At 46.7% G+C, this 232,933-nt stretch overlaps 5 protein-coding genes, 1 non-coding gene and 2 pseudogenes across 9 annotated transcripts; 4 read left to right on the plus strand and 4 right to left on the minus strand.

The window, feature by feature from the left end:
• Window positions 1–513: 513 nt before the first annotated feature.
• CFDP1 (craniofacial development protein 1) lies at window positions 514–134,710 on the plus strand. Its single transcript, XM_068528065.1, has 7 exons — window positions 514–718; window positions 10,448–10,565; window positions 12,303–12,522; window positions 12,841–12,968; window positions 28,693–28,812; window positions 122,944–123,102; window positions 134,382–134,710. The coding sequence occupies exons 1-7, from the start codon at window positions 655–657 to the stop codon at window positions 134,470–134,472; spliced, it is 900 nt and encodes a 299-aa protein (XP_068384166.1). The 5' UTR covers window positions 514–654; the 3' UTR covers window positions 134,473–134,710.
• LOC137753518 (cytochrome c pseudogene) lies at window positions 123,545–126,420 on the plus strand (annotated as a pseudogene).
• A 16,599-nt stretch (window positions 134,711–151,309) lies between the features above and the next one.
• On the plus strand, window positions 151,310–189,598 carry BCAR1 (BCAR1 scaffold protein, Cas family member). Of its 3 annotated transcripts, none has more exons than XM_068527456.1 (7): window positions 151,310–151,457; window positions 173,997–174,608; window positions 179,777–179,938; window positions 180,112–180,228; window positions 181,112–182,209; window positions 183,022–183,111; window positions 186,132–189,598. In XM_068527456.1, the coding sequence occupies exons 1-7, from the start codon at window positions 151,446–151,448 to the stop codon at window positions 186,642–186,644; spliced, it is 2,604 nt and encodes an 867-aa protein (XP_068383557.1). In that variant the 5' UTR covers window positions 151,310–151,445; the 3' UTR covers window positions 186,645–189,598. The 3 variants fall into 3 exon arrangements, with proteins under 3 accessions (XP_068383557.1, XP_068383556.1, XP_068383558.1); XM_068527455.1 differs by lacking the exon at window positions 151,310–151,457 and adding an exon at window positions 164,269–164,475; XM_068527457.1 differs by lacking the exons at window positions 151,310–151,457; window positions 183,022–183,111 and adding an exon at window positions 164,316–164,475.
• LOC137752356 (chymotrypsinogen B-like) lies at window positions 188,039–191,824 on the minus strand. Its single transcript, XM_068527088.1, has 7 exons — window positions 191,773–191,824; window positions 190,887–190,990; window positions 190,718–190,797; window positions 190,276–190,354; window positions 189,686–189,866; window positions 188,714–188,847; window positions 188,039–188,243 (listed from the first exon to the last, which is right to left on the minus strand). Exons 1-7 carry the CDS (start codon window positions 191,822–191,824, stop codon window positions 188,082–188,084), a joined length of 792 nt encoding a protein of 263 aa, XP_068383189.1. The 3' UTR covers window positions 188,039–188,081.
• Window positions 191,825–192,258: 434 nt separating this feature from the next.
• On the minus strand, window positions 192,259–195,425 carry LOC137753148 (chymotrypsinogen 2). 2 transcript variants are annotated; one of them, XM_068528177.1, is made up of 7 exons: window positions 195,374–195,425; window positions 194,502–194,605; window positions 194,299–194,378; window positions 193,878–193,956; window positions 193,356–193,536; window positions 193,144–193,277; window positions 192,259–192,491 (listed from the first exon to the last, which is right to left on the minus strand). In XM_068528177.1, exons 1-7 carry the CDS (start codon window positions 195,423–195,425, stop codon window positions 192,330–192,332), a joined length of 792 nt encoding a protein of 263 aa, XP_068384278.1. In that variant the 3' UTR covers window positions 192,259–192,329. The 2 variants fall into 2 exon arrangements, with proteins under 2 accessions (XP_068384278.1, XP_068384279.1); XM_068528178.1 differs by lacking the exon at window positions 193,144–193,277.
• Window positions 195,426–197,573: 2,148 nt separating this feature from the next.
• Window positions 197,574–209,806, plus strand: LOC137752927 (chymotrypsinogen B). Its single transcript, XM_068527811.1, has 7 exons — window positions 197,574–197,937; window positions 207,212–207,315; window positions 207,438–207,517; window positions 207,619–207,697; window positions 207,954–208,134; window positions 209,017–209,150; window positions 209,621–209,806. Exons 1-7 carry the CDS (start codon window positions 197,847–197,849, stop codon window positions 209,780–209,782), a joined length of 831 nt encoding a protein of 276 aa, XP_068383912.1. The 5' UTR covers window positions 197,574–197,846; the 3' UTR covers window positions 209,783–209,806.
• A 12,972-nt stretch (window positions 209,807–222,778) lies between these two features.
• On the minus strand, window positions 222,779–223,306 carry LOC137753705 (4-hydroxybenzoate polyprenyltransferase, mitochondrial pseudogene; annotated as a pseudogene).
• Window positions 223,307–228,442: 5,136 nt separating this feature from the next.
• On the minus strand, window positions 228,443–228,549 carry LOC137754003 (U6 spliceosomal RNA). The gene has a single exon (XR_011071682.1). It is a non-coding gene; the product is annotated as a U6 spliceosomal RNA (small nuclear RNA).
• Window positions 228,550–232,933: the final 4,384 nt, after the last annotated feature.

Consider the following 232,933-nt stretch of genomic DNA (forward strand, 5'->3'; position numbering starts at 1 on the left):
AACACTAGGCAGCAGCACCGCAGCACTACGCTCAGGGGTCATTTTAAACAGCGAAATCACCAACAAAAAGCACAAAAAATGCAAAAAACGCGGCACTAAACAGATTGCGAAGAGGACACTTATTTAGAGTACGAGAGCCGAAGCAAGATAGCGGATCATCTGCCTCCAACGTCGGTACAAGCCACCACTGGTTGACTCAGAATTTTCACTCTCTGCGCATGTCCGCGAATAACCCCAGAAAGCACCGCGAATATTGATTTTTGGGGTGACAGTAAATGTTAACAAGTAAGCGAATACAAAAATAGCAACCTGTTAATAACGAAGGTCACCTGTATTCCCGTGGACAAAACAAATTTCGTTTAAGCATAGTTCCTAAATCAAAGCGTCTGGTAGCGCTGGAGACTACAAGTTCCAGCATGCACCGCTTCAGCACGGAGCCCGTGTTCCGCCAATCGCCACAGTAGGGTCAAGCCCGAGGCTTTGGCCCGGAAGTGTCGCATTTGGATCACGTAGCACTCTTTGCGCCTGTGCACACGCTGCGGGGGCCGCCCCAGCTACCGCCGCCCCTGCAGCAGCTCTATCTATGGTCTCTCCCTAGAGCTTTGCTGTTGCGGGTAGCTGCTGCGGGCTCTGTTCGCCCCGCGCGGCAGCGACATGGAGGAATTCGACTCCGAAGACTTCTCCACCTCAGAGGAGGACGAAGACTACGTGCCATCCGGTGAGCGATTCCACCTGGGGCGAGAGGCGGCTTGTCCCGCCCCGCGCCTCACGTGAGGCGCGCTTTGCCCGGCGAGCGTGGGCCCAGTGGCCGCGTGGCGCGGGTCTCAAGCGTCCCCGCCCCGCGCCCTCGCCCGCCTCCTCGCACCGTGCGGCCCCCGTGGCCCAGGAAGTGTGCACGGGGACGTCTCGCGCAGCTGCTCCTCACGGCCTGGCTTCGGCCGCCGCCCCCCTCTCGGAGCGCGGGAACCGGCACGTGAACTCCGCTCTGCCTCTGGTGAAGCTGGCGGTGGTCGGTCATCGCGTACCCTCACCAGCCCTGAAATCTTCTGAAAGGCAGTCTTATCGCCAGGCCTTCCGTTCCCAGAGAATTGCCAGCTAGCATCACGTTCCAGATAGGTCTCTTCACTTTCTGTCCTCAAAAGGGATCTGGTTGTTAAAAAGTTCACATAATGATGCTCTTTGCCTCTTTGCAACGTCTATACCCATTGCTCTCTGATCAGACCTTTGATTTTCTTGTTTTTGTATAGGCTTCTAAAACCGAACCGGGCCAAAATAGATGTCACCCAAACCTACCCCTTCCGCCCTCCTGTACCTTCCGCAGGCTTCCCCATCTTATTTAGAGGTATCTGCCCGTACAATAGCTCAGGTTAAAAACAAAACAAAACCTTGGGAGTTGTCGTTATTCTCACTGTTTTGGTCTAACCAATCATTAAGTTCTGTTTGTGTCTGCGTAGAAGGTTAATTTCTGATCAGTTCCTCACCAATTTCGCTCTTACTGAACCACCATTAACACTAAGACTCGCCATAGCTTCCCAGTTGGTTTCCCGGGTTCCATTCTTATCCACCAACATTGGTCTTTCGGTATCGGCCAGTGTGATCATTTGAAAACTAGTTTTCATTTTAATCAGAGTTACGCATGCGCCTGTTTCAAAATAGTCAAATATTTTTGAAAGGCTTATTTTTGAAACTGAACCGTTTCCCTCACCCCTCATACCTGTCAATCCTCCCCGGAAGAAACTGCTTTCTACTTTTAAAAATTGGTACTTCCATTGTCCGTTGACTTAACCCATCCATGTTAGGTGTTATTTTAACACCCTCTTTAGTCTCACCGTTTCACCTTCAGACCCTCCCCAACTCCCCAGCCTGCCAATGTTCCTATGTCTAATTTGGGTTAGATTGGTATTGTGTTTCCTTTTTTTGTAATTACTTTGTGGACATCTTGTTCAGGCCTGACCATGTGGTATATACAGTTATTGCTTTTCCTGCACTAGTTTTCTCTGGAGTTAATAATTGCCATTTTGTTGTTGTTGCTTAGTCTGTGTACTTACTACTGATTTGATCCGGAACTTTCAAAATTGTCTAAATCATCTCCCAAGATATTTAGATCCATTAGATAATCTTTCACTTTTTGAAGTCCATCTTTGCCGTCTGACCTGCTCCAATTTGTCTTGGTTTTACCACTTTGGAACCTAAGATTTTCCATCATCACCACCACTCTGCATGTTCCTTTTACCTCCATTTTCTCTTGGATTCCCTGTTCCTTGGGTCCCATGATGTCTTCTTTCTTGGTGTGTTCCACCAAAATGAGAATAAATCCTCAAATAACTTCTTGAGGAAAGATGCATTTTTTTAGAAACATTTTTTTTTTGAGAGCTCGACTATCTAAAAATAGTGAAATATTGACCCTCAGGCATGATTACTAACTTAGTATAGAATTATGTGTTCTATAATAATAATGCTGCATTCTATAATAATAATTTTCTATCTGAATTTTAAAGGTATTCCTCCATTATTTTCTAAGTTTCCAGTGTTTTTATTAAAAAGTCTCTTTTGTCACTAATTTTTCCTCATTTATATAAAATTTGTCTCTGGAAGTTGATAGAATCGTCTCTTTGTTTCTGATATTTTCTGATATTTCACAGTGATATACTGTACCTTGGTATGAGTCTATTTTCACCCATTCTGCTGGGCCTTCTGGAACTTTTTTTTTTTTTTTTTGGCTGCGTTGGGTCTTTGTTGCCGCGCGGGTGCTACTCTTTGTTGCGGAGCACAGGCCCTAGAGCACGCAGGCTTCAGTAGTTGCGGCGTATGGGCTCAGTAGTTGTGGCTTGCATGCTCTAGAGCGCAGGCTCAGTAGTTGTGGCACCCCGGCTTAGTTGTTCCGCGGCATGTGGGATCTTCCCGGGCCAGGGATCGCACCCGTGTCCCCTGCATTGGCAGGCGGATTCTTAACCACTGCGCCACCAGGGAAGACACTTCTGGAACTTTTTAAATTTGGGGGGGACAGTTTTCTCCATTTTATTTTTTTGGAATCATCATTATTTATGTGTTGAATCTTACGTTAGACCTTATGGACTGGTTTTATTTTCCTGTACTTTTTTTTTTTTTTTTTTGCTAAACTTTAAAAAAAAAATTTATTTATTTATGTATGTATGTATTTATTTAGCTGCGCCGGGTCTTAGCTACAGCACGTGAGATCTTCGTCTTTGGGTGCGGGATCTTTTAGTTGTGGCACGCGGAATCTTTCAGTTGCAGCATGCGGAGTCTTTAGTGTGGCATGTGTGATCTAGTTCCCTGACTAGGGATCGAACCCGGGCCCCCTGCATTGGGAGCGGGGAGTCTTAGCCACTGGACCACCAGGGAAGTCCCTTCCTCTATTTTTATCCTATTTTCTAACCCTTTGACTTCTTTTTCACTTTATGGGAATATTTCAGTATTTTACCATCCAACCCTTCTGTTGAGTTTTTTTTCTCTTTACATATTTTTTCCCGAGTTTTATGGCTTTTATTAACACAAATGCAATGTGTACACGAGCTGTCTGTTCATTTTCTTTGCTGTGCAGCCTGGCATTGGGATTGGTGACTCAGATGGCCAGGTGGGCTGCTCTTTCCACAGTGACTTTGGGGTTCTTGGAGGAGATATTGGGAGTAGTCTCAGCACCGTAAGATTTGTTGCCCATCAGCTGCACTTCAAGCTCTTTGACATAGTGGACCAGGAACTTCCAGAAGCCACTGGGCAGCATGTGCTTTGTTTTCTTGTATCAGTGTTGGATTTGGCCCTTCGATATTTTTAATTTTGAATAACTTTGTTTTTCAATTTTAAATAGCATCATGTTCTTGTTTCATGTGTGCAGTGTCTTATTGCTCTGTGGATATTAATAATGCTTTAAGGCCTCTTGCCTTCTCAGATGGCCCACACTCTGTGGAGTGTGTTTCTCCCATGACTGCTCTCACTTTCCAAGATGACCCCATGCCCTGGGACCACTCTTGCCTTTAGAGATGGTCCGCATTCTTCCTATGGAATGTGTATCTCTCTAAATAAATCCACTTCTTACCTATCAAATAATAATAATAATAATGCTTTAAATTTTTTTACTTTTAACTTATGCTCGGTAAAATTCATTCTTCATTATACTGTTCTATGAATTTTTGACAAATGCTTAGAGTTATGTAACCGCCGCTAAAATTAACAGTTCCAAGGCCACCTTTACCCTCCCCTCCCCCCCAAATTAGATCATATTGTCTGTGTATAGAAACAGTTTTATTTCCTCTTTTCCAATAGGCATACCTTTTATTTCTTTTGCTTGCCTTATTGTACTTGGTAAAGACTTCCAATGTAATATTGAATAGGAGAGGTGAGAGTGGATATCCTTTCCTTGTTCCCAGCCTTAAGGAGAAAGCATCAGTGTTTCACCATTTGGTATAATGTTAGCTGTAGGTTTTTCATAGATGCCTTTTGTGTGTGTTTTAAGCACTTTACATTATCTAACTCATTGCTAACTCAGTCACATAACATTATCAAGTATGTGCTATTGTGCTCTCCACACATGAAGAAACTGAGGAACCCAAAGTCACTCAGCTGGATAGTAGCTGGGCTGGGATTTGAATCCTGGCAGTCTGCATATACTGCCCGTAATGTGTTTTATTGGGTTAAAGAAATTGCCTCTATTCTTAATCTGCTGAGAGGTGAATTTTGTCAAATGTTTTTTCTCCATCTATTGATTGTGTGGTTTTTCTTCTCTTATCTGTTAATGTGATGAATTACAGTGATTGATTTAAAATTTTTGAACAGCCTTTTATTTCTGGGATAAAACTTACTTGGTCATGATGTATTATTCTTCTTCTACATTACTGAATTTTGTTGAGGAGTTTTGCATCTGTTTATGAGGGATGTTGGTCTGTAGTTTTCTTGTAATTTCCTTGCCTGGTTTTGGTATCGAATAATGCCAGCCTGATAGAATGAGGAAACAATCTCTTTCCGCTAAGGTGATTTTTATTCACCCTGTACATTTGTGTTGGGCATTATTATGTTAGACACTTTCTCAGATTTTTTTGGTGATTCTTAGTTGTTTGACTCATATTTAAATTAAGCATGGGGGACTGAAAAGGTGATGGAGGCTCTGAGTCTTTGGAGCTTCAATTAAAAAAAGATTTGTTCATTTTGTGCTTTCTTTGTCTATAGGGTTGTTATTCTGTTTCTTACTCTTATAGTAACTGCATGATTTTTGTGGTTGTTTGTGTAATTTAAAATTTGCTTTTCTCTTATCAGTGATATTGAGCATCTTTTTTCATGTTTAAGATCCAGAGCCATATGCATCTCTTTGTCTGAACTGTCTGCAACATTCACCCATTTTTATGAAGAAAAATAACTTTATATTATTACAAAAGCAGTGCATGAACTTCGTAGAAAATTAGAAAATGCAGGCAATTAAACATAAAAAATCAGAATCATTACATTCCTACCACCCAGAGATTATCAGTATTGATCCCTTATTGAAACCCACTCTGATCTTTTTTCTATACCCAGGTGTAGTTATTTGTATTTTTCCCCAACCTGAAATCGTAGTTTTTTCATGTTACTTTGTAACCTGCTCTTTTCAGTGAACATTCTGTCCCTGTCCATTTCAGTAAACTTTCAGCTCGTCTAATATACAAACCATATTCAAGTTTTCCCTTTTGACTCAAAAATGGCTTTAGCTTTTCTGTTTAAATCACCGTTGAGTTCAGGACTACATGTATCATCCAGTTGTTCCATCCCTGAAATATGTTTTAATATAGCACACTCCTGTTTCTGTGACTTAGATTGGCTTAGGAGATCAGGCTGTATGTCCTGCAGAATGTCTCACCTTCTGATTTTGTTTGGTTGCTCCCTCATGGTATTAGGTTGTTCCTTTGTCCCTTGAATTTTCGTTAAATTGGAAGTTAGATCTAAATGCTTGGTGGATTCAAATGAAATAATTTTACCTAAAATAAATTATAGACGACTTGAGTGTTTCATAATGCATAACATCAGAAAACACAAAATACCTGGTTAATTCCCATGGTTTTGACTTCTGGATCAGAATGATGAGAGTTTGATCCTTCTATTGTGTAATTATTTTTTCTCTTAGAACTGGAAAGTATTCTGTGTGGTAATATACTTAATCGTTAAAACTTAAATTGTTTTTAACATTACTTGATAATCCTTGCCTAGATTACTACGATCATTACAGTGTGAGAGTGATGGTTTTCTAATTTTGTGGTTCTTCTACATTTATTGTTTGATGTTCTTCTGAAAGTGTAACTTTTCCTTGTCAGTGGGGCAGGATAAATGTTTAATTCATTTCCCTTAATTTCCAATTTTCAAAGTAGGGAGTAATCTTAATAGTAACCTAAAATGGTACAAATAATTTTTTTAAATTAATTTATTTAATTTATTTATATTTGGCTGTGTTGGGTCTTCGTTGCTGCACGTGGGCTTTCTCTAGTTGCGTCCAGCGGGGGCTGCTCTTCACTGAGGTACGCAGGCTTCTCAGTGCGGTGGCTTCTCTTGTTGAGGAGCACGGGCTCTAGGTGCACGGGCTTCAGTAGTTGTGGCATGTGGGCTCAGTAGTTGTGGCTCGCGGGCTCTAGAGCGCAGGCTCAGTAGTTGTGGCGCACGGGCTTAGTTGCTCCACAGCATGTGGGATCTTCCCGGACCAGGGCTCGAACCCGTGTCCCCTGCATTTGCAGGCAGATTCTTAACCACTGCACCACCAGGGAAGCCCTGGTACAAATAATTTTTTCTGTCTTTTTTTTTTTTTCCACACACACACACACACACACACACACTGTATTTTATTTTTACAAGAGATAGACTGACACCAAGCATTGTACATGGATGACCACAACAAAAGCAACAATGATTGCAATTACCAAACATGAAACACACTCATACTATGTCATAATATTGACATTCAGTCCAGTAATCCTCCACTGTAACAGCTCCTTTACTTTGCAGTGAAAATTGATTTGTATATTCTTTGCCTCTGAGTCCTTGTGGGATTTTTTTTTTTTAAATTCAAACAGAAAGTCACAAAAATTATACTCATCCTCATCAGTTCACTCAGTCCCATGTAATTAATTTTTTTTTTCATCTTGATCTTTTGTTAGCACTTTTATGAGTTCATCGGTTTTTCATTAGAGTTCTGAAAATGCTTATTCATTCAGTTCAGTAGTACAGTTACCAGAAACCTGTACTTGTCAGAGTCTTTTCCATGAATTTCTTGAAGATGAAACCCTTTTATAGGAACATATTTGCAAAAGCATCAGAGTACACCCAGAACTGTCTGTAAATGACAAAAGACTTAAAAATGACCACGGTTAAATATTTGATGAAAGTTCGTAATAATGCAGTTGACAAGAAAATTAGTTATTTCTGAGATATACATTTTAAAGTAATAACTAGGATTATGACATAACATTATACCAGAACATATAAGATTTTTAGAAATTTCATGTAATGTCTGAAACATTTATATTAACGTATTTCCATACAAATAACCCAATGAAAGTTTAGTATTAGTTGTTTTGTTTGTTTGTTTTTTTATACTGCAGGTTCTTATTAGTCATCAAAATATCATAAAGTTGTCACAGTTTTTTATAGATTCAGTGTGTTTCAGTCTAACAGTTATTCATTTTAATGGTCAGGTCATCACTTTTGGACACTAAAAGTTCTTTCAGGCTGGATCTTATATCCTTTTAACGTGACCCATTATTCTTAAATAACTTCCTTGCTTTCTGGCACAGCAAAATGTCCCCATTTCACCTTGTGCTTTCCTTCCCTCAGACTTGAAATTAGCTGGCCTTTTCAGGGAGCCATTTTTGTGTTGAGTCATATCAAAGAATACAATCTGAACTTTAAAGAAATGCTCATTGCTACTAGAGTGACATTGATTCTATGCCATTTCAGTGAACAAAGCTAGAAAATATTCATCTTAAAAAGAGTTGAGTGCTGAATTTTAAGTTCAGTTTTAACATCTGTTTTCATTTAATTTCTTAATTTCTTTGGTTTTATAATTGTGTGTCATTTCTTACTCTGAAGTTCTGGATTCCTAACGTGATTAGTAGAACTACTGAACTTTCTTTTACCTATAATAAAAGGAAGAGTTTCAAAATACCAACACCGATGTTACTACTAGGAATAGAACTTTCTTGGTCTTTAGAATGCATCTTGCTAAGGATGAACAGTCAAAATACTGTTTCTAAAGTTCTTGGAGGGGCTTCCCTGGTGGTGCAGTGGTTGAGAATCCGCCTGCCAATGCAGGGGACACAGGTTCGATCCCTGGCCTGGGAAGATCCCACATGCCATAGAGCAACTAAGCCCATGTGCCACAACTACTGAGCCTGTGCTCTAGAGCCTGTGAGCCACAACTACTGAGCCTGCATGCTGCAACTACTGAAGCCCGCGTGGCTAGAGCCCATGCTCTGCAACAAGAGAAGCCACCGTGATGAGAAGCCCGAGCACTGCAACTAGAGAAAGCCCGCACACAGCAATGAAGACCCAACACAGCCAAAAATAAATAAATTAAATAAATAAATTTATTAAAAATAAATAAATAAATAAAGTCCTTGGAGTAAATCCTTTCTTTGTGGCTTGTGTTATCAGTTTGGTTATGTTTATATGTTTATTTAAACTTTGCTCAATTTAAGGGATTTTCAGAATTCTGCGGAGCAATAAACACAGAGAACTCTTGCTCTGCTACCCCTGCTTACCCCACTGTCTTATGCCCTGACCCTTACAGATAACGATTTTCATTAGTTTTCTGTTTTTCCTTGTAATTTTGCCTTTTTATACTCTATTTGTATAAACAACTACAGTACAGCTGGGTACCCACCACTGTGGGTTTGTCTTTTAAAAGTCCTTTTGTTGTAGTGATTTTACTCAGGTTTCAGGAGGAAGCAAAATTACATTTGTGTGTTCAGTACCTTCATGAAACACTTTCACTTACCACTTGGTGTCTAAGATGCCAAGTTTGCTTCCATTTTGGAACCCTTATATTTACTATTCCGACAGCCTCAAATGCTTATTCTCCAGATTTTAGTAGAGCTGGCTCATTCTCATCATCTTTGTTCTTTTTCTTTTCCTAATCTCTGCTATCATATTTGTAGTTTTCAGGAGTTTTATAATGATATTTTTCATTTTCTGAAAATTCTTGAGTCATCTTATTCTTGTTTTGTGGATGTCTCTTTGAGGATATAAATTATAAAGTTTTTTTTTTTTCTAATTTTGTTTCCTCTTAATTCCTTTCTGTTTGTTTTCAGTCTTGCCTTTGATATTGGACGCTTTCCTCAGTGTTTGGTGGTCCTAGTTCATTGTGAGTGAAATATTTAAAAACTAATTTGATGTGCAGGAATATTCAAAATAGCCCTGTTTGTAATGGCCCCAAACCAAATGTCCATCAACAGAGGAATGGATAAATAAATTGTGGTATAGTCATATGATGAAATAATATTAGGGATGAGAATGAATAAGCTACAGCTACATGGAAGGAACTGGGTGACTTAAAAATAGAATGTTGAGTGAAAGAAGCTGGACGCAAGAGTACATATTGTAGGCTTCTGTTTAAGGCTCAAAAACAGATGAAACTAATTTATGATGTTAGAATTCAGGATAGTGGTTACCTGTGGGATGTGGGTGGTGGCTATTGATTGAAACGGGGCCTTCTGCAATGCTGGTCATGTTCTGCTTTTTCAGCTGGGTCGTATTTATACAAGTGTGTTCACTTTGCATAATTTCGTTGACCTGTACATTAGTTTGTGTGCTTTTTGGTGTGTTATACTTCAAATAAAAGCTATGTGAAGTAAAAAAGAAAAACACAACTGGTTGAATCTCTGTGTGTACAGGATTTATTGACTGGTACCCATAGAATGTGGTCAGACTGGGCATTCAAGCAACACTTTTGTTGGGGACCCCAGAATGTCAGTGTCTGAAGATGGGAAGCAGATGTGTTTGTTTTTTTCTGCTATGTCTAACTTGAAGTCTTTAAGCCTCTTTCTAAACGTCTTTTATTGATAAGACAAGGTATCCTTTGCTTACTTTTGAAAGATATCCAAGATGAGGTGGAAACATGAATTTCTTTTTTGAAAAGTACAGTGGTCAGTTTACAATTTCTGTTCATTCATTCAGCATATACTTCTAAAGACATGCGGATCCATGTCCTCATGGTGTGTGGAGCATAGCAGAAATTGCAGACATTAAATATAAGTGGGGTGCGTTAAGGAGGGAAATATGGACTGCCCTGGAGGCCTAGAATAGGAGAACTTAGCCTAGTCTTCAGGAATAGGGAGGACGTCCCTCAGGAAATGATATTTTAGTCCGGTGAAGAACAGAGGAAAGTACTAGATTTTTTTCCTTAATGAAAATGTCTCATCTTGATGTGAAAAATCTTTATTCCTGTCTGTCTGACCACCCTGTTATGTGATTTCAGGTGGAGAGTATAGTGAAGATGATGTAAATGAATTAGTGAAGGAAGATGAAGTGGATGGTGAAGAGCAGACACAGAAAACCAAAGGGAGAAAAAGAAAGGCTCAGAGCGTTCCGGCCAGGTGATGCTGCCCTCAAGGCCCTTAGAAGTCAGGGGCTGTTGTCATAACCTTCCAGATTGCTGGGATTGGTCTGATGATAGATTTCTTACTGCCAGGGTTTCTAACCTTTTTCTCATTGAGGGAAATATTTGGTGACATTTTAAGATTAAATTCTTATTCTCTGGCAAGCTTTAAAATTTTTTGAGCTTTAATTTTAAAAAGTTAATAGGTAATATGTGCACCTGGTTTAAAATTGAAAACTCGGGAATCCCCTGGCAGTCCAGGGGTTAGAACTCTGCCTTTCCAATGCCAGGGCCTGCGTTCAGTCCCTGGTCGGGGAACTAAGATCCCACAAGCTGCGTGGTTCGACCAAAAGAAAAGAAAAATGCAATTGCTACAAAAAATATGTACCCTATCTCTAGCCCTTGTTGCTTTGTTTCAGAAGAATTATGTTACCAGAGATAATTCTGTGTATGTACAATCATGTATGTATGTATTTCCTACTTTTTTTTTTTTGGCCATGCGGCTTGCGGGATCTTACTTCCCTGACCAGGGATCGAACCCACGCCCCCTGCAGTGGAAGCATGGGAAGTCCTAACAACTGGACCGCCAGGAATTCCCTATATTCCCTACTCTTAAAAAAAAAAAAAAACGAATAGTAGCATACTCTGCATATCATTTCTCACTTTCCTTATTTCACATCTTGGAGATGATACTATGGCCGTATATTTAGCTATACCTTTTTCTTTTCTGTGACTGCATAGTGTTACATTACTGGACAGACCTTACTTTATTTAAGCATTCCTTTGTTGAGAGACCTTTAGATTGTCCTCATCTTTACTACAGCAAATAAGACTGCAGTGAATATTCGTATGTGTCTTTGTACACATGTATATTTGTAAATTAGATCTGTAGAAGTAGAATTGTTTGACCCAAGGTTATACGTAGTAAGGAATAAAATAAAATTTATAGGTATAGACAAATTATCTTCTATAAGCCTGGTACTGAATTGCACTCCCACCAAAAATTATGAAAATTCTGACAAGTTATTTAACTCAAAAAGGGAGTCTTTCAATGCAAGTCTTTTATTCTCTTTGATTGATGTTTCTGTCTTCCTGGACATTGAAGCAAAAAGCAGAGTGTAGAAAGAGAATTTTGAGTATTAGATGATTCACTTGAAGTCAGAGTAGTCTTAAGAAGCAGTTTACTCTTTTAAGTCTTGGACCCAATTCTTTTATCCTTGGCTTTTGTATATTCCAGCTTTCATATCTTCAGAAGGTGGGAAGAAACATGGATTCCCCACTCCCCACCCCCTCAGAACTCTGGGAAGAAACAGTGCAAATAAATCTGAGGCTCTCTTCAATCTCTGTTCCCCAAATGGAGTGACTTTTAAAAAGTCAAAAATACCGGGCATATGTATGTTATTAGAACCCTCTTTCTGAACAGATTGATTCTGTGAGGCGATTTGGGGTATTTTCTTGGTGAAAACAGCTGGTCCTAACTTAGATGTAGAACACTGTATTTTGATTCTAAATGCTTTGGGAAAATGCTAACTGTAAGAGCTCAGTTCTTTTTTTCTTCCACAAAATCTCAGCTTACCTCTCCCACTTCCCCTATCAGGCGTGTTAACCAGTAGTCCCCAGATTTAAAAGTTTTCTGATATTTGCAACATTATGTTTGGAATTCAGGAAGGGATAACTGAAATTATTTTGCCTGTTTGTCTTGTCTTTCCTTTTCCTTGTGACTGTTGGTGATTAGGAAGAGAAAACAAGGTGGCCTCTCATTAGAAGAAGAGGACGAGGAGGATGCCAACGAGGAATCTGGAGGAAGTAGTAGTGAGGAGGAAGAAGCAGCTGCAGAGCCAGGAAAAGGCATTGAGTCAGAGGATGCAAGGAAAAAGAAGGAAGATGAACTGTGGGCCAGCTTCCTCAATGACGTAGGGCCAAAATCAAAAGTGCCTCCGCGTACACAAGTTAAAGTAAGTTAACAGATGAATGGGATGAATGCTTCCCCAGAAATGCCGGAGGTTCCCCAGATAGATTTTTTAAGTTTACAAACTGAGATTTGAGGCTTACAACAGAAATCAGACTAGATGCCTGTTAATAGTAACTCTACTAAGTGAAAAGCAAAGCATTCCCTATGGTAGGAAACACAAGCCTTTCTAATTAAATAAATTTTCAATAAGCATTTAACTGTTTAGAGATGAAATATTTAAGAATAGCTGGAAACAACATGTTTGGATGGATCTTTTAGTTTTCATCCTTAAATGAAACTGATTACACTTCTTTTTTCATAGAGAGGAGAGGAGGCTGAAGAGACAAGTTCAAGTAAATTGTTGGTCAAAGCAGAAGAGCTAGAGAAACCTAAAGAAACAGAAAAAGTTAAAATCACCAAGGTGTTTGATTTTGCTGGTGAAGAAGTCAGGTAAGATGACATTCACAAACTTCAAAACTAGTACTTTTAAAAAGGAGCATCTTTCTAAATGGTGTTAGACATCTGTCCTCATTCCAACCCACCTTAATATTTTGGAAGATTTATATTTGAACTCAAGGAAAGCAGTGGTTCCATTGATTATCAGGGAATATGAGAAAGGTCCTTTTACATATGGTAATGTAGTTGGGGGCATTATGAAGTGGTTGGCTGAACAGAAACAAGAAAACGTAAGAGTTAAGTATTTGGTTTCACTTACTCATGCCGTGCTTTGTGACTTTGGCTAATTTCTCCCTTTATTACTTCCCTTAACTTTGACGTATAAGCCCCAGTGAAACCTTTGAAATCAGGTGAGAATTGAAAGTACTAGGAGAGAAATTTGATTCTGATATTATTTCCTCATCTTAATATTATTTTTTTAATTGATTCATAGGTTTGTTACTAGTTTAGAAAAACATTATAGGCTTAATACTCTTGGCCGTTCTAGATGAGAGCCACATGCCCAGAATTTCTTCTTCCCATTTATTTAAAATTTTAATATGAAAACAGCAGATCTGTAATTTAGAGCTGGACAAGAACAGATGAAGTGCCTGCCAATCAATAATTTTATAGATGGTCACATTTATTTTCCTTGACAGTAATTAATTAGACTTGTTTACTCTCTGTAAATATAATTTCCCCTAAAGTTGATACTCTTAAATTTATTTATTTATTTATTTTTGGCTGTGTTGGGTCTTCGTTTCTGTGCGAGGGCTTTCTCCAGTTGCGGAGAGCGGGGGCCACTCTTCATCATGGCGCGCGGGCCTCTCACTGTCGCGGCCCCTCCCGTTGCGGAGCACAGGCTCCAGATGCGCAGGCTCAGTAGCTGTGGCTCACGGGCTCAGCCGCTCCGCGGCATGTGGGATCCTCCCAGACCAGGGCTCGAACCCGTGTGCCCTGCATTGGCAGGCAGATTCTCAACCACTGCGCCACCAGGGAAGCCCTAACGTTGATACTCTTAAAAATAATTTCTAGTTTCCATCAATTATTTCATCTAGTGAAAATATATCTTAGAAAAAGTTTGGCATTATTAGTTTTTGTTTGTTTGTTTGTTTTTAACATTTATTTATTTATTTATTTGGCTGCGCCAGCTCTTAGTTGCGGCATGCGGGGTCTTCATTGCAGCGTGCGGGATCTTTGGTTGCAGCGTGTGGGAACTTTATAGTTGCGGCATGCGGGATCTAGTTCCCTGTCCAGGGATCGAACCTGGGACCCCTGCATTGGGAGCACGGAGTCTTAACTGCTGGACCACCAGGGAAGTCCCGGCATTATTAGTTTTATAAATGATGTGAAGCAGAACTTTTTATTATTATTATTTGTTGTTGTTGATGGTGGTGGTGGCTCTTTTTATTTTTTACTTTTTTTTTTTTATTGGAGTAGAGTTGATTTACAGTGTTGCGTTACTTTCTGCTCTACAGCACAGTGAATCGGTTATAGATATACATATCTCCACTCTTTTAGTATTACTTTTTTTCTCCCCCAATTTTTTTTTCTCAAAAATTTTACACTTATAAAAATGTTGCAAGAATAGTATTACAGCGAACACCCATATACCTATATCATACTGATTCACCACTTGTAAATGTTTTGCCCCTCTCTCCACCATCTGTTTCCATTATTTCTCTCTTTTTGTTTTGGCTGAACCATTTGAGAATTGTAGACATCATGACACTTCACTCTTAAATACTTAATCACTGTTTCCTAAGAACAAGGATCTTCTCCTTTGTGACGCAATATAACTCTCACATTCGGTAGATTACACATTAATGCAGATTGTTATCTAAATTCTCTGTAGTGAAGGACCCTGATTTTAAATTTTCAACCTGTTGCAGACCAATACTTTTGTAAAACACAATAAGTAGGAATTATTAGAAAAGTAAATTAAGAAGAGATACAAAATACAAGCGCAAACTTTTTAAAAAATATTTATTTATTTATTTAGGCTGTGCTGGGTCTTAGTTGGCGGCTCGTGGGATCTTCGTTGCGGCATGTGGGCTCTTTGTTGTGGCATGCGGACTCCTTTCTCTTTTTTTTTTTTTTTTTTAATAAATTTATTTATTTTTATTTATTTTTGGCTGCGTTGGGTCTTCGTTGCTGCGTGTGGGCTTTCTCTAGTTGCGGCGAGCGGGGGGCTACTCTTTGTTGTGGTGCGCAGGCTTCTCATTGCGGTGGCTTCTCTTTGTTGCGGAGCACGGGCTCTAGGCACATGGGCTTCAGTAGTTGCAGCACGTGGGCTTCAGTAGTTGTGGCTCGCAGGCTCTAGACTGCAGGCTCAGTAGTTGTGGCACACGGGCTTAGTTGCTCCACGGCATGTGGGATCTTCCTGGACCAGGGCTCGAACCTGTGTTCCCTGCATTGGCAGGCGGATTCTTAACCACTGCGCCACCAGGGAAGTCCTGTACCTCTTTTTAATTTATTTTTCTAATAATTTCTTTTTATTGTGTTTTACAAAAGTATTGGTCTGCAACAGGTTGAAATTTTTAAATCATGGGCCTTCACTACAGATAATTTAGACAATGGTCTGCAGTAATGTGAAAGTAATGAGGATGGAAGTGTGGATTTTAAAGCAGTGTCATTAAGTTCAGGATTTTCATTTTTACTTTTTCCAAACAAAGCCAGTAATAACTATATTTTCTTTTTTTTCCCTCCAGTTTTATTGAGAAATAATTGACATACAGCACTGTATAAGTTTAAGGTGTACAGCATAATGATTTGACCTAGGTACCTCATGAAATGATTAGTAGTAACTGTATTTTCAGAGTTCATCTTCAGTGCTTCATAAGTAGTCAGTTCCAGTAATTTATCCTGTCAAGTTATAATTAAATTTAAGTTATATTTCAGTGGGAAAAAGGAATTCTGGATGCATGAATTTCCTATGTGTGGATTTTTTTAATGGAAAATATAATTCAAAACATTCTGTGAAACATGTTAACCTATAGGAACTGTTCTTCAGGCTTTTAACTTTCATTTTTACTCTTAGAGTTTATTTGTTTCTGAAAAATATGTTGAAGTACTTCCTTGTGTGAAAGTACTAAGATTATTAAAAACACCAAACTGGGAATTCCCTGGCAGTCCAGTGGTTAGGACTCCACAGTTTCACTGCTGAAGGCCTGGGTTCAATTCGTGGTTGGGGAACTAAGATCCTGCAAGCTGCTCAGCACGGCCAAAAAAAAACACCAAAAAAATACCAAACAAAGCAGGCAAATAAGCATGTTTTACTGTCTAATTGAGATCTTTAAAATTGGGGACCATATGGTTATTGTTTTTCTTTTAGAAGTACTAAGTTTATTCTGTAGTTCATCATTCTCAAGGCACTTTCTTCTTCATAACCATTGTACTTCAGCATGCATTATAACATATGCATATTTATGATCAACTTTCAGTTTATCAAAAATAGAGTCATTTAAATTTAATGCATTAGCTTTACATAATTCACAGTTTTTACTACTGTACTAAGAAGAGTGGGGGGTTTTTTATGTGGTAAGAGTTTTCTCAATGAAGGAAGCAGTGTATTAATTTATGTTCTAGCACAAACTCCTTAATCTAAACTGTTTCCCTGTCTTGCAGCTGTGCCATTGGAACATATTCTTAAACTTCACTTAAACACTTAAACTTCATATCTCATCTGTTGACATGTGATCCTACTTTTATTATACAGATCAGTGTCAGTTAATGTTTGTCAGCAAAAAACTGATAAAAAAGAATCCTTTATATCACCCTCGTGATTAAATCACATATACTAAAATAATTTTCATATTAGCAATAATCTGTCGTTCTTCAAATTGCATTGAAGAAACACTTTGCTAACTTTGTTAATAGTTTCTCTATCATAAGCCAGATCCTGAATACTTTTAAGCCATGGTATCATTGGAAAGTTGTACTTGGACTACCTTCTTTGTCAAGATTTCCAAGCAGACACCTTTGATATAGTCTTTTACTAATGTCCTGGGAATGGTATATGTTTTTCTTAGTTAGCAACCAAAAGTACTCCTTTCTCAGAAGGCCACAATGCTAACGTAGGGAATTTTGTATCTTTTTATTGACTTTTTAGTTCAGTACTCTTTCTTTCAAAAAAATTCTTTTGATTTTGAACTTATTTCTTCATGTTTTATATGTAAATGCTGCAGAAGTTTTGGTGGATTTGTTGCTTTATTAGCCAAAACATCTCTGCAAAGAACTCACTGTGGTTTTAGCGCTGCATGATCAAAACCCAAGCCCAGTGTATGAGGGCTCATAGAGTAAAAGCGGTTTGACCTTGGTTGTCCTTCATTTCTTCAGAGTCACTTCCGTCATCATCATGTGGTTTACTACTACTGCTGCATTCAGGAAACGTGGGCTTTTTTGCAGAAGCGTACAGTGTAGGTTGTTTTGCCATCAGTAAATGAGGATTAAAAAATAATACCAAATTTACTTTCTTAATTTAGTTATTAAACTATAAATTTTAAAAGTCACACTTGGTCAAAAATTAAAATGATTGTAAAAATTTATAAAAAGAAATGCTTATATTTTATCACATTTTTGGGTTTTAATTGATAAAATAACCCTAAACTTTCATACACACTGTAATGTGGTCTTACTGCACAAGACTAATATCTCATGTGACCACCTTGCAAGTTTGACAGTACCTGAATTGGTCTATGTTCTGTTTAATGCAATGAGTCCATCATTCATGTCTTGAATATTGTGACATTGTCAAATTGCTAAGCAAGTTTCTAAATACTCACTCAAAATTTTTGTACCTATCTTGTCTTAGACCAATAACAGGTAGTTTTGCAGGCCACAATTTTGGTAGCTCTATATACAGTTCTACGCAAATCTTTCCCTAGTTATTCTAAAATGTTCTTTTTTTAAAAAATAAATTTATTTATTTTTATTTTTATTTTTGGCTGCATTGGGTCTTTGTTGCTGTGCATGGGCTTTCTTTCGTTGTGGCGAGCGGGGGCTACTCTTTGTTGAGGTGCGCGGGCTTCTCACTGCAGTGGCCTCTCCTGTTGCAGAGCACGGGCTCTAGGTGTGCAGGCCTCAGTAGTTGTGGCACGCGAGCTCTAGAGCGCAGGCTCAATAGTTGTGACGCTCGGGCTTAGTTGCTCCGCGGCATGTGGGATCTTCCTGGGCCAGGACTCGAACCCATGTCCCCTGCGTTGGCAGGCGGATTCTTAACCACTGTGCCACCAGGGAAGCCCCAAAATGTTCTTAATAGCTATATTTCTTGTCCAGTCCAACCTCCAATCCAAGATTACACTCTGCGTTTAGTCTTTTATTTATTTATTTATTATTTTAATAAATTTATTTATTTTATTTTATTTATTTTTGGCTGCGTTTGGTCTTCATTGCTGCGCCCGGGCTTTCTCTAGTTGTAGCAAGCAGGGGCTACTCTTCGTTGTGGTGTGCAGGCTTCTCATTGCAGTGGCTTCTCTTGTTGCAGAACACGGGCTCTAGATGTGTGGGTTTCAGTAGTTGTGGCTTGAGGGCTCTAGAGCGCAGGCTCAGTAGTTATGGCACACGGGCTTAGTTGCTCCGCGGCATGTGGGATCTTCCCAGACCAGGGATCAAACCCGTGTCCCCTGCATTGGCAGGCAGATTCTTAACTACTGTGCCACCAGGGAAGTCCCTGCATTTAGTCTTTTTTTTTTTTTTTAATGGACTTTATTATGTTGAGGTAGGTTCCCTCTATGCCCACTTTCTGGAGAGTTTTTATCATAAATGGGTGTTGAATTTTGTCAAAAGCTTTTTCTGCATCTATTGAGATGATCATATGGTTTTTATTCATCAATTTGATAATATGGTGTATCACATTGATTGATTTGCATATATTGAAGAATCCTTGCATCCCTGGGATAAATCCCACTTGATCATGATGTATAATCCTTTTAATGTGTTGTTGGATTCTGTTTGCTAGTATTTTGTTGAGGATTTTTGCATCTATATTCATCAGTGATATTGGTCTGTAATTTTCTTTTTTTGTAGTATCTTTGTCTGGTTTTGGTATCAGGGTGATTTTGGCCTCATAGAATGAGTTTGGGAGTGTTCCTTCCTCTGCAATTTTTTGGAAGAGTTTGAGAAGGATGGGTGTTAACTCTTCTCTAAATGTTTGATAGAATTCACCTGTGAAGCCATCTGGTCCTGGACTTTTGTTTGTTGGAAGATTTTTTTTTTTTTTTAATTTTTTAATTTATTATTTATTTATTTATTTTTGGCTGTGTTGGGTCTTCGTTTCTATGTGAGGGCTTTCTCCAGTTGCGGCGAGTGGGGGCCACTCTTCATCGCGGTGCGCGGGCCTCTCACTATCGCGGCCTCTCTTGTTGCGGAGCACAGGCTCCAGACGCTCAGGCTCAGTAGTTGTGGCTCATGGGCCCAGTTGCTCCGCGGCATGTGGGATCTTCCCAGACCAGGGCTCGAACCCGTGTCCCCTGCATTGGCAGGCAGATTCTCAACCACTGCGCCACCAGGGAAGCCCTGTTGGAAGATTTTTAATCACAGTTTCAATTTCATGACTTGTGATTGGTCTTCATATTTTCTATTTCTTCCTGGTTCAGTCTTGGACGGTTATACCTTTCTAAGAATTTGTCCGTTTCTTCCAGGTTGTCCATTTTATTGGCATACCGTTGCTTATAGTAGTCTCTTAGGATGCTTTGTATTTCTGCGGTGTCTGTTGTAATTTCTCCTTTTTCATTTCTAATTTTATTGATTTGAGTCCTCTCCCTCTTTTTCTTGATGAGTCTGGCTAAGGGTTTATCAATTTTGTTTATCTTCTCAAAGAACCAGCTTTTAGTTTTATTGATCTTTGCTATTGTTTTCTTTGTTTCTGTTTCATTTATTTCTGCTCTGATCTTTATGATTTCTTTCCTTCTGCTAACTTTGGGTTTTGTTTGTTCTTCTTTCTCTAGTTCCTTTAGGTGTAAGGTTAGATTGTTTATTTGAGATTTTTCTTATTTCTTGAGGTAGGCTTGTATAGCTATAAACTTCCCTCTTAGAGCTGCTTATGCTGCATCCCATAGGGTTTGGATCGTTGTGTTTTCATTGTCATTTGTCTCTAGGTATTTTTTGATTTCCTCTTTGATTTCTTCAGTGATCTCTTGGTTATTTAGTAACGTATTGTTTAGCCTCCATGTGTTTGTGTTTTTTACGTTTTTTTCCCTGTAATTCATTTCTAATCTCATAGCGTTGTGGTCAGAAAAGATGCTTGATATGATTTCAATTTTCTTAAATTTACTGAGGCTTGATTTGTGACCCAAGATGTGATCTATCCTGGAGAATGTTCCGTACGCACTTGAGAAGAAAGTGTAATCTGCTGCTTTTGGATGGAATGTCCTATAAATATCAATTAAATCTATCTGGTCTATTGTGTCATTTAAAGCTTCTGTTTCCTTATTTATTTTCATTTTAGATGATCTGTCCATTGGTGTAAGTGATGTGTTAAAGTCCCCCACTATTATTGTGTTACTGTTGATTTCCTCTTTTATAGCTGTTAGCAGTTGCCTTATGTATTGAGGTGCTCCTATGTTGGGTGCATATATATTTATAATTGTTATATCTTCTTCTTGGATTGATCCCTTGATCATTATGTAGTGTCCTTCCTTGTCTCTTGTAACATTCTTTATTTTAAAGTCTATTTTATCTGATATGAGTGTTGCTACTCCAGCTTTCTTTTGATTTCCATTTGCATGGAATATCTTTTTCCATCCTGTCCCTTTCAGTCTGTATGTGTCCCTAGGTCTGAAGTGGGTCTCTTGTAGACAACATATAGATGGGTCTTGTTTTTGTATCCATTCAGCAAGCCTGTGTCTTTTGGTGGGAGCATTTGATCCTTTCACGTTTAAGGTAATTATCGATATGTATGTTCCTATGACCATTTTCTTAATTGTTTTGGGTTTGTTTTTTTTTGTAGGTCCTTTTCTTCTCTTGTGTTTCCCACTTAGAGAAGTTCCTTTAGCATTTGTTGTAGAGCTGGTTTGGTGGTGGTGAATTCTCTTAGCTTTTGCTTGTCTGGTAAAGCTTTTGATTTCTCCATCGAATCTGAATGAGATCCTTGCCGGGTAGAGTAATCTTGGTTGTAGGTTCTTCCCTTTCATCACTTTAAGTATATCATGCCACTCCCTTCTGGCTTGTAGAGTTTCTGCTGAGAAATCATCTGTTAACCTTATGGGAGTTCCCTTGTATGTTATTTGTCGTTTTTCCCTTGCTGCTTTCAATAATTTTTCTTTGTCTTTAATTTTTGCCAGTTTGATTACTATGTGTCTCGGCATTTTTCTCCTTGGATTTATCCTGTATGGGACTTGATGCGCTTCCTGGACTTGGGTGGCTATTTCCTTTCCCATGTTAGGGAAGTTTTCGGCTATAATCTCTTCAAATATTTTCTCAGGTCCTTTCTCTCTCTCTTCTCCTTCTGGGACTCCTATAATGCGAATGTTGTTGTGTTTAATGTTGTCCCAGAGGTCTCTTAGGCTGTCTTCATTTCTTTTCATTCTTTTTTCTTTAGTCTGTTCCGCAGCAGTGAATTCCACCATTCTGTCTTCCAGGTCACTTATCCGTTCTTCTGCCTCAGTTATTCTGCTATTGATTCTTTCTAGTGTAGTTTTCATTTCAGTTATTGTATTGTTCGTCTCTGTTTGTTTGTTCTTTAATTCTTCTAGGTCTTTGTTAAACATTTCTTGCATCTTCTTGATCTTTGCCTCCATGCTTTTTCCGAGGTCCTGGATCATCTTCACTATCATTATTCTGAATTCTTTTCCTGGAAGGTTGCCTATCTCCACTTCATTTAGTTGTTTTTCTGGGATTTTATCTTGTTCCTTCATCTGGTACATAGCCCTCTGCCTTTTCATCTTGTCTGTCTTTCTGTGAATGTGGTTTTTGTTCCACAGGCTGCAGGATTGTAGTTCTTCTTGCTTCTGCTGTCTGCCCTCTGGTGGATGAAGCTATCTAAGAGGCTTGTGTAAGTTTCCTGATGGGAGGGACTGGTGGTGGGTAGAGCTGACTCTGCATTTAGTCTTAAGAGCCCCTCTGTGTTGTAGAGTGTCTCTCAGTTTGGTTTGTTGCCTTGTTTCCTCATGGTTAACTTCATATTAATCACTTTAGACAAAAATACTACATTGATGATGTTTTGTCCTCCTCAGTACATCTCATCATTAACACCGATTATTGGTGGCAATAAGTTAGACTACTTAGGCAATATGTGTCAGAATTCTCCATTGCAAAGACACCCTTTTCCCATATAATCATTTTAGGGATCCATTAAATAAATCTTGATGATGTGAATTAAGAATGTATTTTGCTGGGCTTCCCTGGTGGCGCAGTGGTTAAGAATCTGCCTGCCAATGCAGGGGACACGGGTTCGAGCCCTGGTCCAGGAAGATCCCACATGCCGCGGAGCAACTAAGCCCATGCGCCACAACTACTGAGCCTGAGCTCTAGAGCCTTCGAGCCACAGCTATTGAAGCCCATGTGCCTAGAGCCCATGCTCCGCAGCAAGAGAAGCCACCACAGTGAGAAGCCCGCGCACAGCAACGAAGACCCAATGCAGCCATTAATTAATTAATTAATTAATTAATTAATTTTAAAAAATAAAAAGGGAACTCTCTTTAAAAAAAAAAAAAAAAAAGAATGTGTTTTGCTGCCAGAAATCATACTGGGAACTATTGAGCTATCCAACAGAGGTTAGTAGAACACTGATAGTGAACCCAAAGTCCTACAGAAATAATACAGAAAGTGTTTAATATACCATTGGGAATATAGGTTTTAAATTTTTGGAAATTTTTCTTGGCTCGCATTAGTTCCCATGTGTCATATAGGATATCTAAGAAAGATTTATTATAACTTTACCATTGACTTTACATAGAGAGTAATAAGAAAAGCTGGTGAATTAACTGTCATTATGAGAAATCATTGAATTTCCTGATCAAATTAAATTTTGTGGATTTATTAATATTTATAAATATAGTTGACTGACACAAATTTTCTATTTCTTTTTTTCTTTAAAAAATTTTTTTTTTCTTTCATTTTTTAAAGCAAATGGATGATGATTTTAAGTACTGGATGAGTATTCAGAGAACCTGCTGTTTCTATCATTTGTCAGAAGAGGGCAGCACCATATCTATCAAAAAAACAGCAGTATGAATAAGGAAACACTTTTTTTTCCATAAATACACACACTCACGCACATATATTTTATACTCAAAAGTAATATATGCTTATTACTTTAAACACATACGTGCAGAGATATATAACGTGACAAGTGAAAGTTCTGTGTAACACCTTCCTCCTAAAAAAACCCAAAAATTCTGTTAATAATTGTCATGTTGGCAGGATTTTTTTAAAAACTTTAATTATTTATACTTAAATTTAGGTATTATAAGGAACCCTCATGTAGGAACTTGGAGGGCCTGAATTTTGACAACCAGATGCAAAGTTGGTAAATGGATTTGAGCATGTCTTTTAATCTCTTGATGTCATTATTCTGCTTTTCCTTTTTGTCTTTGTATCAAGTTAAGAAATGTGAGAAAGAGCTACTAATGACTGGGAGGAATTTGTAAGTGTAAGCGTAAGGTAGTGTTAGCACAAAGTTAGTCTTTTGGGTTTTTTCTAATTATGTTTTAATTGTTAAATTTAGGATTTTTACCTTTTTGTTTCGGTTTTCTCCCACTTGAAAAATGTGTAGCTTATTAACCTTGGTGAATGAGGAAATACAGTATTTTTTATCCTTCCCTATCATATAACCAGCTGAGCCAGTTAGCTCAGAATTTCCTAAATGATTCACCTTTTGGAAGAGGCCAGTCATGGAAAGTTTCTGCCTAAATAAAGACTTCTCAGGGAGTTGTGATTACGTGAAAATGAAGTTAAGATGGAATTCCTTCTGCTAGCACTTGAATTAACTGTTGCTAATGATGGGCCTTTTCCTGTCAGGGTTCCCTCTTGTACATTAGGAGTGGTCTATAATTTAACTGTTCTCCTACTTGAAGATATTTTGATAGCGAATCCTGCCCCCCCTCCCCCCGTCTGCATCTAGGTCAACGCCTGACTTGCAGGATCTTAGTTGCCTGAACAGGGATTGAACCCAGGCCCCGGCAGTGAAAGCACCGAGTCCTAACCACTGGACCGCCAGGGAATTCCTGCGAATCTGTTCTTATTGCTTGTTAAAAGTGGAGTTCTTCTAGGCATATTCTCAGTATACAGTAATCTGCTTATTATTACTTTGTGTCATTTATCAAAGTCCCTGAGAGAAATATTCCAGTTTAAAGAACTTGTTTCCTAGTGAATATGAAGAAGACTTTTTTTAAAAAAATAAATTTTTTTATTTTATTTTTGGCTGCATTGGGTCTTCGTTGCTGCGTGTGGGGTTCCTCTGGTCGCGGCGAGCAGGGGCTACTCTTCGTTGTGGTGCGCAGGCTTCTCACTGCGATGGCTTCTCTTGTTGCGGAGCACGGGCTCTAGGCTCGCGGGCTTCAGTAGTTGCAGCATGCAGGCTCAGTAGTTGTGGCTCGTGGGCTCTAGAGCGCAGGCTCAGTAGTTGTGGCGCTTGGGCTTAGTTGCTCTGCGGCATGTGGGATCTTCCTGGACCAGGGCTTAAACCCGTGTCCCCTGCATTGGCAGGGGGATTCTTAACCACTGTGCCACCAGGGAAGTCCATGAATAAGACTTTGACAGTGAGAAATTAATAGAGATATTCCCACAACTTATACTTTTTTCCATGCTTCCTTTATGCCACTTACTATATATCATGTTTTGTTATGATTTGTTTTCATGGTTGGCTGTCCTGATGGACTGTGAGCCAGTCAGGGCAGAGACCATGTCATATCTTTTTATATGTCTCATGTTAAACACAGTGCCTGCATCTAGGTTGCTTTTCAGAAAATGTCCACTGAATTGTCTTAGGTTGCTGGTAGAAAAGTTTTGTTAGTACTGTGGTAAAACAAGTAAACAAAACATACTTTGCATAGTCTTCTTTTACTTTCCCTATGATTTGGGCCACTTGATCTTTATCTTCTCTCATCACCAGCATTCTAAAGTTTCATAATGATGTGCCTTTATGTAGATCTTTTTAAATTGCTGGGTCATGGCAGTTCCCCGGTGGCCTAGTGGTTAGGATTCAGCACTGTCACTGCTGTGGCCTGCATTCGATCCCTGGTCGGGGAACTGAGATCCCGCAAGCTGCGTGGTATGGCCAAAATGTTTTTAAAAATAAATAAATAAAATAAATTGCTGGGTCAAATATTCTGTGGAACAGTCATTTTGTGGAAACTTCTAGGAAATTTTTCTTCTTGTTCATAACTTCCCATATTTTCTTATTCTGAAATTCCTATTGGTTAAATTGATGTAATAGTAAGGCTCTGCTAGGCTATGCTGGGGTAACAAATAAACCCAGAAAGTCCGTAGCATAACACATATTTATTTCTTACTGGTACAAAGTCCAACACAGGTTGGGTAGCACTACATCTTACAACTCAGCCGTCCGAAACACGTAGGAAACACATAGCCTTTGAGGTTGCTGTGGCAAAGGAAGAGTGAATAGATACATCTTCATTTAATTTGTCTGTTTTGAGAATGAGACTTCAGCCCTGCCATCTGAGTCTGGAACTTATGTGATTTTCATTTCTCCAACGAGTAATGGGTTCTGGGTTGGGTAGGGGTCAGTAGCCTGTGGTATAAGGTAGAGAAGGGGGTCTGGGACCTAGACGCTCCTGATACAAACTTTCAACTAGTTTTAGCCCCACTCCTCTCCCCGACCTTCAAAGTTTCCTGGTATCTCAATTTACTGAGCCTTTCTAGGATGCTGCTTGCTTGTTGGCCATTTCACATGGCTACCAACTTGAGAGATTAGAGCAAACAAAGACTTAAGTCAACTATTACTTGTGTGTTTGCTTTCTACCTTCAAAAAATTTGATTGACATCTTTCTCCTATTATACCTGTTCTTATCCTTGTGTAGTTTTGCCTTTGTAAATTTGTTTACCACTGTTTGGCAGGGTTTTGGAAGGGAGTAGAGTTCAAACCACCATTTCCAAGTGGAAGTTTCCACTTGTTCTTCATAAGCCATCTCAGGTCTGCCCCAGATTCTACCCAGGGCAAGGAGATTTAAAGCAACTTTCTAGGCCAGTACTCTGGGACTCTGCATTAAGCCTCAGGTTTGGATGTAGGTTTATTTTGGTTGTCTCTATAGCAGTGTAAGTAATCACCCCAAAATTTAGCAGCTTAAAACAGTTGTTTTATTGTAATTTCTTGTAGTTCTGGGGTGGCTGGACTCAGCTAGATGGTTCTTGTGCAGAACCTCTCATGCAGTTGTAGTTAGTGGTTGGGTCTGGGGCCATCTTGAAAGTTTATTTACTCCCATGTGTGGTGCCTGGGCCAGGAAGAAACACCTGGGGTCTGGAACGGGCTCCTTAGGTATCTCTGTCTCAGTGGTATTCCCATGTGTTCTCTCCAGCATGGCGGCTTCAGGGCAGCCAGACTTCTTGTGTGGTAACTTGGGGTTTCAGAGGTGCATTCTTGAGAGAGAGCCACCTGGAAGCTCTATCACCTTTTCTCAGTGAGACTTACAAGTCATGTAGTGCCCCTTCCACTGAACGTTGTGAGTCGAGGCAGCCACAAAGGCCCACCCAGTTTCAAGGGGGGTGACATATACTCTCCCTTTCATTGGGGTAGTGTCAGGTTCTGGAAGAGCATGGGGGTTGGGAAATTTGTGGCAACCATCTTTGGGAAATAGAATTTACTGAAGGGTTCTCTCTAGCATTGGTACTTAATCTCTAGATGAGAAAAAGTAACTGAACCCCTTAGATATCAGTGTTCTCACTCATGAAATGTAAATGTGTTAGCTGCTGCTACAGAAATGCTACAGACCATCCCAAAACACAGTGGTGTACACCAATAAGAATTTATTTGTTGAACATGTGTTTCTGGATATCTGGGGTTCAGCTAATCTAGGCTGGTCTCCAAGCTGCTTGTTGGGTTCAGATCTGCAGCATGTGTCTTTCAGCCATCTTGGACCAGCAGCTCCCTGAGGCATACTGTTCTTATGGCTAAAGGGAGGAACTCAAGGGGCAAGTGAAACAGCACAAATACATTTAAAGCTTCTTTTTCTGTCAAATCAGCTAACATCTCATTGACTGTTGAAGCAAGTCATGTATCCAAGCTCAGCATCGGTAGGGTAGGGGAGTATCTTCTTGGTCCACAGGGAAGGAGTGAATATTTGCTGAATGGTGGTCTAAGCTATCATATAAATTCTTTCTCTTGTTTTTGACTCTTGACTCTTAGTACTGAGAGGTTTACTTAGGAGAATAGAGGGACACACAAATTAAGCCCAATACAGAGTAGGAGCAGATTTGGGGGGGACCTTGATTTGGGGGGTTCAGCAGTTTGTATTTGATCCTCTGAGTAATAGTGGGCCATCATAAGAACTTGAGTAGGGGAGTAACAGAGTGTTCGTTTGTTTGTTTGTTTGAAGTCATCCTTCAAGATTAAGGCAGTCTTTGCCAGGGAAGATTCTTAATGTAAAACTCTCAACCTCTTATTTTGTGCCACTTGTGTGGGTGACACAGTACTGAGTGCAGGAGTGAGATGGTTCTTAACGAGAAAATTTGGTTCTGGTCCTAAGAAGCCTAGAAGGAAGAAGAGAAAAGATAGAGACTTCTATTCCTGCAAATCTAGAATTTATAGGATTCGTCTGTCATTAAGCTGAATGACCTGTTTGAACACTCATGGTAACACAGTGACCATAGTCTTGGACCCTCCGACAGACAGATTGGCATTTAAACAAAATTCCTCAGATGTTTTTATTGACTTGTCAAACCCAGGCCAGCATTAGGCATTTCGCTTCTTTATCTGAAATTTCAGGCACCATTAATACTTTTATTTGATCCTTTAGGACTCAGTTTTGTTTTGTTTTGTTTTTTTGGAGAATTACGTTTTATTTGACGGACTTGATGAGGACTTAAGCCTGGAAGACAGCCTCTCAGATGACTCTGAGGGACTGCTCTGAAGAGGTCAGGGAGGAGCCAGGATATATAGGAGTTTTTGCAAACCAGGTAGTAGGAACATCAAAAGATTATTGTTAATTAAAGAAAAACAGGCACTTCCCTGGTGAGGACTCAGTTTTATTGAGAGCATTTTTTCCAGATTTGAAATTGGACAAGATTCTCAATCGTGTCGCTTTCTTCCACTCCTAAATCACTGCCTGTTTGGCCGGTTTTAAGGAATTTTGTTCCATCTTTGGGTTGTTAGGTATAGAACAGGAGCCTTTTTTAGAGTATTCCCAATTGTTTATACTGTTGCTTTTCTCCTTGAAATAATGCCAGTGTTTTTCTCCCAAATACTCCATCTCCCCATTCCAACTTTTACTTAAGTGTGAGCACTAATCTGCGTGTGAGGTGCAGTGGAAGAGCCCTTTTCAGCCTTCACATCGGTGACCCACATGGGCTGTGATTCAGTGGTGACTATCACGCTGACCGAAGTAATGGAGGGGATTTGAGAGACATCAGACTTACATATGCTGTTGTTTCATTTGTTAAATTAATAAGGGGACAATGTCTTTATCTAGAACTGTTACAGTACACTTTAATCATAAACCTCAGCAGCCAGAATTTATAGAAAGCCCAGTGGGTTTTTCCTTGTTGTTATTTATGCCCTTTTCTTAGATTTTGTTTCTTTCTTTTTATTCCTCTTGTAAACTTGGTGTCTCCTTCCTTGGTACAGGGTGACTAAGGAAGTGGATGCTACATCTAAAGAAGCCAAATCCTTCTTCAAGCAAAATGAGAAAGAAAAACCCCAGGCTAATGTCCCTTCAGCTCTGCCGTCACTTCCTGCTGGGTCAGGGTGAGTAGTCTAGTCTCAGGTCCAGGTGTACCTGACACGTTGGAGAAGCTGTTTTCAGTACAAGGACACCCTTTACCTGTAGCTCTCGTGACTCCTTTCCTGAGAGAAGGAATTCTGCTGCTGTTGTGCCTTTGCTGAAATATTTGCCAAAATGGGGGAGGCAGAGGAAAATTAGCCATAGGCTTCTTGTTTGATTCTGAAAAAAGTCCTGATACACAGTGTTGGCCACAGAGCTGAACACATAGTAGACTTTACATTTAAAAAATAATTTTTTTTTAAAGCATGACATTTATTTATTTGTTTGTTTATTTATTTATTTTTGGTTGCGATGGGTCTTCGTTGCTGCGCGCGGGCTTTCTCTAGTTGCGGCGAGCGGGGCCTACTCTTCGTTGCTGTGCGCAGGCTTCTCATTGCGGTGGCTTCTCTTGTTGTGGAGCACAGGATCTAGGCGTGCGGGCTTCAGTAGTTGTGGCACACGGGCTCTGTAGCTGTGGCTCGCGGGCTCTAGAGCTCAGGCTCAGTAGTTGTGGCGCATGGGCTTAGTTGCTCTGCAGCATGTGGGATCCTCCCAGACCAGGGCTTGAACCCGTGTCCCCTGCATTGGCAGGTGGATTCTTAACCACTGTGCCACCAGGGAAGTCCCTAAAAAATAATTTTTGAATGAAAATATCAGCAGATCATCAGAACTTGTAATAAAAGATTTGGGTTGAGTACTTGCTTCCACCCCCAAAGACCTCGTAGGAACAGAAAAAGGTCAAAGCTGACTTACAAATAATTTTGTTAACACCTCATCAAGAACTTAATAGTTTTTCTCCCTTCATGTTTTCCATACTACATGGGCTATTTTTAGCTGAAGACTAGAATTCTTTCTTTGGAGGAAATAAAAATTCCTTTCTTCTTAACCTGTATGTAAGATGGAAAGCATCACCGTAAGTATGAGGAACCAGGGCACTAGCCTACAGAGAAGTGAACATGGACCACACCCGTTGTAACACTGATCACCTGCTGACTCCTGAGGGGGAGCTCTCTGTCCTTGAGGTGTTTGGCGTAGAACAAGTCATCTGTAGGGGCTTCGCTGATCCTTAAGTCAGTTTGTTGCTTCATCCTTCCCTCCCAAAACACTGTTTTGTTTTGTGTTTTTACATTAAAAAAAAAAAATCATTGGTTTTCCTGTCAGGTTACGAGCTTTTATAGAACAGGCCTTTCTCATCTTTGCAGCCCTGGCTCCAAACAACACTGTGTTACACTGGTGTGCATTTACCCAAAAGCAAACCCTGAGACAAAGGTTTGAATGCAACTCATTCGTGTGGGAGGTGATTCCAGGAAGCCCGAGCAGGGAAGTGAAGAGGCGTGGGAAGGCAGCCAGTGCGGGGTGTACTTTCCAGCCGCTGCTGGTGGTGGCTGCTCCTCAGTCCTGCTGGTAGACTTGGCAAGGGCGAGGAGGCTGGGGTATTTACCCTCCAGCTCCCGTCTGTGCTGGCTCAGCTGCTTCCTCGGCGCTCAGGCCACGAGCTGCAGGTGTTTGCAGTGACGCTGCTCTCAGGGTGCCATGGCGGTGAGTGCAGGGGCATGTGGATGGCCTGTGTCCACATCTGCTCCATACTTTTTATCTGCTTCTTAATCCAAGCATTTCTCTCCCACTGGAGCAACTAGGTGGCAGAAGTCGTGTAGTAGTTACACAGGAACCTGAGAAGGAAAAGGGTTTGAGTGCTTGCTACCACAGTGGAAATTAGGCAAACACCGAGGAAGGCATCTGTGAGAGGAGCAGAGTAATGCGAACAGAGTTCTCCAGACTGACCCTCTTTAATACTCTAGGCCAGTACTTTTCAAGCTGTGGTTTGCAATCATCATTTAAGAGAAATGAAATAGAATAAATGTCATAGTACATCATGTGGTAAGAATAAATATTGTTTTCACAAAATTTTTATTTCAGTGTGGGTTTTGTTTGTTTGTTTGTTTTCGGTTGTGCCCGCGGCTTGCAGTATCTTAGTTCCCTGACCAGGGATCGAACCCAGGCCGCCAGCAGTGAAAGCACCGAGTCCTGACCACTGGACTGCCAGGGAATTTCCTATTTTGGTTATAAATGTGCTTGTACAGGGTGACGAAATAAACTATATTTTTGATGAGGGCTGATATAAAAAATATGAGGCTCTTGGCTGAAGCAACATGCTTTTAGCCTTCTAATCATTATATTGTTTGACAGGGATTTTCTTCATACCAGTGACTTTCAAACTTTATTGACTGCAACTCAAAATAAGGAGTACATTTTACATTATGACTTAGTATACCCATAAATATAGGTATGTTAAAAAGTGAAATAAAAATTTGGTGAAATTATATTTACCTTTACTATGTATGGTGAACTCTTCTATTTTATTTCCATTAGTATGTAATTATTATGTGTAGTATGTGTCATTTAAAAAAATGTTATGACCCATGGAATTGATTTCACAGTCTGTTACAACCTGAATTTGACAAATACTGCTCTAGACTACTTATAGAAGTAGCCTTCTGCAGGCTTGTCTTTGGGTTACCAGGCTTTTATCTGGTATTATTAAACAGTGTCTCTTGGCATTTATTGAAAGTGTTACTGTAAATTAAGTACTAGATAGAAATAAAGGCAGAGTTTCTTCTGCCTTAGGTTTCTAGCATAGTTAGTTTCAACTAGCATAATTTTTACTTCTGTCTTCCTTGGGTGTTTCTTAAAATAATCCGTATTAGTGCTTAGAGATTCTACTTGGAAACAATGTGTTTCAGAAAACACTGTTACCATAGTTATGGAGATAACCAGAGGAGGGAGAAGTGGTAGCTTGTCAAGGTCACCTTGTTTAAGTCACTAAGTCACTCATGGAAATCTCACTGTATTCTGTATTCATGCCTTCTTTTCTTTTTTTTTTTTTTGTATTTTTTTTTTATTTTCTAAGTAAGCACTACCTACAAATACAACCCTGTGTTTTTTTTAAAAAATTTATTTATTTATTTATTTATTTATTTTTATGGCTGTGTTGGGTCTTCGTTTCTGTGCGAGGGCTTTCTCTAGTTGTGGCAAGCGGGGGCCACTCTTCATCGCGGTGCGCGGGCCTCTCACTATTGCGGCCTCTCTTGTTGCGGAGCACAGGCTCCAGACGCGCAGGCTCAGTAGTTGTGGCTCACGGACCTAGCTGCTCTGCAGCATGTGGGATCTTCCCGGACCAGGGCTTGAACCCATGTCCCCTGCATTAGCAGGCAGATTCTCAACCACTGCGCCACCAGGGAAGCCCCATGCCTTCTTTTCTTAGAAAGAGCTAATAGCCTTTGGAAGATAAGAAATCTGCTATGATGATATCTGTATTAGGGGAACCCAGCAGGAAACAGATGGCATCCTCAAATTAGGATACCTTGAGGAGAGTTTAATAACTCACAGAATAATGAAAAACCACAGGGAGAGGGACAGTATGGTGTCTCTGGGCCTAGTAATAATGAGGCTCCATCACCACCCCTAGACCTGAAGGGGCAAGACAGGGAGCAGTTTATGGCAGTGAAGATAGGGAGGGCCTCCTGTCAGGAGCTGAGAACTTCACTTGAGTGATGGACCATCTAGGGGGAAGCCAGGGGAATAAATATACAAATATTCCGTTCCTCCCTCCATCCCATCTCTTGCTAGGGCACTCCATTGGCCACTGAGGCTTATGAAAGAAAAAATTATCCTGGTACTTGTTAAAATGGTAAGGAAGACTTATTCAGGATTATTGCAGTAGTTGTTAATGACTATCACAACACGGGGGAAAGATCAGACTTAACTTTGAATACAGCAAAGACAGCTGGGGATTTATAGCCAGGGAACAGAATTGGGGGTGGGAGGATGATCAGTGGATGGAACAGTGCTGAGGGGAGACATGAGAAGTAGGGGGATTCTTGCTGAGCTGACCTAACAGGGTTCTTGCTGAAGGCAGGCCAAGGACTTATACATCAGAGGTGGCAAATGAGGAACTTGATCATATTTTGAGAGTGATCAGATATGAGTAGGCAGTTCTGTTTAAACTGATTTAGCAGGATTCTTGCCAAAACTGAGCTATGCAAGCCCGTCAAGGATGGGGCCAAGATTGAGGCTTAGTCGAGAAGAGGCCTCAAAGGAGCCTGACTAAGGTTGGATAAAGGAGAGAGTCTTTTGTCCATACAGGACAGCATCTGGGGCAGAGAGCAGCGTGGAGAAGGACGTAGAGGGAATCTAGAGGGGTCAACCAATGACATATCTTTTAGTAGATTAATGAACGACTGACTCCTTTATAAAGGGGTAAAGTGAAATTTGAGCAAAATCAGTTTCTTTGAAAGCTATAATGGCACATAACAGATTACAAGGATATGTCTGCCTCAGTAAAAAAGTCCTCACAGTTTGTACATGCAAATGGGGACACATTTAATTATGATACATGTACCTTGAATTTCTGAATAAATCCGGAAGATGACCTTCAAGGTTGGCATGATCATTTTTCTGATATTCATCTCAAAAAGCTTCCACAGTTGTAGTTGTGCTTGGGAAAAGACAGGCTCAAGAGGAATTCATTTGATCTGGGGTGTCTAAGTGCACACATTTTCTCAGTGCAGACATTAGTATGTGCTGCAGGCTGCACATGCGTGGTATGCAAAGTTTTCAGGGGAAGAATCTACAGGAAATATCTAATTTATTAAAAGAAAATTATTTTAATGCAGTAAAATATTTTTTCCACAGACTATTTTCATTTTCATTTTTGGAGTTGCTTTAGTTTATAGAAATTGCCCAGCAGAAACACTTTGTTTATTTTTCTTCTCTCTAAACAGATTTAAGCAATACAGGAAAACCAGAGCAGGAGAGTAAAACATCCTGTCCCACGTCCTTTGCTAGCAAATAAGAATCACAGGAGCAAATGTTTGTAACTGACAATGCATTTCCGCCACATGTTTAAAATAGCACACTGCTTTGGCTATAAAAAGCCAAAGTTTATGCTTTGGGGATGGAGTAAACAAAACGCCCAATTCATTAGAGGCCGGAGTCAGAAATGACAAGAAACTCTACGATTGGTAGAAAAAAGCACCGTGCTCAGCCTAATGTGTCTGAATTCCTCTAGTTCTGTTAGTCTAAGCTCTTGATCCACTTCTCACCCTCCACTCCCCTCCAGCCTTTGCTACCAATACTGTTGGCCACTTGAATCCAGCTTCTACCAGTGTTTGTGGGTGTCTGGCTGGTACATTTACTGCTTGCCTTCAACCCAACATTTATTACTTACTTTATTCCAACAGTGGGCAGCCGTTAGTTCCACTCAAGTTTATAATCCTACCCATAAGCGTTAACTTGTTTAATGAAGGGCTTACTATTTAGTTGCCTCCTTATAGATTGAGAGTGACCTAAAGCAATAAAACATAAGGGTGAAAAACATCATTTTCCCATGTAACTTTGTCTTGTCTTCTTGGTCTATTGAGCAAAAAAAAAAAAGAGGCTTTATTGTTGAGTCTCAGACAACATCCTGGGTGGTGTCAGTTTAGCAATGTTTGCCCCAAAGATAGAAGAGATAGAATTCCTCACAGTGTCACACTGCAGGTAGAAGACCTGTTGGTACTCAGTGTATTTGAGCAGTCAGTCCCCAGGACCTTTAATTTGTACAACAGTCTTGCTGTCTGAGCAGTTGATCTGATGTCTCCCAAGCTCCTCGGACGTGAGTTAATATGACTTTGTTGGCTTTTAAGTTTCAAAATAGAGTCTTTTTTATACAGAGATCATTGAGCATTTCACTTCAAGTAACAAAAACCAGGGCTTCCCTGGTGGCGCAGTGGTTAAGAATCCGCCTGCTAATGCAGGGGACACGGGTTCGAGCCCTGGTCCGGGAAGATCCCACATGCCGCGGAGCAACTAAGCCTGTGCGCCACAACTACTGAGCCTGTGCTCTAGAGCCCACAAGCCATAACTACTGAAGCCCACATGCCTAGATCCCGTGCTCCGCAACAAGAGGAGCCACTGCAATGAGAAGCCCCCGTACTGCAACGAAGAGTAGCCCCTGCTCGCCGCAACTAGAGAAAGCCCACGCACAGCAATGAAGACCCAATGCAGCCAAAACTAAATAAATAAATTCATTAATTAAAAAAAAAATAAAAATAAAAACACTGACGAGCATTGCATACACAGCAGCCCTTAAAAAAAAAAAAAGTAACAAAAACCAGACATAGCCACAGTACTGGGTGGAAATGTTTCTAATTTTTGATCAGCATCTCTTGTTATGAAGATCAGTTAGACCTCCGACCTATGTTGACTTATTTTTTAGGCCCTTTTACTTTTAAAGGAGTTGCATTCCGCTTGAGAGGAGCATTTCAAAGCTAGATCCAATTATATTTCAAGTGTTTTGACTGACAGGGAAGAAAGGACCCTCAACTTATTCACAGAAAATATATTTACATCAACAACAAAAAAAGACAGGCCACCTCAAAAATCTGACTTCACCTCCTGGTCTGATGCTCTTGTGAAATGCCTGGTCAGGTGGTATGTGCCTATGAGTAGATATACATGGTGAGGTTACTGAATGCCTAAGAATGACCATTTCAGGAAGAGGAGAATCAGCTTGTTTCAAAACCATGAGTATCATGAGTAAGTGCTTATTGGTAATTATTATAATTAAGATCATTAGAAGAAAGTGGGCATTCTAGACATGACCTGTGATATTGTTTGGATTTGTCTTTAAGAGAACAAATGGTATTAGTCTATTTAATAATTTTAAATTGGATGTGCTTTTTTCCTCACTTTTTAAAAATAGCTTTACTGAGCTGTTTTTATTTATTCACCTATTAAATTATATAGTTCATTTATTTTTTAGTGTATTCAGAGCTGTACATCACTCCCCCCAAAATGCCGTCACTCTCCATCTTTATCCCCATTTCTCTCCCCCACCCCCAGGAAACCACTAGTCAATCTTCTGTGTCTAGGTTTGCCTATTTGGACATTTCATATAAATGGAATCATACAATATTTGTCCTTTTGGCTCTGGCTTCTGTGACTAGCATAATGTTTTCAAGGTTCATTCTTGTGTCTGTACTTCATTCCTTTTTATGGCTGAATAATATTCCATTGTATGAATGTACCACATTTTATTTATCCACTCATTAGTTGATGGGCATAGGATTGTTACCACTTTTTTTGACTATTACAAATAATTCTTCTATAATCATTCATATACAAGTTTTTGTGGGGACATGTCTTTTCATTTCACTTGGGTGTGTACCTGGGTGTGGAATTGCTGGGTCATATGGTAACTTGGACATGCTCTTGAAGGGGACAGTGAACCATAAGGGAAAAATCCAGGAGTGTTACCAAGGGGTTCCTTCCACCATGATTTCTTTTAAAGCATGTGTAGTTCTATATGTAAGCTCCTGCTGTAGGAAAAAAGAGATTGGTGGAAAACTGTAATGTCCAGTAACACTATAAAAGAAATGGCTAGAAAAAAGATACGACAGTTTCCTTTTGTCATAATTAATGTTAGAAGTAAGGAGAGGGAGTTAAGCCTTTTGATTTGTTCCCACAGCCAGCTCTAAGCTTTCTACTTAGTGAGATTTCCTGTTTGATGATAATTTGGGGTTTTAGTTTAGTTGACTCAGGGCTGGCCCTGTCCTTATTTTGTTACTGTTTGTAAATAGATGTTCATGACTCTCATTAACTTTTTTTTTTTTTTTTTAAGCGGTACACTTTTATTTATTTATTTATTTATTGGTTGCGTTGGGTTGGGTCTTCATTGCTGCTCATGGGCTTTTTCCCTAGTTGTGGCGAACGGGGGCTACTCTTCGTTGCAGAGCACAGGCTCTAGGTGCACGGGCTTCAGTAGCTGTGACTCACGGGCTCTAGAGCGCTGGCTCAGTAGTTGTGGCGCACGGGCTTAGTTGCTCTGCGGCATGTGGGATCTTCCCGGGCCAGGGCTCGAACCCGCGTCCCCTGCATTGGCAGGTGGATTCTTAACCACTGAGCCACCAGGAAAGTCCTCCTCATTAACTTTTGAATTTAACTTTGTTACTCTTAGTGAATGTGGTGCTGCCAGTAGGAGGTGTTCAGAAACGTGTGGTGAGATATTTTGGTGTCACATGACTTGAGACCATTGGTACTTAGTGGGTGGGTTTCAGGGATACTAAATATCCTGCAGTGCTTAGGACAGTTTGTACAGAGAATTTTCTTTTCCAGAATGCCAGCTTTGTGACATGCTGTTTTAAGGAGCTGGGGTCCTTCAGTTTCCAGTTTGAGACTCTGCTCCAGGTTAGACATGCACAAACTGGCAGTTGATGGATCAGATCTGTCCTTGTATGTTTTTATTTGGTCAGTATTTAAAAATCAGGAGAGTTGACATAAAACTCTGGATTACTGGTTTTTCTTCAGAAATGAGAAGTTGTGCCACTGCCCTCCCTCTTTCCTTACAGCAGCAAGGAGCTGGAGCAGAGCAGATGGGTTGCGCCTGTTCCTGTCCCTGCTCCTCATTTATGCTACCCGCTTGGTTCCTGTAGTCAGGTGTTTCTCACATGCTAGAATGCCATGTTTCCCTTTAATGACCAGGTTAATTTCCTTTTGGAACCAGTTTGTTCTCTAGATTAAGTATGACATACTATCTTCTCATGCTGTAGGTTAAATGTTTCTCTATCCGTTTTAAAAGAATAGTTTCTGTTTATTGACAGTTTACCAAATTTAAGGCACCGTGCTAAGTGTTTTACATGTATTATTTCATTTATTCCACATAAACATTTCAAGAGATAGGTGCTAACTTTGTGCCCATTTCACAGATCAGGAAACTGAGGCTCAGGGAGGAGCCCTTAATTTGTTAGAATTGTATAGTTGATGGATGGTGGAGCCTGGATTCCAGTCCAGTTCTATTTGAGACTAAAGTCTGGGCTCTCAGCCCCTGTGCCTTACAACCACTCTTTCTTACCCTCCTAATTGGCCTTTTTTGTTAAAAGTATCTCTTCAGCTTTATAACTTATGAAGGACTCTTTGAAAGCTATTTTGTGTTTTGTTATTTTTGAAGGAAGTGAAATGACTATTTACTCCCATTTCCTTTGTAAGCCTTTTTCTCATTAACCATGGCTAGTCTGGGTTTCCTGTACTATATTTTAATCTCATCCTTATCTCATGAAATTGAAGGAGCTAGCACATTTTTTTTAGTTTTTTTTTTTTTTACTTTTTGAGAAATTAATTTATTTGAGTTGAGATATTTTTGAAATATAAAAATTGGTTGTGTTTTTTAAAGGTATAATTCTTGTAGACATCTGTGGTTAAAAATTTGACTCTGCTTTTTAAAAATGGTCGTCTATGTTTTGCACTTGAGATTTGTGAAAAATAAAGTTTCTGTGGGAAGGTGACCTCTGGTTTTCTGATCATGGGAGGGAGGTGGTTGTCTGGCGCTCGGCAGCTCGGGACTAGGTTCCCGGGCCACCTGCCCGCCCCAGGCTGGGGGAAGGGGACCTCGTCTCCCACCTGTCCAGGTGCTGAGAGCGGGACTCCCACCGAGCTGGGTGGCACCTGAATAGACTCGTCTCACTTGTCATTCTGATTGAAAGCACAGCAGAAGCACCAGCACGCTCCCTCCTCATTTGTGAAGGTCATAACTGAATCCTCCTTTGGTGCCTACCAGGGAACAGATAGCAATGGGCAGCTCTTCCAAGCTCAAACTTGGGTACTTATGTCTGCCGCAGCAAGTCGGGGAAGCCCAGGTACTCTTAAGAGCAGAGTAAAATTACTGGCATCCTCCCTGTAGCCCTGCCCTCCACCAGTCTGGATAATTAGGGCTGAATAGCTAAATTGTATTTCATTTTTCCAGAATAACTATATATGTAGCCGCGAGAAAGTGAGGCTCAGATTTAAACTCCTTAATAACTTGTCCCAGAATGACTAACATGGAGCCTTAAATAAATGTTGATTTGTGAAGAAGGTTAAAAAAGTAGCAAAATCCAAAAATAGCACATTTTAAAAATGAGTTGGAGGTGTGTTTGTTCTTTGATAATCTGCCAGCAGTCAACAACGAAGCTGTGGACAAGATGTGATACTGGGGAGTAATGGCTGTTACCGTTTCTGTCTGGCAATGGACTCTCTTTTTTTTTTTTTTTAACATCTTTATTGGAGTATGGCAATGGACTCTTACTGAGGTCTGAATTCTACGTTGTAGAAAGCTTATGTGAGGGTGTTGCCAGGGGACTCAAGTAGGAAATATCCTTGCCCAGTTTGTTTTAAGGCCATTTCTTCTAGCAGCCATTTGTTCCAGAATAGGACTAGCTAGAAATAACTTTTAAGAGGAAATGATTGATTCTGGCAGCCTCTGGCAGCCTCAGTGGTACTGCTGTTACTTTACTTATCAGCTCCAGAATGATGCTGTGTGTTGGGGCAAGAAAACCCTGTACTGACTTTCACCTTCATGTTCTTCAATGGATGCTTATACTCTGCCTCATTTGGTTTTAGCTTATTCTTTTTATTTTTTTACTTTTGGCCACGTTGGTTTTCGTTGCCGTGTGCGGCTTTTCTCTAGCTGCGGCCAGCGGGGGCTACTCTTTGTTGCGGTGCTCGGGCTTCTCATTGCAGTGGCTTCTCTTGTTGCAGAACACAGGCTCTGGGCACGTGGGCTCAGTAGTTGTGGCTCGTGGGCTCTAGAGCGCAGGCTCAGTAGTTATGGTGCACGAACTTAGTTGCTCCGCAGCACGTGGGATCTTCCTGGACCAGGGCTCGAACCCATGTCCCCTGCATTGGCAGGCGGATTCTTAACCACTGCGCCACCAGGGAAGTCCCTTAATTTATTCTTCAATTGTTTTTTAAGTATACCTCTACCGGTGTTGCAGGTACAGAGTAAGTGGATTTGAAATTGAAATTAAATAATTCTTTAAAGATTTCCCCATGAATACTTGGAATATTTTGAATTTATTAAAGGTGATCTCATCTCATTCATTCTTTTTTTTAAATTAATTAATTAATTATTTTTGGCTGCATTGGGCCTTTGTTGCTGCACGCGGGCTTCCTCTAGTTGCGGCGAGCAGGGGCTACTCTTCGTTGCGGTGCACAGGCTTCTCACTGTGGTGGCTTCTCTTGTTGCGGAGCACAGGCTCTAGGCGTACAGGCTTCAGTAGTTGTGGCTCACGGGCTCAGTAGTTGTGGCGCATGGGCTTAGTTGCTCCGCGGCATGTGGGATCTTCCCGGACCAGGGCTCGAACCCGTGTCCCCTGCATTGGCAGGCGGATTCTTAACCACTGCGTCACCACGGAAGTCCCTCATTCACATTCTTGATTTGAAGAGATTGTTCCAGGCCAAGCTAGAAAGTGAAAGAATTATGAATGGAGAGATTAGTGATTATTCTCCGCCCCCGCCCGCCCCCCCCCCCCATTCCCCCTGTTCCGCTTTTTTTTGGAGACTCTTTGACATTTGGATCAAGCAATATAAGCGTCTAAATGAGATCCCAAACATAGAAAAGCTTTCAAAGTAAGAACATTTTTCATTTGCGGTCACCAGGATGGGATTGAATACCTACAGCAAATACCGTGAATCTAGGAAACGTCCCTTTTGGTTTTCAGTGTTGCCCAGAGTTGAACAAATTCTAGTCTTCTTAGAAAATCCTGTGAGGAGTTGAACTTTATTACACAGAGCAGCCTTCTTTTTTCCTTTGCCCTTACCCTTGAGTTAAAGTGCCAACAAGTTTCAACAATCTATGAGTTTAAGAGCCAGGTGCCTGTATGTGTTATAAAATTTTAAACTTTTATTTTGCTATATTCCTATACCCTTGGTTGTGCCAACTTTTTCTTGGTGTGAAATAGGTGTCAGGAAAGTGCTTTGGGTGCTTCTTGGTAGTGTAGGGAAGAATGGAAAGAATAGGTAGCTGAAGCTATGACTTTCATAAAGTTTACTCAGTACGATAATAGGAAATTGATTTGGAAATAAGGATATGGAGACATTCATTTAAGAAGAGGATTGTGATGCTCTAGGAATGAAGTGGAAATATTTTGGTTATAACACGAATTTATTGATTTACTTTGAGTGCTTTAGCTTCTTTTAGTGTACACTAGAGGGCAGAGTCCCCCTGAAAAGATAGCTTGTCTTTGGCAAGATCCCAGGAACATGAAGCATCCCTAAGATTTGGTATATAAGTGCTATACATTTTTCTCTAATTAGATTATTCTCTTGGTATGAGATTTCTATGTGTTATACAATTTCTCCATCTTTCTTTTATTAGAATTTGTTTTGTTTTAAACTTCACCATTGTGCTTAGAAAGTGGAAGATGATTTTTCTTCTCTCATTTTTTTCCTTGAGATCCAAAAGCTTTTACTGTTGTTTTTTGAATTACAAATAAGAAAGTAAAAAATGACCTGTAGTCCTACCACTTAAATTTTTTTCAGAAAGAAGGAAGTGAAATTTCCTTGCTACCTGCCTGTTCTTTCATTCCCAGCCCCAGAGGCTAAGAATTTTAGCTGGTTATCAGTTATGTCCAGTCCTTCCCTTACTATGCTAGTATATTGTAATCATATAACATTAAAACAAAAATGTACTCACTCTTCTCCATTAATCTGCAACCTGTATTTTTACTTAAACAGTCTATCTTGGGCATCTTTCTAGGTCCAGTATAAACATCTACATTTTTTTATGCCTGCATGATATTCTGTTGTGTGAATATTCTATAATTTGAATAACCATTCCCTTATTGGTGAACATTTAGTTTTCCAAATTTTACAGTTATGAATAGTTCCATAATAATCCTTGCACATATATTTTTTTATGATCTCATGCTGTTATTTCTGGAGGACAGATTCTTAGAAGTGGGATTGCTGGCTCATCAAATGTGTGCACCTTAAATCATAATAGACAAGAACAATTTGAAATCTCTCCAGTGTTACATGAGAGGGAGGGCCCATTTCCACACAGCATTACTAGTATTCAGGGTTTCTCCACAATCATTATGTTAACTGAATCTTCATAACCTGCTGGTTTGCACTGTGGCTTAAAATTTCCCCTCCTTTGAAAACCTTTACCAAAAACAGATTTTTTTTTTCAAGAATTAATCTAGTGCTACATTTTTGTGCATTTGTCAAATGTTAAAGAATAAGTTAAGGTTTGGGTATCACCTATAGGTAGTCTCCATATTGTATCAAATCATGAAAGTTAATTAATTCTCAGTCATTTAAGAGTTCAGGTAAAAATCTGAGTTTTATAAACACTGAGAGCAATCGTGAGCCAATTTAGGGACTGTATATTATAGATTATTTAAAATGCTGTGTGTGATTTCTCTCTCTATGTCCATAGTGTTGGAAGTTACTATCCCCCAATTTTTTTTTTTTAAACATCTTTATTGGAGTATAACTGCTTTACAATGGTGTGTTAGTTTCTGCTTTATAACAAAGTGAATCAGTTATACATATACATATATCCCCATATCCGAAATGTTTTAATGTCAGTAAAGAATGTCATTTGTCCTAAGTATAGCAGTCAGTGATTCTTATGTTCTGATCACGTTTTGATACAGGCATCTTGCTGCTGTTTGGTGGAAGGTTATGATTATATAGAAAGATGCAAATTTGATAAATATTTTAATTTGGATTGGGGGATTTTTCTTATGGGAGAGGCTGAGAAGCTGTGTTCTGATTATTTTGGTCAGGGATTGAAAATCAGGCTGATGTGAGGTGCAGCACTTACTATATTCAGTTACTAGCTCTGGATTCTTGCCAAAACCCAGTTATCCAAGGGAACCTATGATAAATTTCAGCTGAAAGAATTTAAAATTTCTAACCTAGGCTAATATTTCTGTGTCATTAAGAAAATGGAAGATTCTGAACAATCATTAATCTTTAGATATAGTAATTCTGGATGCTTATGACCGTAAAAAAAAGTCACAACCTTTTGAATGTTAGACTTTCCTTGAATTTGAAATATTTACAATTAGTAGCTGCTTATTTGAGAATGAGCAGGAAAAACCCACACTTTGCATTGGCTTTTGCTTTAAACCGGGATCATTTAGCCCCAGCTGCGTGCAGAATGGTGAACTGTAGGAGGCAGGAACCAAAAGAGAAGAGTGTGACATAACTTATTTGGACCAGAAGTGAGAGTTAGAAGGATCTAAGGGATCCCATGTACAAAACATTCTTGATCTTGGGCTCTTGTCTAGTGTAACTAGTTTCAAAGAAAAGATGTGAGGAAGTTCCCTTTGGAGCACAGTAACCACAAGCATCATGTCTCCTTCCCAGCCATGTGTCTGTATGTGCTGTGGGTGAGCTAAATCCAAGTTTTTGATAGCATTTCAGAAAGTCATTCTGATGTAGCTTACATTGGACCTGTTTGGACCTCAATTTCTCAGTCTTGTTGTGGTGAAGCCAACTTTCCTATTGGACTAACGTGGATTAGCTATGTGTTTTATAGTATCATTCAAGAATGAGCCAGACAGAATTTCAGCATGAAGCCTTAGATTATGAAGTATCTGTCTTTATAAAACTGGAGTTATATATTTTTAAAACTCCTTTGAAATAGGACTTTGGTTAGCACCATAATGAAAGCAAAGGATCTGTGCTTCCCAGATACAGTAGGGAAAGTTCATGATAAAGGCTTTTTTTTCCCTTACATTTTATCAGTCCTTGGGGAAATTGATTAGCAATGGAAAATGGCACACAACTTCTTTCTCCCAGTATGGTATGTCATGTAATTATGATACACTATCTCAGGACACCCCTTCCTGATAAGACTCTAAGCTTATCCACTGCCACCTTTTCTGCATTTGTGTAGGGTTTTCTCAAGATTCACAGGCCTCTGCTCTTTATGCATTTAAATAATGTCATTCATCTACTCCAACAGCTTTAACCATCTCTTCTATGTTGGTGGTTCTCTGTCCTTCCAGAACTGCCTTTCTCCTGAGCTCCAGACCCTCACTGCATATTTCTCACTGCTTGCTGGAAGTTTATTCTGAATACCCTTGACACCACAGTGGTCCAACATTTAATTCATTTTCTCTAACTTGTTCCATTTTACAATGCTGGAGAAACAGAGCCTGTGTAGTTAAGTAGCTTGTCAGAGAGAGTACCTAAATTAAAGCTTCTTTCTATTCCAGTGTTCTTATCTGCTGGGTCACACTGCCGGTCTGTCTCTGGAGAAAAAATATACCACCACTATTTCCTGAATCACTCAGTCCCAACCTCAGTGCTGTCTTCTTCCCTTTCTTTTTCTTGCCCGCCCCCCCGCCCACTGCCCAATCCATTAAGTCCTTTTAATTCCACCTTCAAAATGTCTATAAATATTCATTTATATTCTTTCCCTCCCTCTCCTCCCCCTCTTCTCTCTATATTTCATCTTCATTCCCATTGCCTTTTTTCTGGGTCTTTCTTTCTGCAGATTCTCTCTGTGGTAATTGGAATATTTTCTAAAGTCTTTTGAAAAGCTTGGACTATTAGAATTGTTTCCTAAGTTTACTTAAAGGCAACAGTCCTTCTTCCTATATGCACCCGGGGTGCCGCTGCTGGGGTAAGAGATTTTTGGCAGAAGTTCAGTTTAGATCCTATCACTTGCTCAAAACTTTGATCCTTGTTACCTACTATTAAGTTCAAATTCTTTAGCCTAATATTAGTGAACAACATACTACTTTAGTTCCAGCCAACCACACTTTTTTCTGTTACTCTGTTTGACAACCAGAAAGAAGTCCTTCCCTTTGCCCCATATTTTCCTCCCTCAGCTTATTCAGACTCCCCACTCCCACCCCCAGGTGCCCTCATCTCTCCCCATCTATGGGAATCCTGCCCATTTTTCAAGTCCAGCTTTGCCCTCCCACACTCTTTCCTGATACAGGTCCTCTCTCTCTACTGCTGTTGTGCTCATGACCCTTTAAACATTGGAGCATGAAGTATAGTTATTTTATTCTTTCTTATTCATGCCTTAAGAAGAATAAAGCTCTTTTAAGATCTTTTCTTTGACTTTGGATTTCTGCAGTTTCAATACAATGGAGATGGTATGGATTTAGTTTTGTTTCTTAAATCTGAGGCTTCATGCCTTTTGAAAGTTCTGAAAATTTCTCAGGCATTATCTCTTTGAATATCGTCTGTTTGCATTTAATATCTCCTTTTAGAACTCCTGTATGTCAGATCTTTTCATTTTGTCCTCAGTATCACTTCACTTTTCTGTGGTATTTTTCATCTCACTATTTCTCTGAGTTGCCTTCTGGCTGTCTCCTGTGTGCTAGTTCTTTACTTTTTCTTCAGCTGTGTCTGATCTGTTTTAACTTGTTCATTGAGTTTCATTCCAGTGACTATGTTTTTTTGTGTGTGTGTGACTACGTTTTTTATTTTTAGAATTTTTATTTGATTTGTTTTCAAATCTGCCTGTTCTTTTTTCATAGGATCTCATTCATATGGTTTTTAGGTTTTCTTTTATATTCATAATCATTTTAAGTATACTTCCTTTATAGTGTCCGTCTGATGGTTCTTTTATCAGAAGTTCTTGGAGTTCTAAAGCTGTCTTTATTTCATTTGTTGTCTCTCTTATAGTGGATTATTTCCTTTTGTGTTTAGTATTCTTTACTCATCTTTAGTAAGGTTTTGTCTTGGAGTGATCTCATATGGCCTAGTGAAGCTGTATTTCTCAAAAGTGGAGATGAATTCTCTACTAGGTGCCCTGGCTTGGGCTACTATTCATGTTAATTTTTTTGCTTTGAAGTTTCTAGAACACTCAGCTATTACAATTGAAGTAACTGTGAACCCCAACTCCATGTGATTGCAGGCCCAGGGTTCCAGTTCTCAGGAGATACTTTTTTCCCCCTTTTCCCTACTGTCCAAGCAGAGAAAAGTTTTCTTGTCTGCTCCATGGGCTGTTAGGTGAATTTTTCCTAGTCTGTCCTTTCCCTGAGGATAAAGTAGCTTCTACTTTATTTGAAGTTTTAGTTCTAGTGTTCCACCTTTTATAAGTCCAAGATCAGTCCTGTTATCATGTGTGTAACAAAACCCAGGGTGAAAGTTATTGAAACTTCTTCCCCACCCCATTCACCCCCTTGTAGCCACTATATCAACTTATATGCTACCACTGTGGTTTTCAGTTCCTTCTTTGATCCAGGCACCCTGGGGGTTTCCCTTTCTTTCTTGTGGGTTCAGCTTATACATTTAAAATAATTTTTGGTATATTTTAATCTAGCTTTTCTAGGTCTTTATCTGGAAAATGTTTAGGTTATATTAAACATTCATCTTGCCTGAACTGGAGTGAGTTCTTTAAGGTCAGATACCCTGTATTCCTCTTTTAAAAGTGTCTCCCTGCAACTAGTACGAAGTTGTTCATTACAAGTGGTGAATTTGAGTAACTCAAAGGAAATATTTCTGATCACTCTGAGCATAGGAGGAAATACCCAATACTCTTTAAAAATACATTTGATGACTTATCTTTCATATCAGATATGAACTGATGCTTCTCCTAAAACCTATTGATTTTCACCATTAAAATACTTTGTATCTTAAATATCTGATGCTTTTCTATTCTCTTTTGAGGTACTTATTACATTGTTCCCATTGTTGGTTTTCCCTGTTCTGTTCAGAAACAAAATATCTGGGAATATTTTTTGATACAATTTCTAAAACATCCATGAATTTTCTTATGTGAAATTCCCTCATATCTATATCAGTCTATTTGTAACTCCCCCTTTCAGCTCCGTCTTTTTTTTTTTTTTTTTTTTTTGGTTGCGTTGGGTCTTCGTTGCTGCGCGCGGGCTTTCTCTAGTCGTGGCGAGTGGGGTCTACTCTTTGTTGCGGGGTGCGGGCTTCTCATTGCGGTGGCTTCTCTTGTTGTGGAGCACGGGCTCTAGGTTCACGGGCTTCAGTAGTTGCAGCACGCGGGCTCAGTAGTTGTGGCTCACGGGCTCTAGAGTGCAGGCTCAGTAGTTGTGGCACATGGGCTTAGTTGCTCCGTGGCATGTGGGATCTTCCCGGACCAGGGCTTGAACCCGTGTCCCCTGCATTGGCAGGCAGATTCTTTTTTATTTTTTTATAAGTTTATTTATTTATTTATTTATGGCTGTGTTGGGTCTTCGTTTCTGTGCGAGGTCTCTCTCTAGTTGCGGCAAGCAGGGGCCACTCTTCATCGCGGTGCGTGGGCCTCTCACTGTCGCGGCCTCTCTTGTTGCGGAGCACAGGCTCCAGACGCGCAGGCTCAGTAGCTGTGGCTCACGGGCCCAGTTGCTCCGCGGCATGTGGGATCCTCCCAGACCAGGGCTCGAACCCGTGTCCCCTGCATTGGCAGGCGGATTCTCAACCACTGCGCCACCAGGGAAGCCCTGGCAGGCGGATTCTTAACCGTTGCACCGCCAGGGAAGACCCTGGACCTTCTTTTTGTCTGTCTGGTCTCACCTCCTCAGAGATCTGCAAGAAATTTCATAAATGCCACCCTTCATGGGAGGCAAGGAGCTGAATATTCAAAACCCTTGATTTCCCAGCACCCTTTGTAGCTAGTTTTCAGTCAGGAACCTTGGCTTCATGAATCAGCTATGTGCCCAGCATTTTGAGTCCAGGCCTAGTGAGGCAGAGGCAGGGAACTCCAAAAATCTTCTTGGGCCTACGTAGGGGTACCAGCTGCAGTATGTGGATGGTGTCCATGACAGCAGCATCCTCATCACTCTAGGTCTGCAGTGTGATTTGGGGGCATTGTTTCTGGCCTCTGAACTTGGTTCTTGAATCCTCCTGGATTTTGATGAGTAACCCAATACCTTTTTTTTTTTTTTTTTTTTTTTTAAATTTATTTATTTATTTATTTTTGGCTGTGCTGGGTCTTCGTTTCTGTGCGAGGGCTTCCTCCAGCTGCGGCAAGTGGGGTCCACTCTTCATCGCGGTACGCGGGCCTCTCACTGTCGCGGCCTCTCTTGTTGCGGAGCACAGGCTCCAGACGCGCAGGCTCAGCAATTGTGGCTCACGGGCCTAGTTGCTCCGCGGCATGTGGGATCCTCCCAGACCAGGGCTCGAACCCGTGTCCCCTGCATTGGCAGGCATACTCTCAACCACTGCGCCACCAGGGAAGCCCCGATACCTTTTTTTTTTTAATTAAACTTTTTATTTTGAGAGATTGTAGACTCATATGCAGTTGTATAAAATAACAGTTTTCTTGACTCCTTGACCCAGATTCCCCTTATGGTAACATCTTTCAGTATCACAAATAACGTTTTACAAATATTTGTGTACAGGTTTTTGTGTGAATGTAAGTGTGTGAGTTTGTGTGGGTTTTTTTTGGGGGGGTAGGGGTGGGCCTCGTCGCGCATCTTGCAGGATCTTAGTTCCCCAACCAGGGATTGAACCCGGTCCACAGCAATGAACGCACTGAGTCCTAACCACTGGACCACCAGGGAATTCCCATAAGTGTGTCATTTTTGTGTGAACAAGTTTTCTATTGCTACTGTAACAAATTACTACAAATGTAGCTGCTTACATAGCACAAGTTTATTGTCTTAAAATTTTGCAGACTGGAAGTCCAACACTGTGGTCTCACCATGCTAAAATCAAAGCAGGTCTGTGTTCCTAGTGAGTGTAGGACTAAGGTCCTCATTTTCTTGCTTTCAGCTATGGACCTTCCCAGCTTCTAGAGATCATCCACATTCCTTGGCTCATGGCCCCCTACTGTTTTCAAAGCCAGCAGCAACTGGTTGATTCCCTCTCAAACTGTGAATGTCTACTCCTTCCTTCATCTCATCTCTAACCCAGCTGAGAAAGGGTCTCCGCTTTTAAGGACTCCTTTGATTAGATTGGGCCCAGATTGATAATCGAGGATAATCTCCCCTATCTCAAGGTCCATACCCTTAATCACATCTGCAAAGTCCTTTTTGCATGTAAGGTGAGATAACTAATTCACAGATTCCAGGAGGGTAGGAAGTAAATATTTTTTTGGAGGGGTGGTAGTCATTATTCTGCTCACCACAATTAAAATTTCATTTCTCAGAGGTAAATGTTCTGAGAGGGGTCAGTTGCTGGGTCATGTGGTTATTGAATGTATAGTTTTTATAAGAAATTGCCAAACTTTTCCAAAGGGGCTGTACCATTTTACATTTCCAGCAGCAGTGTGTAAGGGATTTTAGTTTCGCTGCATCCTTGTCAACATTTGGCATGGTCATTATTTTTTATTTTAGCCACTCCAGTAGGTGTGTAGTGATACTTCATTATGATTTTAATTTATATTTCCCTAATGGCATGTAAATATATTTCCCTAAGGTGTTAAATACCTTTTCATGTGCTCTTCTGCCATATATATATCCTCTTTGGTGAAATGACTGTTCATGTCTTTTGCCGATTTTCTAACCGGATTGTTTGGACTTTTGAGTTTTAAGAGTTGTCTGTAAATTCTAGATATTTGTCCTATATCAGATATGTGGTTTGCAAATCCTTTCTTCCAGCGTGCAGCTTGTCTTATCCTTTTAAGAGGATCTTTCACAGGGCATATATTTTTAATTTTGATGAAGTCCAATTTATCAATTTCTCCTTTTATGGATTTTACTTCCAGTGTCAAGTCTTAAGAATTTTTGTATAAGGCATGATTTTTAATTTTTTAATTTAATTTATTTTTGCCTATGCTGTCCTATTTCTAGCGCCATTTGTTGAAAAGGCTGTCTTTGAATTGCTTTTGCCCTTTTGTCAAAAATCAGTTTGGCTTTTGGTTCTACCTATTTCTGGGTTCTCTGTTCCATTGACATGTGTCTATCCCACAGTCTTGATTACTGACCTATAAAGTAAATCTTGAAATCTGGTAGGCTGATTCCTCCCACTTTATTATTTCTTTTCAGTAGTATTTTTTTTTAAACAATTTTAGTTCCTTTGCCTTTTCTTATAAATTTTAGAATAATTTTGTCTGTATCTACAAAAACTCTGGGATTTTGATGGGAATTGCATTAAACCTTATTATGGACTGAATTGTGTCCTCCTCGCCCCCAAAATTTATATTTTGAAGCCTTAACTCCCAGTGTGACTGTATTTTGGGATAAGGTATTACGGAGGTAACTAAGGTTAAATGAGGTCATAAGGGTGGGTCCTTATCCAGTAGGACGCGTCTCCTTATAAGAAGAGGAAGAGGGACTTCCCTGGTGGGCCAGTGGTTAAGACTTCGGCTCCCAGTGCAGGGGGCCTGGGTTCAATCCCTGGTCAGGGAACTAGATCCTGCATGCTGCAACTAAGATCCTGCGTGCCGTGCAACTAGGACCTGGTGCAGTCAAATAAGTAAATAACTATTAAAAAAAAAAAAAAAGAAGAGAAAGAGACACCAGAAACCTCTCTTTCCAAACATTCACAGAGAAGAGGCCATGTGAAGACACAGCAAGAAGGTACCTGTTTGCCAGCCAGGAAGACAGGTCTTACCTTGATCTTGGATTTGCAGCCTCCAGAACTGTGAGGAAATGCATTTCTGTTGTTTAAGTCACCTGTCTATGGTATTCTGTTAATGGCAGCCCAAGCAGACTAATACAAACCTGTATGTCAATCCAAGGGGAATCGATATCTTTACTGTACTGAGTCTTCCAATCAGTGAACATTGTATGTATCTCCATTTATTTAGATCTTCTTTGTTTTTTTATCAGCATTTTGCAGTTTTTAGCATTTAAGTCCTATACGTGTTTTGTTAGATTTGTACCTAATATTTCATTTTCTTTTGAATGATTATAAATGGTATTGTATTTTTTTAATTTTTTTAAAATTTTTTTTATTTTTTTTAAATTTATGGCCGTGTTGGGTCTTCGTTTCTGTGTGAGGGCTTTCTCTAGTTGCGGCAAGTGGGGGCCATTCTTCATCGCGGTGCGCAGGCCTCTCACTATCGCGGCCTCTCTTGTTGCGGAGCACAGGCTCCAGACGCGCAGGCTCAGCAATTGTGGCTCACGGGCCCAGTCGCTCCGCGGCACGTGGGATCCTCCCAGACCAGGGCTCGAACCCGTGTCCCCTGCATTGGCAGGCAGATTCTCAACCACTGCGCCACCAGGGAAGCCTGGTATTGTATTTTTTTAATCAATCTTTATCTTCAGTAACATTTTTCTGTTTGACAGTCTATGTTGTCTGATAACAGTATAGCCACTCCAGCTCTCTATCTCTTTTTAATTGACTTTATTTATTATTTTTAAAAATTTGGCCATGCTGCGCAGCTTGCAGGATCTTAGTTCCCCAACCAGGGATTGAACCTGTGCCCTCAGCAGTGAAAGTATGGAGTTCTAATCACTGGACCGCCCGGGAATTCCCTGGTATTGTTTTTTTTTTTGTTTTTTTTTTTTTTATTTTTTTATATCTGGCTGCATCGGGTCTTAGTTGCGGCATACGCGATCTTACATTGCAGCACGCAGGCTCTTCGTTGAGGCATGTGGGCATCTCTCTAGTTGTGGCATGCAGGCTCCAGAGCATGCAGGCTCAGTAGTTGCGGTGCAGGGGCTCTCTAGTTGTGGCATTCGGGCTCCAGAACGCATGCGCTCTGTAGTTGTGGTGCGTGGGCTCAGTAATTGTGATGTGCAGGTTTAGGTGCCCCGTGGCATGTGGGATCCTAGTTCCCCTATCAGGGATCGAACCTGCGTCCCCTGCATTAGAAGGTGGATTCCTAACCACTGGACCACCAGGAAAGTCCACTGGTATTGTGTTTTTAATTTCAGTGTCCACATGTTCATTGCTAGTATATAGAAATATAATTGATTTTTGTGTGTTTATCTTATATCCTGCAACCTGTCTGAACTCACATATTACTTCTAGGATTTTTAAAAATAGACTCCTTGGGGTTTTTAGGTAGTTAGTCATTATTGCAAATAGGGACAGTTTTATCCTTTATTCTATCTGTATGCTTTTTCCTTTTCTTGCCTTATTACTCTGACTCAAACTTACAGCGCTGTGTTGAATAAGAGCAATGAGGGCAGACATCCTTGCTTTGTTCCCAGTCTTAGGGAGAAACATTCAGTCTTGCACTATAATGTATAAGTTAGCTGTAGGCTTTTTGTAGATGCTTTTAATCAAGTTGAGTAAGTGCCCCCTCTGTTTCTGATTTTTTTCAGGGTTTTTATCATGGGTGGGTGTTAAATTTTGTCAATTGCTTTTTCTGTATATATTGATATAGTCAAGTGATTTGTTTTCCTTTAGCTTGTTAATATGGATTATGTTGATTTATTTTTTTTATTGAGCCTTATTGTCATGCAATTCACATACCATACACTTCACCCATTTAAAGTGTACACATCAGTGGTTTTTAGTAGAGTCACAGAGTTTTGCAAACATCACTGTGACCAATTTGAGACAATTTTCATCTCCCCAGAAAGAAATCCTGTACCCGTTAGCTGTCTCTTCCCATTTCCTCCCCCCACCTCCCCATTCCTTCCACTTCCAGCTTAGGCAACCACCAGTCTGTTTCTTTCTCTATGGATTTGCCTATTCTGAACATTTCATGTAAGTGGAATGTATAATACGTGGTCTTTTGTTTCTGGCTTTTTCACTTAGCATAATATTTTCAAGTTTCATTCGTTTTGTAGCATATTTCAGGATTTCATTTCTTTTTATTGCCACATAATAGCCCATTGTATGGATATCCATTCATCAGTTGATGGACATTCAAGTCAGTTTCCACTTTTTGGCAATTGTATTTGTGTACAGGTTTTTCTGTGGACGTGTTTTCATTTCTCTTGGGTGGGAATGAGTGGGATCATATGGTAACTGTGTTTAACTATTTGAGGAGCTTCCAGACTGTTTTCCAAAGCAACTGCATCGTTTTACATTTCCACAAAGGTTCTGTTTTCTACATCCTCATCAGCTCTGTCTTTTTGATCATAGCCATCTTTGGGGGTGTGAAGTGCTGTCTTATTGTAATTTTGATTTGCAATTCCCAGGTGGCTAATAATGTTGATCATCTTCATGTGCTTATTAGCCATTTGTATATCTTTTTTTGAGAAGAGTCTATTCAAATCTGTTCCCCATTTTTAAAAAAATAAATTTATTTATTTATTTATTAAATAAATTTATTTATTTTATTTATTTTATTTTTGGCCGTGTTGGGTCTTTGTTGCTGCGCACGGGCTTTCTCTAGTTGCGGCGAGTGGGGGCTACTCTTCGTTGTGGTGCGCAGGCTTCTCATTGTGGTGGCTTCTCTTGTTGCGGAGCATGGGCTCTAGGCTCGCGGGCTTCAGTAGTTGTGGCACGCGGGCTCAGTAGTTGTGGCTCGCGGGCTCTAGAGCACAGGCTCAGTAGTTGTGGTGCATGGGCTTAGTTGCTCTGCGGCATGTGGGATCTTCCTGGATGAGGGCTAGAACCCGTGTCCCCTGCATTGGCAGGCAGACTTCTAACCACTGCGCCACCAGAGCAGCCCCTAATAAATTTATTTTATTTATTTTATTTTGGGCTGCATTGGGTCTTCGTTGCTGCGCGCGGTCTTTCTCTAGTTGCAGTGAGCGGGGGCTACTCTTTGTTGCGGTGTGCTGGCTTCTCATTGCGGTGGCTTCTCTTGTTGCAGAGCATGGACTCTAGGTGCACAGGCTTCAGTAGTTGTGGCTCGCGGGTTCTAGAGCGCGGGCTCAGTAGTTGTGGCGCACGAACTTAGTTGCTTGCGGCACATGGGATCTTCCCGGACCAGGGCTCGAACCCGTGTCCCCTGCATTGGCAGGCAGATTCTTAACCACTGCGCCACCGGGGAAGCCCCATTCCCCATTTTTAATTGGGTTGTCTTTTTATTATGGAGTTGTAAGAGTTCTTTATATATTCTAAATACAGGCTTCTTATCAGGTATATTATTTATAAATATTTTCCCTCATTCTGTGGGTTATCTTTTCACTTTCATGTCTTTCTCAGCATAGTTGTGTGGTTTTTTGTTTGTTTTTTTTTTTAATGAAATCCTTAGTCTTTGTTATTTTTTTGTCACTTGTGCTTTTGGTGTCTTAGCTAAGAAACTGTTGCCTAACCCAAGATCACAAATGTTAATGCTTAAGTTTTCTTCCAAAAGTTTTATAGCTTTAGTGCTTACATTTAGGTTTTGCATAATTTTGAGTTAATTTTTGTGTATGGTATGAGGTAGGGGTCCAGCTTCCTTCTTTTGCATGTGGATATCTAGTTGTTTCAGCACCATTTTTTAAAAAAAATTAATTAATTAATTTAATTTATTTATTTTTGGCTGTGTTGGGTCTTCCTTGCTGAGTGTGTGCTTTCTCCAGTTGTGGTGAGCGGGGGCTACTCTTCGTTGCGGTGCGTGGGCTTCTCATTGTGGTGGCTTCTCTTGTTGCGGAGCACGGGCTCTGGGCGCACGGACTTCGGTAGTTGGGGCACGAGGACTCAGTAGTTGTGGCTTTTGGGCTCTAGAGCGCAGGCTCAGTAGTTGTGGCGCATGGGCTTCATTGCTCCGCGGCGTGTGGGAACTTCCTGGACCAGGGCTTGAACCCTTGTCCCCTGCATTGGCAGGCGGATTCTTAACCACTGTGCCACCAGGGAAGCCCTCAGCACCATTTTTGAAAAAAGGTATTTTCCTATTGAATTGTATTGGTACTTTTGTCAAAAATTAATTGACCTTAATTAGGTTTATCTCTGGGTTCTGTTCTGTTGATCTATATATCTGTCCTTATGCTAGTATACATTGATTAATTTTCAAATGTTGAGCTTTTATCCCTGGAATAAACCCCACTTGGTCATGGTGTATAATTCTTTTTATATATATTGTTGAATTCTATTGGCTAATATTTTGTTAAGGATTTATGAGGGAATGTTGGTATTTGTTTTCTCTTCTTTACTCTCTTTATCTGGTTTTGGTATCATAAAATGAATTTGAGAAGTGTTCCCTTCTTTTCTGTTTTCTGGAAGAGATTGTGTAAAACTGATGTTAATTCTTGTTTAAATGTCTGGTAGATTCTCCAGGGGAACCATCTGGGCCTAGAGATTTTCTTTTAAGTTCTATTTCCTTAATATTTACAGAGCTTATCAAATTATCTCTTTCATAGTGGGTGAGTTGTGGTAGTTTGTGTTTTTAGAGGAATTGGCCCATTTTGTCTAAGTTGTTAAATTTATGTGGGTAGGGTTCTTTGTGGCATTGTCTTATTATTCCTTTGATGTATGTGGGGTTTGTAGTGATAAGGGATTTCATTCCTGGTATTGTAATTTGTGTCTTCTGTTTTTGTTAATCTTGCTAGAGATTTGTCGATTATTATGGCTCCTTTCAAAGAAGTAGCTCTTTGCTTCCTTGATTTTTTTTCTCTGTTGTCTTTCTGTCTTCAATTTCATTGACTTCTGCTCATTATTATTTCCTTACTTCTTCTTGCTTTGCATATATATTACTCTTTTTTTTTTGGCCACGCTGCACCCCTTGTGGGATCTTAGTTTCTCCACCATGGATTGAACCGAGGCCCTCAGCAGTGAGAGCACGGAGTCCTAACCACGGGACTGCCAGGCAAGTCCCTATATTACTCTTCTTTTACTAGATTTTTGAGGTGAGAGCTTTAGATTGATGATTTAGACTTTCCCTATTTATAATGTATGTATTCAGTACTACAAATTTCCCTCCTGCACTGCTTTAGCTGTACCCCATGAATTTTGTCATGCTGTATTCTGATTTTCATTCAGTTCAGTATATTTTTAAATTTCCCTTGAGACCTCCTCTTTGACGCATGCATTATTTAGAAGTGTATTGTTTCGTTTCCATGTGTTTGGAGGTTTTCCTGTTGTCTTTCTGTTGTTGATTTCTCATTTGATTCCATTGTTGTTAAGGCACACACTCCTTATTATTTCATGTCTTTTATTGATTGATTGATTGATTGCTATTCTGATCTATCTATCTACGTATCTATCTATGTATCTATCTATCTATGTATTTAGGCCACGTCATGTGGCACATGGGATCTTACCTCCCTGACCAGGGATCGAACCCATGCCCCCTGCAGTGGAAGCACAGAGTCTTAACCACTGGACCGCCAGAAAAGTCCGTCCCCCTCACCTCTTTTAAATTTGTTGACATTAGTTTTATGGCCCTGGATATGGCCTAGCTTGGTATGTGTCCTGTGGACACTTGTAAAGCCCGGTATCTTTTTTTTTTTTTTTTAATTTAATTTATTTATTTTTGGCTGCATTGGGTCTTTGTTGCTGTGCGTGGGCTTTCTCTAGTTGTGGTGAGCTGGGGCTACTCTTTGATGCGGTGCGCAGGCTTCTCATTGTGGTGTCTTCTTTTGTTGCAGAGCACGGGCTTTAGGTGCGTGGGCTTCAGTAGTTGTGGCATGTGGGCTCAGTAGTTGTGGCACACAGGCTTAGTTGCTCCATGGCATGTGGGATCTTCCCAGACCAGGGCTTGAACCTATGTCCCCTGCATTGGCAGGAGGATTCTTAACCACTGCGCCACCAGGGAAGCCCCCCGTATCTTTTCTTTTCCCCCAGTATCTTTTAAGTAAATTCCTTTTCTGTCACTTTCAGCCAGAGTCAGTGTCTGTGTCTTTCTAAAAACTTTAACTAATATCCCTTTCCAATGCTTCTGTTAAAAACCTTTATTGCAGCACTTGCTCTACTGTACTCTGTCAGTTTACATGTTGGTGTGTACCACTACACTGTGAGCTTGAAGGCATAGGCCTTGTGTCTTTTTTTTTTTTTAATGTCCACTCTGGTACATGGAAAATAATTTATAGGCATTTATTGGATGCATTAATAAATAGCTTTTATTAATGATCACCATTTTTTAAAAGCCTTAGGTAAACTTAGATCTAAGGAGATTTCATTCTTACCTTTTTGGTTATTTGTATTCTCCTAGCAGTCTTAATCTTAAAAGGAGAGTGTTTTTGGTTCCACACCTTGTGTTCAGCAAGTAACTGACCCCGGAAACAGACTGTAATGTCTATTATGTGATTAGAATGACATTTCATTTCAGCTTAATCATGCCATACTTCAAGCATAGACATGTGGGAAGTTCCTTACTCATTACACAAGACTTATTTCACCACTCCTGCTATTTCCTTTATTTGAGGTTGACTTGTCCTCTTGTTGTAGAAGTGTTGTTTCCACAGCAATACATTTCACAATGCACATCTTAAGGGAATATACTTTTTTTTGGGCTGCGTTGGATCTTTGTTTCTGTATGTGGGCTTTCTCTAGCTGTGGCGAGCGGGGGCTACTCTTCACTGCGGTGCACGGGCTTCTCATTGTGATGGATTCTCTTGTTGCAGAGCACGGGCTCCAGGCGTGCAGGCTTCAGTAGTTGTGGCACGTGAGCTCATTAGTTGTGGCTCACGGGCTCTAGAGCGCAGGCTCAGTAGTTGTGACACACGGGGCTTAGTTGCTCCACGGCTTTTGGGATCTTCCTGGACCAGGGCTCAAACCCATGTCCCCTGCATTAGCAGGCAGACTCTAACCACTGCTCCATCAGGGAAGTCCAACACAATGCACATCTTTGCAGAGTGAGCAAAAGCTCTGATATGTGCCTGGAAGCCTTGTTTTCTAGTCAGGAAGTACATGGTATTCCCTCAGCCTTTCCTGCACTTAACTTTGTGTTTCCTTTTGGATAACTGTTTGGTTGTTTTCTCCATTTAGTATAGGTGCTGGGTTAAAATGTACCTAAGGGATTTTGCTGTATAATATGCACCATTATTAAAGTGTTCAGGCTGTGGCTGGTGACCGCCAGCAAAGTTGCTGTGTGCTGCAGTAAATGGAGTAGATATAGGAGATGTTATAGAGACCTGAGCTAAACATTCTGCCACTTGGCACGATATCCAATTTATTGCTAAGGCAATTTGGGGTGACTACCTCTTTGTTGCTTTCAGGGATTTTCTTACAGCTTTTACTGCAAGAAAAAAAAAAAAGAACTGAATGAACTGGGGATGGCCAGTGGGGAAAAGACTTTTTGAAAGATTTCCCTGACTTTCAATTATGAGCATATTTAAAGGCTTCATGTTTTTCCTTCTTTTGAACTAAATTGACTAGATTGTACTTGAATACAGGAAGTCCTACATCTTTGCTCATATTTAGTTTCTTCACTTCTTTGCCATCTTTTTTCTTTTCTTTTTTTTTGTTATTTCAGCTAGATGCCTTATTATATGGATATACATTGAAAATATTCAAGAAAGGGGTGAGGCAGGATTGCAGAGAGAGAGGATATCATTTTAGTTGTGGTTAGCATGCCTTCATCTCATTTATAAATAATAAAACTAGAAGAAAATACGTTGAAGAGATTCGTGTGGACTCACATCAAGAATGATAGAGAGCATTTTAGTGATAATTCCCCATATTCCAAGCTTCATTATTTTCTCAGTCTTCATCTATTCTGAACGTGTATTAAATAGCATCCATTGAGTGCTTTTTGGTTCCCCGTAACATTTGACTTTCTTGACAGGGAATAGGTTAGTTATCACAGGAGCCTTAGTGTCAGTTCAGTGAGTTTTAACGATTGTATATATCCATGTAGCCACCACCTGAAATAAGGTATAGTATGATTCCATCACCCCAGAAAGCTTCCTCATGCCTTTTTCTAGTTGGTTCTCTTCCCCAGCCCCCTCGCACCCTCTGCCCCAGGCAACCACTCATTTTTATTATGATAGATTAGTTTTCCTACTCCAGAACTTCATGTAAATCAAATATGTTGTGTATCTCTTTTGTGCTTGGCTTCTTTTACTCAGCATAATGTTTTTTAGACTCACCCAAGCTGCTGTGTCATATTCATTACTTTTTATTTCCATTGTATGAGAATATACCATGTTATCCGTCCTGTTGATGGGTTGTTTCCAAATCTTTTTGAAGACATATGTTTTTATTTCTCTTGGGTAAATAAATACCTAGGAATAGGATTTCTAGGTCATAGGGTAGATGTGTGTTTAATGTAAAAACAGACTGCCAAACAGTTCTCCAAAATGATTGTATTATTTTATATTCCTGCCAGCAGTTTATGAGAGTTCCACTTGGTACATATCCTATACGTGTTTGGTTTTGTCAGTCTTTTTTTATTTTAGTGGGTGTGAAATGGTATCTCCTTCAGTTTTCATTTGCATTGCTCGGAAGACTGATAATACTGACGTCTTTCCATGTGCTTATTGGCCATTTGTATATCTTCTTTTATGAAATGTCTCCTCCAGTCTCATTTTTTATTCGGTTGTTCATCAGTCTGTTGTTGAATTGTAGGAGTTCGTTATATATTCTGGATATGTGTACTTTGTCAGATATAAATGCTATTATTGAGTATTTCTTTTTATGGTGTGTTTTGATGAGCAGAAATTTTAAATTTTGTTCAAATTTATCTCTTATTTTTTCTTTTATGATTAGTGCTTTTTGTGTCCTAAGAAGTCTATCTATCCTGAGGTTGAGATGATTTCTCCTTTTCTTTCTTTCCTTTTTTTTTTTAAAGAACCCGTATCGTTCTGGCTTGTACGTTTAGGTTTTTGATCTGTCTTGATTATTTTTATATTTAAACATTTGCTTAAAAAATTCAAACAATGCAGAAAAATATAGAAAACAAAATGCAAGTTAATAGTTTGATGTTTCTCTTTCTAGGCCTCCTCTGTCCAGTACAGTCCTCACTAACCGTATGTGGCTGCTGAGCATTAAAATGTGGCTAGTCTAAATTGAGATGTGTTGTGAGTGTAATGTATGCACTAATTTTTGAACAGTTAGTAAGAAAAAAATAAGCAAACTCTCTCAATTTTTGTACCAGTTTCATTATTGAAATGGTAACATTTTTAATTTACTGGGTTAAGTAGAATAAATGATTAAAATTCACTTCACCTTTACATTTTTAATACGGATACTATAAAATTTTAAATTATATATGTGACTCTCATTTGTTGTTTCCATTATATTTCAGTTGAATAGCTCTGTTCCAGACCTTTCCCTAAGCATTTAGTAATCTTTGTATATGTATCTGTGCTGGGAATTTTTTTCCCACATATAAAAGGTGGTTTTACTTACAACAATGGAGTCATACAAGCCTGTTTTCCTGAAATTTGTCATTTTTGCTTAAAAACACAAATACCCACTGACACATATCATGTTAGTGCCTGTATTGATAGATTTATCTGATATTCCTGTTAATGGCTGCATAGTGTTCTGTATTGGATGTTCTGTAATTTATACAACCATTTCCCTATAGGGACATTTAGTTTATTTACTGTTTTGCTTTTTGGTAAACGGTGTGTTTGTAGACACTGCTTCATATTTAGAAAGGTGATAAAAACTCATTAGAGTTTTCTTCTCAAATAGAAATGGTTATCGCAGCTAGGATGGGTGAATTGTGTAGAGGAAGTCAAGGTTCCCTTGTAAAGGACAAAATGGCTTCATAGCTCTAATCAGAACAGTCTTAGGGGAGCAGACCCTTTAAATATAGTGTATTTCTCCTGCTGGAGTTCAAACTGCCTCTCTTTTGTTCATGATCAGTTAGTTACACAGCAAGTTTAGGCTGGATGGAGGGTCACAAAGAAAAAGAAGGCAGAATTCTGTGCCTTGGCTTAGGAGAGTTTTTAATGCCCACTGTGTAAAAGTTCTTTTGAAAAGCTCTTCTCTTCTGCAATTATTTTCCTTTTTTTCTGAGCAAAACAACTTTCCTAATATTTATAAAACTTATTATATGGCCAGTCATTTTGTGGGAAGAAAGTCCCGTAAGAGAACCAGTTAGTAAGCATTAGCAAGAACGAGTGAGATGAGATTATTTAAATATGCTTTGGTCAGTTTAACATCTGTTTGTGAGTGTTGAAATGGGCCAGCATGTTATTTCCATAAATGTGGCCTGGGAAATGTGCCTTCTTTTCAATTAGCACATGTAAGTGATAAATCCAGACCTTGAAGTAGCTTCTAGAGGAAGGGAGGGAAGTGGACGGATGCGAGCAGCTGCTCCAGCAGAGGCGTGTCACGCAATTCATCACCATTTTATCTCCAGGCCAGAATTGTTTCAGTTCCTAAACTGGGAATTGAGTCTATGATCTGACTCCATGCCTAGGAATTCCTTTGAAACAACAAGGTCATGAACTTTATCTGAAGACGGGTAAAGTTAATTTCCCTTTTCAGTTAGCAGTTTGCCTTTAGAATTTTGGAACTGAAATGTTTCTTTGCTGAGGCTTTTATTTTCCCCTTCCCTGACACGTCTTCTGGCTTATTTAGGATTCAAACAGGCTTTTGAAGGGTGTTTGAATGTGTGTGTTCTTTTAAATTTGTGGGGTACAGAGGTGCCAGCAATAAAAGTTAGCACTCCCTTGTGTTAAAATATGATGATTTTATTGTATTTTTCCGTGAAACAAAACCTGGAAGGAAGTTTTTGTTTTGTTTTGTTTTTTTAATTTCTTGGTTGCGCCGCACAGTGTGCGGGATCGTAGTTCCCTGACCAGGGTTCAAATCTGCCCCCCTGCAGTGAAGCGTGGAGTCTTAACCACTGGACCGCCAGGGAAGTCCCTGGAAGGAAAAGTTGAATGAACTTTGCAAGCAGTTTAAAAAGTAGAGTTATTTCCAGACCTTAAACCCTGGATTGAGGCACAACTAGAGTGCTTCTCTTAGATTTTCTGTTGATTCTTTCATGAAGGTACTTGATGCTCAGAGCCTGGTCTGAGTCTTTTTTAAATTTCTAGTTCTGATTGGATTTTGGAACCATTTTGCAGGCAACTATATATCGCTTCCTTAGAGAACTGGAAAGTTCCACTGATCTGGATCCTTTGGCAGTAAGTTGACACGTTGTTGAGGCTAGTCAGCACTCCTGGCTGGAGTCTTGAAATTGTGGGTGTGTGCCTCCTGCCCAGTGTTGAGTTATTCGTGAACAAATAAAAACCATCTACATCTGAATTTTGTTACCACTAGATTGTGTTCACTTTTCTTTTTATTTATTTGAGGATTCTTAGCTCTTGGTCAGACTCTTCTTATAGCTTTTTTTTTTTTTTTTTTTTTTTTTGGCTGTGTTGTGCCTTCGTTGCTGCGTGCGGGCTCTCTATTTGCGGCGAGCGGGGGCTACTCTTTGTTGCGGTGTGCAGGCTTCTCATTGCAGTGGCTTCTCTTGTTGCGGAGCACGGGCTCTAGGTGCAAGGGCTTCAATAGTTGTGGCACGTGGGCTCAGTAGTTGGGGCTCGCGGCTCTAGAGCGCAGGCTCAGTAGTTGTGGCGCACGGGGCTTAGTTGCTCCACGGCTTGTGGGATCTTCCCGGACCAGGGCTCGAACCCGTGTCCCCTGCATTGGCAGGCGGATTCTTAACCACTGTGCCACCGGGGAAGCCCTATAGCTGTTATTTTGAGCATCTTGTATTTATAATAGAGAGAAGAAAATACTGTCATGAATATTCCTGTTGCTGGCTCCTTCTTTGCAAGTAGGTAGAGTATAATCATGTGCTTTTGACTTGGGCAGTTCTGCCATGAAAATGCAGTTTTCAGCTTGAGTTGTAGCCACTCCATGCCACAGGGACTGGCGCGTGCCCACAGGCAAAGCAATATAACTGGGCTCTCTGAGCCGCCTCCCTTCTTCTGGCATTTGACTCCACTCCAATGTCTGCCTGGTTTTTGTTGCTCTTTAGTGCCTTTAAATACTTGTTTTTCATGTTTTGTCCAGAGTTTATCATTGGTATCTGACTGTGGGAGGGTTAGTCCAAAAAAGACACTCCACTATTGCTGTGTTATTTCATTTAAAAATAGCTTCTCTCTTTACTCTCCCACCACAGGTATGTGTTTAACCTTGCCATTCAACTTCATCTATGACAGGGACTTCCCAGGCGGTCCAGTGGTTAAGGCTCCATGCTTCCAATGCAAGGGGCGCGGGTTCGATCCCTGGTTGGGGAACTAAGATCCCACCTGCCACGTGCTGTGGCCAAAAAAAACAAAAACAAAAGCAAAAAAAAACCTTCAGCTATGACATATACATTATAATTACTTTCTGAAAACTCTTTATGGGCTTTGAGTAGTACTGCATACTAATACATTAAATGTTTAAGGTGCTGTAGAAAAACAACTAGCCATTCACCATGGTGAAATTTGTGTTGTGTTGATGGCCAAATAACCCACAGCACATTGTAGCCACAAATAAGTAACTTGGTTTCCGTCTCATTGCCAATATACTCCAAACACACCGTAAAACATTTACAAAAATGATTAAAAAAAAAAAAAAAAAAAAGATGGTACTGATGAACCTAGTGGCAGGGCAGGAATAAAGACGTAGACATAGAGAATGGACTTGAGGACACGGGTGGTGGGGAAGGGGAAGCTGGGGCAGAGGGAGAGTGGCATGGACATACAGACACTACCAGATGTAAAATAGATAGCTAGTGGGAAGCAGCCACATGGCACAGGGAGATCAGCTTGGTGCTTTGTGCCCACCTAGAGGGGTGGGATAGGGAGGGTGGGAGGGAGATGCAAGAGGGAAGAGATATGGGGGTATATGTATATGTATAGCTGATTCACTTTGTAATAAAGCAGAAACTAACACACCATTGTAAAGCAATTATACTCCAATAAAGATGTATTTAAGAAAAATGATGCAATAGATGACCAGGGTTTAGTAGGGTTAAAAGTGAACAATTGACGTACATTTATAAATGCCTAGATTAGTGGTTCTCAAACTATTTGGTTTTAGGACTTCTTTACATTCCTAAAAATTACTGAGGACCCAAGGAGCTTTTGATATCTGTTACTGTATTCGAAATTAAAACTAAGAAATTTAAAACATTTATTTTCAAGTAGTAATAAACTCATTACATGTTAGTAAAACTAGCATTTTTATGGAAAATAAGTATATTTCCAAAACAAAAAAAAAGAATTCAGAAGAATGGCCTTGTTTTACATTTAGTTTAGTATTATCTCTAGGAAGATACTTAGGCAACTAATAACAGTATTTGTCTCAGGGGAGACAGGATTTGGTAACTGGAAGACAGGAGAGAGAAGGGAGACATATTTTCAAATACTTTTTGAATGTTGTGCCTTGTACATTGATTACCATTTTTTAAAAAGTAAATTATTAAATCCCTTATCTTCTGGCAGAAAGGTGCTTAAAATAATAGATTTTTTAAAATTATCTTATTTTAGGTATATTTATTTAGAGGGGAGAAGAGCCTCAGGAGACACTTCTTGGATCTAAATTCGGTTCCCACTGTCTTTATCTCTCATAGCCCCTTTTCTAACAAAAGAATCTTACAAAATATTCTTTTCTTTTGTAGCACTTACCTCAATTTGTAATTACATGGATTTTCTTGTATATTTTATTTTTTCACCTCTCTGCTCCCTCACTAGACTGTTAGCTCCCTGAGGGCATGAATCAAATCTGTTCACTATTCTCAATCTAGTACTTGGTTTATAATGGTTTGTCAGTATATATTTATAAAATGAATGAATGAGGATCTGTGGGAAACTCACATCAGTTTCCCATTTGTCAATGCTGAGCATTTCTGGACAGTTGCCAGAATATAGATATCCTGCCCAAATACCATTTTTGTGCGGATAAAAAGCTTCCTGCATTTGTTCAGGCTCCCCATAGATTGTACACTAGATGAGCAGTAAGTATTTAGTAAGCATTTTAAAAGGTGAGTGTCACAAGAGGGGGCCACAAAAAGGTTTTGTGCTCAGACTTTCGTACGTGAAGCCATTTTGCTATTTTAAAGATTTTCTTCTCCATCTCATTCTTTGATTTGTTATGTTTTTCTCTAAATAAACATTAAAAAAAAAAAAGACCAAATCTGACTCTAATGCGGAATAAAGAGCATTACACCATACGTTTCTTCATGCCTAGATGAAGTTGGCCAAACGTTTCATCTGTTTCCTTGTGGTGGTTCTTTTAGTATTCTCAGCTCATTCGCCGCTGGGTTGTCGGAGGCAAGCAGCTGGATTTCAAAGCCAGCAGTTTGTTCATACAGCTGCAAGACCCTCCATTGCCGCAAGATCTCCCACTGCCATAGTAATAAGAGCTAGTGCTCTTGCTGTAGCCATTGAGGTCCACTCCTGCCCTTGCCTCAGGTTCCATGTAATTTCATTATTTATAAAAAGAATTATCGCCTCTTCTATGCAAAACAGTGGAGCAGAAGGTTTATAATCATTAGTAGGAAGACACACAGTGAACGGTAGTTTCATAGTAAAGTAATTTGTTTCCCTTTTATAAACAGGTCTTTAACTTAGGTTTGCTTAATAAGTATAGGAATGAAGAGCAGAGTGTACTCTTCTGGAAGGTACCTCAGCTCATAGCTTGTTTTGTAGATTGTGCCAAACTTTTTTTTTGAGCTATGGTGAGCATATTTTCCAAACCAAAAATCAGCATACCTGCTCCGACATTATTTTTTTTTAATTTGTAGATTTCCTTACCAGAAGAGTTGTACAGTGGTATAAAAAATAAGTCAACAACATGGATGAACCTGAAAGGCATTATGCTATGTGAAATAAGCTTCGTGGGTTTTTGTTTTCTTTTTTTTCCTAAATGAACACCTTTGCCCAAAAAAAAAAAAAAAAAAAAAGAAAGTCAAATGTAGTTATACTTTAAGGAGTAAAGTAAAAAAGTTGGGATGGGATTGTCCACGAAAATCCAGGACATAGGGACGCCTTTCCTAGAAGGAAGACGGGAGGTTGACTCTTCAAAAGAGTGGAAAGCTGTATTTTAATTTCCACTTTACTGATCTTTCAGCACAATGTTGGCATCAACACTCCTAGAGCTGCAGCCTGGCCCCACCTCTCTCCCCAAAGTAGCGTGCTACACCACAGACTAGGCAAAACCATTGGTCCAGATAGAGACTTGCTTTCTGTTATGAAGAACATTTTTGCCTTGAAGGCTGTAGGGCAGACAAGTAAAAATAGAGTATAGTAGTGACCCAGGACTGTCCCACAACTGTCATCACCTAATTTGTAGAGATCATACACTCTAGGAAATAGCAAGTGTTTGATGGCGGCAAAAGCACCTCTGGGAAAGAATAACTTCGTTGAATACTTGGGTTTTTCTGAGTTTCTTCATCTTATACAAATAACTTCCTGTAGGTATGGGAATTATTGGTCAAGACAGGCTCTTTTGCTTGTTTTTCTAGGCCTCACTTCCAGTCCCTGCCATAGTTGCACGTTGCAGAATAGGAGAAGGAAGAGGGCAACGAAGTAACAAAAGTTCTGAAAACAAATACAAGGAAACTCGGGGCACCAAAGAGGAAACAGACATGAGAAATTCAGAAAGAACCCAGACTAGTAGAGAACATGCCCATGTGTTATTTTCCATGGTATATTTATGGAGGCTACAGGTGCCTTGGGAGTTCTATTGTGTATTGTAAATGTTTCATTCTCTGAGCTTTTCTAATCGTTATCCCTTTCTAAGTCTTTGTAATATCTGACCTAACATTCTGTTTGAGATGGGATTTTTAGTTCCTGCTGGACCTCTTCTTGTCCCAAAGTAGCAAAGTCTAACACTGATAGCAATATCACTCTGGGAGCATTTATGGGGACCTGAATCTATGACTTAAACCCAGAATTTCACCTGTGAAAGTTCTCATTACTGGGTAGTGGTTGGGTATTGTCATTGTGCACAGGGCCATGTTTATATGATGAGGTCATAAGCCCCAAGACAGTGGGAACCCAGTCTGCTTGGTTTACTTACCTCTGTATCAGCAGCACCCAGAAGAATTTATGTTAGAAATAGGCACTCAATAAATATTAGTTGAATTAATGAATGATTTTAGGAAGGAGATTAGGGAATGGGTGGTAGGATATTTGAAAGGACAGCCAAAAATGCATCTTAGCACTAAAGAATTTGGATTAATATTACTGGAAACCATGTGGACAATCAACTGCTATTTCTTACTTTTTAAAAAAGAAGTCTTAGGACTTCCCTGGTGGCGCAGTGGTTAAGAATCTGCCTACCAGTGCAGGGGACATGGGTTCGAGCCCTGGTCCGGGAAGATCCCACATGCCGCAGAGCAACTAAGCCTGTGTGCCACAACTACTGAGCCTGCGCTCTAGAGCCCGTGAGCCACAACTACTGAAACCCGCACACCTAGAGCCTGTGCTCTGCAACAAGAGAAGCCACCGCAGTGAGAAGCCCGCGCACCGCAACGAAGAGCAGCCCCCGCTCGCCGCAACTAGAGAAAGCCCGTGCACAGCAATGAAGACCCAACACAGCCAAAAGTAAATAAATAAATTTATTTAAAAAAAAAAAAAAAAAAGACTGTCATCTCTAGATCCTCTTAAAAAAAAAAAGTCTTATATGTGACATTTTAACTATTTTACCTGTAATATTTCTGTGGGTTCATAGTAAATTATTTAATTTCTCTATTGACAATGTTGTTTAGATATTAAATGTTAACTAAAATTTAATGTGGCTTGTTCTTTTAAACACTTTCAACAACTTAACATAAAATATATTATAAATGTGGTCATTATAAAACTTACTGAGACTTCCCTGGTGGTCCAGTGGTAAAGAATCTGCCTTCCAATGCAGAAGACGTGGGTTTGATCCCTGGTTGGGGAACTAAGATTCCACTTGCCGCGGGGCAGCTAAGCCTGCATGCCACAACTACTGAGCTTGACCGCCTCAACTAGAGAGCCTGCGTGCTGCAAACTACAGAGCCCACGCGCCCTGGAGCCCGCACGCCACAACTAGAGAGAAGCCCACGTGCTGCAGCTAAGACCCAACGCAGCCAAATAAATAAATAAAAACACCAAGATTTTAAAAAAAACAACAACAACTTATTACTATCTGGTTTGGAGTAAACTGCTGGCTAATTTCCAGTTATCTTGATTTTTTTGCAATTAATAGAAAACTAAGAAAGGGGGATTTTAATCAGCCACAGAAAAGTTATTGTCATATCTGCTATTTTTGTCTTTACCTTATGCTCCCTATGGGTGTTACTGAGAAGAAGGAAAGGGGTTACTACTATTCCTTTCCACCTACAGAAACCCATTTTAGACCCTCTGGACGTTCCATTTGTAATGCTAAATTATTTTTACAAAATTAGTTTGATTTATGCAGTGTCGCAGTCTGGCTAACAGCATAGTCTTTAAGCTGACTGTTTAATCCTTTCAGCACAACTCTGACAGACTTAAAAATATCCTTGCTTTCTGGCAGTGCTAGAAAGTACCAGAACAGTATTGACTGTTTTCTTGCCCCAGGACATGGAGTCATCTCCCATTCAGTCCTGGTTCTTTTTAGTGGAGAGTAATAGTAGAGATCAAAACCTGGGCTTATGAATGGTGGTGACCAGCAAAAGTACTGCTGTTGCTGTTACACTAATTTTAGTGACAGAGCTTTGTTTTCCTATTCATTGTAAGATATTGCCTGCATACAAAAAACATATATGTAGGGCTTCCCTGGTGGCGCAGTGGTTGGGAATCTGCCTGCCAATGCAGGGGACACGGGTTCGAGCCCTGGCCTGGGAAGATCCCACATGCCCCGGAGCAACTGAGCCACAATTGCTGAGCCTGCGCGTCTGGAGCCTGTGCTCCGCAACAGGAGAGGCCGCGATAGTGAGAGGCCCGCGCACCGCGATGAAGAGTGGCCCCCACTTGCTGCAGCTGGAGAAAGCCCTGGCACAGAGATGAAGACCCAACACAGCCATAAATAAATAGATAGATAGATAGATAGATAGATAGAATGGTTCATTCATATTTAAAAAAAAACATATATGTAATGTATACCTAAGAAATACAAACAAAACAAACATCCGTACACTCATTACCCAGCTTAAGAAAGGAAGCATTATTAAACTTCAGAAATTCCCTGTGTATCCGTCTGTTTTGCATCCCCTTTCAACCCCAAAGAGGTAACTACCATCTTAATTTTTATTTTTGTCATTCTCTTACTTTTCTTTAGTTTTTTTTGTTACCATGTATGTACCCTGAAACATTTATTATTTAGTTTTGCTCATTTTTGAACTGGAAATATGTTGTCTTACAGTATGTATTCTTCTTTGACTGATTTTTTTTTTCCGTTAACCTTACTTTGAGATCCACATTGATGTGGTAACGTTAGTTCAATCATATTCACTGCTTTATTATATTCCATAGTATGCCACAATTTTTGCATTTTCCTCTATTGTTTCCCATTTTTTGCTCTTGGAAAAATATTGCTGTGAACATTCCCATACACGTTACCTTATGCACGTGTGTAGGTGTTTCTCCAGGTCATTGTTTTGGGACATGTTTTTAACCATGACCCCATAGTAAGAAATATAATAAGGCAAAATGCACTATTTATGTGTAATGAGGTAAAAATATAACATTTTATTCCATTCACTTTCATTAAAATAAAATACTGGTTGTGACTCACTAAATTGATTCATGATCCATTGGGTTAAAGCCAGCAGTTTGAGAACTGCCTGCCCTAAGAGTGAATTTGCTGGGTCTAGAATATGTTTAAATGTTAACCTAAGAAGATTATGTCTTTGTTTTTCAAAGTGGTTGAACCTGTCTAGCAGCAAGTGAGAGTTCCTATTGCTCCAATCCTTGGCATTGGCAAACTTCGGAATTGCCAGTTTCATGAGTGTGAAATGGTATATCCTGTAGCTTTAATTTGCATTTCCCCATTACTGATTGAATTATCTAGTGGGGAGACAATTTTGTTTACTATTAGAGTGCACTTTGATGTTCATCTAAATGTAAAGTACGTCTTAACCATTCCTGGATTTTGAGGTTTTTGAAAATCTGATGAAAGTTAAGGACCTACCTCCTAGAAAAATTACACATATACAATTATACGTACATTTGACATACAATATCAGAGAGTTCTTGACCATTTTAGGACCTTTAGAGGAAGAGATAGCTGGTAAAAAGTTCCCAGGGACTCCCAGCAACACAGATGGCTGATTTCTCTGTTCCATCTGAGTCTTACTGTGCTGGGTTGAGGCTTCCCTCCTCCACACCAACGCCCCCACCTCCATCCTGAGGCTTTCTGGAGAAGTGTGATATGGCCTGCAGCTTTGCATTGGTGGCAGAATTTGTTGTTGTTTTCTATCATGGGGTACCAGCATACGTAACACTGTGTGTATAGACAGTGTGTGCTAAAGATGAGTGACAGAGCAGAGGCTATAAATTCAACACAGCCCAAAAAATTGAAGCTGAAAGCAACTAATAAAAGACTCTAAGAATATCCAGAAGAGAGTGGGCGGGATACATGTTTTTTCTATATGAGATGATAGACTGAACCAATTTTATTTACATCTTAATAGGATAGTCCAGTAGCCTTGAGGCTTTGGTGACGCCTTGGTAACTGATAAGAGTTACATGGACCCCACTTATAGTTAAAATTATTTGTATTATGACACAGTTAATAAGTGGATATAATTCTACATGTGTAAATTGATCTTCAGAGAAAAATGGTTTTGCTTTCCTTATCTTCCAGTACCATAGATATTTTTCTACTTGATTTTCCCTAGGGCTTTTCTTACTCATTTAATGCAGGATTTAGAATTTATCCCACTACTTTGGCTCCAAGGAACTTTATTCACTCACTACCCACCCAGGTGACTCAACACCCAGTCAGTGGTTAAGACTAATTAGATGCATTATTCTCTTCAGAGACACCTCCAGCTCTTCCCTGACTTCCACTCCAAAGTCCCCAAGTCTGTGAAATAAAGCTGTCTTGTAGTATAAGGACACTTGTGTTTACTTTCAGAAGGAACCTCCTTCCAGAAGACATTTTTTATTTGATTGGATAGGAGCTATGTGTGGGTAAGTCACAAAATGGCTATTCCAAGCTCAATTGGGAGACCAGCATCTGAAAAGGTAGAAAGTACACAAGATTCAGCCAAATAGAAAACTAGTTGTCTCTCTGGCAGATCATTTTCAGCTTTCTTTGGAGTGTATGCATTAGCAATGCAAACGTGGGGTTTGATAGCACAATAAACAAAACATTGAAAACCTTAGATGGTACTTATGAAATTGACTCTAGTCAAGTAGACAGTGAAGCACATCCCTATTGGGCCAGAGGTAGTTATCCCTTTATTCTGAATTCAAAACCAGTTACTTTTAATGGTCCTGAATATGTCTCCCAATTTGCTTAGGACTGTTATCCCCGGAGAAAAGATAGGAGAATCTGATAGAAGGCAAGCCACTTGCCTTAGTACTAGGTGGAGGTGGTGATGGTCAGGGAAACTGCTAACAGGCTGCAAAGGCATGGAGTCTCAGGAAAGACTGGCTTCATGGTTTGGCAAATCCAAGGCATGAGATTTGGTGGTTTTGTTGTTTTGTCCTACTTTTTTGCTCTTTAAGATTAAGAGTCTTTGGGTTGGGGGGGGTACTTCCCTGGTGGCGCAGTGGTTAAGAATCCACCTGCCAGTGCAGGGGATACGGGTTCGAGCCCTGGTCCAGGAAGATCCCACATGCTGCGGAGCAACTAAGCCCGGGCGCCACAACAACTGAGCCTGCGCTCTAGAGCCCACAAGCCACAACTACGGAGCCCGAGTGCCACAAGTACTGAAGCCCACGCACGTAGAGCCTGTGCTCCACAACAAAGAGAAGCCACCACAATGAGAAGACCGCACACCACAATGAAGAGTAGCCTCCGCTCGCAGCAACTAGAGAAAACCCATGCGCAGCAACGAAGACCCAACTCAGCCAAAAATAAAAATAAAGAAATAAAGAAATAAAATTTTTCAAAAAGAGTCTTTTGGGAGAAAAATTAAATGCACGGACTAACTAAAACTTCAACACTTGATTCACTACACAGCATATCAGCCTCTGCAGAGCTTTGCTATTTTGGAGCCAGTGGTGTGAATGATTCCCTGTTAATAAGAATCTGGCTTTTTTTTTTTTTTTCCCTATTGGAGAAAAAGAGCTTGTATGCATGTTACCCTACCTCGGCAGTTCTCAAGCTTTTTGTTCTCAGGACCTCTTAGCACTCTTCAAAATTATTGAGTGCTAGTGGGGGGCAGGGGATGAATTGGGAGATTGGAATTGACATATAAACACTGATGATACTATGTGTAAAATAGATAACTAATGAGAACCTACTGTATAGCATAGGGAACTCTACTCAATGCTGTGTGATGACCTAAATGGGAAGGAAATCCAAAAAAGAGGGGATATGTGTATACGTATAGCTGATTCACTTTGCTGTGCAGTAGAAACTAACACAGCATTGTAAAGCAAAAAAAAAAAAAATTTATTGAGTTGGTTATAACTGCCATTTATAGTATAAAAAGTTAAAACTGAGAACAATTTTGAATACTTCGTTTTCAAATAACAATAATGAACTCTGATACATGTTAACATAATATAAACAAGTAACTACATGCTACTACTAAAAATTGTTTTTATTGTGGTAAAAGACATATAACGTACTATTTTAACCTTATTTAACTGTACAGTTAAGTGGCACTAAGTACATTCACATTGTTTGGCAGCTCTCACCATCATCTATCTCCTGAATTTTTCACCTTCCTAAACTGAAACTCTGTCCCCGTTAAACACTAACTCCCCATTCCCCGTCCCCAGGGGGCACCTTCCAACATACTTTCTGACTCTGAATTTGACTATTCTAGGTACCTTGTATAAGTGGAATCAAACAGTATTTGTCTGCACCTAATGTATATGGGAATGCGTTTTTAAGGTTAACTTAATATATGTCTTGCAAACAGATTGTACCTTCTTTTTTTTCCCCCGTGCTATACAGTAGGCCCTCACCAACCGTCTACTTTGTGCACAGTAGTGTACGTACGTCGATCCCAATCTCCCAGTCCATGCCACCCACCCCCCTCCTTGGTGTTCATACGTTTGTTCTCTACGTCTCTGTCTCTGTTTCTGCTTTGCAAATAGGTTTGTCTGTACCATTTTTTTAAATTACACATATGTGTTAATATACGATATTTGTTTTTCTCTTTCTGACTTCTTTCGCTCTGTATGACAGTCTCTCGGTTCATCCACGTCTCTGCAAATGGCACAGTTTCGTTCCTTTTTATTGCTGAGTAATATTCCATTGTATATATGTACCACATCTTCTTTATCCATTCCTCTGTTGATGGGCATTTAGGTTGCTTAGTAAGTAACTATATTTACCAAAAGATTAGAGTCATGGTGTGATTTTGTCTCTTTAATGTCTGGTTTAATAGAAGATAGCTGGATTCTCAGGTCTGCTGCTCCTTTCAGTCTTTTTTTTTTTTTTTGGCTGTGTTTGGTCTTCGTTGCTGTGCGCGGGCTTTCTCTAGTTGCGGTGAGCGGGGGCTACTCTTCGTTGCAGTGCGCTGGCTTCTCATTGCAGTGGCTTCTCTTGTTGCAGAGCACGGGCTCTAGGCGCGCGGGCTTCAGTCGTTGTGGCTTGTGGGCTCAGTAGTTGTGGCTCGCGGGTTCTAGAGCGCAGGCTCAGTAGTTGTGGCGCATGGGCTTAGTTGCTCCGTGGCATGTGGGATCTTCCCGGACCAGGGCTCAAACCCATGTCCCCTGCATTGGCAGGTGGATTCTAAACCACTGTCCCACCAGGGAAGCCCTGTTCAGTCTGTTTTAATATGTTATTTTGGTTGAATGATATGAAGAAAAGCCAGCCTCATACAGATACATAGTTGGAAAAGGAAGGAGTATTTTAATAGCTGTTTAGATAATTTTGGATATCATTTTGTGGTACTACACCAAAATATGAATGATGGTAGTTTCTTTTCTGTAAGAAAGTTTATTACAACTTTTTTTTGTTTTGTTATAGCAAAACTGAAGGGTCTAAATACCCATCAATATGTGACCAATGAAATATAGTATATGTACACAATAGAATATAATGCAGCTATTAAACATTGAGGTCAGTATGTACTTATGGGGAAAGCCTCTGAAGTACATAATTTAAAAAAATACAGGAGACTAGAAGTGGCAGTTTAGTGAGAGATTAAGCCAGCAGGAGCCTAGCTTCTTGGCTTCAAAGTCCAGATCTGCTACTTCCTAGTTATAGACTACTGAGAAATGTCTTAACTTCTCTGTGCCTCTCCTACTATCCTTTGCTTTGAATGAACTCTCTAGCTGACCCTTATTTTTCTGAGATCTTTAACTCTAAATAATGGTCTCAATTCAGTAATTAAAATGTCCAGAACTCCCACATTCCCAGTACCTACAACAAAAGAAAGAGGGAGAGAAGGTTCTTTTGCCTTTGGTAGCTAGGACATCATTGGTGACCTCCGCCAGGTGGTTTCAGAGGAGGAGTAAGACAGAGCCCAAATGCAGTGGGAAAAGGAAGGAGTGAGGGCTGTGGAAGGGGTGGAGCAAGTGAGGGCAGACTTTTGGAGCAGCTACAGAGGGAAAAGCTAAAATAGTGGAAAGAGGTGTATTTAAAGAAGTGAGGTTGCTGAGGAGGTGGGAAAAGATGGATGGAATTCTCAGCTCAGGGGCGTGCATTAGTTTTGGAATAGAAGCTATGAGAATACACACTTAGAGCCTCCATGTAGGGAAAATGACCTGGAAGTTAAGAGGGTTCCTGCTTGATAGCTCCTATTTTACTCCTTACAGGAAAGAGGAGATGATGTTAGGGACTCAAGGAGTGTGGTGGTGGTTGGGACGGTCTCTGGGAAATGGGAAAGGGGAGCTTCCTAGAGAGTCACTCCCTAGGATTTCTGAGCAGCTTTAAGAGCAAACAGGTCTGAGTTTGGAAATTATAGGTTTGTGGGATCTGTGTAGCTCTGTGATTTTCCCTGGAAGCCTCAGAAGCAGGGTTGCAGGCATAGAGCATGCCTTCAGGGACATGCTGCAGGCTGTCTCAGAGGAACTCCAACACCAAAAGGGCCAAAGACAACATCAGCCCTTCCTCATTATTTTGCTGCAGGCAAGCTTCATTAGGCAGCACAATCCATCAAATAAAGAGAATATTTTATATAACTCCCCTCTTGAAAAAGCAGCACCTTGATTTCTATATTTAAAAACGTAATACTAAACATCGACTAGCTTAACAAAACACAGCCACTGTGGGTGGCTTTATGCATTAGCACCTAACTCATCAGCACACCGAATTCAGACACTTGAGTGTCTTTATTTAATACGTGAAGTTCTCCAGTGGTAGTTTCTTATTTTTTTCCTAAGGTTGATTTGTTTTGTTTTTTTAATTTATTTTTTTGGCTGGGCTTGGTCTTCATTGCTGAGCACAGGCTTTCTCTAGTTGCAGCGAGCAGGGGCTACTCTTCGTTGAGGTGCACGAGCTTCTCATTGCCGTGGCTTCTCTTGTTGTGGAGCACAGGCTCTAGGCGCACGGGCTTCAGTAGTTGCAGCACGCGGGCTCCTAGAGTGCGGGCTCAGTAGTTGTGGCGCACGGGCTTAGTTGCTCCACAGCATGTGGGATCTTCCCAGACCAGGACTGGAACCCGTGTCCCCTGCATTAGCAGGCAGACTCTTTTTTTTTTTTTTTTTTTTTAATTTATTTTCGGCCGCGTTGGGTCTTCGTTGCTGCATGCAGGCTTTCTCTAGTTGCAGTGAGTGGGGGCTACTCTTCATTGCAGTGCACAGGATTCTCATTGCGGTGGCTTCTCTTGTTGCGGAGCACAGGCTCTAGGCGCGTGGGCTTCAGTAGTTGTGGCACGCGGGCTCAGTAGTTGTGGCTCACAGGCTCTAGAGCACAGGCTCAGTAGTTGCGGCATACGGGCTTAGTTGCTCCGTGGTGGGATCTTCCCGGACCAGGGCTTGAACCCATGTCGCCTGCATTGGCAGGCAGATTCTTAACCACTGTGCCACGAGAGAAGTCCTGGCAGGTGGATTTTTAACCACTGGACCACCAGGGAAATCCCTCCAATGGTAGTATCTTAAAGTTTAGTTGCAATGTGGAATCTGAAAACTGATCAGATTTTGTACTATATTACATTAAAATCTTTGGTCTTGCATTTTGAATGATTTTTTTTTTTTTACCAATATGCATGATTTGTAACACCATGCATTTAGTTTTTTGGAAAATACTAGTTCACTGGGTTATACAGATCTAATGTTGACTAATTTCATTAACAAGTTACATTCATTAATAGCACCACCAATCTCATCAGAAAGTCTTTTAAGTACCGAGAAGCTGTCCAGCTCACAGTGGTAGATACAAGTTTTCCAGAATTTTAAAGCTCAAAATTATCATTGGCAACAAATACTGTCAGTTGTTCTCCTTCAAATGACAGACTTCTTTCATTTTTCAGAAATGAGAAAATGTCTGCCAAGTACCCAAGTATGAATAACCATAGTTTATCTGGGAAAGCAGATTTAGCTTGCAACTCAGTTGCACAAATGCTTTTCCTGGAGACCACCACTCTTGGCAGGAGAGTTTTATGCTTACTTCCCATTTCATAAAATAGAATATTAAAAAGATATCTAAGAATTAAGATTTAATAAATTAACCTCATTTTTAATAAAATTGTATGTATTTCATTACAAATACAATTATAAATATGGTATATAGAATATTTACTTCACTTAATTTTTATTTATTTATTTATTTTTGGCTGCATTGGGTCTTTGTTCCTGCACATGGGCTTTCTCTAGTTGCAGCAAGCAGGGGCTACTCTTTGTTGGAGTGCGTGGGCTTCTCATTGCGGTGGCTTCTCTTGTTGCGGAACATGGGTTCTAGACACATGAGCTTCAGTAGTTGCAGCACATGGGCTCAGTAGTTGTGGCACGTGGGCCCTAGAGCACACGGGCTTTAGTAGTTGTGACGCAAGGGCTCTAGGGCGCGCAGACTTCAGTAGTTGTGGCTCGCAGGCTCTAAAGTGCAGGCTCAGTAGTTGTGGCACACAGGCTTAGTTGCTTCGTGGATGTGGGATCTTCCTGGACCAGGGATCGAACCTGTGTCCCCTGCATTGGCAGGCAGATTCTTAACCACTGCACCACCAGGGAAGTCCTCACTTAATTTTTACTGCTTTGGGTTTTTTTTAATAAAAGCAAGGGTCTTATTTTAGAATAATTTTATAGTGAATAACCTGAATAGTTTATTTCAGACAAGTTGCTAAAATGATAGAGTGCTCATGTATTTTTCATCCAGCTTCCCCTAATTTTAACATCGTACATGACCATGGAACATTTGTCAAAATTAAGATATCAACAGTGGGACAGAACTCTTTACCAAACTCTAAACTTTATTCCAGTTTTCCCATGAGTGTCCTTTTGCTCTTCCAGGATCCAATCCAGACTATCCCATTGCATTTAGGCAGCAATTTTTTAAATAATACTTTCTCCTTTTCTCTACCACATTTAAGGAAATAAATAAACGTAAGATTTATGGAAGAGTTGCAGAGATAGAACAGAGAATACCATGTACCCTCCACCCAGCTTCCCCTAATGTGAACATCTTGCATAATGACAGTGCGTTTGTCCAAAACTAATAGACCAACAAGGCCGCCATGTTTTTATACCATCATGGGGACACCTCCCCTGTAGATATGTCTTAGATTTGGGGGGACCTTCACATCTGTGAGCTTCTCACTCTCATGACTTCAAGCTTGGAGTCAGGCAGACCAGGGCTTTGCACCCCACCCCAGCCATGTCCTGGAGTGTGACCGCCCTAATTTCAGCTTCCTCCTCCACAAATGGGCAAATGTAGTGCTCGTGGCAGACACTCAGCAAACTGCTGCTTTGTTCTTAAGTGAAACTGCCTTTTTTTTCTTTTTTCTTTTCCTTCCTTCCTTCCTTTCTTTTCTTTCTTTTCGTTCTTCCTTCCTTGCTTTCTTTTTTTTTATTCTTTTTTTTTGAATTTTATTTTATTTATTTTTTATACAGCAGGTTCTTATTAGTTATCTATTTTATACATATAGTGTATATATGTCGGTCCCAATCTCCCAATTCATCCCACCACCACCACCTCCCCTCCTGCCGCTTTCCCCCCTTGGTGTCCATACGATTGTTCTCTACATCTGTGTCTCAATTTCTGCCCTGCAAACCAGTTTATCTGTACCATTTTTCTAGGTTCCACATATATACGTTAATATACAATATTTGTTTTTCTTTTTCTGACTTACTTCACTCTGTATGACAGTCTCTAGATCCATCCACGTCTCTACAAATGACCCAATTTCGTTCCTTTTTATGGCTGAGTAATATTCCATTGTATATATGTACCACATCTTCTTCATCCATTCATCTGTCGATGGGCATTTAGGTTGCTTCCGTGACCTGGCTATTGTAAATAGTGCTGCAATGAACATTGTGGTACATGACTCTTTGAATTATGGTTTTCTCAGGGTATATGCCCAGTAGTGGGATTGCTGGGTCATATGGTAGTTGTTTTTAGTTTTTTAAGGAGCCTCCATACTGTTCTCCTTAGTGGCTGTATCAATTTACATTCCCACCAACAGTGCAAGAGGGTTCCCTTTTCTCCACACCCTCTCCAGCATTTGTTTGTAGATATTCTGATGATGCCCATTCTAACTGGTGTGAGGTGATACCTCATTGTAGTTTTGATTTGCATTTCTCTAATAATTAGTGATGTTCAGCTTTTCATGTGCTTCTTGGCCATCTGTATGTCTTCTTTGGAGAAATGTCTATTTAGGTCTTCTGCCCATTTTTGGATTGGTTTGTTTGTTTTTTTAATATTGAGCTGCATGAGCTGTTTATATATTTTGGAGATTAATCCTTTGTCCGTTGATTCATTTGCAAATATTTTCTCCCATTCTGAGGGTTGTCTTTTCGTCTTGTTTGTAGTTTCCTTTACTGTGCAAAAACTTTTAAGTTTCATTAGGTCCCATTTGTTTATTTTTGTTTTTATTTCCATTTCTCTAGGAGGTGGGTCAAAAACATCTTGCTGTGACTTATGTCAAAGAGTGTTCTTCCTTTGTTTTCCTCTAAGTTTTATAGTGTCCGGTCTTATATTTAGGTCTCTAATCCATTTTGAGTTTATTTTTGAGTATGGTGTTAGGGAGTGTTCTAATTTCATTCTTTTACATGTAGCTGTCCAGTTTTCCCAGCACTACTTATTGAAAAAACTGTCTTTTCTCCATTGTATATCCTTGCCTCCTTTGTCATAGATTAGTTGACCATAGATGTGTGGGTTTACCTCTGGGTTTTCTATCCTGTTCCATTGATCTATATTTCTGTTTTTGTGCCAGTCCCATGTTGTCTTGATTACCGTAGCTTTGTAGTATAGTCTGACGTCTGGGTGCCTGATTCCTTCAGCTCCGTTTTTTTCCCTCAAGACTGCTTTGGCTATTCGGGGTCTTTTGTGTCTCCATACAGATTTTAAGATTTTTTGTTCTGGTTCTGTAAAAAATGCCACTGGTAATTTGATAGGGATTGCATTGAATCTGTAGATTGCTTTGGGTTGTATAGTCATCTTTAGAATATTGATTCTTCCAATCCAAGAACATGTTATATCTCTCCATCTTTTTGTGTCATCTTTGATTTCTTTCATCAATGTCATATAGTTTTCTGAGTACAGGTCTTTTACCTCCTTAGGTAGGTTTATTCCTGGGTATTTTATTCTTTTTGTTGCAATGGTGAATGGGATTGTTTCCTTAATTTCTCTTTCTTATCTTTTGTTGTTAGTGTGTAGGAATGCAAGAGATTTCTGTGCATTAATTTTGTATCCTGCAACTTTACCAAATTCACTGATTAGCTCTAGTAGTTTTCTGGTGACATTTTTAGGATTCTTTATGTATAGTATGTCCTCTGCAAACAGTGACAGTTCTACTTCTTTTCCAATTTGGATTCCTTTTATTTCTTTTTCTTCTCTGATTGCCGTGGCTAGGACTTCCAAAACTATGTTGAGTAAGAGTGGCGAGAGTGGACATCCTTGTCTTGTTCCTGATCTTAGAGGAAATGCTTTCAGTTTTTCACCATTGAGAATGATGTTTGCTGTGGGTTTGTTGTATATGGCCTTTATTATGTTGAGGTAGGTTCCCTCTATTACCACTTTCTGGAGAGTTTTTATCATAAATGGGTGTTGAATTTTGTCAAAAGCTTTTTCTGCATCTATTGAGATGATCATATGGTTTTTCTTCTTCAATTTGTTAATATGGTGTATCACGTTGATTGATTTGTGTATATTGAAGAATCCTTGCGTCCTTGGGATAAATCCCACTTGATCATGGTGTATGATCCTTTTAATGTGTTGTTGGATTCTCTTTGCTAGTATTTTGTTGAGGATTTTTGTATCTATATTCATCAGTGATATTGGTCTGTAATTTTCTTTTCTTTTTTTTTTTTTTTTTAATCAGTCTTCAGTTTTATACACATCAGTGTATACATGTCAATCCCAATCACCCAATTCAGCACACCACCTTCCCCACCCCACCGCGGTTTTTTTTGTTGTATCTTTGTCTTGTTTTGGTATCAGGGTGATGGTGGCCTCATAGAATGAGTTTGGGAGTGTTCCTTCCTCTGCAGTTTTTTGGAAGAGTTTGAGAAGGATGGGTGTTCGTGCTTCTCTAAATGTTTGATAGAATTCATCTGTGAAGCCATCTGGTCCTGGACTTTTGTTTGTTGGAAGATTTTTAATCACGGTTTCAATTTCATTACTTGTGATTGGTCTGTTCATATTTTCTATTTCTTCCTGGTTCAGTCTTAGAAGGTTATACCTGTCTAAGAATTTGTCTGTTTCTTCCGGGTTGTCCATTTTATTGGCATAGAGTTGCTTGTAGTAGTTTCTTAGGATGCTTTGTATTTCTGCGGTGTCTGTTGTAACTTCTCCTTTTTCATTTCTAATTTTATTCATTTGAGTCCTCTCACTCTTTTTCTTGATGAGTCTGGCTAAAGGTTTATCAATTTTGTTTATCTTCTCAAAGAACCAGCTTTTAGTTTTATTGATCTTTGCTATTGTTTTCTTTGTTTCTATGTCATTTATTTCTGCTCTGATCTTTATGATTTCTTTCCTTCTGCTAACTTTGGGTTTTGTTTGTTCTTCTTTCTCTAGTTCCTTTAGGTGTAAGGTTAGATTGTTTATTTGAGATGTTTCTTGTTTCTTGAGGTAGGCTTGTACTGCTATTAACTTCCCTCTTAGAACTGCTTTTGCACATCCCACAGGTTTGGGATCGTCGTGTTTTCATTGTCATTTGTCTCTAGGTAGTTTTTGATTTTCTCTTTGATTTCTTCAGTGATCTCTTGGTTATTTAGTAATGTATTGTTTAGCCTCCATGTGTTTGCGTTTTTTTATGCTTTTTTCCCTGTAATTGATTTCTAATCTCATAGCGTTGTGGTCGGAAAAGATGCTTGATATGATTTCAATTTTCTTAAATTTACTGAGGCTTGATTTGTGACCCAAGATGTAATGTATCCTGGAGAATGTTCTGTGTGCAGTTGAGATAGTGTAATTTGCTGTTTTTGGATGGCACGTCCTATAAATATCAATTAAATATATCTGGTCTATTGTGTCATTTAAAGCTTGTGTTTCCTTATTAATTTTCTGTCTGGATGATCTGTCCATTGATGTAAGTGATGAGTTAAAGTCCCCCACTATTACTGTGTTACTGTCAATTTCTTCTTTTATAGCTGTTAGCAGTTGTCGTATGTATTACTGAGGTGCTCCTGTGTTGGGTGCATATATATTTATAATTGTTATATCTTCTTCTTGGATTGATCCCTTGATCATTATGTAGTGTCTTTCCTCGTCTCTTGTAACATTCTTTATTTTAAAGTCTATTTTATCTGATATCAGTATTGCTACTCCAGCTTTCTTTTGATTTCCATTTGCATGGAATATCTTTTTCCATCCTGTCCCTTTCAGTCTGTATGTGTCCCTAGGTCTGAAGTGGGTCTCTTGTAGACAGCATATATATGGGTCTTGTTTTTGTATCCATTCAGCGAGCCTGTGTCTTTAGTTTGGAGCATTTAATCCATTCACGTTTAAGGTAATTATCGATATGTATGTTCCTATGACCATTTTCTTAATTGTTGTGGGTTTGTTTTTTTAGGTCCTTTTCTTCTCTTGTGTTTCCCACTTAGAGAAGTTCCTTTAGCATTTGTTGTAGAGCTGGTTTGGTGGTGGTGAATTCTCTTGCTTTTGCTTGTCTGGTAAAGCTTTTGATTTCTCCATCGAATCTGAATGAGATCCTTGCTGGGTAGAGTAATCTTGGTTGTAGGTTCTTCCCTTTTATCACTTTAAGTATATCATGCCACTCCCTTCTGGCTTGTAGAGTTTCTGCTGAGAAATCATCTGTTAACCTTATGGGAGTTCCCTTGTATGTTATTTGTCGTTTTTTCCCTTGCTGCTTTCAGTAATTTTTTTTTGTCTTTAATTTTTGCCAGTTTGATTACTATGTGTCTCAGTGTGTTTTTCCTTGGGTTTATCCTGTATGGGCCTCTCTGTGCTTCCTGGACTTGGGTGGCTATTTCCTTTCCCATGTTAGGGAAGTTTTCGACTATAATCTCTTCAGATATTTTCTCTGGTCCTTTCTCTCTCTCTTCTCCTTCTGGGACCCCTATAATGCGAATGTTGTTGCGTTTAATGTTGTCCCAGAGGTCTCTTAGGCTGTCTTCATTTCTTTTCATTCTTTTTTCTTTAGTCTGTTCCGCAGCAGTGAATTCCACCATTCTGTCTTCCAGGTCACTTATCCGTTCTTCTGCCTCAGTTATTCTGCTATTGATTCTTTCTAGTGTAGTTTTCATTTCAGTTATTGTATTGTTCATCTCTGTTTGTTTGTTCTTTAATTCTTCTAGGTCTTTGTTAAACATTTCTTGCATCTTCTTGATCTTTGCCTCCATGCTTTTTCCGAGGTCCTGGATCATCTTCACTATCATTATTCTGAATTCTTTTCCTGGAAGGTTGCCTATCTCCACTTCATTTAGTTGTTTTTCTGGGATTTTATCTTGTTCCTTCATCTGGTACATAGCCCTCTGCCTTTTCATCTTGTCTGTCTTTCTGTGAATGTGGTTTTTGTTCCACAGGCTGCAGGATTGTAGTTCTTCTTCTGTTGTCTGCCCTCTGGTGGATGAGGCTATCTAAGAGGCTTGTGCAAGTTCCCTGATGGGAGGGACTGGTGGTGGGTAGAGTTGGCTGTTCCTCTGGTGGGCAGAGCTCAGTAAAAGTTTATCCACTTGCCTGCTGATGGGTGGGGCTGGGTTCCCTCCCTGTTGGTTGTTTGGCCTGAGGCAACAACAGCACTGGACCCTATGCGGCTCTTTGGTGGGGCCAATGGTGGACTCTGGGAGGGCTCACGCCAAGGAGTACTTCCCAGAACTTCTGCTGCCAGTGTCCTTGTCCCCACGGTGAGCTACAGCCACCCCCCATCTCTGCAGGAGACCCTCCAACACTAGCAGGTAGGTCTGGTTCAGTCTCCTGTGGGGTCACTGCTCCTTTCCCTGGGTCCCGATATGCATGCTACTTTGTATGTGCCCTCCAAGAGTGGAGTCTGTTTCCCCTAGTCCTGTCGAAGTCCTGCAATCAAATCCCACTAGCCTTCTAAGTCTGATTCTCTAGGAATTCCTCCTCCTATTGCCTGACCCCCAGGTTGGGAAGCCTGACGTGGGGCTCAGAACCTTCACTCCAGTGGGTGGACTTCTGTGGTAAAAGTGTTCTCCAGTTTGTGAGTCACCCACCCAGTGGTCATGGGATTTGATTTTATTGTGATTGCGCTCCCCCCCCACCCCCACCGTCTCATTGCAGCTTCTCCTTTGTCTTTGGATGTGGGGCATCTTTTTTGGTGAGTTCCAGTGTCTTCCTGTCGATGATTGTTCAGCAGTTAGTTGTGATTCTGGTGCTCTTGCAAGAGGGCGTGAGCGCACCTCCTTCTACTCCACCATCTTGAACCAGTCAGTGTCAATATTCCCTTTCCTTCCTTCCTTCCTTCCTTCCTTCCATCCATCCATCCTTCCTGCCTCCCTCCTTCTCTCCCTTTCTTTCTTTCTCTTTCTCTTTCTTTCTCTCTCTCTCTCTTTCCCTTTTAACTGCCTGGCAGTGAAGAATATTTTTGGCAAAGTGTTATGCTAGGGATACAGAGAAGGAAGAAAAGGGTATCTGCCCTCAAAAGACTGAAATCCTAGTGGGGAAAGAGAAGTACCCCTACAACTAACTCTGTAACAAGTTATTCTTAGTTGTTAATCTGGAGCAGTCATCTCTAGCCCAGTTAAAGAGTGATTTGGCTTGTGTACACCCCTATCTGCTCTTTCGTCACAGGTCACCACAGTTCATAGCAGAGCTTCGTCATATTACTCCTCCATAGGACTGCCTCTTAAAGGCAATAGTTTACTATTTCTTTGTGGGCCAGTATGCCTTTCTCCAGCTCTAGTAGACATTCTGCCACCCCTCAGGTAGTGGAAGCAGTAACGGCTTTATATCCTGTATTCCTTCAGCAAGCCTCAGGAGAGGGTGGTAATGATAGTTATCATTTGGTGAACCCCCACCATGGCTGCTTCATGTATATCGTCTCTAATCCTAGGGAATTGTTTTATTTTACAGATAAAGAAACAGGTTTAGATAGGTTTGTTCATTTGCCCAAAGTAATAAGAGGCAGAAACCAGATTCCCACCCAGGTTTGTCTGAGTCCAAGGTCTGAGCTCCTTCCACTCTATCATGATGCTTTTCCAAGGAGATGGAAGCGAAGAAGGAAAAGGTAAACAAGGGTGGCAAATAGGTTTCCTGACACCTAATAATACTAATCTGGTTATCATATTGCCATGAAGCTCTGTGGAGATTCAGAAGGAAAGAAGGAAAGAAGTGATTGATTACTGATGTCTGCTGTGGTTGCGGGAGGAGGGACCATGGACATGTTGTGAGGTGCCTGCTGTTCCCACTATAGGCAGTAATTTTCCCTTTGTATATTTGCTCTGGCAGTTTTCTAAATGAAGGTTTTCGTTCTGTCTGGACTTTAAATATTCTTTGAGAAACAGGAATTACATGAAGGCTGAGATCCACATTTAACTCTTCTTATACAGTTGGCTCTCAGTATCCACAGGTTTGAAAATATGCAGAAAAAAAGATTCCAGAACGTTCCAATAAACAAAACTTGAATTTGCTTAGGGCCAGCAACTATTTACATAGCATTTACATTGTATTAGGTATTAAGTAATCTAGAGATGACTTAAAGTATTCAGCAGGATGTGTATAGGTTGTATACATATACTCTGCCATTTTATATAAGGGACTTGATCATCCACGGATTTTGGTATCCAAAGAAGGTCCTGGAACCATTCCCCCTTATACTGAAGGACAACTGTATATTTAAATAGTTAACCTTTTATATTACTTAGAGTAAAAAAAAAAATTTTTTTTTATAATATTGGTATAAGGTAAATACCTGTTTCATTGGAGACATGATTGGTATAATTAAGATTCTTTAGAGTGGGTTTTTATGGTAGTTTCTGTGGAAATTCTTCTTTTAGATGTAAAAATTAGTTATGGTAGAGGGTATAAGCATTCTACTTCAATTACAAATAGTCTCTTCTGTTCCCAGAAAGAGGCATAGGACAGAGATCCAGTAAAATGATAAAAATCTTTAAAACTGAAAAAAGAAAGAAAGAAAGGTTTAAGAACTTTGTTGGTAAGGAAGTTTTAAATTATTATCTCTCTAATAGCATGGTCCATTTTTTTTCTTTTTTTAGCCCAGCTTCAATAATTAACCATTAGTACCCAGTCTTACTTCGTCTGTACCCCTGTCTAGGCTCATCATATTATTTTGAAGCATATCTCAGATATATGAGTTTACTCATAAATATTATTATATATATCTCTAAAAGAAAAATAAAAATATTTACCAATAAGTATTTCAATATGTTTCTCTTCTTTTTAAACAGAATCATAATACCATGTCACACCTGAAAAAAGTAAGTGTTTTCATAATATTACCAAATATTCAATCATTGTTTAAATATCCAATTTGTCTCATATGTTTTAGTTTGTTTGAATCAGGATTCAGTAAGTTTCAGGCATGATAATTGGCTGATATATCTCTTAGTCCCTTTTATTTTATTTTATTTTTTTAATAAATTTATTTGTTTTTAATTTGTGGCTGCGTTGGGTCTTCGTTGCTGTGTGCAGGCTTTCTCTAGTTGCGGCAGGCGGGGGCTGCTTTTTGTTACGGTGCACGGGCTTCTCTTTGCGGTGGCTTCTCTTGTTGCGGAGCACAGGCTCTAGGCGTGCGGGCTTCAGTAGTTGTGGCACATGGGCTCAGTAGTTGCGGCATGTGGGCTGTAGAGCACAGACTCAGTAGTTGTGGCGCACAGGCTTAGTGGCTCCGTGGCATGTGGGATCTTCCCGGACCAGGGCTCAAACCCATGTCCCCTGCATTGGCAGGCGGATTCTTAACCACTGCGCTTCTTAGTCCCTTTTAATCTTTAGGTCTCCATTCCATCTATTTTTCTTATGTTTTTGTTGAAGAAACTAGTTTGTCCTGTAGAGTTTCCCACATCCTGTTTTATATTCAAGACTGTATCAGAGTGATGTTGTATTAGGAGACACATAATGTCTGGTTTTCTCTTTTTATGGTGTTATGATCCTAGATCCTAGATCCATTCACGATTGCAAACTGGAAACTGTTTTAGTCCATTCAGGCTGCTGTGACAGATTACTATACACTGGGTGGCTTATAAACATTTCTGGAGGCTGGGAATCCTAAGACGAAGACTCGGGCAGGTTCAGTATCTGGTGAGAACCCGCTTCCTGGCTCATGGACAGATGTCTTCTCACTGTCCTCTCACGGTGGAAGAGGTAAGGGAGTTCCCTAGGGCCTCTTTTTTTAAGTATACTAATAATCCCACTCGTGAGGGCTTCACCCTCATGACCTAGTCATCTCCCAAAAGCCCCACCTCCAAATACCAACACACTGGGATTGTTTCAGTGTGCACTGGAGAGAGCAGGGAGACAAAGTCAGCCTATAGCAGTGACAGTGTCATTCTCTCTTCATTTATTAGCTGTAATACTCATATACATATCAACTCTTCCTCATCTGTTTGGTCCCAATTCGTATAGGAAAGACAGGATAAATGCTTGTTTCTTTTTTATGTACCCATTTTCAGTATGAGTTGATTCACTGACATCCTCCAGTTAAATACAAATTAGTATTTTTTATTATGAACTCATGAATTTAAACATTTGATATTATTTCAAATCAATCAAGGGTATTGCAGTCATTACCCTTATTGATTCCCAAATTGTTTCATCTGGTCAGTGAGTACTTCTTCAAGTAAGGTCACAAGTCCTTTTGACAGTAACCCTAATACTCTTTGATAGCTTCCGGGTTATCTGGTATGACAAAATATCCCAGGCTCATTTTGTACATTTGCCCCAGACCTGGTGTAAGTTATCTAACTTAGGACCCCTGTTGCCTTTTAGTGGGAAGCATTATTTCAAGACACTAGGGATAAGGAATGTTAGCTGCTAGTGTTACAAAACAAAACCCAACAGAATAAATCTGAAGATCTTAATGACTTTATTAAGCAATTCATGAATCGAGCAGCATCCCATCTACCAAATATTGATAGAAAGGTGCTCCTTACAAAATGGAAAGTTTTTATAGGCAGAAAGAGGGTGGAACAAGGAAATTTAAAAAGTGGATTATTTCAGGTAAGGTACCCTCCTTTAGGGGAAGGCAGGGCATTTTAGGTAGATTACCTCTCTAGTGCTGACTAAGAAATTTCAGACTGGTTGGTTTATAATTCCACTCCTGGGAGAGGTGAAACTGCAGTTAGGTTAGTAGTATTAAGTTTTTGTGGGGCTTAGCATAAGTGACTCCATTTTGGGCCTGTTGTTTCTTTTTAGCACAACTGAGTTGGTTGTTGTCCCAAGGACTTTTCAGTACACAAAGAGTTTTGTTTTGTTTTATTTTTGTTTCCTTTCTCTAAAAGCAGTACCGCTCCTTCTGAAACAAATTTAGGACTCTCGGGTTATCTTAAATCTGAAACTTTTATCGTCCTAAACTGAGAACAAACAGCAGGATTGATAGAATATCACACAAATACCCATTTGCTTTATTTCACAATATACACATAATAGTCTCAGTACCACCACCAAGTAGGATCAGTACAAATAGTTTAAGTTACGTTTTTTGTTTTGTTTTTGCAGTTTTTTTTGTCCTTAGGGTATATTTCACTAGAAATGTATAGCTGAATTACTGTGATCTAAAGTCACCTGGAATAGTATTTCTTTTTGTGATGCTACCAGCTAGATACATATTAAGTTCATTTGTTTTATTTCATTTTTAATTTTTAGAGATTGCTTTTGTTTCTACTTAAATTTTATTTTGTACTTAATGCAAAATCTATAAAAGCAAATTTTCAAATAAGTTCAATTTCTGTCTCTATTCCCTCTACCTATTCTCTCTTTATACTATAAGTAATCTTTTTTTAATGATTTATCCTTCCATTGACAAAAAAAGATACATTTATTTCTTTTTACTTAGATTAACAGTAGTATCCTATATACAGTTTTCTCTGCCTTGCGTTTTTACTTAATACATTCTGGAGGTCACTTGATAGTAGTACTTAGAGAGTTTCCTCTTTCATATTTTTCAGATGCAAGGTATTTCATTGTATGAATGTACCAGAGTTTATTCAGTTAATTTTGTTCATTAAACATTTGGGTTGTTTCTAGTCTTCTGGGTTTTTTGCTTGTTTGTTTTAATCTTTTTATTTGGCTTCATTGGGTCTCAGTTGGGACGCATGGGCTTCTCTGTAGTTGTGACGAGAAGGTTCTAGAACGTGCAGGCTTAGTTGCCCCATGGCATGTGGGATCCTAGTTCCCCGACCAGGAATTGAACACACGTCCCCTGCACTGGAAGGCGGACTCTTAACCACTGGACCACCAGGGAAGTCCCTCTAGTCTTCTGTTATTATAAAAGAGTCCCACAAGGAATAGTTTTATGCATATGTGTTTTCGTGGTTTCTGGCAAGGATTTCTACATGATTTAAGGCTATCCTTGCTTAAGTTGCGTCCAATTAAATGTCTGCAATAATTTTAAAATAACATTTAATTAAAAACTTGCAGTGCATAATTATTCATTGGGGACATGGAAATCAAACCACAGTGAAGGGGCTTCCCTGGTGGCACAGTGGTTAAGAATCTGCCTGCCACTGCAGGGGACACGGGTTCGAGCCCTGGTCTGGGAAGATCCCACATGCCATGGAGCAACTAGGCCCGTGAGCCACAATTACTGAGCCTGCCCGTCTGGAGCATGTGCTCCGCAACAAGAGAGGCCGCGACAGTGAGAGGCCCGCGCACCGCGATGAAGAGTGGCCCCCGCTTGCCACAACTAGAGAAAGCCCTCGCACAGAAACGAAGACCCAACACAGCCAAAAATAAATAAATAAATTTATTTTTTAAAAAAGAAGATTAAAATAATAAATTATAAATCAGGGGTTACACGACCCCCTCCTAAAGTTCAGTAATTGGCTAGGATGGCTCACAGAACACAGGAAAGCATTTTACTTATGTTGACCAGTTTATTATAAAGAGTACAACTCAGAAACAGCCAAATGGAAGAGATGCGTAGGGTAAGGTATTGGGAGCACTTGCCCAACACCTCAGTGTGTTTACTAACCCAGAAGCTCATCACATTTTGCTCTTTAGAGGTTTTTATAGAGCTTAATCTCTGTCCCTCCTCCCCTTCCCAGAGGTCGATGGCCTGTAACCATTTGGTCTTTCTTGTGACCAGCTCTGTCCTGAAGCTATCTATGGGCACTATCCTAAGTCACCTCATTTAGCATAAACTCCAGTGTGATCATAAGGAGCTCTTGCTATGAATACAAAAGATGCTGTTAGCTAGCACTCAGGAAATTCCAAGGGTTTTGGGAGCTGTGTTCCAGGAAACTGGGGCCAAATACATTTCTTATTATATTGTATCTATACAGTGGAATATTAATCACTTGTGAAAAACATTAAAGGAGTGAAGTACACTCAACAAACTAAGAATAGAAGGGAACTTCCTCAACCCAATAAAAGGGCATCTATGAAAAACCAAACCACAGCTAACATCATACTTAATCATGAAAGACTGGCTGTTTTCCCCCTAAGATAGGAAGAAGTCAAGGATGTCTCCTCATGCTATTTCTATTTGGCATTGTGCTGGAGGTTCTAGCCAGGGCACTTCAATAAGAAAATGAAGTAAGAGGCATCCAGATTGGAAAGAAGTTAAATCTCTATTCACAAATGACATGATTTTTATATAGAAAATCCTCATTAATCATCTAAAAACTATGAGAAGTAGTAGACAGATTCATCAAGGTTGCAGGATACAAATCAGTATACTACAAAAATCAATTGTATTTCAATAAATTAGCAATGGACAATCCAGAAACAAAATGAAGAAGACAATTCTACTTACAAAAGCATCTAAAAGAGTAAAATACTTAGGAATAAATTTAACAAAAGATGTTTAAGACTTGTACACTGAAATCTATAAAATATTATTGAAAGAAATTAAAGATCTAAATAAATGGAAAGACATCCATTTTCATTGATTGGGAGACTTCATATTGTTAAGGTGGCTGTACTCCCAAAATTGATCTACAGATTCAGTGCAACTCCTATCAGAATCCCAGCTGGCTTCTTTATAGAAATTGATAAGCTGGTTCTAAAAACCATATGGAAACTTAAGGGACCCACAATAGCCAAAACAGTTTTGAAAAAGAACAACAAAGTTTAAGGACTCACATTTCCCAACTTCAAAACTTAGTACAGGGACTTCCCTGGTGGTCCAGTGGCTAAGAATCCTCCTTCCAATGCAGGGTACATGGGTTTGATCCCTGGTCAGGGAACTAGGATCCCGCATGCCACGGAACAACTAAGCCTGCATGCCGCAGCTACTGAGCCCGCGTGCTCTGGGGCCTGTGCGCCGCAGCTACTGAGCCTGTGTGCACTGGAGCTCGTGTACCGCAACTATTGAGCCCGCGCGCTCTAGAGCCCAAGTGCCACAACTAGAGAGAAGCCCACATGCTGCAACAAAAGATTCCGCATGCTGCAGTGAAGATCCTGTGTGCTGCAACTAAGACCCAACACAGCCAAATAAATAAATACATAAATAAATTTTTTTAAAAACTTACTACAAAGCTACAATAGTCAAGACAGTGTGGTACTGGCATAAGGACAGATGTATAGATCAGTGGAATTGAATTGAGAGTTCAGAAATACACCCTCACATTTATAGTCAGTTGATTTTTAGCCAGAATGCCAAGACAGCTACATGGGGAAGGTGTAATCACTTCGACAGATGGTACTGGGACAACTGGATATCTCTTGTCCACACAAGTACGTATTCATAGCAGCCAAAGGGTGGAAACAACCCAAATGTCTATCAACTGATGAATGGATAAATAAAGTGTGTAAAACCCATACAATGGAATATTATTTGGCCTTGAAAATGAGTACAGTACTGATTTGGGCTACAACGTAGATGAACCTTGAAAACTTTGTGCTAAATGAAAGAAGCCAAACACAAAAGGCCACATATTGTATGGTTCTACTTATATGAAATGTCCAGAATAAGCAGTTATAGAAACAGAAAGTAGGTTAAAGGTTGTCAGCGGCTGGACAGGAAAGGAAGGGCGGGTGACTGCTAATGGGTACAGGGTTTTGTTTGGGTTTCTTTTTTGGCAGGGTGAGGGTCAATGGAAATGTTCTAGAATTAGATAGTGATGGTTATACAGCTTTGTGTCTTTACTAATAACCACAGAAAGGTACACTTTAAAAGAGTACATCTTTTGACATACACATTATATCTCAATACCAAAAAAAGAGCTTGCAGTAAATTATTACCTCGGTAAAGGTTTTTTGTTTTTTTTTGTTTGTTTGTTTGTTTTTGGCTGTGTTGGATCTTCGTTGCTGCACACAGGCTTTTTCTCTAGTTGCGGTGAGCGGGGGCTACTCTTTGTTGCGGTCTGCGGGCTTCTCACTGCAGTGGCTTCTCTTGTTGCGGAGCACGAGCTCTAGGCACACAGGCTTCAGTAGTTGCAGCACGTGGGCTCAGCAGTTGTGGCTCGCAGGCGCTAGAATGCAGGTTCAGTAGTTGTGGCTCACGAGCTTGGTTGCTCTACGGCATGTGGGATCTTCCCGGACCAGGGCTCGAACCCGTGTCCCCTGCAGTGGCAGGCAGATTCTTAACCACTGTGCCACCAGGGAAGTCCCCTCAGTAAAGCTTTTTTTTATATGTAAATTTATTTATTTTATTTATGGCTGCATTGGGTCTTCGTTGCTGCGTGCGGGGTCTCTCTAGTTGCAGCAAGCGGGGGTTACTCTTCGTTGTGGTGTGCGGGCTTCTCATTGTGGTGGCTTCTCTTGCTGCAGAGCATGGGCTCTAGGCACGTGGGCTTCAGTAGTTGTGGCATGTGGGCTCAGTAGCTGTGGCTCGTGGGCTCTAGAGAGCACAGGCTCAGTTGTTGTGCCGCACGGGCTTAGTTGCTCCGCGGCATGTGGGATCTTCCCGGACCAGGGCTCAAACTCGTGTCCTCTGCATTGGCAGGTGGATTCTTAACTGCTGTGCCACCAGGCAAGTCCCACGCTCAGTAAAGTTTTAATGAAGGTAAGCCAAAATGGAAAAAACAACGTGCAGTTTACTCCAGTCTTCGACTTGTTCATGTTAGATGAACATTTCTTTCCCATTTAAGACAAGACAGTGACCACCAAAGCAGAGTTCAAGAAATTTTAGGCTTTGGGCTTAAATTGTTGTTGTTATTTAATTTTTATTTTGAAATAATTTTAGATTTACAGAAGAGTTGTAAAGACAGTACAGAGTTTCCCTGAACCCTTCATCCAGCTTCCTCTAATATTAAAACATCTTACATAATGCTGATTCATTTATCAAAATTAAGAAATTAACCAAAAGTGAATGCTAATGAGTCAAAACATTTCTGGAAAGATAAACAATAACAGATCATAAACTCAGTGTCATGTGAGTTTAGGGAAGTGGGAGAGTGAAGGAGAAAAGAATCATTTATGTATATCCATATGTATCTGTTCAAATATTTCTTAGGAAAAAAATAGAAGGGTTTATAATACCAATTGAAAAATTTAGGAAATCACTGGTAAAATTTAAAACATAGAGACTTCCCTGGTGGTGCAGTGTTTAAGACTCCGCACTCCCAATGCAGGGGGCCTGGGTTCAGTCCCTGGTTGGGGAGCCAAATATCACATGCGTGCTGCAACTAAAAGTTCGCATGCCACAACTAAGGAGCCCATGTGCCACAACTAAGGAGCCCACATGCCACAACTAAGGAGCCCTCGGGCCACAACTGAGGAGCCAGTGAGCCGCAACTAAGACCCGGCATAACCAAATAAATAAATAAATAAATTTAACACACACAGACACACACATTAGAAATTGATTAACAAATACAAATAAGAGAAAGAAATATGAGGATTGCCCATGAATTAAAAAAAAAAAAAGAAAGAAAGAAAAAAAAAACCTTAAGAAATTAACATTGGGGGCTTCCCTGGTGGCGCAGTGGTTGAGAATCCACCTGCTAATGCAGGGGACACGGGTTGGAGCCCTGGTCCGGGAAGATCCCACATGCCGCCGAGCAACTAAGCCCGTGCGCCACAACTACTGAGCCTGCATGCTACAACTACTGAAGCCTGCGCTCCTAGAGTCCGTGCTCCACAACAAGAGAAGCCACCTAAATGAGAAGACCACACACCGCGACAAAGAGTAGCCCCCGCTCGCTGCAACTAGAGAAAGCCTGCACAGAGCAACAAAGACCCAATCAGCCAAAAAATAAAAAAATAAATTTATAGAGGAAAAAGGAAAGACGTTAACATTGGTATACGATTAACTAAGAAACAGACATTATTTGGATTTCACCAGTTTTCCCACCAATGTCCCTTCTTTGTTCCAGAATCCAAACCTTGATTCCACCTTGCAGTTAGTTGCCATCTCTACATAGTCTCCTCTAATCTGTGACAGCTTCTAAGTCTTTATTTTTCTTGACCTTGACACTTCTGAAGAGTACTGATCAGGTATTTTGTAGAGTGTCGCTCCATTTGAGTTCTCTTCATGATGAGACTGGGATTATGGGTGTTTGGAAAGACTGCCAGAGAGGTAATGTGCCCTTCCTATCACACATGATATCAACTTGTTGCTAGTCATGTTAACTTTGATCATTTGGTTAAAGGGGAGTCTGCCAGGTTTCTCTACTGTAAAGTTACTATTTTTTTCTCTTTATCTTTTTTTTATTGCTTTGTTCTTTTCAGTTTTTCCAAGTCACTTTGGATTTGTGTTCTATTGATTAACAAAGGAATACTGACACCTGTTACTGAACTTGAGCTCCCAAAATGCACTGTGGCACCAACTACTTGCTGTTACTCAGGAAGGGTAGATGAGACCATCCGCATTTTTTCAAGGAAAGCTCTTTCACTTTTCGGGGGTGGGGTGGGGAAGTCCTGATGACTGACTGGATTTTCAAGTCTTTATTAGGCAGCAAAATACTACCTCAGAAGAGAGGAATGGAACAGGGTTATTTCCAGAGTTTGGATGGCATACCAATCTCTTTCATAGGGAGTGTTGACTTTTTTTTTGAGTGGAAGCTTTTAGAGTTATCTTGGAAAATCAAAGTATGCACCGTGTAGAATATCTAGAAATCTTGTAGTTTATTCTTACTTCCTTCATCCTATCTGTACATCTGCTACTATGTGCAGTAGGGCATGTACTCCGAGAGAACTTTGGCAAATTAAAATTCCTGGTCCTTGGGCTACTTAAGTTACATTTCACCAGGAGCTTTCATGTCAGAATCCAGGGCATAATCTCACTACCGTTCTGTTCTTAACACTAGACGGGTACTAGTAAGCACTGTGTACAGCGGAATTTAAGCAAGGCGAGTCCTCATGGGAGATGCATTGTGAACACTGAACCTTTACATTGGAGCTGTCATTCAGTGTTGCTCACACTATCATCCATTTCTGTTATTTTTCTCTTAATGGACATTTCCGCTTTCTTCTTGGATGAGGACCCAGAAGCCTCCAGACCTCATCACACGAAGGCCTTGATTATTCCCTGGTGCAGCTTCAGTGCAGTCACTGATTACTTGACCAGGTCTTGTGGCAGCTGGACACCAGCTTAGAACCAAATAACCTGTGTCTTAAAGAGATCTAACAGTTCCCAAGATTTTAAAGTTCACTCTGTCACATTCCTTATATTCCTACTTCCACATTAGTCTACCTCAAACCAGTCACAAGAGGGACAAATGATTTTAATCTCCTATTACCAAACTCTCTCACAGCTTTTAGGGACATTCTTTGTAAATTATATTGCTCCTGGGCTCTTCTTAAAGATCATTATTTTCATTCAGAGATGTATTTTGAGTAGTCTTTCATTCAGCTTTCCTTCTTTTTTTGCTATTCTTCTCATGTGAATATATGTCTACTATAAAACGTCATCTGTACATGAGCTATAATATGATTGTTTGGTTCTGAATTGTATCATTAATGTTACAGGTATTTTTCTAATAGGCATTCTCTCCATGATTTTGTTTTCTAAAGTAATTAAAGTGGTTTAAGTCCTGATTCCTCTGTTTTCTTATTGAGGTGAAATTCATGTAACATAAAATGAGACATCTTAGAGCATACAATTCAGTGGTATTTAGTACATTCTCATTTTTGTGCAGTCATCACCCTGATTCCTTTTTATGTTTGTGTATAACAATGAAAAACCTTATATAGGCCCCAAAAGCCTTGTATATGCTGACAGGGCAAGCTTTTCATTGGCTTCAGAATTTGTGCGCCACTGCTGGAGGTTAGTTAGTTTCCTCCAACAGCGAAGCAATGGTCCATTGGGTTTTAAGTAACTATGGCTTATTACGGCACATTGTCCTACCATAATTACACTAAATAAGAGCGCTAAAATTATTCATGCTGCTTTAATTTGGGGATAAGGGGGAAATTGTTTGTTACTCAGATTCTTTTTCTTTTTTAATAAATTTATTTTATTTATTTTTGGCTGCACTGGGTCTTCATTGCTGTGCACGGGCTTTCTCTAGTTGCGATGAGAGGGGGCTACTCTTCGTTGCGGTGCGCGGGCTTCTCATTGCGGTGGCCTCTCGTTGTGGAGCACAGGCTCTAGGCGTGCAGGCTTCAGTAGTTGTGGCACGTGGGCTCAATAGTTGTGGCTCACAGGCTCTAGAGCGCAGCCTCAGTAGTTGTGGCGCACGGGCTTAGTTGCCCTGTGGCATGTGGGATCTTCCCAGACCAGGGCTCGAACCTGTGTCCCCTGCATTGGCAGGCGGATTCTTAACCACTGCGCCACCAGGGAAGCCCCCTTACTGAGATTCTTGAAATGTCCTTATAATTAAACAAATGCTTTTTTAAAATTCTGCAGAAAATGTCGCACACTCATCTGTTGCCCAGTCTATACAAATATCAAATCATCCACCGAATTACTCCCTTTTCTTTGCCTCCTTAGGAAATTAACCTTGCACGAGCTGATCTTTCATTGATTAACTGATTTAAAGTGATATAGCAGGAAATAGTAGGGTTAGTCAATATTAGGATATTGATGATTTTTAGCTCATCAGGCCACCTTTGAGAATTCTACTTAGTGTATGTACTAGCTAAGGCAGTTCCAAAGCTTATTGCTTAGTGTCTATTTGGAAACTTTTAAAATAATTGAACTAGTGATGAAGTCATGAACTCCCTCCCAGGCTTTCCTCGTGTGCTCTGGGGCCTCATGCTTCCCTATAGACTGTGGGAATTGCCCCAGCTGTTTTGTCATATACATATATTTTCTCTAAAATTCCTTTCCTTCTTGGAACAGTTCCATTAGCATTTGCTTCCCATCTACATGATGCGGATCAGCGCCTTTTTTGCTGGAGAAGAATGGAGTCAACACATTAGTGTGAAGGAATTGTAGCCAGGCTGTACCCAGGCCACTTGAGGACTGCTCAAAGGTAGAATCCTCAACAAAGGAACTGCCATGAAACAAGAGAAAACATGTGCACACAGAGAAAACTGGCTATCTAGTGCCACCCTCGTTTTGTTCTCTAGCCAGCTAAAATGTGAAAGGGTTTTGCTGAATGTTATTTAGAAATGTTTAGTATCATGCAGTAGAGTCTAAATTCAGTCTAGAGACTTTTTTGTTCTCCCAAGCCAGTCTCCATCTTCCCAAGAACAGCCAGAAGTTGGAGCTCATAGGGATTGTTCACTGATGGACCAGATGTTAAATCTTGTATGTTTCCAAGGAGCTCAGTGCGCGTGTCAGGGAGACTGCTGTCGTCATTGCAGCAGAGCTGCTTCCTGGGATGGAAGGAGTGCTGTTTCGCCTCTGGCAGGGCTTCTCAGCCCCTGTCCCCCTCACATTTGGGCTGGATATTCCTTTGTTGTGGAGAACTGTCCTGTACATGGCAGGCTGTTCAGCAGCACCCCCAGCCTCTGCCCCCTAGGTGCCAGTCATGCCTCTTCCCCTCTCCCCAGGTCTGCACATTGCTAAATGTTCCCTGGGGGCAAAATTGCCCATGATTGAGACTCACTGATCTTAGGTTTCTTCCAAAGGCAAGATGAGGTTCCTGACTCTTAACCGGACCACCTAACCTCAAAGTATTTTTTCTTCTCCCAAGTAAGAGCCAAGAGAAAGAATTCTTCTGCTTTCATGTGCAGATAGAGAAACAGGTACTCTGATACATAGGAATCTGTCAGAACCTGAACTGCATTTGGCTTTGGCAACCACTGGGGATGGGAAGTGATGAGCCAGCAGTGACCTCCTTACTACCTGCCCCTCTTGTTCTAATTAAACAAACTTTTACCGTCTTTCTGTGAATGAGTCAGCTGGTAAAGAAAACACTCTTCTTTTGCCAAAGCTTTTAGGAAGCAGAGACATAGCAGAGTTTTGTACACATAAGTTCCTGTTGTACTGACTTTTTCCTCCTGGGGAGTGGGGAAGGATAGCAGTGAAAATAGAAGTGCCAACATGGATTTGTAGCTATAGTGAGTAATGGTTTTTCAAAAATCCAAGATTTTCTTCCCAAAAATAACAATTAGAAAGCACCACTATGCTCTACATTTTATAATAAAAAGTAAATTCTGATGTCAACAGAGGATTATAAAACCTCTAGTGCAGCAAACTCCACAAATTGGTCCTGGCAGTGGATTTTGTGGCAGCGTGCTAGCAACTGGGAACATCCTTGGCATGGCCTGTGATATGCAGGCACCTGAGGTGCGTATCTGAAGTGTTTAGCTTGGAATGTGCGTGCTGTACAAGTATTAGCAATTAAGAAAACGCCAGTAGAACTTTAGAAATGAAAAAGACCATGGGAAAGGGAGTTCAGAGAGGCTAAGAACCAGAGCAAAGTCCGAAGACCTAGAGCTTTTGATGCCTCCAGCCAGGTCTTTTCAGTTGTACCATACTGCCTCCCAGACTAGCTGCTGGAGAAGAGCAATAGAATGAACACAGACAGGGAGCCTTAGAAATGGTGGCAGATGCAAAACAATAGAGGTGGAGAGAAAGCACAACAGCTTTAACTCCTCCAGAAATGCTGTGGCTGCCTTTTCTTGGAGCTGTGGTAGGTATGTCAGCATTGCTGGTTCAGGGCTATGAGGGGAGGGTGAGAAATCGGGTCTTTTTTTTTTCCCCCTCTTCCCTGCTGCAACCTGCTGTTTGCAGCAAGCCTTCCCAAAGCTTAATTGCCAGAGCAATGCCAAGTGCACGGGAGCTCCACTTACAGTTCCCCCACTGAGGGATTTTACTTTGGAGTTTTGCTTTAAGCTCTCTGCTAATCCAACCAGTCACGTATTTTGGAGAGAAACTACCAGTCTTCTTTTGACAGCACAATGATTGCTCAGTTTTTCATGGTTTTCTTCCTCAAGGTAGATGCCAACCTCAACATTACAGAAGAAAGCCTTTCTGAACATTATAGCAAAGCTAGTTGGGTTTCCATAGGGTTATTAATAGCTTTGACTCCATTGTGGACTGTGAACAGTAGTTCGCAGTCAAGAACAGCAGCCGCCGGAGAGAACTGTAGCTGACGGTGTGTGGGCAGGTGGGTGGGCAGGCGGCTACTGCTAACACGTGCCTAATTTACAGATAGTAACATGTACATAAAAATTCATCTAAAAACAAGTGCCTCGGTGGTGAAACCCAGTGAGGTTATACATAGCATCATTGCAACATAATTAACTGGGAACAAAAAAGCATTAGAAAGTGCTCTGGGAGTAGAAGCCCCACGCTTGCCCGTTGTGCCTTTGAGCCAAATGTAACACCAGCCTGAGAAAAGAATCGTCATCATGAAAATATTTTCTTTCCTTCCAAGTCAGGAAACAGACTCACAATGGAGTCTACTTGTCCATTCTGAATTTTGAGATGTGCAGGAAACAACCAGCCATTACCAGCTGAGGTTTTCCTGCTGATAAATGAACCCTGAGGCCACAGTGACCTGTCTTGTTAATGAGTTAATGAAGAATCTGGTCCTTGCATTGACCCTCTCCTTAAAAGCTTTCTTTGGAGCTGAAACAACATTCCTCTAATTTATGAGTTAACTCTTTCTTACTTAGCAAATGTGAAACAGAAGGGGAGGAAAGAACCACGTGGCAGAGAAGTGGAGAATCCACCAGGGGGCTTTGATTTCTGAAATTTTTTAATTTGAACATTAACTTCACTTGCAGATAGAAATATCAGTCAAAGAAATATTTTCCTCTTATTGAAGAACCTTAATAAAAGTGGTCTTATATTTTTTATGTTGCATTTTACCCCAAGGCAATGACATTTTATTGAAGGAATTCCCCACCCATTACTCTGACAAGAAACTGCTTTGAATTGAGCAACGGAAGTATTTGATTTTTGTGTAAACATTTCAGTACAGGAAAAAGCAAAGGAATGTTTACTTCTGTAAGTAAATGTTACGAACCCAGCACTTATTAATGGAGGCAGATCCTCTCTTCAGCTTATTGGAGAAAGAATAGTCGCCTTTAAATTAGGTTATCTTTAAGAGCCAGACATTATTTCTTCCTCCAAATTATTTTTTCTTTTAGCGATTGATTGTGATGTTCTATGATTTGAAGGTTGTTGTAGATACCTCTGTTACAGGGTCATTTCTCAGCTTTGCAGTTCTAGAAATGTGATTTTACTAGTTGATTAGATTCTGATGAACTGATTCATGACTCATTAGGCTAGTGTTACATTTGCTTTAGAAAACCAAAGTGCTTGTTTATTAACTTACAGTTATTATTTCATTAACCAGAAGAGTTTATCCTATTGAGGCATCCCCAAACCAGTACCTGGAAAATCATAAAAAGTGATAGGAGATTTTGTAAGGAGGTAAGCAAAGAAAAGAAAATAGATCAACCATCTTCTCCATATGCCACTTGGAGACTTCTAAGGAATCTCTCTCCTACTGTAAGGCATTTATCTGTCAGGCACTTGGTATTGGTGGTTCGTATTTAAACACCCTCTACCTGGTCAGTGCTAAATGGCCACTGCTAAGACGGCTCAAGATGGTGAATTGAACACATGCCGCCCCACACTTGCCCCAAATTCCTAAATATATCAGAAAGATACTTGTTTTTAACAATGTTGGAAAAAAAGAATGTTCTGGATAATCTAGAAGTTTGAGGAATTCCTGAAGGACAGAAGGCAGATGGAATCATATTAAAGGTAGAAACCGGAATCCAAAAGCCCTGAATGTCCCACCCCTCCCATGTTAATTACTGGACACGGCTGTGGTGAATGGTTGCAGCATTTACACACTGGGGAGCTAGAACATCACTTGAACTAGCACAAATCAAACCACAAGAAAACCAGAGTCATGAGAGAAGCTCCAAACTCAAGAAATTGAAAAGCTAACATTGGAGGCTCCAAATACGGTAAATAGAACGTAAAGGAGACTTAAAGGGAAGTGTGTTTATACCCTGAAAGGAATAAAAAGAAAATATTTCATTCATGAAACGAGAACAGACTCTTATGGGAAAGAATGAATTTTATTTCCTAGATCTTGGAAATAAAACATGATTGTTTAGCTAGAACCTCATTAAAGAGACTCCACAGTCTAATAGATACAGCTAAAGGGAATTAGTAGTGAGCAGAGGAAAGAGCCAAAGAATTTTCCTAGGTTATAAAATAATAAAGAGATAGGCTGACAGAAAAGTAACTATAACAAAGGGAGTCATTTCAGAAGTTTTGGGGTTCATAGAATATGAGTTCTGGGGGGTAAGAGAGAAGAAATGGAGGGGGGAACAAATACCCAAAGAAACAACGGAAGAAAATTTCCCAAACAGAAGAAAATAAGACCCTTAGAATGAAAGGGCCCACTGTGAATATATCAAGTTAAGAGGGCTTACTTATATGTTTTACACATATAATGGAAGTCTCAGAAGACTAGGATAAGGAAAAATCCTAAAAGCTTCCAGATAGAGAAAACAGTCCAGCCTACAAAGAAGCAAGAATCATGTTGGTATCAGAGTCTTATTGGCAACTCTGGATGCAAGAGGATGATGGAACAACATATTCATAGTTCTGAGAGAAAATACTGTAGAACCTAAGAGTCCATACCCAGGGAAGCTATCCCTCAGGTATTAAGGGCCAGTGAAGGCATTTTTCACATGTGCAAGAACTCAGTTTCCCACTCATGATTCCTATTTTATAGAATTACCAGAGGGATGTTGTCCAGAAAAATTAAAGGGGGAAACAAAAGAAGCCTTGATAAAGGGGGAAAAAAACTCAGCAGAAAATGCCTTAGGTCAGTAATCTGGAACTTGAGCAGCTGTATGCTCCTGACAGCAATGACATCTGTAGACATTGGCAAAAGCAGCCGCCCAGAGGTCCTCAGTCACGGTCTACTCTGACATCCACTGTGGATGCCACCACAAGTCCAGGCCTCCAGATCGTGCTCATCTTTGAGATGCTTATCCCCACCATGTCCCTCCCTATCCTTTCATACCCGCATGTAGTTTGAGCTCAGTGACCTCCCTTCAGTTTTGTAGGAGTGGAAAAAAATCTCCCTTCTTCCCTCCTAGATCCTTTGGCTAGTCTAATAATTAAATTGACATAGGACTGATTAACAGGAGAAAAACAAATTTAATTTTGTATGTACCAGTGCCCCACAAAAATATGAGACTCAAAGAAGTGACCAAAACAGGAAGCTTTTATACCTTTTAGATAAAGAAACAATAAATTTGTGAAGAACTGACAAGACAAAGGAGTTTGGGCTTGGGGTAGTAAATTGGTGAAGAAGTAACAAGGTTTGTTTATTCAGCATTCTCGGCCCTAGATTCCCTATATCTGGTGATAAGGATGCCCTCTACCCCTCTGGTACCTTTCCCATGGGAGGTTATCTCCTGCTGATTACCGGGACAAAGGAGGATCAGTGTCCTTCTTTTACTGGCTATTTCTCAAGTACCTTTAATTCAAAATATCAGTAGGCCAAAGTGGCATATTTTGGGGTGACACATTCTGAGCCCCTGCTGATTCAGCTTCCTTGATGAATAATCCCTTTACCTTATGCCTTCACTGAAACTGGGCCAAGTGGTCCCCTGGAAACACTGCTTCCCCTACAGCAACCTCAGGTGGCTGCTGTTTTTTCTCCTACACTTTTCATTTCCCAAGACCTGGAGTTGAAATAAATATCTTCCTTGTACCCCATCACTGCTTCCAAATTCTCTTTCCTCCTTCTTCCTGGATTTGCCATTGAAGTTAGTGGAAGTACTAAAGTATTTGAGCCAAGAACGGTAAGAGGAAATGATCAGAGAGTAGAACCTTTGAAGTAAAGGTTGTGGAGGTTTGTTGGATTATCAGAGAAAGCCTATGCGAATAGGTGGCTGAGTTGGACTAAAGAGAAAGTTACCTGACTCTGAGAAATTTGAAAAATTGAGAGAACAAGTTTGGATCATCTGTGGATATTGAAATCATCTGATAGAGGCTAAGAACAAACAAGCTGTCAGTGACAAGGGAGTGATTGGAGAAGGCAGTAGTAGCTGGTGACAATAAGGAGGGACAAGGGGCAGTAAAGCCTCAGGACCTGTGCTTCAAAGTAGGACAGTTTGCCCCGCACCCAAAAAAAAAGAGAGTTTAGAAGCAGCAGCTCCACCATCCGTCCAGCGCCTGTACCTGTGGCTCCTGCCCTTCCTAGTGCCGTATTCATCCCCCGTCCACGGTGTGCCCTGCTCCTCTCGGTGACCTTGCCCGTTCCTGCGTTTATCCCCTTAATCCCGCACCGTCGTCTTCTCACTTCAGCTGGATCATTCCCCTCGGCAAACAGACCGTTCTGATGTCACCTGCCTTAGTAGGGAAGTCCATTTTAACTAAGACACAGCACAGTTGAAGTCTTTTATTTTATTTCATTTTATTTTTATTGAGGTACATTTGATTTACAGTGTTGTGTTAGTTTCATGTGTAGAGCAAAGTGATTCAGTTATACATATATATATATTCTTTTTCAGATTCTTTTCCCTTATAGGTTATTACAAAATATTGAGTATAGTTCCCTGTGCTATACAGTAGGTCCTTGTTGTTTATCTGTCTTATATATAGTAGTGTATATCTGCTAATCCCAAGCTCCTAATTTATCCCTCCTCCCCTTTCCCCTTTGGTAACTGTAAGTTTGTTTTCTATGTCTGTGGGTCTGTTTCTGTTTTGTATGTAAGTTCATTTGTGTCATATTTTAGATTCTCTATATAAGCCATACCATATATGATAGTTGTCTTTGTCTGTCTTACTCCACTTAGTATGATAATCTCTAGGTCCATCCATGTTGCTGCAAATAGCATTATTTCATTCTTTTTTATGGCTGAGTAATATTCTACTATACACATACACACACACACACACACCACATCTTTATCCATTCATCTGTTGATGGACATATAGTCTGACTGAAGCCTTTTTAAAAGAATGCTGATACATTCCTTAAAAAAAAGCCAAGAAAAACCCATGGCAAAGACTACCATAAACAAGGACAAGTAACAAACTAGGAGAAAGCCATTTGCAACTAAATCCAAACAAGGTACAAATTTCCCTAGTAAGAGCCTCTACAAATCAATAAGAAACATATCAACCACCCAGTTTTTAAAAGGGCAAAGAAAACTCACCAGAACGGAAATATAAATGGCTCTTACACATTAGAAAAGATGCTGAGTGTCCCTAATAAAAAGAGAAACAAATTTAAATGACAAGGAGATGCTATTTTTCACCAGATTGGCAGAGATCCCAAAGTTTGATAATAGTGCCTTGACAAGGATGTGGCTCTCCGTGTTTGTAATGGTAAAAGATTGTCATTGAAGTTCATAGCAGTGACTGCCTGATAAATTATGGTTCTTCCATACAATAGAACAACATGCAGCTTTGAAAAGAAAGAGGAAGTGCTCTATGTACTGATACACAGTGATCCCTGGAATACATAAATAAGTGAAAAGAGCCAGGAGCAGAATAGTGTAGAGGTATACAATCATTTATGTGCAGGATGGGGAGAGAATATAAGCAAATATACATTGCTTGGATATGCATGAAGTAGCTCTGGCAGGAAGAAGCAGATTTAAAAACTCTGACTTGCAGAGCTTTATTGCCAGACCCCAATAAAAACTAAAATATATGGAGATTTAAGTGCTCAGATAGGAAATTAGGTCCTACCTACAGCTCTAGGAAATCAGCTTCTGGAGAAGATAGCCTGTGGACTGTCAGTGATTGCATATGCAGAGAACACTGCACAAGGACACCAGGAACTGGTAAACAGTTGTTGCTTCAGAGAAAAAGAATCGGTGGTTAGGGGATTATTTTGGTCATTTTGTATTTTGACCATATGCATAAACTAAATTAAGGTTTTTCCCCCCCAAACGGCAAAGAGTCACTGGCAAGACTTATGGCAAATACGTACTTCATGTTCTGATCGTTAATGTTTCATTGTAAATCAAGAGAGCTACGAGTATTTGAAACCTGACTAGGGGGCAGGTTACAGCATTTATAAGATGGGAGGCCAACATGAAATAGATGGCTGGCTCCAGAAGGATCACTGAATTAGTTGAGTCCATGGAATGTATTCACAGGGAGGCTCATTTTAGGGCCAGCTGAGCCATTTCTCGTCCTCCATACGCATTCCCTTAGCCCATCAGCTGACTTGCTGAATAGGAGGTCTTCTTTTCTCCAGACTTTGTTCAGTTTGGTAGGGTTTAGATTGTGCTGGGAGTATTCCACCTTTTGTTTTTGTTGTTGTTTTTTAGCCTTATTTTTGACAGTTTAGTAAGAGTAATTAAAAAGTGGGTCAGGAAGCTTCTTACTGTGCTTTACCTGACCTTTCCTCCCTCTCTCTCCTTCGTTCTGGTGGAAACCTCCTCCACCCACTGCACGACTTCAGCCGACGGTTTCTCCTTTACAACACCAGGCTAGGCCTGCTGGCCAGCAAGCAGCCTTTTCCTGGTATTTACATCCGGGGGAAATACAGAGAGATGTTTTTCAGAGCATTTCAGGCTTGGCAAGGTTGGCTGGACAGGTGGGATTGTTGCAACAGTTTGTCCTTCTTATTATCCTCTTTCCTGTTCCTTTTCACATTTCTGTTGTTTTAAAGGGTTTTGTTTGGATTAATTAATTACAGGAGGAGAAAAAGCAAACCTTTCCACAGCTATGGTGGGCCAGGTGCTTTAAGAGGAGGCAAGTCATGGATGATTGTTGGCCTTTCCAGATGATCATGAGTAACTGATGCTGCAGTACCTCTCTTCCACAGAGGCTGTTGCAGAGTATTAGTGATTAACGATGTTCACGGCCTCTCACAGAGTTAAACTGGTCTCTCTACGTCTCAGTCACTGAAGTAAAAAATGTGACAGAGTGATTTATCCAGGGTGGGGCAAGCCCACACAGCAGGTGAATTAGGAGTGCAGCCCAGAAGTCAGACCATCTTATTAACGCCCTGCTCTAACCACCATAACTTCCTTCCTTATTTTTTTAAGCAGCTTGTGGAGAGAGCGAAGGAAGGAATGGGCTGTATTAATTAACGGCTGTATTCTACCAGAATATAGAATGAAAGGCTTTAAAGACTTCCTTTCATCGCCTTTTTTACTTCCCTCCCGCCATTTAAAACAAACTTTCTGGCTTGATGACAATCTCAGTGGCATTTCAGACTTCCCTTCCTAATTCTCATTTGACAGAGGCATGTCCCTTTTTAGCCATTTCCCCTGATTTTCTTTGACTCTGCAGCACAGCATATATCTGAAGGGGCAGGCATCTAAGATTTTTGTCTTTCTAAAATTTAACAGCGTACAAAACCTGCTGAGAAATAAATATGATCCTGCAAAACCTTTTCTATTAAGTGCGGGAAGAGTGTTCTAGCTTTCATCTCTTTCATCATTTCAGCAGTGCACTCACTGGGGAACAGATCATTTCACCAGCTTTTCCAATGGAGAAATAGCCAGACTGATGACTCCTCAGAAAAATTCCTTTCTTTTCTTTTTCTGCTAAAAGGCACATTAAGATTTATTAACCCAGGTTGGTTATCAGTTCAAAGTCATACAGATGCATAGTGTGAAAAGTCAAAATGTACTAGGGCTTCCCTGGTGGCCCAGTGGTTAAGAATCTGCCTGCCAATGCGGGGGACACAGGTTCGAGCCCTGGTCCGAGAAGATCCCACATGCTGCGGAGCAGCTAAGCCCGTGCGCCACAACTACTGAGCCTGCACGCCACAACTACTGAGCCTGCGCGCCACAACTACTGAGCCCTTGCGCCTAGAGCCCGTACTCTGCAACAAGAGAAGCCACCGCAATGAGAAGCCACCGCACCACAACGAAGAGTAGCCCCCTCTCGCCGCAACTAGAGAAAGGCCACGTGCAGCAATGGAGACCCAACACAGCCAAAGATAAAATAAATAAAATAAAATTTTAAAAATCTATAAAAAAAAAATGTATTATGCAGTCTCCTGACCCAGGCCTGGGTCCTGCTTTCCAGAGGCAACCACTTTAAACTCTTTTAGTTAGTTCTTCTGGTATTATTTTGTTTGTAATTTGAACTACTGTGTTTAGTATACTGTTATTTATTTTTTCAATATTAGACATTTTTTAAAAGACATTATTAACTTCCTGTTAATTCTAGTCTTTAAGAAGCACCGACTCCTGTTTTGGAAGAGGAGGAATTAACACTCTTGTACTGCCCCTCCCCTGAGGCCGGGTGTGGACTACCCTTGTATTTCCTTTCATGTATGTATGTTATTTGTTAGTTTGCTTCATTTTCTGTGTCCCTATCACATTTTTCCCAAACTCTCCAACAGGGCTGTGAAATCCGTCTCGGTATTTTTCTCCACTATGTCAGATAATCTGTCATTTACATCCCATCCCCAGTCCCTTCTGGAGCCTTCCATCCTCCTGCTCAGGTCTGGGCTCCTTGTTCTCTGGGCTTCCTGTGCAGCTGTTGTTCTGGGCCTGCCTTATCATCCCTCTTTGTGTGGCTCCCCTGTTTCTTGGCTCCCTTGTCTTACTCTTCCTAGGTTTATTCCCTCGTTTTGATAGAGCTCATCCTCCAGTTACATCCTGAGGAAATGATTTATGGGAGATAAATGTTTGAAACTGGGAGCGTCTGACAATGACTTTGTTCTGTCTTCACATTTTACTAATGGTTTTGCTGGGTGGGTATAACATTATAGGTGGAAAATGATTTTCCTTCAGAATTGTGAGGACATTGCTCCACGGTCAGAAGCCATTTGGAAGTCTTGAATCTTCGTATATGACCTCATCCTCCCCGCCCCCTTCTGCCCCCCGCCTTGGAAGTTTTTAGGATCTTCTCTTCTCACCAGGCACCCAGACCCCCAGCAGTGAGAAGAACCCACTCCTTTTTGCATCTTTTTCTAGGTGCTCTTCACCATCTTATCCCTTCCACTGGGTACACCAACTCAGTTGCCCACTGAACAAGCGAGAAAGTTCGTATCTGCCTAACTCTCTTACCTTGACATAGTTGGTTGTGACAGCTGGAGGGAGTGGTCATCTTTGCTTGCAGCTCAGTTTGCTGCCTGTAGCAAATCTGTACACCTGAATAATTCTTTCTGGCAGCTTCTGACAAGAAGTTGTTCAGTTGGCTGAGTATTAAGTTAGCTAATTGCTCCGATTACATCCATCCAGTGTTGGTTTTAGCTTCAAGGCTGGACTCAGGCATTGCTTCTGGCTCATAATGTAGTAGAGTATATGACTTTAAAACTAGCCCCCAAGAGCAAACAGACAAACGTAGCCTGGCTGTGAGGTAACCAGGGGCAAGAGAAAAAGACTCATTGGCCACCCTCAGCTAAGTCCATCCTTAGGTCTCTTGACCTGGTTGTTCCAGGGCTTCATTAGCACAAAATATGAATGCAAATATCACTTTTTTAAAATTGTATTTATTTTATTTATTTATTTCTGGCTGCGTTGGGTCTTTGCTGCTGCGTGCAGGGTTTCTCTAGTTGCTGCGAGCAGGGGGCTACTCTTCGTTGTGGTGCGCAGGCTTCTCATTGCGGTGGCTTCTCTTGTTGCAGAGCACGGGCTCTAGGTGCGTGGGTTTCAGTAGTTGTGGCTTGAGGGCTCTAGAGCGCAGCCTCAGTAGTTATGGTGTACAGGCTTAGTTGCTCCGCGGCACGTGGGATCTTCCTGGACCAGTGCTTGAATCCGTGCCCGCTGCCTTGGCAGGCGGATTCTTAACCACTGCGCCACCAGGGAACCCCACTTTTTTTTTTTTTTTTTTTTGCAAATTCTATTGTCATAGACCAAAAAAAGCAAAGATTCATCCAGCACTCCCCTTAATTCTGTCCCTTATTTGTGTTTCAATTAGGATAGATTACAGTTTATGACAAGGATGTCGAGCATTCTGCAGGCTCTCATCCAGTGGTGCCGAGGCCAGCCTAAGACAAATTCCAGGCTCCTGACAGCCATTCAGGGAGGGGTCCGCCATCTGCTGCAATGAACAAATGCTTTTCCTGTGCCTGCTCTGAAGTACTTGCGTCTCCTGTAGAAGAAAACCCAGTGAAGGATGGACAGCAGCTATGAGATTAGCCAACATCGAGAATTGTTACTTTAGTAGATATCATTATTGGAATCTATTTATAATATACCAAGTTGATACGTTTTCCCAGTATTCATACATTTTTATAACAAATGTTTATTGAGTGCCTAACAAGTGCCAGGCACTGTGCCGGGTGTTTGAGTTATATCAGTGATCAAAACAGATGTTGGCTCAAGCCTTTGTGGAGTTTCCATTCCAGCGGGGAGATAGACATTAAACGTAATAAATAAATTATGTGGTGTGTTAGAAAATGCTGAATGTTACAAAGAAAAGAAAATCCGAGGAGGGTGGGGAAATCGGGACTGTGGGGTGAGAGTTAAGTTTAGAGTATTGAATAGGATGGTAAGCATTAAGTGTCAATGAGAAGTTTTTGAGATTTGAGCACAGACTTGAAGGAGGTAAGGAAGTTAACAAGATGTTATGTGGGAAGAGAGTATTTCAGGTGGAAGGAATGGCTTGAGGCAAGGCCTACAAAGGTGGGTGCACGCCTGAAGAGGAATGAGTCGGGGGTTAGTTATGAGAGGAGATCTGAGAGGTAAGTACCTGGTGGGTGCTGTTGCCCTCTACGAAGGTGTGGACAGCTGCTGCAGGCGAGGTCTACTGGGCATCCAAGTGGAGATGCCCACTGGGCAGTTGAGTGAAATTCTGGAATTAGGGAGAGAGGTCTGGGCTGAAAATAAGACATTTGGAGGTCAGAGGCAAATAAATGGTATTTAAGCTTTGGGACTGGGTGAAATCACTCAGGAAGTGAGTGTACATGGAGAAGAGCAGTCCAGGGATCGAGTGCCAGAAGACTCCCAGATACCCTCAAAGAAGCCAACATTAACAGTCAGACAAGTCCAAATAGTGGGCCATTCTGTAGGCAAGGGGAGTGTTCTAGACAAGGGAGATCAACTTTTCTTGGTTTGAAACTTTTCAAAATTAAAAGTTTGTGGAGGGGGCTTCCCTGGTGGCGCAGTGGTTGAGGGTCCGCCTGCCAATGCAGGGGACACGGGTTCGAGCCCTGGTCTGGGAAGATCCCACATGCCGCGGAGCAACTAGGCCCGTGAGCCACAACTGCTGAGCCTGCGCGTCTGGAGCCTGTGCTCCGCTACAAGAGAGGCCGCGATAGTGAGAGGCCCGCGCACCGCGATGAAGAGTGGCCCCCGCTCGCTGCAACTGGAGAGAGCCCTCGCACAGAAACGAAGACCCAACACAGCCAAAAATAAATAAATAAATTTATTTAAAAAAAAAAAAAAGTTTGTGGGGGGAAAAATGTCAAAATTTTAAATATACTTTGCTGCCAGAGATGAATTAGCCTCAGGAAAAGATAGAACAAGCAACTCCTAAAGTCTCAGATCAATCATTTTTCTCTAGCAGCAGCAAGATTTTAATTTCTTTCTGTATTCTAGAGAAGCATCTTTTCAAGGACATGAGAGGGTAAGAGTAGGAACAATAGGAAGTATTGATTTTCTGCTGTGTGCCAGGTATTATGCTGCTCAGTGCTTTCACATACGTTGAGCATGTTATTATCTCTTTCCGGACTTCCTATCCCACGTTGTCCCCTTGGCAGATTCCTTCTCATCCTTCACGTTTCAGACACCTCCCCCTCCCTTTCTACAGCCTTCCACAATTCACACTCTTAGGCTCCTACTGCACTTGCTGTGTAGCGGTTTTCTCATAATCTAATTCTTGTTTGCATATCTGTCTCAAGCAAGTGAATTAAATGAGGATAAGAAATTTGTGTTTCTATCTTCAGTGGCCAGCAGAGTCTGGCACACTGAAGGCACTCAATAAATAAAGGCTGAGTTGATGAATATCTCATTTAATCATCATGTTTCAAGGTAGTTATTATTATCCTCATTTTATTAATTGGTTACTTGAGGCTCAGATAAATTTACTCACCCAGGGTTTTAAAAGAAAAAAAACCTTAAGTGGCAGGGGCAGGTTTCTGCACTGACTGCTAAGCCACTATGTCTCACTGCTTTAAAAACACAGCTCCAAAGTAGTACTGTTGATATGTGGGACTTCGCTATGTAAGCAGTGCTCAGATATTCCAGTATTCCTGTCTGAAGTCTAGATTTCTGATTTTCCTCACCCTTATGAAACTTACATGTGACTATCAACATAGCGGGCAAGTTGAAAGTTTAAATGTATTTCTCATAGGAAGCTACAACAGATACCAACTATATAATCTTAAACTTAAGATTTAAAAGTATTAGCTGTCTGGGACTTCCCTGGCAGTCCAGTGGCTAAGACTCAGTGCTTCCACTGCAGGGGTCACAGGTTCGATCCTTGGTCTGGGAACTAAGATCGTGCATGCCACGCGGAGTGGCCAAAAAAATAATTTAAGAAAATAAAAATAATAATAAAATAAAACTATTAATATTAGAATAGGCAGATCTGTAGAGACAGAAAATAGATTAGTGGTTGCCTGGAGCTAGAGGAATGGGGGTGACTGCTAATGGGTATGAGGGGTTTGTTTTTTTTTTTTTTGAGAGGGTGATAAAATGTTCTAAAATTAGATTGTGGTAATGGCTGTACAACTGAATATACTAAAAACCATTGACTTGCATGCTTTAAATGAGTGAATTCTTTAGTATATGAACTATATCTCAGATAGGCTGTTTTTAAGAGTATTAACTGAGAATAAAAAATGATGTGTCATCAGATTTTCCAGCATTCTTCTGGAATACAAATCATTTCAGTAGCTTATATATTGGGTTATCGTCTCTATTATCTTCGCTCTTAGAGAAAAAAGCTCTTCCTCGTTACAACTAGGTAAATTTTCGTTTTGTGTTTTTTTGCGTGAGTGCCCTTTTAGTTTTAGTTATATCATTCAGATGAGACCATCAGTATTGACACCCCTAGCTCCGAACCTCCTTCCTTCGTCTGGGCAGTGAGAATGGTCAACATGCTCACGCAGTCTTTGCTGAATCACCAGCTGGGCCTCACAGTGATGGGAACAGCATCATGAAGCCACTTGCCCCCAAGGAGAGGGCCACAGACTCTCCCAGGCTGCTCCTGGCTTCTGGGCAAGGAGCCACAGGTCAGAGGCCTTGCTCTCACAGCAGGGAGAGAGTGATGCCAAGTTTCCCAGGACAAATGGTTAACATACAAGGATGAATCAGAGAACTGAACAGTCCACCCTTCGCATCTTTAGTTGGTGGCATTTGCTTTGATTTGTTTTCATTTTCTTGAACCATCTGTGCGTGGCAACATTGGCCAGCTTTGTTTCAGCACACCTTCATCTCCCAGCCAGTAGTCGCTAAAGCTCCTTTTTCAAACTTATTGATTGTGATCCATTGTCATACATTTACGTTATGACCCGTTGTGGATCATGGTCCTAAAGGCTCTGAGGGGATCCCAGCGTGCAAAGAAACTGGGTTTGTTCAAGGTTCATCCATCACTCAGCAGTAGGGTTGGATGACAGGAGCCTCATAGAACAATCTACATTTCTGAATGAAAAAGCTCCTTTAGCAACCCCTGGCTGGCAGATTAAGGAAAGGGACTCTACTTATCATTTTTTTCTTGCCTTAGAGATGGAGGGTGGGAATTCTTTTTGGTAGTCAGTGATGCAGTGGGTAAAAATCTTCCGTTTATTAAAGAGAAACTATGTTGTGGTTGTACAGATTACCCAGCTGTGGTTAACATCTATGAAAACCACTTCCTGAGTGCAGTAAAAAGAAAGTTTTCTGCTTTCTCTACCAGACTCCGTGGGAACAGATATTTTTCTTTGTTGAAATCCATTGCATTGCTTTAGCAAAGTGACACCTAGGGCTCAGGCTTGAAACAACCCCCTTCTTTTGATCACCCTTGTGCAGGTAATTGCTTCCCAAGGACTCTTTAAATCCTAGATTGTAAAGGGGTGCTGTGACAGGGGAAAACTGTGGATAATGGTGTGTCCTGGCTTTTTGAGGGTAGATGGGAGCTGCCCTGGAGTGGGGCAGGTTGGGGTCTGGGCCTCGTTGAGTTGCCCACTGAGTTACCAGGATAGTGGCTTCTAGGAGGCCAGGGAAGATGCCCTGGCAAGTGAGCGAGCGACTGGGGCAGATGCCGCCCTGAGAGGGATTGGGAGTCAGGGCCCCAGCAGGAGTGTCACGCGCTGGAAATGACCTTTCTTACTATTCAGCCCCATCTAATGGAAGGACCATAATGTGCAAACGCACGCACACACACACCCACACACACACCCCCGCCCCCCCAGGCAGAACTGTGAGGTGTTGGGAATCACTGCGTGCTTATTTAGTAGTGGTAAGAAGTTGAGGCATGGAGGTGAGTAATTGTGCAAAATGTGTGCTAGCTAACTCCTATGCGTTCAAAGCCTTGTGGTTAATGTGCCTACCCATTTCTAGAAAGGAGCGCAGGCATGACTCGTTTTCAGTGAGGTCTGTCTGGTCTGACTGAGGACAGCCCCCACATCCTGAAACTTCGACCTGATCTCAGCCTGGGAGGTGGCCAAGAATTTAAAAATGTGTTTTATGTTGACATCCTCAGACATTTTCATGAGGAGATGGAGACCTGCCTGAGAAAAAGCAAGCCGGGAGTCAAACAACAGAATGAGGTTTGAGAAAACATGCCAACTCCTGAATCAGCAGTTAGCCAAAACAACCCAGTCGGAGCACATTTATCTTCTGTGCTTTGCTTCTCATGTTGGCTGGTGTCTCTGACAGATGTGCTCTTTCCTGGTGAGATCGATCAGGGTGAGTGTGGCTCCTGCCCTCAGACCAGGCAGGTAGTCCGCAAAGCCGCCCTGGCCTGGCGCAGTCACAGGACGAAACCAGCAGAGCTCTCCTTCGGAAGGGCCTTGATGTGTTAGCCGCCAGATCCTGATTCTGCCTCATCTCTCCTTTGCCTCTGTGGCTGTGATTGGTTGGAGCCCATATGGAAGCAGTATCAGGAAAAACAAGCTGTGCCTTCCTCAGTTGAGCTCCCAGGGTTCTGCATAAAGAAAAATGCCATTATGGGCTTTGTTAGAAGCTGTATTTAATAATTCCTTTAAAATTCTGTCTCAGAAATGTAAATGGCCTGTTTGTGTTGGTCAGTACATTATTCTCCCCAACTCTGCCTGATCATACAAATTAAAGCAACAGCAGTTTGCACCTCAAGGGGAAAGTGTCCCTTCCCTCCCCAGGCATAACCCTCATTCCCAATAAACTAAACATTTCCTCCTTGGAGAGCCCCCAGGCCTCCTTCACTCCCCAACTGCTGTGAAATGGTGGAGGCCCTTCCCTACTTTGCCCTGAGGCCCCACCATGGGAATGGTGTGAGGAAGGAAATTGCTGGAGCAGAGGCAGGAAGGGATGTGGCATTATCTCTTTCCCAGGGAATGAGATGCAACCACAGGGGAGTGGGACAAAGGAGAAGGGAAATTCAGAAGTATCATTTCCTAGAGGTCTGGTGGGTGGGCCAGAGGGTTTTGCTTTGCCACTGACTTCGTGTCACTTAACCCTACGCACACCGGGCGTCCAGCCCTTGAGAAGAGCGTCCAGGTATCGAGGTGAATGCTTCCCTGTTGGCCAGAGACCTCTGTGCTCACCATTGGCAGATCTAGTCTAGGACTCTGCTGATGATCTCATAACCATTGGCCTTTCTCCAGTTACTGCTTTTTCCCTTTTTAGAGACTTTCTTACAGCCAGAGCTTTATGATCCCTTTGGGATTTTCTGCATATTTATTCTTCAAATAGGGTCCTTCACTATTCATTCACCCCAGTCTGTCCTTAGACGTGGCCAAGGCATTATAGGTGAGGTATGAAATAAGCAGTCAGAACTTCCTGAAGGTATTATTCTACATATTACACATTAATTACAAATTAATCACAGAGAAGAGAATGTACCTTTACAAATGAGAGCTCTGGCAGTCACCACATTACCCAAGGGGCCACACTTAGCCTCATGAGTCCTGGGCTGACCTGACACTATGTGTCCATTACTATGTGATGGTGCAGTAAGAAGTACCCTACCTCATCTACATGGCATATTTGGCATAGGAAAGAGACAAATCCTAAACGAGCAATATTCTGTAAAACAACCAACCTAGACTCAAAAGACTATCAAAGACCAGAAAACAAGCAAACAAAACAAAAGGCAGGGGCTTCCCTGGTGGCGCAGTGGTTGAGAATCTGCCTGCCAATGCAGGGGACACGGGTTCGAGCCCTGGTCTGGGAAGATCCCACATGCCGCAGAACAGCTGGGCCCGTGAGCCACAATTACTGAGCCTGCGCGTCTGGAGCCTGTGCTCCGCGACAGGAGAGGCCACGACAGTGAGAGGCCTGCGCACCGCGATGAAGAGTGGCCCCCGCTTGCCACAACTAGAGAAAGCCCTTGCACGGAAACGAAGACCCAACACAGCCATAAATAAAATAAATAAATAAAATTTAAAAAAAAAAAAAAAAACAAAAGGCAGAAGACTGTTCTAGATTAAAGGAGGCTAAGGGAACCCCAGATGTGGTGCCTGATAGGAGGCAATGGAGAACAAATGTGAAGGCCGTTGGGGAGGCATTGAGGGAAATGTAAAGATGAACTTTTTTTTTTTTTTTTAATAAATTTATTTATTTATTTATTTATTTTTGGCTGTGTTGGGTCTTCGTTTCTGTGCGAGGGCTTTCTCTAGTTGCGGCAAGCGGGGGCCACTCTTCATCGCGGTGCGCGGGCCTCTCACTATCGTGGCCTCTCTTGTTGTGGAGCACAAGCTCCAGATGCGCAGGCTCAGTAATTGTGGCTCACGGGCCTAGTTGCTCCCCGGCATGTGGGATCTTCCCAGACCAGGGCTCGAACCCGTGTCCCCTGCATTGGCAGGCAGATTCTCAACCACTGCGCCACCAGGGAAGCCCGAATATGAACTTTTAAGTTAGATTATGCCATTCTATCAATGTGAGATTTCTTGGGTATAATATAAGGTGTTGTTTATGTAGAAGAATGTCCTTAGGAGACACACACAAAGTATTTAGAGGTGAAGGAGCATGAATCACCCCCCCCCCCAAAAAAGATAAGCAGATGTGGCAAAATGTTAATAATTGGTGAATCTAAGTGAAGAGTGTTTAGGTAATAGTCGTTCTCTGCTTTCAACTTTTCTGTCAGTTTGACATTTTTCAAACTGGAAAGTTGAGGGAAGTTTCTCAGTAGACCACACAGGTGTTCTTGTGCCATCACGTTCCATACCACAGAAGCAGGAGTGCACGGGATGCTCGCATACCCTAAAGCTCACCCACCCACCTGGTGGCAACGCAAGCCCTTTTGCATCTTCATACAGCAGTTTTCTCTGCATTAAGTGTGTGAACCAAGCATTGCAGAGGCCTCACGTGCACCAAGGAATGGTGTGGGAAAGGACCCATTCTTTCCTAATGCTTGTCTAAATTTGACCCTCTCTGAAAGGTCTGAACTAGGCAGATTAATAAAAACAAACAACAATAAAAACAAACAATTGCCTTCTGTGGCAAGGGGCGCAAGCCCACTGAGCTGGTTTCAGCAGAACAATAGACCAGTGGAGGACTGTTCTTCACAAAGAGGGGCATTAACTTTCTCTTGGCATATGATGCAAATAAACTACTGCCCAGCAGATCAGTTAGCTTGTCTCAGAGAAAAAGTCCATTTCAGTGTCACTTGAGAGTCCTTAACCCCAAGTTACTTGTCTCAAAAATAAATGACCTTTATCGCAAGAGAGACCAGAAACTGTGCAGTTAGAGGACCCCTACTGCTCTGGGGAGAACTGACTGTGAATGAGTGTCTTCTATAGGAAGAGCTGTCCATTTAAATAGAACCAAGTCAGCTAGAATAGTCCTCCCAGCAGCAGCTCAAAGGCCAAAGCAGGCAAAATAGACCTCTGTGCTTAACAGGTAGGAAAGGAAGAGTTGAAAAGGGCTTTCTATAATACAATGTTTTAGAAGCTTAGAATTCAGGGCTTTTGCAACCAGAATCATCAGGTATGTTTCATAGACATGCTATAAAGATGCAGAGCAGCGGAAATCAAATCAGACAAACTTACGTTCCCTTTACTTTTTTTTTTAAATTTATTTACTTATTTATTTATTTATATTTGGCTGCGTTGGGTCTTTGTTGCTGCACGTGCGCTTTCTCTAGTTGCAGTGAGTAGGGGCTACTCATTGCGGTGCGCGGGCTTCTCATTGCGGTGGCTTCTCTTGTTGTGGAGCACAGGCTCTAGACATGCGGGCTTCAGTAGTTGTGGCACGCGGGCTCTAGAGCGCAGGCTCAGTAGTTGTGGCACACGGGCTTAGTTGCTCTGCGGCATGTGGGATCTTCCCGGACCAGGGCGCGAACCTGTGTCCCCTGCATTGGCAGACGGATTCTTAACCACTGCGCCACCAGGGAAGTCCCTCCCTTTACTCTTGGATTGGCATAAGATCAATAAAACTGAGTAGCAGATCGTTTTCTATTTGTACAAAAACTGAAGCTGCTGCTATTTGCCAGCTTTTATTTCACCTTTTGCTGATAGATGCCTTTTTTTTTTTTTTGGCTGGCAGTGTATCAATGTCAATATTTCTGGTTTTCCACTTTGCTGAGTCCCGATGTCCCATAGAATACTGTCAGTACAATGCTGGGAAGCGAATGGGATTTAAGCTCTTTTCCTAACGTACCACTGGCTTCCAGTCCATTTCCTTGAGTCACCTTGCCTTAGGCTTTGCGGAGATTGCTTAGAGACTTACACAGGTGTGGAGTGAAATTGGCCCAGGGACTAGGGCTTTACATTTCATTCTTCGGGATTTCAGCTTAATCCAAAGAAGATCTGAAAGAGAATAGTGGTTTCAATCAGACAGCTCTCACTGAAGAATTTCATCATAAACTTTCTTCCCATTTCTCAGGAAGTACCATGCCAGTTCCAGACCCTTGTATGGCTCTGGAAGATAGTCCATGGCTAAGCTACAAATAAGTCCACTCCTGCCTTGTAAACAGATGACAAATACTAAGGAAACTGCATATCTCTGCCAAAGAATCTTTGTTCCAAATAATTTGCATGTTAGTGGTTAAGCAGGTTGTGAGAGAGAACGCGTAGACTTGAGCTGTATGTTGAAGTTCTAAGTAAAGGTCAGTAGTGCTTCCGTGCACATGTGTTGACCCTATCCTTGCTGGTCCAATTTTGGCGTTTCCTTTTCTTTCCTGTTGGTTCAAGTGCAGTGTTAAATCCTTCTGGTATAAGAGAAGATTCACTTGGATAAGTCCATTATCGAATCATATTAGACATGTAGTGGTCACATACCATGGCAAGGCTTTGTACTATGCTGGGTGAGCCAAGAATGAGTAAGACATGGGCCCTGTGTACAGTAAGCTCCAGGACAACAGGGAAAATAAGAATATCCTCCCCAACCCCAAAATCAGCAGTGAAATTGGTGTGTGGAAGGGATCTCCAAAGGTTATCTGTCCTCAACTCTAGTATCAGCAAGATGGAGAAGACAGGCCGGGTGTCAAAAGCACTGAGTACTAGATCCAAGTCTCCCACGGTGAACTTGGGCAGATTTCTTAACCTTCTTAGATTTTAGTTAACTCATCTCTAAAATAAAGAGGTTGCATTAAACAGCCTCTCAGCTGCTCCCTGTTTTGTGTCCTAATAGTATTTGGTCACAGTTTTTTTGGATGATGATCTCCTCTACTAGATTTTCTCCTTGAAGCCAAAGATTATGCTTTATATATTTTTGTATCCCCAGTTCCAAGCACATTGTCTGGTGTACAGTAATTTCTGATTAATCTCTGTTAGATGAGTGCAATGAACGAATGACTCTAAATTCATTCCCAAACCTCAAATTCTATTCTGTGAGACAGCTGGGTGTCTGGGGCTGATTTTAAAGATTATGGGAAAGATGTTCCCACCTTTTCTTCACAACCGGTTGTTGTGTCCTGTCATCCTTTCTGTTTCTGTTTAAGAAGTTATTTCCCCAGCTCCTTTCCAGCACCTCTCATAAATAAACAGCAGGACCCAGAGCATCACTGAGCATGGCCAGGTAAAGCAGTGCTTTTGCTACGAAACAAGTCATTTGGGTGAATCTGCGTCCATGCTCATGGGACTGGAGCAAAGAAAACATGTTGCTTTAATATCTTTATAGTAGACTCAACAGGATGGAGTTTATCATTTAGTTGCAGTGAATTTTGTTAAACTTACATTCTGGGGGCTAAAAGGCAGCATAATTTCTAGCAAATTATCATTGTAAACTTTGAATTCAGAAAGGAACAAGACAATGGTCATTTTGCCCTTTTTGTCCCTTTTACTTTTCTGAGATTCTGAATATTTTTTTGTGAGGTCTTGGTTGGTGTCTGGTGTTGGGACACGTCATCGGGCTTGGTACGGTGGGAAGGGAATTGGGATAATTGCTGATTGATGGAGAACAGGACAGAAAGCACAAGAAAAAAAAGCTTAGTAAGAGGCTCTTTCACAAGTGTGTTGTGCACTCAGCCATACCCTCTGATGGCACGGAAGCCAGCTGCTCAGAGTGAAGGCTGTGCTCCTCAGACAGGATTAGTCCTCACACGAACTTACGGTAGTAAGGTCAGAGTAGGAGGAGGCGGTTGAAATGTCATTGTTACATTGAAAACATCTTGGCAGCAGTAGTCTGGACATGCCTGAGTATAACGTTCTGGATGCAGTCTGTGAGGGAGCAAGTGCAGGGTGCCTTCCTGTGAACTGTGACCTCTAACAGGTGGGTGAAGGTTCTCCTGAATGTGGTTTCTGTGACACAGCTCATCCCACTTTAGAACCAAGACTGGAAAATCTGCAGCTGGGGGAGGGGTTGGGCTGTCAAAGCCGACTTCCTGGTAGTCCCTTGCCATTATGGCTTAGGATCCAGAACAAAGAGAAGTCAGTGTTGCTGTTTCTCTGATGCCTGAAACTGCACTGGTTCCTGCTGACAGCACAGAGGTCTCCAGGGGAATTCGGACCTTCCCCTTTCCCCGGTTTTCCAGTGTGCACACCTGCTAAATGCCTGTGGGATGCCTCCCTCCTGGCAGTGCTGAGTTGCTCCCTCCTGGCCTAGCTGCACTTCTGAGAGGGGGAGCCGTAGGCTGAGGCGCTCTCTGCAGTTTCCTTCACAACAGAATAGAGACAGCCGGCAGCCGCTGCCCAGAATCTGACTCTTTCCTGCCTGCCTCAGCTTTCCCGAAAGCCTGATTGATGAACTTTAACAGCAGAGATGGGTCCAAGGTCAGGGTAAATCTGCCTTCCTGAAAATTGCAATGGAATGATGCCAGGAGTATGCCACTAAAGCCCCATTTCAAGGTGGGGAGTGAGTGTGAGACCCCACATTCCAGGCTCCAGGAACCAGGTGCTGGTCTCTCAGTGATGACGAGCCTCCGCATGTTTTGGCTGCTGCTATAAATGTGTCGTTCACTTGATTTAGCCTCAAATACAAGATGGGTAACTTTGCTTTTGAGGCCGTCAAAGTAGGAAATCATACACCGTGTTAATGATCCAATGCAAGCAGACATAGAAGCTTTCTCCTAAAGCATAATAGCACAGGTGACGTTTTGCTGATACTCATTTAAAGGGGGATTATGACTTTTTTCTTTCTCTAGAACCTTTCTCACTGCTACGCGGCAAAAATCATTTTACCATAGACTTCTCGAAGTGACTTGTTGAAAAGATGGCATATTCTGGTAATACTGTCAGAGCTGTAGGCTGTAGGGGAGAGGTGGTGTACAGAGAGCCGTGGTGCTGCCCAGATAAGATGGGGAACCCTGGGTTGCAGAGAGCTGATGGGCAAATATAAGTGGAAATTCCTCCCTTTAGAATTTCCCAATTTAGAAGTGTTCTGAACACCTTTATTCTACAAAAATCTGATTCTCTCCCACTAATTGGTTCTGTGATCCAGGTGACATTGTTGAGTTTATCGAGTGTCCACTGTTTACAGAACTATATCCGTGTGCTAGAGAGAGATTTGGAGACCCAGAACTTAAGTATCCACACGATATAGAGCCTGCAAAGGGAAAGTCATGTTTCTCCTCAACATCTTTGTTAGATTCCCCCAAAGCAGAACCTTAGGTAAGGCTCTGAGTGCAGGTGGTTTATTTGGGGAGGTGTCCCAAGAAGCAAGAGTTGAGGGGGTGGGAAAAGTGAGGCAGGGAAGGCAGAAAAGCCAATAGAAGAGTGCACGCATTTCCAAGGCCACGAGCCGTCAGGACTTCTGAGACGCATCCAGTGTACCTCCCAGGACTGCCTATGTGAGGACAAGGGATTGGGCCATTTAGCCACCAGCTCCTGTCCGCCACAGCCACTCCACCAAGTGCTTCTGGCATGTAGGCAGGGTCAAAGGACACCCCGCGGCCAGAAATGGAAAACCTCCAGGTGTGTGGTTTTGGTGAGATGTTGCCCGCAATGGCTCTGAGCTTCCTCAGAGCTGACCAGTGCGGCAGCAACTGAACGTAGAGCCCTCAAGCACCTGTTACGGAGAGGAGCAGTGCCGTAATGGGAAAAGAACAGGGGTGCGGTAGAATCACCAGCAGGAGGTATCTAGTTCAGAGATTGGGGGAAGGGTCTGGGAAAGCCTCCTGCAGGAAGCGGTTTCTAAGCTAAGGCAAGACCAGATGAATGGGAGGGGGACAGGGAGAGGTGAACTGCAGGTGTGGCTGGAGTGTAGGTTGCAAGGGGAGATGTGGCGAGAGAAGATCAGGAAGAACTCTGCGAGTGAAGGAGTTTAGACTTTGTTGTAAGAGTAATTTAGGGGTTAAGGAGGAGACATTAACCAGAAAGACGTGATAAGCTTCATATTTTCAAAAATTCACTGTGAAGACAACATGTAGGATAGATGCCAGGATGGAGCAGGTGAGTGATGGTGGGACAAGACCAAAGTCAGGGAGACAAGTGAAGAGCCTGCTTAATCATCCAGATGAGAATATAAAAATGAGAACCAAGACAGTGGCAGTGAAGCAGGTGAGAAGGGGAAGGATTTGAGCCATGTTAAGTTTCTGCCTCTCCACTTATGCTCTGTTCCTGGTAAAATATAGTCTGTGTGTGTTGATGGAGAGATTGTTGTAGGGACTGTTATCCGGAAAAGAATTAGAAGATATGAATCGAAAGCTCATACAGAGCTCTTTGGAAAATCCTTAAGCAAATTGGGAATAAAATAGCTGTCAGAAAATCTCTCCAGTAAATTCTCACGTTAGAAGTGAGACAGCACAGTGCACCACACTGAGGGTCAGAAAAGCCTTGTTTTGCCCTGGACCTGCATCTTCTATTGGTTTGACCTTTGCTGTATCATTTAACCCCTCTGCACTTTATTTGTCCAGCTCGAAATGAGGACAGTGACGCCTGCCCAGCCTCGTCTGAGTTGATCTCAAGCTGACAGCCTGTAGCAGGGTATGACCACAGCAGGGAAGCTAATGAGAGTGTGGAGGGCCATTGCTCAGCCCCAAGAGTCTCGTGTTCAGTGTGGACACGCCTGTCGGCTCATTCCAGGGCAGAGGTAGTGAGCCATCCCTCACTGGCACTGTGCTGCAGGAAGGTGGGATTTCAGAATGGTTGGTGAGACACAAGATCATCTTGAAGTTCCTCCTCCAACTCTGAGACTCAGTGGTCCTCTTTCACGGGCACTAGGGAGAGTAAGATGAGAAATGGCTATGAAACACTTGGATAATTAGCCTTCTAGGCAAGTGAGAGGTATTATTGTTGATGTTATCAGTAGGCCTTGTGATATTAGCTCAGAGAGTTTTTAAATGTTTTAACCCTCTTGCGTATCCCAGTAAAGCAGGAAATGACTTCTAGTTTCCTGTATGCTGGTATATAACTTGTTTTACTTTCTAAAGAGACCAAAAGCCATGTTCCTTCCATACTTCCTTCCCCTAGTACCACCTTCTTACTAGCTGCATTCTGTCTTGCTTATTTTATCTCATACATTTAACATTGACTGGAAACATTTGACCTGCCAGGACTTGAACTTGGGCATATGGGGTTTCTCCCACCGTCCACGACAGCATAACCAGCAAGTAGAGCACAGGCTGTACATTCCCTGCTTTCAGGATGAGGAATGTTCTCCACCTCCTGGGAAAAACCAGGGTCCTGACTCACAGGAGTGGAAAGGAAACTGATCTTAGAGTCTTTTTAAGATACTGTAACTCTTGCTCATCAGTGTTGGGATCTGGTTCTCTTTCTCTTGAAACGATTCCCTGGGGCTTTAGTGCACAGATGATGACAGTGATTCAGGATGGATAACATTTATTGCACCTTTGCTCTGTGCCAGCTGCTGTTTTAAGCACTTTATATAGAGGATACACTACAGCCCTGTGAGTAAGCGTTCACTTTGTAGATTAGGAAACCAAGGCAGATGTAGTTAAATACCTAGCCTAAAGTCACATGGTTCGAGCTGGACTATGAAACAAGGCATGTGATTGTAAAACCGTGTCTGAATCGTGCTGCACTTCTCCCTCCTTGCGAGCAGAGACCTGTCTGTCATACAGAGCAGACAGAGGTCTTCAGGATTTCCTATCCCCAGGTCGTTAGAGTGGTCAGAGGTATTGAGCAGGAAAAGTGCATTAGAATTCTGGTCTCCTTACTGTGCTCTCCACACCAGACAGGAAGTACCCTGGATGCAAACATGGCTCCCATTAAGATAAATAGCTTGAATCTAGGGAGGCCCGTGCCAATCAGAAAAACCATTAATCAAGAGATTAGAGTTTTTACCTGCTACATGTTTCATGTTTTTGCTTTCCCTAGGTTAAAAAGATCAAGTGGCATGAGCAGCCTTTTGGGGAAACTAGGAGCCAAGAAGCAGAAGATGAGCACGCTAGAGAAGTCCAAGCTGGACTGGGAGAGCTTCAAGGAGGAGGAGGGCATTGGCGAAGAACTAGCCACCCACAACCGAGGGAAGGAGGGGTAAGAAGTAGTGCCTTCTACGCTCTCAAAATCCTCAGAACCCTGCGATCGTTCATTGCACACGCGCTACCCAATTTAAGTAGGCAGGAGCTTTTCATGGTAAAACAGAAAACATGAGTTCTTTGGTTTGTTGTTGAAGCTCTGTTCTAATGTGGGCAGGTCCTGTCGGTGAGGAAAACATTGGGGTGGGAGGGCACGTGAGCAGCACTTCTCTCGGGGAGAGGCACGTCTGCCAAGCTGAATTTGCTGAATTGCAGCTCCCATGAACTGTAAGTCACCTCGTTTGTTCATGTGGTCAGATCTGGCTCACCGTATCAGCCTCGGCCTCATCTGAATTATTTGGCCTTCTGAGAAGCCAGACAAGCTCAGTGCATCAAACGCAGAGTCAACAGGGCGCCTAGATGTTGTCGGGTATTGTGGGATTTTTTTTGTCTGTGTCATTATGGCCCGGGGTGGGGCTTCACCTTTGGCTTCAACCTATGTGACACACCAGCCCTCAGACAGCATCCGGGCCATCACGTGCACCCTCTTCCTCTTCACTTTGGAATACAAAGAGGATGTCCATAAACTGTGTACAGGAATGTCCTGAGAGAAATGGTGTTCACTGAGTACTTAGGAACCTCAGAAGGAGCCAAGAACAAAGTTACTACAGAAGTGGGTCCATGGCTCAAGGTCCACACTCCCCGCCCCTAACAGTGAAAGGAAGTGTGCGTGGCGCATCAGACAGCCCTGGTGCTCCCCATGCCTGCCCCTCTCCAGCAGGGGCTCTCCCTGCAGCCGCCGTGCATCCCCGAGGCTCAGCTCCTTCACCAGTAAAACTGAGATAATAATACCACCCTTAGGGTGGTTGTGAGGCTCTCGTGAGACAAAACATGTGATATATGTATCATGCATATATGTATATAGCACAGGCAGACCTCAGAGATATTGCGGGTTCTGTTCCAGACCACCGCAATGAAGCAAATATTGCAGTAAAGTGAGTCATGCGAATTTCTTGGTTTCCCAGTGCATATAAAAGTTATGTTTATACGATACTGTAGTCTATTAAGGATGCAAGCATTATATCTAAAACACAATGTACAAGCCTTAATTAAAAAATACTTTATTGCTAAAAAATTCTGACAATCATCTGACAACACAAGATTGCCACAGTCCTTCAATTTGTTAAAAAACACAGTATCTGCAAAGTGCACTAAAGTGGAGCGCAGTAAGAAAGGCATAAAGCCCTGTCCACAAAAGCCCTTTGCAGAGCGCCTGTCACTGTCACTTAAAGGTGTGTATTAAGTGGTAGTCATTCAGGTTATTTATAAGCTAAATTATAATAAAGACAGGTGAGGGATTTGTTTGGGGGGTCATTTTTCTAGATTAGGCTTCACGAGTATTTGAATGAACGTAGAAGCTGATCAGTATATTAAAAAAAAAATGTCTTTAATGACTTTATGAGCTTGTTTAACTACCAGACTTCTAAGTCCATCTGTCAAAGATGGTTTGCCACAGGACAGAGGTAGAAGTACCGTAGCCATCTGGGGAAGGGCCCACAAGAAAGCACAAGCAGGAGTCAGTGTTACCTGCAGAAGGCCTCTGATGCATGCCCTGAACCTCCCCACTCTGACTCAGCTCTAGTAACTCAGCCCCGCCGCTTCTCCATGTTTGCCTGGTGATCTCAGGCAGCAGAGGAACTGCCAGTGTGTGCCACACTTTACTGCTTCTCTGAGGATTGATTATATGGGTTAGACAGTGTTCGTTCTGTTAATAGAGGTCTTATAAAAGTAAGGAGTGGTGCTGTTGACGATAAGGGAGAGATAAGAAAATGTAGGCTGGAAGAGAAAACAAGATTAAAAAGGACATCTGCCCAATGAGGACTTTTCAGGCAATGGAAAATCACATAACTGGGTTAGGGAACAACTAATAGCATACAACTTTTAAGCTCTTTGCTTTTCCCTCTGTCTCTGAGCCTTTTCCGCCTGGCCAGATGATTCCACGGATCTGATTGTATTTTTCCAGTGCAGATCTGATGACTTCTGTGCTCTGCCTTTGGCTCTTCTCACCTGCCCTCTCTCGTGCCCACCCCATACCTCCACTCACTGCCTTTCCTAGCTCCTGGCAGATAAAAGGGCCCAACCCCTAGTCCAGGGAAGGAACTATTGCTCTGGTTCTTACCTTGGCTAAGCATGAGAATCTTCTGGGGTTTTTTTCAGAGTTACATGACAAGGGCACCCCTGTGCACCGCTGAATCGAGTCACAGATATCTGTGTGGTGTGTATATGTGTACACACACACACACACACACACACACACAATGGAATATTACTCAGCCATAAAAAAGAATGAAATTTTGCCGTTTGCAACAACATGGATGGACTTGGAGGGTATATGCTTAGTGAAATAAGTCAGAGAAAGACAAATACTATATGATATCACTTACATGTGGAATCTAAAAAATACAACAAACGAGTGAATAAAACAAAAAAGAACTTACAGATATAGAGAACAAACTTAGTAGTTACCAATGGGGAGAAGGAAAGGAGAAGGGGCAAGATAGGGGTAGGGGATTAAGAGGTACAAACTACTATGTATAAAACAAATAAGCTATATGGGAATATAGCCAGTATTTTATAACTATGGAGTATAACCTTTAAAAATTGTGAATTACTTGGGAATTCTCTGGCGGTCCAGTGGTTAGGAACTCCGCACTTCCATTGCAGGGGGCATGGGTTCACTTCTTGGTCAGGGAACTAAGATCCCACAAGCTGTGCGGCTGGGCCAAAAAAAAAAAAAAAAAAAAAATTACGAATTACTGCGTTGTACACCTGAAACTGATATAATATTGTACAGCAACTATACCTCAATTTTTAAAAAAAGAGTCACAGATACCTGTATCTTTAAATCACTCCTCAGGTGCTTCTCGTGCACAGTCTGGATTGAGACTCACTAGACCACAGCAACTAAATTCTAGAAATGAGAGCAAGACAGTCAGCTTGCTGGGTGAGCCTATCCAGCACGTATGTAACTTAGAGAGCTGACTTCAAAACAGGGACTGTCGAGAAGGGCAAGAAGATTTCTACTGAGAAGTGTGCCCAGTGCCACAGTGTCAGAGGGTGGGAAGCACAAGCCAAACCTGAAAGGTCTGTTTGGTCAGGCCCCCAAATTCTCTTACACAGATGCCAACGAGAGCAAAGGCCACCTGGGGAGAGTCTGCTCTGAGGGAATATGTGGAGAATCCCAAGAAGTATTACCATGGAACAAAAGTGATCTCTGCTGAAACTAAGGGGGAAAGGTCCTATTTGATAACATCTCAAAAAAGCTACTTATGAGTAATGATTGGCCTCTACCATATTTATTATGAGACTGTGACATTTTTTACAGATGCCATATTTAAATTGTTCTCCTATAGAAGAATCCAGATCATGGATAGTGATAAAAAATATTCCTGTAATACAGTCCTGATTAAAATAAGATGGAATTGAGGTTGAAAGATTATGTTGTGCTTTTTGTGTTTTGATAGTAATTCTACTTCAGTAAGTGCTATCCCATCTTTCCCCTTGTAAAGCTTTAATAGAATTTGAAGCTACAATGGTCAATATTGGATTATTATTGTCCAATTTTTAAATTTTATTTATTTATTTATTTATGGCTGCGTTGGGTCTTCGTTGCTGCGCGCGGGCCTCCTCTAGTTGCGACGAGCGGGGGCTACTCTTCATTGTGGTGCGTGGTCTTCTCATTGCGGTGGCTTCTCTTGTTGCGGAGCACGGGCTCTAGGCACATGGGCTTCAGTAGTTGCAGTATGTGGGCTCAGTAGTTGCAGCATGCGGGCCCTAGAACATGCGGGCTTCAGTAGTTGTGGCATACAGGCTCAGTAGTTGTGGCGCACGGGCTTAGTTGCTCCGCGGCATGTGGGATCTTCCCAGACCAGGGCTGCATTAGCAGGCGGATTCTTAACCACTGTGCCACCAGGGAAGCCCTACTGTCCAGTTTTTTAAAAGCAATTTTGCTGTCTGAAAATATTCACATAAAGAAGCAAAGCACCTTGAGAAACAGCAGTCACAGGACCAGATCTGCAAGGAATTTAGACAATGGAAATATCAGAGACAGGTTTTAATACAATTATACCTACTGTATTTAAAGAAGTAGACAAACTTGAAAATATTTGCAAGAAGAAGAAACTATAAATAGTGGCCTAAAAGACCCAAACAAAATTTCTAGAAATGAAAAATTTAATAACCATAATTAAAAATGAGAGGGATAGATTTAATAGTAGTTAGACCAGCAGAAAAGAGAAATACATGCACTGGAAAAGAGCCAGAAGAAATCATCCAGAGTATTGTTCAGAGAGACAAAAAGACAAAAAATATGGAAGAGGGAAGTTAAGCCTCCTGGAGGACAGTGTGGGAAGAGATGAGAGACACCTCCTTACAGACTTTTCAAAACTCAAAGATCCCAAGATAAATAAAATAGAAATCCACACTGCAGAGTGAAGTTGCAGGAAACCAGTGACAAAGAGAAAAATCTTAAGAGCAGCCAGAAAAAAGAGATTTCTTTGAAAGGAGGGGCAGGTAGACTGACAGGTAGCTTCTCAATTAACAGTACTTTTCATAACATCCCCAAATTGGAAACAATTCCGATGTCTATTTGTAATAGACAAATAAAGTGTGATGTGTTCACACACTGGGATACTCTACCGATTGGAATGAACATGGGTAAATTTCAGTAACATAATAACACAAAGAAGTTCATGCAGTATGGTTCCATGTATTATATTTATTTGTTTTAATTCCATTTATATGAAGGTCAAAAATGGGCAAAAACAATGTGTCCGTTAGGTCAATTTGTGAAGAAGCAAGCCACAAAAGAACGCACACAGTATATGTCTATTTATGTCGAGTTCACAGTTAGGCCGTCACCAGGTCAAGGAGCCGAATGCTGCCAGCCTTCAGGAGGCACATTCATAACTTTCACCCAACACCCACACCGAACACCCAAGCCCAGCCAGGTGTGAGCCTGCCCACATTTCCACTTCCCTTTCAAGTTTCTGTTCCTCTGACATTACCATCTAGTTGTGCCTAATTGTGAATCATTATAAAGCAAGCTCTCCCAGTACAGCTTGGACTTCTCCAGGGTGCTCATCTTCTGCTTCTTGGCTTGCTATATAATGATTCATCTGCCTTGCCCATTTTATACTCTGTGTGTGTGCGTGTTTGTTATATTTTACAATAAACTGAAGTGCAATTGAATTCAAATCCTGGCTCTTCTACCAGCCTGCCATGTGCTCTAGCCCCAGTTTCTTCATCTGTGAAGTAGAAACTCTTCAGTATACTCCCAGGTTTATAATGGGAATTAAATAAGTAGGGGAAATGTCTGGCATGTTTATAGATAGGATTCCCCCCCACCCCAGCTCTCCGCCCCCTCTTCTTTCTCCTGTCTGCCATTACTGACCACGCCAAGCTTAGGGCCTTACTGGAAGGCTAGGTGCTTTATTCCTCTAGATCCCTTCCTGGTGTATTCCTGCCAAGCCTTCAGGAACACTTCCCACAACTGTGGCCAGCACAGCTTGGGGGCATCTCCTCTCTGTCTCCCAGGCTGGCCTCTCTTCCTCCTCTGGGCTTTTAAAGTAGGGAAGTCCCAGGGCTGAGTGATGGGCAGCCGTCGTTCCTCATATTCTCTCCCCCAGGAAAGCTAATTCCATGGCTTAAGTACTATTTTCTGCTGACGACTCCCAAAAAAGCTCTCCCCTGCCTGACCATCCCACTGAGCTGCAGGCTCCCGTAGCAGCTGTTTAGTTGACATCTCCATTTGCATGTCCAAGACGTTACATCAAACTTAACATCCAAAACCAAATACAGATATCCCCCACTTTTCAAAAGCTTGCTTTACACCACTTTGCTTTTGCGAAAGACCTCTACATTTTCTCCCTAACTGAAAGAAATCTGAAGAGGATTTTCGTTTTCACCAAAAGGCAATTGCTTCTTCACTTCACGCCATTTCAGCTAAGAGAGGTGTTATAGGGACGCTCTACTTTCAGATAGCTTGAGATACCTCTGCTTGCTTTCTTTCCATAAGCAGACTCCTTCCTCAGACCTCTCAGAAAATGGCACCATCACCGTCCACCCAGCTGATGAAAGAAAGCCCTAGCAGCATCCTCTTTCCACTCGGTCCTGAAAGTCCAGTAGACAATTCCGTCATGAAGTATTTTGGTCCATCCTTCTGTCCATCCCAGCTGCTTGCAGTCCGGTACAAGCCACAGGCATCTGCTCTGCTCCCTGCTTCTGTATCTGTACCTTTCCTCCATTCTTCTCTACATCACAGCCAAAATGGTTCTTTGAAAGTACAAACCATTTTTCCTCTCTTCCCTGCTGTTTAAGTAGCACTTAAAATGAGTGTTCACCTCCTTACCCTGGCGTTTCCAGGCCTCCCTGAGCCGTCCCCTGCCCACCTCTGACCCTCTTCGCCCCAGCCCAGCCTCCGCACTGCTCCTCCAGATCCTCCTCCACGGTGGGCTCTTGTTTTGCCACTCAGATGCCACTCTTCACTCTCTCAGAGTAGCCCCACCTTAGGAACCCTCCATCACATCACCCTCTTTGACCTTCTTCATCACACTTATTGTCAGTTGATACACGTTGTCGTGTTTTGTTTCATGTATGGTAAGCCCCGAAGGCAGGGTCTGGTTCACCACCCCGCCACCAGTGGGGTGCTAGAAGAGCACCTGTCCCAGAGCAGGCGCTGAGCCATTGCACTGCCTAAATGCACATCCCACTAGCTGTCAGGCAGCCATGGCTTTGTTTTGGAACTTAGTAGGATTGGAATTAACCACCCAGAAAGGAAGGGCATGACAAGTCAGAATGACATCTCCACCTAGGCATCATTTTCAGACAGCAAAGTTGGTTAAAATGCCTGTACCAAAGAGGTCAGCTGCACAGCAAAGAATCGCTGCTTTTCCTCCGAGCCGTGGACTCCAGGGCACAGTCCAGCATTTCGGGATCAGTGTCACCAGTCAGCACTCAGGGCCTTTAACATTGCTTCCCTCTATTCCTATAACCGATCGCACCAGGTTCCCTGGCAGTGTTCGCCATCAGCAGCGCGTCTCTCCAACACTGCTGAGGTAGAGGCCAGCAGGTTTGGGGGGAGGGATCAATGCAGAGAAAATGAGAGGAATACGGGCTTGGTCTCGGCTGCTGCTGGCAATCAAATTGAAGGTCATGGAGCTCGATGATTGGAGACCAGGTGTGTTTGTGATTTGGAGAGGCGTGAAGGAGAGAGAAAATAATTTTCTTTCTCCAAAGAATCTATCTCCATGACCCCCAAGAGTCACTCTTTCAGAACGAGCACAATCTTGAGGTGAGATGGGAGGAAAGCAGTGGACAAGAAAATTAAAATCACCACCCTTTCACTTTGGCCCTCGAGGTGTTTGCGAGTCACCCTCTTGCACAGGGCTTGTGTGATGTTGAGCAGATTGCTTCTGTCACTTGCACTCCTCAGGGCAAAGAAGTGCACCTCTTAGTACTTCCATCACAGAGCTTTATTCCAGCCTCCGAGGGCCTGCGCCGCCTGTTGGTTTCTGGTGTTGGTCCACTTTCCTTCTCAGGTTTACGCTGCACAGAACGCCTGCTGGCTCTGCTGGCAGCATAGTGATAGCGCAGCCCTGAAACATCCTCCGTTATGTGCCTGCTTCGGATTTCCCTGCACCTCCCTGTGCTCTTTCTTTTCCTGACCAGTGGGCAGGACCCTCTCTTGGGCGGATGTGACTGTGTGGCGGAGCTTTTGGGGATCAGCACCCTCACCTGCCCCACAGAACTCTGCCTTCTTGTGGGGGTGGATGGGCGTCCTTTCACTTGCAGCCTGGTTTCCCAGAAGTAGGTACCAACATGTTCTCTGGAAGCATTTTCTACCCTTCTCGTCCTCTTCTTCTATTTTTCCTTCCCTCCACATTGGCCTAGATCTCAGGAAAATTGGTGGCAGAAAAGTAATTTGGGTTGCAGGATCAAAAAGATGACCGAGCCTATTGTGTCTAACCTGGTTCTGAAAGGGAAAGCTTAGAAAATCCCTTAGGTTTTGGTGCTATTAGCATATTTTATTAATGACAGTGAAGAGCTGCAGCCTCTTAAATGGGCCACATAAGGCAGTAGTGGTGGGAAGGGATGGTCCCCTCTGCCCTTCCCAGTAGACTGGGCTGAATCAGTCTGGGTCCCCAGGAGTGCTGGGCACAGACCAGAAAAGAAGCCTTGCGCGTGTCAGCTGGTGGTCCTCTTCTGGGACTGCAACCCGCTTAAGGTGCCTGAGAACTTTCTGAGGCTCAGTTTAAATAGGTCGTCCGCTCGGGCCGCCTTGGAGGAGGCAGCCTTCCCCACAAGCCCTTCCTCTTTCTGGGGCATTTGGTCTCTTGGTCCCTGTTCCAGCTGTCCCAGTTTCTGAGGCTTTATAGTGATACAGTCAGGTCAGAAATGGGAGGCAAGAACCGCACAACACTCATAGCCATTTTTGGTTTTATTGTTTACAAAGTACTTCTCACAGTTGTACTGTCAGAGGGGTGTTGTAATTTTTTTTCCTGTTTTACAGAGAAGAAAAATAAAGTATCTTGCCCACAGTCACACACATAGTAAATGTCAGAGCCACCCTCATCCTTGGCACCTTTTCTGTCTTGAGGGTGGGAGGAGGATGTCGAGTAGAAGTGTTGTTCCTGGTCAGCTCTTGGCCGCAAACCAAAGCCATCAAAGGATCCTGTTAGCAGCTGCAGATGCTGTGAATGGGGGAATGAAGTCGCCAAACCTGCCTTGATGGCCTTTGTCTGGGTTGCCCTTGAGAATTGCATTCTGCATATGTGCCCCTCTTTGCTGCCTGAGGCGTTCCCTAAACCTGAACTCTGCCTGCACCTGCTTGTTTAGCACCCAGCCTGGCTTCGCTCTTGATAGTCTCAAGGTCAGCTGGACCCAGCACCGGCACTGCTTCCGGGAACCTGCAAGGCATTATTCATGCTCAGTGAGCATCTTAATTTAAGTATCACTTCCTCTTCTTTAAAGGAAAGTCAAGAAGAAAGACCACAAATGCTCAAAGCCACATACTTCCTCTTCTTTCCGCCCCCAGGCCCGCTCTCTCAGGTATCCCTGGGTAATGGCTCTCTTGAAACATGCCCTAAAGTCTTCTTGAACCAGGGCTCCCGCATTTTTTCTGTGGGAACTTCGAGAGAGGCAGTTAAAGCACAACTGCTGTCAAAACCCTGATCCCCATTGTGATACTCACCCAGGGCCTGTGGGCTGGGGTGGGGAGGGGTGCCGGTTGTAGTGTGACAGAGCCCGTCCGTCGATTTCGGTTAACAGTCCCCACTGGGGAGTCATGGGTCCCTTGGTGGTAGACAGAAGATGAATTTGTTCTGTCATGTGTCTACTTACCGGCCGCGGTCTCTCCTGCTTTCACACTTTATCAAAAGGGGTCCACAGTGTCTGTGGCTTCCCCATCTGCCGGGGAATCTGAAATTGAAATTTAACCAGGCATCCTGTATTTCACTTGCTAAATTTGATGACCTGACCTTGAGGGCTTATGTCAAGCCTACAAGCAGGTCCTGCCCTTGTGTTTCCAGCCATGCTGGCCCCTCCTGGGCGATTTTGACACGACAGCTGAGTTCCTGATCCCAGACCAGGTGGTAGTTACTAGTTGCTGGTAACGTGCGTCAAGAGAGCTGACTGTTCCCCTTGGATTGATTGTCCTCAGAGCCCTGACAGAAGCTGGCTTCCCGAAATGACGGTGACAGCTCTGCCATTTTATTGAGCACCTGCTCTGTGCTAGGCATAACATGTACACTATTTCATTTAATCCCCACAACAGCCCTTCAGAGTAGGAATGATTAAGGATGATTCCCTTTTTTTTTGCGGGGGGGGCAAATTAGGAAACAGAATTAGCAAGGTTACGTGGCTTACCCAGAGACACAGCCAGCAAGCCGCAGGGTCGGGATTCAAGCTGAGAGCTGCCACCCTGTCCACAGTGAGGTGTAGGGTTAGTGGCCGCAGGCCTGGCTGGAGAGCGGATGGGCCGGGCTGGGTTGCTCCTCACAGGGTGCTGTGGGCAGGCAAGTGAGGCCCTGAACTCAGCAAAGGAACACAGGGTCCTGAACCTGGTAACGTTCTCACCCTAAACGTAATGACCTTGTAATGACAGATGCACGTGTTCCACAGTGCAACAAAGGAAAGATTAGTGCAGAGATTCAATTCTGCCTCCCATTTTCAGTGGCAGTTTTGCTCTCTCAACAGATTAATTAGCAGCAGAGATCCCCTCCCCCCAGGCAAGCGGCAGCACAGTTCATGGCCAGAAGGTGCACGAAAATGCAGCTGTGTCTCACTCAGCGGCCAGCCTGCTCCTCGCAGTGCCTGCTGCTTCAGCCCTGTGCTTCCTTCCCACCCTGCCTGGGGGCCCGGCGGAAGCCTTGTCTGCTGAGCCTGGCCAAGATGAGGCGCAAACCACCAGCTTTTAGGGGACCCTGTGTGTGAGCCGTGGATGGCAGAGGTGCTTGACCTCGTTCCCTTGGAGGAATTTAAGGAAAGGCCTCTTCTGTCGTCCTCGCAGAAGCACCCTGGCTGCATCTGGGTGGAGGACACAAGGAGAGGTGGGAAGGGTGAGGGGAAGGAAGGAGCTGCAGGCAGGTAAATACCTTCGACGGTGAGCGCTCTGCACACCTCAGCCCGCTTCACCTTCCCTGCGGCCCCAGGAGGTAGTTCTTACTGGGTTTCTTCCATTTGCAGAGGCACCTTTTCCCAAACTTTGATGCATATGTGCAGGGAACATAGCTTTCCCTCCCCACCAACTCAGCTCACCGCCAAGGCCAGGAAATGTGGTGTCACTATTTTGCTGCTGAGAAAAACGATGCTCCTTGACCAGCATGGTCCGCTAATGTGTAACCAGGCCAGGCTCTGAACCTGGGCTTGAGGGGAGCCCCTGTTCTTTCCTTAAAACCTGGTTACAAAATTGCAACATTTTCTTGCCTTCAGCCTCTAATGTACTTCCCCTTGATAAGTTGTTGGTTTCTCTTTTTCATTCTCGTTTCACTCACATTTGAACCAGAAACATCCTTGTTTAGACTAAATGGGAGTGGTCTGGATGTTCCTGAAATAGTCGTGTTGTCCACTCTGGGCACCACCTGTGGTCATCCGTTTGTGTTTGCTGTAACCCGATGATCCCACAGGCCAAGTGGACCCCTTCACACCGGGGTGAGGGGTGCGGGGGGACAGGACAGAACAGTGCAGGGGAGGCATTTTCTTTTACTGCATCTGCTGACAGATATCTTCATTTTCTTCCAGGTACATTGAACGGAAAGCTTTTCTAGACCGAGTGGATCACAGGCAGTTTGAAATCGAGCGAGATCTCAGGCTGAGCAAAATGAAACCCTGATGTGATGAGGAACCTACAGCAGCTTAATCCTGTTTACAACGTGAGCTTTTTGTGCGTCTTTGAAATGTTTCCCGTGTTTTCCATTGACTGTTTCCCAGCAAGGTCTTTTTTTCTACATTGAATTTCTGTCTTTGTATCTTGATCTCATGTGATTTCATTCATTTTACTTTTAATAGTTTGTCTTTTAAAAAATAAAAATAAAAAAGTACAGGTTGGTCCTGTGAGAGGCCGGTGAAGATGACAGCACTCACCTTTCCTTTGTTCTGCTATGAAGTCCACCAGGCCAAGCCAGCACCTCCCAGGCCTGTCCTGGCCGCCGTGGTGGAGAGAGTGACCAGCCTGCACGCACGTGAGCCCCCAGAGGCTGTAGGGCTCTCTCTGAAGAGGCTCGCAGTGTTGGTGGAACACAAAGTCCCCAGGCAGCTCTGTTCTCAGTTCCACTCCTGCTTCTCTCCTGATCTCTTTTCTCTCCTGAATGGGATTCCTGTTTGCTGGTATAATGTGAGGCTGAAAATAAGGATATACTATTGCTGCATTAGGGATTTTTCTTTTCCTTCAGCCATTTCCTGTTCTCAAAGTCAACTTCACGTGTGCTCTCACCTCAGTAATTCTTTAATTTTTGGTTTGTCAAAGAAGACTCCAAAGGACTTTTTTTTTTTTTTTAACTCTTTAGGAAAATTTAAATTCCAAACTTCATATTAATAAAGCAGTAAACACCACATCCTGCCCCTGTGGGCGGGCGGCGGGGATGTCCTGAGTAACAGGGACAGGTTTGGGGGTAGGTAGGGTTCCAAAGACTGGAATTCAGAATCCTGCCTGGACATCTGCCAGCTCTGTGACCTTGAGCACAGTTCAGCTTTCTGAACCTTCATTTTCTGGTCTGTAAGTGGCCTGAGTAATACCAGAACCTCACAGGGTCGAGATGAGCCAGTGACATGTGCAGGGAACACGCATAGGTCTCCCCCTCCAGTCCTCTAATATGTGGGCAGAACCTCATGCAACCAAGACCTGATTGTCAGCCCTGCACGGCTGTGAGGTTGTGACCCTCGTTACTCACTGAGGCCAGGCTGGGTGGTCGGGCTGACTGAGCTGTGTGCATCTTCAATTGAGAATCATCTTTTCCGTCAGCGTCTTCTTTGAACCATAGCCCATAGTTTTTAAGAACAGGTGGATAATATTTTATCTAGCTCTTCACGTCCACACTTAGTGAAAACTAATCTGCCTGACTCCCAAGGGAAGTGACATCTCTTAATCTAGGAGTCGGGAATTGCCAAGGAAAATGTTTACAGGAAGTGGGGGCCTGAGTCAGCGCTGGGAGGCAGCTCAGTAGCCCTTTGCCAGGCACGGTGCGCCTCCCTTGTCCGTGGCATGGATGACTGAGGAGGGCAGCCAAGGATACTTCCTGCTGGTCTGTGGAGTCCAGAGAATCCCTGAGAGATGAGTTTCCTGGCCTTGCTCTTACCATCAGTCTTTGTCTTCTTGTCCCAGATAAACGCATCAGATTTCCAGAGCATCTGTTACCTTCCCGTTACTGAAAAAAAACTGCCCTAAAACAGCATACGGTCAAAGAATAAAAACAGCCTTCTCTATGTGTTCTGTTCACCTATTTCCCAAGGAACGCAGTCCTCTAATTAGGAACTCTGCGTGAGGTCCCCAGGGGAGAAGGGCCGCATTAAGAACTAAGTCTTGAGGGAGCCGTGCACCATTGGAGCTGAGGAGGGGAACTGGACTAAGAGCCCAGGGCCCGATTTCATGAGAACTGACAGGTCCAGCAGGCCAGCTGGTAGCTGGCACTGCAGAAGGATGCAGAAAACCTCCCTAGAAAAGAGTGGCGTGATGGTGCTGCTGGTAGCCAGGCAGGGACCAGGAAGGCCAGGTGACAGGGCTCTCCAGGTGCTGTGCTGCCTCTTGGCCTCAGCAGGACAGAGAAGGTGTGTGCGGCGTGGCTCTCTGGAGTGCGGTCTTCTTCTGGTATTTGGTATCAGTCTTTAGCCAGAACTGGAATTGCTCAGGCATGTTGGGTAAGAGTCCATGACTCTTTTTTTTTTTTATTTTAATTACCAAAAAACCAATAAACAAATAGGAATTGGTGTAAGATGGTGGACTCCTGGGGAAGGATTCAGAAGCTCTTAGCTTCATCAATAAATGATGCAGTGGTTCCATGTGCCTGGTGCTTCCTCACAAGTTATCTGACCAGAAGAGGAAACTTGCCTGAGATCAGACTGTGAAACTGCCAGCGATCACACCTGTGTCTTATGCCTAGAGGGCAGAAGGCGGAGGGCCCTGCAGGCAAGATGAAACAGCCTCTCATGCCTTCTGGATCCCAGCTCCTAGTTGGAGGATTCACGTTGGAAAGATTTGAGTGCAAGGGGACAGAGCAGCCAAAGATGAAGAGATGCTTCCAGTTGAGAAGAGTGGCAGCTGGCACACGCCGGTGCCAGAAGCTTGTGTCAGAAGTACACCAGCGGCTTGGGCACGCTGGCTTCAGATTCCAGTCGTCTGTGCCCTGGGGCGGCATCTGAACCTCTCTTTGGGGAAGAGTGTGCTGCCTCACCTAGACACCCTCAGGCCCTGGGCAGACAAGCCGGTGGGGAGGCATAAGCCCTGCCCCGGAACCAAGTTTCTGTGCTACACGGTGTAGGCAGTGTTGCCCTCTCCTCTTTGGAATGCTGCCTGGTTTCAGCGAGTGAGGGGAGGAGGGGCTGGTGTCCAGGTGACAGTACCTTGGAGAGTCGAGGCATCCCAAATGCCATCCCACTGCACCTCCTTCCCTGGGCACACAGGTGTACCCAGGGTTCCTGCTTCAGGCTTTCCTGCAAAGTCTTTTCTTTTTTTCTGCAGCTTTTTTTTCATGCCCTCTTAAGGCAACTTAGATCCAACAGGACCACCAGATACAATCTTTGTGCACACGAAGTTGACCACAGAGGGAAAGTGGGCTGTGGAAGTCTGGAAGATTCCACCCTGGTTCCCTGCAGCCTGGAATTGCCCAGTCCACAGAGACTCTCCTTTCCAGGGCCCCTCTCCATGGTCTGCCGGTGAGCTTTCATTGTTGTACCCTCAGAAAGCTGATGGTGTAGACAGATCTACGCTCAAGTAAGGGACAAGGTGGCTGTGTCAGGGAGGGAAGGGAGAAATGTAACATGAGGAGAACACTCAACATCGGACAGTGGGTTTGGCGTCCTGCCTCTAACCTTAGATTGTAGCCCTGCCATCTGGGTTGAGTCCCTCCCTCTGTGTCTCAGATGCCTTGTCTTCAAAAGGTTTCTGAGAATGCTTAATAACCCTGCTCTGCCTACCTCACAGCATTTTATTAAATGAAATACATTATCCAGGTGTTAAGTTACTCTAATTAAATTTCACACTAAAGGCTCCCAGCTCCCCAAGACAGCCAGGCTTCTGTGAGTATAAATTAGCACCGCCTTGAAGAACACTTTGGCGATATCTCATGAATCTGGAGCTGCGCTCGGCCTGTGACACAGCAGCTCTGCTCTTGGCTTGACATCCTAGAGAAGCACCAGCATGTGCACAGGAGGCAGGCTCATCGGTGACAGTAAAAACCTGGAAACCACCCAGTGCCCATCAGGAGAAGGGGCCAGTTGTGAAATAGCCACACAGTGGAATACAGTACCGCAGTGAAACGACTGGGCCAGGGCTACATGCCTCAGCACAGATTAACCTCTTAAGCAGCATTGATGCAAAACACCTAGCGTACAATCCCAGTTATACAAGTTCAAAAGCATGTGAACATAGAGGTGATGGTTGCCCAACATTGTGAATGCACTAAATGCCACTGAATTGTACACTTTAAAATGGTTAATTTTATGTTATGTGAATTTCACCTCAATAAAATTTTTAAAACATGAGAAAGATATTGTCCTTTGACTCAGAATAATATATATACTATATAATTATATATATTCCTATATTCATTCAATATAAATATATATAAACAAATGGGTGATAAACACTAAATTCAGCATAGTGGTTACCTCTCATGGGATTGGGAAGGTTATACAATAAAAGATAACAGAGGAGCTTCGTTTAATGATGTGGGTTTATATCTTCAGTTGGGAGTTGGGAACACAGATATTTCTTATATTATTCATTATACCTTTCTACCCTATTTATCTGTAATATTTCAAGATAAATTTTTTTGAAAGAAAGACAAGCCCACATTTAAATTTGCATCACCTCTGTCAGTCTCCTTAGGGAGAGAGAGCCAAGGGATGGGCAGTTCAGGGATGGAGGGTTGCCATGGTGATGAGCTTGCTGGGTGTCGAGGAGCTTTTTCTGCCTCCTTTTCTGGGCCAGCAGGCATTCCAGAATGATCCCTCCAAGCCGCTTTTGGGACGTTCTCCAGGAGGTGAGTGATTCACATAGGTGAACTACCACGTGCCCCACCCGCCCCGCCCCAGCTCCCCTTTCTCTGAAAAGCAGGTTGGGTGGCTGGGGGAGCTGAGGGGTCTGTACCAGGCCACGTGCCCCATCCCAGCACAGCTGATGGTGTGATTCCTGCCGATCAGCCTTCCCCTTGCCCACAAGGCTGCACAGGTGCACACAAACAGACCATATGTTAGAAAGATGCTACCGCAGGCCTTGACTTGTTAGATGCAAACAAATGGTTCCTGACCTGGATAAATGAGCTTGAAATTTAAAGACACCAAAATGAATTACAGTCAATGTCTTGAGCTTTCTAGTGGAAGTTATGGAGCTGCCTGTTTTCAAACTCTGCCCAGCATCCTGAGCTCACCCCCGGGCCCTGGGCCACAGCTGTGACATGAGGCCGCTGTGGAGGTGTGGCCAGCTCCTCAGGGTGCGGAGGAGTGTTGCTGGGCCTCTGCTGGGAGGGAGGGAGCTATCCTCTGACTAGCCCCACTAATCTCTGGTAATGATGTAATGCCTTACTTCTTCCAGTTAACACCTCTACATTAATAACCGAAGCCTGCCCGAGTTTGAGGCACCCTGACTGACAAATAAGAGACTTCTTTTTAAAAATAAATTTATTTATTTGCTTGTTTATTTTTGGCTGCGATGGGTCTTTCTCTACTTTCGGTCCATGGGCTTCTCACTGCAGTGGCTTCTCTTGTTGCAGAGCACGGGCTCTAGGCATGCAGGCTTCAGTAGTTGTGGCACGCGGGCTCAGTAGTTGTGGCTCGCGGGCTCAGTAGTTGTGGCTCGCAGGCTCTAGAATGCAGGTTCAGTAGTTGTGGCTCACGGGCTTGGTTGCTCTACGGCGTGTGGGATCTTCCCGGACCAGGGCTCAGATCCGTGTACCCTGCACTTGCAGGCGGATTCTTAACCACTGCGCCACCAGGGAAGTCCCTGGGAGACATTTTTTAAGTCTGGAAGCTCTTTGGGTGCCTGAGGCTGCATCTGTGGCAGGGTGGACCCTCTCTGTCCCAGACACCTCATCAGATTGCCTCATCTTTGCTGTTGTCTCTAGCTGGACCTCACAGTTCTGTTTCAGCCCTGCCATTGAGCTCCATTACAGGGCCTTTGAATTTGAGGTTGGGATCCTGGGACACAGGGAGGGGAGCCTGCCCATCCCCCAGTCACACACACACACCCAGCCCTCCTGCACCAACAGTGTCTGGTGTGACCTGTGTGTGCCCTTGAGACCACTATAGACAACTGGGGAACCTGCCCATCCCCCAGTCACACACACACACCCAGCCCTCCTGCACCAACAGTGTCTGGTGTGACCTGTGTGTGCCCTTGAGACCACTATAGACAACTGGGGGTAGAAATGATGTGAATAAGCATCATTGTAGAGGCCTATTTTGTCTTTGCAATACAACTGTATTTTTTTAAAAATTGCAAATACCTCACATGGTACAATAAATACGTATTTTGTTTTTTGTGCGGTTCCTGGCACAAAACCCCTAAAACCCTTGGAATTTACTCTGTTTGTGTGCTAATTAGAGGACTCCTGGGGGAGCCCAAGTGTGGGGCTGGCCAAAAAGTTCGTTCGGGTTTTTCCATAAGATGTTACAGAATAGCTTCCAACCCAATAGCTTCAGGATGGGATCTGGTCACCAGAAAAACCACACCTTTGACTTAGAACTGCCCCTTTGACCCCTTAGAACTTCCAGCCCCACCCTCCACCACCACCCCACCACCACCCCCCACCCCCCGCCCGATCTGGGGAGGAGAGGGAGGCCAGAGATCAATCACCAATGGCTAGGGACTTCCCTGGTGGCGCAGTGGTTAGGAATCTGCCTGCCAATGCAGGGAACACGGGTTCAAGCCCTGGTCCGGGAAGATCCCACATGCCGTGGAGCAACTAAGCCCGTGCACCACAACTACTGAGCCTGTACTCTAGAGCCCGTGTGCCACAACTACGGAGCCTGCACTCTAGAGCCCACGTGCCACAACTACTGAAGGCCACGCCTGGAGCCTGTGCTCCACAAGAGAAGCCACCACAACGAGAAGCCCGCGCACCGCAACGAAGAGTGGCCCCTGCTCACTGCAACTAGAGAAAGCCCGTGCATAGCAACGAAGACCCAACGCAGCCAAAAATAAATAAATTAATTTTTTTTAAAAATCACCAATGGCTAATGATTTAATCAATCATGCCAACATAATGGAACCTAAATAGAAAACCCCGTAAGCAGAGTTTGGGGAGCTTCTAAGTTGCTGACCACATCCACTTGCTGGGCACAGAGGCTCCTGCTCGGGACCCCTCTGGACCATTTTCATTTGTAGCCTTTATAACATATTTTTCGTAAGGAGAGCGTCTTCCTGAGTCGGTGAGTTGTTCTAGCAAATGATCACACCTGATGGGGTGGTGTGAGCTGGGCAGCAGCATGGGCCACCTCGGCAGCCCGTTTGCAGCTGGCGTCTGAAGGGGGGGCAGTCTTGTGTGACTGAGCCCGTACTGTGGGGTCTGCGCTAACTCTGGGTAGTTAGTGACAGAACTGAACTGAGTTGTTGGACATCTCGTTGGTGAGAATTGGTTGAACCCCACATTTGTCTAACTCTTCCCTTGACGCCAAGCATCTGCCACAGGTGACAGACGCAGCGTGATATAGTCAAGAGACCCTTGCTGGAGAATCAGGACACCCTAATCCGAGCTCTGCTGACCAGCTGGTGCCCTCAGGCGTGTGGCTTGGCCTCTTCTGCCCCCATTTCTGCATCTGTAAAAGGAGGGGGGTTAATAACCCTGGGCATTTAATACTAGGAATCTGCATTTTGAACAGGCAACCCCATGATTCTTATGCACTCTGAAGTTCGAGAACCACTGCTTATGGCCTCCCTACCTAGAAAAAATTTTAAAGCTTCCAGCTATGTATTTAGGAAAATTCCATTTCCTTTATTCTTGCCACTTCAAATAATTCAAACTCCTAAATTCCTGACGCACCAGCAAACCATAATGAGTAAGCCCAGGTTTCCTCCCTGGCGTCTGCTGAGACCCACCTGCAGGAACTTTCTCCTACCTTCAAAGGCCTTTGGAGGGAAGCTCCTTAAAGTTATCAGTAACTTGGAGAAGCAGCTGAAGTAAGGCCTGGGAAACAAGCGAGAAATTCAAACAACAAAATCCACCCAAGTCTCAGCAAACACGGCTGAAGAGGCAACACTCAGCTGCCAGGTTGGCAACAGATGGCAGGACCCATGTGCGCGCGCACACACGCTCACCCCGGCTAAGCCGAGCGTCTAGTGTGTCAGCGAGGTTGCCTGGCAGCTTGGAGAAGACCCAAGTCACCAGAGGCACAACACTTCTGTCAAAACAGCCCTGCATGAGGCAGGTGGCCCCAGCTCCCAGGCCAACTCGGCCAGCGCCTGGCCTTCCTGCCAGTGGGAGCTTTGTCTGCACTGGGTTTGACCTCTCTCTTCCCCCTCCTGCTGTACCTCTTTTTTCTTCTGATTATCAAAGGCAACCATTCATTGTTGGAAAATTTGGAAGCAGAAAAATTAAAACTTAAATCTCCCATAGTCTTACAGAGAAAACTGCTGTGTACATTTCGGGATACTTTCAGTCTATTTCCCTATGTTTTTACATAGCTTTTCTTAACACAGCTGGAATTATACTCTACCCGTGAAGCTCAATACAGAAGCTAGTAACCACATGTGGATATTTTGATTTAAATTTTAAATTCATTAGAATTCATAATTCAGTTCTTTGGTCACACTAGCCAAAGATTTCAACTGCTCAGCAGTCACGTGACCAGGGGCTACACTATTGGAAAGTGCAGGTATCGAACGTTTCCATCAGCACAGAATTCTGTTGGACCGCACTGGTGTATGTAGTTTTGTATTCTTTTTTTAACCTATGGTATGTACTATGAGCACGTCCCCATTTATTCAAACATTCTTTGAGAAAACGATTTTTAACGGCTGCATAATATACCATTACATGCTTGTACCACAATTTGTTTCATCAGTCCTCAACCATTGGCCACTGAGGTTACCCACTTTTTGTCATTATACATGATGCTGTGGTGAACTGCCTAGTCCTGAGATCTGGACCTGCATCCCTGATCATTTCCAGATCACTGCTAGAAGTGGAATTGTCATGTCAGGGAAGGTGACATTTTCAAGGCCTTGAAATATAATGCCCAGTTACCTCCCAAAAGGGTCTTCCTCCCTCCAGCAGGGCGGTTGTGCCCCTCTCTTCCTATGTAAACCCTCTGAGAAGACAAGATTCAGTAAGGAAGCCCTGTCTGCCTGTCTCTGAACACAGAGCCCAGTGCTCTGGGGGAGACATGTCCGGAACTAGGAGGAGAACGGCCATCCATGGAGAAGACTGGACTAGGTCGTCCCTGAGAACTACTAGCATCTTCTGTGGTACCAGCCCAGGGCTCTGTCTCTGGAAGAAGCATTTGGACTGGGCAGGTGTGATGGTTAATTTTTTGTGCAAACTTGACTGGGCTAAGGGATGCCCTGGTAGCCGGTAAAACATGTCTGTAAGGGGTTTTCTAGAAACAATTAGCATTCGAATGGGTAGACTGAGAAGAAGATCATAGTCACCAATGTCGATAGGCATCATCCAACCCACTGAGGGCCCGAATAGAACAAAAGTTGGAGGAAGGGCGAATCTGCTCTCTCCTTAAGCTCAGACACCCATTTCCTCCTGTCCATCTGCGCTCAAGCCTGCAGGCTTGGACTAGGACTTAGACCGTCAGCTCCCCAGGGTCTCCAGCCTGCAGACAGCAGAACCCTCAGCCTGTCTATGTCCTACTGGTTCTTCTTCTCTGGAGAACCCTAATGCAGCAGGAATATGCCCCAATGACCCTTGATTCATCTAAACCTGGATTAATCTGTTTTGTATTCTTTTTTTAACCTATGGTATTTAACCTATGTGATTAACATCACATTAATCTGTGAGTCGCTCTAAATGTTTTCTGAATCCATTTATCCTCTCCCTGCTCAGGGTGAGTTTTGTTCAGTTAAGAGGTGGGGCTTCACTTCACTTCTCTCATGCTTCCCAGGTCGTTCTGAGGTTTGGTGAGCAGGTCTACATTCGTCTTAAATTATCATTCACAACCACATAGCCTCCCATCTCATCCCCTCTCAGTCGGTCTTTATCTTTCCTAACAAGGGCTCCTCTTCTAAGCCTTTCCATGGCTTGCCCGTCCCCTTTCTCGTGTCAGTTGCCCCTTTGTGTGTCCTCCAGGCCTCCCACGTCAGTCCTGACTTGGACAGTCAGACCTGCTCACGGGATTCCAGACTTGTGGTTCAGACCTCAAGCATCAATTCTGGCACCCCTCTCTCTTTTGTAATTTGGGCTGCTTCTTGCGGCCTCACTTTTGCTCTCTGTAAGATGGGGCTTGACAGGTATGAAGCAGCACAACCAGACTGGACTTGTGGCATCTGCTCCATTCAGTGCATCCTTAGACAAAGGGGAGCCGTCAAGGATGGAACCGTGTGAGAGCCAGAGCTGGCCTGGCTTCTGTGCTTGCAGATGGAGAACTGGCCCCTGCTGTCAGTTACAGCAAGACCCCGGACCTCCTGGGATGAGCTGGGCTTAGGTCACCATAGGCCTCAGGGTTGGTGAAGACTCCTACCGTGGAGATGGGTGAAGGGATTATCTACGAGGAAACCACTTAAGGCCAAAAGTTACGTCCTTCTCAAGAGCCTGAGACGCTGGCCGCAAGAACAACACCCCACGACGTTCAAAGCCTCTGGGGCAGCTGCCCTGGCCTCTTTCCAAGCCGCGTCATGGCATTTAGTGTATTCAGCAACCACCCTAAACCAATAGGCCCAGAGGCCAGAGAATAAAGAAGTGAGCCTGCCTCTGCTCACAGAGGGAGCTTTCCCACCCTCACCCCTCTTTACAGGACATTCTGTCATGGGCTCTCTCAGAAGACTGAGGTCCTAGCTGCAACTCTGTGGTGCCTTCGTGAAGCCTCTTCCTCTCCCCTGGGGCTCCTTGCTGAACAGGGAAGGGTTTGGGCCTCCAGGGAGGAGTGGCAGCTCCTGCCTCAGGGGAGCCTGAGAAGTAGAAAGCTGGGGCCCAGCAAGGCAAGCTGGTAGGTGGAGGGTGGAGAGACTCGAGTCCCCGATTCTGACGGCAACAGCGTGTAACTGCTGTAGCTGGGAGCCACGCCAGCCCTTCTAGCCCAGCCTGACATCCCAGTCCTTCCAGGACTTTTGAATCAAGGCCACGGCACTGCATGACTCTGGGGGGGAGAGGGGGTGGTCACAAGAATAAAATAGGGATGGGGCTCTGCTTTATTAATCCCCATTTGACAGATTAGGATGAAAACATGCTTAGAGAGTATAAATACTGTGCTGAAGTTCACACAGCCAGCCTGGTACCCAGACCCGGCCGCCCCGCCCTGCCGCTGGAGGTCAAAGGTGACAGGGAGTCCAGTTCTGGCCAAAGCACAGACCTCCCTCCCTACAGTGAGTCCCTTCTGTTTCCATGAGAGTCAGCCTCGCTCCCCGGGAGCAGGGAGACTTTCTCAGCGCCAATGGTGCAAACCCTTGGCCCCTTGGCCTCCGGACAGCACAGCAGTGATGGGGGTGGGGGCCTGTTGTGCCTGCTGCGCTGAGAACCGAGCTGCTGCTCTGGGGACTGGCACTGGTGACCCCAGTGTGGCAGCAGCTGTTTAATAATTTAGAGAATGTATACTGTTCAGCTGGGCGGCTTCATCCCTGGGTTCAGAAACACAATGCCCTGGGGATTGTTCCCAGTGGAGAGTGAAATTCCACTTGTCACGGGCACTGAGAACACAGGCCTGTTCCTGGAAGGGGCTCTGGTCCCTGGGTGTTTACAAACATCCTAGGAGACCAGGAAGCCAGCAGCCGGGGCCCTGGGGCTGGGGTGGGGCTGCGGGTCTCCCAGCTCAGCTGTCCGCTGCTAGGGACCTGCGAGTCCCTTCGCCTCTGTCTCCTGCCTGCTCAGAGGCAACGGGACTGCATGGGAACCTGTTCAGGGTGGCTTTGTATTTCCTAGAACTCGGCGATTGCATTTTCCCCTCAAAAGGTGTTTTTATATTTAAAAAAAAAACAACTTAACGCTTGAAAACAGTTTGCTAAGTGCAATAAGCCAGACACAGAAGGATCAATATTGTATGATTGCACTTATGTGAGGGACTAGAATAGGCAAATTCATAGAGACAGAAAGCATGGTAGTTGCTGTGGCTGGGAGGAGGGCAGGGGAGTTATTGTTTAATGGGTGCAGAGCTGCTTGGGATGATGAGAAAGTTCTGGAAATAGGTAGTGGTAACGGTTACAGGTCACTGAGAATGTACTTCATGCCACTGAATTGTACACTTAAAAACAGTTAAAACAGTAAATTTAATGTTATGTATATTTTACCACAATTTTAAAAAGTGTTTACTGTAAAAAAAAAAAAAAGGTTGCACAAATAATGAATGTTCACTCAAGAAACATTAGAAAATAGAGGAAATAATTTTAGTTACACCAAAACCCCCTCTTTTCCTCCAAAAAGCAAACAAACCTAGTCTCCTGTGAAATTTTAATCTGTAAAGACAGAAAAAGCTCTACTTACTAATCCGTAGAGTACTAAGCACTGAATAGGCCTTCCCTAAATATGACACAATAGTGAAAAAAATCCTACCCCTACCCCAAGATAACCACAGCTGATATTTGGTATCTATCCTTCCACACGTTTCCCAGTGCAAATATATGACATAAATATGCAAATTTTTATGAAAATAGGATCCATCTGTACCTATTATTTGGAAGCCTATTTTTCCTTGCTTTACAGTATATTGTAAACATGTTTTCATGTCATTCTGTATCATTTGTGGTGGAGCCCAGGATTGAATTCTGTCCTGGGAATGTTCCATGAATTGTTTCATTAGTGCCTATTACTGAACTTGTAAGTTGTTCCCGTGTTTTCCTGATCATAAGGAAAGCTACAAGTTACATCCTTGCACATATATCTTTGGCTACTTGTGAGTGCATTTTTTTAGGATAAGTTCGTGGCATTTCTGAGTCAAAGGGTCCCTGCCTGTTAGGGGTTTTTGCCAGACTGTATGCTGGAGCCACACATCACCTACAGCTGTTCCCATGAACAATGAGAGGTGTCTCTTAAACTGAGTGAGAGGATTCCCGGGCTGGCCAAGTGCAGCTATGGCGGAAGTTTAGGCTGTAGTGCCCAGTGGGGGAGCAGCTTTGAGGGGCCCAGGGTCCCCCCCATACACATCTGAATCTCCAGAATTTATGACTAGGTTACCTTACAAGGCAAAAGGTGCTTTGCAGGTGTGATTAAATTAATGATCTTGAGATGTGGAGATTTTCCTGGATTACTTGAGTGGGCCCAACATAATCACAAGCTTCTTATAAGAGGGAGTCAGGAGGGCCAGAAACAGAGAAGGAGATGTGATGTGATGATGGAAGCAGAGGTTGGAGTGATGCAGGGCCACAAGCCAAGGAATGCAGGTGGCCTCGAGAAGGTGAAAAAGGCAAGGAAACGATTCTCCTCAGAGCCTCCAGAGGGAATGCAGCCCTGCCAACCCATTTTGGACTTCTGACCTCAAGAACTATAGGGTAATAAATTCGTGTTGTTTAGCCACTACGTTTGGGGTAATTTTTTTTTTTTTTTTAATGGCTGTGTTGGGTCTTCGTTGCTGTACGTGGGCTCTCTCTCTAGTTGTGGAGAGCGGGGGCTAGTCTTAGTTGCGGTGCACGTGCTTCTCATTGTGGTGGCTTCTCTTGTTGCGGAGCATGGGTTCTAGGCATGCGGGCTCAGTAGTTGTGGCTCACGGGCTCTAGAGCGCAGGCTCAGTAGTTGTGGTGCACGGGCTTAGTCGCTCTGCGGCATGTGGGATCTTCCTGGACCAGGGGTCAAACCCATGACCCCTGCATTGGCAGGAGGATTCTTAACCACTGTGCCACCAGGGAAGTCCTGGGGTAATTTTTTACAGCAGTAATAAGAAACTAATACATCTCCCTCCTGCTACCAGGCCTTGAAACCTCATTGTCTAAGGGATGAGGGTCTCCCTCTGCTCCTAGCAGCCTGATGACCTGAACATCACCCTCTCCCTTAACCAGAGGCCCTCCAGGCAAAGCATACCCAAGGTTCTGTGCATGGGGGACAGACAAGGAGGTGCCCCAGCCCCCAGGGCCCACCCTTGACCAGACTGTGAAATTACCCTCAAGGATGTTGGAAACTGGTCTTGCTTAAGGTCATAGGGTAAGTGTGAAGTGGTGCCAGGACTGAACCCCAGGGTCTTGCCTGGCAGGCCAGTGAGGTCCCCATCCACTCCACTAAGCTGAGCCTCTCTTTCTTTGCCAGTCTGACTTGCCTTCCTGGAGAGAGGTAGTCATTCACACTTTAGCATGAGTAAGATAGGACAGCTGGCTGTGCGTACACCACCTGTCAGTATTACTACAGAGTAGCAGAGTTCAATTCTCATGTTGAAAACCAGGCTTGGGGTGGGTAGTTTCCCTTCTCATCCACTCCAGGGCTCACAGGGTCCTGCTGGCCACCTCCAACCCTGAAGTCTCCTTCTAGGCCTCCCCAAAACAAACTCAGTTCTTGCCCTCCACAGGGAGTTGCTCATGCCTGTGGTCATGATGGTCCCTGCTGTTTAATAAGAATTCTGTGTCAGGTCCAGTGCCCTGAACTTTACCTGAGCCATTCAACAGAGTCCTCTCAACCACCCAGAGGATATTATCCTCCCATTTCACAGATAAGGAAACTGAGCCCCAGGCAGGTTAACTGACATGAACAAGATCATTCAGCTGCAAGCAGAGGAGCAGGGTTCAAAGCAGGTAGTCTGACCCAGGGCCTAGAGCTGCCAGGGTTGACCTGTAGAAGCACTGGCTTACACAGTCAATGTTTCAAAACCTAGAGATTTTATAAAAAATCTTGATTTCTAGATTCACTTGAAAAATCTGATTCACCAACTGAAAGAACTCAAACAGCCAAGGCAGGGACTATTTGAGCAAGAAAATAAAGTAATATAATCCAAATTATAAAATAAATATCCATGAGTTCATACTGATATAAATGATTGAATAAATAAATAAATGAAGGAGAAGAGACAAATTTCCCATACAGAATAAATCCAAATAATTGATGTAGATACTCTATCCTCAAGGAGGTGGAACATAACTCCTCACTTCTTCAAAAGGTACATTGTAGAAAGCTGGCGGAAAAAACAGTCACTTTATAGCAGAGTAACCTGACAAACACTATTTCAGCCAGGTCATCAAGGTCAGCATCACATCGGCAAACGGTCACAGTCCAGAGGAGCCTAAGAAGACATGGCGACTACATGTAATGTGGGATTCAGGATGGGACCCTGGAACAGGAAAAGGACAGTAGGGAAAACTAAGGATATCTGAATAGAGTGTGGGCAGTAGTTAATAAGGATGTATCAATGTTGGTTCATCAATAGTGACCGAAGCAACATGCTAATGTAGGATTATTACACATTGCCTTGCAGGCGCCTCCAAAGGCTCACTGCACTCTCCTAGGCCAGGGGCTCCTCTGGCAAAGCCCAGGGAATAGAGGCTGGGTTTGGGTGTCTGGAGAACTGGGTATGAAGCTTGTCTCCGCCTAGATTTACTCTGTGGCCATGTCCAAATTCCCTTCCCTCCCAGTGCCAGGTGCAACAATAACCCCTGTCTCCCTGGGGCCCTGGTAGCCCTCCAGGACCCTCTCAGGGTGCTGGTGCCTGCTCAGGCAGCCCAGCTGTTGCTTGTGGTGTAATTGCTAGTCCTGAGGTGCCCAGAGCCTGTTTTTCGCAGGACTGAGTGAGTAATCCTGGGATCATTTGCCTGCTGGGCAGGGGGGGATGTTTGGTGGTGGCGAGGGAGGAGCATCCGCTGTTTTTTCACAGACACCTGGTCGTGCTGGGGAGGACGCTCAGTGCCCTGAGGGGGCTCCTCTGGCTGCCCCCAACCCCACGCCCAAGGCCCTGGGTCCCTGCCTCAGAGTGAGTGGGGGTCTGGCCGAGCCATCCCTCCTCCTGCGCTAAGGGATGAGTCAGTTATGGCCTTCCCGAGTAAGCGGTCGTTGGGGGTCAGTTGGAGGCAAGGACTAGATGGATGGAGGTTGTGGCCCCAGCCGCACCCCTCTGTTGGGTTCCCATTTCCCTATATCCAGGAGTGTGGAAGGAGTCGTTCCCCACTGCTCACCCAGCTCTGGCCTGGGCACTGAGAGATGGGGCGGATGGGAGAGAAGACAGGAGCAGTGGGCGATAAGAATCCAGACGAAGTAGGAGAGAAAGGAGGGATGGAGCCTGGGCTCCAGGAGGAAGGCTCAGTGTGGTGGTGGGGGGAGAGGGTGGCAGAGGGGGAACGACTGAGACAGCGGGCGTGTGTGGCCTGGAGCCCGGGCACCAGGCTGAACTGCTGCTCCCAGCTCAGGAGACCCTGTGCCAGCTGGATACAGGCAAGTGGGCACGGGCAGGGCTGCCTGCCAGACAAACACAGAGAGCCCTTTGAGGGGGTGGCAGCTGTCACCCCAGACTCCCCTCTGTTTGCTGTGGCCCTGCCTGCCCCCTCTAGCCCAGGAAAGGCCCCCAGGAAGCAGGGACAGTTTGTATGTGATGGGCAGCAGAACAAATTGGTCAGACCCTTGGTACTGCCTCCTGGTAGCCGAGGGGTCTCAGAGCCTCAATCTGTCCGATGTAACATGGGAACAGCAAGGCCTACCTGGCAGGGGGCGGGGCAATTAGGATGCACAGGTATGTGCACAGTGCTTGGACACCATGTCAGATGTGGAACAGCTGAAGAAATCGGGGGTTTAACCCGGAGAAAGGAAGGCTCAGGCCCTAGAATGCCTGTCTTCCAGTGTCTGAAGGCTGGTCTCTGGTGCAGGGACGGCCTGGCTGTGGGTGGCCCTTGAGTGGGGGTTACCGGGAGACAGGATCCTCCCTAAAAGACAGTCCAGCTCTGTCAGGGTGACCTGACGATCAGCCAGGCTGTTCCCGGGGAGGGGCAGTCAGGGGAACGCAGAGCAGGCGGAGGAGCTCTGGGCAGAGCTGCGAGTGGGGTTTTGTGGGGGGTGGAGGCGGGGGTGTCTCTGGGTTTTCAGCTGCGTGAGTGGGAAGGGTTTCTAGGAGCCCTGCTCCGCTGACTTGCAATCACCCTCAGACAGAGATTGGGAGCCCAGCCAGACCACCGGGCAGGCGCCCAGCACCCTGGGCTGGGCAACGTGGGGGTGGGGGTAGGGGGGTTCTGGCCTCCAGACCGGGCGGGGCGCGCAGGAGATGGTGCGACTCGAGGTGGCCGCTGAAGGACGGGTAAAGGGTGGAGGCCGAGCCTCGTCGCCGCGTTGGGCCGACAGAAAAATGCCGGGGTCCGGGGTCCTCGCCTTTAACGCGGCCCCGGGCGGAGGAGACGGGAGGGGGAGGGGCGGCACGGGGCGGCGCATGCGCGGCGTGGGCTGGAGCGGCTGGACAGTCCGGCCGCCGGGAGATCGCAGGAACCCGTCGGGAGCCCCGAGAGCGCCGGGACCCCGCGCGGGGGGCTCTGAGCGGCGCGGCAGACCGGCGCCCGCAGCCTGCCGGCGCTGCTGCCCGCCCCAGGCCCCGGGAGCGGCGGCCAAGATGTCCGTGCCGGTGAGTACTGACCGCCGGCCGGGACCGCGACCTCGCGCCGCCCGCTGCAGGCCTAATGCCGCCGGGGCTCCGGGCTGGGGGTCGCCCCACCTGGGCCTTCTCGCGTCGGGGGATGGGAGCAGCCGGGGGTGTCTCCGCGAAGCCGGCCTCTCCGCCCCCGCCTTTCTTTCCGTCCTCTCCCTGGAGAGCCGGGTCGGGCTGGGGTCGTGCTGTCCCCCAGGAATCCTTCCACCACCAGGACGGCTAGGCCTAGTGGGGAGAGGTCTCTGCCGCTCGTTGGGAACCCTCCTCCAGGATGGCTGGGCCGGGTGAGCGGGCGGGGTCTGCGTAGTCCCCCTGGAAACCACCTAGGACAGCTGCCCTGTTGTGCTCAGGGACCTCACCGGGATGGCCAGGCCCGGAGCCCGGTCTGTACCTCTCCGGAGACTGAGACACCCTTCCCCCGGGACAGCTTGTCGGGGGGGGGGGGGACCTGCGCCTACCCCCCAGAACCGGCGGATGCACTCACTTTCCCGGGAAGTTTACCTCTGCGGCTGAACCCCCCAAGGGTTCAGGGCCCAGCCTTTTCTTCCCTCCTAGCCATGCGGGCTTCTCTTCTCACCTGACACCCACTCCTCCTAGCCCAGCAGGCAGGCTTGGGCAGACCCCCAGGGCTCAACACTTCGGCCGGCAACTGGAGGCATCTGAGTCCCACCTCCTCAGGGTGGCAAGTGATCCTGGCCACCGCTGGTCACCAAGCCTCAGGCGCAGGCCGCAGCCCGCTTTACAGATGCACAGACTGAGGTGGGGGCTGATACCCTGCTTCCTTCCCGGAAGGGGCACCTTCTGCTGGAAAGCTGTGGCCTCCAGCCATTGTTTGTCTGCTGCATTAGAGGCTTTCCCTCTGACAGGAAGGGGCAGTGGCCCAGAGCGCCTGTCCCCCTGGCCTGTTTCTGGGACTGCTTGTCACTTGGGGGACCCCGTCCTTACGGTGAAGCAGACAGTTGGGGCTTCCTGGCAGGGCAAGCGGACTTTTAATTACCCACCACAGAGTGTATGGAGATTACTGGAGGAGAGATGCTGTGTAAGTGCAAAGCATTGTTATTATGGAATTAAAGATTCCAGCTCCTGCCCGCCTCCAGAAGCAGTAATGCAGAGTTACAGAAGAAAAATTAGGGCTTCCAGACCGTGCTGATGTGAAGTCCCCACCCCCATCTGTTCTGGTTCAGAGCATAATTGCCTCATCTTTAGAAAGAAAGAAGACAGAAAATGCCTGCCAAGCCCTTCTCCTGCCCTGCTTTCCTGCAAAGCTCTGGGTCTTTTCTGGCTCGGGGCATCGGGGGACCTGCCCTGATCCTGTGGGGACTGACCAGAGAGATGAGGTGAGCCACCTGAGCCTGCTTGAGGGCCTGAGTCACCAGGGCAGTAGTGAACGGGGCATGTGACTCCAGCCACATAAGAGGCTGGACAGCCTAAGTTTGGGACGTCTGTGCTTGATTTGGTGTGGCCTCCACAATCACAGCAGAGGTGCGGATCTGGAGTCTGGGATGGCACCCAGACCCCTTGCCTTACAGCACTTTGGGCAGCGTTCCTGGGCTCTGTGCCTCAGTGGCCCCATCTGTAACAAGAGAGGGATGGTGGGAGGGCCAGGCTCAGGGTGTGATTTGGACAGACAGGCACTGCTGTGGACACCTGCTGTGGAGACCTTCAGTCCAGCTCTGCTCCGTCTCTACACGCCATTGCCGGCTCCACGTCGCTTCCCACCCTCCCATCTGCAGCCACAGCCCTCGGAGATTCTGCAGAGGGGAGTGGGGGGGGGTCTCGCTCTCTGCCCCCTACATGCTGGGCTGTCAGATCACCCTGGCTCTCTCCTGGGACCTTGAGCAATGTGTGAACTGGTGGCACTGGGAGAGGAAGTTCATTTGGGGAGCAGCCATGAAATGTTCAGAAAATTGCTTTCATGTGCTGATGAGTGGTGAGGCCAGCCTCCTGCTCAAGCCCTGCTTTGTGAACCCAGAATGGTGACCGCCCATGTGGTGCTCACGGACACGTTTGGGTTTTAAGCATACCCGTTCATTTGGGCGGTCTTTTCCTGGATGGGCTGACGCAGGCACTTTGGCCCACAGCAATTATAAAATGCTTCAGAATGGGATGCGAGGTGATGGCGGCGAGAGAAGAGGTTGGGGCGAGCCAGGTTGGGACAGGAGTGACCTCCTGAGTGTTAGAGCTGGGGGACCCTGTGGGGCACAGCTTGTCTCACTCTTTCATTTGACCCACATGGAGTCTGGGGCCCAGAGAGGGGAAGGCACACGGGGTCCTCCTGACTCCCTGCTTCGTGCTTCTTCCTCTGCCCAGAGCTGAGGGCACAGTTCACACGGCACCTGGAGGTGCACTTCCTGGCTGCTCTCTGACCTCTGCCTTCCTCTTGGGCATGGCTCTTCAGCGCCCAGCACTGTCTCTTCTCTCTGGGCAGGCAGGAAGCGTTTGGAAGGAAGATGGCTGTGCCACCCCCTTCAGACCCCTGGTGGGCATTGGCATCATCCATATTTAGAAGTGACACTGCCCCCCGGCACTGTCAGGCAGGAAGCCAGCTTCCAGCTTGTAGAGAAGCTGCCTGCTCTCTGTTCCTGCCTCTTGTTTCCTGTCTCGGAAATGGGCACAGCCATTCCAGCCCCTCCTCTGCTCCTTTATTAAGTGAGGAATGGGTCTTTTCAAGGAGCTAAGTGCTGACGTGTGTTGAGTGCCTTCTGTGTGCCAGGCGCTGGGCTCCGGGAGGACCTGTAGTCTTGCCAGGGTTGCCTGGCCACTGAGAGACGGAGCCAGGGTGGGAACCAAGTCTGGCAGGATCCAAAGCCAGAAAGTGAGTGTGGCCTCTCTAATTGTAGGGGCTGTGGCCTGTTGAACCATCCACAGAGGCCAAGGCTGCTGAGAGAGCGACCCTCTGCTCGTGGCTTTCTGAGCATGCGTTTGGGTAACCCCTTCGGCACCGCTGGACATGAGGCAGCTGGGCCTCTGGGCGGCCAGGCAGCTTGCCTGGGGCTGTGCAGCAGGACGGCTGTAGCCCTGCGGGCCCCAGCAGCAGTCAGTGGAGGTCAGCGGAGCAGGAGTGGCACCCGGTTGAACCTCTGCCAGCGGTCCCAGGGTGCCCTTTGTGCCTGGCTCTGTGCCAGCCACCACTGTGACTGGAGAGCTGGCCAGGGAGCTGGGAGGCTCTGCCCTGGGCTCACCACTGGCCTGGGCAGCCAGGCCGTGGACAGCTGGGACCTGGTAGAACAGGCTCAAAAGAGGACAGTGGGAAGAGGCAGTGTCCAAGTCCAAGGTCCTCAGTTCAGTCTCCAAAGCACCTGGCACGCCCCTCCTGCCACGCTCCTCCCACTGGCCTTGGACTCTGCCTGGCCCTCCCTCTGCAGGAAGTGATCTTCAACCGCTGCCTCGCTCACCTCGTCACTCCTGCTCGCTCAGGCAGAGGGCAGCGTGCCAGGAAGCCATCCAGGATTCCCATCTGTGATAGTGCATTTATCGCTGGGGTTATCTGGTTGCGGTCAGGCTCCTCAGGGCAGGACCCAGGCCTGCTTGGTTCCTCTCTCTCCAGCCAACCCTGGCCACCTGCCAAGGAAGTGGCCCTGGGAGCACTGAGGAGCCCACCGCCATAAAGGAGTCTGTGTCCCTGTGCAGAGAGCCTGCATCCCAGCCCCTGTCCTGGAAGCCTTGTTGGGGGCTGAGTGGGTTCCCAGAGAGGCTAATTCTGGGTGGGGAGGATATCTGGTGGGTCGAGGGCAAGGGCTCCGGAATGAATGGTGCCGGCTCGTCTGAGCGAATTACTGAACCTCTCTGAGCCTGTGTCCTCTGTATGATGGGGATGTTAACAGCACTGAGCTCTTGGGGTTTTATGAGAACTTGGTGAGGTTTGCAGGAAGCTTTTACTAAGAGGCTAGTAAGTCATAGCAGCTACTGCTGTTGAGGTTATTATCTTTATCCTGCCACTGTTGACTGGTGCAGTGGCCGAGACCCACTCCTGGCACCGGCACGACCAGCTTGGGAAGAGGAGATCAGCTCCCTGCCCCCATAATGTTCCATGCTGCCCAGCCTGCCTCTAGTAGCTTTCTCTTTATGGTAGGTTCCTGCCAGGGCCTTAGCAGTGGAATGACCCCGGCCCCTCCCCTGCCCCTGCCTGCCTTCGGGACCCCTGCCTCTTGAGCCTTGGATGGACAGGTACTTGTCCTCACCCCACAGATAGAGTGGCCTCCAGTGGGGCCACCATCTGGTCCACTGTGCCTCAGGCCAGCTGGATGCCCTGCCCTGAGGGCCCCCAGGAGTGGGTGCAGTGTTGCCGGCTTTGGAAGCTATTGGATCGGTGGGTACAAGCCTGACTTCAGATGTGGTCAGCAGCAGCCTGGCCCGCATGGAACAGGCAGGATCCTGGGTGGGAAGGAGAGCATGCCGGAGGTGGGTCCTGGCACTTTAAGGGAGGGGGCTCAAGCTTGTGGGTGAGGCAGGTGGGCCGCAAGGCTGTAAGGGTGGCACCTCGTGACCCCCCGCCTCCCATGGCCTGGCATGAGGCATGAGCTGCACCTGCCCTCCCGTCTCCTGCCCTCTCTGTGCTCATCTTTGCCTCCCCAGCCTCTGACTTGGCTTCATCACAACCGCTTGCTTTGATTGCATCCAAGTCTAACCCTATTGTTTCTTTGGCTTTCTTTAGTTTGCTGGGCCATTGTCTCCCTCTCTTCAAGAAAAAGACCTGGGTGGGGGACTTCCCTGGCAGTCCAGTGGTTAGGACTCTGCGCTCCCACTGCAGGGGGCTCAGGGTTTGATCCCTGGTCGGGGTAAGATCCTGCATGCTGCTCAGCCCGGCCAAAAAAGAAAAAAAGAAAAAGACCTGGGGACAGGTTGGGAGCCTTGGAGGTGGTGATGCATGCCCGCTCTGCCAGGAGAGGTGGTCACAAGTTGTGGCTCTAAAGTTAATCCCTTCTCTAACGGGAATTAGAGGCTGAGGGAACTTTTTAGTAATTTTAATTTATTATTTAAACCCTGCTGAGTTCCAGTAAGGAGTTGAAGCAGATTATAACATGGATTTTTATTTATTTATGGCTGTGTTGGGTCTTCGTTTCTGTGCGAGGGCTTTCTCTAGTTGGGACAAGCGGGGGCCACTCTTCATCGCTGTGCGTGGGCCTCTCACTATCGCGGCCTCTCTTGTTGCGGAGCACAGGCTCCAGACGTGCAGGCTCAGTAATTGTGGCTCACGGGCCCAGCTGCTCCGCGGCATGTGGGATCTTCCCAGACCAGGGCTCAAACCCATGTCCCCTGCATTGGCAGATTCTCAACCGCTGCGCCACCAGGGAAGCCCCAAAGCAGATTATAGTGAAATACACAAACAGTCTGGGATCATCAAAAGATCCAGAACTATGTACTGTATGGGGAAGGTAGGCATGCAGATTTAACTTGAAGCTCCCTGACAGCCAGGGCAAAAAGGGTAACACGGTGGGTTTAGGATTGCAGTACCTATTTTTTGGTATTCCTCATGCTATGTATTGTTTCCTCTGTGCTTTGTTTTATTTTTACCAGTTGAGACTCTCTTATTGAGGTAGATTTTCTTTTTTTTTTTAATTTTATTTATTTTTGGCTGTGTTGGGTCTTCATTGCTGCATGCGGGCTTTCTCTAGTTGTGGCGAGCGGGGGCTACTCTTCGTTGCGGTGCGCAGGCTTCTCATTGCAGTGGCTTGTTGCGAAGCACGGGTTCTAGGGCACGCAGGCTCAGTATTTGTGGCGCACGGGCTTGGTTGCCCCGCGGCATGTGGGATCTTTCCGGACTAGGGATTGAACCTGTGTCCCCAGCACTGGCAGGCGGATTCTTAACCACTGCGCCACCAGGGAAGTCCCTGAGGTAGATTTTCTATGTAGTGAAATTGAAAGATGTTAAGTATACAGTTGGATAAGTTTTGACTAATGTAGACCGCATGTAACCATCAATCAAATCAAGATAATGAACCTCTCCATCATCTCAGAAAGTTCACAAGTACCCCCTTCACAGTCAAGTGTGCCCTACCCCCTGTAAGGTGGTCAACATTCTTTTTTCTTTTTTAAAAGGAAAAACTGTGATTATCCTGTGATCTCTTTTTTTAATTAATTTTTATTGGCATATAGTTGATTTACAATGTTGTGTTAGTTTCTAAGGTGGCCAGCATTCTGATTTCCCTCATCATGGCATGGTTTCGCCTGTTCTTGAACTTGAACTTGATGTAAGTGGAAGCATATAGTATATACTCTTTGGGGTCTGGCTTTTTTCATTCAGCAAAATGATTTTGAGATTTTCATCCACATGGTGTGTATCAGTAGTTCTCTTTTCGTTGCTGTGCTGAGTGTTCCACTTTTGACTATGAATTTATCTACTTATCCATTCTCTTGCTGATGGATATCTGTCTCTAGTCTTTCTGTGCTGTGTATTTTTAATACTGGAACATACTAGTGTTAGTGGTGGTGTAATACCCTATTTCAGTATTTTATAAAACCTGATATCCAATCATGTGTGCGTTGAGGCATGCCCAGAGAGTCGTCTGTGCCCCCAAATCCTGGATTCCCCAAAGTTGCACGAGTGTCAGAGTGTGGTGTGACCACATGCCTTGTTGTTCACAGCCCTCCCCAGGCATCCAGGGTTTGAATTCCCTCTTCCCAAGTTGGCCATGAGGTGAAGCATCTTAGGTTTTTGGGTCACCTGTGTTTCTCCCAGGCCTCTGTGCCCACCAGAGGTCCTAGTGGGGAGAGGCTTCTAGGAGAGGATGGAGCCTGTCTTGGGAGCTGACCCTATCCCTCCACCCTCCCTGGTCGGGACAGATTCCTGATCTCCCCGCTTTGTCCCTGGCTGCCCGCCAAGACACCCCACCAGGCAGACACTCCTGGCTGCTCCCAGTTAACTCTGGATGCCCCCAGCCTGCGGGACACCGCACCACTCAAGAAGCTAAGAGCAGGGAGGGGTTGCTTGGGAGCCACTCCCTGCGTCCCTAACACCTCTGTGCTCCGCTCTTCACACTGAGGGAATTGGCATGCCTGTGCTATTCTTACAAACCTTTACTGTTATTTTTTTCTGCATAATGAACCTTAGCAAAAGATTCACACATCTGCTCATCAGAGAGGAGCCCCCAGGCACCTTGTATAAAGTAGCCCCTGCCACCCGTCTGCTCTCTGCTGTCTGCTTGGTTCTCCCACAGGCGTTCCCAGGCGTTTATCTGTTTGTCCCCCTCACACGCCCTGGAGTGTAAGTTCCTTGAGGACAGGACTTGTTTTCCTGGCAGCCGTATCCCAGCAGGGAGTGGGTGCTGTAGTATGTGTAGTGATAGGCCCGACAACCAGCCACTCCCCACTCCCCCGGCTGAGGGGAGACCCTGCCTGCCTCTCAGTGTTGGCTGGTGGAGCTGGGGGCAACAGGGCTTCACAGAAAGATTTTTGCTGCAGAATCTCAGACGAGGTTGAGGTTTTGTTCCTCGTGTGGTTCAGGGGCTAGGGAAGCTCAGGGCACTTGAGCAGCGGCTGGGAGGACAGGGAGGGCTTACTGGAGTGCACTTGTGCATGAGCTGTGGGCCCAAGGGAGTGTGCTTGGCAGGGCAGGGCTGGTGTGTGATGGGGAGGTACGTGAGTGTGCCGCTGACACCAGGGTGCCGCCGTGCACTGCGCCTGCACGTGCCTGCTATCTCATGGCCTGGTGATGGGCAGGGCTCCTGGCGGTGGTTACATTTAACAGACGCGCTAACCAAGGCTCTGAAAGATGCAGTGACCACTGAGGTCCCATGCCAGGTGGAATCTTTAATGGGCTCTACTCCTGTCCTTGTAGGCTGCACCTGGGTGAGGGTTGGGCCTGGGTCTCCTGGGGCACATGGAGCCTTTCTCTGTAGGTTGGAGCAGGCTCAGGTGGGAGGCCCCCAGCGCGGTTCAAGGAGGGAGAAAAAGCCACACTTCCTCGGTGGCTGCTGTAGCTGTGCTCTCTTTGTGTTCACGCCTTCCTGAACTCCCACCCCACTGCCCCCAGAGCTCCCAGGGTCCCTCCTGTGACTCCACTGGCCCCCTGACCCCCAGCTGATGTCTGGCCAACACTGCTGCCCCTCTGGGGGTCTCTGTGGGTGTGGGCACCTGTGCTGCTATGGAAGCAGGCTTGGGGGGCAGCAGATGGCATGTAAGTCGCCCCCTCTCCCTGCCCTGATATGCTGGAGCTGGCTGCCATGGGGAGAGGCAGGCGCAGACGGAGGGCTGGGACTGCTTCCTGACCACACCCCGGGCCCTGCCCACCCAGGCTGTCAGCCTGAGCTGGGCCTCCAGCGGCTAAGCTTTCTCTCTGAGGACAGGGTCTTGTCCCCAGCCCTTCCTTCCCCCACCCCCGTGTCCTCCCTGGCTGCGGCAGGGTGAGGCCCCAGGGAGTGGTGTCCCAGTGCCATCAGGGAGGGCAGCCTTCTCATTATGCACACGTGGGGCCTGGTTTTTGCTTCTCTGAGGCACATGGGGAGGGGGCTTCGAAGAGAAGGGAGGACTCAGGCCACGGGGTCAGCACCCTGGGCTGGGGCAAAGAGCCCCTGGGAAGTGCCCCAGCCTTGTGAGCAGAGTCGCCGCCCGCTCACTCGATGAAGCAGGCACCTCCCCGCAGGTGCCTCTGCTGCTGTTTAATTTCCAAATTAGAAAAGCAGTTAAAAGAATCGGGAGACTGTGTCGCTCCTTCCAGTTCCCAGTCCTTGAAAGAGCTGGAGCGGGAGGGGAGGGAGCTGTGGGAGGGTGGGGGGCACTGGGTTTGCTGGGATCCAGGCCCGTCTACCCCCCTCCGCCACCCCTAGGCTCTGTCCCCACACCTTTGGTCCTGGTCCTGCCCCTGTACGCCGGTGTCTGGGGACTGGCCTGGGACGATGCTAAAGGGACTCGAAGGCTGGGGACTAGAGCCCACCCCCCCACAGTCCAAGTCACCACTGCAGTGACAAACGGACTGCCCCATGGTTACTCCGCCCTTGGAGAGCAGGGGAGGATGGGAGAGCTCTTTATGGCTCTGACACCCGCCCTAAGCGTGCAGGCTCTGCTCTGTCTGAGATCACCCGGGGTGCTGTTCTGTGGGCACACCCCTGGGTAGCCAGGTACGGTTACATTTTTAGTTTGTAGCTTTGTCGCTTCCTGGAGGTGTGACCTGGGCAAGGCACTGCCCCTCTCTGAGCCTCTGGGTGGTGGTAGTTCTGTCTTGGTCCCCAGGAGGGCAGGGAGGACTGACTGACACGGGGTGTGTGGGGTGTCCGGCCTGTGTGACAGTGGTTCTTTTTTTTTTTTTTTATTTTTTATTTTTTTTTATTTTTTTTTGTGACAGTGGTTCTTGATGCAGCGGGCTGGCCTCTTCTCCAGGCCATCCACAGGGGTCCCTCCACCCTTGCCCAGGCAGGGCTGGCTCCAGCTTGCAGGCTGGCTTTGAGCTTGCCAGTGTGCGTGGCCAGCCCCGGGGGCAAGGCGTCAACACCCGTAGCCCTACAGATACATCATTTCTTCCTGTGCCTGGGGCTGGCAGCACTCACCTCCGGCCTCAGGAAGCCCTTTCCTGCTGCCGCTCCCAGAGCCGGCCATCAGCTGACCCATCCAGTCACCCTCTGTGCTGCTGGGAAAACCAAGGCTTTAGGAGGGGAAGGGGGCTGTCTGAGTCACACTGTGCCAGCCATTTTAGCCCACTCTTTTCACTTGTCATCAGCATTTTCTTGCATTATTTTAGTCTTTGCAAGTGGCCAGCTTAAGAGCTGCACAATCTTCCATTGAGAGGCTCTGGTTGCCCAACCAGTCCCCTATAGTTGGGCATTTAGGTTATGCCCCCCTCTTTGTTTGCTGTTATAAATGCTGCCACAGACATTGTTGGGGCTAAAGCAAGAATAGTTCTTTGTGCTGTGGCTCTGACCTAGAGAATAAGACCCCAAAAGCCCAGAGAGCCGGAGCCGGGTCTCCCCACTTAGGGTCTAGGATCAGCAGCAGCCCTCACCCCAGGGGACACTTTAATGGACAGACGAGAACCAACGTCCCTGTGTGAGTCTTAACCACTGGACCAGCAGGGAAGTCCCTGGGCCCCAGTTCTGAACTCAGTTGTGTTTGAGGGTGGTACTTGGGTCTCAGATGCCTGTCCTTTGGGGTCTCTGAGTGCGGCAGGGTCCTTGGCTTTCCTGCGTGTCCCTGCCCCTTGATTCCCTTTCTGCCCTGTCCTGAAGTTGCCTGCCGCAGGGGAGTCAGGGCGGACTGCACTCTAGGATCCCCACCGTCCCTTCTGTGGCCACCAGTTCTTTCCCTTCTGTGGCTGAAGTCTGTGGGATGGGGCAAGGGGCAGTAAACTGGGTCTCAACCTCTTCCTCTGGAAGACGGGGGCTAATCGTGAAGCCTGTTTTGCAGGATCACTGCGGGCATGAAATGAGCACGTGGTCATAGAGACCTTGGCCCAGGGCCAGCCTGGATGCTGTCCTGGGGGCTGTGTCACTTGGCAGTCGGCCCGGGAGGGTCTGCTCCCCCATACACCCCAGCCAGAGCCTGCCCAGTGGGTGCCCCTCCCCCACTCCCCCTTGGCAGGCCTGGGAGGGGGCATTCCTCTCCCCCTCCAGCTACTCCCCTTGCAGCACATTGGGGCACAGATCCTGGGGCCTTGATTCCAAAGCGGAAATGCCATTCTGGGAGGCACAGTCTTGGGTGGGGGGGGGGGGGGGGGCGGGGAGTTTAAGTGGAAAAGGAGCAAATTTTTGAAATGCCTGGGCCAGAGCTGGGTTCTCCTCCCCGGCCTGCCCGCCCACAGGAGCAACCCCGCCCCCAGCACTGCTTTAATCCAGCCCCAGAGAGGGAGGGTCTCCGGTCCTCCTCCTCCTAGGCAGCCTCCTCCTGTCTCCCAAGGCCAGCTAGGACAGAGTAAGGCCAGCCCTTTTGTGTCCCTGCCCATCCCTGCAGAGACCTCCTGCTGTCTGGCTGTGAAGCCTGGTCCCCACCCGACTCCCCACTGGAGTGGAGACCCGGGGAAAACCTAGGGACTCCCTTCAGCTCCCAGCATGGACAGATGTTCACACACAGCCCAGCTGGTTCTGATCTGATTCCTTGGAACCTGGAATGCCAGCCAGGCTGAGGGCAGGGGCAGGGGCAGGGTTTCGGAGGGGCTGAGCCCGCAGTTTCCTTTCTGACTTTGGGGCACAGCTTTGGGAACAAGCAGGAGAGGATACCCTAGGTAGTGTTCCCCTGAGAGCTGGCTCTTCTGTGGGAGAACTGGGCTGTTTTGAAGGTTACAGGAGGTCCAGTCTTGAGGAGGGCAGAGGGTAGCAGCTAGTTGTCCCATTGCTTCTTGAGGACTCTGGGTCACACTGAGTCCAAATCCCATTGCTCCTTACCCACACCCTATGCTGGGAGTTCTGTCCAGTGGTTCCCCGAGAAACTTTGGGGGAAATGCAGATGTCCAGATTCCCCCCACACCCGGGATTTCTGGAGGAGGGGACTTGTGGGAGGGGTTTTTTAGGAGGGGATTCCTAAAAAACAGGAATCTGTTTTTTAACAAGCTCTCCAGGGGACCTGTGACCAGCCAGACTTGGGGTGCCCTAGCCCAGCTCCTTCCTTTTACAGATGGGAGAGAGCCTGGTCAAGGTAGCACACCTGGCGAGAGGCTGAGTCGGCCAGCCCTGGGTGTCAGGTGGAGGGGCACCTGTCGGTGCACCGTGGGCTTGTATGTATTTTATAGGCCGTGCCTGAGGGTTCTCTGCACGGTGTGCCCCACTGCTTCCCTGGAATTTCGAGCTGCCTGATGGTGACCACACACTCAGCAAATGGGACAGTCTAGTTCTGGAGAGGCCCCATCCTAGATCTCTGCAGACCACTGTGCAACCCTGGACTGTACTCAGGGACTCTGGCTGGCTACGTAGGGTGACAGTCATCAACTTGCCCCCTAGGGAGGGGGAGCTCAGGAGAACCAAGGCGCCCTCCACTCAGTTTCTCTGTCGTGCTTCTTCCCTCCGCCTCATTCTCATCAGCATCCCTCCCACCCCCTGTTGCTGAAACAGGAGTCGTTGGGGCACAGGCGTTAGCCCTGGACAGCGCTGACTGAGGGATTGGGGTAGGGGCACATCTCCTAGAGCAGCACCGAGACAGTGGGGGACACTTCGAGGAGACTGAATTCAATTCAGAGGAGAAGGTGGGAGATCGCAAGCTTCTTGTCCCTGGGTGCACTGGAGCCTCCCGCGCACGGCTGGTAGAACATGATGCGCTCCGGTTCTACTCTCCCTAGATTACAGGGACAGCCCTCTCTCTAGATACAGGGACAGCCGTAGTCCCCAGCTTCCCTGCTGTGTCTTCATATTCTGGGGCTCTTACACCGAAGGCCTGACCAGAGTCGGTGCGGTGGTCGTATTATTAGTTTTCTGCCATCTGGGCCATGCCCCTCTAGATGCAGATCTGAGTCGGACTGCCGGATGGACACGCGTGAAATGCCCCAGGTTGGTGGGCGGGGAAGGCAGACTTGAAGCTGGTGCCTCCGGGGCTACAACGGCCACGGGGGGAGAGGAGGGCAATCCCGGCAGTCTTCCCAGAAGGAGGCTTAGGCCTTTGAGGAGGGTCGCGTTCTCGCCCACGGTGGAGGGCAGGGACGGGTGTGCGGAGAAAAGGCGATATCTCGCGTATCCGGCAGGCGCTTGGAGCTTAGCGCGGGTGCAAGGGTGCGGGGTGGGGGACGGTCCCACTGGGCGGCGCGTGCCCGCGCGCTCCCGCAGCCACCCGCGCCCCCGAGCCAACGGCTCATTTGCATGCGGAGCCCGAGCGGCCAATGGGCGCGCGCGGCCGGGCATGCCGGGAGCCGGGCTGGGCCCGCCGGCCTCGGCGGCGGTGGCGGGCGGGGCGAGATGGGACCGGCTCTGTACGGCGACGGCGGCGGCGGCGGCAGTGGCCGGCGAGGTGGCTGAGGCGGCCGGATCAGGACCCGGGCGGCTTCGGGGCTCTCGGGAATCCGAGAGCGCGCGGCGCGGGCAGTTCTCTGTGCGCCCTGCGGGGAGCCGGGGCCCCAGGCCGACCCGACACGATGAACTACCTGGTGAGTGCAGTCAGCGCGGCCAGTGCGGCCGGAGTCCACTCGCAGTGGCCTGGGCGGGGTCCGCGTACCGGCTTGGAGGCGACCCAGCTCTACCCGCGCCCGGGGCGGTCCCAGGAGGGAAAGAGTTAACTGAGTGGCATTTCCTGCCGGACCTGCGGGTCATGGGAACTACGGGCCGCTGGAGCCTCCGCGGGGGCGTGACCGGGCCAGGGTCCGAGGTCCTGGAAAACCCCCCTTCTGCCCTGGCAGGGGCTCCCGGAGGCCAGGACTGCGGAGGATCCCAGAGCTTGCGCGCCCCGGGGGCGGCTGGAAGGACCGGACTCGGGGGCTGCGGGCCGGTAGGAGAGTTCCTGGATCCGGGAAAGTTGCTGGCCGGAGGCCCGCTCTCCCCCTGCCGGCCGCTGCCTGCTGGGTGACCTTGGGCCTGTGAGCCCTGTCTCCGAGCCTCACTTTCATCGCTACGAGGAGCGGTCCGAGGTCCCTTGGACCATGAACTTTCCAGGGGCGTGAAGTTCCAAGAAGCAGGGTGGCGGTCCGTGTGTTTTGGAGTGAGGGCTGCCCATGCCCCCAGGTTAGGGGTTGAGGGCTGGGTGAGCAAGCGCGGGTGTCCACGGAGAAGTTAATAATTAATCCCCGGCCCGCCCGCGCTGGATTCCGGGACCCAGGGCGGGAGCTTCTCGGTTATTACCTACCGTGATTGCAAAAACGGTTGTAGGAGCCGGGTCTTGGCAGGGGAGTCCAGGGCCACGCCGCGATCCCGGGGTCCTAGCCTCCGCGGGTAGAGCGTGGGAGCTGGGAGGGGCGGGGCCGCTGCTCGGGTGGCCGCAGCCCGGGCGCCCAGCCCCTCATTGCTGCTGCAGAGCCCAGGGCGGTGTTGAAGGATTCGGGGAAGCTGAGATTTGCTGAGGACCGGGCGTGGTCAGGGGATGTGAGGGGGTTAGAGTCTGGAGAGATGTTGGGGTCTCCCATCCCTTAGTAGGAGCAGTGGCTCCCTAACTGGTCTTGAGAACAGGGAGTCTGTTTCCTTGGCACTCTTAGCATCAGGAAGAGTGTAAGCTGGGAGGTACTCTCTGGGTTTGCTGTGCAGATTTCAGCCAGGCTGGGAGATGTTCCTCATCCCCCTGGGCTGGGGGACACGCCCCCCACCCATGACTCTTTCCTTTCCAGGGTGGAGAGCTGATGGTGGGAGTGGAGGGATGGCAGGGCTAACAGGCTTAGAAAAGCAGGAGAAGGGCCCAGGTGCAGGTGGAGACTGGCAGGAAGGGAGGTCTGGGAGGACCTGCCGGCAAGCTCTCCTGGCACTAGCACCCACCACCCGCTTGTCATGGGCAAGGAAAGAGTCCTGTAGATGCTGGGTGGAGGCAGGGCAGGGCAGCCCCAGCTTCTGCCAAGGCAGTCACCCTCAGCTCCCGGTGACTTTTAAAAGACGGTGACTTTTACGCTTGTGCTGAACAGAGGCGTTAGCGTTGTGGGCTGGCATCATCTCCCCAGGCTTGGGCAAGGGATTGAAGTAAGGGCAGTGCCACTAGGGAATCCTTCCTAATCAGGAAGGGCCCCTAAGACACCTGCTCTCCCCGTGAGTCATACAGATGGTACCAATGGGGAGACTGAGGCACAGAGAGGGGCAGTTACTTGTCCTCACAGAACCGTATCCAGAACATAGTCTCCTGGTATGGGCCCATGCTCTAGCCATGTGCCCCCCCTGCTCTGGGATTGGGGGTGCTCTGGCCCTTGGGGTGCTGCTATGCTCTACTGGGGCTGCCAACTTGGTGGGGTCTCTCTGGCTCCTTAGTAGCCCCCTCCTGGCCTCCATTATTCTTTTAGGAGATCCCACCACCCTTTGTCTCTCAGGCCTGGAGAACTCCCTCCACCATCCCCCAGGAGCCCACAGCCAGTTGGGGCAGCCAGAACCAGCCAGCAGGTGGAAGGGGGAGGAGCAGTGTTAGCGTCATGCTTGGAGGGCAGGGTGTAGGGTAGGGCGGGACAGGGTCGTTCTCCAGCAGAGACACTGGCCAGATTCCTCCTCCTCTGGATCCTTAAGGCCCCCAAGTAAGGGGCTACAGAGTGGCCTCCCTCCAGGGGGCAGGCTGGGCCCTCTAGCACTGGGGAGAGGCCCTGACTCCATCTCCGTCTCGTTGTGCTAACTTCCTCCCACCTCTGAGTGAGGAGTGGGGCAGAGTACCAGCCTGCCGTGGAAGCAGCTCAGAGGGTGGAGGGGCAGGGCCCCGTCTCAGTCCCCTATTTCCATTGCGCATCCTGAAGTCAGGGGCTTGGTACTTTTTTCTGGGCTGGAGAACCCTGCTTTTTGTGCCGCTGTGTCCTCCATCCCTGCGGAAGCAGATGGTGCTGCTCTAAGGGCTGCTGAAAGTTATCATTTAGGGCTGGAGAGGGGCAGAGCTGAGGAGGCTTTAGATGTCCAGGTGGGGAAACTAAGGCTTCGTAAGGAGTGAAGTCCCTGCTGTCCCACCCGGGCTTCTGCCTCTGCCCCTCCAGTGGCATATCTGGGGCTGGCCACGGTGGGTTACCAGGGCCTGGTGCTGTCCCTGAAGCGAAGGTCAACCTCATGCTGGGCCCTCTGCTGAGAGACCAAATCCCAAGACTGAACAAGCCGGTCTACTCAAACACGTCTGGAGTCTGCCAGCCTGGGTCGGTTCCCTGGGCTGGGTGGCAGTGGTGAGGGTTCTAATTGGTTGAGGACCACTCCCAAGCTGTCAGAAGTTGGGGTGGGCTGGAGGGCGGAGGGCTCCGCTCTCGTGCCACCCACATGGGCTCCTTGGTGCCCTGGCCCCAGGCCTACCTGTTCCCACTATCCGAGGTGTGTTGGGGGCTGCAGATGCCCTGTCCTGCAGTAGGAGGGCCCTCCCCATGACACCTCTCTTCCTCTGCCCAGCCTCGCTGGGACAGTGCCTGGTATGCCCTGGCAGGAGTGGGGCCAGGGGCCTGCTTCGACCCAAGAGCTGGGCACAAAGACATCTGCTTTTGCCACTGTAGCCAAGGCCAGCTCGGGGCTCCTGATTGTCTGAGGGAGCTGCTGGCGGTGGCCACCCACAGGTGGGTTTTTAGTCCTTTGTTCTGTAGACCTGTCCTCTGGGTGCTGAGTGTCAGGCATGGGGCTGAGGACTCACACACGGCCCCTTCTCTGTCCTCTGAGCCTCAGGCACTGCCAAGGCAGGCAGGGAAGGAGCCATGCTCCCCTTGTCCCCTTGGGGTGGCTCTGGAATGGGGGGCTCATCCACGCTTGTCACGCTGAGCACTGAGGACTTGAGCCCAGACCCTGGTCACTCAGTTGTCCTGGGAGAACTAAGGGGAGGGTGATGCCAAGGCCGGCTGTTGCAGAGTTCCGCCCAGGATGAGGGTGTGGGGCCGTCTGGGAAGGGAAGAGGCACTGCCCTCCCAGCCCCATCGCAGCCGGGAGGCGGAGCAGAGGATTGTCAGGACCCTGGCCAGTGGGCCCGTAGCCACTGCCCCTCCGGCGGGATTCCCAGGGCACAAGTGAGCAGTGGTTGTGGGTGTAGACCGCCACTTGGGCACACGTACATTGGGCCTGTATCCAGTGGTCATGGGGGCTCCTTGGGACAAGCAACCAGAATACCCCAGAAATAAACTTGGCCCAGGTTTGAGATGGTTCTTTGTATGAAGAGAACTAGAGTTTCCCTAGTGACTGCTGTGTGGGGGGCTCTGTGCCTGGGGCTGGGGTGTGTGTCGGGGTGGGGGGCAGGGAGGGATGGAAAAGCCCTGTGAAATTTCCACTCCTGGCTTCCATGGACCTAAGCAGTACCCCGGGAGCCACCCAGCTGCACTTTGTCATACAGCCCAGATCTGCCTCTGCCACTTCCTGACCATGACCCTGGCGAGTCAAGTGACTGTTGTGCACCTCAGTTTCTCCATCCGTAGGTGGAGGCAATCACAGTGTCTCACAGGGTTGAAAGAGATAATTGAGGTACGCCAAAGAGCCCTGCCTCTCACTGCCGGCATTATTGTCATAACTGTGAACCTGTCAGTCTCCCCACCACCAGGTAGCACCGTCCGCCAGAATCGGGGTTTGGGGATACCCAGAACACATCCAGGGCTCTCCGGGGCAGCAGGCCGAGGTAAAGCCCGTCAGATGGCCGCTGACACGTGCCCGTTGGCGGCCAAGGCCCAGCTGCTCCGTGTCTGCGGGCCCGGGTGGGTCTGGCACACACAATGAGGGCCATTCTCAGACCAGGCAGGGCCGGTGGGGTAGCCCTCTCAGCTCCCATGTTCAACAACCAGGGTGTTGTTCTGGGCGGGCCCAACTGGCAGGCCGCTGCCTGGGCAGTGTTGGCATCGGGCAGGGGGCTCTCCTCTGTCCCCTCCCTCTGGGGTGAGTGAGCCCCAAAGGGCCTTCCTGGCTTTCTCAGGCGTGGCTGCGTGGCTCCCAGGGAGGGCAGGGCACCACCTTCTGCAAGGGGGGCTTTTGCCTGAACCCGCCCGTCCAGCAGCCCCATGCTCAGCCCTGCTCTGGGCCAGGCCTGGCATGCATGTGCGGTGGAGGGGCGTTCCATGCTGAAGCAGACAGGCCCCTCCCATTCTGGGCGCCCGGGTTGGGGGCACGAAGTGGGCAGTAACAGAGGTGTTGATCAGCACTTCGAGGTGAGGGCAGTAAGGTGTGGGTGCCCGGGGAGGGGCGTGGGAGCTTACCTGGGTGGGGGACGTGTGACACTTAAGTCACGTCCTGAAGGAGGAGTAGGACACAGCGAGAGGTTTCCTAGGGTCGTGGATGAGGTGGCCAGAGACTCGGGCGAGTCAGCAGCAGTCTCCGTGGTGCTTTGGGCCCAGCTGGCTGGCAGAGTTGGCCTGGACTGTGATGGTGCCCTGGTGGTGTGCCCCTCCCAGAGGTCACAGCTGTGTCCTCTTGTGAGCTTGGGGGAAGCACTTGATTGGCCCAACAGTGAGGAAGGCTGGAAAGCCAGGTTCTGGGTAGACTGGCCCCCCTCTTCCAAGCTGGGACAAGGCACTGGGTCCTGGGGAGCATGTCCAGAGCAGGAATGCTCAGGTGGTGTGGGTTTTGCCTTCTTCTGCCATGGGATGCCACCATTTGGATGGCATTGACTGAGCTCTCCCTGCAGCATCCCAAGGCATCCTGCAGTGTGACTGGCCCCAGCCTGCCTGCCAGTCCAGGGCCACAATCCTGTCTCCCCTCCAGCTTTTCCCTATTTCGGTGTCTTGGCTCATGCCTGCCCTCTGCCCACATGCCCTTCCCTGGCTGGTTCATGGTCGCCTAGTTTTCGTTCTTCATGAGTCACCTGAAATGTCCTCCTTGGGGGAGGTCACCTCTGACCATCCTATGTGTAGTGGCCCTGTTGCACATGCCACATTTCCCCCTGTCCTGGCAAATCGTTTTGTGTCTGCCTGCCCTGCTTGGATGCAAGCCCCGTGCAGACAAGGGCCTGGTCGACCTAGGCTTGCACCGTCTTGCAGGGCCTGGCCCAGCACCTGGCAGAGGGCAGATGCCAGGTGAATCTTTTATTACACAAAAGAACGTCCCTATGAAACCAGGATTGTCACCTTAACACAAGGGGTCTGGGTGCTCAGAGAGGCTAAGGGACTTGCCCAAGGTCCCCAGCAGTGGGAGGGAGAGCCAGGCCCAGGTCTGGTCTCAGCTGCTGCTCTGCCCTGGAGGGAGGTGGAGGAGTGTGTCAGGAGCAGCTGGAGAGGCTTAGGGGCCCAAAGGGGCGGGTGCTTGGCCAGCTGGAGCGCTGCGGCGCCAGCAGTGCCCAGGACTGCGGAGAGCCTGCCTCTGGGGCTCGGCAGGGGGAGGGGGGCACCAGCTGACGCAGGCAGAGGAGCTCCTGGTGCCAGGCGCCTGGTGCCACGTGCCCACCCTGAGAGGTGCTTCCCAGCCTGGCTCCGGCCGCCCCGGACTATACAGTTGCAGTCGGAATTGGCCTTGACTGCTCATCGAGCTCATGCCCAGGAGGTGAGAGCGGGCCACCCTGGGTGCAGGAGGCCCCGGTAGCTCCCTGGGCAGCTCTCCTGGGTCCAGGGGACCCTCCCTCCTCCCCCTTCCCCCTCCCGCTGGACCTTGCCCTTGGCAGAGCTCTCCAGCCTCCCTGAGAGCCCAGCCCTGCCCAGCAGGGCCTGGCCGAAGCCCCTCTGCCGGCCTTCCCTGGGCTGCCCTCCTCTAAGAGGTGAGGGGCCTCTGAGGGGCATTCCCCTCTGTCTGCACCCCACCCCCTTTGACTGGGCTGGAGGGGAATTTTCCTGTGACTCACTCTGCTGGCACTTCCTGTGGTCACCAGGGCAGGGGCTGAGGGGACCCAGCGGGGTGGCTCTTGTGTTCTGGGGTCATTGGGGGAGGGTGGGTTGGGTGTCCCGCCCCCCTGACGGGGTGTGATTCCCTGAGCAGGCTGCAGACCATATTTGGGAAACTTGCTTTTCCTGCAGGCAGCCTGGGGATGGGACCCATGAGTCTAGTGGGCAGCAGGCAGCTCCTGCCCCATCTGCTCCTCCTGGGGCCTTGGCCTCTGACCTGCTTCGGCCTTGCCCGTCCCATCCTGCCTTGGAGCCTAGGAGGTAGTCCACTGTTTTCTTTTTCAGGGTGTATATTTTTTCAACCCCCAAACCAAGAAATGCTCATTAAATACAAATTGAAAATTTCTGAAAAACAGGAAGAAAAAGCATCCCCCATTGTCTCAAACATTATCCTCTCCCCATTTTTTAAGTTGAAGTGACATTTTATTGAGGACTCATTTATGCCTCAGTGCACTGCTAACCGTCCTAACTGTGGTGTGGACAGTGTTGGCGCCGCCAGTAGTTCCGAGGGCCCTTGCCCTGGCGCTCACCTTGGTGCAGGGCGAATTCGCTTGCTCTGCTCTCTGTGCGCTGCCTGCCTGGGCTGGCTTCTCCCCTGGGCCTTGTCCCTCTTGGCTCCCAGCTTTCTGGCGTCTGGCTCCTCCTGAGCTGCTCTGGAGGAGTGGGCTCCCCGCCAGTGCTCCCCCGAGTCTGAGCGTGCAGTCCTGGGCCTGGAGCACGCACTGCCTGCCCCGGCTTCCCCCGTGGGCTGCCGTCCCCCTTGATGGTGTTCTGTCCTCTTCCCTAATCCTCACTGTGACGGGCAGGGGAGACGGAGCTCAGAGGGGCTCCTTCTGGCCCCTGATGCTGGTGTGGAGGTGGGCCCCCCTAGACTTGTGTGAGGCCTCACCCCGACTTCTCTCTGACCCCAGTTGGAATCCAGGGGATGAGACCCAGGCCCACGTGGGGAAGGGCGGTCCGAACCCAGGTCCCATTTCCGAGTCAGATCTAGACCAGGCTCTGCATCTTCAGTCCCCAGGAGACTCAGGGGAGGGCGACCAGAGCTAAGGCCTGGCTGGTGGGGCCGGTGCCCAGCTGGCCTGGCACTGTCCTCTCCACAGGCCTGGCCTTCCCACCCAGGTGCCTGCTTCGCTCCTGCCCTCTGCTGGACTGACCTTGGCCCTCTGGCTGGGGCCCCTCTGTGATATCTCTGGGCCCAGCCTGAGCCCTCACCTGCGCAAGCAGCAGAGGCCAAGGACTGAAAACGTGGGGCCTCTCCACCCGGTTCTCTGTCCCTGGTGAGGTTCTGGGCCTGCCGGCACAGTGCCTGCCAATGCTGGGGTCCTCCTGTCTGTCCCCACAGCCTTGCCAAGGCCTGCACAGGCTGCTGGGCTACTGGGCCTCTGCACGGAGCGTGTGTCCCGGCTCCAGGAGGGTTTGCCGACTCACGGAGCCCATAGCAGCAGTTCTGGGGTGCCTGTGAGAATTAACAGGAGAATTACAGGAGTAAAGAGCTGGGCTGGGCGTGGGGTGCTGTCCTTCTGTGGCCGTCCTCAGTCTGTATGGGACTGCTTCCTTGTTTTGCTTTATTCTCCCCATTTATTCCTGGTGCCTGTCTCATTCCTGTCCCTCTTCCAGAAGCACCCGTGCAAATGTAATGAGTCTGGAATCTGTCCTTGGACAAGTGTCTGTGAAAAATACATAGAGTTCTTTTGTAGGTGTTTGTAACATTTACGTAAAGCGGTCTGGGCTGTAGATCTCCTGTTTGCTCCTCTAACTCGGGAGGGTGTGGCTGGTGCCCCTCACCAGACGCCTGGGCACCTGCTGGAGCACAGAGCAGAGCCGCAGGCCTGTCCCGCTTTGCTGGCTGGATCCCTGACCGTCCTTTGTGGCCATCTTGGCCATTCTGGTTTCCCCTTCAGAAAACTCTTCATATTTCATTGGTTTTCTGTTGGTGTTCTTGTCTTTTCCTTGCTTGTTTGTAGGAGAACCTCCAGATTCTAGATCAGTGACTCTTGTCGTTTGGTGGCCTGTCACCCTGTCAGCTTTCTGCTGTTCCCCCACCCAACTGAAACCATTCACTTTGATGAGGTTGAATCCATCTCTTTGTTTCTGTTGTTGTTACCTTATGTTCTGTGCTTTTGGTGGTCTTTTTTTCAAGGGTTTGGTTTATAATTTTTTTCCACCTCAAGGTCACAGAGCTATTCTCCCACAGTTCTTTTCTTTTATCAGCTCTACAGTTATAGCTTTCACATTTAGGTGTTTGATTGCCTTTGTTTATAACATGAGGCAAGTGTCCAGATTGCCTTTTCTTCCTGCGGTGAGCGAGTTTTCCCAGCAGCGTCTCGGTCACGGTCCTGCCCTCCTCATCGCTGCGTGTTCCCAGCCGCTGCTCCCTGCCCGCTTACGGACTGGAGTTGTGGCCTGTCCTCACGGCAGGAAGGAAGTGCCTCTTTGCATTTCATTTTCAGAATTGACCTGCTTATTTGTGGACCTCTATTCCTCCACTTAATTCTAGAAGGATTTTTTTCCTTTGGTTGAATTCCTCCAAAAAATAAAAAAGTTCGGCTGGCATTTTTATTGCAGTTGTAACTTATTAAGTAAGCTTGGCCCAGTTGTTACATTTTCTCCTCTGGAGTCTTTGCTTGATTAACTCCTGGATAACTTGTAGTTTCTGTTATCTGGTGACGTCTTTTCTGTGAGGTTCCCTCCTCAGCACTGTTGATTCCTCTCGTTTGTTGGAATCTGTACGTAGATGACATATGGTCTGCAGATGATGACTGTTCTGTCCCTGGGTGTCCCCTCCCCACTCTCTGGTCTCTTCCTCCTGGCTGATTGCACTGGCGGGGCAGCAGGGAGTTGAGTTGAAGGGAGGGTGTGCATCCTGTTTTCTCCCCAGGACGTGGTGGCCATTATTGTCATTATCGCTGCCCTCCCCAGCATTAGGTCCAGCTTATAGCGTGACTCCGGGAGTATTTTTTAGAGTATCTTGAGTGCCATTCTGGAGTGCAGGTGATGGCTGTGGTCAAGAGGATTTTGAGACACTGTCCAGGCTCGTTTGAAAAACTGCCAGGATCAGCTGGGCCTTTTCGCCAGGGGCAGTGGGGGCAGAGGCGCGGGGATCTCGCCAAACCCTACTTAGTTCCTTTCTCGGTGCCAAGGCCAGGTGCCTCCCCAGTCCTGGAGGGGGTGGGAGCTGGGCGGGACGCCGAGCCCCCAGCGCATGTCCTCCTGCTCTCACGCCCACCTGTGTGCTCTTCCCTCAGAACGTGCTGGCCAAAGCCCTCTACGACAATGTGGCCGAGTCCCCAGATGAGCTCTCCTTCCGCAAGGGCGACATCATGACGGTGCTGGAGCGGGACACGCAGGGCCTAGATGGCTGGTGGCTCTGCTCGCTGCACGGGCGCCAAGGCATCGTGCCCGGGAACCGCCTCAAGATCCTCGTGGGCATGCATGACAAGAAGCCCGTGGGGCCCGGCCCCGGCCCGCCCGCCAGCTCGGCCCTGCCTCAGCCCAGCCTCCACCCCCCGGCAGCCCAGTACACACCCATGCTGCCTGCCACGTACCAGCCCCAGCCGGACAGTGTCTACCTGGTGCCCACCCCCAGCAAGACTCAGCAAGGCCTCTACCAAGCCCCTGGGCCCAGCCCACAGTTCCAGTCTCCCCCGGCCAAACAGACAGCCACGTTCTCCAAGCAGATGCCCCATCACCCGTTTCCCAGCCCAGCCCCAGACCTTTACCAGGTGCCCCCGGGGCCTGGCAGCCCTGCCCAGGACATCTACCAGGTGCCGCCTTCCGCTGGGATAGGACACGACATCTACCAGGTCCCCCCATCCATGGACGCACGGAGCTGGGAGGGGACGAAGCCACCAGCCAAGGTAAGGCCTCCCTGAGTGGCCAGGCAGCCCTCCTGGTGGGTTTCAGCCGGGCCCAATTTTGGGATGCAGCAGGGCCCAGCCAGGCACCCTTGGGGACCTCCGGGACTCCAGCAGCGGCTCCGCGTTTGGTCTGGGGTCGAGGTGGGAGGTGAGTGTCTGGGGGATGTGTTTATATGTCTGCTGACGTGCGTGTGAGCAGCCCGAGAAGAGACATCAAGCTGGCCTTGGACCATGAAGTGGCCTTTAGCTGACAAGCCCCAGTAGAAGGGTGTCAGCAGCAGAGGACACAGCCTGTCAAAGACTGTTGTGGCAGGTGGGGCCTGACCAAGGAAGCCTGAGCAGCAGCTGGGAATGGACCCCCAGGGGCCTGGAACCTTCCTGAGGGCGGAGGGTGTTGGGTAGGAGTGACCTGCCCAACCATGTCCTGGTGAAGCCATTCTGCCCAGAGGGGAGGGTGCAGGGAGCCCAGGAAAGGGGAGCTGGGAGGCATTTGAAGGGGAGAAATGGAGTATGGAGCACAGGGCCGCAGTTGGGCCAGAGTGGCTGGAAACCCAGAAGAATGGACTCGATGACAGAGTCGTTTCTCTCTCACGTAGCATGGTTGGGGGTGAGCGGTGTGGCGCTGGCGGGCACCTCCGAGACTGTCAGAGCCTGTGGCTCCTCCTGGAGCGCAGGTGGTGGAGGGCGGGTCCTCTGTCTTGTTGCTCTGCCACCTCGTCACGGGGCTCGCGGGCCAGGACAGTGGCCGCATGAGTTCCCGCCAGCAGAGAAGGGAGGAAGGGACAAAGGGGAGAGGCCAGCCAACATGTGCCCAGGGGCTCCCACGGTCCCCCTGTGGGTGCAGCTCATCTAGATCCACACGCACCCAACCCTCTCCTCTCCTGGGCCGTGTTGGTGGGTTGTGGGCACCTGCAGGGTGGCCTGCTCGTGACTCCTAGACCGCGGGGAGGACACTGCCTGCGGGATTGTAGGTTCACCGTGAAAGGGGCTCTTGTTCAAGTCCCTGGTGGGCTGTTGCCAGTGGGAGGCTGGGCGGGGGGCAAGGCTCTGAGCCCAGCACCTCAGCTCCACACAGATCTGCGTATGTGCCCTCATAGCCAGGGCTGTCTGCCTAGGAAGGAGGCAGGACTGGAGAGTGCCATGTCTAGTGTAGAGCAGCCGGTGTCTGAGGACACTCACCGTGCGGCGCCGAGCCTCTCCTCAGAGCCGGCCCAGGGCTCAGATGCCAGCTGGGCAGCGGTTCAGCATGCAGTGTTGCCCTGCCCCGCCACAGGCAGAGCTTGGAGCGGGAGACCTGGACCCAGGTCATTGGCTGGCTCAGGGTGGGGCTCCGTGGACACTGGCCACCAGGGGACTCTGGGTCACTGGCTCCACTTCCCTACCTGCTCCTTCAACCGCTTGGCCAGAGACAGGCCAGTGGCAGAAGTGAGCCATGCTGGACTGGGATAGCCCAGACCGGGCTGCTCCCAAGATGGCTTTGGGGGAGGAGGAGTGACTGGGGGTAAGCCTTGGGGCAGGCCGCAGGCCATCCCTCTGCACCCGTGCCCACACACAGCTCACATTCCGCACACTCCCCACGGAGGCATGCCCTTCCCCTTTCCATCCTCTCCTTTCCCGAGTCCAGGCAAGCTTGTTTTGGTGCAGCTCCAAGGCCAGGACAGGCAGTGGAAACCCTGTGGCCCAGGAAGCAGCAGTGAGGCCTTTACTCCGGGCTGTGGATTTGAGCTCACGTTTTGGCCATTGGCACTGTTTCCCTCCTATACGAGGGGCTTGCTCTCAGACTGCTTCTGGGCTCACCTGGCTGGTGAGTGCTCTGCATGTGCCCACTGGTGGGGTTGCCCAGGCCCTGTGTCCCTGAGGACCCAGAGCGGCCTGATGGCCCCAGGAGGAAAGCTCTGTGTGCTGGGACCTGGTTGCCCTCCCCTGAGAAGCCTCATGGCTCCTGGCCTGGGTAGTCTCGATTGCGGCTGCTTTTATTTTATGGTCCATGAAAGTGTGCTTGCTTGTCACAGGAATGCGTAATGTATGAGAAGGCCTGGAGATGAGCTTCCCCAGTCAAGAGGGGATCGCTGGGGGATTTCAGCATGTTTTGTCTAGCGTGTTCCCTATTCATCTTTTACAGATTTGTACACATACTTTTGCATTTTGAGGTTGTAAATCCAGCATCAGATATCAGAAGCATTTTGGGTCCCTAAGCGTGATCATGACGACCACCCCCGGTTTTGCTGGGTCGCCCCTTCTGCTGGGGGCGGGCTCCAGGCGGTTTCTAACGGCAGTAAGGCCGTAAACGTCTTGGAGCATGCATGTGTGCCTGCGTTTCAGGCTGTGCTTTCAGAAGCCTGGGCAACTGAGGCCCCTGGTTCTAGGGCTGGAGGTCGGCTCTGCTGAGGGGAAAAGACTGTGGGGTGGGTGGGTGGGGCCTTGGGTCCAGGAAAGCAGAGGGCGAGTGACAAGGCTGGTGGCCAGGAGGGGTCAGCCTCCTGGAGCCTGGAGCAGGGTGGCCTGCGTGGCTGCCGGGGGGAGGTCAGGGCCACACCGGGTGTCAGCACCCTTTGGGGCTGGGCCACGCTTTTAGGGAGCTGAGGGCAGAAGCACGTGGGGCCCCCGGAGGAGGAGGTGTCTTGTGAGGTCCCTCTTGGGGGAGCTCTGGGTCAGGGCTGCAGCTGTGCCTGAGGGAGCAGCTGTGGCACTGGGTCAGGCTGGGGGAGACACAGCTCCACTCAGCCTTGTTCCTTCTGGGAGGACAGGAGCTTGGGAGGGAGGGGACCCACATCAGGTGTGTGCCTCCGTCCCCCAGGACCCCCAGCGGTGCTCCGTTTTCCAGAGCAGGAACCCAAGGCTCTCAGATGGGGGGCGGGGGGCGGGTGGTGACAGAGCGAGCCGGCCTGGGTCACGAGGGGAGATGCCCATTTCGCAGAAGGGGGACAGGCAGCCAGGCGGCCCGGAGGTGGCCAGGGGCCCAGGCAGAAGGCAGCAGGCGGCCCGCCCCGTCCCTGGGGTCTTGGGAGCCTTCAGCCTCCCTTCTCACTGCTGCAGGCGCCCTTATGAGCCTGGGTCTGTGGTCTGGGTGCGCATCTGGCAGCGGGCATTGTGCGCGTTTTCTCTGCCTCTGCGTGTCTGTCTTCTGTGCCCTTGAGATGTGTGTGTGAGAGAGCTTGTGGGTCTCGGGCTGGGCTCTGTGTCTCCTCCCAGACTCTGGCTTTGTCCGCCAGCCCCAGGGGGCTCCAGGTTCTGCTAATGGGGCCCCAGGTGTGGAGCAGGGCGGCCTGTGATTAGCGGGCTCCGCGGCTCTCTGGAGAGTTGGTTTCCCTAACAAGCTTTTCCCCCGCTGGTGGCTGCCTGCCTTTTCTTCTAACAGAAAACATTTGTTGGCCAGTATGGCTGCTTACTGTCACTGACTCAGCCGCGTGAGTGGCCAGCTGCCCGCGGCCCAGGCCTGGGGTCCGGCCCCAGCGCCCCTCCGCCTGCGCCCCGCCCTCTCTCACCAGCGTCGGGGCGTGGAGAGGGCGGCACACACCCCTCGTCCTGGGCTGGGTCCCCACCTGCCTTCCGAGGCCGGCAGGGCCCGGAGACACCTCAGGCCTCGCCTCAAGGCCCCGCCAACCTGCCACGTCCCGCCAGCTCCCGCCAGCCACCGCCCCCCACCCTGCTGTTGGCAGGTTCCAGGGTCTAAAAATAGCTCTGGAGGAGACTCAAGTCTGGGGCTTGAGGAGAGAAATGAGTCTGGGAAGGGCCGCCAACACCACTCCCAGACACGCCGGGGGTGGGGTGCAGTGGGCCTGGAACACCCCCTGGCGGCGCTCACCCCAGCAGCTAACAGGGAGCCAGCTCTGCCGGGCTGCCCGGGAGGCGACCAGGGGCTGCATCAGCAGGAGGCTCTGCCGAGCCCTGGGCTGATCAGAAAGTGGTGGTGCCTGCACTTCAGTGGGGTCGTTGCTGCTCCTGGGGTGCCCGGTGCGTGCACACAGCCTGTGCCCTCCAGGGCCCATGGGCCCGCAGAGCTGGCTGTTGGTGTCCTGGGGGCTGGGCAAGGCACAGGATGCAGGATTCTGGGGGCGTGAGCCCCAGGGCGGGCCCTGCCTCCGCCTTGCTGTCCCCAGGGATGTGTGTGGGGAGCCCCTGAGTCACCACTGTCCCAGACCTCCCATTTGATTAGGGAACAAAAGGCCTTTTTGTCAGAGAAGAGCTGAGCCAGGAGCCTTGTGGAGGAGGTGTGCCCTGAGCTGGGTTAGAGGATCCTGCCAGCCCCTCCTACAGGGCTGACCCCTCCCACAGGGCCGGGTGCCCACAGGGAAGGAGGCTGCCCACCCAACACTGCCTGCGAGCGGTGCCAGCTCTCGCCCTGCACCTCGGGACAGGGGAGGGGCACCGGGGAGGGAAGGGGCTGGCCTCCTCTCTGGGCCAACATCCCCCCACGAAGGCCTTACCCTGTTAGGTGAGGGGTGGTCCCCGTGGCCCCAAGGGTGTGGTGCGGTGGGGAATACAGGTCTTGGTTCTGGTCTTGGTCAGTCCCTCACACCCACACACAACTTGCCAAAACAGCTTCCATCCTTCCATTTGCAGGAGAGCTGGCCCTGAGGGGCTGGGGGTTCTTGGTGGCCCCGTTCTCAGGAATCTCCCCAAGAGTGCTGGGGGGGCGAAGAGGGCAGGGCTTGGAGCCCCCAGGCACTGACTGTCAGGATCTCCTGCAGGCCACCTCCTCTGGGTCCAGCCCGAGGAGGGCACAGCCCATCACTGCCACCTACATCTGTCCTGGAGCCTGAAGGTGGCTGCTGGGTCCTATGGTAGGGACAACTCCTTGCTGGGCAGGCCTCTCGAAGGAGGGTGCAGCTGGGAGGTGCCATCCAGCCGGGGCACCTCAGTCAAGGGTGGCCCCTCCTCCATCAGCCCACATGTTCTCTCCTCTGGAACCTTCTGGGTCATTCAGCTGTAGAGACCACTTCTGTTTCCTGCCAGAACCAGACGGCTCTAAACAAATAGCGGGGGTCCTTGTATTCGCCACATGCTGTATTTCATTGAAGAGAGAGAGGGCAGGGAATACGAAGGGATGCGGACACCCTTGCCTCTGAGCCCACCCTTGGGGAGCCCCCTTACGTATGTCCTGCTCACCTCACGGGGCGGTGGAATCTCTCCAGGGCCGGTGGTGACGGTTGGCTGTCTGCCCCCAGGTGGCGGTGTCCACCCGCGTGGGGCAAGGCTATGTGTTCGAGGCCCCCCAGCCCGAGCAGGACGAGTACGACATCCCACGCCACCTGCTGGCCCCGGGGCCCCAGGACATCTACGACGTGCCCCCTGTTCGGGGGCTGCTTCCCAGCCAGTACGGCCAGGAGGTAGGTGTCGGGGCCGGTGGGCACGGGGGGGGGCCTCAGCCTGGCCCTGCATGGAGAGTTGGGCTTTCTTGGCCCCAGCCTGGGTGGTCCTGGGGTAGAGCTGTGGGTTTCTGCTCTTTCTGTCCCCTCAGGTGGCCCTGGCACTTGTATTACTGCACCTTTTCTGCCCTCAGGTATATGACACGCCCCCCATGGCTGTCAAGGGTCCCAATGGCCGGGACCCATCGCTGGACGTGTATGATGTGCCCCCCAGTGTGGAGAAGGGCCTCCCGCCATCCAGCCATCATGCGGTAAGCATTTAGGGGATGCTGGGCCCTCACAGGCTGAGGCCCGATCTGTGCGTGGGGTTCTGGGTGTGAGTGTGTGTGCGTGCCCTGGGGTGGGGACTCAGGTCTGCAGAGCCGGGGGCATCGAGAGACCTGTCTCCAAACCCCAGCTCTGCCTGTCACTCGCTCTGTGACAAGTGGAAACTGAGCCCCTCTGAGACTCAGCTTCCTCATCTGTAAAAGGGTCCCTTGTAAGGCCTTCTTCAGGAGGTTCTTGAGAGGATCACACAGGATATCAGCAAGGTGACCACAGGATTTATCATCCAAACCAGGATACTTCTGAGAGTGAAAGGAGAATGACAAGATAGTTATGAGGGGGCATCAGGCACAAACCAGGACTGTCCTGGGCGAACCAGGGTGTCGTTACCCTGAATACAACCTGCACATAGCTCAGCTAGGTACCTGCCACAGAATAGAGAATACGCACGTGGTGGTGGTGGTGATGCTGGTGGTCACGTGGGTGGTGATGGTGGTGGCGGTGGTGCTGATGGCGGCGGCGGTAGTGGTATGATAGCTGACCTCTCACTGAGCGTTTGCAGGTACGCAGTGAATTAGCTCACGTAATCCTCACAACAAACCTGTGAGGGAGTTTTCCCATCTTATAGGTGAGCAGACAGGCACAGAGAGGTGGAGTCACTTGCCTTAGGTCACACAGGTAGTAAGCAGTGGAGCCAGGATTTCGAACTCTGGTCTGGCCCCAGAGTCGGGCTCTCAACCGTAACCTGCATGAATAAGAATCATGACAAATGTGCACGCTGGGCTGTGTCTGTGTGTGTGACTGGGTCCTGCCCGTAGGCTCCCGGGTGGGCAGATGGGCCGGCAGCCTTGACCACTTCTTGGCCCCCAGGTGTACGATGTTCCTCCATCGGTGAGCAAAGACGTGCCCGACGGCCCACTGCTGCGTGAGGAGACCTATGACGTGCCCCCCGCCTTCGCCAAGGCCAAGCCCTTTGACCCGACCCGCCACCCAATGGTGCTCGCCGCACCCCCTCCGGACTCGCCACCAGCTGAGGACGTGTACGACGTGCCGCCCCCGGCTCCTGACCTCTACGACGTGCCCCCCGGTTTGCGGCGGCCTGGCCCGGGCACCCTCTACGACGTGCCCCGAGAGCGGGTCCTTCCTCCCGAGGCAGCCAACGGCAGCGTGGCCGACGACGGTGTATACGCGGTGCCCCCCCCCGCCGAGCGAGAGGCCCCGGCCGACGCCAAGCGCCTGTCGGCCTCCAGCACGGGCAGCACACGCAGCAGCCAGTCGGCCTCCTCCCTGGAGGCGGCAGTGCCGGGCCGTGAGCCCCTGGAGCTGGAGGTGGCCGTGGAGGCCCTGGCACGGCTGCAGCAGGGCGTGAGCGCCACCGTGGCCCACCTCTTGGACCTGGCGGGCAGTGCGGGCGGGTGTGGGGGCTGGCGCAGCACCTCCGAGCCTCAGGAGCCTCCGGCACAGGACCTGCGGGCTGCCGTGGCCGCCGTCCACGGGGCCGTCCACGAGCTGCTGGAGTTTGCCCGCAGCGCCGTGGGCAATGCCGCCCACACTTCCGACCGCACGCTGCACGCCAAGCTTAGCCGGCAACTGCAGAAGATGGAGGACGTGTACCAGGCGCTGGTGGCCCACGGTCAGGCCCTTGACAGTAGCCGGGGAGGCCTGGGGGCCACTCCCGAAGACCTGGACCGCCTGGTGGCCTGCTCGCGGGCTGTGCCCGAGGATGTCAAGCAGCTGGCCTCCTTCTTGCATGGCAACGCCTCGCTGCTCTTCAGACGGACCAAAGCCTCTGTCCCAGGGCCTGAGGGGGGTGGCCCCCTGCACCCCAACCCCACCGACAAGGCCAGCAGCATCCAGTCCCGGCCCCTGCCCTCACCCCCCAGGTTCAACTCCCAGGACTCGCCTGATGGGCAGTACGAGAACAGTGAGGGGGGCTGGATGGAGGATTACGACTACGTCCACCTGCAGGTGGGTGCCCGCTCTGCCCAGGTCCCCTGGTCCTCTCGGGGCTCTGACTTGGCCACCCTGTCGTGGGCATCCTGATTCCCCCCCACAGAGGGCTCTTGTAGCCAAAGGAAGATGTGGTCCCCAGCAAGACCTTGGTGAGTCCCTGTGCCCTCCTCGCTTGGACCTTCCAGGCCAGATGGGTCCCTGGAAGCCCACCCTCAGCCTATCTCAGGCCTGTGGACCCATGTGGCCCCGACATCAGGGATCCTGCAGTGCCAGCCAGGGAGGGCCCCTGAACACCTGCAAGGGCTGGGCCTCTCGTGACCAGGCCAGAGGTTAGGGATTTGGAGAGGTGAATTCTGAAGTACAAGCAAAGACAGAGATAGTAGCAGGCGTGGGGGAAACAAACAAGGTGATCGGAAGGTGGGGTGGGGTTGGCCTCTGAGCAGAGGCCAGGGTGCCAGCCGATTGGGCATCCTGGTGAGTGGCATTCCGGGCTGAGAGCCAGCAGGTGCCAAGGCCCAGTGGTCAGGGATGGGTGGGCAGACCCTGTATGCCAAGGGGAGGGGCCTGGATGTGATTCCTGCCATGGGAGCTGGGGCAGGGAAGATCGACATGGCCGTGTGGAGTGTGCCTAGCCCCTTCCTGGGGGCAGGAGGTGAAGGAGGCCCGGGAGAGCCGCTTCCTCCGGAAGCTGCCCCCACCCTGGGCCTGAGGCCGCAGTATGAGCCTGGGTGCAGCTGCAGCGCCACCTGGTGGCCGCTGGTCTCACTGCACCCCGCTGGGCCTCAGGGGGCTTCTGGCTCAGCTGCATCCTTGTGTCTACCCTCCAGGGGAAGGAAGAGTTTGAGAAGACCCAGAAGGAGTTGCTGGAAAAGGGCAACATAATGCGGCAGGGGAAGGGCCAGCTGGAGCTGCAGCAGGTGAGGACACTCAGGTTCCCCAGCCTCTCCCAGCACAGGCGTCCCTAAGAATCTGTCTCCTAAGCTGAGCCTCCCAGGGCCCTCCCTGCTCAGCCCGTCCCCACTCAACTGCATGACTGTCTCCGTGTGTTCGTTGGATTTATGTTTAGGTTATTATGGTTAGGTATCTCAGCGCACACAGAAAACTGTGAAGACAGGAAAGAAGCCACTCACCCTCAGGGGTGGTCACCGTGCTCTGGGGCTGGTTTCCGGTCTTGCTCCTGCCTCGGAAGGGGCCTCTGTCCGTGTTTGAGATGCTACTTTGTGAACAGTTACATCTGCTTTTATCTCAAGATGTTTCCATGGCATTAAATATTCGTCATAAGTTGTTTCTAAAGTCAACCTACGTCTATTATGGTTGAATGTTTACGTTGTACCCAGTTTTTCTTATTGTAAATAATACTACTGTGTTTATCTGAGGACATTGGATTTTCTTCATATTTTGGCTTGTTTCCATAGAGTAGGAGAGGGATTTTTTTTTAAATTATTTATTTACTTATTTTTGGCTGCGTTGGGTCTTTGTTGCTGTGTGCGGGCTCTCTTTAGTTGCGGTGAGCGGGGGCTACTCTTTGTTGCGGTGTGCGGGCTTCTCATTGAGGTGGCCTCTCGTTGTGGAGCACGGGCTCTAGGCGCGCGGGCTTTAGTAGTTGTGGCATGTGGGCTCAGTAGTTGTGGCTCGCGGGCTTTAGTAGTTGTGATACATGGGCTCAGTAGTTGTGGCTCGTGGGCTGTAGAGCGCAGGCTCAGTAGTTGTGGCGCACAGGCTTAGTTGCTCCGCGGCATGTGGGATCTTCCCGGACCAGGGCTCGAACCCGTGTCCCCTGCATTGGCAGGCGGATTCTTAACCACTGCGCCACCAGGGGAGTCCGGGATTTTCTTTTTTTAAGGGAGTTTTATTTTGATTATGAAGATTTAAAAAATTAAAATATAGTCTAGTACAAAATAAACACAGAAATATCACCCGGAAAGTTTTCCTCACCCCACCTTCCCTGGGCATGGGGAAGGATGGTGTAGGAGAGAGCCCACCAGGTTCACCCTGAGACCTGGGCCATGGTGTGTGTTTTTCAAAGCCACGTTTCCCCAGCTGTCAAGCGGGAAGTGTAGTTGCATCCGTCTTGGGGTCGATGTGAGAATTAAATGAGTAAACAATATGTAATGCTTAGGAGGTGCTGGGCACATAGAACATGTTCAGTAAAGGTACAGATGTTAGTAACTATATATGTATGGAATCTCCACTGACTTAGGAAATGGGCATGTGCTTTATCTTCTTTGTCTTTCTCTGGACTGTTGCAGCATTTATTTAACCAGTCCCGTGTTGGTGGACATTTAGTTTGTTCCCAGAGCTACTTTTGTAAACAAAGTTGTGCTGACTATAAATCTCTTCACATATCTGGTCAGTCACTTAGATAAATTACTAGAAGCTGGGATGAAAGGTATGTGAGTGAGAAACTAAAGATCTAGAGTTCCTAAGCGAGGGACATCAAGTACATAAAATACAGGAACATAAAATACCCTGACAGGGAAGTTTGTCGCTCCCTTCCTGCATCAGTGAAAAATCTGGAAACAGCCCCTGCCTGCCACCACCAAATACCTCACAGTAGAGTACTGGTTGAATAAAGTGTGAGCATTCGTACAGTAGAATATTGTGTAGCTACCAAGAGTTTGTCAAAGAATGAAAAAGACCCACCGAAGGTAAAACAGAACAAAAAGAGTGTATTCTCCCTCTGGACGGGAGAGCCAAGCAAGTTTCACCAGGTAGCCTACGAGGGAAAGAAAGAGGGTTTCACGTGCTAGGAAGGGACAGTTTCACGCTGGTTTGCTAATTAAAGTAAAGCCTGAAACCTTGGTTAGACAAGTACCTGAGTCCCTGAGTCTGTGTTCATGGCTGGTCCCAACGACCCAGTCAGAACCAGCTTGTGGTGAGGACGTGTTAGTCCACACCGCTGCCGCCTAGGCAAGGCTGCTGCTGGTGGAAACTTTTACCATGTGCTTTATACGTTCTCACTGAATAGGAAATGAATGACCCGTTGCTGGGTGCTAAAGGTAGGCTATAAAATATTATATATTGTGTGTTTCCGGTTTTCTAATTGTAAAGGAAATGGGAATATTCCTGTTTAAAGGAAGACGTGTTTGAGGAATATTCACCGGTTTTTCCTGTGAATATTTGTTTTCTGAAATTTGCAAATACCATGACCTTTTTGCTTTTGTTTAAAAGTCTTATTATGGGAAATTTAATACATGTATAAAATTGAAGAAAATAGTCCCCCAGGTACCCACTGGAGAAAAGGAACCCCGGGTACCATTCACCCAGCCCCAGCCATTCTCAGCACCACTAATCCAGTGTATGTAGACCCCTTTCCCACCCGTGCCCACCCCCGCCGCCCGATCATTTTGAAGATGTTACATCATTTCATCTGCAAATACATCAGTGTATATTTCTAAAAGACGATTTACCAGAGATTTAACAGATTTCTGGATGCATGGGATTCCAGTTGATAACTATCTTTCTTTCTGCTTGGTGTCTTTGAATCTTTTTACACTGCATATGTTAAGGAGAAAAAAAATTTTTTAACTTTTCATTTTGAAATATTTGTAGATTCATAGAAAGTTTGAAGGAAAGTACAAAGCAGTCCTGTGTCCCCTTCTCCCAGTTTCTCCCAGTGATCGCATCTGAAGTCACTAGATAACAGCACCCAAACCAATAGACTGACATCCCTCACCCCTGCCGCTGCTCATCTGTTCCCATTTCTAGCATTTTGTCATTTCAAAAATGTTATATAAACGGAATTATTTGAGATTGGTGGGAAAGTTATTTGGAGACTGTCCAGAAGGCAGGCAGGGATATGTGCTCGGCCAGTAGGACAGAGGTAGCCTGTTCCCCTGCCCACTGACTCTGAGCTTTGTCACTTTCCAGAAGGTCCCCCTCTCTGTCCCTTTTGCTCTGTGGCTGTGGTTTTCACTCTGTTCTCCCTCTTCCCCAGCTGAAGCAGTTTGAACGGCTGGAGCAGGAGGTGTCACGGCCCATAGACCACGACCTGGCCAACTGGATGCCAGCCCAGCCCCTGGCCCCGGGGCGGACGGGCGGCTTGGGGCCCTCGGACCGGCAACTGCTGCTCTTCTACCTGGAGCAGTGCGAGGCGAACCTGACCACGCTCACCAACGCGGTGGATGCCTTCTTCACCGCCGTGGCCACCAACCAGCCCCCCAAAATCTTCGTGGCACACAGCAAGTTTGTCATCCTCAGCGCCCACAAGCTGGTATTCATCGGGGACACACTGTCACGGCAGGCGAAGGCGGCCGACGTCCGCAGCCAGGTGACCCACTACAGCAACCTGCTGTGTGACCTGCTGCGTGGCATCGTGGCCACCACCAAGGCCGCTGCCCTCCAGTACCCGTCGCCTGCCGCCGCCCAGGACATGGTGGACAGGGTCAAGGAGCTGGGCCACAGCACCCAGCAGTTCCGCCGGGTCCTGGGCCAGCTGGCAGCTGCCTGAGAGCCGTCAGCCAGAGGGACGGAGGGCAGGGGAGGAGGGTGGCGATGGGCCCCAGAGAGCCACCGTGCCGCGGGCGTGGGGACAGGCGACCCCAGCTCCACCCGGGCCTGGTGCCCCAGACTGTACAGGGATTTGTGTATATTTATGGCGGGGCAGGATGTGGGACGGTGCCTCCTCAAAGGAGCCCGAGCAGAGCTGGGCCCTGGAGCCCAGGCCAGGAGTGGCTGGCCGTCTTTCCTGAGCGTGCTGAGGGCCCAGGAGGGCCCAACATTCGGGGCCGGGCTGGGGGCTCGCAGACCGCTTGACCCACGTAGCCTCAGGTGACCCCTCGGGCTGACCAGCCCCATGAGGGTGCCGTGTCCCCCTGGCAGGGCAAGCTTGGCTGTGGTGTATTCTCTCTGCACCAGGAGAAAACCCTAAAAAACTATTTTTCATTATTGATTTTCCAATCATTTGACTAATAGTCTACATTTAAATAAAATTTAAAAAATGAAAAGCATTCTCCTGAGGTGTGAGAGGCAAGAGGACCTGTGAGTGGGAGGGCAGGTGTTTGCCACTCTGGATGCCACAGGTGGAGTCACGGGTTGAAGAGATCTGTGGTGAGGCTGTGGGCAGCGCCTCGGGAGGGTGAGGAGAACGTGGGTCCCTTCAGAAGAAAACGAAGGCTTGGGGAAGCGGGGCTGGGCCAGGAGCTGAGGTGGGGGAGCCTGGGCAGCTGGAGGGAGGCTGAAGAGCAGCCGTCAGAATCCAGGGCTTGAGGCCAGAAAGGCTCAGCGTGAGTGCAGTGGCCAAGGGCGCAGCCGCTGCTGAGGTTTGATGAAAATCCAGCATGGTCCCTGGGCAGGCGGCCGAGGCGAAGGCAGATGCAGGGTGATGTGCGGGTGGGAGCAGCTCCAGGAGCTGCTCCAGGGCCCCTGCATCCCAAGGCAGAGAGCGCCCCGCTAGGGGCACCGCTGGGAGATACACTATTCCACGGAGAGAAACTTGCTTTCACAGGCCTTATCCAGAACTTAGCTCTTAGAAAGCAGCTCTTAACTTCAGCTTGTGGAACTTCTCCACAAGTGTCCCCTTTGAATTACACGTGGACTTGGACTCCCAGTTGGGAGGTAGGAGACAAGAGGGTCCCTCACCCTGGGTCAGGGGCCCCCTTCCCGGAAGTCTGGGGTAGGTCTGGCAGCCCAAGTAAGGTGAGAGCTCTGGGGACCAGTGGTCCTGCTCCCAGCTCTCGCCATTCTGCGTGTGAACTTGAGTCTCATTTCCCCCGTCTCTGTGAAGAAGGGAGTAGGGCTGGGTATCTGCCAGCTCTCTCAGCTCTGAGCTCCAGAGGGGACCTCAGTGAAGGCAGCCATCCTCCCGCCCCGGCGAAGGCACAGAAGTGAAGATGCAAGCAGTTTTATTTGGGTTTTACACACATGGGGGCTGGGGCAGGGCAGAGGCTCAGTTGGCCTCTAGAACTCCGAGAACCCAGGGAATAAACTTTGTGATCCGGGTGTACACGCCTGGTGAGAACGGGCCACACCGGCTGCTGCCCCAGGACACGATGCCCACCAGGGTCCAGGCTCCATCCTTCTGGCAGACCAGGGGGCCACCAGAGTCACCCTGTAGGAGGAGATAGAACTTGTGTTCAAGCCTGAAAGGGAGTACCAGGGCCCTGGTGTGCCCGGACCTGGCAAGTCCAGGGGGTGCAGACAAAGCACAAGTGGGGACCCAGTGGTTGTGCACAAGAGACTCAGATCTGCTCAAATGGCAGCCCCAGCTCGGCCACCTACTCCTGGAGGGCCTGGGGCAGGTGGCTAATCCTCTCAGCCTCCCCATCATCTGTAAAATAGGCTGAAGTGTCCAGCTCGTGGGGTTGGTGTGAGATTAAATACCCCTGGGAAGCCCCACACCACACCTGGCCAGAGCCGGCCCTCACCAGGGGCATCTGATAGGGCTGGTCCAGCCCTTCACTGGGGCACTGGGCAGGGCATGAAGTTAGATAGGTCATGGCAGAGAGGAGTGGGCCTCCTGGCCTGGCCAGGGGAGGCACGGTCAGTGAGGGCGGGCAGGGTGGCAGAGCCAGGCCGTACCATGCAGGAGGAGATGCCGCTGGCGCCTGCACAGATCATCATGTCAGTGACCTTGCTGCCCCAGTACTTCCTGCAGTCGGCGTTGGACACGATGGGCAGGGTCGCCTGCTGCAGCTTGTCGGGGGTCTCGAGAGCTGCAAGGACAGAGGGCATGGGGTCAGGGCCCCTCATCCCACCAGCCCGCCCCTGGGGAGAAGAGACGAGGGGCCGCCTGAGCCCTGCCCTCCCCCTGCACGGTGCTCGTCTTCCTCCGTCACGATGATCGTGGACACCGAGCTTCGAGCCTTCCCTGACACCTTCAAGGAGTCTGGGACGCGGCTCCTCTGCGATTCCACACCAGACAGCGGGGACTGTGCTTCCAGCAGTTGTTGCAACAAGTCCTGCCTCGGAGCCCCGTGTGCTCTGGGCCCTGCCGGCCACTGTGTGTGGGCGGAGGGGCCGGCCTTCCTCCCCAGGGAAGGGGATGGACGTCCTTCTGACTGGGGACACTGGAGGGGACCCCCGAGGGAGCACTTCCCTCCTGCTGCCCTTTCCCGCTGCTTCTGTCCTGTTACGGGACCAGCCGGTGGGCCGTGGCCGGGGCAGAAGAACTCAGGACGCCGAGGAAGAACCTGCGGAGGGGGGGCACCTGGGCGCTCAGGCCCGAACCCGACCAGGACATCGGACTCCGGGCCCAGACTTCAGGGGCGCTGGACGCACCCGCCCTCCTCAGTCTGGAGGGAAATCCGGGCTGTCCATCTCCTTGCAGGTTAGAGGGGGCGAGACTTGCTGGTACTTAGGTGTTTCTTCAGAAACTGTTTACGTACATATTATTAACCCTCATTTTTATTCATGTTTGGTAGGGTTTTCATTAAGAGGGTTTTAAGTAAAGAAATGGAAGATTTATTGACTGTTGCAATTTATGATTGTGTTTGGAATTTAGACCAAAAAACAGAATGAGTCTCACTCCTGAAAAGTCCTCAGGGCACTCACCGTTGTACCGGGTCTTGCCCCAGCCCGTGGTGGCGCACAGGGAGCCCGCAGGGAAGCTGGCGTTGGCGCTGGGCAGGCACACGGCGGACACGGTCCCAGAGAGGCTCGCGGGCGTGGCCAGCTTCAGCAGGGCGATGTCGTTTCGGACCGTGCGCAGGTCCCACAGGGGGTGTTCAAAGACCTGTGTGGAAAGGGTGGGGGCTGGGTGGGCCGCAGAGGGAGGACTTGGGAGATTTTAGGGGCACACAGACCTGCACACTGGGAGGGGCCGGCAGTGCCGAAGGGGCAGAGTGTTGAGAAGGGAACCCAGATGAGGCTGAACAGACCAAATCCCTGGGGTGCTGGGGAGATGGCATGTGACATATTTTGCGTTTTTCTACAATGAGCAAAACTTATAATCAGAAACAACCTTCAGTGTTTGTAAAGGAGCTTTATTATTTGGGAAAGAGAAGAAAGCTCAGACTGGAGCAGTGCCAGTGGGGTGAGGCCTGAGCCGCTGGCCGGGGTCATCTGCCCCCTCTCCCCCTGCCCTCCTGCTCCTCTGCGCCCCAGGGGCCCACCCTCCTGGCTGCCCGCCCGGCCGTCTGTACCTCAGCGACCCTCAGCACCTGGACTGCCTCCTCCTCGGAGCCGTGATCAGACACCCCGGCCACCACGAGGTGACTCTTCCTGGAGAGAAAGGAGGTGGCAGACGGAGCTCAGGCTCACGGCCACCACCTCAGAGGAGCGCCCGGAGAGCGTGCCAGGCAGGGTGAGCCCCGGCTGGGCTACTGAATCGCGTGGTGACCTTGGGGCCTCAGTTTCCCCATCTGTACAGTGAAGGCAGAGGCCCAGACCAGCTGTCTTGGACCAAGCTGGGGTCTGGGGAGGTGGGGCGCTAGGGCTGGGGTCTTCTGCAGCCTGGGGACAGAGCAGCTTCTGCCAGACTCTTTCCCACTCGCTGGCAGCGCCCGGTCGGGGTTAGGAGCGAGTGAAGGTGGTCTCTTCAGGCAGGTGAAGTGGGGGCCCCTCCTGCCCCAGCCCAGGCCTCACCTGACCCCGCAGTGGGCGGCGGTGACCACCCAGCCCTCGCTGATGAGGGAGCCCCCGCAGAAGTGGAAGCCGGAGCTGGTCTGCGGAGACGGGGGGAGGGAGAGTCAGCCTTGCCTCTCCTGCCTGACCCCTCCCTGTCTAACCTGCCCCTCCTCAGCCTCCCCCTCACCTGCAGGGACACCTGCCAGGGCCAGGAGCCGGGGACAGCGTCCTCCCCGTTGACGATCCTGGACAGGCCGCTCAGCACAGGGTCGATGGTGGGGACCCCGCAGCCTGAGGGGCAAGGACAGTGCGGCTGGTCAGTGGGTGGTGCCCCAAGGGGGTCAGGGGAAGACTCGGCACTTCCAGGTCTCTGTGGCACCCTGGCACCCAGAGTTTTGTCCGCTGCAAGGAATTCAGCCCCCCACCGGTCCAGCTGACAGCTGCCCTTAGAAGGTGCCCTTGTGGACGGTCCCCGAGGCTGAGGGTATCTGGAGTTGGGGCCCAGGCTCCCCGGCCTGCTCTGTGCCCTGAGGGGAGTGTCCAACCCACTCTGAGCCCAGGATTCTGTCCTGAGGGCTGGGATGTCCTGCTTGAGTCCTGGGGGCTCTCATGGCCTCTGAGTCTGCAGGGGGAGCAGGTTTGGGCGAGGTTGTTACCCCAGTTGGGGTGGCACACACGCAGGAGGCTGTCCAGATCCAGAGGGTGGAGGTGCAGGGCAAGATGGATGGACCTGGGGGACATTCTCAAGGCAGCATTCACACAGCTTGGTGGCACATTTGGAGGGTGGAGGAGCCCAGACCACCCCAGCTTCTGAGTGAATGGAGGAGACCAAATTAGGCAGGGCCCAAGGGACCTCCAGGCAGTGGAGGGGGCTCCAGGAGCGCCCAGTGGAGGAGTGGGGAGCTGGGCAGAGCAGCCCAAGGAGGCTCAGGGGGCAGCTGGAGGGGCAGGTGGCAGGGGTAGTTAGAGGTACGAGGACTAGGGCCCTCCTGTTCCCTGCCTCTGGGTGGGGGGTCAGGGGGTGGGCGAGGCTCGGCCTGGGGCTGCCAGGCCTGCCTGAGCCTTGCACTTACCGAAGCTGCTGCCAAAGAGGAAGAAGCCAAGGACAACCCAGAGAAGGGCCATGGTATGTGACTCAGCAGGTGAGATGGGGTCTGCCCGAGGGACCGCCCAATATATTCCCTCAACCCACCAATCTTAGCCTGCCTCGCCATCCCCTCCTTATCATGAGACCTTGGGCTGAGAAGCACCTGGCTCCAACGTGGGCCTGAGCCCTTGGGGGCCACTCCTGGGAAGGTTTCCTGGAATCACAGGTGTGTGGGCAGGCCCTGGGCACACTGAGCCGGGGGTGGATGGTGAGGACCCCGAAGTTGGAGGTGGGAGCATGAGGTGAGAGGTGGGGGCCAAGGTTCCCCTTTATCTGCCTGTGCCCTTCCTGGCCACTCTTGGGAGGTGGACAAAGGAGGGGCCCTCCCGGACACCTGGTTCAGTGAAGGTCCAAATTTCAGGAGCAGAGTGAACTCTCAGAAGCCCCAAAACAGGTCACAGACACCATCAGCATATCTTCCACTGGTTTATTGAGGCTTTGTGGAAGCAAGTTCAGCAGGGAGGCCAGGGTGAAGCCTGGTCGTCAGTTGGCTGCCAGGATCTGCTGCACCCAGGGGATGAGTGCAGTGACGCGGGCATACACGCCGGGGCTGGAGGTGGAGCAGGTGCCGCTGCCCCAGGACACAATGCCCACCAGGGTCCAGGCTCCATTCTTCCGGCAGACCAGGGGGCCACCAGAGTCGCCCTGCAGGACAGGGAGGAGGGGGCTTGGATCTGGCAGCCCAGGTGGCCTGGCCCAGAGGCCCCTGAACGTTGTTCCCAGAGCCCAGTCCCAGGCCCAATAGCCAGTAGAAGCTCAAAACATGCATATGAGAAGGATTATGAAAGAAACTTCAGCAGCTCCTGTGGTTTGTGCCCCTGGAAGTCTGGGCCACCCCCTGGGGTGGGGTCCTATAGCAGAGGCTCAATGGAGCAGGTTTGATTGATAGGAGGAAAGCATGGGTGGTGCTGGCCGTGGGGCTACTGTGAGGGAGGAAGGGCTGCCAGACCCCTTCTGGAGCCCTTCTGGGCCACCATGCTCTGCTCCCCAGGCTGTGCACTGCACAATTCCAGGAGGTGCCATTACTCAGACTTTGCTATTAGTGGAAACTTGCAATATGGCAGCTCTGAGAACAGAGCCCCTTGCTCTGGCACCTCTCTGCTGAGGTCACTGATGACCCTCCAGGAGCCCTATCTTCCCAACCACTCAGGCAGGAATGCCCAGGGAGAGAGTGGCAGGCCCTAGAAAGAGGTCTGCCTGCTACTTCCATTTCCTCTCTCTTTGCCCAAGCCCTTGGCCTGGGCTTTAGCCTGAACCCACCCCAGGCTGGGAGGGAAGGGAGCCTGGGAGGCCATACCATGCAGGAGGAGACGCCGCTGGCGCCGGCGCAGACCATGCTGTTGGTGATCTTGCTGCCCCAGTATTTCTTGCAGTTGGCATTGGACAGGAGGGGCAGAGTCGCCTGCTGCAGCCTGTCGGGGGTGTTGGCATCTGGAAGGGCAGGGTGGGTGGTTAGTGACTGCTGCCCCCACCTCCCACCTGGCCAGCCAGTGGTCTCTCATCACTCACTGGTGTGTTTGGTCAGGCCCCAGCCGGTCGTGGTGCACAGCATCCCGGCGGGGAAGTTATCGTTAGCTCTGGGCAGGCACACGGCGGACACGGTCTTGGAGAAGCGCGCAGGCGTGGCCAGCTTCAGCAGGGTGATGTCGTTGTTGTTGCTGAACGTGTTGTACCTGGGGTTCTTGAAAACCTGTGGGGCAGGGCCAGACAGCTGCCTTTGGGGTCTGGGAAGAAGCCGACCGGGGCAGAACCTGGCGCCAGGCTACCCCTCACGGCCTCAGTGCTCCTCCGTGGACAATGGCCTGTTCAACTCGGCAGCTCCTTCCATGGCCCCCGGAGCCCGAGGCCCAGGCCCAGGGTGCAGACCTTCCCCTCATGGAGCCTTGCACACCCTGCTTTCTGCTTTGCCCCATCATGATGGGGTATTGGGGTGACCGTGAGGAGCTGGGGCCCTGGGGGTTAGCCTGGGATGCACACTCCCGAGGGCCCACCCTGCCTGGGGTCACACCTGGACCCCGGGGGCTGCCATACCTTGGCAATCTTCAACACCTGGATGTCCTCGGCGTCTGAGCCCTGGTCAAACTCCCCGGCCACGACCAGATGGGAGGTTCTGGAGAAGGCCAGAGAAAGGAGTGGTTCCTGCCGTGACGGGGGCATTTGGGGTGCAGGGTGCTTATGTGTGTGAGTGCATGCGTGTGCAGGCATAATGCACGTGCGTGTCTTTGTGTGTCTGCACACACGGCTGTGGTGTCGATCAGAGATGGAAGCTCAGAATCTCAACTGGGCCTACAGCCCGCCATGTGTTTTCCCAGGGACCCCTAGGACACTGGAAGGACCTGGGTTTGCTACACATTTCCAAATAAGAAACTGGGAAATGAAGGCGTTAAAGGGCAAGTCCTCAGTGCTGGAGGAAACCACCCCAAGGGGTTTCTTGGGGACCCCGGGCTCTCACCTGACCCCGCAGTGGGCGGCGGTGACCACCCAGTCCTTGCTGATGAGGGAGCCCCCGCAGAAGTGGAAGCCGGTGTTGTCCTGGAGGAAGATGGGGAGGGTCAGCCCCGCCCAGACACCAGCAAAACCAATCCGGGCAGCAGCCCCCAGCTGGGCTAATACCCCAGTGCATCCCCCTACTCGTGTGCAGAATTACCCCCTCACCTGCAGGGACACCTGCCAGGGCCAGGAGCCGGGGACAGCGTCCTCCCCATTGACGATCTTGGACAGGCCGCTCAGCACAGGGTCGATAGCAGGGACCCCGCAGCCTGAGGGTGGAAGTATGGAGTGAGGGAGGGGTGGAGGCCAAGGTACCACCCAGGACTCACCGCCCCAGGAATACTCCAGGGACAATTTAGGCTGACATGTGCTCCAGCCCAGACAAGCCCCACAGGCTGAGCTTGAGGTGGTGGCAGGGCCAAAGCCTGGGCTGGGAGGCCCTATCACTGCCTACATTAACCACTCTGAGTCTCAATTTTCCCACCAGCAAAATGGGGATCTTACAGTCGCTAACCTCACAGAGTTGGTATAATAAGGATGAAAGATGCTTTGCCTTAGCAGACAAAGCAGGCAAAGCAGGAACTCGCTCAGTTCCTGGCACACAGTGAACAAAAGTTTAAAAGTTTAAGAGGGCTGGTTCAAGGGCATGAAAGGGCTGATGGGGGCCAAGCCACACTTGCTCATCATCTGAGCCTGCTTGGGAGCCACCAACCATTCACAGAGCCTTCTGTCCCTCTGGAATTGCTCCCCCTCCTTGCACATGATGCGAGGCCCCAGGAAGGTCTATCTCCGCCCCGGGGGCCTCACGCTGGCTGGTCTGGTCCAGTCCTCCCAGCATCCTCATCGTAGAGATGGAGCTGGTGAGGCTCAGAGAGGGACAAAGACTCGCTCAGGCTCACACCACCACGCACAACTGAACTGGGAGCAGGAACCCCGCTGCTCCTTGCTGGCCTTGGCGTTGGTGGGGCCAGCACCCCTTCCAGCAGTTGGTGGAAGGGTAGACAGCCTTCCCGGCCTCTGCCTGCCCTGGTGCTCACCAAAGGCCGTGCCCAGGAGGGCGCAGCAGGAGAGAAGCCAGAGGAACGTCATGGTGCCGCAGTCAGGGAGGTGTAGGACGCCTGCCTGGAGGGCTCCCCATTATATCCTTGTGCGCCAGGCTGTTATCTGAAGACCTTGAGGTGATAATCCCTTTCCTGGGCATGTGTCCCAGTGGGCAGGATATGCCAGAGCAGGGCTGGCATCAGGGCCTGGGATGGCAGCAGCTGGGGCCAGGATCTAGGGCAAAGTTGGTGCCAAACAAGGTGGCCCTCCACCCACAGCTAAGGGGAAGGGGACATTCAGGTTTCCTCCTCCAGGCCCTACCTCTAGAGGGGCCCTGCGGGCAGCAGCCAGGCCTGGGCTGGATTTGAGCCCCAGCCAAGTCTCTCATGGTCTGGAGGACCTTGGACAAGTAGTTTAGTTGGTCTGCAGTTGTTCAAAACCCCATGGGCAGTGTGGTCAAGTAGGGGGAGGGGCAGGGACCAAAGCATGGTGAGGGCACAGGTGACCAGTGGGCTGAGGATGCTCTCCTAGTCTTAGGATGGCCAAGAAGGCTCAATGGCTCAGTTCAGTATCAGTGGCAGTCACGTGGGCTGGTTCAGAGGGCAAGCCGCCCACTGCCCGTTCACGTGGAGCCAGGCCCCTCCACCCAGGCATCCTGCCCTTGGAATTGAGTACATGGCATTCAGGTGCAGGACTGGGCCCAGGGCCAGCCAGGGGGCCTCTGCTATCATCCCAGCAAGAGCTTCTGGAGGCTACACCAGGCGGGAAAGCAGGGGGCAAAGAGGCCTGTTTCAGGTGGGCAGCAGGGCCCTTTCCCAGCAACTGGGAAACTGGGGAGGGAGAAATTTGAAGGTGAGACTGCCAGGCACAGGGCAAGTACCCCAAAACACATAGGTAAAACGATATCTTATGGCTATTTTTAATTTCCATTGCATTGATGATTGTAGTGTGGTGGGTAACAGGTTTCAGCACAAAACAGCTGTGGGGCCTTGGGCAAGTTACACTCTCTGATCCCATTTCTAAATATGTAAAATGGGGATCCTTAGAGCAAGGGTCCCGCTTTATGAAAGGGCACAGTCCATACTGAGTGTGCTGGGACCAGACCTAACACAATCCACGCTGGACGGACCTGGTACTTCTCCTTCTTGACTTGCCTGTGGGGTCCCTTTGTGCGTTCTAGAAGACTGCCAATGACAGGGAGGGATGGCCACAGTGCACTAGGTGGGAAAGCAGGCCACGAAACAGGATGCAGAGTGTGGCCCCATCTGTATGAAACCCACCACTTGTGCAATTCCATCCATCCTATCAACCAGCGCTTACCAGGCCCCTGCTGGAACAGAACAAACAAAAGAAAGAAACACAAATTCCTGCCTTACAAGCTTAGGTGGGAAAGGGGTAGGGAGTTTATGGAAAAGAGTTAAAAAAAAAAAAAAAAAGTAAAATATACATTACTACCAGCTAAGGAGTTATCATTATCATTGTTATTATTATTATTATTATTAATACCGAGGCAGGAGGGCCTCACTCCGAAGGGGACATTAAGTTGCGACCTAAGAGTTTGCCAAGCTATCTGGGTGGAGACGGTGTCCAGGGAGCGGGAACAGGGAGGGCAAAGGCCTGGTGGAGGGAGCCTGGGTGGCACCAAGAGCCGAGAGGACACGAGGCAGGGCGGAGAGGCCAAGGGGCCGACAGAGGAAGGCCCTGGTGAAGGTATAGGGCTGTCCCGAGTGGCTGCCAAGATGCGAGGTGGCAGCCGCCGGGCCTGAGTGGGGGAGGGGCGTGGCCGGTGAGAGAGGGCACGCGGCGGCTCGAACCCACCCGTGGCTGTGGCCTTGGGAGCCGACAGCTGGCCCGGGTCCTGCCCGCCCAGCGCCCCCTGCTCACGGTTGCCAGCGACCTGGGAACTCGCGCAGCTGCGGGTGGGGGCGGGGAAGGCGGCCCCCGCAGGTGCTCGACTCCTGCTGGGGGCGGGGCCAAAGCTGGCTGCCGCCGGGCGCGCGGACTCCCACCCGCCCCGCCCCGCCCCGCCCCCTCGCCTGGCGTATCGACCCGAGAGACTGCGCACTCCGCAGACCCCCGGCCCCGAGGAAAAACGCTTAAGCGCAGAGTGTTAGGTGCCCCCCATTCTCCAAAACGCCGGGCCCTGAACTTCCTGCCTCTAGGCCTTTGCGCGCTCTGTTCCCTCCCTTTAGAAGGCCCACCGCCCTTCCGGCCCCGGCCCTGGCCGTGAGCGCCTCCTTGTAGGCAGCAGTTCAGCCTTGACTATGACTGGCCAGCGGCAAAGCAGGCATCAATCAGAGGCCATGGATGAGTCGATGGATCTCTGGACCCAGAAGTTGTTTAGCCAATCAGGTTTACAGTAAAGAACATTTTCCTGGGTTCACTTTGTCGCTGATACTTTTCTCGCCCATCCTCGGGTTTGGAACCCTGCCTCATCTCTAGAATCCTGGAGCCCAGCCATCTCTGCTCATGCAAACTCCCAGGGAGAAGGTACAGCCTTGTTCGAGGGTTGTCTACCACGTCAGAAAACCTTCACTCTGCACCTGTTACCTCGTTGCAGGTATGTGGCGTCTAGTGTGTTTAATGGGCAGTGCTGAAAGCAGCCCACGAACAGGTGTAGCTCAAAGAAAGTCACTCAGGAGATGACCCAGTGCACGGGGACCCTCATGGGGGCGGCTCTCTCCCAGGCAGCCTGGGTTTGGGGAAAGAGCTTTGCTGGGGGCAGGGGGCCCTAATCCAATCCCTGCCCAAACACCTCCTGGGATTTGGCCTTGGGGGTGGTGTTGTGTCAGGGTTCCAGGTCCTGACTGGGCGGCGGGGCAGTGCGCATGCGTCCCTCCAGGACCCGCATCTCTGAGACTGTGCCATCTGCCTCGAGGCAGGAACTCAGAAGTCAGTTTTCTTAGATGAAGGAGCTACTCCTCTTGAAGTCGTGGCACTGAGGGGGTCAGATCCCAACCCTCTGTTTTACTAAAAATAAGATATATTGAAGTATAATTTACACATGGTGAAATGCACAGATCTTAAGTGAAGAGACGGATACATTTTGACATATACATACCATAGTGTAACAAACGCCACAACCAAGATATAACATATTATCACCCCCGCCATACAGTATGCTGTCTTTGTGTCTGGATTCTTGCACTCCACCAAATGGTTTTGCGATTCACTTGTGTTCCTGTGTGTATCAGCAGTGTGTTCCTTCTTATTGCTGAGTGGTGTTTCACTTCATAAGCACACCACACTTTATGCCCCCATTCTCCGGCTAGGACATCTGGGCTGTTATCCCTCCCCCACCCCACTCCCTTTTTGTTCCTTGTAATGAAGTGATTCTCAGCCCTACACATAGGCAGGCAAGAAATGTAGGTTTCTTTATTTTTCTATTAGAGAATGAAATTTGAATTTCGATCCTTTATTCTGCCAGGAGTCTCACTGGAGAGTCTAACAAAGAGACTGTTTCTACAGGTGTGGCCAGGGCTTAGGGAAACCGTAAGGAGGTGCAGGTCAGCATAGGGCTAGGGTCAGTGGGCCTGGAAACGCAAGAGTGGTTACCCAGCCCCTGGGGAGGGCGATATGCAAGGGGGAGGCCGCCAACAGGAGCTTGGCCTTTGTGGAAATCAGTGAAGACCACCCAAATGAGAACGAGTAGAGGCTGTTTATTCAGAGCTTGCTATAGCCTGGGAGTCAGGCAGCATCACTTGCAGCATCGCTTTTCCATTCCCACCAGTAATGTATGAGGATTCCAGTTTCTCCACAACCTTGCCAAAACTTATTTTCCATTAAAAAAATTATAGGTGTGAAGGGATATCTCACTGTTTTTTTTTCAATTTTCAAACTTGTGCTAAAATACATATCATATATAATTTACCATCTTAATCATTTTTAAGTGGACAGCTCGGAATGTACTAAGTGCATTCATATTGTTGTGCAACCATCACCGCCATCCATCTCCAGAGCTCTTTTTTAATTGAAGTTCAGTTGATGTACAATATTGTATGTTACAGGTGTACAATATAGTGATTCACAATTTTTAAAGGTTATACTCCATTTATAGTTATTGTAAAATATTGGTTGTATTTCTCATGTTGTACAATGTGTCCTTGTAGCTTTTTTGTTTCCTCCCCCGCCCCACCACGGCATGGGGGGAGGGTCTTAGTTCCCCTGACCAAGGATTGAACCTGTGCCCCCTGCAGTGGGAGCGAGGAGTCTTAACCACTGGACCACCAGGGAAATCCCCCATGGAACTTATTTTATACATAATAGTTTGTACCTCTTAATCCTCTACCCCTATATTGCCCCTCCCCCCAGAACTCTTCTCATCTTGCAAAACTGAAACTCTATATCCATTAATCTATAACTCTCCTACCCCCAGCCCCAGGCAACTAGCGTTGAATTGACTATCCTCAGTACCTGGTATAAGTGGGACCATACAGTATTTGTCTTTTTGTGATTAGCTTATTTCACTTGGCATAATGTCCTCCAGGTTCATCCATGATGTAGCATATGTCATAATTTTCTTCCTTTTTGGGTCTGAATAATACTCCATTGTTTATATATATACCACATTTGGTTTATTCATTCATTGGTCAATGGATACTTGGGTTGCTTCCTCATTTTAGCTACTGTAAATAATACTGCTATAAATATGGGTGTACAAATATCTTTTTTTAATATTTATTTTTTTAAGTGAAGTAGACTTGATTTACAATGTTGTGTTAATTTTACTGTACAGCAAAGCGACTCAGTTATACACATATGTACATTCTTTTTAAAAAATAGTTAATTAATTAATTAATTTATGGCCGTGTTGGGTCTTTGTTGCTGCACACGGGCTTTCTCTAGTTGTGGCGAGCTGTGGCTGCTCTTTGTTGCGGTGCGTGGGCTTCTCATTGTGGTGGCTTGTCTTGTTGCAGAGCACGGGCTCTAGGCGTGCGGGCTTCAGTAGTTGTGGCACGTGGGCTCAGTAGCTGTCGCTCGTGGGCTCTAGAGCGCAGGCTCAGTAGTTGTGGCACATGGGCTTAGTTGCTCCACGGCATGTGGGATCTTCCCGGACCACGGCTCGAACCCATGCCCCCTGCACTGGCAGGCGGATTCTTAACGACTGTGCCACCAGGGAAATCCCTATACATTCTTTTTTTATATTCTTTCCATTATGGTTTATCCCAGGATATTGAATATAGTTCCCTGTGTTATACAGTAGGACCTTGTTGTTTATCCATTCTATATGTAATAGTTTGCATTTACTAACCCCAAACTCCCACTCCATCCCTACCCCCTCCCCCTCCCCCTCCCCCTCCCCCTTGGCGACCACAAGTCTGTTCTCTATGTCTGTGAGTCTGCTTCTGTTTTGTAGATAGGTTCATTTGCGGCATATTTTAGATTCCACATATAAGTGATAGCATATGGTAGTTATTTGTCTTTCTCTTTCTGACTTATTTCACTTAGTATGATAATCTCTAGCTGCATCCATGTTGCTGCAAATGGCATTATTTTGTTCTTTTTTATGGCTGAGTAATATTCCATTGTGTATATGTACCACATTTTCTTTATCCATTCATCTGTCAGTGGACATTTAGGTTGTTTCCATGTCTTGGCTATTGTGAATAGTGCTGCTATAAACATAGAGGTGCATATATCGTTTTGAATTATAGTTTTGTCTGGATATATGCCCAGGAGTGGGATTGCTGGATCATATGGAAATTCTATTTTTAGTTTTCTGAGGAACCTCCACACTGGTTTTCATAGTGGCTGCACCAATTTACATTCTCACCAACAGTGTAGGAGGGTTCCCTTTTCTCTACACCCTCTCCAGCATTTATTTGTAGACTTTTTAATGATGGCCTTTCTGACCAGTGTGAGGTGGTACCTCATTGTAGTTTTGATTTGCGCTTCTCTAATAATTATCGATGTTGTGCATCTTTTCATATGCCTATTGGCCATGTGGATATCTTCTTTGGAGAAATGTCTCCCCCCAGCCCCAGGCAACTAGCACTGAATTTGGCTATTCTAAGTACCTGATGTAAGTGGGATCATACAGTATTTGTTTTTTTGTGGTTAGCTTATTTCACTTGGCATAATGTCCTCCAGGTTCATCCATGATGTAGTATATGTCAGAATTTTCTTCCTTTTTGGGTCTGAATAATACTCCATTGTGTGTGTGTGTGTGTGTGTATATATATATATATATATATATATATATATATATATATATATATACCACATTTTGTTTATTCATTCTTCAGTCAATGGACACTTGGGTTGCTTCCATGTTTTAGCTACTATAAATAGTGTTGCTATGAACATGGGGGTACAAATATCATTTTGAGACCCTGCTTTTAATTCTTTTGAATATATACCCAGAAGTGGAATTGTGGGAGCATACGGTAAATCTATTTTTAATTTTTTGAGGAATTACCATATTGTTTTCCACAGTGGCTGCACCATTTTACATTCTCATCAACAGTGCACAAGTGTTCCAATATCTCCACATCCTCTCCAATTCTTATTAATTTCTGTTTTTTTTTTGTTTATATTAACCAAACTAATGAGTGTGAAGTGATACCTCGCTGTGGTTTTGATTTGCATTTCCCTAAAGACTGGTGATTTTGATCACTTTTTTATGTGCTCATTGGCCATCTGTGTGACTCCTCAATATTTATGATCACCACTGATGCTGTAGGAACTTAGTGCCCCAGCCACGTGACCGCCAGGGCCTGTTTCCACCTGCATTTCAGCCTCTGCCGCCTCCCATGTTAATTTGAGTGATTGTGATGCCACTGCGTGCCATGGGCCACCAGGTCTCATCTTCCCCGACAAAGTTGTCCATGGACCGCTCCAGTGGGTGAGCTAACCAATCCCAGAATCCCGTGTTCAGTGGTCCTCGGGCCACAGTTACTGTATCAGTCATGGTCGTGCCTGAGAAAAGGTGGCACGTTCAAACTGGGTTATTTGAGGAAAGTTTGAATAAAGGGAATTTTTACAAAGGTGTGGGCAGGGTTTAGGGAACCAACAAAGGATAGTGAGGTGCACAGGGTTCTAGCAACAATGGGGACACACCTAGAGCTGAAGGGACACGGCGGGAGCAGCTGTGGAACCCAGCAAGGGTGGCTGTGCAGACAGGGCCACCTGAGATGAGCCGAGCCGTCCGTGGCCTCTGCAGAGGGAGACAGCCAGCCCACGGCAGCCTCCCAGGGAGGGAGCCCAGAGAAGAAATACCCGACTTCTCTCTCCTGCCCCGTCTCCGGCTCTGACCCCAACAGGAAGCCTGAGAGCCTGGGAAGCTGTTCTGCAGTCTCGTCCCTGAGGGTCAGTCTTGCTGGAGGCCAGCAAGGTGGAGAAGGATGGAGAGTGGATCTGAAGGGGAAAACGGAAGACATCCACAACCATTCTTACAGCTATTCTGTATCACTTAAGATGCTGTTCGTAATAGAACACGTGGCTAACAGTGGCTAAACAACAGTGGTTTGCTTTTCTCACACAGCAGGGATCTGGAGGTGCGCAGTTGTAGGCTTTCGCGCAGCACCGGGCGATGGTGTGGTTCTGGTCAGGGTCTTTCTTCTCTGGTCTCAAGATGGCGGCCAAGGCGCCAAGCGCCACATCCCCTCAGGACTCAGCCAAAGTGCAGGAGGAGAAGCGCTGGCTTTCTCCTCACCTCTTTGCCTCCACGGGATTATGTTCATCAGAGCTCTCCCCCCACTCGCCCCCAGAGCTGGGGTGGGGTGACCCTCCAGGGGAACCCTCCACGAGGACAAGAAGGGGGAGATGGTTTTAGGTGAGTGGCAAAGGCTGTCCCTCCTTGTGACAGGACGGTCACCCTGCTCCCAGGGAGTACTCACCTCGTGGTCTGGTTTGAATGAGGGGATGGGTGGGGCAAAAAGGAATCGTTCAAAGTAAAAAACACACCAGCAAATGTGCACCAATCTCTGTGGGCCAGGGAAACACTCCCTCCCCTGTGATATACCCTCCAAGGCCATATCCCTCCTGTACTCTACTCGCCCAGAGTTTACTTTCCCAACAGACCTCAAGAGCCAGTGACCTCAGGCTGCTTCCGTTTTCTGCTCTGGAAAAGTCCCCGAGGCAAGGAAAATACAAATGTCTTTGCTACCTGCTTGGAATGAGTGAAGGAAAAACAAAACAAAACAGCAAATGTTAATATTTACATAAATTACCTTGGCCTGGAATTCAATATGGATTCCTTATGCTCAAAGCCAGGGCTGACATCCCTGGCCTGAATCCAGTCTGTTAAAATATCAAAAAGCTTCAGACCCAGTTACCAAGCAGCTGCTGGCCCCAGTCTGTTTGCCCCCTGAAATTTGGCTGTCTCCGCCCTTCCCCAGAGAACAGGGCTCAGGGCCTCCGCGGGCCAGTCCCTGCCGAAGCCACTGTTCTCCCTGGTCAGAGCTTCTGCTCACCAGTGGTTAAATAGTTTGAACATCCCCCTGCAGAGAGCGCATGACTCTAAAACAAAACTAAATTTACAACTCAAAAACAAAACTAAAGTTACAACTCAGAGACAAAACTTCAAAGCTAATCAAGTCCAAATCAAGACCTGTGACACTGTCCTGCTTGCTCTGACCCACTTCTGCCTAGATGACCATGGCCCTGTGACCACAGAGCCCCGGAGGCCTTGGAAGTAGATGCAGTTCACCCAGTCAGCACATTTTCCTTCTCAAACTGGCTCAGCAGTGAGGCCCAGGCTGGATTGTCCAGAGCAGCAGCTTTCCGGACCCTCTCCAGGTTTCTCAGACTCGCTGTGTTCTTTTCTTGTTTGTTTCGTGTCTGTGTCTCTCACTGGGGTCTTGGACCCACGAGGGCAGGGGTGCCCTGTGCTCTGTTCCTGTGGGTGCTCTGGTGTCCAGATAGGCGCTGTCCCAGGGGAGAGAAGGAACTTGTGCCCATGGTGCTGAGAAGTCTTCTGGCCTCCACTTACGGCAAATGCATCACCGGTGTATTACCTACATCTGTCCTCTTATTGTTCTGTGACAATTAAAATCGTTTTTCTGTTTTCTCCATGTGTCATTTGATGGTGTGAAATCAAAGCCCCATTTTGTATGAAACTGAAGCGTTATGCAATGACCAGTTCCTTAAGTTGAGAATTATCACAGGAGAAGAGAATTCGGTTGAGCTCAGCGGCAGATAAGGGACAGCCAGTCAGCATATTTGCCAGCCTGTGACCCACCCACGGCCACCCATGGGGGCGATTCCTTCATGCCTACATGTGTCCTCATGCAGGCTCTGAAGCTGCTTGGTTGGGCTGGTTTCGAGGTGACCCTCTGGATGACACAGCATCTCTGTATGATACTGCGCTTAAAAAAAATTTATTTATTTATTTATTTATTTATTTATTTGCCGCGCCGCGAGGCATGTAGGATCACAGCATGTGGGATCTTAGCTCCCCGACCAGGGATCGAACCCGCGCCCCCTGCAGTGGAAGCACGGAGTCCTAACCACTGGGCCTCCAGGGAAGTCCCATCCCGATACTGTACTTTTAGATGAGTCTCACACTGAAAACCCTCTTCGCTGAGAACGCGAGGCCCCCAGTGATGACCAGCTGGGATTCTTTGGACCCCACGGTGGGATTGCCTGTACTGAGGAGCTGGGAATCCTCCCTGGTGCACTGGGAGTGGCAGAGCCCCCGGCCCTGCATTCTGGTTGCAGAGCTGGGCTATGCAGGGCCTGAGCTCCCAGCCTGGATGCTGGCCTGGCCCGCGGTGTCCTGGGGATGCCAGGCGTTGCCAGGGTTCCTGGGTGACATTGTGCCAGGGCAGCTGCCCTTTTCCCAGGGGCTAGATGTCCCCGGCTGAGAGCCAGTACAGGCTTCGAGGGGGGCTCGGTTCCCCCCCACCGGCCCCGCTTATCGCCCGAGGTTCCTGGGTAACAGGAGGGTGGCTCTCAGGCCTCTCTGGCTGGGCTGGGCCTGTGGGATCCCAGGGGAGGTAAAAGGAGCCGCTGGGGCAGGTGCCCCATATCTCCCTGACTGCAGCAGCATGGCTTTTCTCTGGCTCCTCTCCTGCTTCGCCCTCGTGGGGGCCGCCTTCGGTGAGTGCTGGGGCTGGGAGCGCCAGCCAGGTCTGGGAGGGGGCTGAGGAGTAGTTCCCTGAGCCCTTAATGGCACCGCAGCCAGGCCCCATCAGAGGCTTGAGGGGCTCTGTCCGGAGCAACCTGGGGGCCTGGCCAAGAGGGAGATCTGAGCCCCCTTCCCTGCTCCCTTGGGCCTCACACCCCGACAGGCAATCTAGCCTGCAGGGAGGAGAGGGGTCCTTCTGGAGCTTTCTGAGCCCTCACACCCTGCACTGGAGGGGTGGAAAAGGCCAGTCTGGGCTGCACCGAGATCTGAGGCCCCAGAAGTGGCTCAAGTTGGGGAGCTGTGGGCAGAGAAGGGTGTGGTAGCAGGAGCCCTCCTACGGCCTCCACCTGGGGTTTTTATTTACCGTCCTGGGCACTTGCTAAGCATTTCATTTTCTATTAAAAAAAGAAGAAGAAATAGTGAAAAATACAAAAAATATGACATCCATGTACCTTCCATTGGGATTTAGCAAATGTTATCTTTTTCCAGATTTGCTTCAGGTATTTCTTTTTAAAACATAAAACAGATGCGGCTGAAGTCCCCTCTCCTCCTCGGAAGGTGATCCCTATTCTGAGCTCACTGTGTATCATTTCTGTGTGGGATTTTACAAATTTACTACACATTCACAAATCCATAAACACAGTATAACATTTGTAAAAACTTACATGAACTGTATTATCCGCTACATAAGGTTTATAACCTGCCTTTTCCCTCCCGGGTAGTTTTAGATTTATCCCTGTTAATATGAAGACCCAGCTCGTTCACTTTAATCGCTGTAAAACACTCAGCTGTGTGAATACATCACAGCTGATATTCTAATCTTCTTGCTATTACAAAAAAGTGGATTATGTTGATGACATATGTTTTGGTGATAACAACCTCCAGTGAGTGGCTGGTGCATACCCCTGTCCCCACGGGCAGGATGCCCGTCTGGGCATGCAGCAAGGCCTGCATGACCCCCGGGTGGCCTGGCTGGTCGTAAGGGCTGTACCTGCCCAACTTTCCTTACTGTGGCCAAATTGTAAAACCTGTATACAGGTGCCGAGAACTCACCTGGTCCTGACACAGCAAATGCGTCATGGACACATTAAGTACACCTGACTTTTCTCATTGTTTTGTGACAATTCAGGTCCTTTGTTTTCGGTTTCCTCAATGTGTCCTTTTACAGCGTGGAATCAAAGTCCCGTTTTATTAAATAATTAACTAAAACTTTATACAATGAAGAGTTCCTGAAATCTCTGGGAATAGAGAATTCAGTGTAAAACATACTCGCATCGGCTACCAGAATTCTGGGTTCCCCAGGGTCTGGGGTTATCAGATTTTAATTCCATACCCCCAGGCCCCACCAATCTAATGGGTGAGCTTTGACTTGTGAGGTGAGATTGTTTGCTCCCCAGTTTACTGAGGAAAACGAGCATCAGGGATTCAGTGACGGGTCTGAGGCTTCACAGCAAGGAAGGGTGGGCCTAGGAGTCCAGGCAAGACAGTCCGATTACTCAGCCTGTTTTCTGCTCTTTCAGGCAGGGTGGCCCTGGGTGGGAGCAGCCCTGTTCCTCTGCATCCCTGGATGGGACACTGGGGTCAGCAGGCTGTATGTAGGGATCCTTGAGCCCACAGGTGGGAGGCACCAGGAGAAGTTTTTTGGAGGACGGGGGAGTGTGGCAGAGGGTCCTGAGTCAGCCTGGGCAGCTGAGCTACAAACCAGGGTTTCTGCAGACTGGCTCCGGGTCTCAAACCTTCTTCCCCGTCCCGTCGCCCTCCTCAGGCTGCGGGGTCCCTGCCATCGACCCTGTGCTGAGCGGCCTGTCCAGGATCGTCAATGGGGAGGACGCTGTCCCCGGCTCCTGGCCCTGGCAGGTGTCCCTGCAGGTGAGGGGGGATTCTGCGCATGCGTGGGAGAATGCACTGGGATATCAGCCTGGCTGGGGGCTGCTGCCCAGATCGGTTTTGCTGGTGTCCGGGCGGGGCTGACCCTCCCCATCTTCCTCCAGGACAGCACCGGCTTCCACTTCTGCGGGGGCTCCCTCATCAGCGAGGACTGGGTGGTCACCGCCGCCCACTGCGGGGTCAAGTGAGGCCCCGGGCTCAGGGTTCTGCTTCGGGCTCCAGTCTGGGGTGGGGGAGGGGAGTAGGGTACATCCTCAGTCCTCAACCCCCATGTGATTCCCCCAGAACCTCTGACCTGGTGGTGGCCGGGGAGTTTGACCAGGGCTCAGACGCCGAGAACATCCAGGTCCTGAAGATCGCCAAGGTACGCCCAGGCCCTGCTGGGCCGGCCCGGGATCAGCCGCGGGGCTGCAGGCAGGGGCAGGGGGACGAAGACCCTTCGGCCGCTTGAGAGACAGGAGCCAAGCGCAGATGAGGCCGGTCTCAGGAGTCTCATTCCGGGCTCCAATGGGTCTGTTTCCACTGAATGGATCGCCAGGAAAGGAGCTGGTCTCCTTGAAACCTGCAGATCCCCGACTTAACCCAGGGCCTCACCTCGTCTTTCTGGGCCCCACCCGCAGGTTTTCAAGAACCCCAAGTTCAACATGCTCACCGTCCGTAACGACATCACCCTGCTGAAGCTGGCCACGCCCGCGCGCTTCTCCGAGACCGTGTCCCCCGTCTGCCTGCCCAGCGCCAACGATGACTTCCCCGCCGGGATGCTGTGCGTCACCACGGGCTGGGGCAAGACCCGGTACAACGGTGAGTGGGCCGTGGCCTTTCCACCCACGAGGCGTGTCCGGGGTAGGGGCTGCCTGAGCCGCAGGAGTCTCCAGGTGGGACAGGTATGGCTCTTTTTTAAATGTTTTGGTCTAAATTCCTATACAGTCATCAATATTTCCATTTCTTTATTTAAAACCCTCTTAATGAAAACCCTACCAGACATGAATAAAAATGAGGGTTAGTAATATATATGTAAACAGTTTCTGAAGAAACATCTAAGTACCAGCAAGTCTCGCCCCCTCTAACCTGCAAGGAGATGGACAGCCCGGATTTCCCTCCAGACTGAGGAGGGCGGGTGCGTCCAGCGCCCCTGAAGTGTGGGCCCGGAGTCCAATGTCCTGGCCGGGTTCGGGCCTGAGCGCCCAGGTGCCCCCCCTCCGCAGGTTCTTCCTTGGCGTCCTGAGTTCTTCTGCCCCGGCCACGGCCCACCGGCTGGTCCCGTAACAGGACAGAAGCAGCCCGGAAAGGGCAGCAGGAGGGAAGTGCTCCCTCGGGGGTCCCCTCCAGTGTCCCCAGTCAGAAGGACGTCCATCCCCTTCCCTGGGGAGGAAGGCCGGCCCCTCCGCCCACACACAGTGGCCGGCAGGGCCCAGAGCACACGGGGCTCCGAGGCAGGACTTGTTGCAACAACTGCTGGAAGCACAGTCCCCGCTGTCTGGTGTGGAATCGCAGAGGAGCCGCGTCCCAGACTCTTTGAAGGTGTCAGGGAAGGCTCGAAGCTCGGTGTCCACGATCATCGTGACGGAGGAAGACGAGCACCGTGCAGGGGGAGGGCAGGGCTCAGGCGGCCCCTCTTCTCTTCTCCCCAGGGGCGGGCTGGTGGGATGAGGGGCCCTGACCCCATGCCCTCTGTCCTTCCAGCTCCCGAGACCCCCGACAAGCTGCAGCAGGCGACCCTGCCCATTCTGTCCAACGCCGACTGCAGGAAGTACTGGGGCAACAAGATCACCGACGTGATGATCTGTGCGGGCGCCAGCGGCGTCTCCTCCTGCATGGTACGGCCTGGCTCCGCCACCCTGCCCGCCCTCACTGACCGTGCCTCCCCTGGCCAGGCCAGGAGGCCCACTCCTCTCTGCCATGACCTGTCTAACTTCATGCCCTGCCCAGTGCCCCAGTGAAGGGCTGGACCAGCCCTATCAGATGCCCCTGGTGAGGGCCGGCTCTGGCCAGGTGTGGTGTGGGGCTTCCCAGGGGTATTTAATCTCACACCAACCCCAAGAGCTGGACGCTTCAGCCTATTTTACAGATGATGAGGAGGCTGAGAGGATAAGCCACCTGCCCCAGGCCCTCCAGGAGTAGGTGGCCGAGCTGGGGCTGCCATTTGAGCAGATCTGAGTCTCTTGTGCACAACCACTGGGGCCCCACTTGTGCTTTGTCTGCACCCCCTGGACTTGCCAGGTCCGGGCACACCAGGGCCCTGGTACTCCCTTTCAGGCTTGAACACAAGTCCTATCTCCTCCTACAGGGTGACTCTGGTGGCCCCCTGGTCTGCCAGAAGGATGGAGCCTGGACCCTGGTGGGCATCGTGTCCTGGGGCAGTGGCACCTGTTCCACATCAACTCCTGCTGTGTACGCCCGTGTTACTGCACTCATCCCCTGGGTGCAAAAGATCCTGGCCGCCAGCTGAGCCCAGGGCTCCTGCCATCCCAACCCTGAGAGTCCCCAATAAAAGTATCTGTCTGCACATGTCTCCCTGTGTGGCCTGGGTGACGTGGGGCTGCAGTGGTCCCCGTCACCCACCAAGGGGAGGTGTTCCTGCTCCCTTTCCAGGCCGCCAGCACCCCAGCAAACCCCCTCTCAGGAAGCTGAGTCTTTGTATCTCATCCTCCCTGCTCAGGACTCCATCCTGGAGTAGAACCCAGGGACTAATTGCTGGAGCCAGCTTGGCCCATGGAGCTTTCTGGAAGGCAGGAATCTCGGCCAGGCTGTGCAGTCCCCAGAGATGGGCATTGGGAAGGCAGGGTGGGACTGTGGAGATGGTCTTTCTATCCTCCTTGGTTCTTCACCTGCACATTTCTGCAAGACCCGTTTATCCCGACGATTCCTGTACTCTCTGTCATAGATGGGCCTGGAGCAGGCATCTATTGCCCACAAAGCACTGGGTTTAGGGGAGAAGCAGACAGAATTACGACAGTTCATTTCCCATTTTATGCTCCCACAGCCAGACCTGTAGCCTCCACCATCAGTCACAGCACCACACGTCGGTCATACACAACCCCGGTTCACATCATCCTCTCCCAGGTCCCATATCTTGATGTTTCTTTCCCTCTAGAGTTTCTACAAGGCTAGTCTTTGGGAAGGCAGTTGGTAGTCCACAGTAACCGGGCATCTGGGAAGGAATGGCATTGGCCTCCCTGCTGCATTTCCCTTTCAGTATTCTTCCTAATATCTTTCTCTTCCTGGTAGAATTTTAAGTGTTCTGATAGTGGGTCATAATATGTTGAAACTAAGGTTACACAAACGATTTAATTACTAGGGACACGGAAAAAAGCCCCCAGATAGCTGAACCTGATTTGGAGAAGGAACATGTGAAAGGGAGAAAAGAAAAATGAGAGAGAAGCGTTGGGCAGAGGAGTGGGGTCACAAAGTAAAGTGTTTAAAATATTATTTAAGGGGCTTCCCTGGTGCAGGGGACACAGGTTCGAGCCCTGGTCTGGGAAGATCCCACATGCCGCGGAGCAACTAGGCCCATGAGCCACAATTACTGAGCCTGTGCGTCTGGAGCCTGTGCTCCGCAACAGGAGAGGCCGCAATAGTGAGACGCCCGCGCACCGCGATGAAGAGTGGCCCCCACTTGCCACAGCTAGAGAAAGCCCTCGCACAGAAGCGAAGACCCAACACAGACATAAATAAATAAATAAGCAAAAAAAAAAAAAGGATTTAAAATATTATTTAAAGCCCAGTGTTTTAAGGAACACTGCAGGTTTGGGGTGGGGGAACTCCTCAAACTTGGAGAGCAAAGTACAAGCATTTTATATCTACATCAAAACCATTTACATGCAAATGATTGTGGGATGTGATGCGTATAAAAATGCAGTAGCAAACACAAGCCCGGTTAAGTTACTTTTTCACTCACTAGCAAGACCTGCCTTCGCCTCTGCCAACCGTTTTGCCAACCCTCCCCCTGGAGTCTGAAAACCGCAGTCCCGGGATAAGATCGCCACCTCGTGGCCCATGTGAAAACTGCAAGGCCGTGCCTGGCTTCTGACTTAGAAATGTAATGTAAGCCAAATGGGTGATTTTAGATGATCTCATAACCTTTCTAAAAAAAATTAAAAGAAATAGGTGAATTAATTTTATTTATATTTAATTTATTTATATTATATTTATTTAACTCAGTATATCCAATTATTATCATTTCAACATGTTTTAAAATTATTAATGGTATATTTTACATTCTTTTTCTCATACTAGGTCTTTGAAGTCCAGTGTGTAATTTGCACTTACAGCACCTCTCAATTAGGATGCTAAGTTTTCATCAGGAATACTTCATCTGTATTTAAATTTCATAAAATATTGCAGTTGAAAAAGTAGATTTGCATACCCAAGTGGTTTCCAATTAGGCGTTACACTGAAAAGTATAGTTAAAAAATTCCATGATTGATTGGGAGTCTGTCTCAGTTTGCAAACAGACCCTCTGTAGGGCAGGGTATGCTTAATGGGCCCTGCAGAGGCTGTCCCATACAGTATTCTTTTTTTTTTTTAACTATTTGTTTATTTTTAATTTTTTAATTGAAGTATAGTTGGTTTACAATGTTGTGGTAATTTCTGCTGTACAGCAGAGTGATTCAGTTATACATATATATATATTCTTTTTCATATTCTTTTCCATTATGGTTTATCACAGGATATTGAATATAGTTCCCTGTGCTATACAGTAGGACCTTGTTGTTTATCCATCCTATATATAATAGTTTGCACCTGCTAACCCTAAACTCTCACTCCATCCCTCTCCTACCCACCTCCCCCTTGGCAACCACCCGTCTGTTCTCTATGTCTGTGATTCTGTTTCTGTTTCGTAGATAGGTTCATTCGTGTCATATTTTAGATTCCACATATAAGTGATAGCATACGGTATTTGTCTTTCTCTTTCTGACTTCCTTCACTTAGCCCATACAGTGTTCCTGTTCTTCCTCAGACACAGTTAGTGCATACGGCCAACCTTCTCTGTCCACAGATGACCTAGCTTCCTACTTAAATGAAAGGTCTGGACCGATCAGAAGGGGATGGTCATCATTCACATCTGGAGAGTATCACATCGTTCACCAGTCACTTATCAGCCGACATCTGTACCCACAGCTAGCGGACACGGTGATGAGACTGCCCAGACCCCCTCCAGCGCTGACCGACACCCCAGCTGCAGGGAGTGTTGCCCACAGACAGCCCTCAGCTGTCAGTCCTCTCTGGCAATTTCCTCAGCTGCAGAGAATCGTCCTGACCAAGGTCAGGCTGCCTTTCTGGGCGGCCCACATCCCTGATTGGCCAGCGGGCTTTTAAAGGTCCATCCCTTCCCTTCCCAGGTGTTGATCCTGGAAGCACTCCCTGATACACTTCCTGGTGCTGACCTTCATCTCAGAGTCTGCTCCCCGGAAGCTCGAATTGTGACTCTTGGTACCAGGAGTGGGTGGGCTCCAGAAAGCAGGCGCTAGGACGGGATTCTGGAGTCAGACTGCGCTCTGCCGGCTGTGGCCGTGAGGACCCCTTCCCCCTTGGTAAGGGCAGCACCGCCCGCGGCACAAGGTAACAATGAAATCGTTAAAACTTCCACCCCTGACGAACTGGGATGGTAGTCTGGTGGGAGAGAATTCACTAGTGGGTTTTCCATATGTCAGGAGTTGGTGAAATACGGGGGGTGGAGGGAGAAACTGTAAGGCTGGTGAAACGGCGTAGCTGTTGCTAAGCACAATTCAGGCTTCAGAAAAAGAAAAGGAAAAGCTGAGAGTGATTCATAGACGATTAAAAGCTAGGCGTGAAGGCCAGAGAGCCTCCTTGGGAGCACAGAAAGAGCTGCCCAGCCTCCGCGGTTCCCTGGTGAGAAAGCTGAGCACAGGGTCCGGGGTGTAGTCTAGAGCGGCCAGGCTCCGAAGGTTAAACGTTCAACCTAGGCGGGTCTGCCAGGCCAGGGTCAGGGCCCTGCAGGACCCCAGGCTCCTCAGCATAGGCCCCACCTCCACTCCTGGAGGCGTGCTGGGTCTGACAAGAGAGGAAAGAAACTGTGTCCCAGGGGAGCTGCAGGACCTCGCCAGCAAGGCCAGATGAGCCCTGGATCAAGTGGGGTCAGAACATAAAATCAGATAAGGGAGAGATGATTGATTTGGGAGCCGTCTCCCAGGACACAGGATTTAACACCCTAGCCGGGTCCCCCAGGGATGGTGCCCACTTGCTGCCTGGATGGCTCCTAGAAGCCAGAAACCAGCCCTGGACCCCACCAAATGAGGGCCAGATGCCAGAATGACCAGGTCAGACGGTGGAAGAAGGGATTTAAGGCTGAGAGAAGCGGGCGTGGCAGGGTGGCCGTGCTGTGTAAAGCAGGACGCCCGGTGGCTGGCTTCCACGGGAAGGCCCGGAAGGCGCACCAGAGTAGGCAGGAATGTGCTGGAGGGAGGGGCACCAGCCTGGCTGAGAAGTTCACCCCCGGTGCCCTCTTTAGGCCAGCCTGGGCGGTAGGAGACGCTGCTACGAGAAACTGCCAGGAGGATGCAGTTCCCGTGATGGTGGCAGGGCGGGACGGGCAGCCGGGTCCTGGCCCGCAGGGTGATGGAGTTGGTTAGGAGGGCCTGGAAGCGCTGGGGCAGAATAGATGGACCGCTACCGGGGGTCCTGCTCAATCTGTGTGATCGAAAGGAATCAAGGACGGGCGACCAGCAGGCTGAGTGGCCTCAGTAAACAACTTGGCATTCTGCGGCTCCTCAAATTTGTCTCAGGCCTCCTTTGCCTCAACCAGAGGTAGATGCTTCCTCCTCCGAGGTCTCGCAAGCCTTGCATTCCCCCTGCTAGAAACTCATTGTGCTCCACTGGATTCACCTGGTTGCTAGACTGGACTGTGGGCTTTATGAGGCAGGAGCCGTTCCTCTCCTTACGCCACAAAGCAGTGCCCTTAATCACGAACGAGGGTTCCCAAAGCGGGTCTTCAGCCCAGCTGCGGCGGCATCACGTGGGGGTGGGCTGGCTCTTTACCTGGCCGTGCGACTGGCAACGTGTTTATGTGACATAGTTGTCTTTGAAGTGGATGTCTCGGCAATCAAGAGTTTATCAGGCACTTGCTTTAAAATTAAAAAAACCCAACCAAACAGGGACTTCCCTGGCAGTCCCGTGGTTAAGACTCCGCGCTGCCAGCACAGGGGACTTGAGTTCGATCCCTGGTCGGGGAACTAAGATCCCACATGCCTCACAGTGCGGCCAAAAGATTAAAACAAAACAAAACACCTCACTGTCCGGCGCTTACACTACAATCCAGCCTGTGATGCTGAGGCATCAGAGTCAGTGGTAAGGGCACTAACAGCCTGGGTAGCAGATAAGTTAGAAGTCAGGGGGAGGGCACATTGTAACCAACGAAGTACAGCTCTAAATCCTAAATGTACAAATCCTATAATAACATACAGTCTGCCATGTTGTTCGTAGCTATTGTCCCAAACTTAAAGCGTCCAGCCATGAAAATAGGTCAGTGATCTCGGGGACTCTGGGAATCCGTTCGAAGATTTGGGTAATATTTCAACATCTGGGCAAGTGAAGTGGTGAGGTCTCTGACGTGGTGGTGTGTCCCTGGGGTGTCATCTCCTCTGGTGCAAGAGGTATAGGCATCTCCAGCGGCGAACTTGGGCTGGGGCCCTGTCGTCTGAGATGGTGTCCTCTCCAGCGATGAGTCCGTCTCAGAGGTGAGGTGCTGTGGAGAGGCGGTCACCCCGGCAGTGGGCGACCTTCCCATGTGGCTGTCGGGTGGGGCACTGGTCATGGGCTGCTCGTAGGCCACCCTGATGTGACTCGGAGGTTTCCCTGAGGACTGAGCTGCCCATCTGCTGCTGTTCCTAGTGAACCAAACTGTGAGGGGCAACCCGGGGTCTTCAGGGGCACATTCAGCCACGGCACAGGCAGCTGCCCTTTCATCTCCCAAGGAGCTCATCCACAGCACATGAAGATCCTGCGCACATTTATATTCCGGGCTAGAGAGGATCTTAGGGATGCTATTTCCTGGGACCGATCCGTGAGGGCAGAGGAGAAACCATGAGCTCACAGTCCCCATAAGCAGAGGGGTTTTCTGTACAGGCAATAGCGGGGCCAGCTGGTAGCAATGTTCCATGTATAGGAATCCGGAGGTGAGTGTCATTCAGACACTGCTTCCAGAGGACCAGTTGCCTGTAATGGGATTCCATCCCTTGCCCCAGGCTGGGTGGCATAGTGGCCTGAGCCCTTCTCAGTAGGGCTCTCCAACACTCCCTGCTTCTCCACCCGGTGGTGCAATTGCAAGCGGGAGAGGTATGTTCCAGCATTGGATCTGCATGACGGTTGGCCCGAGGGGTCTACCAGTAACCCCATCACCCCGGCCAGTGCAAAGTCATAAGAATAGTCACAGCCACGTAGAGCACTGATGCTTGATGAGCTTGGGTGGGCGGGGTGGAGGTTCCTGTGGCTGAGCTATTTGTATGTTGATGAACGGCTGAGTGGTGACGCCTGGGGAGAAAGCTGTGGGTTGTGGGTTACGGCGTCTAGCATGGGGGTACGGCCACGACTTGTAGCTTTCTCACCATATTCTCGTCTCCAAGTTTGGCTCAAATCTACCGAGCAGAGTTTCTTTCCCTCTTTCAGACACCCAAACTGTGCCAGGGATTGGTCCTCAGGCAATGAGTTCTACTTCCTGTGAATTAGTAGGAGATCTCATTTCATTTGCCAGCCCTTGCAGCCTCTATAAACAGGGAGAGAGACCGGCATGGAGGTGACCCCTCCATTGTCAGGGCTTTAGAAGAAATGATTTCACACTAACTTGCTGGGCTTCTGGCCTGGGGGACACGCACTGATGAGGGGTCACATTGGACTATATGCCCTCGATCAGGTCACCAGCGTGAAGCAAATGATGAAATGATGGAAAAACCATAGCGGAAGGGGGGAGTGGAGTCAGAGGACAGAATAAAAAGGACACTGTCTTGGAGGGTGAAAGCTTGAGGATTGCCAGAGATGACTGAAAGTGGAACTTCGGGGTTGGGGGTGGATAGTAATTGTTATGTGGGATAAGAAGGCCCAGGGGGTGAGAATCAAGCAAGATGGGGTCCTAGCTTGATCCATTTCAGGGACCGCTTGCTTGACAGCAAAGTAAGGAGAGGCTCTTTAAGGAGGCCATTCTGGGAATTCCCTGGCGGTCCAGTGGTTAGGGCTCGGTGCTTCACTGCTGGCCCGGATTCAATCCCTGGTCGGGGAACTAAGATCCTCAAAGCTGCTCAGCATGGCTCAGCATGGCCAAAAAAGAAAGAAAATACGCTGTTCTCATGCTTGGTGAGGCCAGCAAAGTGGGTGCCCGGATCAGAGTCAATAACGTCTAGTGATGCAAAGGGCACAAGACAAATGTAGTCAGGAAAGGCCTGTTTGAGGAGGAACCCCGGGCGGGGGTCGAGCAGAGGGGTCCCGCGTGTCAGCAGCGATGAGTGTGGCGGCAGGAGGGGGCAGCGGCCGAGGAAATCAATCTGCCCCAGGGAGTGGTGGGTCTCCCGGGGAACATGTCCCCATCCTCCATGATGGGAACAGAATAGAACTGGTGAGTAGGTTGACGACTACTGAGGATGCTCCCTGGACCCGCTGTATGTCCTCAATGAGTTCTATGATATTAGGAGTCGAAGCCTTAATCGGGGAGAACCTGAGCATTGAGGTTTCCATTGTCAATGGTGAGGCGCCATCATTAGCGGCTGGCTTAAGTACCAGCCACATGGGGCTATTGCAAAGGAGACTGTGGGCCTAAAGACTCTCAGCTGAAGCGTATCTTTATGTATGTATGTATGTATTTATTTATTTAAAATTTATTTTTATTTTTGGCTGTGTTGGGTCTTCGTTGCTGCGCGCGGGCTTTCTCTAGTTGCGGCGAGTGGGGGCTACTCTTCGTTGTGGTGCGTGGGCTTCTCATTGAGGTGGCTTCTCTTGTTGCAGAGCACGGGCTCTAGGCGCGCAGGCTTCAGTAGTTGTGGCACGCAGGCTCAGTTGTGGCACATGGGCTTAGTTGCTCCGCGGCACGTGGGATCTTTCTGGACCAGGGATCGAACCCGTGTGGCCTGCATTGGCAGGCGGATTCTTAACCACTGCGCCACCAGGGATGTCCTATGTATGTATGTATGTATGTATTTATTTATTTTTAAAATTTATTTATTATTTATTTATTATTTATTTTTGGCTGTGTTGGGTCTTCGTTTCTGTGCGAGGGCTTTCTCTAGTTGCGGCAAGCGGGGGCCACTCCTCATCGCGATGCGTGGGCCTCTCACTGTCACGGCCTCTCTTGTTGCGGAGCACAGGCTCCAGACGCGCAGGCTCAGTAGTTGTGGCTCACGGGCCTAGTTGCTCCGCGGCACGCGGGATCCTCCCAGACCAGGGCTCGAACCCGTGTCCCCTGCATTGGCAGGCAGACTCTCAACCACTGCGCCACCAGGGAAGCCCTGTCCTATGTATTTATTTTAAAATATTTGTTTATTTGGCTGTGTCGGGTCTTAGTTGAGGCATGCAGGATCTTCATTGCAGCGTGCGGGATCTTTAGTTGCAGCATGCGAATTCTTAGTTGCTGCATGTGGGATCTAGTTCCCTGACCAGGGATCGGACCCAGACCCCCTGCATTGGGAGCTCGGAGTCTTAGCCACTGGACCACCAGGGAAGTCCCTCAAGCATATCTTTAATGATAGGACATGGGCCTTCAGTGCCCTGTTTAAATCAGTATTGGGGAATGTTTACCATCTTGACCCGGAGAAAGAGTCACCGGTGTCCAATTGGCGAGTCCTACCAGAAAAGCCAAGAGCTTGGGCTTAGTCCATGGGGCATGGTGTTGTGTCAATGGATCCATGCCTGCAGTAGGAGAAGAAAGAACCAGGGGGGCACCACCAGAGGTAGCTAGCTGTTTGAGATGAATGGTCCCAATAGTTACATCCGAATGGGTTTTTACACCTTTGATTGATTTATAGGCAAAGGACTTCCTTTTAGGGAATTTAGAGGAATTGCCTCAAATGACAGTGACTTGGGCCCCAAAGGACTAAAGTTTTATTGTCCCAAATGGACCCCCCGAGTGGTATAAGGGTGATTGTCCTCAGGAGGTGGGATGGGCCTCAGGGAGCTGCCGGTTTTCTAGGGTAGGGGCTTAGGTGGCTGCCAGGACTGGAGGTTAGGGAAGGGGGCAGAGGGAGTATCGGGGACAGGCTCGGGGTCAGAAGGTGGCTGTGTGGCAGGAAGGTGGACGGCAGAGGGAGGCTGTAGCTGGAGAATGCAGGTTTCAGGGCCTGGAGTTTAGAGACTGGCTACCCAGAGGTCAAGTGGCCAGGACCCCTGAGTTTTTGGAACTCCCAGTAGAGGCTTGCCTAAGTATTCCCATAAGGCTTCCCTAAGTAGTCCCATAAGTATTCCCATAAGAGGCAACTTATTGTCTGAGTCGGGGGTTTGTTGAAGAGGGAGTGGGGAATCTCTTTTGTTGAGGGAAATTTGTTCAAGGGAGACCCTTCCAGGGCAACTGGAGTAGAGGGCCGTGAGTCTGTAACCTAAAACAGTAAAACAGCCTAGCAAAATTGGTTTATTTGAGAACAGCAAAGAATTGCAATTGGGGACATGCGACTATGGCAAACCACATGGAAGGCCAGTAAAACAAAGGAGAGGACCCTCCTTCCTAGGGAAGGGGAAGTTGGGAGGGGCTATTATAAACCAAAGTCCATTGGGGCAAACTGGGAGTTTGAAGTATAGGGGCTTTTCACGGTTGAGTGGTGACAGCCTCTCATTGGCTGAGTTGCTGCCAGGCAAGGAGAAAATCTTCCTCCTGCTGGAGATGGTGCTGTCACTTCCAGTGGGAGATGCCAAGTAAGGGTCTTCCTGTCAAGGCCTGTGTTGATGGCGGAGTGGTATGTGGGGGAGAGCTCCCTCTTCTGGCCTCTTGGCTCCATTTTAGTGAGGTTCCCCCGAATTAATTTTCACAAGTCTGAAGTATCTGGGCTTCTGGGTGGGAATGTCCTCCATGTCTAGCAGCCACGTCAGTGCCCTCCAGTGCCTTTTGGATGGTTTCAGCAGCCCCAATAAAATGTAGTCCTGCCACCCTGTAACAAGGGGGAGTGCCCCGTAAAAAGAATTCTCTGGACTCAGGGTCAAATTGGGCGTCTTCAAGGTTGGAAATGAAGGGGTCATTTGGGTCACTATGGCCATGGAAATAATAAACCCATTTGTGATATTGTGACTTATAATAAGAAACAAATATTTGCTCTTCATCGCGATTTCTAGCACAGAGTTCCTAAGACTCTTAGAATTTCTGAAGTGATGAGAGTCATAAAGGTGTCTTTTTTATGTTAATGAGGTGACTTTTGGAACTCACCTAAGGTTGGGAGCTGGTTGCTGGAGAAGCCAATCATGTGATTAGAGGGATCTGACCTCCAGGGAGGTTGAATCAATCATGCCTATGTAATGAAGCACCCATAAAACCCCAAAAGGATGGGGTTTGGAGAGCTTCTGGGCTGGTGAACACGTGGAGATTCAGGGGGAGTGATACACCTAGAGAGGGCGTGTATACTCTGTGCCCTTCCCCATACCTTGCCCTGTGCACCGCTTCCATCTGGCTGTTCCTGAGTTATATTCATTCATTCACTCATTCATTTATTTATGTTTGGCTGCGTTGGGTCTTTGTTGCTGCGCACAGGCTTTCTCTAGGTGCGGCGAGTGGGGGCTACTCTTCGTTGCGGTGCGCGGGCTTCTCATTGCGGTGGCTTCTCTTGTTATGGAGCACAGGCTCTAGGAGTGCAGGCTTCAGTAGTTGTGTCTCACGGGCTTAAGAGTGCAGGCTCAGTAGTTGTGGCGCACGGGCTTAGTTGGTCCGCGGCATGTGGGATCTACCTGCACCAGGGCTTGAACCTGTGTCCCCTGCATTGGCAGATGGATTCTTAACCACTGTGCCACCAGGGAAACCCGGCAGGCGGATTCTTAACTACTGTGCCACCAGAGAAGTCCCCTGAGTTATATTCTTTTTTTTAAAAATTTATTTTATTAAAGTGTAGTTGATTTACAATGATGTGTTAATTTCTACTGTATAGCCAAGTGATTCTGTTATACATATTTATATATATATATATATACACACATTCTTGTTCATACTCTTTTTCATTATGGTTTATCACAGGATATTGAATATAGTTCCCTGTGCTATGCAGTAGGACCTTGTTTATGTATTCTCTATATAATGGTTTGCATCTGCTAATCCCAAACTCCCAGTCCATCCCTCCCCCTACCCCCTTGGCAACCACAAGTCTGTTCTCTGTGTCTGTGATTCTGCTTCTGTTTAGTAGATAAGTTCATTTGTGTCATATTTTAGATATCACGTATAAGTGATATCATTTGGTATTTGTCTTTCTCTTTCTGACTGACTTCAGAAAGTAATCTCTAGGTCCATCTACATTGCTGTAAATGGCATTATTTCATTCTTTTTTATGGCTGAGTAATATTCCATTGTATATATGTACCACATCTTCTTGATCCGTTCATCTGTCAATGGACATTTAGGTTGTTTCCATGTCTTGGCTATTGTAAATAGTGCTGCAATGAACATTGGGGTGCATGTATCTTTTTGAAGTATGGTTTTCTCTGGATATATGCCCAAGAGTGAGATTGCTGGATCATATGGCAACTATAGTTTTAGTTTTTTGAGGAACCTCCGTACTGTTCTCCATAGTGGCTGCACCAATTTACATTCCCACCAACAGTGTAGGAGGGTTCCCTTTTCTCTACACCCTCTCCAGCATTTGTTATTTGTAGACTTTTTGATGATGGCCATTCTGACCCACGTGAGGTGGTACCTCATTGTAGTTTTGATTTGCATTTCTCTAATAATTTGTGATGTTGAGCATCTTTTCATGTGCCTGTTGGCTATATGTAAGTCTCCTTTGGAGAAATGTCTATTTAGGTCTTCTGTCCATTTTTTGATTGGGTTGTTTGTTTTTGATACTGAGCTGTATGAACTGTATGAGCTCTTTGTATATTTTGGAAATTAAGTCCTTGTTGATCACATCATTTGTAAATATTTTCTCCCATTCTGTGGGTTGTCTTTTCATTTTGTTTACAGTTTCCTTTGCTGTATAAAAGCTTGTAAGTTTAACTAGGTCCCATTTGTTCATTTTTGCTTTTATTTCTATTGCCTTGAGAGACTGACCTAAGAAAACATTGCTACGATTTATGTCAGAAAATGTTTTGCCTATGTTCTTTTCTAGAAGTTTTATAGTATCCAGTCTTACATGTAAGTCTTTAAGCCATTTCGAGTTTATTTTTGTGTATGATGTGAGGGAGTGTTCTAACTTCATTGATTTACATGTGGCTGTCCAGCTTTCCCAACAGCACTTGCTGAAGAGACTGTCTTTTCTCCATTATGTATTCTTGCCTCCTTTGTTGCAGATTAATTGACTGTAGGTGTGTGGGTTTGTTTCTGGGCTCTCAACTGACTACTGTTCTGTTCCACTTGACTTACATTCTTATATAATAAATCCAGTGAGTAAAAATGAGTTTCCGGAGTTCTGTGAGCCACTCTAGCAAATTAATTGAATCCAAGGAGGGGGTCGTGGGAACCTCTGATTTATAGCTGGTTGGTCAGAAGCACAGGTAACAACGTGGACCTGTGACTGGAGTGTGAAATGAGTCGGGGTGCTGTCTGGTAGGACTGAACCCTTAAACTGCAGAATCTGAGGCTACCTCTGCTACCAAACTCGGGTCCAGCTGCCTCACTGCTTGAAAATCAGTACTCAAGAAGCACGTGTTGGGAGAAATGGAAAATGTTCCTTTTCCTAATGTTCCTAATCAGAAAGCTAGCATTCTGGGGAAGAAGGCAGACTTGTGTCCCAAATCTAACTCTGAAGATTATGCTTGGCCATAGAAGTTTGTTGTTTTGTTTTGTCTTTAACAGGTATAATAGGTAAAAATCTTTATTTACTGATTTAAATTCTCTTAAAATATAAAAAATAGGATGGTTTCCTGAATTACAGCTTTTGGCAGTAAGTAAAGGTCAACACAAAGAACAATAAGCCCAAACTTTCTGTAGCAACTTTTATTTTCCCCTAAAAAGAGAGTCCATTTTCATACAGAGACATTCATTTAGATGAGACACACATTAGGTTTTTTTCTAAAGTGCCAAAACTCACATAATTCCTGTAACTGCAGATGAGAATTATAACGAGAAGCATGCATTAACTTAAAAATACTCCAGGTGATGGCAAATCCTGAAGAGTTCCTGGTTTCTGTGACAGGGGAAGAATTCGACTAGTACATACTTGAACTAAAATCCAGGCAAAAATGCTCTAAAACTTCATCTACTGGTTTGTAATTCATTAACATATTGTAAGACTGTTATTCAGATCCAGTTATGTGGTAATAAGACCTGAGAGTGTTTTGTAAAAGTTTGTTTTAAAAATCCCTAGATAAACTTAATTTGCTAATTTTCCATTCTATTATCTATATTTTTCTTTTTTTCATCTGTCTCCTTTTCTTTCCACAAATTCCCAAGGACAATCCCTAAAAAAAATTTTTAGTCCTATTGTTCTGTTGGAGGTGAATTTATCCCAACAATCCTCAGGTCTGTGGATGTCCAGAGTGTAAATCTGGTGAGCCAGATGGGCTCCTGCTGCAGCAGCCGGAGCAGCGTAGTAGGGCACAGTCTGACCGTCGTTCACGCCCACCAGGCTCAGTGCCCCCAGCATTGCCACACTGAAGCCACCGAGCCACTGCTTGGTATCTTCACGGAACAGCACTGCCGTGGACTTCAGCACGATCCAGGGCATCATCTGTCTCGTCCTGACGAGCATAGATAGTATCGTATATGAGTCCACGTAATTCCAGAAAAATAAAGAGGGAGGCAAACAGATGGATCACAGGAGCCCTTGGTAGCAGACCATCCAAGTAATGCTCCCCAATTAAAAGTCAACCCCAAGGCTAATTGAGGCCAGTATGTAATTCTCTTCATTAGCAGGTAGGTGATGACGAGAAGTAGGGTTGCTGCTCCAAGAGCTGCAGTGATTCAGACACAGAAGAACACCTAGTGCCAAGTTCAGCTGGCCCCGGAGAAAAAGGATTGCAAAGTTGAAATGTCTCCAGCAGCTCTTGGGTGACTTGCTGCTCTTGTAACCTTTTTATCATCGTCCTGGTCTCACATGTCATTCATAGTACAGCCTGCTCCACGCAGCAGAACAGCTCCAGTGCCAAAGAGGGATAACATGGACCAATCCGTAAAACAACCTGGTTGAAATGCCAAACCAGTGCGCCAAGTACATGGCAGTTCCCGCAGCCAGGCTCCGATGGGCTTGTCCAACCGCATGAGGCACAGGTAGGGCTGCAGATGGGGCGCCGAATTCACGATCCCCGCCGCCGACAGGCCCAGCCGACGCCCGCCCGGCCCCAGCCCCACCGAGGGCCGCCAGTCTCCCGTGTGGAGCTCGCGGGCCGCGTGCGCCAAGGCCAGGGAGCGCCGTGTGAGCCCCATAGCCACGCCTGCGTCCTGGCCCGCGAGCCCCACGCCTCCCGCGCCCAGCATCGGCCATGGAAGTTTTTAAAGGGAAAAGGGGAAGTGGTCTCAGTTACTCATTGAAATAGGGGATCAGACTTGTCACCATCTCCCACTGCATGCAGGCTTGTCGACCTTTCTTTAGATGCTGTCGTGTTCACACAGTTTGTTTGAGAGATTACTGAAGGGGCAGCTAGGGAGGAGATCTGGTCATCTGTTAATTACTTATTCTTCCTTTCTACTTCTTTGATCTATGGAAAGAACCAACAGGTTAGGCATGGTATTGTGTGATCAAAAGTTAGGAAAGGGGCTTCCCTGGTGGCGCAGTGGTTGAGAGTCTGCCTGCTAGTGCGGGGGACGCAGGTTCGGGCCCTGGTCTGGGAGGATCCCACATGCCGCGGAGCAACTGGGCCCATGAGCCACAATTACTGAGCCTGCGCGTCTGGAGCCTGTGCTCCGCAACAAGAGAGGCCACGATAGTGAGAGGCCCGCGCACAGCGATGAAGGGTAGCCCCCGCTTGCTGCAACTAGAGAAAGCCCTAGCATAGAAACGAAGACCCAACATAGCAATCAATCAATCAATCAATAAATCTTTAAAAAAAAAAAAAAGTTAGGAAAGATGGTGGCACAGTGGTTAAGAATCCTCCTGCCAATGCAGAGGACACGGGTTCCAGCCCTGGTCCGGGAAGATCCCACATGCCGCAGAGCAGCTAAGCCCGTGCGCCACAACTACTGAGCCCGCGAGCCACAGCTACTGAGCCCGTGTGCCTAGAGTCCACGCTCTGCAACAATAGAAGCCACCTCAATGAGAAGCCCGTGCACCGCAACGAAGAGTAGCCCCCGTTCACCACAACTAGATAAAGCCCACGTGTAGCAATGAAGATGCAACGCAGCCAAAAATAAAAATAAATTTATTTAAAAAAAAAAAGTTAGGAAAGGTGTGCTTGGGCCGGAGATGAGTAGAGCATGGGGGTGCCTGGCTTAAGGTTAGTTAGACTATAGCTTCGCTAAAGTGACAAGACAAAAGGGGCCTCCTGCGGAGAGCTGTTTACTGCCAAGAGCTCTTTCCTGCCAAAAGCTGCTTACATCTCCAGGTAGATGGCCTCAGAATTGAGTTGTTTGGTGTGGGGGAAATCTCCTCACACATACAATGAAAATTGGGTTCAAACTCAGGGACAGCCAGGGGCCTGCAACCAGAGACCCTGGGACCTGGATCCACCCACCAGCGATCCAGCGCTAGCCCCAGGACCCCCTGGGCCTCAGCCCCACCCACCAGTGGGCCGACACCAGCTCTGGGACCCCTGGACCCTGCAGCCAGAGATCCCAGGACCTGACTCTGCATGCTGGTGGGCTGGCACTGGCCCCAGGACTTGGTTTCACCCACCGGTGGGTGGGCACCAGCCCCAGGATCACTGCAGCTCTGCCGCTGGCCTTGTCAGGACCCAGCTAACACACCAGCCCCAGGGCTCCTTGGGCCCCAGCTGTGCCCATCAGCAAGCCAACACCAGCTCTGAGACACCTTGCACCCCTCAGCCAGCCACTCCAGTTTCCAGCCCCACTCACCAGTGGGCCAAGTCCAGCTTTGGGACATCCCGGAACCTGCAGCCAGCCATGTCGGGAACTGACCCTAACCGCCAGCAGGCTGACAATAGACCTGGGAGCCCCAGCCCCACAGCTACTCACCCTAGAACCCCATTCTGCCCACCAGTGGGCCAGCAGTAGCCCTGGGACCCCCTCCCCCAGGCTTCCACCGCCAGCTGCCTGTGCCCCGGCCCCAGGAACCATGGCTGGCAGCCTCCGCACAATGAGGACCTGGCAACCAAGTGGACCAGGGGCCAGCCGCACCTACCAGACCACCCACATAGTCAACCCACCGCAACAGAAGGACCCACGCAGCCCTCATGGACATAGGGGCACCCCTAGAGCACATAACTCTGGTGCCCAGAGGGGAGTGTGCTGCTGGGAGGCTTAGGACATCTCTTACAAAAGGCCACATCTCCAAGGTCAGGAAATATTACCAATGTACCAGATACACAGAAATAAAAGCAGCAAAATTAGGCAAAATGATGTGACAAGAGGAACATGTTCCAAACAAAGAAACAGGATAAAACCCCAGAAGAAGAACTAAGTAAAGTGGAGCTAGGCAATCTACCCAATAAAGAGTTCAAGGTAGGGCTTCCCTGGTGGCGCAGTGGTTAAGAATCTGCCTGCCAATGCAGGGGACATGGGTTCGAGCCCTGGTCCAGGAAGATCCCACATGCCGCGGAGCAACTAAGCCCATGTGCCCCAACTACTGAGCCTGCGCTCTAGAGCCCCCGAGCGACAACCACTGAGCCCACGTGCCACAACTACTGAAGCCCGCGTGCCTAGAGCCCGTGCTCCACAACAAGAGAAGCCACTGCAATGAAAAGCCTGCGCATCGCAACGAAGAGTAGCCCCCGCTCGATGCAACTAGAGAAAGCCCGCGTGCAGCAATGAAGACCCAATGCAGCCAAAAAAAAAAAGTTCAAGGTAAGGATCGTAAAGATGATCAAAGAACTCGAGAGATGAATGGATGAAAACAGTGAAAAGTTTAACAAAGAGTTAAACAAAGAGCCTTTATAAAGAAGAACCAAACAGAGCTAAAGAATATAATAACTGAAATAAAAAATACACTAGAAGGAATCAAAAGTAGATTAGATGACAGAGGAACAGATCAGTGAGCTGGAAGACAGTAATGGAAATCACTGAAGCTGAACAGAAGAAAGGAAAAATAAAAAGAAGTGAGGACAGTTTAAGAGAATTTGGGACAACATCAAGCATGCTAAAATTCACATGACTGAGATCCCAGAAAGAGAAGAGAGAGAAAGGGACCGAGAATGTGTTTGAAGATAGAGTAACTGAAAACTTCCCTAACCTGGGAAAGGAAACAGACATTCAGGTCCAAGAAGTACAGAGAGTCCCAAACAGAATCAACCCAAGGAGAATCACATCAAGACACACTGTAATTAAAATGGCAAAAATTAAAGACAGAGAATCTTAAAAGCAGCAAGGGAAAAGCAACAAGTTATGTACAAGGGAGCTCCCAGAAGGCTATCAGCTGACTTTCCAGCTGATTGGAGGCAAGAAAAAGGTGAAGTACTGGCTGCTCTGTACAGGCATATCTGAGTTACATGCTTCTTCAGGGGTGCATGTTCAGAAAATGGTGGTGTTAGCATGATCCAAGGGTAGAGATTTTGGCCCTGACATCAAAAAGTCATCCATTGGACACTTGTGCAGGCCCAGCAGGAGGGTCCATGGTGCCAGTCAGTTTGAACTTGGCAAGACTAACTACATGTTCCTTAAAAACAAACTAAGTAACCGTTACTATGGTGACACTTGTGTCACAGGTGTTATCTGTTGGGGGTGGTTAAAGGAGTCTTACCATAAGCTATGTGTCTAAGCTATGTGAAGCTTGGAGGGTATACAATTTGCTGGAACAATTAAGACAAGCTTGACTGGTGAGGGCAGGTTATGGGATGTTACTAAGCAAGTTAGAGTTTAAGGGATCTAACTCTTGACTGCCCTCGGTTTCAACCTCACTGTGGTAGACATTTTCATATGAAATGCTGGTGGACTGGATACTTATTAATAACTAAATGGGATTCTAGTAATGTGCCAGTATCTTTTGACTTTTAAGATTGTTTTGTGATAAAGGATTCATGTTTGAAGACCAAGGGGTGGACTGTGTGAAAGGAAAAGCAAAATGGAGTTGCCATTGCTAAGAGAGCCTGGAGGCCACTAAGGAAGTGTGACTTATACACATCTCAGCCTGGATGGAATCTGACCTTTTGACTACTTACTGTCCTAATGGAGTCATTCAGAACATCTGCCAGAAACTCAAGATACTTATCAGACCCTTACCCTAAAATAACTCATGATAGCCTATCTACTTATTGGACCCGACCCTAAAATAATTTGTGATTCCTTAAGGACAAATGTTTTCCAACTTGTGTCAGAGTTGATCACAATTCTTGCCAGGCAACTTTTTACCTTGTGGCTTTTTGCCTCTATAAGCCGTGACTCTTCCTGGAAACACTCTTTTGGTTTTACTTGAATCTGTGTCTCCTGAATTGCAATTCTTACAACGCCCAGTAAACTCGTTTCTTATTTGCAGCCTCCTGCACTATTTCTTGGTTGACAACTGTGAAACTGTGATTTATAATAAGAAATAAATATTTGATCCTCATCCCCATTTCTGACACAGAGCTCCTAAGACTTTTTTGTTGTTCTTGTTGTTTTTTAAAAAATTGAAGCGTAGTTGATTTAGTGATACAATATCATGTTAGTTTCAGTTGTACAGCACAGTGATTATATATATATATATACTTCTTCAGATTCTCTTCCCTTATAGGTTATTACAAAATATTGAGTATAGCTCCCTGTGCTATACAGTAGGTCCTTGTTGGTTATTTTATTTTATTTTAATTATGTTTTTGCAGTTCTGTAACTTTATTTGACAATCAGCAGTTAGTGCTCATCCACATTACCTGTAGATTTTTCAAAGTGGTGACAGGAACATAGGTAACCAACCTATAGAGCTTGTTTGGTGAATCTTCATCTTCATTACGTTTTCTGAACAAAAATATGGAACACTTTACAAATTTGTGGGTCTTCCTTGTGCAGGGGCCATGCTAATCTTCTCTGTATCGTTCCAGTTTTAGTATATGTGCTGCCGAAGCGAGCACTCTGCTTTATATAGAGCAGTGTGTATATGTTAATCCCAACCTCCTAATTTATCCCTCCACCCCACCTCCCTTTCCCCTTTGGTAACCATAAGATTGTTTTCCATGTCTGTGCGTCTCTGTTTTGGAAATAAGTTCATTTGTATTTTTTTCTTTTTTTTTTTAGATTCCACATATAAGTGATATCATATATATATATATATTTTAACATCTTTATTGGAGTATAATTGCTTTAAAATAGTGTGTTAGTTTCTGCTTTATAACAAAGTGAATCAGCTATACAGATATACATATATCCCCATATCTCCTCCCTCTTGCGTCTCCCTCCCACCCTCTCTATCCCACCCCTCTAGGTGGTCACAAAGCACTGAGCTGATCTCCCTGTGCTATGCGACTGCTTCCCACTAGCTATCTGTTTTACATTTGGTAGTATATATAAGTCCATGCCACTCTCTCACTTCGTCCCAGCTTACCCTTACCCCTCCCCAGTCTTCAAGTCCATTCTCTACGTCTACGTCTTTATTCCTGTCCTGCCCCTAAGTTCTTTTTTTTTTAATATTTATTTATTTATTTATGGCTGTGTTGGGTCTTCGTTTCTGTGCGAGGGCTTTCTCTAGTTGCGGCAAGCGGGGGCCACTCTTCATCGCGGTGCGCGGGCCTCTCACTGTCGCGGCCTCTCTTGTTGCGGAGCACAGGCTCCAGACGCGCAGGCTCAGTAGTTGTGGCTCACGGGCCTAGTTGCTCCGCGGCATGTGGGATCTTCCCAGACCAGGGCTCGAACCCGCATCCCCTGCATTGGCAGGCAGATTCTCAACCACTGCGCCACCAGGGAAGCCCCCCCTAAGTTCTTGATAACCCTTTTTTTTTCTTTTTTTAGATTCCATATATATGTGTTAGCATACAGTATTTGTTTTTCTCTTTCTGACTTACTTCACTCTGTATGACAGACTCTAGGTCCATCCACCTCACTACAGATAACTCAATTTCATTTCTTTTTATGGCAGAGTAATATTCCATTGTATATATGTGCCACATCTTCTTTATCCATTCATCTGTGGATGGACACTTAGGTTGCTTCCATGTCCTGGCTATTGTAAATAGAGCTGCAGTGAACATTGTGGTACATGATTCTTTTTGAATTATGGTTTTCTCAGGGTATATGCCCAGTGTTGGGATTGCTGGGTCGTATGGTAGTTCTGTTTTTAGTTTTTTAAGGAACCTCCGTACTGTTCTCCATAGTGGCTGTATCAATTTACATTCCCACCAACAGTGCAAGAGTGTTCCCTTTTCTTCACACCCTCTCCAGCATTTATTGTTTGTAGATTTTTTGATGATGGCCATTCTGACCGGTGTGAGGTGAAACCTCATTATAGTTTTGGTTTGCATTTCTCTAATGATTAGTGATGTTGAGCATCCTTTCACATGTTTGTTGGCAGTCTGTATATCTTCTTTGGAGAAATGTCTGTTTAGGTCTCCTGCCCATTTTTGGATTGGGTTTTTTGTTTTTTTGATATTGAGCTGCATGAGTTGCTTGTATATTTCGGAGATTAATCCTTTGTCAGTTGCTTCGTTTGCAAATATTTTCTCCCATTCTGAGGTTTTCGTCTTGTTATTGGTTTCCTTTGCTGTACAAAAGCTTTTAAGTTTCATTAGGTCCCATTTGTTTATTTTTGTTTTTATTTCCATTTCTCTAGGAGATGGGTCAAAAAGGATCTTGCTGTGATTTATGTCACAGAGTGTTCTGCCTATGTTTTCCTCTAAGAGTTTGATAGTGTCTGGCCTTACATTTAGGTCTTTAATCCATTTTGAGTTTATTTTTGAGTATGGTGTTAGGGAGTGTTCTAATTTCATTCTTTTACATGTAGCTGTCCAGTTTTCCCAGCACCACTTATTGAAGAGGCTGTCTTTTCTCCATTGTATATCCTTGCTTCCTTTATCAAAAATAAGGTGACCATATGTGCGTGGGTTTATCTCTGGGCTTTCTATCCATTGATCTATATTTCTGTTTTTGTGCCAGTGCCATACTGTCTTGATTACTGTAGCTCTGTAGTACAGTTTGAAGTAGGGAAGCCTGATTCCTCCAGCCTCGTTTTTCTTTCTCAAGATTGCTTTGGCTATTCGGGATCTTTTGTGTTTCCATACAAATTGTGAAATTTTTTGTTCTAGTTCTGTGAAAAATGCCATTGGTAGTTTGATAGGGATTGCATTGAATCTGTAGATTGCTTCGGGTAGTATAGTCATTTTCACAATGTTGATTCTTCCAATCCAAGATCATGGTATATCTCTCCATCTGTTTGTATCATCTTTAATTTCTTTCATCAGTGTCTTATAGTTTTCTGCATACAGGTCTTTTGTCTCCTTAGGTAGGTTTATTCTTAGGTATTTTATTCTTTTTGTTGCAATGGTAAATGTGGGTGTTTCCTTAATTTCTCTTTCAGATTTTTCATCATTAGTGTATAGGAATGCAAGAGATTTCTGTGCATTAATTTTGTATCCTGCTACTTTACCAAATTCACTGATTAACTCTGGTAGTTTTCTGGTAGCATCTTTAGGATTCTCTGTGTATAGTATCATGTCATCTGCAAACAGTGACAGCTTTACTTCTTCTTTTCCGATTTGGATTCCTTTTATTTCTTTTTCTTCTCTGATTGCTGTGGCTAAAACTTCCAAAACTATGTTGAATAATAGTGGTGAGAGTGGGCAACCTTGTCTTGTTCCCGATCTTAGTGGAAATGGTTTCAGTTTTTCACCATTGAGAACGATGTTTGCTGTGGGTTTGTCATATATGGCCTTTATTATGTTGAGATAAGTTCCCTCTATGCCTACTTTCTGGAGGGTTTTTTATCATAAATGGGTGTTGAATTTTGTCAAAAGCTTTTTCTGCATCTATTGAGATGATCATATGGTTTTTATTCTTCAATTTATTAATATGGTGTATCACATTGATTGATTTGCATATATTGAAGAATCCTTGTATTCCTAGGATAAACCCCACTTGATCATGGTGTATGACCCTTTTAATGTGCTCTTGGATTCTGTTTGCTAATATTTTGTTGAGGATTTTTGCATCTATGTTCATCAGTGATATTGGCCTATAGTTTTCTTTCTTTGTGACGTCTTTGTCTGGTTTTGGTATCAGGGTGATGGTGGCCTCGTAGAATGAGTTTGGGAGTGTCCCTCCCTCTGCTATATTTTGGAAGAGTTTGAGAAGGATAGGTGTTAGCTCTTCTCTAAATGTTTAATAGTATTCGCCTGTGAAGCCATCTGGTGCTGGGCTTTTGTTTGTTGGAAGATTTTTAATCACAGCCTCAATTTCAATGCTTGTGATTGGTCTATTTATATTTTCTGTTTCTTCCTGTTTCAGTGTTGGAAGGTTGTGCTTTTCTAAGAATTTGTCCATTTCTTCCAGGTTGTCCACTTTATTGGCATATAGTTGCTTGTAGTAATCTCTCAGGATCCTTTGTATTTCTGCAGTGTCAGTTGTTACTCCCCCTTTTTCATTTTTAATTCTATTGATTTGAGTCTTCTCCCTTTTTCTCTTGATGAGTCTGGCTAATGGTTTATCAATTTTGTTTATCTTCTCAAAGAACCAGCTTTTAGTTTTATTGATCTTTGTTATTGTTTCCCTCCTTTCTTTTTCTTTTATTTCTGATCTGATCTTTATGATTTCTTTCCTTCTGCTAACTTTGGGGTTTTTTTGTTCTTCTAATTGCTTTAAGTGTAAGGTTAGATGTTTCTTGTTCCTTAAGGTAGAACTGTGTTGCTATAAACTTCCCTCTTAGAACTGCTTTTGCTGCATCTGATAGGTTTTGGGTCATCGTGTTTTCACTGTCATTTGTTTCTAGGTATTTTTTGATTTCCTCTTTGATTTCTTCAGTGATCTCTTGGTTATTAAGTAATGTATTGTTTAGCCTCCATGTGTTTGTATTTTTTACAGATTTTTCCCTGTAATTGATATCTAGTCTCACAGTGTTGTGGTCGGAAAAGATACTTGACATGATTATAATTTTCTTAAATTTATCAAGGCTTGATTTGTGACCCAAGATATGATCTATCCTGGAGAATGTTCCATGAGCACTTGAGAAGAAATTGTATTCTGTTGTTTTTGGATGGAATGTTCTATAAATATCAATTAAGTCCATCTTGTTTAATGTATCATTTAAAGCTTATATTTCCTTATTTATTTTCATTTTGGATTGATCTGTCCATTCGTGAAAGTGGGGTGTTAAAGTCCCCAACTATGATTGTGTTACTGTCGATTTCCCCTTTTATGGCTGTTAGCATTTGCCTTATGTATTGAGGTGCTCCTATGTTGAGTGCATAAATATTTACAATTGTTATATCTTCTTCTTGGATCGATCCCTTGATCATTATATAGTGTCCTTCT

The sequence above is a fragment of the Eschrichtius robustus genome, chromosome 19, assembly GCF_028021215.1.
Source record: "Eschrichtius robustus isolate mEscRob2 chromosome 19, mEscRob2.pri, whole genome shotgun sequence".
NCBI classification, from domain to species: Eukaryota; Metazoa; Chordata; class Mammalia; order Artiodactyla; family Eschrichtiidae; genus Eschrichtius; species Eschrichtius robustus.

Excerpts from the sequence above, each read along its gene's own strand:
- CFDP1 (XM_068528065.1), top strand. The coding sequence starts at position 655 with ATGGAGGAATTCGACTCCGAAGACTTCTCCACCTCAGAGGAGGACGAA. Across the intron at positions 719-10,447 it reads CGAAGACTACGTGCCATCCG|GTGGAGAGTATAGTGAAGAT; the intron begins GTGAGCGATTCC and ends ATGTGATTTCAG. Across the intron at positions 28,813-122,943 it reads TCACTTCCTGCTGGGTCAGG|GTTAAAAAGATCAAGTGGCA; the intron begins GTGAGTAGTCTA and ends TGCTTTCCCTAG.
- BCAR1 (XM_068527456.1), top strand. Across the intron at positions 174,609-179,776 it reads GGACGAAGCCACCAGCCAAG|GTGGCGGTGTCCACCCGCGT; the intron begins GTAAGGCCTCCC and ends GTCTGCCCCCAG. Across the intron at positions 183,112-186,131 it reads GCCAGCTGGAGCTGCAGCAG|CTGAAGCAGTTTGAACGGCT; the intron begins GTGAGGACACTC and ends CCTCTTCCCCAG.
- LOC137752356 (XM_068527088.1), bottom strand. The coding sequence starts at position 191,824 with ATGGCCCTTCTCTGGGTTGTCCTTGGCTTCTTCCTCTTTGGCAGCAGC. Across the intron at positions 190,798-190,886 it reads CCTGGCAGGTGTCCCTGCAG|ACCAGCTCCGGCTTCCACTT; the intron begins GTGAGGGGGAGG and ends CCGTCTCCGCAG. Across the intron at positions 190,355-190,717 it reads GCCGCCCACTGCGGGGTCAG|GAAGAGTCACCTCGTGGTGG; the intron begins GTGAGGCCTGGG and ends CTTTCTCTCCAG.
- LOC137753148 (XM_068528177.1), bottom strand. The coding sequence starts at position 195,425 with ATGACGTTCCTCTGGCTTCTCTCCTGCTGCGCCCTCCTGGGCACGGCC. Across the intron at positions 194,606-195,373 it reads CCTCCTGGGCACGGCCTTTG|GCTGCGGGGTCCCTGCTATC; the intron begins GTGAGCACCAGG and ends TTCCACCCTCAG. Across the intron at positions 193,957-194,298 it reads GCCGCCCACTGCGGGGTCAG|AACCTCCCATCTGGTCGTGG; the intron begins GTGAGAGCCCGG and ends GGCCTTCTCCAG.
- LOC137752927 (XM_068527811.1), top strand. The coding sequence starts at position 197,847 with ATGCAAACTCCCAGGGAGAAGGTACAGCCTTGTTCGAGGGTTGTCTAC. Across the intron at positions 197,938-207,211 it reads CACCTGTTACCTCGTTGCAG|GCTGCGGGGTCCCTGCCATC; the intron begins GTATGTGGCGTC and ends CGCCCTCCTCAG. Across the intron at positions 208,135-209,016 it reads GGGCAAGACCCGGTACAACG|CTCCCGAGACCCCCGACAAG; the intron begins GTGAGTGGGCCG and ends CTGTCCTTCCAG.